Consider the following 286,805-nt stretch of genomic DNA (forward strand, 5'->3'; position numbering starts at 1 on the left):
CTCTGGAGACAAGACTTCTTGTAGCCCTTATCCTTGTAAAATGATGGGACTGGAATCATCTGTCTCAGCTCAAATATCCAGTGGTCACCAGGCGGTGGCAGGGTCGAGCAGGTGGACTCTTAGGGGGGCTGTTTCCAGGGTCCTCTTTAGGGAAGAAGACGGCCCTGGAGGCAAGCACTCCATCCCGGCCCTGGCTACTTCCCTCATAATTACAGCCTAGGGCTGAAGACAGGGGCACGCCCTGTGTCCTACACCCCTATTCCTGGGATGCTATCAGAAGCCTCTACGTTTCTCCACCCTCTCCTCGCGGCACTAAACCCCACTGTCATGCTTATAAATCTCAAGAGCAAAGGGTGGCACGATTCCTCCCGCGCCCCTGAGGGCTGAAGGCGGGCACTAAAGCAGTGCAGTTCCAAGCTTCCCCTGCAGAAGCCACGCTCCTGACTTGGTCCGGGGATAGAGGGGGCGCGAGAGAGCAAGTGGGCGGGCGTCCCATCCTCCGCATCCTCCTCCAAGTCCTGGCGCGCAGGGAGGGAGCGCTGCGCTGCGCCGGGCTGCGCATCGCGGCCCACTTGCCGCCTGTCCCCTGCCCTGGCTGGGCCACCTCCCCGGGCTGCCGGTGGAGGGCTTCGAGGCGCTAACGTTACGCTGTTTCCGGTTTTCCAGAGGGCTCTGTTTCCCCTCCCAAGGCGGCGGCGGCTGAGCGGCGGAGCCCCCCAAATGGCCTGGCCAGATGCGGCAGGTTTGCTGCTCAGCGCTGCCGCCGCCACTGGAGAAGGCTCGGTGCAGCAGCTACAGCTACAGCTACAGCGACAGCAGCAGCAGCAGCAACAGCAGCAGCAGCAGAAGCAGCAGCAGCAACAGCAGAAGCAGCAGCAGCGAGAGCGGCGGCAGCAACAGCAACAGCGGCAGCAGCATCTCCCGTCCCGCTGCGCCCCCAGAGCCGCGGCCGCAGCCGCAGCCGCAGCTCCGCAGCCCCGCAGCCCCGAGAGCCGCCGCCCGCTCGCGAGCCGCAGCCGCCGGCGGCATGAGGCGCGACCCGGCCCCCGGCTTCTCGATGCTGCTCTTCGGTGTGTCGCTCGCCTGCTACTCGCCCAGCCTCAAGTCGGTGCAGGACCAGGCGTACAAGGCACCCGTGGTGGTGGAGGGCAAGGTACAGGGACTGGCCCCGGCAGGCGGCTCCAGCTCTAACAGCACCCGCGAGCCACCCGCCTCGGGTCGGGTGGCGCTGGTGAAGGTGCTGGACAAGTGGCCGCTCCGGAGCGGGGGGCTGCAGCGCGAGCAGGTGATCAGCGTGGGCTCCTGTGTGCCGCTCGAAAGGAACCAGCGCTACATCTTTTTCTTGGAGCCCACTGAGCAGCCCTTAGTTTTTAAGACGGCCTTTGCCCCGGTCGACCCTAACGGCAAAAACAACAAGAAAGAGGTGGGCAAGATCCTGTGCACTGACTGCGGTGAGTCGCCCCCTCCTTCTGCTGGAGAAAGGGGGGGGAGGGAGGTGGTGGAGGATGGGGGTGGGGCGGAGAGGTGCCGCAGGTGCCCAGGCCTGGCAGCGCTCGGCCGCCGGGGGGTGGGGCCGCCCCTGGACAGGGCGCCGATCGCGGGTGGGTGAGGGTGTGGGCTTGGAGAGAAGGAGAATCAGGCTCAAAGTGTGTGCTAGGGGCGAGAGCTGGTGGGGAGGCGCTGGCCTGTGCCAACAGGGATCTGCGGCTGATGTATGGCATGTGGGGCTGGAAAGCTGCCATCATAGCCCAGTAGCGGAAGGGAAAACGGTGAGGTCCGGGCGGCGCTGGCCTGAGGCTCAGTGAGTCAGGAGTGACCCTCGGAGGCCTCGCCCGCTCCGCTCCCAGGGGCCTGCCTTGGCCAGGCTGGCAGGGTCTACAGGAGCAGCTGGGCAGACTCCCAGGCTGTGAAGGCCTCCGCTTACAAGTTCTCCTAGGGAATGATCGCCCCCGCCCCCTCCTTCCTCTCCCGGCTCGTTGCTCTGCTCATCCACACCGCTGGCGCAGGCAGAGTTGGACTTTTTCTGCTACTGTTTTCCGTTCTCCGTGTGTCTCTGGGCTTTTTTTATTTTCCTCCGTCGTGCTTCGCCTGTTTTGCTAAGCGAGTAGTTTATCTGTCCCTTCTTAGCCCCCAGCACCAGCCAGCAGACACTCTTTTAGCAGTTTGTGAAGTGTTTCACCTGGTCCTGGTGGTGGTGAGGAGAGAGTAACTTGCTTTGGCTGAATGTTTGACGTTCAGCTCTGACACCTTCCTGGCGGTGTGCATTGACCGCGTTTATCTTCCCAACGTTGGGTGCTGTACAGGAATGCTGGTGATTATAAAAGAAACACCAGCCTGCACATCTGTGCAGCCCCAGGATGAAGGGCTCCCATTCGGAAGTCAAGAAATGACACTTTAACAGCTTTGTCTTGTTGTCCCCAAGTCCCACTGATTTCTCAGTAAGACATTTCTTTAAAGGTTGAATCCGCGGTGTTTAGTGTAACCCAGGACTCTTGGATCCCTGAATTGTAATAGAGCTCCTGAACTCGCATAGAAGTGGGTGTATTTACCAGATTATTGACTGAACCTGGGTAGTGTAGACAGGCTTGACTAGCAAAAAATAAAATAAAATAAAAAAAATATGTGTAACAGCTAGTTGGAAAATCTGCTTTCATCTTTCTAGAGCAATCAATGCCTTTGGCTTTTGGAAGCTTCCCTCCCCCTACTCCTCTAAGAGGCAAATTTTAGACAGTTAGTTGTGGGAGTGTATCTAAGCACTGTGCTAAACCCTGATCACTTTAATGAGAAGAATCTTGCAAGTGTCTTAGCATGGAGAGAGAAGCTTGGGGAAGGACAGCAGTTTATGGTTTGGTTTTTGGTTATTATTCTAAGCAATATTATCGCCTGCTTTTTTAAAATTTGGGTTTATGCTCTGAAAAGTTTTGTGATGATGACTTGAGACCAGCTAAGAATTTCTCTCTCTTCTCGTTTTTAATTCTATTAAGTACTTTATCTGAGGTCTCTTGGGGAATTGTGGAACTAACTGTATCTTGCAGTGGGAAGTAGATAGTAAAAACAGGTATTGAACCTTGTCCAAGGACAGCTTTTGTTGGTTGTTGATGAGTTGCTCATGAATTTGTACAGTGTGCGCCTCCTCTTGATCCTTGCTTAGGGTCTGATAGCTATTGTCAATTACTATCACACAGGCTTCCCTGCCTTTTGTCTCCTTCCTTGCACCTTGGTTGTTTGAGTGCGCATTTAATAGTTTCAACAGTTGAATAGCAAAGATCATGAAAGATTTGAAGTCATACTCTGCTTTAGACTAAGGGCATCTTAATTATGTGTAGTATAGTTCTTGCAGAGATAAATTTAGGACTGCAATCACTTGTATAGGGAAGGCCCTCACACATCATAAATTATCGAGGAGCAGGAATGAGTATGGCAGTAAATATTTTAGAATACAAAAAATTATGCCTTGGATGATAGTGTACAGATAGGCATCAGAGGAGCTTTACATAAGAGGATGAGAAACTAAAGGGCGTTTTTGTAAGAGGAGGAGACTAGTGTGACAGAAGAATATAAGCTCTATTTTCTTATTTTCTATTATGAGATTAAAGAAAACATGTGCTGTAATGGCATATTAAATGAGGAAACAGAATGAGCCTAACTAACCACAACACCTTCCTTGTGCTCAGCAGGAAATAGCTAACACATTCATTTTCTGTTTTCTATTCTAAAGAAAGCCCTGTGGGCCACAGGGTCATTGGGAACATTCTCTCCTTGGAGCAGATTTGCCCATTGCAAAATAGGGAAGCTGGCACTTGGAAGCTGTCATTGTGGCAGTTACATTGAGCAACTGGGGTTGAATTGTTACTTTGTTCAGTCACTTTCAGCTCTGAGCTGTCTGGGCTCCAGAGGTGTGGTTCCTGGGGAGGTCTTCTAGAGACTGTGTTTGGGGAGGGGACGTGGGGATGATGTGCTACCATATGGAAGAATTTTGTGCTTACAAGCACACTTCTCAGTCACATCGACCCAAGGATCATCCTGGATCCTTCTCAAAAGGTCCTCATCATGGCTAGGTGCAACTGTGGAGAGAGGCCTGAGAGCCTGTGATCTAAGGTAGAGGGTAACTAGGGGTCTCTCTGGAAAAGCAATGCCTAACCAAAGGGGCATCTTTTATAGATTCAATGTATAGCATTTAATAAAAACGACTACCTCTAGTGGTAAAGAGTAAAATCTTTGCATTTCTAAGAAATTTGCATGTATGGGTATGTTTTCTGAGCCTTCTGTGGAAAGGGGAGATAGAACTACAAAGGCCTTATAGGGACGGTGTGACGCTGTGCCACGCCACAAGTGTGTCCTGTTCTTTACACAGTCAGTCCTCTGCTGTAAGAGGGGCCCACACGTTATTTGGTGTAGTTACACCCCATCTTGTTACTTTCTCAGATATATGTTTTAAAGCCATTTCCTAATTGAATATGTTCAGGAGGCAGCAGGAAAGAAGACAGTGGCCTCTTTTGGGACTTGCTGACTTGTGGTCCTCCAGTGTGAGGTGTGCTTCTGGGGATTTGGAAACCAATCTGGCAACCAGATTCACATATTAGAGAAAGGTGGTTCACAGAACTCAGTATAGCAAAAGTGGTCGCATATTTTTAAAGCGATGTTTATTTGCAGAATCTTTTATTTCCCAGCCAGCTGGGGAGCCAGCTGTGCTACAGCTTGAAGATGGGAAAGTGAAACCAGATTAGACACTGACCAGTGCCAGGGGCTTGGTTATAGGTTCAGGGACCGAATTGCCACCCTAATGCCATTATTTCTTGGGTGGTTGCTTTCCTCTACAGAGAGCAATTTGTGGAACAGAAATAGTGTCTTATCTTTGAGATCTTCTTTGTCCTCCTCACTGCCCCCGGCAGTGTTTGGTACTACGTCTAGTTTAGACACTCTTTTATGTGGATGAAACTCATAAAAGGAGCTTCCAGATTCATGTTGAAACAGTCTCAACTTTCTGATCTGTGACACCAAGTTCTGTGCGGAGGGGGGGGCAACTGAGTCTGAAAACCCATTTTCTTTCCCTTTTTCCTTCTCCCCCACCCAAAGGAGGCCTTATTAATTAGAGAACTTGGTGACACTGTGCTTAATCACTGTGATGCTGAGTGCTAAGGTGACCTGAGAGGCGGGAAGAAAGGTCCTGCTGGAGAAGAAGCTTCCTGGGGGTGGGAGGAGGTAGGCTGCCACACCCCCTCCCAAATTTAAGTGCAAATGAAAGAGCTACTTGATTAGCAAATGTTTTGGGATCTTTCCAGTTTACGGTCTAAATGACTAACTTCCTTGTAGCTCCCAGTCAAGGTGTTTGCAGCCGTCTTGCCAGCCTTCATTAACCAGGGCTTTATAACTGTATTATCTAGTAACAGCTTATTTTTAAAATGAAGCTACACTTATGCTTTTTGTATAAGAAACATATTTTTATGGTTCAAAATTCAGCAAGTACATCAGACTATAGAGTGTAAGTTTTCCCCTGTCATGCCCTCAGCTACCCTGCCCTAAACAACTTAGTTTTGAAATGTGTCTTTCTCTAAAAAGCAGTTTTCGTAGTGTTTGTTTTTTTTTTAAAGTAGATAGAGACTGTTAACTTTGCCATTAAGACAATTTTTTTAATTTTTATTATTTATTTATCTTAATTTATGTGCATTGGTGTAAAGGTGTCAGATCCCCTGGAACTGGATTTTCAGACAGTTGTGAGCTGCCATGTGGGTGCTGGGAATTGAACCCGGGTCCCCTGGTCCCCTGGAAGAATAGTCAGTGCTCTTAACCGCTGAGCTATTTCTGCAGCTCCCATTAAGACAATTTTATGGTAAATTCTTCCCAGGTTACGACCCAAGATCTTAACTACCCGGGTGCTGTTATTTTCCGAGTCCTTTTCTATGTCAAGTCATCTAGCCAAAGATCTTTCTTTCCCACTTTACCCACATCTTACCTAACAAATACAATCCTGGATAAGACACTAAAATCTCAACTCAGTTTTCAGATACTTTGCAGTTAAAACATTCCATGGCCAGGCATGGTGATACCGGCTTTCAGTCCTAGCCTGGTGTGTTCCAGCCAAGGCTCCATAGTATGCTGTTAAAGAAACAATATATGTGTGTGTGTGTGTGTATACTTATATATGATCTATAGATGTATCCATATATACAGATTCTCCATGACAGTGGATTTTGTGGGTCTTCACTGGGATGCTGAAGAGCCACCAAAAGGCTTTGTCTCTGGAAGTGAGGGCTGAGTCTTTTTTTCCATACCTCAGGAGAGTACTTGTGTGAGGAATCTCAAGATTCCATGTCTGTGCAGAATTTGACCATGCTTGTATGTTGATGATTCTAGAGGAACTCGGTTACCTGAGAACTGTTAGAATGTCCACCAAGGTAAATGATTGGAATGTTTGAGAGGGTCAGGGAAATGCCTTTTGGGTAAGTAGAGGAGAAAGTAAATATGCAAATATCTAAACAGTGGGACTCCACCCCCTGAGTCGGCTTACTGGCTTTTGGTGTTTTAAATATTGACTTGGGAAAGGAATGGTGATATCAATATCAGTCTGGGAAATATTTTTAGATTTTTCTTCCTTTTTTTCGAGATATGGTCTCACTATGTAGCCCTGGCTACGTGCCCAGCACCCTGTGCAGTTTTTAACAACATATTCTCGGGTTTTCCTTTTTCAAAGGTTAAAATGGTGTTACTATAAATCTCACTAAAGATATGCTCCCATCCAGGCTTGAGTTCGGTGGGACAGATGAATGTGGAATGAGAACTCATGTCTTCCCCATTTCTGGAGAATTAAGCCTTTCAGTCCAGTCCAGTTACTTTTTGAAATCTTTTCACAGAAATAAATCTAGTTTATGGGTTTCCAGGGATGATGTAGACAACTCTAAGAAATGTTGGGTTGACTGTGAACGTACGCTATCACGACAAAGTTGAAGATGGTCTCTTTTTCGTGTTTATAATTAGTTTTGATAATAAAGCAACCTGTTCCTTAAAATTTAAAACGAAGCATCACCTTTTTCCTTTCCAGTGTGTGCGTGGGGTGGGGGGAGGGATTAAAAAAAATAAGATTACAAAAGAAGATGTCAGTTCCAAATAAAATCCTTGCATGATCTGCTGGTTTTCTCTTGAGTGGCAGGGCTCAAGTCATCGCTAGGGGAGAACTTTGTTTTGAAAGCGCCCTCGTAAACTGCAAGGATGTCTGTTGGGTATCATACATAATTAGGCATGCTAAAGGAGAAGCCATGCATACCGTCAGAATGCTCAGCCAATCTACCCAAACATCTCAGACCCACTCTCTGCTAAAATGTCTAGTCTTTATGAAATTAGACTCTTTCAATAAAAACAGTGCACAGCCCCCCCCCCCTCTCCGCAAGATGGCTCAGTGAGTGAAGGTGCTGCTGTCAAGGCTGATAAGCTGAGTTTGATCTCTGCTGGGCAGTAGTGGCCCATGCCTTTAGTCCCAGCACTTGGGAGGCAGTGGCAGGCAGATCTCTGTGAGTTCGAGGCTAGTCTGGTCTACAAAGCGAGTTCCAGGACAGCCAGATTTAAACAGTGAAAAACAAAGAGAGAGAGAGAGAGAGACTTCTGCAAGTTGTCCTGAGACTTCCATGTACACACCACACACAGTAGCAGGCACACACATACACCAAATAAACTAATTAATAAGTAAGAAAATAACAATGTGCACAGAGTGCCATGCAAGGCTATAAGAAGTTGGGCAGACATGGAGGACAATCTGAGGGCATTAGAATGACATAAAGAAACCAGACATGCTAGAAGCCAGGCAAAGATCTGGGAAGCTTTGGCCAATCTGGGGTGAAAAGACAGATTGCACTGATTGAAATCAGTTGCTACCAATTAGCTGCGATGCATTTGAGAATTATGAAGTGAAGTTGAATCCAGGACTTTTTCCACCCCGGCTAGTTGCTTCAAGGAGAGTGTGGCATATGAGCTCAATCTACAGTCACATTCCCCTCCCACTCTGTATATGCAGCGAGAGCCAAATTCCTCTCCGGGGACCGTTTCTGGGACAGAGGTACAGCTTCTCCAAAGCTGGTGCTTCTTCTGTGAGTCTCTGCTCAGGACACAGCTGTGCTGCTAGCGTCCTGAGGTGGGTGAGAAGTGGCTGACATTCCCCTTGTAGATGTTTCCAGAAGGGCAGAGGTACAGGTATCCCCAGGGTTTCTCTGTCCACTCGCAATACAGACCCATGCCAGGATAATGACACTCAGGTTACCCTCTGTGATCTCTCTGTATGCAAAGTAGTCCTTTATGGTTTTTTCCCTTAAATTTAAGTCATTCATGGATTCTCTACCCTGTTTTAAGGACACTGCACCCCCCCCTCCCCTTTCCTCTTTGTCTGGTTTATGAAGACTGAGAATGGACTGTCCTTGTCCATTAGTCTGGGATGTTTTACTTGGCCTTGATCTTGGTACTGGCCCATCTAACAAAAACCAAAATGAACTAACTCAGAATTGAATGAAAGGAACGTCACCACGTGGCTACATACCCAGTCTGTGCCACAGTCAGGGCAGCATCAGTTCTGTTGTGACAGCAATGTGATTCGTGTTCCAAAGGTTTTGTTATTTAAAGGGAATTTAATTTTTTTTTATCCTTTAGATGTTTATTTCAACAAATTGGCTATAGATCCTGTCATTGGTGAATTTTCAGTTTTGAAGTACGCATATGTCTGAAATGTCAGTCACTGTAGATTGTGTGAAAGTGTCGTTAATGGCAGCACAGTGCTGGGGACGGGGTGGGAGGGCATCATAAAGAGAAGGAGGGCCATATTGGTTAGAGAATTGACGAAATTTCCTGGAGCAGTTTGAGATGTGATTCCAAAGTGAGAGACGGATGAGGTGGGAATGGTTAGAAGATAAGAAAGATGAATTGGTTAATTAAAGTCAATTCCACGCAGAGAGCAGCATTCTCGGTAGTAGAAGGCCATGACTGTGGTTGGCAGAAAGGCATGAAAGAAAGGGAGAAATACTTAAGGAGCTTAGAAAGGTGGCGTACGGTGACAGTGCCCTGTGCTTGTAGGCAGCATTTGAAGTCTTAGTTTAGAAACAATTTTGGGGATTGGAGAGATAGCTCAGCTGTTAGGAGGACTGGCAGATTTCCCAAAGGACACAGGTTCGATTCCCAGCACACACACATGGTAGCTCCCAACTGGCTATAACTCCAGTTGCAGGGGCCCTGACTCTCTCTTCTGGCCTCCATGGGCACCAGGCACACACAGTGGTACATAAACACACATGCAGGCAAAACACCCATACACAAAAAAATAAAAAGACAAAACCAAAAACAATGTATGACAGTCATAGCGGCACACAACTTTAATCCCAGCATTCTGAAGGCAGAGGCTGGCAGATCTCTCTGAGTTCAAGGTTAGCCTGATCTACATAGTGAGTTCCCTGATATACAGGGCTATGCAGAGAGACTCTGCCTAAAACAAATAAAAACCATCCATGAATGTGGCAATGTGGCTTGTATATACTTTGTCAAATTTAATAGTTTCATGTTTGGAGATGGTATTATAACTGGTATTATTAACTTGATTCCATTTTCCAGTTACTCATTGTTAGTACATTTGCATCTTAATATCTAAGGAACACCAGCTCCATGACCCTTCATTAATACCCAAATCTGTAGGTGCTTAAATCCCTTATGGATGCTATAGCATTTGATATAATCTACATATGTTCTCCTAGTCATCAATAGATTGCTTGTAATACCTAATATGATGTAAAAGCTGTGTAAATAGTTGTTGATCTGCGTTACTTAGGAAGTAACAACAAGATGAAAGCTTGCACGTGTTCTTCACAGAAGTAGCGATCACAGGCATAGCTACACCGGACACATAGTCTGTTGATGCGGAAACCACGGATACAGAGAGCTGACACAATTTGGAAAAGCAGTTCTTGAGTGTGATGATGGAGAATAAAAGTTAGGTCTTCATGAATGCTAGACAACCACGCTACCTACCAGTGAGCTGTGACCCCCACCCTTCCATTTTTGATGTTGATTTTATATCCTGTGACCCTAATAAATACATTTTTTTTTTTTAGTGCCAGTAACATTTTTCTGTTTGGATTTGTTGAGACTTTCTATGCACATGATTATGTTGTCAGCAAAAAAGTTCAATTTTTCCTTTCTGTTTGCCGTTTCTTTCTTTTTTTTCCCTTATTGCACCAGCTAGGGCTGCCAAGTACAATGTTGAATAGGAGTGCTGAGAGCAGCCAGCCTTTTCTATTCGTGGGGGAAAACATCTAGACTTTCACTATTAATTATGACGTTAGATGAGGCTTCTGAAAATATGCCCTTCCTGTAAAACCAGAGAATCCTACTAAATGCAGTGTAATGGCCCAAGGCTTCAGTCTCCCGGTCAGGTGGACCTGGGCTTGGAAACCACCTTTTGAGTTTTCCAAATTGGAGGTTCTGGGCAAATTACTTTCTGTGTCTCAGTTTCGCATAAAATGGGAGTGGTGGTCATTTAATAGGATTGCTATGGCTATTAAAAGAGATAGTGCACATAAATATAGCATACCCCTTACCTCCTCCTCTCCCTCTTCTTCATCGGGTCTCACTATGTGGCTCTGACTAGCCTAGACCTCCCTATGTAGACCACATTGACTTTGAACTCACAGAAATCAGTCTGCCTCTGCCTTCAAAATGCTGGGCCTAAAGATGTGTGCTACCACGTCCGACCAAATATTTCTTCTTACTAACCTGGAATAACATAAACAGGAAGAGTGGGTAAATAGAAATTTCAAGTTCTAGAAGTATACTGAGCACACACCCAGATGTTTCTATTAATCTGAGCTTGAGAATTACCGGGCTGGATTTGTGGTGGGAAAGAGAGAGGAAAATGGGTTGCGTGAGAGAGGTCTTGTTTTAGGATAGCTCGTAGGAGTCCCTGGGTATGGATGCTAATCTCGTGAAGGGCCCAAATATGCGATCTTGATGGGCTTGTGAGTATGTTGTGGTCACTTTGGGGGGATGTCTGTAGTAAATACTAGCTTTTCCTCTGTTTCACAAACAAGAAGTCTAAGACCCAGGCTTGTCAGTGTCTCTCCAAACATCTTATGCTTACGGAGTGAATGAGCTATTGTAGTCCTGCCAGGTCCGTGCTTTGACTTCAGCACATTGTAGCTTACATTTTATAGCTGTCAGGAGGAGTTGCTAAAAGACCCTGCCGGGCATGGCCAAAAGTTTCCGTAGTTTCAAAGCAGGGTCTCCTACTGACCCTGATTTGATTTGGGGTTTCAAGATGTAGGGACAGGCCCCTTCATGCCTAAGTTGGGGCAGCTCTGATAGCTGCCCATAGTCAGAGAGGAAATGGGGTCATGTGGCAGGTGACAGTTTTAGAGTCCATGCATTTGATTTTATTCTAAGTAATTTGTTAATTGATGTGTAAACTCTGGAATTATAAAATTTTGCTTCTTAGATATTTCAGGACAAGACTTCTTGCTTTGGGTTCTTTCTCTCTGTTGGGTACTATTAACCTGGGGGTCCTTGGCTGACCACGAATCCTGAAGAGTTGTTCGGGTCTTAGTCTTGGAGTCTTAGAATCCGTCACCAGCATCACTAACTGACACACATCTGCCCGTTTGCTCTCTGGCCTAGACACATTTTGAAACTTCTCAAGTGACAGTTCAGGCCAAGAGACGAGAACCCTCTGGAAAGAGTCTGCAGCTGTCTCCATAAGGGCAGCACTTCGGCTCTGAGGCGTCTTTCAGCCCAGTGTTTGTCTGGAAAGCCCATGGTCTCCGCATGGCGTCATCATTGTTAGATACAGGTCTTCACTGTGCAGCTCTGTCTAGCTGAGAACTCACTGTGTGTGCCAGGGGCCCCCATACTGGCATCAGTCCTCCCAGTTCTGTCTTTTACATGCTAGGATTACAGGTGTGCACTACCACGCCTGGCTAATTTATTCATATTCTTGCAAGCAATTCCCACCCCCACATTTTCTTCCTGAATCTTAGAGTTCTCTATTGACAGTTTTCTTCATATATGGCAATACTTTGGCTTGAGTTTCCTTTCTGTCTTGGTTAGTTGTCGTTTTGAGAGATCTACCACTTTCTCCTGCCACCCAAGCTTTCCAAATAATCTCCTCTCTGGTCTCCTCAGGAGTGTCCACACTCTGGTCTCCTCAGGAGTGTCCACACTCTGGTCTCCACAGGAGTGTCCACACTCCAGTCTGTCCACACTCTGGTCTCCTCAGGAGGGTCCACACTCTGGTCTGTCCACACTCTGGTCTCCTCAGGAGGGTCCACACTCTGGTCTGTCCACACTCTGGTCTCCTCAGGAGGATCCACACTCTGGTCTGTCCACACTCTGGTCTCCTCAGGAGTGTCCACACTCTGGTCTCCTCAGGAGTGTCCAGTTATCTCACTTGCTCACGCCTTAAGATGCATGGCCAGGCACCGTTTCTGTAGTAAGCTAAGAGCTTACGTTCAGAGGTTACTGTATTTTCTTTTTTTTTCCTAGTAGACAACCTGGGGACTTCTGGAAATCATAGTTTCTTAGATCCATCCTTTGATTTTTAAAGAGCACATTAACTATGTTTCTTGTTAATGTTTCTCCATGGGATCCCTTCTCCATTTCCTGGGTGAGGCATTCACTATGTCTGCTTGGTTGAAGCATTGGATGGGAGATCCGGGGAGCTGGTGTAGTTTCTCCAAGGGGAACTCCCTTCCAGCACAGCACCACGTCCTGCAGACCCCTGGCCTTGAGCTCACAGGAGGCTCTGGAATTCAGCCTTCTTTCAGTCTCTTTCACGGGTGCCTGGGGCCGTGGGCATAGACTCTCAATGTGTCACCTTCTATGCTCGCTGAGACCAGCATTGAGCTTCATAAGCACCAATTGACAACTCTCTTCTGGTAGACTCCTTGTGGATTTAGAGAGGCCAGGAGGGTTTATTTTCTGCCACGATGGAACCAGCAGATTAAGTAGGTGATCGTCCTGTCTGAATCCGTCCCTGGGAGAGAGAAAACAGCAAGACTGCGCCTGGAGCAGCTGTCCTGACTTTGTCATAGGTTGATGCAATTGCAGGGAAAAGATAATTCAAAAAAGTTGTTTGTTTTGTTTTAAGACAGGGTTTCTCTGTAGCTTTGGAGTCTGTCCCGGAACTAGCTTTGTAGATCCGCCTGCCTCTGCCTCCCGAGTGCTGGGATTAAAGGCGTGCGCCACCACTGCCCGGCAAGAAGAATTTTCTTAAAGAGGGAGGGTAGAAATCTCAAACCACGACACAATCCATTTGTCAGAGGGAACCCAAAGTCCATAAATGAAGAGTTTCTTTGGAAGGGTACAGGGGATTCCAAAGGCAGCCTGTGTAACTGTTACACAGTTACTTTTTCCATCTGTCTGTCTCTCTGTTTCGCTCTCATTTAATTAATTATTTAGCTAAGTTTTAGTCTTAGAGCTCTCTCTCTCTCTCTCTCTCTCTCTCTCTCTCTCTCTCTCTCTCTCTCTCTCTCTCTCTCTCCTGCTGCAGCCCATCTGCTGACTTACAGGTGTGTGCTGCTTGCCAGTTTCCTATACACAGCCTCTTCTCATGGATTTCACTTCCCCCCTTACCTGATGCTCAGGGCTCCTCCACCACCCACCTTCCTGCTCAGCCCTTCTGATTTTCTCACTCTTAGCCTAAACGCAACAACCATTCCTGAGCCGCATAACCAAATAGCAGAAAAAAATTTCCAGAAATTTCTTCTGTGAAGTCCCCAACCCTTCCTTAGATTTTTAGATTCCACAGTCTCTGTTAGAAGGTGGGATGCAGACCTGGAATGGGAGGCAGGTGGAACTGCCTGTAACAGGTCTGCCTGCATCACTAGTGATGCTCACTGGCCTCTTAATAGCATGTATGTTAATTTGTCTTAGCCAGATACTGACACTGATCCCTTCCAGATGGCATCTCTAGGACTCAGCCTAGGTGGCTCAGGCCAGCACCGAGAAGACCCGGTGCTGTGGATCTTTGGTCACTAAAGCGTTAAGTGACCCCTTTACTGAGATACTCTAAAGCCAGCGGATGTCTTTTTTATCTTTTACCTCTGTTCAACAAGCTCAGGGCTTAAGAAAGACTGTTTGCCAGGAACCCTGCCTCCCTCACGTGCCCTTCTGGAGAAGCTGGTTCCTCTCAAGTGGGACCCAGACATATGGGAGAGCCATTCTTGGAGAAGCCTGTCACATCATCCGCGAGAACCCATCCTGACCTAGGTTGTGCTTCTGCCTCCTGGGCTCAGCAAGACATCACCTCATCGGATGCAATCCTTTGTTGCTAGGAATGTAGGCTGGAGAGGATCCACGAGGGGATGGTAGTCTCCATCCTCCCGTGGAAAATTTCCGAGTAGTTCCTGCCATGCATGGTGTGTACTCAGCAGACGAGTAAGGAAGGGAGAGGGATCACAGTCTCCACCTTGGCCAATGCCACCCCTGCTTCCACCTTTGTCCCATCTCTGTTTCTTCTGGGTGGTGACAAGGGGCTGGGGTCTTTGGCAAATGATCTTCCTTAGGCCCAGAACCCAGAGCCTGTTAGACAGAAGTGAAAATTGAAAGCGTTGGTCTTAGAAGCACTCTGTGGAGGAGTCCTTAAAACATCAGTGCACGCTGAGGAGCTTCTTGTATAGGAAAACATCTGGTTTTGCGAGCTCCAGTGAGTTCAGTGCTCCTCACTGGGACAAGCAAGGTCACAAACCAGATTTTAAGTAAAGGAATTTTAGCTGGGGATGTGGCTCATTGCTAAGGTGCTTGCCTAGCCTCCCTGAGGCTGTGGGTTCAATCCCCAGTAACCTATGCCTTATAACAGGTACAGTGATACACTCCTTTAATCCCAGTGCTCGAGAGACAGAGGCAGGTGGATCTCTGAGAATCTGAGGCCAGCCTGGTCTACAGAGTGAGTTCAAGGCCAGTCTGGTCTGCAGAGTGAGTTCCAGGTCAGCCAGAGTCACATAATGAAATTCTGTCTGGAAACAAACAGAACCCAAAAAGAGAGGGAGAGAGAACTTACTTTTTTCATCTCTAGCCTGATCACTCCAGAGAAGAGGTGAGTGTGTTGACTGCAAGAGGAAGACAGAGAAGGGACAGTGTTGCCCTGGTAACAGAGGGTAGCCCAATGGACCCTTCTCTGATTCTATGCTCCAGAGATAACTATGTTGTGAAGGGTTTGTTACTCACAGTTATGAATTTGGGGGAAAGGGTTCCATGCGTGCTTGTAGTTGTCTGGTTGCCCTTAAAAGCTGAGCGGGTTTGTGGATCCTGCCACAAGCATCCCCAGTGATAACATAGGGAGAGCTTTGGTGTTTTCTCTCCCTCTCCTGCTGTCTCAGATCATCCCAGCCGTGGGCTCTCCTTCTGCTGTCCACCTTGTAAAGGGTCAGATTCCTGAGGGGCTGTCCTTATGCCTCTTCTCCACTGTGTCACCTGTTTTGAAGGTTTTTCCTGTCCCTAGCAGTGGATGAACTGTGTGCTCTAAGCTGACTTCTCAGCCAACCGAGTGCATGCTGCTCCGTCACTCCACAGTTACATCATTGGGGGCAAATTAACCTCGGGTCCCTTCATTGTAAAATAGAACCAATAATCGCAGCTACCTCAAGGATTTGTGATGGGCCCTACATTCTTGCTTAAAGGAAATGTTCAATGTGGAAAAGTCTCTTCGTATTGTTTGGTTCCAGTTTCTAACCATTCCTGGCAAACTGTTTCGGTTATCCATTGCTGCAGTGATTAGGCCAGCACCAATTATTAGTTATACACTGTCTCTTAGCTCTGGGTTAGCTAAATTAGCTCGGTTAGGGGGGACCTTCCCTCAGTTTCCTAACTACATGAGGAGCAGAGTTGTGTGGCCACATATCATACCCACAAGATTCAGCTTATTAGGAAAGGGTTCCTAACGTCTTCTGGATTCAAGTGTAGGAGACATCCCCTCTGTCTGCAGGTGGAAGGGGTGTCAAAGAATGTGTGGGCATTATTGCCTGCCAGCTGGCACAGATAACATACTCCCATGCGTGCAAAACGGTCCCCTCACCCAAGACCTTCCCCACCACAATCCCATTTATTCTCAGGGTCCAGGTTTTATTATGCAAATAAGGCCCAGATGTAGATGGGATTCCTATAATGTGGCCCCTCACCTTTGGCAGCTAAATCTAGTGCTGTTTTTCTAGATCCAAAGGCTGGGGACTGAAAAGACAAATATCACTTCTGTACCAAACACAGGCTAGGACAGGTAGGGATAACTGCTGTGTGCGACTCTTGAAAAACAGCAAGGCTTGCCTTTTAAAATCACTTTTTTTCTTTGTTTTGTTTTTGGTTTTTCAAGATAGGGTTTTTCTGTGTAGTCCTGGCTATCCTGGAATTAGCTCTGTAGACCAGGCTGGCCTCGAACCCACAGAGATCCGCCTGTCTCTGCCTTTTGAGTTCTGAGACTAAAGGTGTATGTCACCACCACCCAGCAAAATCACTCTTTTTTTTTTTTTTTTTTTGAGACAGGGTTTCTCTGTAGCTTTGGAGCCTGGAGCCTGTCCTGGAACTAGCTCTTGTAGACCAGGCTGGCCTCGAACTCACAGAGATCCTCCTGCCTCTGTCTCCCAAGTGCTGGGATTAAAGGCACGCGCCACCACTGCCCGGCCCAATCACTCTTCTTTTTGAGGCAGGCTCTGATACTCACTGTCCTCCTGTCTCAGCTTTCTGAGCTCAGGGATTGCAGGTGGACACTACCGTTCCCAACTCTAAAATCATTTCATTTGCCTTTCCAAGGTTTAAAATAATTCCAGACTTATAAGAAAGTCGCAAGCACAGTGGATTATCCACAAATATTCTTCGTCCAGCTTCCCCAAATTGTGCAGCGGTTAAGTGATGCAAACGGTCAAACCCAGAAGTCGACAGCACTGCTGCAATGCTGCTAGCCAACCTGTGGGTTTCATTCTGATTTTCCTAGTCTAGGTTCCAATTTAGTTTCCACATCGCCTGCAGTGGTCATGTCTTTACCGTCTCCCTAGGGTACATGTTTCCATTTAGGAAAGAGAGCATCTGTCTTTAGCTCAAGAGCAGCTCTGATGTGCAGCTGGCATTGGAGTGCATCAGTGCCGCCTGGAGTGCCTCCCGCTGTCTTATCCCAGGGGCTCCTGGTTCTGCCCTTGCCTTCCTTCTCCACAAATGTAACTTGTGTTTGCAGCTAAGGCGTTTCCGCAGCCTGTCCCTTTTCTCTCAAGGTTGATGGCATTACTGCTGACACAGTTCTTCCCTAATGTGTGTGACTTTCCAGACAAATGGCTGTGAACCACAGCTACAAGCTTTATCAAGAGAAACTGTTTCCTGTACTGAGCACCTGGTGAGGCTGTTTGGTGGGCAGGGTGGGGTGGGGTGCACAATGCTTTTCAGGTCAGTGGGATTCCTATTCCCAGAAGAAGTGAGACACACCCTAAAAGTCTAAGTGGATCTTTCTGTCTGTCTCAAGGTTCTTAGAGACGGTACCTCTTATCTTTGTGTGTGGAGGAGTGTCTACAGTTGAGTCCAGCAGCTTCTTATCATATCTTATTGTGTTTAGGATACCCTCTCTTTCTATAACAATTTCTATCAAGTTCCCCAAACAAATATCAGAGCCATCTGTGGCATCTTTTTCACGCCCATCCCCTGAATGCAGCCCACTGACAAAACACGGCAGTTTTCAGTTCTGTGGCATCCCCTCGGTAGCGCTGTAACTAGTGATGCTCTAGCTGGGTATCGTATGTCATCCAGATTGCCACTAGAGCTGCGAGCAGAACGCCCTGCCTCTCCCCTCTCCTATCTACTCTTTATTGTTAGAATTGGCTTTCTAAAATGAGATCTCTCTTTCCAACCCGGAAATCTTCAATAACCTCTTCACCTGCCCGTGGAACAAAGGAAACCTCTACAGGGCATGCAGGGCTCCACAGTTCAACTCCCACCTCCCTAAGCCTTTAGCTCATGCTTTCGCCCTCACGCTGTTATAGTCAAAATGCACTGCTTGAGAATTCCAATTTGTCCACTGTTTCTTCTTTCTTTTATTTTGGATTTTGCCTTCTGCTCTTTCTCTGTGACTCGGGGCACTCTTCCTATCCGATCAGTTCCTAGCTTCTACATCCATGCCCAGCTGAGACCCTAAAGCACCTCACAGCATTTTCAAGTCTCCATAGCAGTCCTTGGCTTCCCCATACCACGAGGGAAGGAAGGCAGAGTGTGTTCTCTGCACTGTGGGCTTCTTACATGCAGGATGGAGCTGCTGCTAAGGGTGTGTTGGATTTTTGCTTTCTTGAGCCTTAAGATATCTTAACAACTGCTTGGGGACTTGAAGAGCTACCTTAGAACTTTACCTTGGGCTCAGAACTGGCCATCAGGTATAAGACTCCTGCATGCAGAAGGAGATGGGTATAGAGGTAATATGTGATGTTAGTGGATCTATGATGTCAGTTGAGATAGTCACTATAGATGAAAGTGGGTACAAAGTTCTGTGCTGGAATTTTTTCATTATTGTAGTTGCTCTTTATACTGTTGCTAAACACCATGTCTCTACATATGTTTTAGGTTTTTCTTACTCACTTCTATGAGCAGCATTCTTACTTTATGCAGGGGCAATGATAACTTCCTGGGTTTGTATACCACTGTGTCCCTATCACCTTCATGGTGACATATAGACATAGCACAGTAGACATATAGACATAGCACAGTAAGTACAAGTTGATGGGGAAATGAAGGGTGTGCCTCCGTGGGGCACCTACTTGTTCCCTACCCAAGGAAACAAAGCCAAAGAGGCTGGTTCACATCACCCGCCAATCCCTGTGGTCCTGGCTACTCAGGGCACTGAACAGGAAGATCACTTGAGTCAAGGAAGAGCAATATAGCTGAGACCTTGGGGGTGGAGGAGGGAGGGAGGGAGGGAGGGAGGAGAGAGAGAGAGAGAGAGAGAGAGAGAGAGAGAGAGAGAGAGAGAGAGAGAGAGAGAGGACAGTGCTATTAGTCCAAGGTGAGAGAAGGCTCATTCAGCACAGGCGATTTATCCAGGGTCCTCTTGAGGCTCCGCACTTCCTGCTTCGCTACAGAGGTGGGGACGTGTGTGGACAGAGGCTGGTAGCAAGTGGGTAGTGGCAGATTTGTAGTCTGAATCAGGGTCATCAGAAGTGGAAGCGTATGTCTTTAGGGCACCAGGCTACAGGTCCTTAGCTCAGGCCCTGACAGTTGCTTGGGTTTGTTTTTTTAAAGGACGAGCGTCCTCCTGGGGGCCCCCATCTCAGCCACCGCATTCCCTGTGACCTTGTGCGGGTTGTACTCACACTTCAGGCTTTGTTTTCAGCAGACAAATCGTGGCTCCTTCTTCAGCTGTGAGAACTGGGGAAGAGAGTGTTTTTAAGCCAATTAGGTAAGTGGCATGGCACCAAAATAGAGCCCACATGGGCTCATTGTTTTTCTCTGAACATTTTAGCAAAATCCTAGGCTGGGAGGAAGTCTGGATATCTGGAACGCTGCATTTCTTCTCGGTTCCAGGCTTCCCCTTATTCCATTCTGAGTATCAGACACAAGCAGCCTTCTGTGATAATTGCATGGAAGGGGTTGGGGCAATCTAGGAAGATGGTGGGGGCATGACCTCCTGCTGCCTGAAAAATCCACAAAAGAGGGAGAATGGGGGAAATCAGAAAGTGGGGACAGTCCCTCCTAATTTGGGGCAGCCGGCTCCACGATAAAACTGTTTTACGCTTTTGCAGCCCTCAGGACTAGACACTAAAAAAACAGAAATTCAACTCTGACTTTGGCAGCTCTCTCCACACCTCTCTCTGTCCTTGCCTGCTGCCTCGTCTAGGGGAGTCTCAAGAGTGTGGAAGGAGGGCATTTGCTGGGTTCATGAGGCTGGATTCTAGAGAAAGGGTAGATTCTAGGGACGTGTGTTTCTGCGGCTGTTGGATGTGCGTCGTAGGGTTGGCCTTTGGTTCGTCCTTGGAGGTTGTGTTTCTGTGAAGGCCAGCTCAAGGTGACCTCCGCGTACTCTGTAGACAGGAGAGTTAGCCTGCCTGAGCTCTCTGACGTTCCTGAGAAACTGATTTTGCTCCAGGGCTGAGTGAACCATATGGCAGCTAGATTACAGAGACTGTTGGCGTTTGTCACAGAGAGAACAGGATTTTTGGCTATAGAAAATCCCCCCAGGTAGAGGTGCCATGCCATCTGTGGTCACAGCATATAGGAGAGGCTAGAAGGATATGCAGTTTGAGCTCATCCACTTCCTGTCTCCAAAGGGAAGGGAAAGGCAAGTTCTAAATCAAATACCTCTTAGCCTAGGAGGCGTTTTTGTTTTTTGATTTTCTCCTTGATTGCTAGTGTTTTGAAAGATATGGGGGGGGGGGGAGTCTAGAATTTACATTATTTACATTTCTCCGTTTTGAGAGCTTTAAAGTCTACTTGGAGATATCAGGCTAACAAAGTAGCATAAAAGCACAAGGCACAGTAGAGATACGAAGTTGAAAGAGACTCGAACTCAGAGAAACGGAAGAGCTAATACAGCTGGAAAGTCTGCAGGAGGGAGCTAGGACTGAGGGTTAGCCTTGGAGAATGAGCGGATCAGAAGGTCTTAGGAGAACCTGGTTAGCACCGCCAGGCTGAGAGAACCATGTAAGCAGAAGTAGAGACAGCAAGACACCCTCACAAGACCGTGAGGAGGAGGTTAATGTGGTTGAAGTGAAGATAGAGGGAGATAAGATTAAGACAGTGGGGTGGGGCCAGATTAAAGAGAGTCTTTTGGGGCAGACAGAGGAATTCAGGCCTGGCTCTGCAGGTGATAGGACACCATTGTAGGTGCTGGGCTGAGATATAATACGGAGAAAAGAATGCCTCATGATGCTTTATACATACAATTCTGAGCAGATGGCTGCCGTGTCCTGGAGATTAAATGTGTAGTCATAAAGTTCTTGAAGCCATGAGGGGGAGATGGGTAAATTAGATATTTTCTTTCTTTCCTAGTTTTTCTTTTTCTTTTTTTCTTTCTTTTCCTTCCTTTCTTTCTTTCTCTCTCTCTCTCTCTTTCTTTCCTTTCTTTCTTTCTTTCTTTCTTTCTTTCTTTCTTTCTTTCTTTCTTTCTTTCTTTCTTTTTTTTGAGACAGGGTCTTCGTATGTAACCTGGCCATCCTGGAATTCCCTATGTAGACCAGGCTGGCCTCAGCCCTATAGAGAGCCACCTGCCTCTGCCTCCTGATTAAAGGTGTGCGCCACCACTGCTACTACTCCTAGTATTTCCTTTCCAGAACTGGGAGATCTGAGCTTGAGCTGAAAAGTGGACACAAAGGAGCTGAAAAGGTCAAGGCTCTGACTGTGGAAAGATGAAGTGATAATAGCACCATTAACAAAAATGAAATAGTTACAAGGAAAGGTAATTTTATGGGGGAAATGATGACTTTGTTTGTTTAATAAATACTTATGTGACATTTGTTACGTTCTTGGCACCGTTCAAATCACTTCATAAAAGATAACTCAGGTAGTTCTCATAATAACCATGAGGAATGAATATTGCTATTATCTTCTCTATTACAAAGGCAGAAACTCACGTACAGACGTGCTAGTAATTTTCCAAGACCAACGTCCGTAGCAGAGCAGGGTTCTGAAGCCAGGTCATCTATGCTCCACTCCCTGTTGTTGATGGGAGACTCAGGTGGGAGAAGAGTCCACGGAGGGTGAAATAGCCTTAACGCTTCCTCTGTGCACAGCCCTTCACGGGAAACGGACAGGGTGGCATTTGTCCAATCCTGCTCAAGTGTACTAAGTTGTGTACTACAAAGGAGCGTAACAGTGAAGAGGAGAGAGAGGGAAGACACGTATCCAGGTAGGGTTACCAGAAAAGGCTTAAAAGTAGAAGTTGGGATATAAGAAAACCATGAGAGATGGATCAAGGGGAGTTTGCAGAGTTGATGGTAGGGGAAGAACATCCTCAGGAGATACAAAATCCTGAATAAAACCGTGCTGCATGGGGGAGCTCAAGACGGGTTTAGAGACTAGGCTTGGCTGACTCGGTACCCTGCTCTGTCGGCGTGAACTAGGGTAGGAAGTGTGAGCTGGGGTGCGGGTGGAGAGAGAGGGCTGAGACCCCTTGATAGAGGAGCAGGAGTCTGAATGAAGGGACTTCACTGGACACAAGAAGTTCAGAGAATGGTGTCAGGAAAGACGATACCTAGAAGGATGGAGGAAGGAGAGCTGAGAGCGGAGAGGGGAGGAGCCCTCTGTCTTGTACATGTAGATATATACCAATACTGTTTTTATTTCAACATGATCCTGCTGTCCCTAAATAAGGCCTGTGGCTTCTGGGTGGATGTTTGGTCATCTGCTGTACCAGGAGGTCACTTCTGCCTCCCAGCCTTTCTTTTTCAGGGGTCTTCAGCCTCCTGGGGGTACACGAAGGTTGCATTAAGTTTGCTACCTCTATATTTAGGAATCTTGGTGTCCTCCTGTCTAGACTCAAGAAGGACTTGACAAAACCCCAGAGCCTGCTTAGGTCATTGGTTCGGAGTCTATTGATGGACTCTCCTGAGCCTGATTGCTACCTGTACAGTAGGACTGACAATATTTGCTCTGCTTACCTGACAAGGAGCTTGGGAGGATCGGAGGGGTAGTGTCTGTGATGGAGGCAGACAACTGCAGGGTGCTATGTCAAAGCCCGCCCATGGCCTTTGCAGCCTCTGACTGGGCTCCCTCTTGAAGGTGAGCGCTCAGGAAGTGTGTTTGTTCACGCCCCCTCTGCCAAGACCTCAAGGGCATGGCCATAGAGCAGGAGTTTGGGGAAGAGTAATTGTCCCTTGAGCAGGTGCATCTTGTTCTATTGACTCTAAGATGAGCCTTAGCCCCTCCCCCAAAGTTGGCATCTCCAAAGTCCTTCCATGGGCTTTGCATTTGACAGTGGGGGCGTGAGATGGACTAAGATGCCTCTGTTCTTGGAGGCAATGGGCCATCCATGGAAACTTTCTTTCTTCCTTTCCATACTGGAAGCTATTTTCCTTCACACTTAGGAAGCTTCTATTGCTTTAGTAAGTATGGAATTTGGTCTGCTTTTGAGTGTCTTGCAATATGTCATGGTCACCCTTGCCCACTGTACTGGAAGCAGAATTGCCTGGTACGTCGAGTGTCCTGATCTCGGAACGCATCCTGTATATTGATTTTTACAGTCTCTATTGGCAATTTTAGTGTCATTTTCTCTGTCCTACTAGAAATGGAAGGCATAATGCAGCTTGATGACAGGTAACTTTATCATCCCGGGCTTGGTTATTTGAGGCTCTGGGTGTTATTGGGAAGCTAGATTGCTCACCCTGTCTTGTAAACTCCGAAAATCAGACCCTAAGGGACAGGATAACCAGCTAGCCTTCCATGCAGCTTCCTTTCAAGAAGATTTCTGTTCTTGTTTTCTTTTTACCTCTGAAAAGATCTCAGATGTCAATCCAAATCCAGAACCTCTTACTGGGGACCAGTTTGTATTAGTTAGGTTTCCCATTGACTGCCTGGGTGTGGCCTTCCCATTTCAGATGTCTGGCGGTACCTTCTGAGCTACTTGCCCTTTTTCTGGTCTTCTTGCTGTTGTATATAAACACAGAATTTATGATTAAGAATATTAAGCCATGTCCAGTGTGGCGGCACACTCCTGAATGCCAACTTTTACTCAGGAAGCAGAGACAGGAGGATTACTACAAATTCCAAACCAACATGGGCTACAAAGTGAGTTCTAGGCAAGGAAGTGATTCAGAGGGTAAAAGGCACTTGCCACTGAGCCTGGTGGCCAGAGTTCAACACCGAGAAACCTCGTGGTAGAAAGAATGGAAGGACTCCATGTTGTCCTCTGATCTTCATGTGTGCAACATGGCGCCCCCTAGCCCCCATAAGTAAGTTTCAAGGTAGCCAAGGATATTTATACACAGTGAGGATTCTATCTCAAAATTCCCTCCCAGCCAAAGTGTTCATGAGCCCTCAGGTCGGCGGGCACCCAGAGAGGGGCACTATCAAGTATTGAACACTTAAGTGTTAGTCAGTTCATTTGATTCTCACTTGCCCTTCCCAGTTGTACATCTGGGAACTTTATGAACTCCAGGGCCAGAACGGGCGAGTTTCTATAAGTTATAAGTGGTGGTTCTGAAGCCCCGCTTCCTAGGAGGAGTGAGTATGAGAACAAAGAAGTCGTAAGTAGATGATGAGCTCTTTCTGAGCACTGGGCTGTCTCCTGCTGCAACGTGGATGGCTGGATGCGGTTTCCTAAAGGGTTCTATGGTTTCCTCCCTCGCGTTTTCCAGCTCTGGGAACAGGATGGTTTCCAGGGCCTGCTGGTTGGAGCTGCGCTGTGTTTTGCAGACTCTGGGCCTTCTGTGGCCCTGCTTCTAGTGGCTCCTGATTCAGGTCAGATGCAGCATGGTGCCCTAGAAATAACCGGGTTTCTAGCCCAGCATGACTCCCTTGAGCCCCTGAGCCTGTGAGGGCAGCATTGGCAGCACCTCTCCCCAGAGCTGTGTTTATTTCTATTATGTCATTTGCTTATTATAGGCAGCCTGCTAAGTGTTACTTATCACCTCCCGGTGGTGCCTTGCCTTTTCCTCTCCTTCTGTCTTCCCCGATGTTATGGGAATTTAGGATGATAGGGACCTCAGAAGCGGTGTTCTCGATGGGCTCCTTCTCTTTTCTTTCTTTGGAATTCAGCCTCTCTGCTGATAGTCCCTGCAGACTGTTAGGAAGGCTGGCCCTGTGTGTGAGAGAGCCACTGCTCTGGGGGCTGAGGAAGGAGTGCCTCTTTCCTTGGAGTAGAAGAGAGAGAGAGTAGACAGGGGAGAGGGCCTGGGCTGAGCAGGGATGTTGGTTTAGATCTGCAGGAGTCAAGTGCTGGGATTTGGCAGGCTTTGTGTTTCGATGTTCTGCTCCTGTCACCTTGGCATGCACTTGTCCCTCTTAAATCTTTATACACAAGGGCTGTTTTTGCAGGTCAGGCTAGGAGATGCTTATGACGTCTGGTCCTACAGTCACTGTCCATGAGATGGCAAGTGGGAGACATGGTCCTGGATTCCAGTCGTTGGGGACTGTGGAGTAGGTGACTAGGCAGTCACAGGCTGACACTTCTTTGTCTGTCTGCCTGTCCTCCTGCCATGTCACCATGAGAAGAACCGGGGCTGCTCTTCCACCAACACAGCTGTCTCTACTGCATACCGGTGCTTGGTGCCTCCCACTTCAGCGACATTTCCACCACTTTCCCGGTTTGACCTGGTTACACCCGAGCTATCTCCCGGAGCTGCTGTCACCTCCCTACAGAAAGCTTGGCTTGGGGCAGCTTTCCTTCTGCTTTGTTCTGACTCAGGAGCAGTGCAGAGAAGGGAGTGCCATCTTGAGCTGGTGATGAGACTGGGAAAAGCTGTTTGCTTCCCGAGATTATGTTGCTCACCATGAGTGCTGGGGTCTGTAGATTTTGAGATGAACTCTGAAAGCAGAAGAGCTAACTTCTCAGTGTTGCGTTCTTGGAGTGATGGATGTGAGCAGACTGTGCTCAGCATCCTCTCCTCCCTGTGGTGACTTGAGGGAGAGTGGCCCCCATGACCCCCATAGGCTCATATATTTGAATGTTTGGTTCCCAGTTGCTGGAGCTGTTTGGAAGGATTAGAAGGTGTGGCCTTGTTGGAGGAGGTGTGTCACTGGCGGGAAAACTTTGAGGTTTCAAAAGCCCATGCTGCAGAAGGAGGGAGAACATGAGCAAGGGAGTCAGGACCGCAAGGAGTGCGCCCACCCACTGAGACAGTGGGGCTGATCTAATGGGAGTTCACCAAAGCAAGCTGGACTGGGGCTGACAGAGCATGTGATCAAACTGGACTCTCTGAATGTGGCTGACAAGGAGGGCTGACTGAGAAGCCAAGGACAATGGCACTGGGTTTTGATCTTACTGCATGTACTGGCCTTGTGGGAGCCTAGTCTGTTTGAATGCTCACCTTCCTAGGCCTGGATGGAGGGGGGAGGACCTTGGACTTCCCACAGGGCAGGGAACCCTGACTGCTCTTTGGACTGGAGAGGGAGAGGGAGGGGTATGGAGGAGGGGGAGGAAAAGGGAGGAGGTGGAAATTTTTAAGTAAAAATAAATTTAAGAAAAGGAAAAAAAGATGAAAAAAAAAAAAAAGCCCATGCCATTCCCCAGTGGCTCTCTTTGCCTCCTTCTTGTGGTTAAGGATGTAACTCTCAGCAGCTGCTCCAGCACCATGCCTGCCTTCCTGCTGCCATGCTCCCCACCATGACAGGCATAGACTCAGCCTCTAGAACTGTGAGCACCCATAAATCCCTTCTTCTAAGTGCCTCTGTCACTGGTGCCTTCTCAGAAATAAAAAAGTAGCTAAGACATCCCTCTCTTGTCTGAGGTCAAGTCTCTCTCCTATCCTGTAGTCAGTCCGTCCCTTCCTTTCTTCTCAGGCATCTGACACCAGTGGTTTCCTTTCTCTCTGTTGTCATGTCCCTCTCTCTACTCTGCATTTCTACCCAATCCTTTCAATACCTTCATGCCTCCCCCTCCTAAGTTGTCACCTCTCTTTTTCCTTCTCTTTCATATCAAATTTCTTGAAAGAGCAGCCTATACTCCGGTCGCTTCTTTCCAACTCCAGCTTCATCAATACCATCTGAAGTGAACTTCCAGGCCCTAACCCAAGGAATGTGTTCTAGTCCCCAATCTATTCCATCTCCCAGCACTTTGAGGCTGTTGACTGATTTTGGCTTTTGGAAATGTATTCTTTCTCTGACTTCTGGTTTGTTACTTTCTTAGTCTGCCTCCTGCAAGTTCAGTATCAGTGTCCATTGTTCGAAATACTTGGGATCCGGAGTGTTTTAGATTTCATACTTTATATACATCATACACACACACACACACACACACACACACACATGTTTTTCAAGGCAGGGTTTCTTTGTGTCACACTTCTGGATGTCCTGGAACTCGCTTTGTGGATCAGGTGGCCTTCAAACTCACAAAGATCCACCTGTCTCTGCCTCCTGAGTGCTGGGGTTAAAGGCATGCACTACCACCACCAGGTCGTAATTTTATATATTTTTATATTATATAATATGCAGATATATACATATACACAGACACATATACACACATACATATCTATCTATCTATCTATCTATCTATCTATCTATCCATCCATCTACCTATCATCTATCTATCTTCTATCTATCTATCTATCTATCTATCTATCTATCTATCTATCTATCTATCTATCTATCTTTCTTTCTTTCTTTCTATTGATCTATCTATCTATCTATCTATCTATCTATCTATCTATCTATCTATCTATCTACCTACCTACCTATCAAATGATCCCAAGTGCTGGGATTAAAGGTGTGTGTCACTATGCACAGATATATTTATTTTATGTGTAAGAATGATTTGCCTACATGTATGTCTATGTCTGTGTGTGCTGGGTGCCCACAAAGGCCAGAAGACTGTGTTGGGCTAGAGTTACAGAGGGTTCTGAGCCTCCATGTGGGTGCTGGGAATGTAACCCGGATCTTAACCACCGAGTCATCTCTCCAGCCAGACTCTTGAACATCTTTAATCCACCTGTGTTTTGACTGTAACCAGCCAGTGAGGTCAGATATGGACTGTTCTACTTGCTCCCACATTTTTGTTTGTTTGTTTTGTTTTCTTGAGACTTTCGAGCTTAGATTCAGGCTTACCTTCTCGCTCATCTCCTCTGCTTGAAGGTTAGCAGATGTCTTTTTTTTTTTTTTTTTTTTTTTGGATTTTTCGAGACAGGGTTTCTCTGTAGCTTTTTGGTTCCTGTCCTGGAACTAGCTCTTGTAGACCAGGCTGGCCTTGAACTCACAGAGATCTGCCTGCCTCTGCCTCCCGAGTACTGGGATTAAAGGCGTGCGCCACCGCCGCCCGGCAGCAGATGTCTTGAAGCTCACACAGAGCCCGAACTAGACCACTGTTGCCCATCTCCCAGTTGCTCTCCCAAGATTGTTCTCCAACCATTGTTAGCAACCACTAGGTGTAACCATTAGGTTATGCTTTCTTAGGGTCTTTTCCTTACCTGCCCACCATGTTTTACCATGCAAAATCTCCACATCTATCTTGAATCAACCTGCTAGTCTACTGAAATCATCCATGGTACATACCCATGTTCTTTCCCTGCTCATCTAAAACCGCTGGGACCTCTGAATCTTCATTCTCCACACTGAAAGCTTTTAAAGACAGAAGCCAAGTGCTCCTTACTCTGTTATCCCTAGTGTGTCCCAGGCTCCTCTACATACAAGAAAGCAGACTCCTCTCCCTGCCTCCAAGGCTCTGGGTTGTCCCGCATCATCATCTCCACTCCTTTCTAGCCTTGGCCACATTGGTTTGATATGATCCCACCCTGAGAGCCTTGCACTTACGACTCTTTCTCTGAAATGCCCTTCCTTTTCCTCACCTAGAGAATTATTGTCTATCCTGAACTCACTTCTTAAAGGAACGTTTTTTGGGATCCCAGAGTAGACAGTACAGGGACATGATCCGTTCCACATCCCTCTAGCACCAAAGACCTGTTTGATGTGATTGCCTACTTCCTGGTAGAGGATACGCTCCTGAGAGTAGAGGATGGGTCTGTTACATTTACCTGCTGTTTGTACAATGCCTGGCACACAGTTGGCATAGAATAGATTTATTTTTATGAGTGACTGGCAGCTGAGCACTGGAGGAGACAAATTTGCAAAGAGGTATATGGAGAAGATGCTATATTCTTTTTTTTTCTTTTTTGTTTTTTTTTTGTTTGTTTGTTTGTTTGTTTTTATTTTTCTAGGCAGGGTGTCTCTGTAGCTTTGGAGCCTGTCCTGGAACTAGCTCTTATAGACCAGGCTGGCCTTGAACTCACAGAGATCTGCCTGCCTGTTTCCCAAATGCTGGGATTAAAGGTGTGCGCCACCACCGCCCGGCTGAGGATGCTATATTCTTGAACTGCCAGTTTAAAGAAATGAGTAATAGGGCTGGAGCTCAGCGGGTAAGAGCTCTTGCTGCTTTTCCAGAGGATCAGAGTTCAGCTCCCATACCTACATCAAGTGGCTCACAATCTGTAACTCTGCCTCCGGGAGATCCAGTGCCTCTGGCCTCGCAGGGCTCCGCACACATGTGCACATACCCACATGCAGACACACACACATACCTACAAATAATTAAAAATACTAAAAATTTCTGGGTGTAGCACACACCTTAATCTCCACACTCCAGAGGTAGAGACAGACAGATCTCTGTGAGTTTGAGACCTGTCTGGTCTACATAGTAAGTTTCAGGACAGTCAGAGGTATATAGTGAGACCTTTTCTCAAGTAATAATTAAATGAACAAACAAATTAAATTATAAAAAATTAAGCAGAGAAATTATTAATAGATCAGTTTTATAAAAAGCACACAGTTTCATTATTTGACTCGGAATTTTGTTTGTTTGTTTAGGGACAGGGTCTCACTATGTAGCCCAAGCTAGTCCTGTTGCTTCAGACTCCCAAGTATCAGGATTACAGGCTACACCACCACGCCCAGAACCAACAAAATTTATTTTAAATATGAGATACTTAGAGCCACACAGTGGCAGGTTATAACCCCTCTCACCTGAAGTCTAGGCTTCATACAGGCTGTCCTGTTCTGCCCACACTCCCCTCCCTGCCTCTCCTTTAAGCGACACTCTGTGTTCTCCAGTAAAAAGCAAGGCTCTGGAACCAAAGGTCTGATGCTGCCTCCATAACTTAGGGGTGTATGTCCTGTTGAGTGGGAGCCAGTCTGACTTAGAGGCACAGCCTAAGGACCTACTGCACCCCTGTCCCCCAGGGTGGGATGAGTGACAGGCTGTAAAACCATCTGAACCAGTACCAGCCTTACCTATTGACATGCGGATCCTCCAAAGGAGAAAAGAGAGGTGTATGTTTGTTGCAGCAACTTGATTTTCAAGTCTCTGGATTATGAAAATCTGGGGCCTGCAAGTCTGACGTGGGAGTTAAAGCTAATGGAGGGAACCTGACTTGCACCGGTCACTTCTGAGATCCTGGCATCCAAAGGCAGAGTTCTTGCCCCTGGAAACGCTCCTCCCTGTGCAATCTTCTGGTGAAGCCTTGGCTGAGGCCTGCAGGGAAGCCCTTCTTCAGGAAGTCATCTTTCCCCACCGCACTTACCTGGCCACTCCATCCTAGCACTTAAGACTCACATCCTAAAAGAGTCAGAACTGGCAGCAGAGGAACCTCAGAATCATGGCACCTCCCATTTGCAGTCTCCCCGCACTTCCTTTCAATCTAGCTAACACTTATTGGTTCCCAATTAATGTCCTTGGTATTGGAGATATAAAAATGAGTGAGTCACACCCCTGCCTAGGAGAAGCTCAAAGTCCAGGGATAGACCCTTCGTTTATTCATCCCCTCATTTATAAAACATTTGGGAGAGGTTGGGTATGCACCAGGCATTCTCCACTGGGTTTATTTGTCCGTTCAGCAATATTTGAGTTTCTCTTGGAATATACTTCCAAGTACAAGGAATCATGAGCAGAGTGGGTCTCGTGGAAATGGGCTTCCTGGTGAGGGGAGACCCGTGACATAGGAGACTCGTGAAGAGTGTGCAAATTAGGTATTGTTTGGAAAGCGGTGAGAGCTAGGGGGAGACATAAGGACTGGAAGGAAGCCATGGGATGGGTGGAGGGGTTTCAGTTTTAAGTAGCGAGGTCTTGGTGCACCTGTTGATATGGCGGTGTTAAAGCACAAGAGGAAGGAGGACATTGGGCGGATATCTTAGCGAAAGGAATTTTAGCAGGAGAATTTCCGAGGTGGGAAATATGCTTGGCATGTTGAGGTCGCGGCAAAAATGCCCCCCTGGTTGATGTGGACTATGCTGAGATTAGAGAAGTAATGGGGGAGTCTCTGCGAAGATTTGACTTCTAGTGGAAGGAAAAGGTCCACTAGAGGGTTTGGGGTCTCAGAAAAATAGACTAGACTTTTGAGAGGGAGGCCATGGGGAAGACTCCAGAACCTGAAGTGAGGGATGATGGCAACTCACTAAACAGGAGAAAACAGAAGAGGTGAACTTTGGGCACATTTAAAAGATAAAGTCCAAATATTTCTAGGTAAATAAAATGCAGAGTGAGGAGTAAAAAAAGAAAAAATAATAAACACAAATCATTGACCCGAACAACTGGAAATGCTGAGGTTGGTCTGACTGAAGATGCATAAATACTGAGAACAGTTAAGGTCTTGGGTTTGGGGGAATGATTATTAAATGGAGAAGAAGACATAGGCTTGGACTGTGAGCATGTGAGTTTTGAGAACTAAGAAAACTACCAGGTTAATGAGATCAGTAGTGAGTGTAGCTGGGTAGGGGAAGAACAGAGTCCTGGGCACGAGGATGCTGAGAGGGTGGGCATGGGGATGGGGAAGGAGGGCCAGTGAAAAGATGGAAATAGAAAGTGAGGGGAGAAGAAAACAAGAGTGTGGTGAGATGAGGCCCAGTGAAGGGTATGTCCTGAGAAGGAAGGAGGGGCGGGCAGGTCCCAGGGCTGCTGAGGAGCCCAGGAAGGTGAGCAGTGACCCCACTAACTACTGGCTGGGCAGTGTTGATGTCTCTGGGAATCCTACGGGAGCAGTTGCAGTGTGGCCATGTGGGTAGAACCTTATTTGAGTATATTTAGCAGAAAATGAAAGGAAGTGATTTGTTGCAAATATGTTGTAAAGGAGAACAAAACGGGGCTAAAAAACCATGGGGGAAGTAGAACTGAGAGACCGTTACATTTCACTCTGCTAAAGGGCACACAATGTCAAATTCCCATCCAACCACTCTTCTCGTTTGCTTTCTGTTGCTGAGATGAAAAATTGACCAAAAGCAACTTTGAGAGGAAAGGGTTTATTTGGTTAATAGCTTGCAGTCCATCACAGAGGGGAGTCAGGACGGGAGCCCAAGGCAGGAACCTGGAGGCAGGAACTGAAAAAGAGACCATGGAGGAGTGCTGCCTACTGGCTTGCTCTACTAGGTCCTCTCCGCTAGCTTTCTAAGTTAGCACAGGCCCACTTTCTTAGGAATGGTATCACCCGTAGTGGACTGGGTTCTCCCACATCTATTAGCAATCAAGAAAATGCCCTACTAATATGCCCACAGGCTAATCTGATGGAGGAAATTCCTCGGTTTGGGTTCCCTCTTTCCAAGGGTGTCAAGCTGGCCACCAAGATTAGCCATTGAACCCCCTTTATGTGTAGAGTTCAGTGACATTACATGTATTCACATTTTGGTACAACCCTCCCCTCCATTCATCTCCAGAACGGTTTCATCTTTCTAACTGAAACTTGTATTATTTCTCTTCCATATGAGAGATGGAACCCCATGCTGACATCCTGATGGGGGATGACCCAATTGAGAAGAGGAAATTAGTGATGTGGGAGGCGGGGGGATTGCCGAAACGCTTTCCTTTGGTAAGAGAGGGCAAACTCTGCCCCCCTTGGATCATGGACCATTCATCCCCGTTGCCAGACGGAAGGCAAAGTAAAGTATGGAGGCTGCCAGGTCCGTGAACACTGTGGTGGGGGTCTGCGGAAATTCTCTCCTGGCTGTGGCTCTTTCTCAGTGAGGCAGGAAACAGGTCACCAGTGAAAATATGGAGGAGGTGTTGTTTTAAGTCAGAGGAGAAGGAGGGAGTGGAGTGGTCGCCCTGGGAAGTAGGTGGGCAATCGTACTAGGGAGGATAGTGTTATCAGGTCTCTTGACAGCTCAGCGTTGGCTCAAGTGAGGACAGTCTGCTTGCCCGCATGGGTTTCTTCCCAATCTCTACTCAACTTCACGGACTCAACTGGCTTTAACTAAGATGAATATTGTGTCAAATGAAGAAACGGAATTTTTAAAATGTGGTTCTTGTTTGGTTGTTTGTTTTTAAATTCTAGGTTCTATTATATTGGCCAGACAAACCTCAAATCCAAAATATTTTCACCACAGTCTCCCTAGAAGCTAGGATTACAGGCCTGAGCCACTGTGCCTACCTAAGACGGGGGGTTCCAACATTGGTCGTGCTTGTAAGTGAGGAGAGCAGAGAAGAAGGCATTGCATTCATTGTGAGAACCAGCAAAAAGATGGTGATGTCGGAGGACTGGGTCCTGTCTGGAGGAGGAAGCTGGAAGAGAGAAGGAAGTGGTCAGAGAGCAGGAGGCATTATATTTATACACTACACGTACATTTGGGAATCGCAAAGACTACAGGGTAAGCGTGAGAGCCCTGGAAGAGATCAGAGGGTGGTCAGGCTTTGGAGAGGAGTTCACGGGATGAGTACAATTAAACTTGAGTAACTTAAGGAAGGATTTATAGGACAATGTGGGAAAACTACAATTGGGAGGTGAGGGACCAAGAAGGACCCCTAAATCTAACCTAGGAAGCTGGGGATTTCCAGGAAGAAAGAGATTTGAGTTGAGACTTTAAAAAATATAACCAGGTTAGTGAGGTTTAAGAAAAAAAAGGGAACTCCCCAGACCATGGGGACCGAATGTGTGGAGGGATGGAGGAGTCTTCATGCTTCCAAAGGCCTCCATTTGGATGTTCTGGCTAGAACTGAAAGTACCCAAGGCATGAATAAGACCTTGCCCCCATGAACAGGGTGAAACATCAAGTTCCTGGTTCTGGCTGCTGACAAAAAAGAAGTTCAAAACAACTTTTTTCTGTGTTGGTTTTTAAAACATTATTATCATTGCTGTTGTTTTTAAAAATCTATGTAACCCAGGCTGGCCTCAAATTCACCATCCTCCTGAGAGCTGGTGTCATAAACATGCGTTGCCACACCCCAAAATACTAGTTTTTACACACATGCACATCCACACATACATACATACACATGCACGCACACACACATGCTTACACACACATGCATACACACATGCACACATATACATATACCATATATGTGTGTGCATACATGCACACACGTGTGCCACAGGGCACACGAGGACATCAGAGAATGACTTTTCTCCTTTCACCGTATGGGTTTTGGGACTGAACTCAGATCCTCGGGCTTGCTAGTAAGCCCACTTCCGCACAAAGCCATGATGCCAGGCAGACTTTACCATTAAGAGCAGTTTTAGGCTCACAGCAAAACTGAGAGAAGGTGTAAATATGCCCCATGTAGCCCTTGTTCTCCCACTGTAGAGCCTATTAGCCTTGCTCACCAGAGAAGTACGTTTGTTACAGTAAGTAAAAACCTACATCAAAACATCGTCCACTCTGGTGCTGTGCATTCTGTGGATTCAGACAAGCCCAAGTAAATGCATGCAATGAAACCAAACAAGTCAACCCAGAAAGGTTGCACACTGAATGATTCCAACTATATGGCATCCTGGAAAATGCACGTCTGGACACGCATTCACTGTTCTAAGATGTTCTTCCTACTCCAAAATCCTGTGTTCTACATACTCTTCTCCTCTCTCTTCTCCCCTCGCCTTTCCTCTCCTTCTCCCTCTCCCCCCTCTGCCTTCCCTCCAGCCTCCCCCTCTCCCCTCCATCCGGCCCCTCCTCCTTCCCCTCCCCCCTTCCCTCCAACCCCAGGCAACCACTGATCTTACTGCCTTTCTGGTTTGGCCTTTTCCAGATTTTTTTCATTTTATACTGACATGCTTGAGTCAGGATACTTTACAAAGAAAAGATGTTTGTGACTCATGGTTCTAGAGGGGGGCTGTGGACCACATTTGGTGTGGCCTTCTTGACAAAGCTCCAAGGTGACAGGAAGCATAGTGCCTGCAGGTATGTGTGAGCATCTGTCTGCTTGCTTTCTCTCTCCCTCTTCTCTCCAGACCCTGCTCACAAAGCCACCAAGATCCAGTCATGGGAGTCCCGCCCTAATGGCCTTATCTAACTTTAATCACTTCCCCAAATTCCCCTTTCTAAATGTTTAAGTTTTACCCTCTTAATACTTCAGACTGAGGGCCGATTTCAACACCATGCCTACCAAGACAGTCCTGGAGGACATTTACCCTGCATCTAAACCATAATGGTATTTTCATGGCACGGAAGCTACTCCTTTTCGGTGCTGAGTAGTAAGTATCCCCTTGTCCAGATACAAAACAATTTACTAGCCCAACCGAAGGGTTTATCACTTGTTTCCCAGTTTGGGCAACCGTGAATAAAAACTGACAACACCAAATGCTGTCAGGAACAGGAGGTGCCAGATCTCTCATAAAATGGCGCAGCCACTTTGGAAGATGGTTCAATGGTATCTTACCAAACTAACTTACTTTGACCATGCAACCCAGCCATTTCGCTCTTTGGTATTTACCCAAAAGAACTGAAAGTTTATGTGTGTGCGAGATTGTTTTGCTCAGCTACTTCATTCAGGCCTTGTAACAACTCTGGAAGGTTGGTTTCTATTTAGTTTTATTTTCATTCTTTTTTTTCTTTTTACTTTTTTAATGTTGTTTTGGTCACAAGCCAACATTTTGGTCTCCCAAGGTAGCTCAGGTAAAAATGGGTTCATGGCAGCGAAACAGAATAGAAAGGAAAAAAGGATTTTGAAGTAACCCTTGCAGAAGGTTTGTAACAGGGCTGGACAGTGAGGTGGGGGGACCAGACCCAAATGACCTTTGTCAGGTTCGGTTTTCACTACACCATGGGTCTTTAATAAGTATCTGTTGAATCAATGAAGCGAGCAGCTGATTGGCCCGCTATCCAGAAGAGGCCAACAACAACCTTTCTGTTTAGGGGATGGAAGTTTGCTAGAGGCTAGAAAGACATGTCAATAGCACCCCTAGGGCTCCACGTTTGTGGGTTAGGTAGCAGAGTTCCTCCGTGGTTGTGGCCAAAGGGGTGTGCAAGTGTCAGTGTGCTCGTGTGCACGCATTCCTGGATGGTCCTGCAGTCTGTTCTTGTAAAATGTCTCCAGAGAGTAACAGTTACCTCTGACAGGCCTGGAGGTTTGGGTGTCTCACAGAATTGGTCCCTGGTGAGAGATGCCGTTCAGGGATAGCCAGACCAGAAGATCTAGGTTCAGATACTGACTCTGCTAGAGCTCTGTGACGTGGGACAGGCTCTTAGCCTCTCTGGTACTCAATCTCATGACCTATAAAGGGAAGGGATTTGGGTCAAGGTGCTTTCCAGCTCTGGAGTCTACAAGTTACTAAGTTTGGCTCAAGGTCACAGACAAAGGGAAGTGCTGGCATCCCATTCACTGGCCCTGCAAGTAGAGGCTTTTGATGGGGGCATTTCAGAGAGGAGAAAGTCACTCTCAAGCTGCAGTAGGAGTTTCCCTTTTGTGTATCCTAAAGGTACTTGGAAGCAAACTCTAGCATCCTCACCCAGGAAGCTTGAGAAGTGAGGATACAGAAGACAAACATGCAAACAAGGCCTCCTGCTCACTAGTCTCCATCCACGGCTCTCTCTGCCAAAGCTCTCAGTCCTGAACCCTGTTCTCTCTATGCTGTTGGTTGCTCTTAAGCAAAATGAACAGTTTATTTTCCTCCAGTTGGAAGCGGAAGGTTGCTTAACGTAAGCAATAAAGTCCTCGGCGCTTTCCACCCTGGGGCCCATTAACTGTCAAGTCAGATCCTGTCTGAAGCAGAAGGTGCTGAGGCTTGCTCAGGATGTGAGATAACCAGGAGCTTCCTGATAGGCCTTCCAATTGCTTGAGCTTTTTGATGGTCCAGGAGTCAGGGCTAGATTCATGGTTCTCACCTGTGAGAGCGGGAGCTCTCCAGGCTGGTGCTCTTGCTTCACTGTGGGGCTTCACTGTGGGGCTCCGTTTGGCCATTGTAGTGTGTTCAGCAGCACTTCTGGTTTCTTCCAGGTGCCAGAAGCCATCTTCCTACCCTAGTTACTGCAACCGACAAGTATCTCTAAAATGGCCAAGTGTCCCCAGGGACAGCATCACCCCAGTTAAGAATCACTGCCCAGGAATTGCCCAGGAACTGCCTCTTCATGCACAGGCAGCCCAGCAAAGGCTCTGACAACCATGGCTTATGTTTCTGTCTTCCTATCTGACTCGTAAAGACCCTGGGGCATGTTGCTGAGACATAACAGAGGCTCGATAGAAAATAGCATATGGTTGTTTGGAGAAAATTTAGAAGCAACAGAAAATAAAAAAAAAATAAGAATTTAAAGGCTCTCTCAATTTCTCAATGACCTAGAAATGATCACTTTTACAGTGAATTTTCTTCCTGAGTCTTTTATTTGCATGTCTCTTCTACCCCACCACACACACGCTAAGCCAAGGTCATTACTTACTAAATGATAAAGTGTTCTTGGGGAATATAATTTTATTTTATGTTTTCAGTGCTGGGGTTAGAGCCCAGGGCCTTTCATATGCTAAACCTGTACGCTCCTGAGCTACAGTCCCAGCCCTTGGAGAAGGTGCTTTTTGTTTCTTAATGGATGACTGTTAGGCCGGCTAAGAATTCTACCGTGCTTTGTTTAGTCAGCCAGTGGTCAGTTCAGAAACATTCTCGCAAGCTCTTCTGAAGACAAACTGGATGGCACTCGGCACAGTAATTTTGGTATACAGCTCGGATCTTATTGGGATAATTCCTAGAAGCAAAATTGCTGGGTCAACAGATAGGAACATTTTCAAGGCATTTGACACATTATCAAGCTGCCTTCCAGAACGGTTGTGCCATTTCACACCTGCGGTGCATTCGAGTCAGTGTGGGGCAATCCGTACTTCAAAGCTTTCTCTGAGAGCGAAGGCTTCTGCAGAAGCTGAACAGTCTCCATGTTATCTGTAACACTGCACAAGAGCCCTTACAAAGCCAGCTGGGCCGCTCTCACAGTACAGACGAGTGTGCTGTGGGCTGACGGGGAGGCAGGGGAGGCAGCATGTTTCAGTATTATTTTATTATCAACTGATAATTGATCAATTATGGTGCCTGGGATGGAACCCAGTGGCTCCCATGGCAGGCCAGTGTTCTACTATGGTCCTTATTCCTAGCACATATTTCGGTATCACTGATGGAAGGCCCAAAGAGGAAGGCCCTTATTAGGTCATAGGATGCGATAACCCCTTCTTTTCGACTTGCTCTCTCTGATGCTGATTGAATAAGGTATGCGAACAGCCCTCCTCTATCTGGTCTCCTGGAGGGACTGCTCATTTTCAGAGCCTTTGATCTAGACATCTTAGCATCTGGTCACTATCAGGAGGACTCTAGTGGCCCTATGAAAGACTAAGAAGGCTGCAACTGAGGAGTATGATCAAGTACACTGTGTCTCTGCCGTGTCCTCTCATCTGCCTAGTCCTGAGATTGGATGCCTCTGGCATACCCTGGGCAGTGGAGTGGATATGTGAGATACCAGAGATGCTGAGCCCACGCAGGTGTAGGCATACCATTTGTGCCCAGCCAGAGAATATAGTAGCTTGGTACACTCCTGACATGGCTGTCTTTGAAGAAGGCCGACACGGTGGGAACTGGAAGACAGGCAAAGCAGGTAAGGATACTGCTAGAGACATGGGTTCTGGGACCAAGAGCTCACTGCCTTCTTGTCAAAGATGGCACAGCCAGACAAAAGTCTAGCTCTACAAACAGATGCAAGACCAGCCTATGCTCACAGGGCTGGTAGGACAATCAGGGACAGCCATGCCACAACCATGACAAGGAGCAGTATTGGAAGGACCAGTAGCTTCTAATCCCCGAGCACCTTTCTCTGGCTGGTGAGCCTCAGTGGTGATGAAATGGTCATCAGTGGTAATCCCAGATCTACCACTGGGTCCTTCGATGCTCTCAGTTGACAGGGGGGTAGTTAACACTTTAAGGTCTGTGCTCTCAAAGCCCTGGGAACTCAAGGCCTGATGAACACGATCTGTTGGGGCGCTCCACCACATTTAACAGCTGAGAGGATGTTTGGGACTTTATGCTTTGCGGTTAAAACTGAGGGAAAGCTGCCTGGAGCTGCAGAGCGAGACTTGGTGAATAGTAGATCTGGACACAGAACCTTTCCTTTTTAACTTTCCATTTTGAACTAATTTTAGACCCACAGGAAGGTTACAAAAACAGTACAGAGAGTTCTTATACACCCCCTACACACGTTTCCTGGAGACAATACTTCCATACCCATAGTACAATGATCAAAGCTCTAAGGAATAACATGGACACGATAGTATTAGCTAACTGTGAGTGTCTTTGAATTCCACTGCACCCCAGCTGCATGCAGCTATTGTTCTTCCTTGGTCTCTTCTTTGTATGTGTTTTTATCTTTCCTTGTTTTGGAAGAGCATTGATCAGCTATTTGGAACTAGGCACCCCAGTTTTAGGATTGCTTAATGGCTTCTTACTATTAAATCAAGGTTATGCCTCTCGTAAAGATGAACAGAAATGATTTTGTGCTTCTCAGAACATCGTACAACCTTGATGACAACCTTGGTCACGTGGTCAAGCGGTGTCTGCTGCCTTCCTGTACAGTAAAGCGACTATCCCTTTAGTGTTAAAAATATCTTGGAGGGCATACTTTAAAACTGTGAAAATCCTTTTTATCTTCTGACTTTGGGCCACTAATTTTAGCATCCGCTGGTGAATCCTGTCTGCAAGGGTTGTTTTCTGTGTCTGCCTGATTGTGATTTCCTATTGCCATGGACCTTCCACGTGTATTCATTGTAGAATGCTGTGTGGTCTCTGCTCCGAAGTCAAGCTGAAGACCTCACCTTTCTGAGGCTATTATTTCTTGATCAAAGCTTAATTCATTGGGTGCGTGTTTGAGCTCATATGTGAACACATGTGTATGGAGGTCAGAGGTCAATGTTGGGTGTCATTCCTCAAGAGGTTTTTACCTTGTTTTTTTTATGTTGTTTTGGGGAGAGTCACATGTTGGGGACCTATGATTTACCAATTAGGGTAGGCTGCCCGGCTAGTGAGCCCCAGGGATCTGTTGGTCCCTGTCTCCCCAGTGCTGGAATTACAGGTGTATGCTACCATGCTGGGCATCTTGCCTGGGTGCTGGTGCTCATTGTGACCAACACTTTATGGACTGAGGCGTCTCTGCAGCCCCTCCCTTACTCTTAAGGGCCATTGTGATCATAGAGGGTCCACCCAGGCAATCTAAGATCTTACTCCAGTCACATCTGCAAAATCCTCTTTGTCTGGTAGGTAAAATACTCAAGAGGGTCTGTGAATTAGGATATCATCGGTTCTTCCTGGTCTCCTACTTTATTCTAGCATATTCAGTATCTCTTCCTATCCTTCACACAACGGCATTTTGCTTTGACTACTTTTCTCAAGTCAGGACCCTTACCAATGAATCGGCCACGTGCCTCGGACATGGTATCTGTTCACGGTCTCTGGTATTCTAGCCAGCACTGGCACCTGTTCATTTATGAAGAGACACATTTGCCACCTCTTATGTTGCCACACTCTGCGGCTAGAAAGGGGAGTCTGCCAGTTCATAGCAAAATCGCCTGGATGTCTCCTGTTGTCTGTCCAACTCCAAAAAGGCAAGACCAGTAGTGGACATAAACCTCTTGGAGCCATTCTGATGGCTCTTTTCTCTGCGTATCCAGTTCACCCCCACATCCCCAAGGTTCTCACCACCTCCACCACTTTACCCGTGGCGCTGAGATTGCCTGCCTTGTTCTCGTAGTCAGATTGGCTTCTGCACTTGTGGGCCATTCTGAACGCAGCAGCCAGACTTACCCAACAATCAGAAATAAACGAGCTGGTGAGATCCTCCTGCTCCAGGCCTCACGTGGTTTTCTCTCACAGAGTAGGATGACTGGGGCCTCACTGGCATCTTCTGTTTCCTCTCTCATCCCCGAGCTACTTACCCTCTCTCGTCTGCTACTTTATCTGCATGGCCATCCCTGTTATTTTCTGGATCAGGCAGACACGTTCCTATCTCCGGACCTTTGCCTTTGCCGTTCATACCTCAGAAAATACTTCACCATAAATCTGTATGGTTTGCTTCCTTCTTTGCCTTTCCCCGCCCCCTCGTTGGTGAGAACGTCCAGGCCATCCTGCTGGACACTGCAGCCCTGTGTCACTTCTTCTCCTCACTTTGCTTTAGCTGCACGTTAGCTCTTCTCACCGTAAAACCGCAACATCTTATAAATGTCCATCTCCTTTCCCAGAACTATAGGCCCCAAATGGGCAAAGATGCTTCTCCCTGCCACATACCCATCATTTGAATGTAGCAGGTGCTCCACACTATCTGCCTTCCTAATTGAGTAATTAATAGATTGCCCATTGTTTTCTGAGATACAGTCGTATGCTCATATGCCATATGCTATATATTTAGGTAGATTAAAAAGAAATTCCAGGCATGACCTGTATCTTTAAGTGGTTTCTTATTTGACTGGAGTAACAAGAAGTCCTGTGTGTAACAATAACTAGCATTAGAATCATAGACTATGAATGAGTCTTAAAGACTATAGAGTGTTATGGATAAGGGTAGATACTAGGGACAGATAATTTAGACAAAGATTCTTTTTTCAAGCTCTTTCAGGCTATAATGACACAGAGGAAAACAAAGGACCTGATTGGCCGAGCCAAATGCCAAGTAGGTGCGGTGGTTGCCGACAGGGGCGGCAGCTTCAGTGTCCCGTCCAAGGTCACATCTGAACTGGGACATCTGAGAGGGGTGGTGTAGTTAGAACAGGGGGTGTGAGGGTGGAAAAGAGCAGGAGATGAGACCAGCAAAGGAGGTCTCTGAAGGATGGGGAAGGACTCTGGGGGCCACACTGGAGTTTGGACTTTCTTGTGTTGGTAGTGATGAGCCACTGAGCAGGAGCCAAAGATAACATTGAATGGCTGAGATGATCAAGCTTGATTTAGGTGCTGACAGATCACCAAAATGAATGAAAGAATAAACCATGGAGAGCAATTAGGACTCCCCCGTAGGCATCCAGGGGAAAGGCAACGGCAGTCTGAAATCCAACAGAACCTATGAGGAAAGGAAGACAGTAGCACACTGGTGAGTGTGAGAAGGAAGAGCCAGTGGAGTAAAAAGCGATGCTTGTTTGAGCATCATACTGAGGTTTCTGACTTAGGTGACTGGGTGGTTCTCAGAGGATAGGAGGAAGAGTGGGGCAGGGTTTGGGGCGACAGGAGCCATGGGTGGAAGGTGCCCAGTAATAGTAAGGATGAGAAAGCTGTATGAACTCTGAGTTTCCTGGTATTGGGTTTGTGCTGTTTGTGTGGCTGCTGGACCAGTAGTGGCCGAGTCTATCCTCAGGGTTGACTCCTGGTGTTCCAGTCCAGCCTCTCCCTGGTGACCCCAACTTCCACAGACAAAACCAGTCCTGGTGGCAGCCTGAGGAGGTGTGGCACCTGCAGAGGATCTCCAGGGCTCGGAAGAGAGCCGGCAGAGAGCAGGAAGGAGGCTGCGGTGCCTGGGAGCCAACTTCAGCTTAGCTCTATTTTGGGTGACAACATTTACAATGTTCCTTCACCCAGAATCATTCCGCCTGCCTGCCCGCCTTCGGTGTTTCCAGCTGATGGATTCTCACGCCTACTTAACAACTGGCTTGGTTCAGGGGCTCCCCAGCTCACTGATTGCTGCCCTTCAACGCCCCCCCCCCTGCACACACACATACTTGATATTCAGCAGGATGCCCACACCCCTGAGCAGCCAGCATGGGAAGCTTGCTCCTTAGGTGCTCTTGGGCTTTTCTGCCCTACGGAGTAAGTAGCTCAGCGGCAGAGGAGGCAGAGGGGGTGGGGACAGAGAATGTCAGAGTTCAGGCGCAGAGGTGTGTGGGCAGTTGACTCGGATTTCTGTGCTTCGCTTCCTCAGAAAGACCAGGTTACTGAGGGGGACACTTGATAATGATAATGCGTTGTGTTTCTGCATGGCTTGTCCAGGAACCTCCAGGCACACAGTCTTGTCCAAGATTACCCTGTTCACTTGATCTTTGGGCATTTTTAGGTCATATTTGAAGCTCTGTAGATATCATAGTACGGAAGAGACAAATGCCACTCTTTTCTAATTAAAAACGTAGGATTATTATACATTCACCGTAGACAGTACATGAAAGTACAAAGAAAAGAACGAAAAATGGTGCCTCTGCTTGGCCAGAACTCTGGCGAGTGGTCCCACTTTTCTTCCGCTTTTTCCTTCTCTCTCTCTCTCTTTCTCTCTCTCTCTTTCCTTCTGGGTGTGTACTCTTCTGGGCCCATGTATGTTTGTGACTTGAATGCATATCAGCTTTCTCTGGGTTCCCTTGGGGTGCGTGTAGGTCTCAAGGCACAGCACAGGGGTGTTCTCCCTGCTATGTCTGAGCGGTTGCCCCCAGTGCTCGCCTCCTCAAGAGGGGAATCATGCTCTGAGTGAGAGCTGCTGTGTCTTCCGGGGGGAATGATGCTAGGATGAGCCAGGGAGATGTTCTTCCCTCCTAGACCATGACCTCAAAAACCTGCAAAGAGTTTGGGGGGCTGGGGCTATGGCTCAGTGAGAGAGTGTGTTCCTTGTGTTCATGACAGCCTTTCCATGGAGAGAGAGAGAAAGAGAGAGAGAACTTGGGGGGATTTTTAGTCACTGTTTGATAGGGCAACACAGGTGAGGATTGCCACTGATTTGAGTAACTAGCCAGGGGATGAATGAATGGAGCGTCCTAGGCATTCGTTACACAGGGAACTTCCAAAGCAGCTTGACATCCATTGAGAAAATATGCCAAGTCACCACCACGTTCTGCAGCCAGTTCACAAGCACCAGATTCTTTGCTGAAAAAAACAGGACAGACGCAGTGAGGCCAGGTTTGTTTAGAGGGCAAATCCAGGAAGAAGGACCAAGGAGCAGTATGAATGGGAACAAGATGGGGAGAGGGAGCCAATGACGCTATTAAACTTCCTACTGTGTACTCAGTTCCCTCAGAATATGTAGAAAGCCCTGTGGAACTGTCTGTCCCTCACCCTGAAAGCAAGCTGGGTCCCTCTCACTCAGACTGCCCACTGCCCCGGTACAGAGAGACTGCGCACTGCCCAGAATGTCACAGAGGCCTAGAGGGGTTGGGCTGGGCATGTGACCCTCAAACAGGTGAGTTTGCACTCACAGACAGCTGTGCTGGAGGGCCCACAGGGCGCATGACTGAGATCAGGGACTTCTGCTCTTACATCTTCTAAGCCCTTTCTTGGGTTCACTGATTTGAGCAAGTTGTTGCCATTGTCTTGATTGCCCTTCTTCATTCCCTATTCCAGCTCTCTGGTCTTGACCATGTTTTGCATAACAGCCTGTTTATCTGACCCCAGATGGTAGGTGGTCTGCGTTTTCCACCAAATGTAAAACTCTGCCTCACAATTCTTAGTTCACGGTGCTTTTGGTAGCCTTGTCAGGGGGAACACTGAGCCCCTGGGGGTTGAGAGTCTCTCCCTTGGGGGAACCCAGCCGAGTCCTGTGGTTCTTGCCACTTTCACAGCAGAAAGACTTGTAGAGTCGGAGGGGTTGAGAGCGGAGGGGGAGGCTGTTGTCAAGCTGCTGTGGAGCCGTCTCTAGCTTGGAGATAAAACGGATTCTATGTGGCTCTAAAGCGTGTTTGTTCACCAGAACACCCTGATGCTGGCTTCCTGAGTCCCCAAGGTGGACAGATGGCTGGCCCTCAGGGGCGTTCTTGGCTTTGACTTCCGCGTGGATGGGGTAAGTGTTTACCCCAACAGAGGCATTTCTGTAGCTCTCTGGCATTTTCGGAATCAGGTTGTGACCTAATAGCTCTTTTGCGGGCAGTAGTAAGACCTGATCTCTCTTTCTCGCTTCTAGTATAGAGACCACAGGCTCAAAAAGGCCAGCTGCTTTACCCACGGCATGCCATCTTTTACTCTAGGCTTCCTGATTTGCAGCTTAGGGTTCTTGACTCTACACTCCCTCACAAGGCAGCAGCAGAGCATGCTCCTTGTTCGGCCCCAACCTGGGATGTGTGGTCAGATGACGTTTCCGTGAGGAGAAACATGAGGAGAACATGCGCCACGCTTCATCTGCACGTGCCTGCTCCTCCTCACCGTGTCAAAGGGAGCCCTTGGCTCAGAGTCCTGCTTTTCCCAGAGTAACAATCCTCACAGCAACTGAGGACTGACCTCTTCCTCTCACCTCGTGGAGCCCGAGGACAAGTGAGAGGGGGACACGTCTATCCTGAGTCCCACAGCCTGTGAGCAGGAGGCTTAGGAGACTTGCTAAGCAAGGCTCACGCACTTGTTTTCCTGGGAAGGGTCTGATGTGGGCCACATGAGGGTACCTTCCCTGACTACAGAGCTTTGACTCTGGGGGCCGCTGTTGCTATCTATTTCTGCACTTTGGCAGATGACGCACCATATGGCAGAGTCAGCCCTGCCATGTCTGTCTTAGCCTGGGATTAGGCGGTGGTATCTTCCCTTAACCTGCCAGGAAGACCCGTTTTGTTGACCTTAGGTCTCTGTTCCCCTTTCATGAAAAAGTGTGTACATGATTGTTCGGAGATGCAGGCAGCTTACGGCAAACCCTTAGAGTCTTCATCCCGAGACACATGTCAGAGGCCTTCTGAAGATCAACCGTATATTCCCGCCACTCTCTTTGTCTTACTCAGAGCTCTGATGGTTTAGACCAAGGAGGTGAGGCTAGGACAAAGGCAGAGTGCTTGGCTCTGCTAGAGCCATGGGAGAAGCAAAGGAAGATTTCTGGCTTCCTGTTCTTTAGTCCCAGTGACTATCCCTAAACCCTAATTAAAGTTAGAGACCCCACCACTACCTCAAACTTCCTGTCGAGGTTATTTGTTTGTTTGTTTGTTTATTTATTTATTTATTTATTATTTTCTTTGAGACAGGGTTTCTCTGTAGCTTTGGAGCCTGTCCTGGAACTAGCTCTTGTAGACCAGGCTGACCTCGAACTCACAGAGATCTGCCTGCCTCTGCCTCCCAAGTGCTGGGATTAAAGACGTGCACCGCCACTGTCCAGCCTACCATTTCAGAGGTTCAGTTCATGATCATCATGACGAAGAGCATGGTGTGCAGGCAGACGTGGTGCTGGAGAAATATTTGAGAGTCCTATACTTACAGGTGACAGGAAGTCAACTGAAAGTCACACTGAGGGAAGCTTGAGCAAATGAGACCTCAAAGCCCACCCCCACAGGGACACACTTCCTCCAACAAGACCACACCTCTTAATACGGCACTCTCCTTGGAGGCTGTTTTCTTTCAAATCTCCACAGGCCACCATACATCATTTTCATGACATCTGAGGGCATTCTTGGGAAATTATTCATTAGAAAAAATCAGGTTCCAGAAACAGTAAGTTCTGTCTGGACGCATGTATATACATTAACGTGGTAATGGGCTAAGTCCTGAGGCTAGGGAGATGCTCAGTCGTTAAGTGCTCTTGTGGCTCTTGCAGAGGACCTGGGTCCCATTCTCAGCACCCATATGGCAGCTCACAACCACCTCTAAATCCAGTTCCAGGGGATCCAGCCCCTCTCCTCTGACCTCCTCAGACATTGGCATGCATGTGGCACACATACATACACACAGACAAAACACTTAGATACATTATATAAAATAAGTCCAAAAATTTTTTTTGCTTTTCCATTTTCTGATTTTTTGCTACATTCCACTAACTTGTAAGATAAAATGACTTTTTGATGTTTTCCCTTCTTTTAAATAAAAGGACTGAGATATTTATAATAGTTGTGAGTGAAAAGCTCCAATGGAGACGCAGGGCCCTTTACTCACCTTGTCTGGCAATGGAGGTACTGGGAAGTACTCACTCCTCACGTGGGACCACACTGGGACAGCTTGTGAGGGAGCCCTCGCCTTAACAGAACCTACACACATCCCAGGCCACAGCAGAAGGGGCTAAATGTCCCATCTAAACATGTGAAGCCTCACTTTTAGAAGCACCCTTTTTCTTTTTTATTGAGTTTTATTGAGCTCTACATTTTTCTCTGCCCTCTTCTCTTCCTCTCCCCTCCTCTTCAACCCTCTCCCAAGGTCCCCATGCCCCCAATTTACTCAGGAGATCTTGTCGTTTTCTACTTCCCATGTAGATTAGATCAATGTATGTCTCTCTTAGTGTCCTCATTGTTGTCTAGGTTCTCTGGGATTGTGATTTGTAGACTGGTTTTCTTTGCTTTATGTTTAAAAACCACCTAGAAGTGGGTAGATGTGATAATTGTCTTTCTGTATATGCATCACCTCACTCAGTATGATGTGTTCTAGCTCCATCTATTTGCCTGTAAATTTTCTGCTGTGTAGAACTCCATTGTGTAAATGGACCGCATTTTTCTTATCCATTTTTAGGTTGGGGGGCATTTAGGTTGTTTCCAGGTTCTGGCTATGACAAACAAAGCAGCTATGAACATGGTTGAGCACATGTCCTTGTGGCACGATTGAGCATCCTTTGGATATATACCCAAAAGTGGTGTTACTGGGTCTTAAAGAAGGTTGTTTCCTAATTTTATAAGAAATCACCATACTGATATCCAAAGGGGCTGTACCAGCTTGTATTTCCACCAGCAAAGCAGAAGTGTTCCCTTTTCCCCACAACCTCTCCAGCATAAGTTGTCATCACTGTTTTTGATCTTGGCCATTCTTACAGGTGTAAGATGGAATCTCAGAATTGTTTTGATTCACATTCCCCTGATGCTAAGGATGTTGAGAATTTTTTTACGTGTCTTTTAGCCATTTTAGATTCCTCTGTTGAGAGATCTCTGTTTAGGTCTATACTCCATTTTTTATTGGATTATTTGTTCTTTTGATGACCAATTTCTTGAGTTCTTTGCATATTTTGGAGATCAGACCTCTGTCTGATGTGGGGTTAGTGAAGATCTTTTCCCATTCTGTAGGCTGTCATTTTGTCTTGTTGACCATGTCCTTTGCTTTATAGATGGTTTTCAGTTTCAGGAGGTCCAATTTATCAATTGTTTCTCTCAGTGTCTGTGCTACTGGGGTTATATTTAGGAGGTGGTCTCCTGTGCCAATGTGTTCAAGTGTACTTCCCACTTTCTCTTCCATGCGGTTCAGTGTGGCTGGCTTTATATTGAGGTCTTTGGTCCATTTGGACTTGAGTTTTGTGCATAGTGATAGATAATGGATCTATTTTCATTCTTCTACATGTTGATATCCAGTTATGCCAGCATGATTTGTTAAATATGCTTTCTTTTTTCCATTTGATATTTTTTGCTTCTTACTTAAAGATCAGGTGTTCGAAGGTGTGTAGATTAATATCCGGGTCTTCTATTCGGTTCCATTGGTCCTCCTGTCTGTTCTTATGCCAATACCAGGCTGTTTTCAGTACTGTAGCTCTGTAGTAGAGTTTGAAGTCAGGGATTGTGATGCCTCCAGAAGTTCTCTTATTGTACAGGATTGTTTTGGCTATCCTGGGTTTTTTGCTTTTCCATATGAAGTTAAGTACCATTCTTTTGAGGCCTGTGAAGAATTTTGCTGGGCATTGCATTGGATCTGTAGATTGCTTTTGGTAAATTTGTCATTTTTACTATGTCAATTCTACCTTCCCAGGAGCATGGGAGGTCTTTCCACTTTCTGGTGTAGAAGCACCCTTTTTCATGCTTTCCGTTTTAATCAGGAAGTCACTGCTGGCCGCTGTCTAGCTACAGTGGCAGGGAGAAAAAGGTGTCTATCCAGTCTGAGCCACTCAGGAAGGTTAGGACAGGAGAGTGGGGAGTCCATCTTCCGCATTAGTGGGTGTGAGGGCAGGCTCTCTGTTCCCCGAAAAGCTTTCAGATGACCGCTTGGTCTAGACTCTGTCTGTCTCGGCAGTCACTATCATCTGAATGTCACATCAGGACATTTGGGAGCTTCCTTTTCTGTCCCTTTCATCAGGGTTGAGATGAATGTGTACTATGCTCTAATTTGAACGCTCATTAGTATTTTTAGACTACCCCTTTTATCACACATTTCCCAAATCTAAAACCGCTCGTCTCTCCTCATTGCTTCTAGGCTCATGTCCAGACTCAGCCTGGATCTGAGGCTGTTCACTTTCTGATAGCCCCTTTCTTACCCCATCCAGACACTTGCCTTCTGCAGCTCACTGAAGCCAACCCACTAGGCTTACTGCTCCCCACAAACATCTACCTCCTGATGCCTGGGCGCCCCTCCAACCACCACCAAACCACCTCTATTTCCTGGGTGAAACCCAGTTGTACTTGCCTCTCCCTAGCCGGCTGGAGTCTTTTCTCCCAAAGTTACCCTAAGGCTTTTTTTTTTTTAAACAATATCTCACGGGTCAGCCTCTTCGTGCTGCCATTTGACCATTCTATGTCTTATTTTTGCATTTAAAAATTATGGAAGCCTGGAGAGTTGGCTCGGTTGGTGAAGTGTTTACTGCATAAGCACAAGAGCCCAAGTACGGATTCCCAGCACCAGTGTTAGGTAGGGCACAGCATTTTAATCCCAGCGATCGAGGGGACAGAGACAGGTAGCGATCCCTGGGCCTCACGGCTAGACAGCCTCGCTGAATTGGTGAGCTCCAGGTTCAGTGAGAGAAAAAAATAAAGAAGAGAGCAACTGTGGAAGACACAGACTTCAGCCTTTGCACACTTGCACACTCATGCACACACTTATACCACACATACACACACATACAAAATCCATTATGGTTCTGCATAATACTGATCAACAATCATTTCTAGGCATAATCCAGGAGTGTTAGGTCTGTGCACCTGTTAGAGGCCACATCTCCAGGACTCTCATCTTGCAAAAGTGAAACTCCAACTCTGTTTCACCGTAAGTGGCATTTGTCAGGGATCGGTTGTGATTCTGTTTATGTCAAACCATTCTATTCAGTCAGCATTCGGGGAGGCCAGTATGCCAGAAAGTTGTTGGTAGCTTCTAGGGGAGAATGAAGACACAGCCACCAAATAAGAAATCATAATTGTTATTGAGTAAGAGTTTTCCTTTTCAGCGGGGTGTGGCGAGACATGCCTGTAATCCCACCATTTGGGGGCTGAGACAGGAGGTCTTGATTTGAAAACCAGCCTGGACTACAAAGCAAGACCCTATCTCCAAAAAGTGAATCCCCAAAATGCTCCCTCTTCCGTTAGCCTTTTTCATTTGTATGCCTCATGTCCCTACATAGACACCATAAGAATGACCTTCCTATAAACTACAGTCACTTTTTTTGGAACAAAGCAGAGTAAAGTGACTACATATAGGCAGATTTAGACCTTGGCGTCCCAGGTACACCAAGATAGGGATGAGCGTGCACTCCCTGTGTGTTGTGGATAATTACATATGCTGTTGTAAATGAGCACTTGGGCTATTTGGGGAGTCTGAGTTCCTTCAGCTAGATCATACCTTTAAAAAGAGAAGACCAGTTTTTCACCATGGTGAAGTTAACCCTCTTTTATTTTCTTATAATACAGCATGTATCTGTCAAAAAAGGAAAAAAAAAAACCATAATGAGCAAAAGCAGAAACCAGGAAAGATAGCAATGAAAAGAACATAAATATCGATTTTTGTTTTTTTGAGACAGTCTCACCATGTAGCCCTGGCTGTCTGACTGGAAACTCTTCATGTAGACCAGGCTGGTGTCAAACTCACAGAAATCTGCCTGCGTTTGCTTCCAGGGTTCCAGGATTAAAGGTATAGGCCACTATGCCTAGTAAAGTTGTTTATTTTGCTTTTTATTTGTTTTATTTTGACTCAGGATCTACTTTGTAGCCCAGGTTGGGCCTGAACTCACTATATAGCCCAGACTGGCCCCTTTTCAACTCCTGACTCTACTGTATCAGCTTCCAGAGAGGTGATACAGATATGTTTTTAAAAATATAATCATATTGCTGGGCGGTGGTGGCACACACCTTTAATCCCAGCACTTAGAAGACTGAGACAGACAGATCTCTGTGAGTTCAAGGTCAGCCTGGTCTACAGAGCAAGTTCCAGTATAGCCAGGGCTACACAGAGAAACCCTATCTCAAAAAATCAAACACCAAAACAAACAACAACAATAAAACCATCATATCATGGGTGTACACTTATTTGGGGGGGTGGTAATACAACTTATATGGTAAGCCAAGCTGACCTCAAACTTGAAATTATCCCGTCTCCACTTCTTGAGTACCAGAATTTTAAAAAAATCTCTCTCTCTTTTTTTAAATGTATGTGCATTGATGTTTTGCCTGCATGTATATCTGTATGAGAGTATTGGGTATCCTGGAACCAGAGTTATAGACAACTAGTGTAAGCTTCCATGTGATGCTGGGAATTGAACCCAGGTCCTCTGGAAGAACAGCCAGTGCTCTTAACCACTAAGGCACCTCTCCAGTCCCAAGTGCCACGATTCTTGATGTGTATCACTGTACTCTGCTGAGAAAGAAATATTTGACTGGGGCCTTAATGATATGATAAAGATCAGAGGGGAAACATTCCAGCAAGAGACAGTGGTAGCCACACTGACCAAATCTTGCAAATAAGTTTGACATGTTTGAGAAATTAAGATAGTCTTTGTGGCTAAAACTGTGAAAAAGAGAGTGTCTTGGTTACGATTTCTATTGCTGTGAAGAGACACCATGACCATGGCAGCTCTTAGGAAGGAAACATTTAATTGGGATGTCTTACAGTTTCAGAGGTTTAGTCCACTAGACATGGCGGCATGCAGGCAGACAAGGTGCTGGAGAAGGAGCTGAGAGGTCTACATCTTGATCTGTAGGCAACAGGAAGTGAACTTAACACTGGGCATAGTGTGAGCATAGGAGACCTCAAAGCCCACCCCCACAGTAACACACTTCCTCCAATAAGACCACACCCACTCCAACAAGGCCACACCTCCTAATAGTGCCCCTCCCTTTGATCTTATGGGGACCAATAACACTCAGACTGCCATAGAAGGAAATCATATCTGAAGCCATTGGAAAGTAAGATGGAGATAGGACCTTTTATATGGTCCTATGCAATATGTTCAAAGCTTGGGGGTTTTATCCTAACATCCATGAGAAACCACTAGAGGGAAATGGCAGGATCTGATGTATTTTACAAAGATTGCCCTTCACTTATACCACTAACAATAAAGATACACCACTTGTACATAATCACCTCATTAGTTTTTAAAGAAAATCAACACCTGTGATGGCTATTCTTGGTTGTCAATCCGACTACATCTGGAATTAACCAAAACCCAAGTGGCTGGGTTCACCTGAGAGGGAGCTTTAGTTAATTGGATCATTTGAGGACAGAAGACTCACCCTAGGTGGAGGCCACACCTTCGGCTGGATGCCTATATAAGGATGTGGGAGAAGGAAGCTTTTGCTATTTGTTGCTTGCTCTTGCTCTCACTGACAAGTCCATTCCCTCACTAATATTAGAACCTACTTCTTCAGGATTCTGACATATACCGAAACATTCAGCCTTGTGGACTAAACAACTACCAGATTCTCAAACTTCCCATAGGGAGATAGCCATAGTTGGGATAGCTGGACCACAGTCTACAGGCTATAGTAGATGTCCTTTTATACATGCATATATACATACATACATACATACATACATACATATAAATATACATGCATGCATACATACATACATATAAATATACATGCATGCATGCATACATACATATAAATAAATATACATGCGTGCATACCTATATTATATCAGTTCTGTTTCTATAGAGATCCCTTACTAATACGATACCCTTACAAGGAAAATATCACCAAACAGATTGCCAGAGTAGGAAAAATAAGAGATGGGAGGTAATGGTGGTATACTTGTGGATCAAAAGACCCAAAGGTACATGAAGAGTCTGGCTAAGTCAGGTCACAGTGTTTAATACTGAAACAAGCAAGGAAGCGACAACCAGAAAAATCAGGTGAGCAGGGACTGTGGATAGGGAGAGAAGGGGCAGGGAAGAGATACCCAGGTTCTCGAGTGACTGACTTTATCTCCTTTTGTGGCTGCTGGCATCAAGGTAATAACCTTGTAAAAATGATGCTGTCTTCTCTATTTCTGTCATTTTGCTTATGAAAAACTTTAAAAAATCAACAACTATTTATGACAAAGTGGAGCAAACAGGAACTTCCTAACCAAGAAAGAGTGACTGTAAAATACCAGAGCTGGGCTGGGGCATAGCTCAGTGGGAGGGCCCTTGCCTAGCACAAGTAAAGTCCTAGGTTTCCACAAAAACACACAAAACCCACTAGATCAAACATCTTTTCAAATGGGAATATAGGAGGCGATCACTGTAAATCCAGGAATGAAGCAAGGATTGCCATCTCTGGTTTGATCCCTTGCACCGCTGTCCCTAGAACACCTCCCCTTCATCTGTGGCTTTACTTCCACAGTTCCAGTGACTCAGTCAATTGCTGTGTAAAAATATTGAAGGTAGAATTCCATAAATGAATCCCTCATTTTTAGGTTACTCACGGTTTAGAGCAGCACAATAAAAATCGCTTTTATTACTGTGCATTGTTGTAATTGTTCCATTTTTTAGTTATTTTTCAGTGCTTAATCTATAACTTAAACACCATCACTGAAATGTATGCCTGGGAGAAAACACAGCATATACATGCATATATGTATGTTTTATTTATAAAGTAAATATGTATGTGGCTCGGTGCTTCTATTTGGAGTTTAGTCATCCTGGAACATAGCCCGACAGATAGAATGTCTAAACTCTCAAAGGAAAACCACAAACAGCATAAATTATTAAAAATAAAGGGAGAATCTAGCTACTTAACTTGAAATAACATGAAAATGTTGAAGAAATTCTTATTCTTTATAACCTGTTGCTGGCTTCTCTAAAGTGGGAGTGTTACAAAAAAATTTAAAGAAAGGCACATTTAAATGATTGGGGAAATCGCTGGGTGGTGGTATTGCCTGCCTTTAATCCCAGCACTTGGGAGGCAGAGACAGGCAGATCTCTGTGAGTTCAAGGCCAGCCTGGTCTACAAGAGTGAGTTCCAGGACAGCCAGAGCTGTTATACGGAGAATAACAGCCTTGAAAAAACCCTGTCTTGAAAAACCTCTCTCTTGAGAGAGAGAAGGGGGAAATCAAATATTTAAGAATAAATCCAGTCTTTTATGGAAGAAGCTGCAAATTCATTAGGAAATGCAGAAAAATTAAGAAATGGAGGGAGACAATACATTACGAGACAAAAATTTTCGTTCATGAATCTGAAACATTTCCCAATTTGCCTCCTTTTAACTGAGTTTCTATTGTTCTAGTGTTTTGTGTTACCTGATTGGAATTTCTAAAGTTCTGGAGAAAAAAAACAAAACAAAAAAAAACAAAAAAAAAAACATGGGGCGGGGGTGGGCCTGGCCTACAGACTGTGAGGACCTATGACAAGGAGACTCACAGCCGTGGAGCTGCAGAGACACAGGCAGAAAGTCACACCAGTAGAGAAATGAGAACTGGAACTAGGGAAAAAGCTACAAGCAAAAAATGTGAAATTGGATGCCTGCTTACATTCTGCCTGGAGTATCAACCCCAGATGGCTTAAGTATCGAAATATTTTTTTTTAATCCCACAACTTTGAAGCTCACTAATAGAAAATATGGAACTCTCTTCCAGGATTTGAGAGAACTATTTTTAAATAAGATCCAGAAATATTGACAACAAAAGAAAAACTGGCAAGCTTGGCCCCGTTAATAGTAAGAATTTTTTGTATCAAAAGATACCTTCAAGAAAGTGTGAAGAGCCTGGGTGTTGGCACATACCTTTAATCCCAGTACTGGGGCCACTTAGAGAGACCCTGTCTCAAAATATCAAAAAAAGAAAGAAAGGGGGGGGGGAAGGCTTGGGAAAAGCATTGCAACCCACAATCAGCAAAAAATAGTATGAAGACCATATTATGGCCTCCGATTTGATGTTTTTTACAGGATCCCTGTGTGTGTGAGCATATGTGTCTCGGCATCTGTATGTATTTCTCCTGCTTTTTTTTTTTTTTTGGCTCTTTTTTCTTCTGTTTGTTTTGACTTGTTTGTTTTTGTTTTATCTTATTTGTGTTGTTATTATTCTTTAGATGCCTTTTTGATTCCTAAGGGAGATGGAAAGGAATGGGTCTGGATGAGAGGGGAGAGGGGGAGGAACTGGGAGGAGTTAGGGGAGGGGGTATAATCAGACTATATTATATCAATAAAATCTATCAATAAAAAAAGAATACATAAGAAATAGCTTTGACAAAGTAGTAAGAAAAGCATGAACAAACCAATTTTTAAAAAGAGCAAATGGTATGCTCAACCTCTCAGAAAACAGGAAACATTTGAGATCAATAAAAAAAAAAAAAAAGTAGGCCAATGTCTGCTACCAAACTCACTGGTCTTAGTTCAATCCCTGGGACCCATAAGGCAGCATCCCCAAAGTTGTCCCTTGGCCTTCAATATGTCTACCCAATAGTAAGAAATCAAATAAAATTAAAATGTTTAAATTAAAAATAATAAAACATTAAGAGATTTCAGCCCCACATCACTAGATAGCAAGACCACAGTTACGATTGTTGCAGCACCTGTCTGCGGAGCAGAACTTAAAATGGCTCAATCGTAGGAAGCCTTGAGAGAAAGAGGAGCTGGGCAGAGCTGCTTGCTGGTAGATTGGCAGACTGGGAGCACTTTGGAAACCACAGCCCTGTATGAGAAGGAACATGTCGTGAGTGCCCCGAACCCCTAGCTGCACACGAGAGCTGCTGGCTGGATTCGGTCTGCAACACAAAGGCTATTACATCATGGAATTAGCAATGACCATGAGATAGCACGGCCGTTATTTAATCGCACTTTATGTGCATCCATGTGAGAGTGTTGGATCCCCTTGGACTGGAGCCACAGGCAGTTGTGAGCTGCCATGTGCGTGTTGGGAATTGAACCCGGGTCTTCTGGAAGAACAACAGTTGGTGCTCTTTGCTCTTAACCACTGAGCCATCTCTCCAGCCCCCAGGATATTTTGACAGTTTAAATCAAGTACAATTATATGCAACAATATCCATGCATCTTAGTAAATACTGAGTGCAAAAATACTCCATGCCACATTGTACTTTTATTAAATTCAAACGACTTATATAAATAAAACAGGAACGCTTAGGGGTCTGTATAGATGTGATAACTACATTTAAAGGAAATGAGTGTTCAGGATGACAGCTGCCAGCCATGGGAAGGAGTGGGTGACGGGGGTGGGGGAGGGGGGAGGCTAAAGGGTTAGGTGTGGTGATGGTTGAGAGCTCGTCCATCCTGCAGGTGGTGAGTTTGTGGGTGCTCAACACAGTTAAAACAAATAGATAACTAGCCCCGCCAGCCAGCTAAGTAGACAGCTCTGGCTGCTCTGAGGAAAATGGATGGAAGGTGTAAAATCCGGAGCAGGTTGAGCAGTCAGGAGGCTGTTCAGTAATCCATGGGGGGGTGGTGCCTCCTACCCGGATGGTGGCAGCTGAGGTAAGAGTAATGGACAGAATCAGAATGTACGCTGGAGGCAGGAGAGAGTTTGTTCTGATAGCTTAGATGTGGGAGGTAAGAAATGTTCTATTCTGTGAAACTGCCAGAATTTATTTAACAATATGCTCCAATTGTGTATCCAGATTGTTTACAATATTTTTTGCTCCATAAAAAGGTCTAAAATGAACATTCCTGCAGCTTAATCTTCATGCTGCTTGAATTAATTTCTCCCCTTTTGTGGCATGAGTTTGGGTTTTATTTTATTTGGTTTGACTTCGTGTGTGTATGTGTGTATGTGTGTGTGTGTGTTTTAGAGAAGCTTCATGTTCACAGAGGAAGATGTGGAGACCTAACCTATATCCCCCATCCCTCCATCCAAGTGTGGGCTCTCCCTTTTCGACACTCCCACCAAGCCACCACTGTGGAGCGTTTATTACGCAAGATGAACGTACACTGACTCAGCATCATCCCAAAGCCACGGTTTACGTCCAGGTTTGTGCTGTGTTCTACGGTCTACAGTTAAAGTCCAGCACTTGCGTCTGGTGTTACAGTCAAAAGGGCGTTTACACTGCCCAGAAGGCAACAATGCCTGCTGCCCCTCCATCCTCCAATCCCTGTCTCCACAGTTTGCTTTCCCCAGGCTGCTATGGAATTGGAAATGCAGTTTGTGACTTTCCAGATCAGCCTCTTTTACTTACTAATGTGTGTCTGTGTTTTCCCTATTTCTTTGCTTGATAGGTTGATTTGTTGTTGTTGTTATTGTTGTTGTTGTTGATTTTTCTCTTTTTTGGTAGTCATGCTATGTAGCCCTCGGTGGCCTGGAACTCACTGTGCAGACCAGGATAGTCTTGAACTTGGAGTGTTCTTTCTGTCTCTGTTCTTCTGTCGTTTTAGTACCAAACACTCTCCTGTGGTCTGGCTGTTCCATGGTTTCTTTACCATTGACCATTGAGTGATCGCTCAAGGTTCCTCACAGAGCCTCTGATATAGTAGCCACTAGCCTTGGATGGGAAACATTTAAGTTCATCAAAAGCAAGTAAAATTTGATCTCCAGGACCCATGTGGTAGAAGGACAGAACTGACTCCCAGAAGTTGTCCTCTGACCTCTGTATGTACATCATGGGACCTGTATGTGTGTGTGCACGCACACACACACACCAAACCAAACAAATAAATAAATAATGGTAATAAAAATTTATATAAAATTGAGTAGTTCCTCGGCTATCTCACTGCATTTCAGATCCTTCAGAACAACCCTAACAGGACATTTCCACCATCACAGGAAGTTCTTGGAACAGCACTGCAGAATTTGGGCTACTCAAGAGCTCCTCCTAACTCTGGCTCCCCAGGGTCTCTCTTAGCTGTGGGATTGAAATGGCCAGCAAAGCTGGGGAAGGTCCTGGCCTCAGTCTGCAGGATTTTTTCCTTGTGGGTGCTGAAGTCATTCTCTTCATCTCTGATCTTGAGCAATGACCTCGGACCTGTGACGGGTCCTAAGTTTTGAGAGTGTTTTGATGGAGGCATCTGCCATCTGTTCATATCACGGCTCAGACCTAGGCCAACGGCAGTTTTCCTCCAGAGCAATGTTCCAGGGGTAGGACGATGCCTTGTGCACGCTACAGGCAGACCGAGGCTTCACCTGGTTAAGGAAGAATACTGATCTGCAGCCAGATGTTCAAATTCTTTATCCTTAGTTCCTTCCTTCCGTTTTTTCTTGTGTAGTATAAGGATAAGCGATTCCTTTGCTTTTACGTTTTCAAGGAGAGGGTGCACTCCAGTGATAAAACCCTGGATTCTGGATTCTCTGTGCTAACCCTGGATCTGGGGTCAGCAGCTCCTATGTTTTTTATATGCCTGGGTCCAGACCCTGCTGTGAAAAGCCACTTTTGCCAGTGACTTAAATAGAGTGCCAGGAGTCCCAGATGCCACGTTCCAGTCTTGGCTTGTACACTGAGTCATGACGTGACTCCATGGAAGTCACTTCCCTTCTCCTCCCAATGGGTCATCAGATGTAGAAGGATAATGGCCCTGAGTCACCTCTCAAAAAGGAGTAACTAAGGGCTCACTGAGGCTGAAAGGACAAAAGAACAACCCACTCTGTAGGCGGGGCTCTAGGAGAGGCTTGCTTTCCATGGCCTGGAAAAGGGGTCAGCTGACATCTGAGCCTGCCTTGAAGACCTGAAACCCTCTGGAATTCTACAGTGCGGAAGGAGCTTTCTGAGGTGGATCCAAAGCTGCCGTTGCATTCTGGGAAGTGTAGTAATCCCCAAAACTTCGGAAACACTGCCTCAGCAGTTTTAATTCATTGGCTCTTTGAGTTCTGAGGAAAAGGAGAGCTACACCCACCAGCTCTAAGGGCAATGAGGGCTGGGCGTCTTTTCCAGAAAGTCGGAAGCCCTAGAGGGAGATCTGGCTAGCACCTATTGAGTGAGCCTCTTCCCATGGCCCAGCGCCCTCAGGCCCTGGAGGCTGCTGTGAGATGCTTTGCCTTGTACACCTGGCACCATGACTCATCACCTGGCCCCAAGTCTGCTTCTTCAGATATGTGAGGCTGGTGTCAGTATGGTGCACCCCAAGAACATGAGGTGGGAGGTCAGGTACCATGTCTGATCCAAGCGTCCAGGCTAGAAGGGATCATGACTAAGAAGAAACTGTTATCCATGGAGGCTCTATGAAAGGCAGAGGATCCTTAGAGATTGGGTCTCAGAATACCTGGATCTCTATCCTGATGTCATTGACCCTAAATCATCTTATGACCTTGATTGTCACCTAGCTTCTTTGTGCTTAGTCCATCATCTCTAAAATGCACTTTTCCTAAATACTGGCAATGGTTATCGCGAGAAACGAGAATAAATTTCACAAAAATTAGCATTTATTGAATTTTCTTGTTTTGTTTTGTCTTGTGACAGGGTCTCTCTATGTAGTTTTGGATGTTCTAAAACTCTTTACATACCAGGCTGGCCTGAAATTCACAGAGATCTACCTGCCTCCACCTCCCTAATGCTGGGATTAGAGGTATGTGCTACCGTGCCCAGCTGTTCATTTTAAAGTTAGTAAATACTCTTTGTAGGAAATAGGAAAACAGGAAAACAAAGTCACTCACAATTTCACCATATCTAAGTACAGCCTTGCAGTGGTTTGAAAGAAAATGACTCTCAAAGGGGACGGCACTATCAGGAGGTGTGGCCTCGCTGAAGTAGGTATGGCCTTGTTGGGGGAAGTGTGTCACCATGGGGGCAGGTTTTAAGGTCTCTTTTGCTCAAGTTTCGCCCAGTGTGATACTCAGTCTACTTCCTGTTGTCTGCATATCAGCATGTAGAAACTCCTTCTCCAGAGCCATGTCTGCCTGCACACCGCCACGTTCTGCCATGATGATAATAGACTGAACCACTGAGCTGTAAGCGAGCCATCCCAGTGAAATGTTTTCCTTCGTAATACATGCCGTGGTCATGGTGTTTCTTCACAGCAATGGAAACCCTAAGACAAGCCTCTTCAAGTCTGCCTCACTTTCCTTCTAGATCGTTTCCCTACACCTATTTGTTCTTTCTACTAGATCTTGACATTCTTATTGTTTTATGTTCTCATTTCATCTCACACGGTGACATCTACTCAGAACTAATTGTTCTGAAGGAACGTGATTTAATGGCTAACGTCCCATCATTTGAAGGTACCAAAATTTATTTACTACATTCCCAAGGTTTTATGCTATTTATAAGTTGCCCCTAAATATTTTATTGGTGTAAATAATGCTATGTTGAAAACCTTGTTATAAATCTTTTGGTATTCATTGTTCTTGCTTGACAATAAATCCTTAGAGCTGAGATTGCTGGGTCAGAGTACAAAGGTGATGCAGTTAAATACTTTAAGACACGCAGTTGTCCTAGGGCAAGCGCTGGTGAGAGTCACAACAGAGTTACTTTCTGAGTGTAACCTCCTGGGCCTGTTGGAGTTGAGGCTTGTCTGTGTATCTGAGGTAACTGTGGTCTTGATTCTGAGGCAAGTAGTGAAAATATGGATTCTACTAGTGCGAAAGAATTAGTGTCAACTTCCCTCTTTATGCCAGGAAAAGAAATTACTTAGCACAAATGGGCCTGGGTTTGGTTCCTAGCAGACTTGCAAACACACACACACACACACACACACACATATCTATATATGTACAGGTATATATATATATGCACAAACACACATGTATACATACATACAACATTTATATATACATACACATACATATGCACACACCAAACTCTTATCATAGCATTTTAAAGATCTGAACTCCACTCAAAATCCCATACAACTTGATGTTTTGCTCTCCCTCTCCCCACCTTACTAGGACCTAGTACCCGGTGCATGCTGGGAAAGTGCTCTACTATCCAGGCATACCCAGTCTTCTTTAGTTTTTGTTTTTGAGCTAGGATCTCACTAAGCTGCCCAGGCTGTCCTTGAACTCACTACGTAGCATAATCTAGTCTTGACCTTGGAATCCTTCTGCCTCAGCTTCCCAAGCAGCTGGGATTGTGGGCCTGCACCACCAAGTGCAGTTTAAACCTTGTCACATTGCTTCCCAGACTGAAGTAGCCTTGTCTATAAAATGGGGGAGGGAGGGCTAATTTTAACCTGTCTCCCAGGAAGGGGCATTCTGAAGCCTCAGTGGAATTATGCACACATAAAGGTGGTGTGGGGGGGTTGCTCTTTGCTTTCTCTTAATAATGGGCGGAGGTCTAGGAGAAAACAGTAGAGGATGGTGATGAAGAAAAGAGTTTGAGGGCTGAGAGTACAGAGGCCGGGAAACATTCTGAGGAGCTTGTGAGCATCTTGCATCAGGAGTCATCCTTACAAGTGCATCAGCCTATCTCAGGCCACCTCTGCCGTGTGAGTCACTGATGTCTGCTGAAGAGCAGGAGAGGTATTGGGTGCCTTGGGATCAATCCTCACATCTACCTTCTCTTCCAAATCTGGGGCCAGCTTTAAGGCTGTGAGAATGGGGAGAGACTGTGTGGAACCATGTGCTTACCCCAAGGGGGTGACCAACATGAACCAAGAAGGAGTATCTTTATGAATGGTTCCTCCCTGTCTACAGGAAAGTGTGGCACACCCTAGCCCTCAGTGACTAGAAAGTCAGTGTCATCAACAAAGTGTGCTGTTGAGATGCCAGGGAGGGCTAATCCCCTGGCTGGTTGGCGAGGCTGTGCCTGGCAGCAACGGGAACCAGCTTGCTAAAGTTTGATACGATGGGAGAGGCAGGAGGGGGAGCCACAGGTAAGGGGCATGTAGTGGTATGTCATGTGTGTTGTAATAAATAAAGCTTGCCTGAAGATCAGAGGGCAAAGCAGCCACACTAGTCAGCCATACAGGCCAGGGAGTGATGACACACACCTTTAATCCCAAGACTCGGGGGACTGGCAGACAGATCTCTGTGAGTTCAAGGCTACCCTGGGCTACACAAGATCAATCCAGAAACAGATCCAGGTGGTGGTGGTTCACACCTTTAATCCCAGTGTTTGGAAGTCACACACTTTTAATCCCGCACTAGGGAAGTGAAGACAGGAACAATATGACTGGGGAGGAGAGAAGAATGCAAAAGGGAAGAGACAGGCACTGACAGGAGCGTGGAGTCTGAGGATTCGTGGAGACAGGATCTCTCCCTTTGGGTCTGAAGATTTGGGAGAGGTAAAAGATCTCTCTAGTGGTTGGTTTCTTTGCTTTTCTGATCTTCAGCTTGAACCCCAATATCTATCTCTAGGTTTTTATTATTTGTGCATGATACAGGGGCATGTGACCCCTGTGGGGGACCCTGTCTGATGGGGGCAAATCCTCTCATTCACTCTCTGGCCTTGGGCACGATTCCTCCTCCACCAGCTAATGTGGCTACATTGGCTATTGATCGTCTGGTTTTCAGAGTTTGTTCTTTGCCCATCGGGCCAGGGACCCACAAAGCACATCCAAGTGTGGAAATGGAAGGACAGACAATACTACCTGGAAGTTGTAAAGGAACAATTACTTGGAAAAAAGAAAGAATTGCTGGCATCTTCTGAGCCCTCCCTGAACCAGAACATAAAATGACTCCAATATGGTCGCAGCTCTCTAAGCACTAAGATCTCACAATATGAGGCTTCCTGGAACCTCTGTGGCTGTCTAAGCTTTTATGTTCGGGTTGTCAGGACTTAAAACTGTGCCCACTGAACAGTGTGAGCTGCTCAAGGCTTGCTGCACAGTGTGCCGCAGGCTAGGCTGCTGGAGGGGCTGAGCAAAGGTTGACATTGGTGGGGGCTGAAGGGAGTAGGACAGAGAATGGACTGGGACCCCAAGTCCTTGGGGGCTCCGAAGTCTCCTCGTAAGGAGGACGGAGAGGAAGGACACATCCTATCTTCAGTAGATGGGAACAGGGTCTGTGGCTGGGCCAAGGCACAGAGGGAAGGCAAGCAGACTGGACACTGCCTTGAGTGCCAGTCAGAGGAGGGCAGGCCTGACTGTGTTGCAGGAGCTGTGGGGAAGTTTGAGGAGCAGACTTTGTTGACAACTCGAACAGGAGCCTGAATTCTTTCCTTCTGCCCTCAGCCATGCCAGGTCTCAGCTGAGAACTGAGCTGCGGGGCCCCAAGCTAGCTCTAGGGTTTCCGCAGCCTTGGTGCTGTTATCAACCCCTTCCTTCTCCAGAAACATTTTTAGATATCCACCCTTCCCCTCAATCCTCCCCACCCTTCCCCTCTGTCCTCCCCACCCTTCCCCTCCGTCCTCCCCTCCCCAGTTAGGTTAGCAGGCTGGGAGGACCAGAGTGGCAGACAGTGAGAGCTTGCTCCCTGCTGAGCAGTGGTGTAACAAGACTCCAGTGCACAGCCTGGAAGAGCCAGGTTAAAGGGTGCATGTCAAACAGGTCCAATAGCTCTTTTCCTAGCAGCCTGAGCCTCCCACACTGAACAGGATGTCCCAACCCCTGGAAGTCTGGAGCACTCAGTGGAAGTCTGAGGACTCTGGGACCTGTCCCTTGGTCATTTCCATTTCAAATTAAGTGTGTGTGTGTGCGTGTGTGTGTGCGTGTCTGTGTATCCCCACATGATCGGGCACTGAGGCACATGTGGAGATCAGAGAACAGCTGCAGGAGCTGGTCCTCCCTTTCCACTATATGGGTCCCATGACGCAAACTCAAGTTGTCAGGCTTGGTGGCAGGCAGCTCTATCTGCTGAGCCATCTCACCATCCTACACTTTCTTATTCTGGGGGTAATCCAGGCTTTTGTGTCCAGGATAAAACCAGAGCTTCAGTCACCTGGACTTTCTGCAGTTCATAGACACATGCACACACACACAGAGACACAGAGACAAACACACACAGAGACACACACACATACACACACACACACACTCACAGAGGAGAAAGACAAAGACCAGAAGATCGGGGGTTATGGCTTCTAACAGCGCCATGAAAGAGATGGAGGCAGGGAGGGCAAACCCTCCCTTCCAAATGGCTGTGAGAGCGAGCAGGCACTATTCTTCTGTCTGTGATTTCTAGCCTTACAAGTCTGTGTTGTGTCTGTGAGGAAGGGTCCTGGAGGGACACAGATGGCAGGAGCACCCTATAAGGATTCCCTCAGGCTGTGGGGCTCAGCAGTAGCTCAGTCTGTGGCTCCAAGGCCTTCCCAGTGCAGCCTGGCTGACTCCTGCTGAGTCTTCTGGGCCCTCATTTCCAGGCACACCACTGGAAACCAACCCTTCCTGGGTGCTGTTGCTCTTGTGGATCCCTTTTCCAGTTCTTCGCAGCCACCCTGAGCCCCAGGAGGCCAGGCATAGCATCGCAACCCTTGCCTGTCCCTCCTAGGAACAATTACAGAACCCCTCCCACAGCCAGGCTCTCTGTATGGGGTGATGAAATCTGGGGAGGAACAGGGAAGTTGGGAGACCCTCCAGGGCAAAGGAACTGCTTGGTGAGTGCAGAGAAGTGTGTGTGTGTGTGTGTGTGTGTGTGTGTGTGTGTGTGTGTGTGTGTAGAGGGTAATGCTAGGAGGAAGGAATGGAGAAAGAAACTGGGTGGAACATTCCACACCAGGCTCAAGTGATTGTAGACAATAGTGTTGCCGTTTCTGTGGGGTCCATCTTGTCTCCATTCCTTTGTTCAGGACTCCGCGGGGTTGCAGATGCTAAGAGGTAGTTATGGCTTGATTCTCTTCTTGCCCTTACCCTAGTCCCTGTGTGGGGTAGGATGTCTGTCCCGAAGGGACACACATGCCAGGCTTGGACTGTGAGCAGGGTGTATTTGTCTGCCCATTCTAAACACTGAGGTCTGAGGTCCCATGAAAAGAAGTCCTTCCCGCCCTGAAGTCAGCTTCAGGAGGAACAGCACAAGGTGCAGTGCCGCTAACGTCCTGGGGACTGGAAATAAGACCCTCACAGAGCAAGACCCAAACACAGCAGGCCCTCTGTGCTGGCGCAATTCAGAAGTGAGTGTCCCTAGGCCCCAGGGCTGCCAAGGTCTTTCCAGGGAGATAAGACAAGGCCATCACCAAACCCATCCACCTCTGGGTGCTGAGGGTTCAAGGAAGGAAGAAGCAGGAGAAGCAGGCGTGTCCCAGGATGTGCTTATGTGGAGGGCTTCCTATGGCAGCTCAGGAGCCAGGGGTTCTTTTTTTGTTTTGTTTTGTTTCTGGCTTTCCCAAATTCCTTAAGTTTTATTACTGAATAAAGATTACCTCGAAGCCTAATGACATAAACCTTCACGCCCACACTCCCGGAATGCAGGTGCTTGCACTCTGGGACTCGGTGTGGACATGGTCACACCTGTCACCTGGGACCACAGTCCTCTGGGCTGAAGGCATTGCTTCCCAGAGCATCCCTGGCTGTTGGCAAGCCTCAGAAGGTCTGTTTCCAAGATTAATTCCTGAGCCTCTTCACAGAGCTCCCTTACAGCACAGTGTCTAGCTTTCCTGGGACAACCACTCCGAGACGGAGGACTGTCTTCTTCCATCCAAACCTTAGACATGGCATCTCAACAGCCTACACCCAAGAGAAGAATATTACACATAAGAACATAGTACCAACATACAGGATTATCAAAGGCCACCTCTGAGACTGCGTCTGTATCTCTCACTTTGGCTTCACAATAAATCTATGCTCTAGGCTGGAAGAATCAGTCTAGAAGTATATTTTTCCCCCATTACTATAGCAAAATACCTGAGGCTAGGTATACTATAAAGTAATGAGGTTTACTTAGTTCATGGTTTTGGAAGCTAAACCTACAAAATAGCATAGTGCCAGCTCTGGTGAGGGCTTCCTGGTAGCATTCCATTATGGTGAATGAGGACATCATGGCAAAAGGTACAAGGGAGAGAACACATGAGAAGATAGGAAGTGGACCTCTTCACATCACCATTGTGGGGCTCACCTCAGAGGTGGCACATCAGAGTAACGAGGAAAGGGAGCTGCGGAGAGTTGGGGGGTTGAGCTCAGGACAACAGACATGCAAACCATGGGGCCTGACTCTCAGAGATCTCTCAGTGCAGACCAGCCCTGGTGTCTATTGATATTTGTAATATAGTTCAGAGAGTTTCCATCTATTCGGACCTGATTTTCTATACTGTGAACATTTTACCTAAGCGTGGTCCATTTCTTACAATCAACAAACCATTATTAACATCTCTGTGAGCAAACATCTGCCCTTTATTCAGATTTCCCCACTAGTCCTATGTAAAAAGAGAAACAAAAGTGGACACTATAGTTTTTTGTGCTTTTTTTTTTAATGGTTTGATGGGGTTTTGTTTGTTTTTTGTCTTTTTGTTTTTATTTGAGAGAGAAAGAAAGTTGGGTGGATAGGAAAGTGGGGAGAATCTGGGAGGACTGGGAGGATTTGGAGGAGAAGAATATGATCAAAATATATTGCATGAAAAAGAAAAAAAAGCAGTCCAGTCTTTCAGAGTCTGCCTTGTTAGTGTCCCCTGCTATGGAAGAAGAAAGTGAGGCACAGAGAGGTTAAGTAACTTGGCAAAGATCACAGGCCTATGCTGAGGCAGAGTTTGGACGGTGCCCCAGGCACCCTCTTAACCATTGGAGCCTCCCTGTTCCCTGCTCTGAGTGCTGCTTGGGGTGGAAAGATTGTGCAGATAAAATATAAACACTAACCCAGAGCTGGTCCCAGACCCGGCTCTAAGCTTACGGGTGATAGCACCATGCCGGAGACTCACTGTGGGTTCCTCCCTCCCTCCTCCTTCAGCCTCACCCCGATGACCTTGGGTCTCTCTCAACACTTACTTTCCCTATCTGGTCCACGGCCCTGTCCAGAGGATCTGATGGCTGCTCTGGGGAAACCAAGAAGGGCTATTTTCTTTCCCCTGAGCACAGGGAGTCGTTGGCAGTGTGGGAATGATCCTCCTGAGTCATTTGGCTTGCTAGCTGCTGGCAGGGAGAGCAACAGATCAGTCATTGGTGTGGATTGAATTAATCAGACACCTGTCAAGCTACAAATCCCCAGACTTTGGGCTCTGAGGACCCCACTCTTAAGTGACTCAAAGTCTTAAGGCTCAAAGTCTCTGGATAAGGTACTCTGAACAGTGTGGAGGGGGTTTTTGGTTGTCCTCAAAGAGAAGCTTGCTCTTTGAGGAGGCCAGGCACACTATATGGGGTTGTTCCCACCCGGAAAGTAGTAATGAGACTCCAGAGCTATCGGATGACTGTCCGGGGCCTTATGCAGCGGTGACTAGCACAGAATAGTGCCCAAATTGTAAGGGACTGGGGACCCCAGGGATAGGGGGTGGAACCGGTCCCTCCACAGAAGAAAGACTAAGGGGAGGGGATGGGCGGTCCAGGCTTCCCCAAGTCACACACAGCTGCGCTGACTTCTCTAGCAAGAAGCTCCCCTTTGATATCTCAGGGACACACACAGCAGGGACAGAGCGTGACTCCACCCTCACTGCCTGGTCAGGGAGCTCCCTGGGTCTTTCTGTTAGTTTGGTGCACTTCCCCTGGTTCCCACTAGAAAGCACAGCAACAGAGCGACAGGACTTGATTTTGGTGCCAAATCCTTTGCTGTCAGAGGTTAAATTGGCTGCGTGATTCCCAGAGAGTTAAGAAAAAGGCGTTCAGAGACGTGATGTGACTGGGGGACATGGACATTCATACACATGACAGACATTTACAGCACACACATACACACACATGGGTGCGCACACACACGCACGCAGACAGGAGATGCTTGTGCATCAGTGGGCTGGCTGTCAGCCCACACAGGGAGCCCACAGCTCACATACAAATCAGGAAATGGGTTTTCCACATCCAGGGAACATTGACTGCATCTGAGGAGCCTTTCTGTGGGCTGTCTCCCGTGGGTTTAGAAAGGAAGTGACCTACATTTGTAGACCGGAAACAGGTCCCTAAAGTTTGAATATGCTGCAAATGCCACTTTAGAGAGCTGCTGTCCCCGACCTTGGTGCTGAGAAGACTTGGTCCTGAGGCCAGGATGCAGGAAAACACCGTTTTTGAGATCTGTATTCCATGTGAAGAGGAGAAGCAGAGCTGGCAACAGGTTAGAGGAGGTTAAGGTGCTGGGATTTTTAAGAATTACATTCTGACTTGTAGGAAAATGACTTATAAAGTCTTGTTATTAAAATATGTAATTTGGGGACCAGTGAGATGGACCAGTGGATAAGTCTGTAGAACCCACATCAAGGTGGATGAAGGGAAGCTACTCCACAAGGTTGTCCTGTGATCTCCATGTGAGAGCCATTTCACACATACCCCCTACACAAACAAACAAACAACAAATAAAATTGTATTTAAATGTGACTTTGACTCTAGTTGAGTGTCTGTCTTGTTTTTCCTCCCACTCCTTCATGGACTCCCTGCCATTTTATGGTCCATATGGCAGATGATGATCTATTCATATGTTGGTGACTTATTTAAATTCGCATTTTTGCTAGTCTATTAGCTTCTCTCCTCCTAACTTAAAATGGCCTGTTTGTTCTGTGCCATAAGTACTTCTTGTAGAATTCCTAAATTACTTTAAAAGTAGAATCTAGGAGCCATCCGCCATCCCTAGATAGCCCAAGCTGAGGGTCTTTTATTGCATTGTTATTGCAAAATAACCTGAGGCTGGATGAACTATAAAGAAAAAGTATTTCTTTAGTTCACAGTTTGAGGTTTGCAAGAACATAGCCCCAACATCTTTCTCAGCTCTAGGGACATCCTTTAGGCTACCATAGCATGGCAGGTGGCCTCGTGGTCAGAGCCTACGCAAGACAGAAAGATCACCTCACCATTTCTCTCAGGAACTACACTGCTTGAGAACTGCATTAATCTCTTCTAATGGCGGCATCTTCAATGACCTAATGCCCACCGCCCCCATCCTCTTTTTGAGGCAGGGTCTCACTCTGTAGCCCAGGCTCACCTTGAACTTTCAATCCTGCTCCCTCAGCCTGGGATGGCACTGGGATAATAAGTGTGAGCCACCTTCCAACCACACTGTTATAATGCAGACCAAACTGTCCACACACAAACCTTCGGAGACAGCCTTGAACTGTCATTGTCCTCCAAGGCAGAGCCCTCCGCTCTGGCTAGGTAGGATGCTTTCTTTGTGGGAGAGAGAAGGCAAGCTTGGATGCTTGTTCTATTATAGTTTTGTGATTACTCTTGGTGAGGACAAGAAGCTAAGCAAGGAATGGAAGTGAAGCCATTTGGAGCTGTGTGTGTTGTGCGTGTGTGTGTGTGTGTGTGTGTGTGTGTGTGTGTGTGTGTGAAGCCATGGGATTGCTTTCTCCTTAATGAAGTCTTTTTATCCCCCAGAGAAAATAGAGCCAAGGGGTTTGGATGCCTAGGAAGTGAATCCTAGCCAACCCCCACACCTTGAGACAAGGTTTCTCTGTATAACCCTGGCTGTCCTGGAACTCAATCTGTAACCCAGACTGGCCTTGAACTCAGAGATTCTCTTGCCCCTGCCTCCCAAGCACTGGAATTAAAGGTGTGTGCTAACACACTGGGCTATACTTTTTCTCAAAATATTTTTAAAAAGAATTTTAATTACATACACAAAAAAATCACTTCATATATGATAGTTAGAAATAGGGCCTGGAGAGATGGCTTAGTGGTTAAGAACACTGGCTGCTCTTCTGGAAGACCTGGGTTCAATTCCCAGCACCAGCAGAACAGCTTACAACCATCTGTAACTCTGGTTTCAGGGGGTGTGTTGCCCTCTTCTGGCCACCATAGGCATTGCACACACATGGTGCATAGATGTACACATGCTGACAGAGCAGTCATACACATCAAATTGAAAAAAATGTATGTGGAACATTTTCTATGACAATAGCTGTGTCTTTATGCCATCATTTGAAACATCACATGGTATTCCAGTGTATGACTACATGCGTAACTTCTCAGTTGCTTGTTTCTAGAAATGTGGTTTATTTTCCTTGGTTTTGTAATGCTGGTTGAAGGCCTAGGTAAAGCTCCTGGCACCTCCTGTGCTTGTGGGTTGACTCCCGGGGAGGACTGCAGACACTGCACGCACATCTAAGCTTTGATGCCTGCTACTCATACTTGATAAAACCTGTCGATTTCAGCTCCCCCACTGGTCTGTGACTGCTAATTTCTTACCCATTCCTTTTCACTTCTACAAGTCTGTTGTGCAAATGTCACCCTTTTAAATTCTCTTTGATTTTCGCTGAGGTTGACGACGTTCCGGCTTGCTCGTTAGCACTTTGTGTTTCTGTCTTGCCTCTGCCCGTTTTTTGCTACTGAGGGGTCCTTTGTCTCATTTGTCATTTGGCAAATTCCCTAATATGTCAGGGCTGTCAGCCTTTATTCTGAAGAGCGCTGCAGATGATTTCAGCTTAGTGTTTGCCCTCAGTTTTGTGACATTCTGTAACACTGAGAATTTATATAAATTTCATGTAGTAAACAGTTCGGTATTTCCTTTTCATCTGTATTTAGAAAGACTTTCCTGTCCTTATGTTATGCAAACATACAACAAAATGTTCTGGTGTTTTATTTAACATTTGAGTCTTCTAGCCACCCACACTTCACTTTATGCGCTATAGGTATGCTATCTCAAACATTAACTTGTTATTTCTGTATGGCTGTTGGATACGTACTTTTGCCTTAATGTGGAATGTCTCTTAACACCCTATGAGTGTACATTATATGACATTTGTGTAGGTTCTAGAACCCTTAGCGGAGCTTTTGCCAAACATTTCAGTTGTCTCTTGGTTTTGTGCTGTACTCGGCTGCCTGCACCACACTCTTTAATGCCGCACGCCACTGCGCTACTCCCGTTGGCCTTGAACTGGCCTCAGAAGAGCCCTCCTTCCTCCGGCTCTCACGCACCTAAGATTGTCAGATTGTCTTCTTTCTTTGTTGGCATTGCTGTGACGGGAACCCAAAGTCTTGTACATGCCAGGCGAGTTCTCTACCACTGAGCTACAAATATACCTTCAACAAAGTTCTCTTCATCAATATTTTTCTTGGCTGTTTTCTTTAATTTATTCTTCCAGATGACTGTGAGATTCACGTATGCTCTTGTGGTTTTCCCAGAAGGGAGTTCGTCTTGGAGATGAGCTTAGTAGAGATTTGCTGTAGTACATTTTTCTATTAATTCATGCTCTTTTCACATTTATTTATTTGATGATTTATTTAGTTTTGTTATTATTATTTTGTTTATTATTTATTTTGATTATTTATTTATTCACGATCTTTTTCACATTTATTTATTTAACCCTACCAGATTATAAAATTTGCCAAATAACAATGAGACAAAGAAGTCTTTCAACAGCAAAATGGGCAGGGACAAGACAGAAACACAAAGTGCTAAATTCACTGTGTGAGTGTGTGTGTGTGTATGTATATATATGTGTGATGGTATGGGTCGGTTCTCTCCTTCCACCATGCCATGTCAGTCTCAAGGACAAAACCTTTACCCCCTGGGCCATCTCACTGTCACAGCCGTTCATGTCTTTCTGTTTCCTTTGACAGATTGAAGGCGTGAGTTTCTAGTGCTACTTTTCTATGTTTCTATTGCTAGTGCCTACACATTCCACACTGACCTTATTTCTACCCTTTTGTTCCTATCGATGGTTTTAATGTCATTGCATGTTCATTAGGTCTTCTAAGTGTCTGCTGCTCACATACATGTCAACTTTGGGACATTTTTGTTTCATTTTATTTTCATTTCATAACCCAAGAGCAAAACGCTGTCTCCTGTTTTTTTGTTGTTGTTTTTTTTTTCTTCTGTGGGTTTGCGCCAAAGGCATGTTTGACCTAATTTGAGGCCATTCATTTTCCTTCTGGGTCTGGGCCATGGCTCCTCCCTGTCATTGCCTGTCATTGTAACAATGAGTTCAAAGAAAGACTGACACCTCCGCCAACTCCTTGTCAACTGCTTCCAGAGGACAGACATGTTGTGGATCAAACCAAGTTTTACCTAGTTCTCTACCTCAAGCCCTGCCGCTTAGGTAACAGGGGACGGACCTGCCACCTGGTGGAAACAGGTGCATGAATGAAAATGAGGCGTGGGGGCAGACAGAGGAGACAGGTCACCTGGGGGACATGTCTTACTGATGGGAGCCTTGAGGAGGCATCGAGAGGCCCTAAAAGCCATCAGGTTGGTCTCCAGGTCATTTAGGCAAGGCTGAATAACACCACCACCACCCCACGTAAGAGAAACTGAAGTTGGGCAAATAGACTCCCTTCTGAAAGCAGTGGGGGCTGATTATCTTTCAAAGCTCACAGGGGAAATGAAGGAAGAAACATTGCTTATGGGGACTGGACTCAGCATCAAGTCTGAAGCAAGCGCAGCTTCAGCAAGGTCTTATGGGTAATGCTAGGTAGAAATTACCAACTTTGTCCCTGAGTTCCAGCACCGGGGAGCGTCCCCAGCATGGACACCCTCCCCACCACTCCACTCCCCACTGATCTCGGCTGCAGCCGCCTCCCCCTTTCTTTGCTTTCTCCTCTTTCATGTGTTTGAAAGCAGATGGCCCAGAAGTGAGATCAGCCTGCCAGTGGACACGGGGTAAGAACAGTGAGGGAAAGGCATGGACGGATAGAAAAATGGACACGGGAGCTAAATGAGCCTCACCCTCGTGTTGTGGCGCCTGGTCCTGGGTCTGTCCAGTGGCGGTGGGGACATCGCTCTGGGCTCGCTAGTCATATGAAAGTCACCTGCTGGAGTTTTATTATACGACTTCAAAGGTCCAGCCATGTGCCCAGACCTCGCCCAGTACCCTCACCCGCGGATTTCCTCTGTGCCCTCCCTTTTATCACGAAACCGAGTGGACATCCACGCTGCCTTTGAAGTCGTCCATAGAAGGAAACACCACAGCAGCGTTGCTTGGTGTTTTATTCCCATGTTTTGGACCATCGTGTTCCCAGAATGTTCTATTTTATAGTTGGCCCTACTCTTCTTGCTTTACAAAGCCATTATCTTCTGGCATGGACTAGAGGTTGTAAGGAACAGGAAGACACCTTTTTTTTGTATCACCCTTCAGGAAGTTGAAAGCGTATTAAGATTGCCTTTGAACTTCCGCCAGCACAATTAGGTTAAAAATAATATTTGTGAAGTGAGGGGTATAGTGCCTGGCACATAGAAAAAAAAAGCTATTTTCTGTCGCTGTTATTTATATTATTATTCATTGGTCATGGTAGTACCATACATATACTCCGATATCATCTCACTTCTTATGTTGACTTGAAGTATAGAGTTGTTCAAAAGTGGGCAAGAAAGGCATACGATATTCACCTTATTTTTCTTGTCTGAGGGAACAAGCAATGTAAATCAAAGGGTCTCTAGAATGGGCTGGACGTGCGCTCTGAACCTCCGAAAACTCTGAAGGCAAGAGTTGTGTCTCACCCCCCTCTAAAGTGCCCATCGCCTACCTACTGTAGGGTTGATTGAATCACTATTCGTAAAGGTAAGTAGAAAGAGAGGGAGATGCTGGTGGGGCATCTCAGCATTGGACTAGGACATGATCCCCGCATGCAGAGCAACGCTATGCCATCTCTGCCAGTCGGTGACCTTTCTGGGATGCACCTGTTGCCCAGCGGCCACCTCCTCTCAGAAGTTGCCAGAGGGTCCACCCTACGTGGGTGCTCTTTCCGTGGAGACAGACTTCCCCTCCCTTCAGGCTCCCTCCCTTCTTTCCCTTTGAGCTAAAGCCTCCTCCGGAGCCGGAGTAAGCCCCACCCCCAAGTTGGTGCGGGAGAGACTTAGCCCGATACTGCAGTGCCAAGAGATGAGACTCTCAGAGGGCAGAGGCAATTAGTGCTTCCCATTTGTTACCAGGCAAGTTCTGCCTCCTCTGGCCTCAGATTCTCTCTCACACGTCTGCCCTCTGCCAATGGAATGGCACAGAGTACGCGCACTGGCAGCACGCAGAACCCTCGCTCTTGGGTTGCCTGTGTTCCAAAGCTACAGGAAATCAGCCTCTGCTCCTTATAAATTACCCACTTCTGGCATGCTGCATCAACAACACAAAATGGTCTAAGACAGCCCTGTGGACCTTTGAGACAGTTGACATTCCGTCCTTCCTCCTGCCAAAGCTAGAACTTGCTTCTGGAACACTGTCGGAAACAGTGTCAGGATCCAAACGTGTGTAAGTAAAATTCTGTGTGTTGACCCTAATTTTGGAAGGTTTAAATTAGAGCCAGTCTTTCCCAGTGTGCCGCAAGAGCAAAGTCTGCTTCTTGGGTCAGAAGAATACAGCAAGGTCTCAGAACCTCGGCACCAGTCATTCCCATGATTCAGTGCAAACCAATCCTGCCCCTTTCTACTTCCCAGCATGCTCAGTTACTTGCTGCTGTCTTTGGGCAGTGCAGCAAAGTGTTCAAGGGTGTCAGCTTGGAGTTTGTCCACCTGGACTTGGATCTTGGTCCTTCTTGTTAAAATTTCCTTGATTCCATTTCCTCATTTGCAAAATGGTATTAATAGCTGCTACCTCTGAAGGGCTTAGCTTATTCCCCCCAACACTTGCCTGTAATAAACAATAAATATCGTTACAGTTATCACCAGTACTAGAATTGTAGCTATGCTCACTCCTGCTATAAAAACTTTATAGAAATTTCCACCTCAGCTCTTTCATGACCCCCTGTGTTTTCGACTGTCACTCAGCAGACTGGAGGTGGCCCTTGGGGAAGGGTCCTTTCTCATTCCTTTAGTTTCATGGTGCAGGCAATGGCTATTTTGGCTTTCTTACTCAGCGGGTTTTGGACAAGTCATTCCACTTCTGAATGTTTTCATGTACAAGGCAAGAATAATAACACTCATCTCTCTGGGGTTTCGTAAGGGCTAAGGGATATGACATACACCGAATAGTTTGGTAAAGGTGAGAGAGAGAGAGAGAGAGAGAGAGAGAGAGAGAGAGAGAGAGAGAGAGAGAGAGAGAGAGAGAGAGAGGAGAGATTGATTTATCTAGCTAGACCAACCTCTGTAACTTATTCCCCTCATGACAGGCACCCTGTGGAGGCATGGACACTGAACAAGTAAACAAACTGAGTTACCTATGACTTAGAATGTGCATTGTGTCATGTTTCCCATGAATTAAGTTTTGTTTTCCTCCCATCAACCATGAATCCTTGCGGACTAGAGTCACACCCTAGAACATCGCATCCTTCTTTCTCTTACTTAGAGGCTGCTGAGTAGCTGAGCCTGGCTCCTGCTTGAGAGCTACAGAATGCTCTACCCCAAATTTCCACCAGGTGGCAGGGCATCACCTTCCTGTCCTTGAGAGCGCCTCCTGAACCTCATTCTCCCCCACCAGGTGGCGCTGCAGGCTGCATTCAGATCCTGCTCAGCCCCCTGAAAACTCAGGCCATCGGGGCTGAAGCCGACAGGAGAGCCCCCCAGCTCTATGAGCTTTAGGGGTTTCAGTGTCCCCCAACTGAGAGCACTTGGTGCTTCTGATGCCCTGGGACAGTGACAGAGTTCGGATCTTGGTGGCCCTGCGGGCTGCGGTCCGTGTAGCTAGGCCGATAATTGCAGTGTAGCTCTTCCTAGTGGTGTCCGGCCTGAGAGCAGCAGGCTCTGGAAGTCTCCCAGTGTGGATGGGTGATTGGCATTCAGCCCTCCTGCCCTTCCAGGGTCCTGACTTTCCAGACTCCAACTGTTGCTTCCTCTCCTGCTGCCCCTTCAACGGGGACATGCAAGGGTCCTCCTTCCATGGGATCAAGCCAGTTCAGGGAAGCCTAGCAGAGGAGGACAACATTCTAGTTTCTTCTGCCTCTTCTCAGAGGGAATGATATTCAAATTCCACACCACTCCAATGCAAGGCTCTCTCAATTCAGAGTCCATCCCCAGAGTCAGAGTCTGTCTGTCTATCCCCCTGCCTCTGCCCCTTTTAGTGCTGAGGATTCATTTGTGCAATGAACCGTGACCTGCACCCCAGCCCCCTTTCTTTCTGTAATCCACTTTAGCTGTTGCTTCCACATCCTGCCTTCTAATCTGATAGATACATGATTCTGGGCCCACATTTGGACCCTTCAGAAGTCCCAGTTAGCAAAGAGTGAGCAGGCCAGATATGAAGCTGTCAATGTTTGCTAGCAAGACAGAAACCATTCCCTGTGAGGTCTCAGAGTTAACACAGCCTTCTCCCCTGGGGAAAGGCCCTGAAAGGGGTCTGAGTGATCACGGGGTCCCCTCATCTTGGGTTTCCGGGGTCAAGCAATCAGGACCCAGATGGAAGGAATGCCCAAAGCTATTCAGGTGGTCAACACACAGACATGAGTCGAAGGTGGGCCCTCCACGTCCCTGCTGACCAGCCTTGCATCTAGATGTCTCTGCCTCTCGTCCCACCTGGACACCAGCCGCCCTCCTCTGGGCCCAAGCTGGTGTACTGCGGTAGCGTCTTGTGACCTAGCAGGAGAGACCCTTGTCTGCCTTTGGCCATCTTTAGGTTGCAGAGAGGGGAGCAGAAGTGAGATTTGTTCCGCAGCAGGGAGCCTGTCTTCGGGGACAGCACATGTGCATACCGGGGCAACCTGCACAGCTTTTCTGTCCCTCTGTCCAGGAAGAGCCATTCATGGGCATCTACATTGTGCCCAGGCCTGAGCACCATAGAGAATGTGATAGAAATTCTCCCTGGAGTAAGGTAACTAGGACCCAGGGAAGGCGTTAATATCCCTGACTCTCCTGAACCCCACATTCCTTCACCCAGTGTCACCCCTTTCTCCTCTCAGGCACTTCCGCTGACATGACCTCTGTGACTGCTGTCATTCTGGGTCTCGGTCATCCCTTGGTGCCCTCTTGCAGGCTGACTGCTAACTGGACCCACGAGGTCAGGCTAGGGGCCTGCCTGGCCCCACCCAGACTGTTCTTCCTCTGTGTTAGGGACGGAAGAAGGATTTTCACCATTGCCCACGCAGGGTGCTCTGGCTTCCTTTAAGCAGAAATGGATGTTTCTAGATCACAAGCTTAGTCCCGTTACCTTCCCACCAAACAGTGTTCCAGCCCCCACCCCACCCCCCAAGACCTCTACCCACCTCTCCAGCCCCCCACGGCCCTGGCCGCCCTGGCCACTCCTGCTCTGTTCAATTAAAAACATGCTTTCTTATTTCTGAAATCCATTTCCTTTTTAAAATGAGCCCTCTTTCCCCACTACCTTGGCTGGCTAATTCATACCACTCTTCAGGGCTCATCTGAGGGTTTCTTCCAGGAAGACTTCCTGGTCCCTAAGCCCAGGCGGGCCCTCGGCTCGCACCTCTCTGCTTGTGCTGGTTGTTACTGTTTCCTGAAATCTTTTTCTCAAAGAGACATCTTGAGATGTCCTATTTGGCTAAGTTTGTGGAAGTGTCCTCAGTTCCCTGCAATGTGATTGGCTGCCAGTAGACTCGCAGGTTGTGGGATGAGAAGAAGGCAGGCCCAGAAGGCTTCTCTTGAAGAATCTCCTGCCCTCCTCTGGACTGTCTAGGTCGTCAGATCCATCACTCCTGTGTTTGCGGGCAATGAAGAACACACAGCCTGCATTGGCTCTGTGATCAGGGACCACAATGTTACCAAGTCATTCATTGTGCCAAAGACTGTGATGGCCCTGGGGATCCAGGAGCAAATAAAGAGAGCTTGGTCCCTAGATTCGTGGTGCTTGCAGGCAAACAGTTGGAGTAGACAAGCAAGTGAAAGTAGTTTGTGCGCTTGGCGCCGTGTGCTCTAGAAAGGGGAGAGCTGCTGCGGAGTGAGCACAGCTTATCTGCTGTTCCTCTCTGCCCCTGGCTAGCTCACCCCCTTTCCCTGAACAGGCCTGGAGCCCCCACGTTCACATCTCCAATGTGTGTATCTCAGTTCACACCCTGACCTAAGCCAAGGTGGTACCCTGAACCTTTGCTTATTATGGTACTACACGTATCTAGGGTGACGGGATCTCCTATCTGGTCAGGAGAGGTCTGGGCGGAGACCTGGCTTTTCTGTAGCGGTGAAAACCTTCAGAAGGGGCAGGAGTCCTTCTGTTCGGGATGGTGGCTAAGCGACTGTTCAGTCTCTGGTTCCACACTGGGCCTCGGCGGCACTGGAACAAAATGACCAGCAAGCCCTCTGGAACCGTCGCTGCCATCACTGTCCTGCAGGACTGTGCTTCTCTGCCCTTTGGCCTGGTCTGAGGCTGAAGAGTGCCAGCCTCCAGCTGCGCTGGCAGTTCTGCCGTCTGCTCCTGGCAGCTGTGGCCTGCATGGAAAACCTGTGTCTTTTGTTAGGAGGCCATGCCGTGGAAAGAACTGGTGTTGGGCGACTTTATGCAGGAGTTCTGTTCCATGAAAATCTGGGCCACGCTGCCTGTCTACCCCACCCCTGCCATGGAGTCTCTTCGCCACCTAGGCAGGCTCCTGGAGGTCTAAGGGGAAACCTGTGCCAACGTGTGCCCAGGGCAGTGGGAGGTTCTGGTGTGGCTCCAGGTGGGAAGCATAGAGTACCAGACTGATCTTGAGCCTGACCTTGAAAGGTCAACATTGTGGAGACCATGTTCCTACCCTGGGGCAGTGCTGGAGCGGCTACTGTCACCAGCTACCCCTACACAGTACCTGTGCATCAAGGCACCTTTGTTACCCCTTCAGCCGGGACAGGATACCAGCAGCAGGTTAAAGGTTCCTGGTGGCCTAAGGCCAGCCAAGAACTCTACTCTTTCCCAGGGCAACACAATGTGTCTCCTGACAGTTGATATAAACCATCCCTCTTGGCAGAGTGCGGCTTCTTTTGACTCAGGGCTAAATGGGCCGAGCTTCAGAACAGGGTCCACAGGAAGAGTTGAGAAAGGCCTTCCTGCTTCTGGCCTAGACACGACTCGCCAAGGCGTTGGTGCCAGAAAGTGGGTGGCGCTGGGGACTCAGAAGTAGCTCCCTTGCCCCATGAGCCTGGAGACCCTCTGGTTCAGGCCTATGATACCAGCATCCTTTGTTCTTCGGGCCTCTTCATATGTGCTTGTCCCTAGAGCCCTAGTAATCCACCCCCTCCCCACACACACACACAAGCTTGCACGTGACAGTGTTTGTGCCTCAGGAAAAGGGCATGTTTACAGCCCTTTTTGGAAATGTGTGATTTGAGTGCATGTGCTTGTGATTATGTGTCTGAGCTTCAGGGAGTTTGTGTCCTGGAGGTCTCTGAATAAGAGTGGGCTGCCGTGTGTGTGTGTGTGTGTGTGTGTGCTTATGACTGCCTGTGATGTTAATGTGTGTGTGTGTGCTTATGACTGCCTGTGATGTTTGTGTGTGTGTTTGTATGCTTATGACTGTGATGTTTGTGTGTGTGTACATGACAACCTGTGATGTTTGCATGTGTGTTTGTGTGTGTGCTTATGACTGCCTGTGATGTTTGTGTGTGTGTGCAGTCACAGACACCTGCAAAGCAGATCCAATAGGGACCCCTAATGCCACTAACTTAACCAAGCAGATACTGTAGTAGCTGCCTGCCTGTGATGTTAATGTGTGTGTGTGTGTGTGTGTATGTGTGTGTGTGTGTGTGTATGTGTTTCTGTGTGTGACTCTTCTCTCTGGAGCTGCCTCTCTGTGCTACGCTGGAGGAAGGTGCACATGAGAGCCTGGCTTAGGAGGATATGTTGCCACCTCCCAGACTTTCCCCATTCTACCTTTCCTCTTACTCTTCCTTCTTCTCCCATCCTAGCCTTGACCTAGAAGTATATCAATAAGACCCTAAAAAGGCTTTGTGGCCAATGACCCTGCCAAATTTGGGGGACAGGCACGACTGGGCTTGTTCAGGAGTCAGAGAAGTGATCATCTGGGCAGCACTGAGACGCGCCAGCTCCTGGAGCAAAGCCCCTCCCCTTTTTTCCCTTGTTCTTTTTCTCCTGGCTTAGAAATAATAGTTATTCAATCTGAGTTTAGGAGAAAAGAAAATAGGCAAAAAAGTGAGCTGCTGCACAGAGACAAGCTGCTGGGTGGGACAAATTTCACTGGCCTTGCAATCGAGTGCTCTCACCGAGATGTGGTTGGACACCGTGGATGGCAACATTCACAGCCACTGGGCCTAGTGGGGAGACCATGCATTATGGGTCCATAAGAGAGTGGGCTCTCTTACCCCGATGAGGTAGTGCAGACAGATTCCACACACCTGCTTGTGGTATTTAACATCCAGACTACACCTCTTGGAGGCTCATTCTCCTCCCTGGGACCTACAAGGTGGTTGTAAGGGCCAGATAAGAAAAAAATGCATACAAAGCATTTGGCTCAGTGCCTGGCACATGGGTGCGCAGGAATGGAGCCTGATGTGTGCAGGACTCAGTTCTTTTCCTGTATGAGGGCCGTAGGAATGACGATAAGCAGGGATTCCAGGGGGATGAGCCTTAGCTGTCTGCAGAATCCACCCTCTTTTCCAAAAGAACACAGCAGCAATGCCGGTCTGGTTGACAGGGATTTCCCGAGAGGCTATTACCTGCACTTTATGTATGCTTTGGAGTCGGTGTGAATTCTGTGTATGGAAGGCTACTCAAGGAAAGACGAGACCTGTGTTTTTACAGTAAGAATTTGACCCATGAATATCTCCAGGCTGCTCTAGACAGTGGCTACTACAGTACCTGCTTGGTTAAGTTAGTGGCATTAGGGGTCTCTATTGGATCTGCTTTGCAGGGGCCTGTGACTGCTTGTCTCAAAATTACATGGTTGGTATTTGTTTATTTGCTTGTTGTTTTGGGGTGTTTGTTTTGTTTTTGTCTGACATGTATGTGCCCAGGACCTGGAGATAAAGAAACAGCCAAGAATGGCCCTAAAGGAGACTCAGAGTGGGCAGCCAAAGTGATCTGAAGGTACATTGAGGGTGTTGCCAGGACTCCAGCTTCCCAGAAACCCTGAAAACCATGTGCTTAGCCCATAGAAGGAGGAATTCTGGTTAAATCAGAATTCAATAAATGTCTGACATTAATGAAAAGCAAAGAAGGAAGGAGAGAGAGAGAATAAAATAATAAAAAACAAAAGAGAGGGACCACAGCGGGAGGAAGGCTTTCCTGCCTTGGTTGGACGTAGTCAGAACCTATCAGGCCAGAGGTGGAACAGGTGACCTCACGAGGATCCCTCCACGCCCGGGCGTCTAGAATACACCACTGGGCTTGGCTGCTAACTTATGTTAAGGCCTTAGGCAGATGACTAAGCACTTATGAGCCTCAGTTTCCCTCTTTGTTAAACAGAGTTGCTTACATCACTGAGAAAGAGGCTCTACCTTTAACCTCTGGGAACTCCTGAGGAGGTCATGTGTGCTGACTTCCGGGCTTCCCCTCTGCTCCTGCCTGTGTGCTTCCCCCTCTGCTGGGGTCCCAAAGCACAGCCTGGCACGGTGACTTCACTGCTCCTGGGCCTCAAACTCTGTGGCAGCTGATCTCCTGAGATGCTAAGCTCTTGCTTCTTCCATTTCTTGCTCCCATTGTCTCTTTTTCTAGAATGTTCTCTCCAGTCTTCTCCAGGGGAACCCCCCTCCGGTCCATATAGCTTTCTGGCCAGCCCCTCTGTGGGTGGTGGTTTGATCCCCCCCTCCCCCTTCCGATCACCGAGTGTCTGTCTCCAGAACCTCTCTCTACTTCCTATACTTCCTTTGACTCTTCCCAATTCCCCAGTTTGGGCACTCAGTGTCTACTACAGGCTCTGTCTCTGGGGCCTCGAAACATTGGTGGAAGGAAGGACTAATGGGGCTGAATTTGGGAACCTGGGAGTAACGGGGAAACATGCTGGGGGTCAAGAGAGGGTTCTTAGAGCCGAAAAAATAAACAAGCAACATGCTAAGTTCATTGGTACAGTGTGCCTAGCTTAGTGTTTATGAAACTATGGATGAGAGAGAGATCGCCCACAATGCATCTTACCACCTAGCCCACCTCTCTGCAAAGCTTGTGCTTTGTACTAGTCAAGAAAACAAGAACTCTGGGTAGAGGAGCTACTCTGAGAAGCCAAGAGGCGTTCGAGTAGGGCTGCGTTGGCTGGTGCCGTGCTGGGGTCTAAGGTGGATTAGTTTGTGTGTCTCTAAGCCAGTGCCAAGGTCAGGACAGACGCCATTACAGTCCTGGTCTGGTCTGAGCTGCCAAGGGAAGAGCTCCTTCTCTTGGGGCCTGGGGACAGCCTAGTATCAAGTACACTTGGCTTTGCCAGCCCTCCTTCTGCCTCCTGTTCCCACAAGGGCACAGGGGTCTCCACACTTCTCATTGCACACAGCAGGGCTGGCCCAGCAGCTCTTCTGGAGTGGGGCTTGTTGACCTCCCTTCGCTAGTCAGCCTCCCATGAGATGCTCCACGAGGGAGGAGGGACGCGCAACCTCTGGCCAGATGTGGAGGTCAGAAAGGGGTCCAGCCCCATGCTGGTCAGCTCCTTCTTGTTGCTGCCCTTAGGCTGAGAGGGAGGGAGGGCCTGGCTTTGGGTACTGTTTTATTCCTCTGGTCTTGATGGCCTAAGACCATGGCCTCCATAAGTCTGCAACAGGCTTGATTGTCCTCTGGAGAGGCGTGTCACAGAGCAGGGCTGGAGACTGAGGCCTAAAGGGAGGGGAAGCAGGGCAGGGATGAGGCAGGAGGTATAGAACTCCCCATGGGCACTGGGCTGTAGGGGGTCTTTACAATTAAAGGAAGCCTAGGTTGTGGCGGATGTACTCGTGTGGGGTCGCAGAGCAGATGAGGGCACCATTGGGCCCTTCTCCCTTCTCCACCCCACACCTTCACTCCCCACACCAGGGCCTAGAACGGTAAACAGCCTGAGTCAGAGCTAGGCCGCGCTTATGAGGCAGCTCGTTCTGTCATTAGCGGTAATAGCAGCATCTTGTCTGGCTGCCGGTACCTTTCATCCGGGCCCCTCAAAGAGCTTAAAGGAGCAGCCAAGGTTCTATTATCTTCCTATTACTAATGGAGAAATCCAGTCCCAGACGGGCTCGGCAGCTTTTTTAGGGCTCACAAGGAGGTAGCAAAAGGCTGGGAGTGGACGTGCCACGGGAGTCTGAGGCCATTTGACCTCTTCTGTGTCCCTGACGATGCTACTTCCAAAGAGAAACTCCAGCCCAGTGTTGAGATTGTTGAGAAGTGTCGAGAAGTTCTGTCCAACTCAGAAGGTCAGGCCTGGACTTTTAGGTGGTCACTTGCTGATTCTTTCTCCCCTAAGTTACCAGTACTGAACCCATAACAACAGTAACCCCTGCTCCCGCTTACGCAACCCTTATAATGGAGTCAGAGACATGTGCAGTGCTGTGTCACTTATGGATAAAGAAACTGAGTCAGAGAGAGAGTCCAGATTCCAACCCAGATTGAAGTCCAGATTCAATGGCCGTTTTTGTTACAGGGTTCTGTTTCAGCTTTTCTGATGCCACAGTCGGTCCTGTTTTGAGAGAGCGTCCTACTATGTACCCCAGGCTGGCCCCAGCTTGCATCCTCCTGCCTCAACCTCCTCAGCACTGAGATTAAGGCTCTCACGCTGAGCCCGACTAGTAGGGTAGCTGTGTTGCTGATCAGTACAAACCCAGTGCAGACTCCCCGTACTGCAGGCAGAGTTCCCGTCACCCAGTCTCTCTTCCTTATAGGAGTTGTTCTGAGGAATGAGGTCCTGGAAGCCATGGCCCTAACCCTGCTCATCATGGCAGAGATTCACGATGAGATATGGTTTCCAATGACTCGGGCAGGGTATGAGATCCAGCCCTAAGCACCTTCCTCTCACAGCAGCTTCCCAGGAGTGTCCTGGAGACCTGGGAGAAGGCCTAGTGCAGCCAATGTACTCCTTGGGAAACAGCTACCTCCCCTGCCAGGGCAGGGAAGAGGCCTCTGCTGTCCGTTTTGTCTCTTGTCCAAGTCCTCATCCTCCCTCACACAGGGCCCAGAGACCCTGCCCCACCCAGATGCATTTCTAAATGAGCTGGAGGTGATAGCCCGATAGGAGTCGGATCAGGGATCTGGTTGTGCCAAAGCTTGGTGCAGGGCCCGAGGAATCTAAGCCAGGGTTTGTGCCGCGCGTTTCTCTTGTGGGAAGCGAGAATGCTAACCCAGTGCCGCTGTCTCTCTGGTGCTCAGCTCTGAGCCTGCTTCCTGGCCCCTGGATGCCTAAACAGAGCATCTTCTGGGTCCGTGGCACACAGGACCGGGGCAGGTAAGCAGAAACAGTGCAAACTGACCAGGGCAAGGTCAACGGCCATTTTTGTTGCAGGCTTCTATTTCAACTATTTGTAACTTTCAACAAAGTTCATGGTTTGGATATTATTATTTTTGGTCATTTTTTCCATATTTGGTTGTGGCCTAGAGCAATGAGTTTTGGAAAGATAGAGGCAAAAATCCCTTCAGCTGTTTGTGAGCACTGCAAACGCCCACCAAAAAAAAAAAAATCCTTTCCAGCTAGAAGAAATAACAACATAGCTATGTTTTCTTTTTAAGCTCAAATGACTCCCAAACAACCCCAAAGATTTCAAACTTGGCGAGTAATTAGTCCTCAATGAAGGAGAGTGGACAGTATGTGCTCTGCGAGCCTTGAGAATCAGAAGGTTTCGAATTCAAAACCTCACTGATGCATGAAAACGTTCTGAGGCCCCAGACCCTAGCAGCTTCTTCCTAAGGATGCTGAGCTCATCGCCCTGCTTTGTACAGAGTGATTCGAGAGCAAGGTGGCCACAGCTTTGCAGCCCCACTCTGGAGTACTCTGCCTGATGTACAGACAGAGGCTGAGGCTAGCCAAAAATGGAGTCAGGCTTGGCACTTGTAAGACGAATTAAACTGCATGTTCGAAAGCTTGTATTTGTGTCCTCGTCACAGAGAACTTGCAGGAGGCACATTAAAGCCCTAGGCTATGGAAGGCCTTCTATATTCTAGAGTATTGAAGGGCTACATCTCCCAGAGACCAGTCCTTAAGGCCTCTCATCTACTGTCTAACCCTTGCAAGCCCTCCTTGGATTCTTTTCTGAATGCTTTCTCCAGGAGGCACCTGGGAGGATGCTCCATCTTTCCAATGCTCTTCTGCACTCTGCTCACCACGCTGCATCATCTGCAGCTAAGCCTAGGGAAGAAACCTCTTCACTCTGCATCTCAAAGCAGGACTTGACCAGGGTGGCTTTGCAGGTGGATAGAGGAGAGAAAGGAGTCTGCATAGTCATAGCCCTGGAACCCTGCTGCCTGAGATCTGGATCTGCTAGAGATACAGGATCTTTCTTCCGTGACCCTGGCAGACATCTCCTGGGATGCCTGTACAGCAAGAGGATGGGACTCTGTGCTTTCTGGCCAGGGATCTGACTTGCCTTCTGCTTTCAGGACCTTGCGCATGTGTGGGTGCACACATACAAACCCACACAAACACCCACCCCAGATTTTTTGACAGGGGGATTGGTGACCAGCTCTTTCCCATCTCTACTGAACACGAGAATGCCTTGACTGTGGGGTGGATCAAACCCAGGCATAAGAAAGTATTTAGCCAGCTCCAAGAGTCCTGCAGCCTAGAGCTATGTAGCCAAGCAAGGTGAGCAGGCAAGGACACCGACGAAAAGATACAGACAAGACTCCACCAGCTAGGGGGCTGAGGATGGACTCTGAACTTGTCTATCAGCCAATGCCAAGATGTCATTTTCTCACATCTGGTTCCACATCTGGAAACAGCCAGGATGCTTATTTCAAAGAGCTGATGAGGCCATGCTCTGATTGCCTGAGGGAGAAATCGGTTTGGTGACATTGTCATCCAGGCCCCGTCATCTTCTCCAGATGGTGGTCCTATTTCCAGCTCCCTTCTCAAGGCACACCCACTGTCCAGGAGGCGAGAGAGAGCTGGAGGGCAGCTGGATGGGGTGAGGCCTTGTCCAGACCCTTTGTCAGCCTCTAGAAGCTGCAACGCATTTATAGTTCTTGCTGGTCAGCAGCTGGCCTCCCCACCCGTCCTGGAACTTGCATGGTCTGCTGGGATTGTGGCACTTGCTGTCCAGATGCCACAGTCTTTGCATCTGATGATCACATGGCCCCTGTTCCAGGCCTAAGCCCTTGGCTGGTGGATCTGAGGAGAGAGCATCAAGAGAGGCCGCTCCTCTCCCATGTCCATCGCTAAGGCCCAGCCATGTTCTATCATGAAGGATCCTAGAGAGGCAGTGGCCTGACTCAGCCCTTGAGGAGTCTAGCATTGTGAGGTTGTTTAGGGTCTGAGGATGCCTGAGGAAACATCAGAGTCGTGCACTTCATGACTGGAACTGTCTGGAAGTAGTGTCAGAGGGAGGGGAGGCTACAGTCAGGAATGGTTTCCTCAGAGAGCTCCTCCCTGGGCAAGACAGGGGCGGCCCACAGCCTCCTAAACTGCTTCCGTGTCCATGGTATACAGCGTCCATCCCAGGGTGGGAGGGCACTGACTGCCAACAGGACTTGCCACACACTGAAGAGACCAGGTGTGAGTGGACAGGGCAGGGTGCTGCGGGGAGCTCCGAATTTTTTTCTTCCTCCTGTGACATTCCTTCACCAGCTTCCACAGCCAGCTCCCATGGGCCCTGCCTTTCTCTCCCCGCCTCAGGGTCAGCTTCCTCTTTGATGACAGCTCACCTTGGCAAGGTGACTCCAGTGTTGTAGGTAGGAGACAGAACACCTGACCGTTTCTTTACTGAGCAAGGCTTGGGGTGAGGATTTCATTCCTGCTGTGCATGGCTGGAAGAGGACCACATTGCCACTCTCCACACAGCGCAGGCTACTCTCCTGACGCCTTTCTGTCCTTCCTGCTCTGTCTGTCTCCAGCCCCTCCTCAGCTCCCCAGACTCCAGTGCAGTGTGTGGTCTGCCCTCCCAGAACGTCAAACAGGTGGCTGCTCCTTCACCTCCTGCCTCGCTGAAGGAGGCCTGTGGGAAACCTCAGTCAAGGTTGACCATGAAAACGTTAGCGACCTAAGGCACACACATTTAGGTCAAAGCGGATGCCATGGCTCCTCATGACTCCCTACTACTCAACTGAGTGTCTTCATCCAAATCACAAAGCCGTCCCAGCAGAGGTTCTTCCAAACCTGGCCTGCCCCTCACAGTCCATCCCTAATCTGCTTGACCTGGTGGCACTTTGCACAGCCAAACCCTGCCCCTTCCATCTGGACCTTGGCCCAGGCTACTCTTCCTTTCTGTCATACCTGCCCATGGCCCTTCACCCTGCTTTCTCTATCAGCCTCCAGGTCCCCACTTGTCTGTCACCGCCTCCAGGAATCCTTCCGTGCCCTGAAATGTTGATTTGCCTCTATGCTTTAAGAGCAATATTTGCCACCACCTTCGATTGTGTCTCCGTCCTGATCATAAGCTCTCTGAGGGAACACCCCTCGATCCTCACCTCGTCCCTGCTGCCTGGTGAGTGCCTGGCATCTTGCGGGGTGCCTGACAGAGCGGTGTGAGCCAAAGCGAGATGAGTTGGCAGACGGCTGATGGCATTCCTGATGGGAAGCTCAGGTGGAGCTGGGACTCAGCCTGCAGGGGTAGAACAGCAACAACCCCAAGATCTCAGGTCCACAGTGTTCCAGGCTCTGCTCCAAGGACTTTCTAATTTTATCCTCACAACAATCCTATGTGGCAGGCATTCTTCCTGTCCAATTTTACAGGTGAGTGAAACGTAAGAGGGAAGCCATGATGGGTGGGTAGAGACAAAAGGCATTTTGGATTTTTTTTTTTTTTTAAAGTTCATGAGCAATGATGTGGAAGGGCTTGGCAGGATATCTGGGACTCCAGAGAGTAACGGGGCGTGGGGATGGCTTGGGTTAGAGAACCATGGGAGGGGGGAGTGATGATGATGTCCAGCTTGCTAAGCCACAGAGGACCTTTACACTGGGTCCAGAAGTGCAACTCAATTGAGACATGGAAAAGCCATGGCCAGTTCCTGAGTGGGAGCCTGGTAGGGTGGAATCTGGCCATGGCGTGATAGATGAATTAGGAGAGAGAGAGAGAGAGAGAGAGAGAGAGAGAGAGAGAGAGAGAGAGCCACAGAACTGCCAGGAGGGTGTGGGCATCGTCTCCCCTCTCGCTGCTCCTGCAGCCATTTGAATTCTTGCCTTTTCATTGGTGCCTTCCATAGATGTTGACATGGGTGACCTTGGGACCCCAGAGCTGGACAGCAACTGCAGGTCTCTGGGGGCCTGAGCCTGCTCCTCGCTGGTTTGGCTGAGGCTAGCTGCTCATGGCTGTGTCCATGACCTGGGCTGGGCTGGATTTCCCCTCTGCGGTCACTTTAATGAAAAGCAGTTGTGTTTGCCACGAACTTGCAGGAGGAGAGGGGAGAAAATCAGCCCGTCTAGCCCCTGGCCCGCTCTAGGCCTCTGAACCCTCTCTGGGTCTTTTTCTTCCCCTGCTCCCCAGTCTTTCATCTTCCCTCCTGGTTCTCCTTCCTGACTGGTTCTTCCTGGCTCTTCGGGTTTTAGAGCAGAGAATCTGCCTGTGTAGGGATGGAGCTACAGGTGCCTATGGCCGCTGCCTGGGCTGCTCTCACTGCTTCTCCTTCACTTCCTTGTCTTCTGAGCTAGCAGATGGAAGACATGGGCACGCGTGCTTTGAGGCGCTTGTGGTTCCCATGTGATGGGTCTCTCTGTCTCTGTCTCTGTCTCTGTCTCTGTCTCTGTGTCTCTTCCCCTTTCAGCCTCAGTGTCTCAGGGACCAGGGGCCTTCCAAAGTCAAACAGAACTTCGTTGCCCTTTCTTTTCTCACTATCTAGCCAAGCCCTTGTCCATCTTTTGAGACTAAACAACTTCAGGGGGCCTGCTGTGACTCCCACATCATCAGTATTCCTGAAAAGATTGGCTGGACCACCCTCCCCTCCCCCCACACACTGTCCTCGGGTAGTAAGGCAGACACCCTCAAGGCCCTTGCTTTGGGCCTCTGAGGGTTTTTCTAGCTGGTTCTCTGGGTGGGGGGTGGAAATAGGATAGAAGAAAAGGCAGGAAACAGTCTAGTGCTTTCCCTGCTACAAGTATGCAGAGTACCTGGTTGGCTTGCAGCCTTGAGTAGCTTTCTTCACAGAGCCGGGGCTACCCTCCTAGTTCAACCCTTCCTCCTCAGGAGCATGCAGGCTGTTGGCACTCACCTAAGTGCTGGACCAGACTCCCGTCCCCCACCACCCTAGTCCCAGAAAGCACTTCAGTCAGAGGCCCACTGAAATACTCATGGGGGGCTTGTTTTCGTCTCTCCATATTGAGGCGTTTTTAATGACAATGTTGTTGATGGTGCACATATTTCAGAGTAATATGTTTGGGATTAGGCCACACAATGGGGTTATGACTCCCTCCTGTTCAACCCCCACCCAGGGGAGCTTGCCCTCCATCTGGCCAATACACATCTGGATCAGGCTCACAGCTGTCCAGATGTTGCATCCCTCTGAACCCAGGCTTGCAGCCTCTTCTGCTAGAGGCTGGAGCTGCACACACACACACACACACACACACACACCACTCCATTTGGAGCACTGAAGCACTGAGGTCATCTGGTCCCTGGAGGGGGAGGGGAAAGAGCTTGGCCTTGATGCATTATTCCTCCTCCACCACGGAGGGCAAGCAGGCTGTTGGGACACATCCGCAGAGGTATGTAAATATCAGGTTCCCTGCTTCCAGCCCAGACAGGCTAGTGGGAAGGACCCGCTTGAAACCAGGCTCCAAATCTGGAGCCTGTCCCTACCTCAGCCAGGGGCCAGCTGCAGAAATCAGAAAATTCCTCATACTCATTGGGGGGGATGCTTTGAGGCCCTGCACCACGCTAGTCTCCCAGCTCACGCTGAGCCCCATTCTGCAACCCTCCTCTGTCCAGCCACCATCTTCCCACCTCGGCTTCACTTCCCTCTCTCCCTTTGCCCTCCTGCCACGGGTTGTGTGGTTTAAAAGAACATACACTACAGAGCCTGGGCTCTGGACCCTCAAATAACTGAGACATGATCTGCCAAGTTTGTTTGCCCGTTGTTGCTGGCAGAGGCTGGGCAGGGACTGCGGGGGAGGAAAAGGAAGCCACATTTACTGGGTGCCAACTATGTGTCAGGCACTGAGCAAGGTGCCTTAGGTAGATTATCTTGATTAATCCTTGCAGCCACCCTGCAAGGGTAGATATTATTCTCTTTGTTTTACACACGCCACAAGTGTGGCTCAGCAAGGTTACCCTAGTGTCACGTGGTTAGCAGGGACAGAACCAGCATTCCAAACCCTCATGCCATGCCACTTCCCCTGGTGACTGATAAACGCCACCCTTTAGATCCTCCTTCCTGGCCCCTGGATGTGAGCATTGCCTTTAAGGCCAGGCAGGGAAGAACTGCCTGGCAAAGCCCAGGCTGGTAGGCAGCGGAGAGACGGTCGGAGTTGTGGTGTTGTAACCGAGTTTACCGCATGACTGTTTGAGGGCCTGAGGATTGAAGCCACAGAAACACATCAGGAGTTGAGAAAGCAGGGCGGTGGCAGTAAAGGGCAGGCAGATGGGCCTTGGAGGCATCTGTGGGGAACTTGGGACTTTTCCATGGCTCTGGGACACAGGGAACCTCATTAGGAAGGAAAGAAGGGAGCCATGGAGCCCCAGTTCCTATTGTTCCCTTATCATGCCATCAGCCCAGCAAGGGGCTCCCAGCAGATGGAACATTCCAAGGGCCCTCCAGGGGCCCCTCTTCTGACCACAGAATGTGGTACCCCCAGAGAGGCAGCAGTGGGTAGAAAGTTACCCTCCAGCCTGGTCATGACTGACTAGGTCCCCATGGAAGCTCCAAAATGTAGCTGCCTCAGACTTGGAGAAGAGGACAGTGAAGAGCCTTATCCCCAGCTCCAGTTACAGAGCCCAGATCCACAAAGATACACAGGCCCACAAAGATTCATACCAACACCTTTTCCACATCTATACCCATCCCCACATCCATATAGACATGGTATATGTCTGTCTAACTCAAATGAAACTGTTCTCTTAGAGTTGACATGCAAACACAAGACTACCAGGATTCTGTCTTCTTGTTCTGTGCCCAGAGCTTAGCACACAACAGCAACATAGACCAGGGAGACAGCTAGACTAGACGGGAAAGCCAGCGCTTGCCCCTGCAGTGTGGCATCATCTTGAAGTCATGCTCTCCTCTTCATGGTTGGCCATGAAGACTAGAGACAGTGGTTCAGGTGCTCAAAGATGAGAGCTGATGTGGCAGCAGTGGGCAGGATGCTGGCTGGCACGGCGGCTGGGGAGAGGGCCGAGAAGCAGGCTGGAGGAGTGGCGGTGACAGAGTGATATTGCCGTTGTCTGTGAAGGAAACTTCTATCCTGGAGATGAGAGCATCCTCTTCACATCAGGTGTCTCTGCAAGCTACTCAGGAGGATTGACAGCAGAAGTGGGGTGTGACCATGTGCCAGATGCAGTGAGATCATGTGACCTACGGCCAGTTCTGGCACATGGGGAGGAAATTGTGGGTACAGGTGTCTGCGGGAGGGAAAGATCACCTGGGGCATCTCCCTGAGAAAAACTGGGCCACAGGGCCTATCTTTTTTCCCCTCATTTTTTGGTCTGTCTGTCTGTCTGTCTGTCTGTCTGTCTGTCTGTCTGTCTGTGTCTCTCTCTCTGTGGTGTGGTGTGTGGCAGGGGCTGAGGTTGGTATCAAGAATTAAGCTCTATTGTTCCTCTACCTTATTTTACTCACCGAGCCAGGGTCTCTCAATCAAACCCAGAACTCACAGATCCCACTCATTTTCCTGATCAGCTTTGTCTGGGATTTGTCTGTCTCCCTCTTCTGAAGCTGGTATTACAAACATGCTCTTGCCACCTGGAATTTCATAAGGGTTCTGAGGACCTGAAGCCCATGCCTCATGCTTTAACCTCTGAGCCATCTCTCTAGTTCATGAGGGAGATGGGCTGGGTGTCTAGACTATGCAGGACCGTGGGGTCTGTCCCCAGCATTCTTACACACTCAAAGCAGAGCATGTTTCAACCTGGGTGTGGATGTCCAGCGTCTTGTGCCGGCTCCCCAAGATAGGCAAATCCTCCAGCACTCACTGGGGTAGGTTTAGGTGGTTTTGTCGGGGAAGAAGCCAACTTTGACTGTCTGTGTCCCCTGATGTTGGGAGTTTGGTGTCTGGTGTGGCTCACTCCAGGCTGACCTTTCAGGAGATATAGTTGAAATGTTGAAATCAAGGCTGGCTCCAAGGCAGCTCGACCCGAGGGAGCCCAAATTCTGTTTCTACTAATCTACTAATGACCCTTTGAAGTAGTTCTTTTAATCAGATTCCCTTAGGAAGAGTCTGGAACACCACTCTCTCAACCAATTTTCTCTTGTCTCCTCTGTACAGACACTTTGGTCCCAGCCTTTTCCTACTTAGACAGAGGCAGGAGCCATGGGTAGAATGTAGCAATTCTGGCTGCCCATGGTGTGACCTTATTCCAGCCCCTAGTTCAGGCCTCGAGGGTGTTGGTAACTTCCTGCATCTTATGCTCCAAAGCCGGAGGTGAGCAGAGCTGGGGCGCTGGACACTGGTATCTGTGAACACTTAATGTGGCTAGATACTCAGTAGGGCCTGATGTAGCAGCCAGCAAATTTATAAACCTGCAGATATAACTGGTGTGTGTGTCTGTCTGTCTGTCTGTATCTCTGTCTGTCCGTCTGTCTGTGGTACTGGGATTTAGCCCAGAGCCTCAAGTAAGCCAGACAAGAGCTCTCCCAGTGAGCTGCAATCCCTAAATTTCCCAGACTAGCCTTGAACTTGCGATCCTTCTGTCTCAGCCTCCCATTATAGACCTGAGCTATCAGGCTCAACTAGGTGTGACTTCTGGGAGAGTCACGGCCTCCATGTTGAACAGCAGCCATACGGGGCCAGTCCTCAGCCTATGACGCCGCGCTTAAGTCAGCTGTAAGCCCTGTCACCAAAAGAGAAGCAGGTATGAAGAACCAGAAAGTGGGCATTGTCTTTTGTTAATTTTTTAATATTTGTTTAGTTAGATGAGTGTGTCTGTGTGTGCGCATGTAGGTGCATGGGCAGCGTTCTCCAGTGTGTGCACACGAGAGGTCAGAGGACAACTCTCAGAGTCCACTCTTTCCTTCTGTAACGGTGGCTTCTGAAAACTGTCAGGCTTGGCAGCAACCCCGCCCCACCCCACCTCCGTTCATCCATCTTGCCTGCCCCAGGTGTTCTGAATGAATACCTTCAGGTAGCAGATGTTCTAATGACTTTTATTTCTTGAACTTGCCTGTGAGTTGAGTTTGACATAGGGAAAAATATGTTAATTTCAATTCCCTTCATTGGAAGCTCACACACATTACAAGAGCATTCCTTACTGCATTAATAAAATTAGCTGTGCCTTCTCCAGGAGTTTGCTAGAGGGAAGAAGATGGCTTCTGAGCCCTCCACCTAAAATAGTGAGGTCAAAGCCACTACCCAGCAGATGCACTCGGTGCCCGTGGGACTGACTAACTGAATGTGAAGGGCTGATGGAGAGATGGAGATACAGAAATATGGAGGAAAGATGTCCCTGACCAGGGACCCATTTCATGTGTGGCTCCCTCTTTCCTTAAAGTGGAAGAGAAGGGTTTTTCTGCAGTGACTCATATCTCATTAGTTGTGTCCTCAACTAAAATGTCTGCCTTATGGATCTCTGCAGAGGGATCTGAATGATCTGGGCTTGATTCAAGACCTCTCAAACTCAGTTAATGAGAGGTGGCTGCCTGTGATGACTGGACCTTCTTATGCTGGGGAAATCTTGACACCAGTCCCTACCCCAGTGTCCCATTTGAAATCAGGTCACATGACCTGCTCCACCTAAACATCTTTTAGGTCACACCGGTTCTCACCGGCCTCACTCTCAACCCTGCCCTCAAGCCTGTTGACCAACGCCATCACCCTCCGCACTCCTCGCTGCCGTCAGAAGAAATCTTAGGTGTGAAAATATGACCTGACTGTTGCACATTTGCTAGAAACTGTCTATTAGCTTCTCACAGCCCTCTGAAGAGAGGTCTTCTCCATCTGCGGCTGTTTTGGTACAGTCTGTAGAGACGTGTTTTTCTGTTATGAGGAGTGAGAGGGAGAATCTGCTGAGATATCCACACATAATTCACACATTTACAACGTTTCTAGTATATTCACACACTGTGCAACCTGAACATTGAAATCAACCACCGTAATCAATTTGAGAACATTTCTATAGACCTAAAAAGAAATCCCACTGGGCATAGAGGCACAGCCCTATAACCCCAGCACTCAGGAGGCGAGGCCAGCTTGAACCACCTACCAAGATCCAGTCAGAGAAAGAGGCGGAGGAAGAGAGGCAGAGCACTACACAATGACTAATCAACTCTCTGTCCCTTCAGGTTTGCCTTTTCTGGGTGCCACACATTCGTGGAATCAGAGAGCATGTGGTCTTTCGTCTCTGGCTTCTTTTGCTCAGCGTGGTTTTTAGGCCCGTCCTTCCTGCAGCACGCATCACCACTGCCTCTGTCTATTGAGAGATCAAGCTCCATAGGCCAGAGATGCCAGACCTGGTTTGCTGAGTCATCAGTTTAAGCTTCCTTCTTTTCAGCTATTGTAGGTAATGGCTCTATGGGTATTTTCCTGCAGGATTTTTTTAAGGACGTAGGCGTTAGTCTCTCTTAAATACAGAGGCACTTGGAGTGGTGTTGCTAGGTCATAGGAGTCTGTTTAATCTTTTAGGGAACTGCCAGGTTTCTAAAGAAACCATGCCATCTTGCATTTCCAACAGCAATGTGTGCGCCTATCTCTTCAGCCCCTGGTAACTATTTTCTTTTCTATTCTAGCCAAACTAATGGCTGTAAGTGACTTCTCACTGCAACTTGGACACATATTTCCCTAATGACTTCTGATACTGTGTTTCCAGGTGCTTGCTGGCCATTTGTATAACTGCTTTGAAGAAATGGCTATCAAATCCTGTACCCATTTTCTTTCCTAAAATATTTACCATACTAAAGTATGCATGCCATAAAACTTACCACTTTAATCATTTTTAAGACTAAGTGGCACTGAGTATGTGCGTGTTACTGTGTAAGTCTCACCACTATGCATCTCCTGAACTCTTCTTAATCTTTAAAAACTCAACTCCATGCACATCAACCAATTGTTCCCCATTTCTTCCTCCTTACGGAACCCCCGGCAACCACCATTCTGCTTCCGGTCTCTATATACTTGACTACTTTAGATATCAATGTGACCCTACAGCCTTTTTAACCAGATTGTTTCACTTAGTACATTATTCTCAAAAAATTCATCTGCATTTTAGAAATTCACAATTTTTTGTACTTTTCAAGACTGAAACAGTGTTCCACTGAATGTGTGCGCCACGTTTTGTGTGTCGGTTTACTCATCAGTGAACATTTGCAGTATCCCCACCCTTCACTGGGAAGATCGCTCTGTGAACACAGGTGTCCAATACCGCTTCAAGACCTCGTATTGAGATTTTTTTCAGTGTGCACCCAAAGACGAATGGCCAGGTTAGTCGTTCTCTGGCTTTTTAAAATAGAGGCCATCTCAGTAGGCCTGAATTACAGCTGTCACTCACAATTTCCTCATCAGTGATGCTGAGCTTTTTTATGTTTGTATTGACCATTTCTTCTTTGGAGAAAGGTCTCTTCAAGGCCTTTGAAGTAGAAGTTAACGCTATTATTTAAATTTGTATATGTGTGCACTCATGCATATACCCGAGTGTGTGTGTGTGTGTGTGTGTGTAGATGCCTGTGGCGGCCAGAAGAGGGCATTGCATCCCCTGGAGCTGGTGTTATAGGTGGTTGTGACCCACCCAGTCTGGGAGGTAAGAGCCAAGCTTAGGTCTGCCGGAGGGGCTGCAATTGCTCTCAGCCACCAAGCCATCTCTCCAACCCTTAAATCTATCTTGTAGCCAGGTTGATTGTTGTTGTAGAGTTGTACACGGTCTTTGTATATCATGGATACAACTTCCTTTTCTTTCATTCCCACCCCTTTGTATGTGTTATGATGCTGAGGATCAAACTGAAGGCTTCATGCCAGACAACATTGTGCCATACGTACCCCCGTTCACCTTTTCCACTTTTTTCTCTGCTGTAGTTCAGGCTAACACCTAAGTTTCTACTCTCCTGCCTCAGGCTCCTTAGTGCTAGGGTTATAAGTATGTTTCCCCATGCCCAACTGTGTGGAGTCCTCTGAAGGACACTGAACCCATTACTAGCTCTACTACTGTTGTATGAGTCTCTTCAGCAATTTCCGTACAGGTGACCGTGCCCTCTGTGAGTAGAGGTAGCTGCAGCTCTTCCATGCCTCTTACTTAACTTTGTTGCCTATATGGGCTCCACAGTGGAAAAAATAAAAAAAAAAAATATTTACAATGTGAAAAAATTTATAAAATTCAAAGTTCAGTGTCTATAAACCTAATTTTACTAGAGAAGCCATTTATTCACCAGCCTTTCTGAACCTGGTTTTGCACCGCAACAGCACAGTGGGCAGTTGCTTTAAAAACCACCTACGATGCTGCACACAGCAAACAGCAATATTCCTGGCGATGCTGTCAATGACATGCACAGGCATCCCGATACATGCATCGCTGGCTGCGGCATTTCACCAGTCAACATCAAAACCATAAGAGAAGGAAGAGTGGGCTTTGAGTGTCTCACTTTTGAAGTGCAATGAATTGTGGATCATTTTGCTACTGAATTTGGTGACAATTATGTTTATTGCATGATGACATAGCTATACTAACAGAACTCAATGTATACCAATATTTGCCAAATTGAAACTTCATCACAGTATTCCCAATTCACAGAAAAGCAATAGTTGGAAAAACTAGAAATTTAAAAATTTAATATCTCAGTGAAGAATAGTTCCCACACAAAAAGTAAAAATAGAAAAAAGAAAGAAAGAAAGAAGAAAGAAGGAAGGAAGGAAGGAAGGAAGGAAGGAAGGAAGGAAGGAAGGAAGGAAGGAAGGAAGGAAAAAATGGAAAGAAAATCAGGCTGCAACCAAAGTAACTTTCCAGCAGGCTCTCTGGTTAGTAGAGTGAAGAAAGCTGCCGCTAAGTGCTAAGTTAATGAAATCATGTTTGACTGCGGCAGCTGAAGAATGCATCCTGAGAAAATCAGCTCGCTCAAGATCATTAGCCTTTCAGCAAGAATGGTGCTTCAAAGAGCTGAGGACACCGAGAGCAACATAAATAGTAAATTTAAACACAAGACAAATGACTTCAAGAGGTTTTCCTTGGTCTTGCATGAGCCGGCAGCTGCTGATGATATTGGTCATTTCTAGCATTTGAGAAAGCCATGGCAGATCTGAAGTGACGAAAGCAGAGGCCTGCGAGGGCGTTCTACGCAGAGGGCGTTCTACACAGAGTTCTACGCAGAGCGAGTCCAGGTGAGAAGGGCCACGAGGCTGTTCCTCCAGTACCACCAGAGTGGAACCTACTGGGACGTGTTACAACCAGTGGCAGCAAAAATATCGGCAGAACAGACAGAAAGGGCCAGTTGGGAAGATCTACAAAATGTGGAGAAGACGGAAGGGATCTCAAACCCTTGGCTCTTCCTTGTGTTACCCAGCAGCAGAGACACCAGGGAAGTGTTTCAATCCATCACATGGCCCTGAAATCATCAGCTCCTGTGAGTGTGACCCTTAACTTACTGCGCGTTTTCGTCGCATTAAGATCTAAAGCAGCCTGGCGGTGGTGGCGCACGCCTTTAATCCCAGCACTCGGGAGGCAGAGGCTGGCGGATCTCCATGAGTTCGAGGCCAGCCTGGTCTACAAGAGCTAGTTCCAGGACAGGAACCAAAAACTACGGAGAAACCCTGTCTCGAAAAATAAAAAATAAAATAAAATAAAAAAATCTAAAGCATTAGCATATCTCTCTGAGTAGCCCTTCAGTGGCTTAACCATAGTAAAATTTTATTGAGTTTTTTTTTTTGTTTTTTTTTTTGTTTTGTTTTGTTTTTTTTTTTAGCTCAGAGATGAAATGAAAATTTTCCTGAATGGGAAAAACTCTCCTTAATCTCTGCTTTCAAATACTGAACAGCTTTAGAAATTTGTCCTTTGCTATAGACTTGGCATTTCTTTATTTTTTATATTTATTTATGTTTTTAATTGTGTGTGTCTGTGTGTATGTATGTGTGTGTCTCTTTGTGTGTATGTGCATCTCTGTGTGTATGTGTGTTTCTGTGTGTGTGTGTGTGTGTGTGTGTGTGTATGAGTGCTGGTGCCCAAATAGACCAGAGATGTGGAATCCCCATAGAGCTGAGTTACAGGCAGTTGTGAGCCACACAATATGGGCGCTGGGAATTGAGCTCCAGTCCTCTGGGAGAGCAGGAAGCACTGCTCTGACTCTCCAGTCCTGACTTGTTACTTCTTAATGAAACAGAAGAATGCTCGTTTGTGACATTCACAGTTTGACTGCAGCTAGCATATGAGTCATGAGGAATATCAGGGTGCTTTTTGTCGTTCTCACGCTAGCACAGGCTAAAGCGGCAGCCGAAAGCCCAACTCACATACAGGCTCCTAGGGATATCGTTTCTGGGCTCAAGCCGTGTTTTCTTCAGGTGTCGGTGGAGGTGTGCTGGAAACTTCCACTCTTCGAAACTTACTGAACTGCATTTCAAGAGCCTCCCCCAACCTTCAGTTGGAACTGATTTACCTGTGACATAAGGATACAAATGTGAAGAGATAAATTTCAAATCAAACTCTATAAATACCTGCCAGTGGTGGGCAGGCTGCGCTAACGCACAGCGCGAAGACTGATGTCAGCAGTTAGCAGCACCCAGCTTTGTGAGAACAATATTGTCGAAGACAAAACACTTAGCATGTCAGCAGATCAGAGTTCACAGACAAGCATTTATTACAGATTTTTGGTAATAAGACCACTAACATTAGGCAAAATGTTATCTTATTCTCCTCCAAAAAGAATTCCATGATTCTCATGAATTTATATTGCTAAACCTTATGCTTATTATGTTTTGAATTTTGTCAATAAAGTGTCAGGAATTTACTTTTTGTCTAATGTAAATACCTACCTACCAATGAAACAAACAATCACACACACACCTCAATTTTACCTCTTAACTCAAAATCTAATATCTTTCCACTAGCCATTCACAAAAATGCCACTGCTTACAGAATGGAAACCTAGCCCCATGCACGCCCCAGTCCCCTCTTTGTGGCTCCCCATCCCAGCCCCACAGAGGCCCTGCAGTACCCTCATCTTAGCCTCTTGCCCCCCCCAACCCCGGGTGATCTTTGCACACACTTTTCCTCTGTGTCCTCCTTTGCCGCCTGGCCTCCTCTGGCTGACTCCTCCTTGTTTTTCATGTCTTGGTTGAGACAACTTCTTCCAAGAAGTGTTTGCTGACGCTGCCCATCCCTGTGAGAGAGCTAACCCTCCCGTGAACTTCCACAACACCCCAAATTCTATATCATTGACACATTTTTAAATGCGTGTAACTTTAAGGTGCATGATGCAAAATTGAGTCCCCCAGCTATCTGAGGACCTGAGACACTGACTTTATCTTCCTGGAGAAACACTATCATTCGTGGGTAGCCCTCGGAGGTCTCAGCCCATATGACATAACTACATATCTTTTCTGCTTCCCAGAAAATGGACATACTCCAGAACCCACCTCAGATCTGTGGGGATTCGTTCCAGTGAGTGCCCCAAAACCTTAGACATTCTAAGTTCTATATATTCTGTCTTTTTCCTTTTGACAGTTTAATCTATAAATTAGGCAAGAGATTAAGAAGCAAAACCAAACACTATTTGGCACACCAAGGCTCCCAGTGCCCCAAGACGAATGAAGAGGTCTTGGAGAGGCAGAAGCAAGAGGGGTTTTTTTGTTTTGTTTTATTTTTTGTTTGCTTGCTTTGTTTTGTTTTAATTTTTTAAAATTTTCTTTTTGGGGGGAGCGCTGTAGGGGTAAGGGGAGGATGGGGGGGATGGGGAACTGAGCAGAATTGGGATGCATGATGTGAAACTCCCAAAGAACCAATAAAGAAGTTAAATTTTCAAAAAAAAGAAGCAATAGCAAAATGGTATATTTTAACAATATGCTATTTAACAACATGCTAAATAAAGTTATGTGTGTGGTCTCTCAAAATTCCTTATTTTTGTGAATGTACACTTCGTCTTGCTGCAATGCCGTGCCTATATGATGGAGGGAAGGGTGGGGAGCAACAGCGGTGTGGTGGTGTCGCATAAGGATAGTACAAGAGTGATGAGCACAAGCGTGCGACCCCACGACAGCTGCCCTGATCACTGGCTCTCTGAGAACTAGTGGGTGAGCAGGGCACGCAGCGTGGATACCCTGACAAGGATGCTCAAACCTTGATGGTGTGAGGTGCTACAAGGGTTTAACATCCAGCTAGGGACAGTGCAAAATTTAGAACTTGTAAATTGTTTCTGGAATTTTTCAGTTGATATTTTTGGACAGCAGTTGACCATGAGTGATAAAATCATGGAAACTGGAAGCACAGATAAAGGGGATGACCGCAGTTCATCCGGAGTTCTAGGTGTAGGGTTGTTTCCTTTTTCACTTAACCAAAAACTTTGGGCTGTACTCCACATGTCCCTTACAAAGCAGCCTTATTCTGTTTCTTGTGGGTACAGAATTAACACAATACATTTCATCAATTTGAAAAGTATAATTCAACGAGGTTTTTCAAATGTCCACAATTAAGTTATAAAGTATTTCTGTTATCCCCAAATCCTCATGTTCTAATCAATCACTGATTTTTTTTACTCTTCTTTTCTAGAATTTCATTTAAATAAAACCACACAGCAGATATTCAAATGTGTTTCATTTCTTTTGTAAACTATATTTCTGACATCCGTCTCTCATTGTTGCATGAATCATTATTCCCTTTCTCTTTTGCTAAATAGTTCTCCGCTGTGTGTCTGTCTAGCCATCCATCCATCCACCCATCCATCATCTCCGCTCACCTGTTGATAGACCTTTTCCACTCGGGCACAATGCTTGCCCACTCTATGCACTGGGTGGGGGGCGGTCTTTAGTGAACATTTGAGGGCAACACTTTGTGTGAACAGATTATTTCTCTCAGGCAAGGGGTTAAGAGCAGAGCAGCATCACGGTGTGGTGCTCAGAGCAGCAGCACGATGTGGCGCTCTGGGCTGCACAGCTTAGCAAGCTACCACACTCACCATCCTGCTCTCCTGGCAGTAGCTAATGGGCGTTCCTAGCACTCATCCTTCTGAACCTCATCTGTGCTGGGTCTCCTTTCGTGCTTCTGGTGGGTGTGCAGTGTGAATCACTGTGGTTTCCATTTGCATTTCCCCAATGACTAATGATGCTGAGTTCTCCGTGTGTTTATTGGCCGTTGGCATTTCTTTTTGGTAAAATATGTATTTATATCTTTTGCCCACTTTTGATTGCCTTGTTTACCTTTCTATTGCTTAGTTATGAGTCCTCTATATATTCTAGACACAATTCCTCCGTCAGCTCTGTCTTGAGCACTTCTTTCAAATCTGCGGTTTTCGTGTTCATAGTACTGTCGTTTGAAGCACAGAAGTTTTTCATTGTGGAGGCTAATTTATTTATTTCTTTTATATTGCATACATTTGGAGTCCTAGTGAAGAAATCATTGCCAAACCCAAGATCATTAAGGATTCTCCTGCTCAGTGCCCAAAAGTTTTATAGTTTCAGTTCTTGCATCTCAGTCTATGATCTATTTGTGAATATGTGTATTTTCGGAAGACAGGAAGAGGGTGGGCATGCATACAGAGGCTAGAATAAACTTTGGGGGTCCTTCCTCAGCACACCGTCCATCTTGGTTTGTTTGGTTTCTGAGACAGGGTCTCTCACTGGCGTGGGACTCACGGATTCGGCTAAGCTGACTGGCCAGTGAACCCCAGGGAGCCACTTATTTTGGCCTCCCCAGTGCTGGGGTTGTATGTGTACACACTGCACACAACTCTACTAGGGATCAAACTCAGGTCCCCATGGCTGCTCCCAGGCACTTTACAGGCAGAGCCATCTCCCCGACCCCGCAGTCATTTGTACATGGTGTAACTGAAGGGCCAAAGTTCTCTCTCCCTCCCTCCCTTCTTCCTTTGTAAATATGGTGGCACAATTATTCTGGAGCCATTTGTTGGGAAGAACCCCCTTGACCTGACTGCTTCTGGATGCTCCCTTATCTCCCGCTCATCCACATCTTTTCCATCACAGCTTTGCAGTCAGTCTTGAAACCAAATAATGCAGACTCCAACCTTTTTCTTCTTTCCCAAATTTCTTTGGCCATTTTGGACCCATTGCATTTCCATGTGCATTTTAGGATCAGCTTGCCATTCTTTCCTAAATCAGCCTGCTGAGATTTTGGTAGTATTTCACTGAATCGACAGACCAGCTTAGAATTCCCCTTGAACAATGTGGATGAATGAATACACAATAACTCTACACTTATTCAGATATTAAGATCTTTCTCCTTGTAGTTAACAGCAGGTAGCCTTACATTTTTCTGTTAAATTTTTCCCCAGGTTTTTCCTAATTTTGATGCTACTACAAATTATATTGTTTAACTTTTGGTCACAATGTAAACTGTTCCACTATCCAAAAATTGTCTTGTGCCCTCAGTACAGAAAAATACATTTAATTTCTATATAATGTATATCCTATAATGTTGCTAAATTCACTTGTGGGTTCTGGTATCTGCCTGGTTGATTCCCTATGATTGTCTACCAGACAGCCACATCATTTATGAATAAAGGCAGTTCTCCTTCTTCTCAGGTCTGAATACCTCCCCACACAGGGAAATGCCTCCCATACCATCCAGGAGAAGACTGACTCTCAATATTGCTGCTGATCTTGACCTGGCAATCATTTGCCAGGCTGCCTGCTGCAGCTGTGGGTCACATGTTCTGGTCAGGTTAAAGAGGTCACTTTTGTTCCTCAGAGGTGCTTTTTGTCTCAGATAAACTGCAATTTGTCAAATCCATTCATTCATAAAAGCTATTGCTTCTTTGTTTGTTAATACAATAAATCACATCAATTTTCAAATGGTAAATCAATCTTGCCCCCCTAGTATTTACTCTGCTTGGTTGGAAATAGACCATGCTTCTAAGTATTACTGAATTTTATATTCTAAAATTAATATTTTATGTCTATAATTGTGAAAAATTAGCCTATAGTTTTTGCTCTTTGTTATATCTTTTTCCAGGGCCAGTTTCTCAGAATAAGTTGGGAAATATTTCTCTGTCTTCAGTTTTCTGGAAGAGCTTAAAGAGAAGTGGTTTTGCTTCTTCCCTAAGTGCTTGATAGAATTCACCATGGAGCCTTCAGAGCCTGGAGCTTTGTCTTTGGGAATGAACTGGTCTACTAGATATATGATTACTTACACTGTCAACTTCTTTTTGGGTGGTTTCTGGTCATTTCTATTTTTTAGGTTTTTTTCTGCCTCACCTAAGTTATTATAGCACAGCTTTGTTCTTTACATTCCTGCGTCATTTTTCAATGTCTGAGGTAGATAGCAGTGCCCCCTTTCACAGCACGGTTAATCTGTGCCTTGTCTTCTTTATTCTTCCTTGATATGGCTATAAGTTTGGCTTTATTTATCCTTCCAAAGAACCGGCTTTTTAGATTTATTAATTTTACATGTATGAGTGTTTTACCTGCATGTATGCATGTGTATTACATGCATCTCTGGTGTCTGAGGCATCAGAAGAGGGCATCAGATCCCCTGAAACTGGAATTATAGATGGTTGTGAGCCATTTTGTAGGTGCTAGAAATTGAACCCAGTTCCTCAGGAGGAGGAGTAACTAGTGCACTTAACCACTGAGCAATCTCTCCAGCCCAAGATAGTTTTTGTTTTTGAGGCAAAGCCTTGTTAAATAGCCTAGGCTGACCTCAAAGTCACAATCCTCCTGCCTCAGCATCTCAGATGCTAAGATCACAATCATGCACCACTACTCCTAGCTTCAGGGTTCTAAAAACCTTTTCTTTTAATAGATTTTTGGGTTTTTGCTTCATTTTGTTTTTGAGGCAGGGTTTCATGTATTCTAAGCTGGCCTTTACCTTGCTGTGTAGTTGAGGATGACCTTGAACTTCTGACCCTGCTTCCTAAATTCTGGGATTACAAGTGTGCGCCACCATGCTTTGTTTTTGTGGTGTTGGTAACTGAATTTGGAGGATCTGTGCAGGCTACAAGCACTCTACCAACTGAGCTGCATCTCCAGCCCTTCTTTTAATTTACTTAAAGTTTACTTTTATTATGCTCAGAGAGCATTTTTTTATTTTTATTTATTTTTATTTTATGTGCATTGGTGTTGTGCCTGCATATATGTCTGTGTGAGAGTGTTGAGTCTCCTGGAACTAGAATTACAGAGAATTGTGAGCTGCCATGTGGGTGCTGGGAATTGAACCCTGGTTCTCTGGAAGAGAAGTCAGTTCTCTTGACCACTGAGCCATCTCTCCAGTCCAAGCACATATTTTTTTTAATCTATTGATTTTACTTTGTGCAGAAACATGTTATCAATATTGAACATTCTGTGCATAACTTTTACATTTTTGTATAAACCTTTTGTAAACATAAATTGGGCAGATAATAGTGTCATTCATTTCTTTTATATTCTTGTGGACTAGTCTACTGGTTGTCTGTAGAAGTGTGTTAATATCTCTAGCTATGGTTGTAATCCTTTCTGTTTTCTCTTTTAAATCTGTAACTAATTGCATCATATATTTTGATAATGGCAATAATGTGATATTTATGGATGTGTGCATATTTTCTTCACAATTAAATATCATTCTGGTTCTAGTATATTACTGTGTGTGTGTGCATGTGTATGTGTGATCTATGTGTGTGGTGCGTACATGTGATTGTGTAATCATGCCCTTTCATATGCATGGAGAGAACAGAGGAAATGACTCCCCTTCTATAGCTCTCTGCTTTATTGCCTTGAGATAAGATGTCTCTCTGAACTGAAAGCTCACCATTTTGACTAGTCTAAATAACCAGTATGCTCTTGATCTGCCTGTCTTTGGCCCCACAATGCTGTGATTACAGGCATGCACAGCCTTGTCAAGCTTTTGGCATAGGTGCTGGGGATTCAGACTCAGGTCTTTATGTTTGCAAAGTTAATTTTCCAACCCACTGAATCATCTTCTTAGCCTTCTATTGTTTTTTAAAGTCTATTTTGTTTTATATTAAGAGAGCCACACAGTTTCTTATCCTTCAGATCCATATAATTTTCAGCTTTTTCCTTTTAAATCTTACTTTGTTGTTTGCATAATTTTGCAATATTTTATTTTTAGTCTACTTGTGTCTTGTATTTAAAATAAGTCTCTTATGAACAGTATGCAGTTTGCCCTTGATTTTCTATCTGGTCTGACAATCTCTGCCTTTTGATAGGACTGTTTTTCCTACTTACATTTAGTGTAATCATCAACACAATGCCTTCTCTTTTTCTCTTAATTTTATTTTACTTGTTTAGTTTTTATGCATTCTTTCATCCTTTCTTGAACTCTGTCAACTATCTATTTTGAATGCCAGCTAGAAAATATTTCTGTGTTACATTTATTTATTTATTTATTTATTTATTTTGTTTTTCAAGACAGGGTTTCTCTGTGGCTTTTTGAGCCTGTCCTGGAACTAGCTCTTGTAGACCAAGCTGGCCTCGAACTCAAAGAGATCTGCCTGCCTCTGCCTCCTGAGTACTGGGATTAAAGGTCTGTGCCACCACTGCCCAGCTTTCCACATTATTTTTAGAGATTAATATGTAGAATTTACAGGGTGGAGAGATGATTCGGCAGTTAAGAGCATTTACTGCTCTTGCAGAGGACCTAGTTCCAGGGAATCTAGTGCCCCTTTCTACCTTCCTGGACAGTACACATGTGGTGCACATATATACGCTCAGGCATACACACATGCACACACGCGCACACACACACATGCACGCGTACACACACACACAGAGGTGAGGGGGAGGGACAGATTATTTCATGGTACCATGGAAGGCTGCACAACACTCACTTTGCACACAGAACTGAGGCACAATAGAGCTTAGTTTTGGCATGGGTACTTGGTCTGATTGCACTGTGAAAACATATGTATAATATTAAAGTCCAAACCAGGCGGTGGTGGTGCATGTTTTAATTACAGCATTCAGGAGGCAGAGGCTGGCTGATCTCTGTGAGTTCTAGGTCAGCCTGGGCTATAAGAGCTAGTTCCAGGACAGATGCCAAAGCTCAAAGCTGCACAGAGAAATCTGTCTCAAGAAGAAAAAAGACAAAGAAAAATAATGAAGTTCATCTCAGTCTATTTCAAAGTAACACTGGACTTCTTCAAGTAAAATATAGATGTCTGTCTACTATTCAGCAGCCCTCCAGGCCACAGTGATTGTGATCAGACATATCATGGCATCTATAACCGTAAAACCATTAACACAGCATTATATTTTTGCCTTAAATATTCTTGTGTTTTCAAGAAATTAGAAGGATATATAGATATAGATATGTGCACTTTCTTTTTTATCTGTTGACTTGGTTGTCATGTCTTATCATAGCAATAGGAAAGTAACTAAGAAAATATCACAGAAACAAGACAACAAAGAAAAAATAAAAGGAAACAAGAATGGTTTTATATATTGGTCTCAGTGTCACACTTTCAGCATGGCCCCCGCGCTGCCTGGATGGTTTAGAAGCAGAGGGTGGTCTTTCTCTGTTCCTCCTCTTCATATCCTATTCTTGGGGACCTCCACTCATATTCCATAACCTTGTGCTGAGTCATGTCTTGTTGCCAGCTAATTTTTGTTCAATTTGTTCAAAACTAACTAGGTGATTAGTGCCTTCAGAAGTTTGGAAAGTGTGCCCCCCTCCCCCGAATGTCAGCATGTTGAGTTCCTTAGTGTGACAGATTCTCCCCTGAGCACATTGAGCCAGCATCTCACGTCTTTGGGGACAGTGTGAAAGATGCTTGTTCGACATCTGCGCAAACCAAGGGTTCAGAGTGTTCAGAGTGATTCTTTCTTCTTTTTTGGTTATTCGTGGCAAGATTTCTCTGTGTTGCCCTGGCTGTCCCAGAACTTGCTCTGTAGACCAGGCTGGCCTCAAACTCAGAGATCCACCTGCCTCTGCCTCCTAGTGCTGGGATTAGAGTTGTGGGCCACCACTGCCAGGCAATTAAAGAGTGATTCTAAAGTCACCATCTAAAGGGAGAATGCCCAGACCAGCACATACTCAACGATCCCTACCTCCTTCGTAGCTCACTTGGCCTTGTTTTCCATCTGGTAGCCTTTCCTCAGCCACGTTTGCAATCTGTGGCCATGAGCAGGGACAGTGGCAGTGAGTGTCTGGAAGTCAACGAGTTCGTGCCTCATCGTCAAAAGCAGAAGTGCTCGCTGCAGACACGGAAAACAGACCTCCTACCTGGAAAGGGACACAAACCAAAGGGAACCTTCTGGAAAGTTTGATTCTCCTTTCTGTCTCAGATCTGGATGAGTTTGGCACATGTTCTCTCTCTCTCTCTCTCTCTCTCTCTCTCTCTGTCTCTCTCTCTCTCTCTCTCTCTGTCTCTCTCTCTCTCTCTGAGTCATCTTACAAACATACCTGCTCATAACTAAAAATAGACACAGTATAAACCGTCCTGTGTGTGCACTCCTCAGGACATGTCTGGCTGTCAGTGCTGAGCCAAAGACTGTGCTGCTTTCTGTAGTGTCTGCAGAAAGAAAGAGAAACCCTCTTGCCTTAGTGTTGTGACATATCGTTTATTTAATTCACTTTCATCACCTCAAGAAATGTGCAGAAAAAAGTTCTCCATCAGGCTGCTTCTTTGGGTAGGTCTTAGAGGGGCTAAGTCCAGTCCTCACTAGGGCTGGGAGAAACCAAGAAGGAAAGGGAGAGTACCATGGAAAAACTCTCTAATCCTGGTTTGTCCCACAAACCCACAAACCACCATGCTGAGTTATGGGTTCAGAGGCCTAAAGCTGAAAAGGAATGCCTTGGGTTAAGAATTGTGTTGAAATGGCTCATACTAAATGTCATTATGAATTCAGACAAATTCACTTTGTTTGGGAGAAGTTATCCTATTTGGCAATTTCCCCCCATTTTATAGCAAAGGCATAGGGGAAAGTGATTGAAATAGCAAGATGACTCTTCTCACTGACAGGGTGATGTTCCAGTTGGTGGGAGTATTGCTGTGTGTGGAACCTGTGTGGGACCAAGTCCCCGGGAGAAGAGCCATTGTTGGACAGTTATGGGATCCAGGATTCTTTATTGTTTCTTGTAGTACTAACACTCAAGTACATTTCCCGCCCTTGGGTTCTGGTGGCATGTGTTTGTTTTGTTTTTTGAGACAGGGTCTCACTATGTAGCTCAAGTTAGCTTTGAACTCATGATCCTCCTGCTTCTGCCCCTGAAGTGCTGGGATTAGAGTGGTGCTGTGAAGCTGAGCATCTTGTCCCTTTGTTCATTTTAGTTTGTTTACTTGCTTGTTTCAGAAATACTCTATTGTGTTGCTCAAGTTGTGTCCAAACTTTTGAGCAAGGACAGAAATCATCATGTTGTGAAAACCCTACTGGTAGCCTTCCTGGTGGTGGGGGAGAAGGGTACGGAGGGGGCCGTTTCTGGAGCGGTACTAACAGAAGTGTGTCTCTCTAGCTATGAGACATCTGTCACACTGTTCTCATCTGTTCTCTTGCCTTCCCGGTGAAGCAAGAATTCTCCTTTGATTCATCTGACAAGCACTACAGACACCCACTACATTAAGTATCAGGAAACAAATGAAGGCTGTGGGAAGGCCGCCATCAGTTAATATTATAGTCTCGTTAGGGCCCACGAAGCCACAGAAGCCATCTCAGTCGAAGGCGTGGCGTGTTTATTGCCGCTGTCGCTGGAGTCACATCTGATTCTGGTCTTTAGCTCAGAAGGTCTTTAGAAACTGTGACTATGCCCTGTAGGTACCTGTGTGTCCCCAAAGAAAGCAGCCAGTGACTAAAATGAGCAATATTGAGAAGTGTGAGGGATTTACGACCAGATAAATGCACAATGGTTACCTTGAGTGGCCATCCAGGAAATCCCAACACTCTTTGCCAACTGATAAGAGAGCTCAGCAAGGGTTTTGAGCAGAAGAATGACAAGACAAAAGCTGATTTGAGAGCTTCCTCCTGCAGCTTTCTGTAGGGCTTCGAGGGAGATGTTAGACCAGCTGGATGAAGAGGGAATGTCTAGATGGCTTAAGATGTTACTGGTGAGAATGAAGGCGGGGAAAGAGACGCATCAGACAAAGACAAAACCATGCCGGACCCAAATGGATGTCACACTACACAGCAAAGGCAACTCCTGACTTTCAGTTCCAGAAAACACCAAGGCTGATGCTAGAAGTCAAAAGTCAAGAAGCAGAGGGGCAAGCTCAGGGGATGAGAAGTTCCACTCGTAGTGCCTGAGAGTTGTCTTGGAGCTTCTAAGCGGCCATCAAGATAGCTGGCTACATTGCTGTCAACTGGGTGGGTCCCAAGCCATGGACTTGGTTCACAGACATTTGACTCATGTTTTTTTTTTTCCTTTCTTGCTTTGCTTTCATGGTCATAAGGTATTAATCAGAAAGGGGAAGCAGTTTATGACTTAAATTGGAGTATCTTACAGTAATGGAATAGCTGTAACAAAGGAGTATCTGCTAGTGGAGGTGTAGCTGATAACAAGGAAGCATCAGATAGCAGGGGAGTGGCTGGCAACAAGGAAGTATCTGATAACAATAGACTAGCTGGTAATGCCTAATCCCAGCACTCGGGAAGCAGAGGCAAGTGGATCTCTACGAGTTCAAGGCCAGCCTGGTCTACAAAAGTTAGTTCCAGGACAGACTCCAAAGCTACAGAGAAACCCTGTTTCAAATCCCCCATAACCCCCAAAATAGCTGGTAATAAGGGTATCTGATAGCAAGGGAGTAGCTGGTAACGAAGAACTTCTTTTTGTGTCTTGCCTGCTACTTGTGTTTGAGGGCTGTAAGTGTGAACTCAGTACTGGGATAGGAATGCGAGAACTGGGCTGAGAATTGTGTTTGTGAAGACAAAGCGGCTTTTCCGATGGCAAGGGACATAGTAAGATAACCCCGCTGTGAAGGGGGCGTCTTGGTCTCCAAAGAAAGCATAGACAAAGCTATTAGATTCGGCTCACACTTTCTCCAGTCCCCATGGACTGGTGAGGGCGGCGTGGTTTAAAAGCGGGCTATGGGAGAGTCGAGCCAGAGTGTGCTCGAGCCCATCCTGCAGGTGTGCCCACATTTTCCTTTCACACTTTCTACTTTTCCTGTCCTGTGTGTTCTTGGAGCAGACATTGGTCCCTTGTCCTGTTGCTGCGATAAAATGCCTGACCCAGGAAGCCGAGAAAGCGAGGAATGTGAGCTCAGTTTACTTTCTTCTCTTAGTTCAGGGGTTAGGTGGGTCCTCCCACCTCAGTCAGCCCAACCTTGACATCGCTAGAGAACTGTCTACAAAGTGATCCCAGAGCCTGTCAAATTTACAATCCATATACACCCTGGCCGAAGGGCAGCCTCTGAGCAGGGAAAGTAGAAGAATAGGGAGGAGAGGAAAGCTGGAGAAAGAGGGAGCGAGGAAGGGAGGGATTCATTGCAGGGGAGGTGCCAGGATGGGGCACTAGGGCAGGGGTGAGATACCTGGGCCCAAAGTGCCCTAAGAATAACACAGCAGGCAGGGAGATTGCTGTTCCCTCTTGCACACACTTCCAACAGTCTCCCTGGGAGGCAGGGGTGGTCTTTGCCATACGTGCCAATCCTTTGACTAGGCTTTTTGTGGCCTCAAGAGCGTATGAGAACCTTGACTCTTTAGAAGAGATGAGGCTAGGCTGCAATAGTGACAGCTTACCAGTTGATTCTTGATATTAGGTGGCAGGCACAAAGCCCTGGGCTCCAAACCCTCTGGAACCAGGTGACTTTTCTTCTTCTCATTGGGAAGATTTGTGTTAACCGCCTGGCAGACAGCTTGGTCAGAATGTGCTTGGTAGATAAGTTCAGAGGTCAGTCCTCCAAATGGGGCCTAGCACACCCTCTCAAGACTGAAAGGAGAATTGTAAGAATCTACCGAATTTTCCAAAGGAGACAGCATGAAGATTCTGTCCCTGGCAAGCCTTCCTGAGCACTCATGTCACCCTTAGGCTAGGATTGGTCTTCTAAGAGGCACCTAGTGAAGCAAGGATGCAACCCTCCCTCAGAGGTGCCCTTGAAGCACCTGCTCACCTCTGCCAACCTTTGCTGTGTTCTTTGGACTGACCACAGAGCCAGAGTCCAGGCCACCAAGGCCATTAGCAAGACATCACGATTCACTCACTGATGAGAATCAAGGACTGGCTACCGTGCCACTCCATGGAGAGCCAAGCTGGCTCTGCCATACATGACCCAGCATGCATCCAGGGCTCTCACCAGGGCTCTTCCTCCTTCTGCTTCCACGGTGTCACATGCCCTGCGAGTATTCATACCTCAGATGTTAATGCAGGAAGTCGAGATGCTAGAGTGAGCCTAGCAGAGCTGTCCAGATGGCTTGGCATGGCCCCTTCTTGGGGACCTGAAGAACTTCTGCTGTGGATTGCAAAGGTCCACCTGTCCCCATCCCAAGTCAGAGGGTGGTCCTAGGCAGACTCTACATTCTACTGCTATGGAAGAACAATGAGGGGCTGCAATGGCCATAGTTGCTGTACCTACTGGGCACACATGACTGGGGCGAAATGGAAAGAAACAAGGTGAAGATGCCCTGGCTAGGTGGCAAGGGCCTGACCAGCTGACGGGAGATGGCTTCTGATATCCCAACATGGACTCCTAGAAAGGCCCTTTAGGTACACAGGCAGGCTGATGGGCTGTGTCAACTAGGCAGTTAGAAAGATGGGTCCGAGCTAGGCCCAGCTATCTTCCCACAAGTTCTAAATGTCTGCAGAGCTCCCATACCTGACCCAGGAACTGAGGAGGCCACTGCCTAACACCCTTGCTGACTCAGATAGATACCTCTTGAATGACTGGGGTATTCCTGGGCCTCTGCTTTTCCTTCCCTTTGGTTGGTTCAAAGGCCTGAGCTGTTCTCAGACATAGACCTGAGGATTCAGCTACTCCTGAAGGGGCCTCTGGTTTAGCTGGTAGCACAAATCATGTTCACAAGATAGGAGTGCATTTGACTGCCACTTCAGCTGCAAGTTTTCCTTTCTGTGACATTCAGGATAGACACAATCAACGCGTATCCTTAGGGTCTGAGCTTGTTGGTGCTGTGGAAAGTACCACCACTGTGGGAGTCTTCAGGGGTGGAACTATGGTCCCCAGAATCCTGGATCCAGATGATACCTACACAGCAAAGGAGCAGAAGAGCCAAGTTTTCATGCCACACAGTCACACAGTAGGTCTATAGCACAACACAGTAGATCTACAGTACAATACACTTGGAGCACAGACTCTGCCAACTCCACTTTCCCTGAGTACCTCTCCAACCGCATGTCTTCCTTGACCTCGGGGCAGTTCCTGCCCCCACTTCTCCTGTCCTTCGTGTACACTAGACACTAGACATCAGTCTTAACCGATCCCTGCTGTCCTAAAACCTGGGCATGAAGTTCTTCTCAACATTGGGATGCCAGGGTTAACACTACCTTCCTACCTTGACCTCCACCCCAAAAGAGGTCAGCTACACCAGGCCCTTGTGGTCCCCAGGGAGTCTGTGCCAGGCCTTGTTGACCCAGGAATGCCCTACAGAAGGATTCTTCCTAGAGAAAGATTAACTGAGCCTCCCCAAAGAAGACAAGGAAAGAGAACACAGAAATGTTTCCTTTAAAAGGAGTAAGAGCAGATGGAAAGAGGGTTTGTATTAATGAAATCTCCGGATATTAAGAATGAAATGAATGCCAAGGAAGGTTATTATCATTTCATTAGAGCACAAAGGAAGAAACAAACACGTTATTATGTGAAACCAAGAAGTTATGAACAAGGGGATCCAGCAGGGAAGTTATTAGCTGGGTTAATTAAAACAGAGCAAGCCGGTTGAGTAATTCGTCTGTAGAACACAACAAGGAGAGCATAATTCATTGCCCTTAAGAAAAATACACAGAGTTTTTCCTTTTCTCTCGTTTACCAGAAATTCTGCACTTTTGATATTGTCTCACAAACCCACAAGATTTAGTCTTGTCAGGACCTAATTGATTTAGTCAGCACCAAGATGTTTTGTTAAAGCTTGTTCAATGCTGATCAGAAGAAATGGAAGCCCACTAGAGACTCCTGAGCACAGGCAGCCAAGGTGTCTCCCCTTCCCAGGGTGGGGCTCCTCGAAGATCCACTGGGCACCCAGCCCACAGCGTTGTGGGAGCTGGCAATCATAATGTAGGTAGGACGAGGCTTCATCCAGCCTTCTAGTGTCCATGAGAATGCTGGGCTCTGCAGCTAGCTCTGTTGGTAATTAGCATGAGGGGAAAATGACCACTTGGACTGAGGTAGCACCACCAAGCTGTAGTAGGAAGCCACTTGTTCATTTCCCAGATGCCCAGACTCCCAAAATAATCACACAGAAACTGTATTAATTAAATCACGGCTTGGCCAGTCACTTAAGTGTATTGCTAGCCAGCTCTTACACCTAGAATGATCCCATTTCCTGTATTTTATATTTTACCACGAGGCGCATGACCTACCAACAAGGTTCCAGCTGGGAGCTTGTATCTTTCCCCTCCAGTCTCTCAACTCTGTCTTCTTTCTCCCAGCATTCAGTTTAGTTTTCCCTGCCTACCTCTAATCTACCCTATCACAGGACAAGGCAGACTCTTTATTCATTAACCAATAAAAGCAACGCATAGACAGAAGGACCTCCCACATCATCAAGCCACCTGACCAGGGGCATGGTACTCACTCATTTGAGCAGAGTTCAAGTATCTGAGCAGCAGCTCCCTCCAGGGAGCCAAGGAGTCCCAGCAAGCCAAGTGTATCCCATTGGCACTCAGGATCTTACAATCTGTTGGACCTTGTGAGTTACAGCAGGAACTCTGGGGTTGCCCATGTGGTCTCCAGGGCTTACTTCTCAAGTTTAGGTACCAAAGAGCCAGTTCCCAAGTTCTGAATCCCAGAGCACAGGCACAAGGATTCAGAACAACCTGCCAGGGCCCTTGCTGAGGGCACAAGCCCTCTCAGTCAACTGTGAGCATGAGGAACCTAGGCCTCAGAGTTAGACAGAGCAGAAAGCCTAGGACCTGTCTGGGGCCACACGGCTGACTAATGGCTAAGCCTGGAAGGGGCCAAGTTCTGCATCAAGTCTTTGAACCTACTTCTCTCCAGCTTAGCCTGCTCAGTCTCTCTGTTTCCAGGCTATCTAACCATAAAGAATCCCAGATACCCTGGAGACCCTGGCCTACACTTCAGGAAGACTTAGAGTCTGCGGCACAAGTGTGTATCCATAATCAACTGCCTTTTTTCTTTCATTTAAAAGTCACATTTTGGGGGAGTAAAGAATTGGTTCCGTGGTTAAGAGCACTTGGTGCTCATCCAGAGGACCTGGATTCCGTTCCTCGTACCCACATGGCAGCTCACAACCATCTGTAACTCCAGTTCCTTGGGATCCAGCGCCCTCTTCTGGCCTCTGCAGACATTGCACTCACATGTGGCACATATGTACATGCAGGTGAAACACTCATATACATAAAATAATATCTTAATACCATTTTAGAGACAGATTAGATCCACAGAAGAGTAATAAAGTTCCCATGCACTCTCTGCTCCCACACAGGCATGACGTCTCTCTCTTTTGGCATTCCACACCGCAGTGGTACTTTTATGATAACTCAGCCATTGTCATCCATAGGCCATAGCTTGAGTCCCCTTTAGCTGTTTATTCTGTGAGTTTTGATAAATGTTTAATAGCACATGTTGTCCACTCTAGTACCATGTATACCAGTTTGGTGTGGAATCATGCTATACTTCTCCTATTTCATAGCATGCAATGTGAGTGACTTCCAAGCCTTTTCATGGTTTGATAGCTCATTTTTAGAGCTGAATAATATTCCATTGTCTGAGTGAGCCATAGTTTATTTAAACACTACTGAAGGACATTGTGAGAGCATCCAAGTCTTATGATGATATAGAAAGCTGTTATAAATATCTGTGTACAGTTTCTGTGTGTTTTTGACTCATTTGAAAAAATAAGAAAAAGAATATAATTGCTAGATATAACGGAAGGTATGAATAAGAGTTTCTATTGCTCCATATTTTTGCCAAAATTTGGTGGTTTCAAAATTTTGGAGATTAGGCATTCTAATAGATGTGTAGTGATGTCTCATTCTCATTTGCCATTGCCTCATGGTATCTCTCTCTCTCTCTCTCTCTCTCTCTCTCTCTCTCTCTCTCACACACACACACACACACACATACACACAGTTTTGGGGATCAAACCGAGCACATACTAGCCAAATTCTAGGCAAGCCCTCTACAACTGAGCTGAGCTATGCCCTTGACTCTGGAGCATCTCGTCAAATGCTTCTTTGTGGTCTGTATGTCTTCTTTGGTGAGAGACCTCACCCATTAGCTCGATTCTAAATGGACTACTTTTCTTTCATTGCTGAGATTTTCGAGTTCTTTGTTTATCTTGGGCATCAGTCCTTTTTCTGGGTATGATCTACAAACCTCCCCCTCCCCTCCTTGCCTTCAGATTGTTTTCTCGTGGTACTTTAAAGAGCAAATTTTTCATGAAATCCAGCATTTCAATCATTTCTTCACAGATCATGTTTATAGTATTATAGCAGGAATGTCATTGTCAAACTTCAGGTCAGCTGTACTTTCTCCTGTTTTGCCTTCTAGTAACTTTATAGTCTTTTTAGGTCTGTAGTTCACTTTGAGTGAATTATTGTGAAGTCAGTTGGATTCATCTTCTTAGAGATGGCTGTACAGTTGTCCCAACACCATCAATTAAAAAGACCCTATCCACTCCTTTGCTAACAGCCAGATGACTGTATCTGAGGTCTGTTTCTAGGGTCTGTTCTCACACCAATGCTGCACTGGCCTGACCACTGTCACTACTCAGTAGGTTTTGAAGTCAGACAGTGTCAATCCTCATCTTTGGTTCTCTACCTCGGTGTGGGGTAGCTATCCTAGGTCTTTTCCCTCTATATAAACTTCAGAATCAAGTTGCTTATGTCCACAAAGCAACTTCCAGGAGTTTGATATTTCATTGCATCTGTACATCAAGTTATAAAGAATCAATATGTTGCCAATATCGAGTCTTCTGTCCTTGAGCGTGGAACATCTCTCCAGTTGCTGAATTCTTTTGTTTTTTCTTAGACTTTTGTAGTTTTACTAACACAGATCTTGTACATCGTTTGTTAGAATTATATCAAAGTTCTTCATTTTGGGAATGCTAATACAGATGTCGGGATGTGTGGGTATATGCACATGTATAGAAGCCAGACATCAATGTTACATGTCTTTCTCAAGCTTGTCCCATCTTATTTTTTGAGATAGGTTCTTTCACTAAACCTGTAGCTCTCCAGTTAAGCTAGCCTGGTTGACTATCAAGTTCTAGGGTCCTCCTGCCTGTCTTCCAGCACCAGGTTACATGTGTGTGCTCAGTCTGTTAATTTTTTTTTATGTGCATGCTAGGGCTAGAACTCAAATCCTCGTGTTTACATGGCAAGCCCTTTACCTTCTGAACCATCCTCTCAGCCCCCCAAAATGTGTTTTTAATTCCAATTTTACTTGTTCATTAATGATATGTATGTAAAAGTTATATTAACTCTTGCCTATTGATCTCTCTATGGTACAATCTTGCTATGTAGATGCCATAATCACTTTGTCATTTGCTCTCAAAGCAGACACCCCTCAGAGGATAGCAATGGAATTTACTTTAGTCACCACATCTCTAGTTCTTTAAGGCTTTGCTATACGCTTTTGCCTTTCTCTGGAACATTCTCCCTTTCTTCCATTCCGCCTCCACTCCAGATATCCCCTTCTTCCCGCCTGACTAATCTTCAAGGACTCAGACAAGTCATGCTTTATGCTGGGGAGCCTTCTCTGACCCTAGAAGTCTGGGTCCGCTTCCCTACTTCTCTGGTAGATGTACGCTTGTCTGTCCTCGAGAACCGTTTGGCTCCCGCGGGAGACAAACCACAGAGATGATAATAATAAACACTGGGCTCTGTTCCAAGAACTTAACCCGGATTAATTCATTTAGTCCTCGCAGATGTGAACAGTAATGACCATCGCTGCCCCAATTTCCCCTCGACACGTACAACAAGCTCCACACACCTAGGCTGGCTGGTAAGCCTTCCATGGGGGTCTATGGCTCCCTCCCTTCTGCTCAGCTGCAGTCTTCACTGGGCCTCAATCCAGAGCACGCATTCCTGCCCGTGCTGCACCCCCCCCCGTTTGGAAACCCACCCCCACCTGCGTCTCATTCCTCCTCGATGACTCCACCTTCCACGCCACTACAGCACTTGTTTTCTCCAACGCCAACTTTGGGCAGGAGCCTAAGCAAGCTTATGAAAGGAAGTTTCAAGAGCAGGTTTCCCTTCCCACCTCCCATCTCTCTGGCTTTTCAAGAGGGTCTTGCCTGGCTATTTCTCCGCCTTGTGCAGCTATTGTATTTCATTTGCTCTCCGTTCTGCGGCATCAGCAGTGTGTTTATCATTGGAGCAGTTACCTAGGATCTCGTGGGGAACATTCACTGTTTCTCTTTTAGAGCCTTGTGTTGGTTTCCTAACTCGATTTTGTTTTCCCAAATATTTGTGTGCCAAATGCATGTGAGAAACCATATGTCTGGCCTTTCAGTCTGGCAGCTGTGAGCTCTTCAAGGTAGAGACTGTCTTCAACATAACGATTTGTCTACATCCCTAGCTTGCACGTTAGAGCCCTGCTCAGTAGGATCCTATTATCTGAGAGCTGGACACTTAGCCATGTGACTCTCTCCCCACCCCCACCCTAATACAAACCAAACCCTTAGGACCTATGATGTGGATGAGAGAGGGCTCAGCAACTCTCTCCAGATGCTTATCAGTCTGACACTGAATCTCTCATCTTGTCACCTCCAAGGCCCCACCTTTCTCAAGAGTATCGTTTACTGCAGCGATCCAAGGAACTCAGAAGAGCGTTCTCTCGTGCTGCCAATACACACAAGTAAAGCATAGGACCAGGTCCCGGCAAGTACTTCCTGCTTTGGAGGCCTGATATTTTGACAGTAAACTCAGATTCATAGCACTGAGGGCTAAGGATGTGGTTCGGTGGGGAGAGTGTCCGCCTACCATGACAAAGCCCAAGTACACAGGGGTGGTGCACACCTGTTTTCCCAGCCCTTGGGAGGTGGGAGCAGAAGGATCAAGAGCTCAAGACCTTCCATGACTGTATAGCTAGTTAGAGGTCAGCCCTAGATACTTGAGGTCGCTGTAGATGATAGATAGATAGATAGATAGATGGATGGATGGATGGATGGATGGATGGATGGATAGATAGATAGATGATAGATAGATAGATAGATAGATAGATAGATAGATAAGAGGGAGGGAGGGAGGGAGGCAGGGAAGGAAGGAAGGAAGGAAGGAAGGAAGGAAGGAGGGAGGGAGGGAGGGAGGGAGGGAGGGAGGGAGGGAGGGAGGGAGGGAGGAAAGAAGGAAGAAAGGAGAAAGTGAGCAATCAGCGTGACACCATTGCCTATTTGACCTATGCTCAGACTGAAGAAACCTAGCCTGGCTCCCTTGCCCTGCATCTTGGGCCTGCTTCCGCAGGCAGGAACAGTTGCATCTACATAAAATCTACTATACAAAACCCATGGGGAAATTCTCTTTGTGAGAAGAGAGTGGCAGCCTGAAGGAATGGCTCAGCCCTTAAAGGCTAGGCTCACAACCAAAGTATAAGAGAATAGAGTGGCTATTTGCCTTACAAAGTAAGGGTTGCTCCAAGCATCAGAGTCTCTTCCTTCAGGCACCAAAGTCCAACCCCAGTGGGTAATTCTTCAGATCTCTCTCTCTCTCTCATACTCTCTCTCATACTCTCTCTCATACTCTCTCTCTCTCTCTCTCTCTCTCTCTCTCTCTCTCTCTCACACACACACACACACACACACACACACACCTGCCATCGGTTCCCTCGCCTTTCAGAACGTTCCACTCTCTCTGGGCTGTTTAGTCAATCTTTGTTATCACGACCTACCTAAGTCTCAGAAGATGCCCCTCCTGGTTTTTTCACATCTGTCGTCTGGCTCCTTCCTGGTCCTCTACATAGGGGCAACTTCCCATGAGTCCCCCTTTCCTTCCTCTGCATCCTTTTTCACTGACAGCTTCCCCTGCACCTGTCAGTGTTGTCGGCATCCTCTACCTTCAACTCTGACCTCTTAGGCTACGTTTTCAGACGGTCTCAGTTGTCTGCTAGACTTTTCCAGCTTCCAGCTCAAACCCGACCTTTCTAAAGTGCTAAGGCAGCTTTACCCTGCTTGTCCAGCTTCTATCCGTGTCTCGTCACTGATGTTAGGAATCCCAGAGCTTCTCTTGGATGCTTCCCAGGAACATCTTGGACCCTGGGGTTCCTCCTGACCTATGAAAACATCCGTGCCTCCTCTAGTTTACTGAGTGCTGAACGGAACAAGCTTGTGGAAGCATGTTTTAGTGAACACACCTGTGGAAGCATGTTTTAGCAGAACACACCTGTGGAAGCATGTTTTAGCAGAACACGCCTGTGGAAGCATGTTTTAGTGAACACGCCTGTGGAAGCATGTTTTAGCGGAACACGCCTGTGGAAACATGTTTTAGCTGTAGGGTTTGCAGTCATTGTACAGCACCGCATCTTCAGCATTTTATGGACTGTCCCAACAAATCCGTCACTTGGTGTCACCATTTCCTTCACTGCTGTGTCTCTCATTCATCCTCTTGTCTCTTGAAGTCATCACTAGAGTTTTTGTTCATCCATTTGGGTTTGGTGCAGGGTCTCACTATGTAGCTCTGGCTGACCTGGAACTCAGCTGTAGACCAGGTGGCCTCCAGCTCACAAAAATCCACCTGCCTCTGCCTCCCAAGCACGGCACCACCACACCCAGCAAACAATAGGGTTTTTTAAGCCCTTTCTCCATCAGACAGCCTACTTATTCTCTAGCGCAGTGATTCCCAGCATGCAGTCCACATGGTAATTACTTGGAGGCACCGTGTTTGTGATTGTGAACACTTCAGCAGAGGACTGACCTAACCTAATATCCTCCTACAAAAGAGCACCTTCCACTGTCTACAAAAAACTCACTCCCTGTGACTCAAAGACCTAACAAAGCTTCAAAATACAAAGCTCTTAGGAGAAAAAGAAGCTGTAAATCTTCAGGTCGTAAGTTAGAACTCTTACAGCTTGATCATAAAAAGATAAATGGCCCAGTTTTAAAATGGGCATGCGCAATTTTTTATGTAGTGAATGCATTTCAGTTAAGCTAGAAATAAAGTAAGACAAGGAGCTGAGTAGTCAGCCATCCTCCAAAGAGGTATACAGACAGCCAATGTGTAACCAGAAAGGATGCTCTACTCCATTAATGATCTGGTGAAGTGAGAGAATATTCCCCCCAAAATATTTAATAGTAGCTGGGTGGTGGTGGCACACGCCTCTAATCCCAGCACTCAAGGAGCAGAGACAGGTGGATCTCTGTGAGTTCGAGGCCAGCCTAATCTATAGAGAGAGTTCCAAGACAGCTAGGGCAGTTACACAGAGAAACCCTATCTCGAAAAACTCAAAAAAAAAATTAATTGTAAATTTCAAATGTATTAATTATATGGTGTTTTAGTTATGTGATAATAAATCTGATTTTTAAATTTTACACATTTTATATATATAAACATAATGCACACGTGAATATGTATGTATATAATTTTACATCCCCAAAGACAGCTGAATAAACCTATCAAGTAATAGCAAATCAGTGATGTGGGGGAATCAGAAAGCTTAAGAGCTGTTGATGGGAAGGCCAATGGCTGCAGTTGCAGAAGGAAAGAGGCTGGCAGGTCCAATGCGGGGAAACAGAGGTACCACCCAGCTAGCAATCACCACCAGGTAGATTTCAGGGTAAAAACACATGTCACACAAAGACTGTATGCAAATGTTTGCAGAAGCCTTATTTATAATACTGCTAAGTGAAGAGAGTTCAGAAGCCCATCAGCCGATGAATATATAGACAATGTATTGTGGACATGAATATGGAATACTATTCAGCAGTAAAAAGGATGAAGTACCGCTACACGCTATTCCATGGGGGAACCCTGAAAGCATTACACCACGTGGAAGATGTCAACTGCAGAAGGCGACATGTTTTTCATTAAATATTCAGAAAAGAGCAAATGTGTGGAAACAGAGAGTTGATCGCTGACTGCCTCGGGCAGAGGCTGCAGTACGCAGTGTTTCTTTTACGACTGATGAAAATGTCCTAAGATTTATGTACTGATGACTACACAGGCCTACAAATAGGCAAGAAGTTTTGAGTTGTACACTTTAAAGGGGGATTTGTTGGCATATGAATTATACCTCAATTAACTCAAAACAGTAGTAAGAGGAGCACTGATAGTAGGGGCTTGTTCTAGAGAGCTTTAAATGACACTTTGAGCTGTAAGGACTGGATTCTCTGGGGCCAGATTTTTTTTTTCTTTTCAAAGGGTGTTTCCTATACTATCTACGTCAGTAGTAATAAGTACCATGTTCTGACCTCACCCCAGAGACTTTAATTCAGAATGTTCTGGGTGGGGTCAATATTCCACACTCACAGCAAGTACCCCAAGTAATATTGCAACTCCGTGCCCCCGATGACTCGGTCCCCCTGTTTTCTTGCCATGACCTCCCAATATCTGCACACCTGGCCACTCACCCACGTCTTATAGCCTCATCTCCCCTAGTGCCCTTCACGTGACTTTTATGTTGGTCAAGACAGAATCTTCTGTGTGGTCTGAACTTACCGTGTGAGCTTCCACTCTTGCTAGGCTGTTCTATAAAGATGGGGTGTCCCCTGTGACACCTCATCTCAGTTTTTGTGTTGCAAACGTTACCACTGCCCTTTCATTTTAACCAGCCCATTATCTAGAACTGACCGCATAGCCTTTCCTAATCCGGAACACTACGTAACCGCACTGCCTGCAAACCAGAGAGCAATACTAAGTAAGAAGGGCCAGGCGGCCCAGCCTGCCGCTTGTCTGAAATACAGTCATGGAGCGGGTTCACACTTCAACAGGGCCTTCAGCACACAGGGTACGGGGTGGCCGTGGTCATGCTGGCAGGCCAGGAGCAAAGTCCTGCTGGTGGCAGTCGGTTTCTTCCATGGAGGTCAGTGTCCTCTCTGGGGACCCGAAGATCCGGGGCCTACATCAGATAGCACTGGAATGTGGGCAGGACCTGGGGGGCCCTGGCCACCACTGAGTTTGTCCTGCCCTGGCAGTGCCACTGGCGCCAGCTCCTCTGGAGGCTGCCACTGCTGAGCTGAATCCTTACTCTGACTGGTGACCTTGGACAGAAAGGCCCTGGCCATCCCATTGTCCTCTCCCCACTAAATCACCCTGTCTCCAGCAGGAGAGGAGGCGAGAAAGCCGTTCACAGCCTATTTGTTAGTGAGCTCTTAAACATAAAACGATGATTGTCAGAGAGTTATTTTACAGCGCAACCAGAGCCCCTTGCAACCACTTCAGTAATTACATTCAGCTATTCTATTTGCAAGAGACTAATAGGAAACAAACCATTAATTAGTATTTTTGTCTGTCCTCCCACCGCCCCTTCCTCCCTCCAAAGCCTTGGATTATGGGGGCCACACCCTGAAGCCACAGAGCTAGCCTGCGCTCCAGAAGAAAAGCCGGAGAGCTCCCTGGGGCTCCCTGGGGAGGAGAGTGAAGAGCAGAGAAACGTCCCACGGCTGTGATGGTCCCAATGGGCCAGCCCTGAGGTCTACTGTGGCCTATGGCCCCCTGAACAGGCACCCAGTGTGGCCCTGTGTCCATCCCAGTGGTCCTGGAGAGAGGCAGTTGATAGTTGTGGGGCAAGCTGAGCCCAATGCGGGCATGTTCCCAGGGGCCTCAGAGCCAGTGGGTGGGGCGGGCACCTGGGCAAACAGAGCTAAGAAACAGGAATGAATCAAGGGTGGTTTAAATATGCAGAAATGCAGCTCATACCTTTGGGCAAAAATAATCCCAAACAAAGTTATGTAATGGGCGGGAGGGCTGTGAAGAGAGGGATGAGGAGAAGGTGCAGAGGGTTTGAGTGAATGAGACTGCAAAAGGAGTGGGCGGGACCAGGGGAATCCGGCCAAAGCTGTGGTCGTGAAGCCATTGCTGTGGAGTGGGTGTGCCTGTGTGTATTCGCTCCTTGCGGGACCTTGAACGTCAGTCAGAGGAAGGCAGCACTCTGCTCCCTTTGTGGAGTGTCTTTAAGACCCCTGCAAATGTGCGACTTTCTTCTTAGTCCTGAGGTTGTAGGGAAAAATTGGTAGGTGAAGGAGTGGAGTTTGGGGTACCACAGTCTCCTGATAACCAGCACATCTCTCTTTGACCTTCATAGTCTCCTCTCTTGCTGACATCCTGACTCCTCACCTTCCTGTCAGGCTCTTCACTGTCCCGCTGCAGGAAGCTCGCTTGACAGCCCCCTCCCCCGCCAGGCTATGCCTCCCAGGACCTTCAAGAAGACCCTGTCTCATCTAGGGTGTCATCCAAGTTGCTGCTGCTCTATCCACTGATTTGTGCCTCCCTGTGTACATGTGGTCCTCCTTCTGTCCTTGAAGACAGGGCCCTTGTATCCTGCAGCCAGTCCCTTGCACTGACTGGGCTGGTCATAAAACATGCTGAGCAAGCATTATTGCACCAAGACTGTGGACACAGAAGCAGGAGCAGGAGGAGAGGGAAAAGGCTCTGGTACACCCTACTTGCTGTAGAGCTTGAGAAAGACTGCCAGAGGAGCCCTGGCTATGGACTGGTGACTTTGGAGTTGCAGAATCACTTAGAGGGGAGGGCTGTATATAAATCATGTCAGAATGCACTCAGCTGGACGTCAGTCAGAACCCCCAAACCATGCAAGCAATTAGAAAAAGGTTTGTGGTAGGCACTTCCTGAACGACCATTTTCCAAAGCCTGCTGCTCCAGAGTGGCAGAGAGAGAGTCACTCTTACCAGAAGCCTGGGTGACAGAGGTAAGGTGCAGAGAAGAGATTTTGAGTGATATTGAAGTCAGCTTTATCATCTCCTCCTTGTTGTGACAATGCTGATATTGATTGAATGTTGTTGCAACAAATTCTAAAGCACACTATGGCCCAGTACATGCGCTCAGAACTGGAGCCATGCACACCTGCTGCCCCTATGGACAGCCCTGCTGACACCTGCTTGCAAGCCTTGAAAAAGGAGAGGACTAGTGGGCAGCCTGCCAGAGGCAAAGGGAGATTGCTAGAGAGGTGACTGGGACGGTCAATGGCTAGGGTCAAAGTTCCCAGAGCTGCGGACAGACCTGAGACTCTGAGCTCTTCTCTGATGGCTGATTGCTAGAATGCTCCTGTGAGAACATCGCCATTTCTGCTGGGCTCTGGGTTCACAGGGAAAGAAATTTATGACTTTTCAAGGACCAAGGGGAGGGAGGATAGTCTGGCTGAACTGAAATGAAATGTGCCCATCCCTCCCCTCCATTTCTGTATCTATTGGCCATGGAAGCTGCCAGTGGTTCAGGAGCCATAGTCCCAGCCATTCTAGTGGTGTGTTCTTTGTGATCCATGTTGACACCTTTCTATGTTGTGCACGGGTGTTCTGGGTGCTTGGTTGGGGATCGTGATTTGGGTGGTAGGAACAGGACAGTCTCTGAGACCTGCTGCCGCTACTATGAGGTTGTGATGCAGTTTGCTGGGAATTCTCCAAGCAAAACAAAGATGTCAGGGGCTCCAGCACCCAGACCAGACCTGGGAAGCTGGGCTGTGGTCCCAGGAGCAGCTGAGCCTGGGGTGACTGGGCTGGGCTGGGTAGGGCTAAGCTGGGCAGGGCTGAGAGAGAAGAGAGATTTTGGCCTCCAGGCTCCTAAATGCCTATATTGGGCAAGGCTTCTTGTTTCCTTGGGTGGTGACCAGGAGCTTCTCCTAATGTGCCAGCCTGGCTCAAAGTGTCTCCTACTGCTCTTCTAGAGGAACCTCTGCCATCCTCATCAGGATGGATGCTGGCTCCTGCAGCCTGACCTCCCAGAGCTGATGGAGCTGTGTAAGCAGATGCTCTGAGAAGCTTGCTTCTCACGCCTCTGATAGACCAGGGTGTAAACAGTGGGGCAGTAGACAATTGCTTCTGGGAAGCAGGACCCTCCCAGGTTGCTGTTCCACTCAGTTATTATGTCCCCAGGGTGAGACAGGCAGATGCTAAACTCTTACAAATGGTCCCCATGCCCCCCAGACCAGCAAAGAAGTCATTATGTTGTTACATAAATAAATTATGTACTTACACGGGAGTAGTTGTGTGGGTGCCGGTTAGTATTATTGCTGTGTAATTATGCACTTAGCTTGAAGAGGGAGACAGGCAGGCAGAAGGGCTGAATCACCCCCACCCTGGAAGGCAGCTGCTCCCACCCCTCACCTCAATGAGAACCCTGACCCAGAACCACAGCAAATGAAGTGCTAGAGGCTCTTGGGTGTCTCCACACAGTTGCTTCAGCAGCAAACCCCAAGGCTATCCCCTGGCAGCAGCTTCTGGGGTGCTTACTCACCTGAAGCAGACCAAATTCCCTGCTGCAGGCTTTCAGCCAGGCCCTGGCTGCCTCCTTGAACCGACAGAGAAGGGCTGCTTAGGCCAAAAAGCCGCAGAAGAGAGGCTAAGGGAGTATGCGGATCTGAAGAAGAGCCTGTGAACCAGTAACTGCCCTTCTCTGCCCAAACCCTCAGATTCCGCAGATGGAAGGAACTCAAGAGAATCTAGTAGTCTAAGCATTACTTCCAGTGGGGAAGCAGGGCCAGAGACAGAAAGTGACTTGTCCAAATAGACACAGCAGGCCTCGGGGATACTAGCAATAGAGCCTGGCCTGCCTCTTTCTCCCCAGCCTCTGCTCCACTTCCCTTCTTTGTCCCCTTACACACACACACACACACACACACACACACACACACACACACACACCATCACTGGGCTGCTCCAGTTCCTCACTTCCTCTCAATCCTGCTCGTAGCCCTGCCCAGGCCTGCCTGTCGCCTCACCTCTCCCCTCCTCTGCTCTCCCCTTGCTGTCTGGCTTTTCTTCTACCGGTCTCTGAAGCCAAGGGAGGCTCCCCACTTGCATTGGCCAGTGTGTTCTCTCTCTCTCTCTCTCTCTCTCTCTCTCTCTCTCTCTCTCTCTCTCTCGTGTCCTCCCTGCTAGCTCCTTGGCGTCCCTCTTCTAATGGCCCTGCCCCTTCTCCTCTGCCTCCTTCTTTCTCCAAAGAGGGTCTAAAAGTTAAGAAAAGAGACTAAACTCCTGAGCAAGGAGCATGAATTAGCTTCTTGGTCTCAGATTAGATGGGTTGAGCCACAGGGGCCTTGTGAAAGACTGAGACATTGATGTCCACCATAGCAGCCCCTATGGCCAAGGGCCCAGGAAGTGGAGCCACTGACCTTGTGTCCTTTGGAAGCAAAGGGAAAGGCCAGAGGTGAGGCTTTGTACTTTAGCTCTGTGGGCCTGCACTCTGAGCACAAGTGTCCTTGATTCTCAGAGACCATAGAAAAATCTCCTCCCTACTCAGTAATACAGTCCTGGAGACCCCTATGGAAAGGGAACCAGATGTTGTTTGGAGCATCATCGGCTGTCAAGGGCTGGATCTAGAACCTCAGTGAGCTGACTCTAGTCCCTACTGATGCAAGAAGACTGTGTGCCTTGGGTGTGTGTGTGTATGAGTGTGTATGTGAGTGTATGTGTGTGTGCGTGGGAGTGTGTGAGTGTGTGTGAGTGTGTGTGTATGTGTGTGTGAGTATATGTGTGTGAGTGTGTGTGTGTGTAGCACTTCTGAGTGACAAGCTAGGGTGTGGCTATAGAAGCAAACTCATCAAGCCTCAAGCTTTCCTTCAGGGCTCTCAAGTGTCCCCCATCCCCACCCCAGCTGTTTCAGTAACCCACATTCTTAGGTCAAGGATTCTAGGACATGTCTCCCTGCTGTGTGACCTGGGTGCCCAGAAGGAAAAACAAACCGAATGTCAGGGGAACAACTGAGCCCAAGTTCAGGTGTCTGAGCACCCACCGCAGTCCTTTCTCCTCGTAGCCGGGGAGGTGGAGTCTGGAGCGCTGAGCTGCAGGCCACAGTGTGTATGCATCTGGGGAGAGGAGACCCCTGCCCACCCTGATAGAGCCAGGGCTGTCCCTGCCGGGGGTAGGCCAGGCCTGGACTCTGTGTGCTCCTCTGGGTGCAACTGGCAGCAACCAGGACCTCCAGCCTTCTGAGGCTCTGGAAGAATGGGTTTTTCAGAATCTGGGGAAGCTCTTGGGTGAGTGGGAATTTCTGATGGTCTCACAGGGTGGAGAGCAGAGGAGAGGAGCCTCGTGACTTGGAGGGGTTAAATGAGGTTGGCTGAGAATGTAGACCAGTCTCATCTTTTCTGAGGGTTTTTTGATCTTCTGTTGAAGAGTGGTATCTTGGCAATGGCTGGGGGGGGGCGGTTGTTCTGAGGCAGGAGCCTCTAAAATGACCACTTAAAGCTATGTCGTTGAGGAGTCTCCCAAAGGATTCCCACAGAAGGAGGTGCCAGTGAGATGGCTTAGCAGTAAGGCACTTGCCCCCAAGCCCGACTACCTGAGTTTAGACCTCAGGAGCACACCTGGTGACTACCGCAGGCTGAGCTCCGACCTCCACACATGCACTATGGCATGTGCACGCCCACACACATACACATGAATGCACACACAATAAACATATAAAAGTGTAATGCTTTTTAAAAAAGAATTCCATGGAATAGCGAGTCAAAGGAGAGGGAGCAAAACCTGGCTCAGTCCCTAAGACCACTTTGCAGGAGAATTTTGTAGCTAAGATTCTTGGAGCCCCAAGGTCTCGGGGCAGGGAGGAAAAGGAGTGTAGGGTTGTGGCTGGGTTTGGGTTTTTTCCTTCCTCTTTTCTACTCAAAGGTATTTTTGCACATGACTCAAACAAGTCTAAACTTTCCTAAACTTCAAAGTTTGCTCATGGCACGGCCTCAAAGTGGAAGGGGAAACGTTAAAAGGGGGGGGGAGAAAAAAACAAAGCAAAAAAACAGTGTGTAAGCCAGTTGAGCGCTGCATTGTTGCTCCTCGCAGGAACTGAATTGGCTTGCACCACTATTAGAATCCCATTGTGAAACAGGCTTTTCTCTGCTGTTCCCAGGCTCACTCACTCAGCAGCCGGTGGGAAGAGGAAGGCCTGTGGCCACAGGCCTGCTCACAGGTCATTCTCACCTCTGGTGCACCTGCAGGAGGGGAGCTTGGGCAGATCAGCAGATTGCTTCCTACTCAAGTGCCCCACTGTCCTACCTTCCCTGGAGAAGTTTTGCACAGTGAGTGGGGAGGAAAGGTCACTACCAGCACGGCTGGGCCTCTCTCTGCCCTCCAGTGACAATCACTGGGGTCCTTTCCATACCCACTCTCTTCTCATGCCTCCTCCAGCCAAGCCCAGGTCGCGAATACTAACACAGGCTGTGAGTGCCCAAGTGCATGTGTTTCTAACTATCCCACCACCTAACCTGTGCTCAGGCAGATGACTTCTCTGCCATCCTTGTCAGTGCAATGACAGCAGTGAGAACTCAGTTAACCCAAAGTCTCCTCCTTCCCTGCAGCTGTTTTCTCTGCCAGGACCCCTCACTTGCCTCACACTGAAATCCAAATCTTTACTCCCCTTCAGCACCGTGTCTGCATGCTTTAGCCCACTGGAGAAAGCTTGCCCCCTCGAATCTCCATGGCATTTTTGACTTGCCACACTCATCAAGGCCATGGGCCGCCAGGAGAGCTGTGCCAGCCAGCAAAGGCTCTCTTCCACTGCACCTACTGCTGTCCTTAGACACTCTTCTGATGGGAGAGAGTCACTTGACCATCATGACGGCAGGTATCTACAGCCCTCCTTGTGGCCGGTAGTAGTGTCACAACTTAGAGATGGGAGTTAATGGGGAGATGGAGGTGGGAGCTACAGAGAGAAAGGAAAGCTGCTCAAGTGGACACTTCAGGGGCATCTGGGGAGTGCGGGGTCTTCCAGAACATACCCTTTCTCTCCTCTCCCCAACACTGCATTTAGAAGCATCTAGCTGCTCTTAAAATAAAGCCCGGTGTCCTGGTTAGTTTAACTGCTGCTTATCTTCCCTCCTGACTTTTTTCGGGGCACGTGGACCACTCTCCACCCTCATCCGTAAATGCATACGCATGCCTGACACACAGACACACACACACCTTGGCACGCTGACTGTCTTTTGATTTTGCAAAACCACAAAGGCTTCCTGCCTCAGGGCTATTGCACATGCTGTTGGTCCTTTTCGTCTGGCTGAGTCCTGCTGGCTCTTCAGATTCCAGAATGAGTGTTTCCTGTGGAAAGCCCTCTCTCTCTCTCTCTCTCTCTCTCTCTCTCTCTCTCTCTCTCTCTCTCTCTCTCTCTATCTCTCTCTCTCTCTCTCCCCCCAACCCCCGCAGTTCATCCCCCCAATCCATTTGCAGATCAACATACACAAATGTCTACTGAATGAGCTGAGTTTACCACTTAGCACAGGTCTAATCCATTGTTTGTGGAATCAGCTGCACGCCCACCCTCACCAAGTCTATAACCTTCATATAAGGTCATTGCTTGTCTTGGTCACAGTCACATCCTTCACACCTATCGATGTGCCTGAAGTATGAGGGGCTTTCCCACGTCCTCATCAAGTAAATGACCAGAGCAGTGGGTTAGGCCAAGGAGGGAGAATGCCGCTCAGAGCAGAGAGGTTGGTTTAGCGTCTGTACGAGGAGTGTGGAGAGGACAGTGAGCAAACACGTGGCCTGTGGGTCAGTGTGGCTGACACGCCGACTTGGAGCTTTGAGTTCTGAGCTGAGGGCTGGCCGGTTGGGAGTCAGCTGCCTAGGAAGCATTTAGGCTTAGTGTGTGGGGGTGACCGTGGGTGACAGCATTGGGTTGGGTCTTAGAAAGCTTTCTCTGATGGTCTTGGTGTGCTCAGACTGCAAAGGCTGAGAGACCAAAATCAATCAGGGGACAGGAGGGGAGAATCAACTGAGCTAATGGCCAAAGACTGGGGACAGGCTATGTGAATGACAGTATGGAAGCTGCACAAGCAAGGACTCAAAGGAGTCTTCTTGGGATCCCTTGCCTTCTCCCACAGAGCAAAGTTACAAGGGTGAGTATTCTCTCTGCTGTACTGGGGTGGAGAGAGAGGGGCTTGCTCTTTCTCAGACTCAGCCTCCCCTGAAGTGGCCCCTGATAAGTCTCACTTGAGGCCCCAAAAGCACCAGATATCAGCTCTCTATGTGGACACCATCTCTTTCTGTGCTCCCCCTACCAAGTTTGGCCTACGGTTCTGGTCAGGCAGGCCCCCAGGGCAGCCCTGGAGCCTCAGAATCCCTGGCCTTGACCCAGAGTCCTCGCCTGCTGCAGGCGGTCCTAAGGAGGACTCAGTCCTGAGAAGCACTGGGACTCTCTGCTAAGGAGATGGAGGACTGGCCAAGATGATCTCTGACTGGGATTGTAGTAAGGATGGCTGTAAGGGGACACCTCAGGCAGAGCTAGGCAGGCAAACCGCAGGCTCAGGCTTTCTGGGAGCCAGGAGAGGAGAGTCTTTGCTATGTAACCCTTTCAGCACCACACCCAGACTGCAGGCAGGAGCCTGTGTCCTTGCTGACAGCCCTCAGCTCTGCGTTTTGTGGGCTGTGTGCTTAGGGCAGGGATGCTGTGCAGCAGCCTCTGAGTTCACCTCGCAGGCCTCCCAGAAAGGAGCCAGCTGGAGCTGCTTGCTCGCCTGGTCTGAGGTTTGCAGTTCGTGTGTGTGGGAGGGGGCGCCAAACCACCTGGAGCATCCAGGCTCCCTCAAGTAGGCTGCAGCCCATCTTGGCTGGGAGGCGCTCCTTCAGCTAGTCACAAGTGTTGGGGAGGGGGGGTTGCATAAAGGTATGTCCTAAATTGTGACCTCCAGTAAAACTAAGACCAGCCCCTTGGGGATGAGGAGACACACGACAACTGTCAGGCAAAGCTGTGGAGAACAATTCCCGGAGACAAGGGTGCTTCCTTCCCTCTGCGCCAGCCGGTGGACTTTCTTTTGGTCCTTTCCTGGGCCCATCTCTGGCTGTCTCCCCACCCCCACACTGTCCTTAGCCTGGCCCTCGCTGGGGGAATCCCATCTCCCCCCCCCTCATCATGCTCCCCTCCATCTCAGCTCGAGCCCCCCTCTCTGGCGAGGAGGTCTAAGGCGCTCTTCTTGGGCACGCGTCCTGTCTGCCTCGGTGGGCCCAGGAAGGGGGTGTGCAGAGCCCAGAGCCGCCGCACACGGTCCCCCGGGGCCTGGGCGGGTGGGCGGTGGGCGGAGGGCAGCTGGCGCGGGAGGGGAAGAGTTAAGGCTCGCAGCTCCCCTCCCCCGGAGGGTGTGACCGCCCTATAAGAAAGGCGCCGCGCTCCGGCACTGGGGCTGCAAGCGGCGGGGGCGCAGCGGCAGCGGAGAGCCGAGGCCGTCCCTCCGCCCGGGACCCCGGACAGCATGTCGGAGCCCAGGAGGAGGGGCCGCGGCCGCGGCAAGAAGCACCGAGAGGGGAGGAAGCGGGAGCGGGAGCCTGATCCTGGGGAAAAAGGTAGGGCACCTCGGCGCGCCCAGAAACCCCATTTCGCTGGGAGAAATCTGCCGCCCGCTCACCCGCCCCAGGCGCCGCGCGGGTGAGTCTGGGGGCCAACGAGCCGCGCCGGGGTGACAGCAGCCAGGGCGTCCGCGTTTGCAAGCGGGTCGAACCAGTCGGCGCCGCAGGGTGGGCGAGGGATGTGCGGCCCGGAGTCCAGCGGTGGCAGCGCGAGTATCTTCCCGGGCGGCGGAGACCGAGCTGCCCCCGAGCAAGTGGGTCCAGCGCGCGTCAGGGACACGGACGGAGACCACGGGCGAACACACTCCGGGGCTAGCCTGCAGCACTCGGGGAGCTGTCACTGCCTTCCCTCTGCTGGGATCCCCAGCCGACTGGGCTCTCCAGCTGCCCCCACCCCTGTGCCACACCTCCATCCGTTCTGCTCCGCCATTGGAGCTTGGGCAGCACACCCGCCACCTCTAGAGATGGAGGGGATGCCCTGCCCTGGGAGTGAACCCCAGTCAGTGGGACACTGCTGCTTCTGTGGCACATGTGTACCCCAGAGGGTGACCAGACATGGGATGACTGTCCAGACTTGGACTTCTTGGTGATTCACTTAGACTCTTGCCTTCTACACCCTTCCCTCTGAGTGAGCTGAGCCCCTGACAGGAACCCTCGTTGGTGATGACCCTGGGCAGCTGCAGGGTAAAGGGGTATACTGGCCTTGGACTTCCCAGTCCACAGCCTAGGACATGCACATCTTCCCTATGGAACCAGGCTCGCCTTGGGGCCCCCTTTGGGGAAGACCTGACTTCTCACTTCATTTTCCTTCCTCAGGCGAGCCTCTCCTTGCCTACTTTGTTTTGTTTTGTTTTGTTTTTAAAGTCAACTTTGTACTAGCCTGCAGGCTAGATAAGTTCAAATGCCCCCCATCTCCATTTACTCGCCGTGACAGCTCAGGGTGCAGATGGTCTTACCCCCATTCTACAGAGGAACTGGCTGAGGCTTTCTGAGGGTGAAGTCAAAAAGTCCTTTGCACTTCAGATGGCATTCTCTGGACAAGTGTGCCCATCTCTCTTGGTCCACACCCACACCACATCAAAAACAGCATCCAACCAGCACGGGACTGAAGGTTAGAAAGCCTTCATTTGTGACTGGGAGAAAACTGATTCTCTTTCCTACCCTGTATCTGCATGATGGTGAAGGGATAATACTGTGTCTTTGTGGGAGAGAGCATAGGAGTCCACGGCACCTCCACCCCCCAAAGAGAGGACATTAAGGGCATGTGAAGACCAGGCTGCCTCTTTGGCCATTTCTGTGGGGTAGTTGTCTTGGGGTCTTCCTGAGGACTGTGGTCCGCTGAGCAGGAGGTGGAGGTCTTCTGCTGCCGGGCGCCTGACATGTGGGGCCAGCGACTGTGAACTGTAGCCTGAGGGAGTAGGCTTTCTCTTGCAGGGGTCAAGGAGTCATGGATTCCACTCAGTGAACCTTGCCTAACTCTCCCTTTCCCTGGTTCTCACCACATACACATCCTGACTTGGGTATGAGGTCACAGATGCGGGAATGAGCCTGGTAGTGTGACCGGGGTAGGCCTTAGCTATCGGGAATCATGGAGTCTGGAAAAGGGGCCTCCTAATGCCAAGGGTAGCGTGCTCACTTGGTTTGGGGTCAGAGAGCTAGACCGTGGGAGAAAGATTCCACGGTCCTCAAAATGATCTGGCCTAGCACCTACCCAATGAGAGAAAGTCCTTCTTAATGTCTCCCTGTAAACTTTCTTCCCGTCTTTTTTCCTAATACTTTCCGTGTTCCCCGTTTTTAGTGGCCATCTGGCCCTTCAGATTGCCTTTTTTTAGGGATCTGGATGAGAAGCAGATCTCAGGCAGACCAAGACAGAACTAGAGGAATTTGGGGGTGCTTTGGAACAACCTAGAACATGGAGGGCAAGGGGTAAGGTCACATTCTAAAACAGGATTCTCAAGAGAAAGTACCATGGTGATAAGAGTCAACAGCCTTGCCGGGCGGTGGTGGCGCACGCCTTTAATCCCAGCACTTGGGAGGCAGAGGCAGGCGGATCTCTGTGAGTTCGAGACCAGCCTGGTCTACAAGAGCTAGTTCCAGGACAGGCTCCAAAACCACAGAGAAACCCTGTCTCAAAAAACCAAAAAAAAAAAAAAAAAAAAAAAAGAGTCAACAGCCTTAAGCCCCTGGCTTGTAACTAAGAGTCTGACTCAAAGCCAGCAGGATGAGTGATTAAGAGTGACAGTGGCCTTCAAAGCGGAGGCCTCCTCTCTACACCTCCCCAGGCCAACCTGCAGCTACCAGAACTCTATCACATTCTCAGAGCGTGCCTCATCTGCAAGAGCACAGGGCAGCTGGAGAGGGGCCTCAGCCAGGACTGGGCCGCCTCTGACTGACACTGAGAGAGGCAGGCATGTGCTCTAGAACCTTCTTAAATATGAGGAGGAATGCTGTAACCCGAGGGGTCAAGGAGGAGAGATACTGATGAATTGGTGCCCCTAGCAGCACCCAAGCTCCTCCTCAGCAAATTAGAGTGGCAGTGTGGGGAAAAGGGCATTTCCCCTGCCTCAGCGCAGGAGGGCTGGGAGGGGTAGGGATGCAGGTGTGAGCGATCTTCCATGACTCATAGAGAATCTGTGGGGCCAATTCCTGGTAACCCCTCTGGGGCTGCCCCTAACAATCCATGTTCCTTTTCTCCAAGGAATATGGCACCCGCAGGGGTAGGAGTTTAGGCTAAGTCCACTTGGTGCGGCAGATACCACAGTAGGTCTGGAAGTCAGGCACTTGGGACCCACTCTTGTGCCTCTGTGTGACGTGGGCATTTGCCCCTCTCTCTGGACTTGTGGCAGTGCATTCTGCGACCAGCTCTCATCTCCTGCATGGGAGGCGCAGAGTCTCCTCTGTTGGGTCTTGTGTGTGGAGGTGGACCAGCACACTAGCAAGGAGCTCTGGCCATATAGTGTTTGAATTCCCTGCACACAAAGAAATCTTTTCAAAAACTTTCCTTCCCATCCTTCCCTTCTCCTGCCCATGGGTAAAGTGAATGTTCAGACTTCTAGACCAGCTCCGGTCTTCCAGATCCAAGGTGGTTGTGCTCACGTGCACGTGTCTGAATGGCATCTGGGGGTTGGCACACTCCCCTCAGTCTCGGCCCCTGGCTGACCCTGCTGAGCTTGGCACCTGGAGCAATCCTCCTGACACTCCGGGGTGCAGCCTGCACCTCACGCTCTGCTCTGGCTCCCTGGCACCTCGGGGCACCTCAGGTTCATGAGGAACAACAAGTAGGGAGCAGCTCTGTACTTCCCAGAGCCTTTCATCCCGGGAGCTCAAAGCAGTTTACAGACCAACACTCATGTTCCCCAGCGCAGGTCCCAGGCCCTTGGCAGGGGTGAAAAGGGGACAGGGAGCGCTAGTCTTTCCAGATCAGGGTAGCAGTGGGGCTGGATAGGGCAGTGAGTCACCCGGGACGGGGTGGCCACAAAGTCTGGGACAGAAGTAAAATTTGACTGTGGGATTTGACTTCAGGCTGCAAACTAGGGAGGGGGGGATGGCTGCTGCTTAAAACACTATGGTCCAGATCCTCTTTCCTCCACGTGCAACCCGGGCCCTTGTGCCAGGGTGGGTTCCAGGAGCTACTGAAGCAGCAGAACATGATGGAGGGGGGATGGGAAGATCTGTCCTTGTTGCTGCCTTCTGCCCTAAGCATCATGAAGCCTCCAGGCTAGTCAAGCTGCCCAGACCTTAGGGTAGTGGGTGAGCGAGGACTCTGTGGAGGAAAGGGGTTGACCAGGCACTCACAGGCCTAGCTCTGAACTCAATGGTGGCTTCACTAACCCTCCTCGACTTGTTGGCCCAGAACCCTAGCCTGGTGATAACCACACAAACTGTCTCCAACTCTGTGCATGTTAATTGAGCTTCTATTGTGTGAACAAACCTCAGATCTTGCCCTCAGGAAGCTCAGAGCAAGATGGTGAAGAGAGGTGTGAGGTTGGGGACAGAGAAATAAGGACCCTATAGAGAAGGCGGCATCTGAGCTCAGCCCAGACGGGAGCTAGAGATTTACCAGGGGATGAGCAAGAAGTGGGACTGCGTCCATCCCTGCCAGCGCTGAGTCCAGGCAGGGGAACTGAGACAGGGACATTCAGGACTTACCTTGAGAACAGCCAGGAACTAGCAGCAGGTGAGCTCTTGAGCTGATCTGCCCCACACTACCTTCCACAGTCTTATCTACTTAACCCCAGGCTCTTCCGCATTCTGTGCCCCTCAAGACAAACCAGCAAGAGCCAGAGGCACCCTGCTGGCCACCTGTTGGAGCAAGTCCTCACATCGAATCAGCTAGACAGGGACTTGTCTCCTGGGCGCTGCAGAGACAAGACACAAAGGGGACTCAGGGATGAGCTGTGAGTCCCTGCCCTCACCAGGCACGTGGAGCATGGCCCTGGTAGTGGGGTGTAAACAGAACTGTGGCACTGACTCGGGAGGGCAGCTGGAGGCCCTAGGCCTACACCAACAGGCAGTAAGTAGTTCCTGGGAAGATGGAAGCCATGGTTGAATGGTCTGGCCAGAAACCAAGCTAAAGACCCAGAGTGCCGCCAAATCTAGTACCGCAGTCCGTAGTTATCTGGCCCTAGAAAGCCCCTTGTGCAAAAGATGTTTCAGTAGGAACCTGATTTAAAGCATGAACTGGGAGCTTGATAGAAGTGCACATCCTTGGGGCTAGGAAGATGGCTCCGTCAGGAAAGTGTATGCCAGGCAAACAGGAAGGCCAACTGGGATCCGTGACACCCACATAAAAAGCCAGACATTGTGGCACACACTTGTAATTGTAGCATTGGAGAGGTGGAGACAGGAGGATCCCAGAAACTTGCTGGCCAGTTAAATTGGTGAGCTCTAGGTTCAGTGAGAGACCCTGTCTAAAACAAAACAAAACAAAAACAAAAACTAAGGAGAGCAATTGAGGGAGACAGCACACATCAAGCCTGGCCTCTACAATTACATGCACACATATGTGTAAGTGCACACACAGGCACATGAACATGTACGTATACAATGCACATAAACACAAAGAAATGCAACCTTCTGAATCTCACCCTTGATTTATTGAATCAGACACTGGGGGGAAGAAACTATGTGTTAGCTAGTTCCATAATGGATTAGGAACTGTGCTCCTGTTTGAGAACCACAGTTTCACCTGAGTGTCCCACCCTACAAAGCAGACCCATGTGGTACCTGTCATCTATGTAGGCATTTCCCTGGCACCAATCCATGCTCGAGGTGCTGCATGCTGACTCAGCTTCATCCACTGGGGCTAATGGGCTCGCCGTTCTACGGAAAGAAAAGACATAAGAGGACTTGTTCTAGGTGCAATGCCTAACCTGAGAAGAGGAGCCAGCAAATGGGATGGAAGGAGAGAGTCTACTTCCCATCCGAGGTATCTCAGGAGGCCTTGAGGAAGAGGAGCTAGGATGAGCTGGACCTAAAGGAACAGGAAAGCCTGTGGAAGGAAGCTAAGCATTCAGATCAGATCAACCACTTGGGCAGTGTTATTGCTGGCAGCCAAGGAGGGTTGGGAAACATACAGTGCCCAGCACACAGTAGGCAGAGAAGGGAAGGATCACAGTCTTCTGGCTATGGGAAGAGGAGTGTGGCCTTCTCTGAACCAGTATGCATGCTTGTGTGTGTGTGTGTGTCTGTCTGTCTGTCTGTCTGTCTGTGTATATGTGTGTGCATACGTACATGTGTGTCTGTGTGTGCATGACTGCGTGCGTCTGTGTGTGTGCATGCGTGTATGCATGTGTGTCTGTGTGTATGCATGTGTGTGTGCGTGTTTCTGTGTGTGCATATGTCTGTGTGTGTGCGCGCGTGTGTGCATGTGTCTCTGTGTGTGTGCGTGTGTATGTGTGCGTGTGTCTGTGTGAGTGTGCATGCGTATGTCTGTGTGTGTATGCGTGCATGCATGTGTGTCTATGTGTGTGTCTGTGTGTGCATGCATGCATGTGTCTGTGTTTGTGACTAGAGGACCATGGATTGCCTCAAAAGCGCTCTAAACTGGAAACGTGCTGCAAGAACTCCAAAAGGTGTGGGCCCAGATGGAAGGTTCTGTGACTTTTGAGTGGAGTCGGGTAAGCCTGGACCTGAGCTCATAGTTCTATCCCTTCACTATATGAAGAAACTGAGGCCTGGAGAAGGAAGTGCACATATCAACAAGGCAAGGCTTGATCGCTAAGGGCCACCTCCCTCTTAGCTACTCTAGCCTTGCCACCAGCTCCTTCAGGGCACCTGGTTCCCAGGAGCCTGCTCTTCCTCAGCCTGGCAAACTGTCTCCTTTCTCTTGGCCAACTCTTGCTCACTCCTCAGGCCCAGCACGCTTAGCATAGACTTTGTTCCCCACCCCATCCCTCCCAAGGAGTACTTTTACTAGCCGCAAGATAAGGAGAGAGACCCCCCTGTGCTCCATGGCACTCAGCATGGTGTTGGTAGACCCCTCCAAACCTCCTGAGCATCGCCCTGTTCGGCTCCAAAGCCACATGAACTGGACTCTCAGCATCTGACATACGCTGCACTGTCTGTATCTGAGCGAAGGCACAAATGAGGATGCTTCTGAGATGCTTCACATCTATATGTGGAGACCTCTGAAGATGGACACTCTCCTGGAAAGAGCCTGCTGCGGGTAGGCTTTCTACCAGAGCTGGGCTGGAGGCAGTGGTACACGGGAAAGAGAAGTCATTCGTTGAGACCCCTGATTTCATCACCTGTTCTGCTGGTGTGGGGCAGAGGCCTGTTTGGGCTGAGGGACGAGCTGGAGAGGAGAGCTGGGTGGGAAATGGCTCTGGGATTAAGCGCGGGGGGGGCCCCACCCTGCCCAGAGTGCTTGTAGCTGTCTCTATCTGGGCTGCTTTAGGAGTCCGTCAGTCATAGCTGAGCCTTACATCACTGATTCATTTGTTCAGCCTATGAGCAGCGAGCACCGCCTGTGGTCTCATACCTGGAACATCGTGAAACCCTAGTACATTCCCTCCCCCAGACTCCCCAAAGTCTAGAAGAAAAGAACCTCATATGTCCCATGTTAAGAAGGCCCAAGAAGGGAAGAGGGAAGGTTCAGGGAACCTGCCTGCAGCAGAGGCTGCAGACGGTCCTGCAGATGGTCAGGTGGCTTAGTGAAGGCGATAGCATCTGAGATCTTGAGGGATCAAGAAGAGTTACTAAGAGATCACTCTTGTCTAGGTCCTGCTCAGAGTTCCTGACGTAGATTACCTCCACTCTTAGAGGTGGGTGGGATGGTCCCTGTCTCCCAAACAAGGAAATGAAGGCCCAAAGAGGTTAAGCAACAACTGGTTACACAAGACACTGGCCAGAGCCAGAATGCACACTGAACGAAGCCTCTTTGGCTCCAGCCCTTATGGCTGCTCCCTCGATTTTGATTCCGGTGTGGAGAATGGTGTTTGAAGGCAGGACAGACTATGCATGTTAGGGGACAAATTGGGACTTGGTTGGCCTGGAATGCGTGGTTCCTGGAAAGAAGTGTTAAGGGAAGGCATTTGGGAAGAAACATGGGCTAACCAGAAAGTATCGCCTGAGGGGCCGCCCAGGTGCCAACAGAGAAGGCAGAAGCCTCATTTCTAGGCAGCAGGGACATAAGGAAGATTTCTGAGGAGGTCAGCAAGGAGGGCAGAAGTAAGTGTGCCAGGTGCACCCTGCTGGCAGTATCCTGGGGTAGGGGACAATGTAGCCTATTTCAGGGCCCTTGCAGACAGTGGAGGATAGCAAAGGCAAGAGGATTGGTGCCAACTGGATGAACTTGAACTTTGAGGAAAGTCAAGCGAGACAGGTAGTCACAGGTGTCAGGGATATCAAAAGGGCATCCGTGGGGAGGAACTGGAGGTGTCCGCTCTCCCCCTGCCATGTCTGAGCTAGTGACGGGAGTGATTTGCTTCCAGGCCCCATGTCCACACTAGCCTGGACCACATCAGTTTCCCAGCCCTGCCCTACCCCCAGAACTTAACGAGAACCTATATGTGTCTTTGGAGGCACTGGGACTAGTGAGTGTGGATACTCCTCTCTGTGTGGGGTCTGCTGACCCCTTTCCCTGAAGCCCGACATTGCTCCACAGACTTCTGTTTTATTTTTAAAAATCCACACGAACCTCATCGCGTGGCTGTTTGTTTCAACCCAAATACACTGCTTTGTTTAGTAGTTGAGCCAGGCAGACCCTCACACACACAGAGAAAGAGGCCCTAAGACTATCTTGTAGTCTTACCTGCACCCACATTGAAAAGTTAGCAATGTCTAGGTGGTCAGGTGACACCCCCTGAACTCCCCAAGCCCAGACAACTTTCCCTATCCAGGCTGAGGAGGCAGAGCTACAGGGCCACCCCAAAGAGGACAAAGTCTTTAAGGTTCTTCCCTCTGCTCTCTGAGTCTGCAAAGTCATAGCTGCCCTAACTCTCCAACAGCAGGCAGTTTCCATACTGGCTTCTCCTGGACAAGACCTAAGCCTTTGTGTCAGGCCCAACCGTCCCCAGAAGGCAGATTAAACAGGGTTTTGGCAGATGGTAAAGGCCTTCCTGGGCTGTTATTTCTGCTCTGCCTCCTACCTCGGCTCCTAGCCACTAAAGAGGTGAGAAGGCCAGAAACTTCTGTACCTCCACAGAGCACTTCTCCTTCCTTCCGTTCCCCTGGGGGAAGAAAACAGAATATGGTCCACGGATGGGCCAGCTGAAGCCCCAGGGACTAGACTCCTACCTAAGGCCTGTAGTGAAAAGTCGCAAGAGTGAGACAAACACACGCCTTGATCTTACACTGCCATCTGTGACAACCTTGTGGCTCTCTCTTCCCAGAAGGTCGGGTGGGTCCTCTTGCCCTCCTCACCCTCCAGCTGAAATGCCCTCTGTGCCCTTTCACCAGCTCTGGTTGACACGCTTCATCTGTGTAGTGCTAGGTGTCGTAGCCCTGGAAAGCACCTGAGAGTCTATGGTGTCTCTGCAGCTGACGGCCTGCTCTGGGCACCTGTGCCATCTCCTCACCTACAGCAGCTCCCCTCAGTCTCCCGTCTCTGCCATTCATAGACCTGTGGCTCCCTATGAGCTAAGAAGTCTGGCAATGTGAACAGGACTGGCCATCTCTGCCCCTGGCCTGGGTAAAGCGCCCGGGAGGCCACTGGCTCTCTCCAGATGTTGGGCTCCCAGCATGGGGACTAGAGGATGTGTGTAGCACTCACCTGTCTGGATGCCTACGGTTGGCACTTCTGACTAGGCAGGGACTGCTCTAAGGCAGGAGCATCTCAGCGGGCCTTGTTGCCATTTTGTTCCTCACAACCTGCCCCGGGAGTGGGCTCTGCCCCTTCTCAGCAGCAACCCTGACAACCCTGGCCTGCTCAGCCTTCTAGATGGTGCTACACACAAGAAGGCTTTCACTGGTGCAGGAAGCGTGGCTGTCCGGGAGTCTTTTACCCTTCCAGCCCCCATGGAAACCCTAAGGAAAAGGCTGAGCCCAAGGGCAGGGATACTGGTTTATCCTACACTGTCTCCCTGGCTGGTAGGTGCTGGCACAACATGGGCCTGCTGGGTATGGATAGTTGCTGGGTGAATATAGGAAAAGAGCAAAGTAAATCCAGGTACCAGACGGGGACACATGGCCCATAAAAAGCCAAAATCCCAAGCTGGCATTCAGTCTTTCTGTGAGACCAACCTGTGGGCATCAAACAGCCCTTCAGCAAGCTGTGAGAAGGACACTCAAGAGTCCATTTCACAGAGCAGATCCTGTGTGCCCACTTGAACCAGCTATGTTTTGAGTTTAAGGTTGTTTTGGCTTTTTCTTTTCTCATTTGAACTTGGAGTCTGTAATTAACCTCGAACAGGTTGCAGTCACTTTGTAGGTGGGAGAGAGGGGTGGGGAGGGGGCCCGGCCCACAGCCCGCCAGCAGCAGGGCAGAGACTTTGATGCCAGGCACAGTCTCCAGGTGTTAGCTGCAAAGGCGAGTGCTGAGTCTTAGTCATGAGGGGAGGGGTCATTAACCCTTTTAAGAGTCCAGTGTCCCTGCCCTTGGTTCTGGCAGTGGGGAGGTGGGGCCAGGCCTTCCCACCTGGGTTGCCTGGCCACAGCCTGTCTGTCTCACTCTCAGATCTCCGCACTCCACACCCACCGCCCACTGCTGAGAAGAATGAGGTCAAGCAGCAGCAGCAGCAGCACTGGCCTCCAGGCTGGGCTGTGGGGAAGGAGCGGGTTGTTGTTCTGGGTTGCTATCTTTAATGAGGTGCTCTCTGGGGATGGCCTGTCACATAGATACAGGCCAGATGCTCTGGTCTGGCACTAGGTGGCAGGAAGCAAGAAGCCACCAGATACCTCACGGTCCAACTTACACGGCATGAGATGTGCCCTCAGGGTTTCTGGAACATGTCAGTCAGGGAAATCTTCTGGGGCAGACCTGAGGAGGCCTTCCTCTTGTCTTTACAGTTCCCAAAGGCCATCTCTCCACACTCTACTGTCCCCATCAGGGTACCCTGGAACTGCTGGTGGAAGGGACCCCTGGGCTCCCCAGCCCAAGAAATGTGGGAATTGACCCCAGAGGAAACTTGGTCTGAAGACAAAACAAAAGGGACCATGCTCAGCAATCAAGAGCCTCCCTAGGCCACCAGCTCAGCACGGGTGTTGCTGTGTCACTGCTTGGGGTGGGAAGACTTCTCATGCACAGTTTCCTATTGCTTTTATCCAACGTCTGTCATGTGTCCTGACGCCTGGGTGCTGGGCTTTTGAAGCCTCCTCTCTTTGAGGGGAAACACACCCAACCCTCAGGGGTGCTGCTCCTCCTCCACTGGGCCACAAAGCCAACCTGATAAAGTCTCCCCACTGTTCTTAATATCAGAAGAAGGCTGGAGACAACCTGACAAATTCAACTGAACAATGGACTAATAAGCAGCCATTAAAATGATTTATGGCTGTATTGCTTGACTTGTTAAAAAAAAAAAAAAGTATTTTCCAGTGTGTTGTCTGAAAAGGGATCTAAGGCTTTAGAGAAAAATGTTTTGGAGGTGATATTTGAAAATATGAGCAGTGGGTTCTCTCTCTGAAGATAATTGAATTTATTTTAATGTGTTTTCCTTTTTCCTTATTGTGTTGTGTAATTTTTCTACAGCAAAATGTACTTCTTATGTAACCAAAGAATGGCCGAGGGGACGAACTAAGTCGGGGGTTCTGGTCATTCCACGTATAGTTAAGTGCTATCTGTGTGAGGCCAAGGCCAGAAAAGCTGACCCAGCAAATGCCCAGTAAATACCATGAGCAGAATAGAGGACGAATGCCAGCTTTGGCTCTTGTCCTGACAGAACCCCCTCCATCCCAGGGACATTCCTCTGCTCGGTTCAGCTCTAGCCTCAAGACACTCTTGGGACACAATGTGATGGTCTCTGTACCCACACTCTACCGAGACGTTCTAGGCCCTGGGCATAAAATACATCCAGCTCAGAGGAGGTAGGTGCTGTGGCTGGGACTGGAATTAGCTCAGTCGTGTCTGAAATCCTTTGAGGACAGTCCCTAGGTACCTGAGATCTGCCACGTGAACAAACTGTGAACCTTGGGCCAAGTGACCCCAGAACACTGGTCCCAGGTCTTGTATCTGGAAACCACAAAAGGAGAATCCGTGTCCTTTCAGATTAAGAGCTTAAAACACCAACACAACTGTCTGTCATTCCCAGTTTTTGAGTCTCCAACGCTTTCCTCTGACACCTTCAGAACAAATCAGGGCCATCTTGGAGAGGTCCCCAAGCCTTGCCACAGAAAGCTTCCAAAGTTCTGGGCCCTGGAGTGGGGCTGCAGAGGTCCCCCGGGCACTGTTCCAAAGGCCATCTGGTGTGCACTCTTCTCTCCTACAATCTGAGCCACTGTGATAGATCCACCAAAGAACTTTCCAGATGCAGAAAACTGAGCCTAGTGAGTTCGCCTGGCCTTCCTTTTCGGGAGATTCTTCTGAGAAACTTCCAAAAGCTAGAAAACTCTCTGTAAAGACCATGGCATGATTCAGGCATGTGGTTATTCTTATGTTCTTGCCCTTTAGGCCGGTGCTGCCCAATGCTTTAAAACTGTCTAGTGGACACATAACACATTAAAAAGAAAAATACAAGCCCAGTCCAGGTTTCCCATCCTGGCTGGTACAACCCTGTCACCTGAAGCCTTGCCTGTCTCTCCAACCCCTGCTCTCCTCAGCTTCATAAGCTGTTAAGGCCTGTGAACTCTCAAGCTCACTGTCACCGCCTCATGCTTGCTCTTTGGTTGGTTGGTTGCTTACTGAAGTCAGGCTCCCCAAGTTCAGGACTGTCTAGCTCAGTCCCCAGTGAATGAACGGTGCCTGGCATGGAGCAGTTTGAATCATTCACTGGAAATGAATTGAATTGGTGGATGGATGGATGGATGGATGGATGGATGGATGGATGGATGGATAAATGAATGGATGGATGGATGGATGGATGGATGGATGGATGGATGGATGGATAAATGGATGGATGGATGGATGGATGGATGGATGGATGGATGGATGGATAAATGGATGGATGGATGGATGGATGGATGGATGGATGGATGGATGGATAAATGGATGGATGGATGGATGGATGGATGGATGGATGGATGGATGGATGGATGGATGAACGTGGAGTGAGTGAACTAGTCGGGGTTGTTTAGAAGTGCACAAACTATCAAGAAGTGGCTAGTTAGACCCGTGAGTTCCCACAGGATGGAGAGGGACCTTGGGATCTAAAACAATAGCCTGTGTTTTAACAGAGATGTAGGATGGCTTTGGAACCCTCAGTTCCTCGGACGCTCCGGTCCTGCCTGCTGGCTGCCTCTGTCTGGTGCATTCCTGGCCCGTCACCCTCACATGCTGCAGTGGCCCCTGGCTCACTGTACCTTCTTTGGCCGGGTCTCAAGTCACAAAGCAAGACAGCAGAGTCAGCATGTCTTCTCCCTGCCAGATGTCATTCCCACCCCTTGGTGGCTGGCTGGGGTCAGGTTGGGAGCAAAGTGGCCCACGGGGATGGGGGACAAGGCTTCCTTGGTGTCAGAACTCTAGTAGGGAAAGTGGGTGCGTTAGAGCCTACCAGAAACTTTCTATGTCCCAGTCACAAAGAAGGCAAAGCAGACTAACCTTGGTCAGCACTAGACCACGGTTAGATGGCAGCTGTCCGTCAACCTTAGAACGACACTGGTTGTGAGGCTGTGCTCCGGGTGTCTCCAGGCACTGGGGTGCCCAGCGTTTCACGGCACACGTGAAAGATGCAGATACAGACGGACTGTCTCTCAGTGCCTGCACTGTACCCAGACCACTGCCCAGATTTTAAAGTCTCCAGACGGTTCCCATTGGCTTCCAGAGTTCGGAACTATGAGTGTTTTAGGGAATCTGGCACAGGTGAAAGCATGGGGCATGGAGAAAGAAGGATTCTGGGCAGGACTCCTACTTCGAGTCATGAAGTTCCAGAAGGCCCCACAGTATACTGATGCGCAAACTCTCTTGGCACAAAAGAGGAAGGAAGGGAGGGAAAGGAGGCCAGCCATGTATTTTAAAATGCCAGAAGCAGATAACTGGGAGGAAACGTTGTAACAAAAGGTTATAGACTCACTATTTTCAGAGCGCTCTTGCAAATTCACAAGATGAGCACTAGGTCGAAAAACAAACTGCAGACAAGAACGAACAACTCCAAAGGATAAACACAATGGGCCGATACACTTAGAAGAACTGTTCAGCCGGCAACAGTCATCGAATAAATGCAAATTACAACAACAAAGAGACGTTATCTTTTGCTTAGCTAATTGGTAGAGATTAAAGACGTGATAATGCCTCAAGATGGTGAGGGTGTGGAAAAAAATAAAAAACAGACCCTGTCATTCAGTGGAGGATGTGGATCCGAATAGCCTTTTCCAAGGGGGCAATTTGGCAGAATAAAATGACTTTCACGGGAATCATTGCTAAGAAAGATTGCACGACCTTAGACACAGCAATCCCACTTTTCGGAAGATTGCCTTAGGAAACAATTGAGGATAGTAGTAATAACAGCTAACCTTTATTCTGTGCCCTCTGCCTGCCAGGTTCTACACACATTATCTCATACACTGCTCGCTGCCATCGCACAAGGCAGGAGCTGTTCTTTATCTCCTGTGGTTTATGGACGAGAAAAACCGAAGCAGACAAATTAGGTCAATGACCTCAGGACCCAAAGCTAACAAGTGGCCAAACCTAGACTAGAACTCAGGCAGGATGTGTCCCTGGATGTGTGCAAAAGTGAAGCCAGAGTGGGCCCTCGGGGGGTTGATTTGTAATGGGAGCGTAGGGAGGGCATGCTAAGCACCTCCCAGCAGCAGTAAGTTACATAAATTATGATACACCCACACAGGAATATTATGCAAGTGTGAAAAGTGATTCTGTGGAAAAATATTTGTGTGAATGCCAGGGAAATTTTTTGTATGCATGAAAGATCTCTAAAGGATATCAAAGAACTGATAAAATTAGTTACGCCCTGGCTATTCTGAGAAGCTAGAGGGAGATTTGTTTTATAAAATATATACTCTTCTTACCATTTGAATCATGTGACGATATTATGTATTAAAATATATACATCTGTGCACATATACACATGTAAGTTATGACATAGAACTTTATTCCCCGGAAGTACTATTGAGGATCCCAAAGAAAAGGTTTGAAAGCCGTTACATAGTCAGACCAAGGTAAATTAAGGCCCTTCCTGAACTGCATCCATCCATGTCTTCCCTGAACCAGCTTCATCAGGAAACCCTTTTCTTAGTAATGATGTCTTTCTTCATTTCTCCAGACACTGTACTCTCTGTGAGTTAGGTTTTGAAAATGCTGTTTTTGATACTGAACACTGAGGTAAAGAAGTCGTATTGTTTCTTTAAATGAAAGAATCATGTTACTGGTCCCATTGTTTTTAAAAATAGTGTGTATGTGTGTGTGTGCATGTGCGTGTACGTGAGCATGTGTGTGTCCGCATGCGTGTGTGCATGTGAGTATGTGTATGTATGCATGCGTGTGATTTCCAAGTACTGAAATAGTGGATGGTTTTGTTTGCTTCTGCCTACTCACTGGGTTTTGTCATTTTCTAAACTGAACAAAACGACTTTCCCAGGTGTCTGTGCTTACACCTAGCCCGACAACACATTTTCAGAGAACGCATTCTTGCTTTGAGTCTGGTCTCTGCATCTTGCTCTGATTTCCCTCCTACTTGTGAGCAAGCTTGGGGTAAGTTAGGAAGGAAAGTCTGCCTCTAGCAAGGCCTTTCTTTGCAGCCTCTAGTCCACTGTCAGGGCTCTGGGCCACAATAAAAGGACTGGTGACTGATGGTGTAGACAGGGCCAGCAGGTCCCCAGACAGTTCCTGACACTGGTAGACCCTCCCTTACGCTAATGGGAGAACTCAGACCCAGGTTCTGTATCCCTCAGTGAGAGACAAGGCTCCAAAAGCAGACACCAACCTGCCACCTGCCCTAAACGCTACAAACCAAAACACCCAGGCTTTGGCCTCAGCTCTGGTTGTGTGGTCTCGGTTAAGTTTCTGAACCTCTGAGTCAGCTCCACCCACACTGGAGTGTGACTCTTGCCACAAAGTTCAGGAAGGAGTATACATGAAAAGTCACATATCCTAGGAAGGGCCATCTCAGTGCAAATCATTATGTGACCCAGCAGGTAGGCCAGCATATCTTCCCCTTCCTGGGAACAAAGTCTCTCTGTCTCTCTGTCTCTGTGTAGTGTGTGTGTGTTTAAAGATGGCTTGGAGTGACCCACAGAGATGACATATGGGAGTCTAGGTATGCGGGAACAGCCTGGGGTTTCAGACACAGGGGAGAAAGCCTGGAGCTTCCTGCCCAGTCCTGGGTCCATGCCCACCGGCATAGCTGCCCTGCTTCACCTTTGACAGCCCACTGCTCTGGCTCACATTCCTTCAGCTCAGAGCTGCCTCCGCCTGCCTCACCTCCTCATTTCCTCCCACAGCCAATCCTTTCGCTCTTAGCTGCCTGAGACCTGTCCCCAGGGCTAGGATGAGGGCTGCTCTTCTGGGCTCTACCGCCCATACTGCATGGCAATGCCAGGTCACAGTGTCTGGAAGTGATAGCTAAGTCCACCATCTTGTCTTCCTGTGCCTTCTGGGCCCCGGGGTGGGGGAGAGGTGAGGAAGTGGAGAGAGGAGAGACAGGAGTCAGATCTCAAACACTGAGGTCATGATCTGAATTTGAACCTCAGCTCTATTACTGACCCTCAGGGAAGTGACTTCACTCTCCTAAGCCTCAGTTTCCCTGTCTATAAATGGGTTTAAACACCACAGTGAAGTCATGGGGTGGTGAAGGTTTTACAAGCGAATGTAAAGCTCTTGGTACCCTCCCAAGGCCAGAGAAGTGCCCAGAAGTAGCAGGACCTTGTTCCCACTGAAGACTCTAAGTGCAGATGGAGTTGGACTAAAGAAAAATGCCAGGGGGGGGTGACTTCTAGTCTCCCCAGTTCCAGCCTCAAGATGGGGACGCTTACTGCTCGTGCCTGGCTCTGTTCCCACCACCCCCACACTGACCTACCTGCCTTGTACCCCACAGCTACCCGGCCCAAGCTGAAGAAGATGAAGAGCCAGACAGGAGAGGTGGGTGAGAAGCAGTCGCTGAAGTGCGAAGCAGCAGCGGGGAACCCTCAGCCCTCCTACCGCTGGTTCAAGGATGGCAAGGAGCTCAACCGGAGTCGTGATATTCGCATCAAGTATGGCAATGGCAGGTGAGCAGTACCTCCGCCCCACCAGCTCCAGAGTCGCATCCCCAAGCCCAGCACGGAACCTAGTCAGGTCCCCCTCCGTACAACCCTTCCTTGCCACGCCCAGTGCTTCCCTGACTGCTGAGCCCTTGGGACCAGGCCTGCCCTGGCATTGCCGACCATGGACAAGGATTAGGCAATTCCCAGGGCTGGGGATGTAGCTCAGCGGATAAAGTGCTTGCTTAGCATGCACAAAGCCTTGGGTTCAAACCTAGCACCACATAAAACCAGGCGTGGTGGCACAGGTCTTTGATCCCAGCACTTGGGAGGTGGAGTCAGGAAGATCAGAAGTTCAAGGTCATCTTCGGCTACTTAGCAAGTTGAGACCAGTTTTAGCTAGATGAGACCCTGTCTCACAAAAACCGAGTGAAGCAATTCACGTGTCTGAAGGTTGGAGGCCATTTGACTCTGAGCTGTCTTAACAGCAGAAGTCTTGCTTGTCATCCATCTGAGAGATCCCAAATCTGGCAATTTAAGGTGGAAGCCCCTGTTGGTGGAAAGTCTTTGGGAAGTCACATAAGACAAAAGGCTGGGGTCCTGACTTGACAAGTCGCCATTTTTGGAGAGCTTAGTAAGTGGGAAGAGACCGCTGACTGGCATCAGGGGGTCGCCTGCTGCACTTCCCCATGGCATGCAGATTGTTTTTAGTCCTGAATGAATGTGTCAGGACCATGGTGTGCGCACTCTGTGAGTCTTCAGGCTGAGAAAGATACTCACCACCATCCAGGCAAGGGGCAGGGGGTGCTGGGAGAACCAGGAGTCTAAGGCAGCTCCTACCTGTCCGCCACTAAACGCACTTCTACCCGACCTTTCTCTGTGGGCTCTGGGGTCTAGGTAGACTAAGGAACCCCTCAAGTCTTTTCTGCCCCCACCCCCCAGAGTAGCCTGCAACCACCCACTTCGGAGATGTCATTTCCCCCAGCCATCCACAAAATGCAAACTAGGCTGTCTATTGCTTCAGAGAGCATCAGCCTACCCACAACAGAAAGTGTTAGGTACAGGCTCAGGCTGCCCCTATCACACCTCAGAGGCCTGCAACCTGAGTAGAGAAGTGGGGTTCAAGAGCTTGGCTTTGCCTCCCTTCTCCTTCCAAGACTCGAACCAAAGGAAACCAGTTACTCGAGACAAAGACAGAAAGTGGCCCAGGCAAAGAGCCATGCAGGGCGGGTTTAGATAAGAGGTCTGTGGCTGCAAATAAGAGAGTTACGGTAGTTAGAAAGGTGGGGAGGTTTGGGGTAGCGTCCCTCTGTGTCCCTTCTCTATAACACTGGCAAGAAATTCAGCCTAACCAACCAGGTACCCCCACTCCTCCTCACCACCCCGCTATAGTCTTGGTTCCAGCCTAGAAGAACTAGTAGAACTAGTAGACAGGACTCACGGAGCTAGGGCTGGAGCGGGCACCTCCCCCAACCCCAGCTTCTCCCTGAGTCTACAAAGCCCAGGGAAGGTGCTGGCCCTTGACCTCTTGCACTGCTCCCAACATGGCACTCAACTGCCCATCCCTGTCTCACCAGGCCTGGCACCACACTGCCTCATACCCTGCCTTGTGATACACACACACTCACTCGCACACTCACATACTCACGCCACTTACACACACACACACACACACACGCATGCATGCATGCATGCACATGCGCTCCACTCTGCTGAGGCGCCACCAGTTCCCGTCTTTCTTTGGTCACTTTAGCCTCTCCCCCTCTCCCTCCCAGTAGACTACCCTGCCCATGCCTCTTCTGAGCCAGGATCCCTGGCTACTGCCTCCTCCCCGCTTCCAGCTATTGCCTGTCTCCCTTGTTCCTTCCACCTCTGTGCGAGTCACCTCAGGCCCCTGCTCCACACCTCTCATCCTCTGGCTACACTGCCTTCCCCAAGGCAGCCAGTTGAGCACAGCCCAGTCCCTCCACCCCATGACCTCTGGGCTCCCAAGTCTGGGCCTCCCAGCTGTGCTTGGCACAGTGACACCGGCTGCCTCTCCCCGTGGCTTCTCAGCTGGCCCTCCTGGGAGTCAGACCTCCCTGATTCCACTGGTGCTGGGCTTTCCCGCATCTTAGCCTTCACTGCTCTCTCCCTCGGCGCCAGTGGGTGATGCCACCCTCTTATGGTTCTGCCCCTCTGAGACCCAGGCCTCCAGCTGTAGGCATGATGGCAGTTTCACCCAGGTTCCACATTGTGCTGCCAGCTGAGCCCCAAACGCCACTCCTAAGGGGTCTCTGACTCAGAATGCTCCCAACCAGCCCCTCCGCCCCACCCTCACTAACCCAGCTGCTCGTCATCCAGCTCCTCTGCTGCGCACACCCGGCACCCCCAGCACCTGACCCTTGCCACCTCTGCAGATGGACCTGACTTCCCTGCCCTAAATGTTTCTCACCTTCTCCCCTCCTAGCTTCTCATCCTCTCCTGCCTTACTCTTGGACACCTTCCGGGCCCCGGGCCCCTTTGTGAATTAATTGATGCAGCTAACCTGTGGGTACAGAGTACTGGCTGTGTGTCATGCACTCTGCTAGAGGTTCAGGAGACACTGATGAATAAGACAGCTGTGGCCCCTGCCTTCATGAGGCGCTGGGCCAATTTCCAGCATAGAATCTGGTATAATAATAATAATAATAATAATATATATTATATGTAATATAATGATATAGAATACATATTAATATAATATATTATATTGTATTAGATATAATTATTATCTATAATAATAGCTTCCACCCATTTTTCAGAGAAAAAAAGTTGATCAGTCTTGCACCCTGTTTTGCTTATGATTGGTCCCCTACAAATGATCCTTTCCGATCCAGACCCCCACGAGATTAACCCTTCCTTATCTGACAGCCTTGGGGTCCTCCCTCCTTGCTGGCCTAAACATCACACCACCCTGCCGATCCATCCCAACTAGAGACCCAATTTCTGGTCTTTCCTTTCACAACCCTGGACTTGGGCCCAGGCTGTCCCCTGTAGTAGGAAAATTGCCCCTCCTGTCCCTGCACAGCCCTCCAAGGCCCAGATGAACACTGTGACATGGGACTATCTATCTGCCCTAGCCCTCCAGTCAGCTCATGGTCTCTAACAGTACTTTAGACAGTTCATCTCACCACTGAGCAATCCATCCCTGCTCCTCACAGGAGCATCTGCCCCTCATCCCCCTGCTCCCCTATAAGCCTGGAAGCAGAGATCCACAGTCAGTGTGAGACTGAGAAGAACCTCCCAGGGCTGGCCCTCCTCTCCTGCGTGTGAGGTCGTCCCTCAAGAAGCTGAACAGGGGCCCCTATGGATGGTCCAACCTTCTAAACAACTTACTTCCTGGTAGGGCCTCAGATTCATCTGACACGTGGGTGACTTAATCCAGAGACAAGGCCTAGTCAGGTCTTTCCCTAGGTGGCAGGCATGGCCCCTCCCCCACATGCTGCCTTCTGAAATGGCCATCCCTGGTCCCACCTGTCCTGTTAGCTGTGGAGGAGGAGGCCATGACAGGGAACTTCTCATTACCTGTGACCAAAGTGACTTCAAGAGAACTACCCACTCTCTTACTGAGCACATCTCACTAGCAAGGGAGCCAGAACCACGCACAGAGCTAGGAGTCTCCTCTCTGAGGAGCCTTTCTCTCCTTCCTCCCTGAGTTCCTTATGCTCTACCTGCCCGGGCTACATCCAGCGTTGGCATCTCTGTTTGCTGGCAGAGACCGTCTTCCCGACAGGGGCTGACTGTCTGTCTCCGTGCCCGCCAAACTGCATTGTCATCCAGGCCTTCCCGATCCAGGAGAACACTTGCCCCCCGAGCCCAGGGTACAGGCCCTCCCCTGCAGAACCGCCTGTTCCCTTATTTATGAGGGGCAGGCTGGGACAGGCCCCTCAGGCAGGCAGGGGAGGTAGGCACTGAGGAAAGTGTGGGGCTGCCCAGATCCTGTCCTTCCCAGCAGAGAACCGGCTAGGGAGGGTGGAACAGCTCCCTTTGCAGGGGCAGACCCGGGTCAGCAAATTGATGGGGTAGCAGGAGCGTGCACCCTGCCTGCCTTCCAGGAAGGCAAGAAGAGAGCCCTGGATCCTAGGGACTCCAGATGGACCTGTGGATGAGGAGAGTCCCAGCAACTTCAGGGCCTGAGAGTCCAGGGCCACTCCCAGCTGCAGTTCTGGATCCCGTTTCCCTGAGACCTCTGGGGCCCCCGTGGATCAAGATGCCTATACCTGCTGCACCTGAGAGTTGTCTCCACTTTCTTGTCCAAAAGGGGAGCCTTTGCCAAGCCCTGATGCTCGTTGATCCTGGTCTTATGCGCCCTTGGGTGGGAGTCCTTCCTCCAAGTCTGTGCTGCTGCTTAGATGTTCTGCCTTGTCCTGCTACAAATGCCATCATACGAGAAAAGCTCCTTTTAGTGCAGCTGCGGGCGACCATGAAGATCTTGCTGGCTCTGGGTCCCCTGTGCACAATCGCTTTTGCGCTCAGCTAACACCATCTCCCACCCCGCCTATCCAGCATGCAGGAAAGTGAGGAGAGCTTTGTCCCCGGGAAGTGGGACGCTATGGTTATCTAATTAGGTTGAGCTGGGAAGCAGATACTCGCTTGGTCAGAGCGGCCTCGGGAGCTCTGCTTAGTGAAGGAAACTAGTTGATAGGGGAGGGCCGTGGGCAGGCACGCGCCCTAGGAGAAACCCAGCGCGAACCAGGAATGGTAGGGCATAGAGTTAAGCCACCGTCATCTCACTAGCGAGGCCAGCGCCACTGCAGTAAGGTCCATCAGTCTGCAGCAACCTTATGGGAATCTGGGAATGAGATGCTTGAGAAGAGGCCATTTCCAAAACCAAGAGGGAGGTGCTTTCTGCTCAACTCTCCCCCCATTCCTTCCCCATATCCTGTCCCCCATCCCCACACCAATCCTTATCCCAGCAGTATCATGGCTCACTTTTGCATCCCTGGAGCTTAGGCAGGACAGTGGCAGCCTGGCTATACCCCCCCCCCCCCCCCCGCACACACTCCAGCCAGCTCTGCACATGCAAGGAATCTGGTTTTTGATCCCTCACTAAAAAGAAGAGGAGGTCACAGCATGGCACACTATGTCCTTTCTCAGGTCCCTAGCTTTATCCTGAGCACTTTCTGGACCCCAAAGAGCATCATCAGTTTCAGGAAGTGTTGGGTGCTGTGAGTAGAGCCTTGCAGAACCAAGGCAGGGAAGCCTCCAGGAGGAAGCAAGGTTTAGTCGTATTTTCAGAAAGCAGACGAAGCCAGATGCTCTGGAATCACAGCTTGGGGGAGGAGCTGCTAGGACCTTGCCTGAGACCTCTCAAGTGAGAGACTGGAGGAAGGGGCTAGCCCTAGCTTCTGGTGTGTTCTCTGACCTCAGCTTCTAGCCTACCTCTGCTCTGCCTTGCTGAGTGTCTACCCACAATCCAAGAGCCCTCTAAGACTGAGCTTGCCCGTACATTAGAAGAGAATACCCTAATTGGCCCTAAGGCTCTAGACCCTGGAATACATGGTTTCCAGCATTTGGGAGGTGCTTGTTACACAGCTGAGGATGGAGTTAAACAAAAGCCTCTTGGAGAGGCTACAGAGCGCCCCTCAATGGCAAGCCTGAGTCAACAGTAGGAGAAAGACGTGGAGTGGTACCCTGAATTGATACAATTGCCATGAAGCTATCAGAGAGATGCTCTCCCTGGTGTCCGGGAGTTGGAGTACATGCTGCTGCCCTAGGAGAGCATCCAGATGGGCTCACTTATAAACAGTAGGGATGTGTTTAGCCCATAGTTATAGAGGCTGGGAATTCCAAAATCAAGGGTATGAGGGCCTTCTCTAAACGTGTCTTCTTGACCTTCTAGTACCATTGCAGTGGGGACCAGTGGACTTCGGGAAGCACGTTCAAACCATAACCCTGAATAGTGACAATCTCCTACTTCTATGGATGGCAAAAGCAACTGGGAATGAGAGATGTGGCCACCTGATTTCCCTAAGGGCCCTGGCATTCTTCCCCCAAGAAAAAGTGGTACAGAGAAACCCAGCCCGAGAAAAAAGATGTGAGAATTCATAGTTAGAACATGTGTGCTTTGGCTGGATGTGTTGTCCTGAGGGTTCAAGTCTCCTCCTGTTCCAGGGTTTAGTGTATCACCTGCACTCCAGAAAAAAAAAAAAAAAAAAAATGGCCTGAGGGACCTTCTTCTCGCCCAGCCTATACAACCACGGTGGTTCTTTGAAGTGACCACTCAGTGACCACTGATAAGGTCCACTGGCCCTGGCTCACACCTCTCTCCCTCTTTCCTCTCCCAAACCCAGAAAGAACTCCCGACTGCAGTTCAACAAAGTGAAGGTGGAGGATGCGGGGGAGTATGTCTGCGAGGCGGAGAACATCCTTGGGAAGGACACCGTGCGGGGCCGGCTCCACGTTAACAGCGGTAGGTGGCCCTCGAGAAAGGGAAGGGTCCCGGGTGGTGGAGGGTTGGCAGAGCTGATGGGCTGCCCCTCAGGAGACCGGCACGTGATCTGTCTTGCGCTCAACTCCCTCCCTCCTGCTGCTGCATTATCAACCCCAGATCTCAGCCAATCCAGAGAAATGCAGTCAAAGCATAAATGTTTAGTTTTGTTATCTGGGCCTGGAAGAGCCGCCAGCTCTCATTTTAAATACCCTGAAAACTAAATATTTTGAAATCAAGAGGTGGGGGTGGGGGGAAGGATATTTTTAGAAGGCAATTACGGGAGGCTGGGCTGTCAGGAGCAAGACTGGGGAGAGACGGGCCTGGGGTGGGTGTGAGCTGCCTGTCTGTTGCCAACTGCATCATTGGGCACCTGTGGGCAGTCTCCATTTAAGGATAACAGGCCCGGCTCACTGACTGTGTGCCCACTTTGAAGACTGACAAAAGAGACCCTCAGAACTGTCTGGCTTGCTGGCTCAGTGTCTGGCCCAGTGCCACAACAGAGAATCTCTTTCTGCTGGGTTGTCAGGCCTGGCTTTGGGACCTAGAAAGTGTCCCCTCTCCTCCCTGCCTATGCTGGGCACCGACAGATTGAGCCTACCGTGTAGGGCTTGCTGTTCACCACGCCCTGCCCCTGGCATAGGATCTGACCCTGTGTATGTTGCCCCCTGACTACATTGCCACTGCACAGCCTTGAAGTGCTTCCCAGACCCAGTGCTGACTTAAAGGGGATCCTGCCACATTGCCAAGGCCACAGCCAGAGCAGATCTGTCTGCCCTGTGCTCGCTGGAGACCTCAGGCTTCTCGGACTCTCATGCCTCTGAGTCTCCATATCCTGGGCAGTATGTTTTCTAGATCTTTCTCATATCTGTCCTTTCCACTCCGTTCCCGATCTCAAGGGCAGCCGCGGCTCAGACTTTATCCCCAATTCGCAGAGCAAGGGACTTCTAAAGTGCCTGCTTGAAGCCACACCCTTCCCAAGGACCTCCACACAAGGGCTTACTCCTTTCCCCTCTGGCCCCAAGATCAGGTCATTCCCAGATGAGCTCACTCTTCTACAGCAGTTCCCATCCGTACCCTTTCAAGCCCCTGGCAGCCTTCCTCCTTGACCTCCTAACAGTGTTACTCTGGGTCCAAACCCAGTTCTGGGCTACCTCTTGACCCCTCCCCATGGTTTGGTGGCATCTCTTGAATTCCATACTGTTATTGGATTTGTTCTGTACTTTGACCTCCCAGCTCAGGAAGAGCCTCAAGGAAGGGACAAGAGTAGGGATGATGCTGGCCCCTGAAAATTCTGGTCACATCTACGATTTGCTGAGCCAGACTCTCTGCCTTGTCTTGTGTACTCTTCTTTGGGAAGGGCTCAGAGAGGTTGTGTATTTTGCCCAAAGTCAAACAGCTTGCTACTGATAGAGCTCTACAATAAGAAGGTCATTAGTAAACTCGGTCTTGACCCTCCGTGAGCCTGTTTACTGCCCTGGCCTCGGGTACTAGCACAATGCCTACCTCACAATATTAAAGAAATTACAACCTAGGGTTAGGAACGCAGTTCAGCAGGAGAGCTCTTACCTAGCATGTACAAGGCCTGAATTTCAATATCTTTGTTGTTGTTTGTTTGTTTGTTTGTTGAGACAGGGTCTCTCTATGTAGTGCTGGCTGTCCAGGAACTCACCATGTAGACTAGGCTGGCCTTGAACTCACAGAGATCCACCTGCTTCTGCCTCCCAAGTGTGGGGATAAATGCTACCATATCCTGCTTCCAATATCATTTTTTAATTTAAAAAAGAGAGAGGGAGCTATTCCAGGGCCTTTGTGGCCTCCTCCATGTCCCGGCCTGAAAATGGTGACAGAGGCCTGGGTCCAGTGGCTCTCAAGCTGTCCCACGGGATGTACCTGGGCTTAGCACCTGCCACCTCCACTGCAGTGGGCAGACAGTCTCTGATCTGTCTTGAACTTTGCATTTCTCATTTATTGATGAGGACTCCTGGTTAGAACTGACAAGTATCCAACTTGAAATGACCCTAAGGAAACCATGTGTTCGCTCATGAGACTAGGAAGTCCAAAGGTCATGCCGGCTCCAGATAGAAGAGATTCAAGACTGGGAGTGGGTTGGTTTCTTTCTTTTCTACTATGAAACAGCATCTCCCGTGTTTAGGGAGTGAAGCAGAAAGAGATGGCACCTGTCTCAGAGAGTCCCACCTCAGCCAGCCCCCATCTCTGCATCCTCCCGGGGGCAGGTATGAGAAGGTATTCTTATTCATCCTGCTGAGGTCACATGCACACATGTTCAGGTAGATGGGGCACCATCTTTGCCAGGCTTATCTGTGTGCATAAGGGCAGTAAGGAGGTAGAGTACCCCGATCGATGGCCCTGTATGAGACAAAGCAAGATATCTCTTTGTGAGACAAAAGGAGCAGGAAGGGTTCCTGCACAGAACGCCGCAGCTGTGCCCTCGCCATTGTGCAGGGCCAGAGTCTAGAGGGTCTGACTCACCAGGAAGCTGCAACCACAGACATGAATGACCCCTCAGCCTGCAGCATGCCAGTCTTCCATAGGCTTCAGAAGCAGGTAGTGCACCTTTGGGCTGAGCATAGGATCTCATGCACAGATGGAATCCCAGCAGCCCACAGACTTCAATGCCTCTTGCCCCTGCAGCCTGGTGTGAGAGCAGAGGCCCAGGAGGAGCAAGAGCTCCAACATTTGCACTGGTTCCAGCTCTGTGTCCCATGCAAGTGCCTTCCCTTCCTAAAGCTCAGCTTTCCTCCCTTAGGCTGAGTTACGTGTGTTAAGCTTCTCCTGGACTCCTGCGATTCTGAGCTTGCTGCTGAGGCTGCTATCTGCACCTCGCCCACACTCTCATGCATCCTTGCATATACCGTACACATCTCTTTGCCTGGCTGCTGTGTCCAGTCCACAGCAGGCAAGACGACTCTTGATGTAGAGATGTGGTCATAGCTGATTTCCCAAGCAGAGATGCATGGATTCCGTGTTTACCAGCGAAACCCAGCAGGTCTGCAGAAACCACACCCTGAGGAGGGGGTGGAGGGCCGGCAGCGGGCAGCTGAGCCTGCCCCCAATGACTCATCCCAAGGTGGGTTGGTGGGGCCCTGCCCAGGCCCCAGGGAAGTAGGGCCACAGGGGCAGGGTAGGGCGTCAAAGGGCATCATCCCACTCTTGGATGGCTACCTACCTCTCCACTAGGTTGGGGCCATGGTTGTCTTTCCCAGATCGGAGCAGGCCCTCCGGAAGTGGCAGCTCTGGGTCTTAAGGGAGCTTCCAGCCTCGGGAAAAGGAGTCTACAGACACAGACAGAGCTTGGAACAAAACAGTCTGCATAGTGCAATCCCTGTCTGCCTTACAGAAACCAGCAACCCTGCCCCAAGTGAAAGGGAACTGACCCAGGATACCAAGCACAGGGCAGGCAGCTTTGGCATGAGGTGTAGGCATGTGGTAGAGGCCTCTGGGCAAGGGAGTAGCTGGTTGAACACATCTGCACATGAACACACTAACACATGGGTTGTATTCAGCCTGACCCTGCTCTGAGTTCCAGAAAGACACAGCCTTGATTATCAACATAGAAATGACTGACAGGAAGGTAGTCCTCAGCCTGAGAGCATGCGCCTCTCCTAACAAAGTAGGGGGAGGATGAACACCTGAACTAAGAGAAAAGGAGCCAAATACGCAGCTGCACAGCTGAATAGCTCAGGCAGTGGGTCTGAACCTTCACGAGGGGCGGAAGTCTGCCGCACTAAAAGCAGGACAGCGCTGCAGCCTGGACAGCAGAGAGGGAATCAGTGTTCCTGCTCAGCCTCTGTCCCATCTCACCTTCCTCCGTGCACCATGACACTCATGGTAACTACGTCCTGGGTTTTCTCCTTCTGGTCATGTTTTTAATTGATTTTTTTAGATGTAATTTGCATACCATAAAATTTGTTCTTTTAAAGTATGACTCAGTGGTTTTCAGTATAGTCACCAGCTTATGTAACTATCCCCACTAATTCAGAACATTCTCATCATGACCCCAGACAAGTCATGTGTGTTAGCAGTCACCCCCCACTTCTTTAATCCCACGACTACTACTCTTGTTTTCTGCCCCTGTGGATTAATTTATAGTAGACATTTTGTACAAGTATAACCATATAGTAAGTGGCCTTACCATATCTTAAGGCCCATCCATGCTGGAGCATGGGCGAGTGCATTCCTTTTATGGTGAAGTGATATTCTAGTGTGTGAATGGACGACATTTTATTCATCCATTTAATAGTTTGAATTGTTGAATCATTTGGATCACTTCCACATCTGGGCTGATGATTAATGCTTCTGCAGACATTCATGTTCAGGTGTTTGTAAGCACACAGGCTTTCAGTCTTGAGGATACACCCATGAGTGGAATTTCTTGAGTGTATGGTAACGCTGGGAATTTAACTTTTTTCTTTTTTTTCAAAGAACTCCCAGAGGCCGGGAGATGGTGGTGCACGCCTTTAATCCCAGCACTCAGGAGGCAGAGGCAGGTGGATCACTGTGAGTTCGAGGCCAACCTGGTCTACAGAGCAAGTTCCATGATAGCCAGGGCCACACAGAAAAACCCTGTCTCAAAAAACTAAACAACCAAAAAAGAACTCCCAAACTAGATGTCTAAGCAGCCACACCACTGTACATGCCCACCAGGGGTGCCTTGGGGTTCTGGTTCCTCCATATCCTCTCTATCACTGGCTATCTTCTGGATCTACTTTCTAGCCATCTTAGTAGGGATGAAGAGGGAGCTCATTGTAGATTTGACTTCACATCCCTAACAACCTCTCAGCAACATTTGCAAGAGAGAGGAGAAAAGGTATCATTCATTCCCCGGGCTGAAGGACACTGGCCTATGCTCAGGGAAGCAGCAGAGGGTACTTCCCCTTGAGAATCAGATATGCGTTTGTTCATTCTGTCAACCATGTTAAGCACCTATTCTGTGTCAAGCATTTGGTTAGATGCTGGGGTTTAGTGAAGCGTGACAGGTGGCTATGCCCCAAGGAGCCAGGGTTCTAGTGATTCGGAGCTAGTAATGGCAAACTTGGTTCCTTAATCCGTGTAGAATAAACACTACCAGCAGAAGCTTGTGCAGTGAGCATAAAGATTGTAGCCGTCTTGAGAAGCCAGGAGAGGCTGCACTGAGACGCTGGTATCTGAGAGGCCCTGGGCAGCAGGGCACCTGGCTTGTTAGAAAAGCTGAAATGAGTGTGGTTAAAATACGCTGAGAGAACAGGATTTAAAAACACGACAGAAATGGAGTGAGGCCCAGATAAGACCTAATGAAAGGCGGAGGGCTTTGTTCCAACTACCAAGGGACACCACCAAAGAGCCCTGATCATGGAGGGATTGGCATAATTTACATATTCTAAAGACTGCTGTGGCCGCTGGAGTGAAGGCAAGTGTGAGGCAGGAGGACCAGCAAGTAGGTCACTCAAGGAAGATGTGACGATGACCTGGACCAGGGGAGGACGTAGGAGGCATGCATCAAGCCTCTTGAGGTGATGGAAGAAGTGTCCTTGAGGATAAATGGCAGTAAAGAACAAAGAAAAAAGAAAAGATGCTCTCTGGGACCTTGGGGCTCACAGGCACAGGGAAGAGACGGGAAACTGGGAGATCACTTTAGACATACTGGATTTGGGGTTGCTGTGAGCATCCCAGTGGAGAGGTAAGGGAGCAGCCTTCTCACTTAGAATTCCTGCCACCTTGGCTGTTCCAAACACAAAAGACCAGTGGCAAATACAGATGTGCTGGCAAGGGGATAAGAACATGCTACCTTGGGACCTACCAGGACAGCTATGCCAAGTGGCTTGGGAAGGTCTTACCACGGCAGAGGAGGTGGACAGGCCCTTGGCCACTATTCCCTGACACCTCTCTGAGCCCTGGCATCAGCCCCGTGGTGTGGTATTGGCCGCCCAGACTCAGTACTCCACAGCTGCCGTCCCATCTCTCTCCGGTGGTCCCTGCCACCCCAGCAGCCCCACTGCAGTCTGCTACAGTCACAGAACGACAATGAGGACCGGCAGCAGGAGGTCTCTGCCACCATTGCTGCAGAGGAGCCATGCTGGGCCTGGCAGATCCGGGCCAAGATTCCTCTGGCTTAGCCAAGGCCCCTGGGAGGCCCCAGGCTGCGGTCCACATTCATCTGCTCACGTCAAGCCTTGGTGCTGACGTGCTCTTTCACAAGGCACAGGGGATCTGGCAGGAATACACAGCTGCAGCTCTAGAGAGGGACTTGGCCATTCTCTTTCCTCGCTCCTCCTTGGAGGTGTAACCAAAGGGCAAGACAACCCCTAGGATCCGCCCAGTGTTGAACTTTATAACTTGCAGACATGGTCACCGCACTGTGTCTCTTCTCTTAGTTCTCTGTCCCTTTCTTTGTTTTCTGGGTCTCTGTGACCCAGAAGTGAAGCAAACGCCAGTTCAAAGCTTTCTCTCTCTGGCCAGCATGTGGGTCCCAGCTGGGTTTGTGGTGGAGCCCTGAGGAGCCCTCTGTAGGGGTGGGTGGGGCCTGAGATGCCAACTCTGCAACAGGGATGGGATGGAGGGGAAGGCGGGAGCTGGCCCTACCCACTGAGTTTTATCTGCGAGCTCCTGCAGACATATACAGAGGCTGTGCTGTGTGTACACTCCAGTCCCCCGCGCTCCATCTGTCTCCCTACATGTCTAAACACTGAGGGTGCCAAGCGCCTGCCTGCTCCATCCTCCTCCTCTCACCTCCTCCCCATTGCCGATGGGAGCAATGGAGGCTGCCATCCCAGAGGAGATAAGGGTAGCCAAGGTGGAGTGAGACACTTCAGTCGGGGACCACCGCTGGGCAGGAGTCGGAGACCCTGAGAGCCCCGGAGCAGGGACTCCTCCTAGTGTCCCATCCCGGAAAGTCAGTGTGGAGGGTGCCTTACAAAAGAGGATTTTGCATTTAAAGCCAGCTTTCTGGATACCGTCCCCTGATAAGGGAGCAGAACATTCATTCTTTTCATTGTTTCAGACAAGCCTGATCCATCAGGTTAGCAACCTGAGAGCCCAGCCTTTCTCCCACAGCTGTTCCCTGCTCCCGTCCCTCTCAGGCTACATTGCCCTGAAGTTCAAGATTCATAGTTTAGGCTGTCAAAGGTCTGGAAGGCTCCCGCCACAGGCAACAGCTGACAAGGAGGGGAACATGAGGGAGACACCGAACATTTCTAGAGACAAGACATGGCAGCCTTTATAACATCCCAGGCCTGGGAACAAGAAGGAAGAGCGTGGAAGCCCAGTTCCTCCTCCTCCCCACATACACAGCCACCTTCTCAGAGCTCAGAAAATGACAGCATCTGGAAGGTGTCATTTCCCTGAGTTCCGGGGTCCACAATAAGAGTCTGAGCAGAGCAATGGATACAGGTTCTCTCTCCTAAGCCAATTCTCACACCAACATCTAGTCCTATGGTGGAGCTCCCCAGGAGGGAGACAGGGGCAGGGCAGAGGTCAGGTCTTCCTTCAATGGAGAAGTTCTTTCTTTCTCTTCCACCCCTCCAAAACAGTGAGAAACCGGTTGCCTGGCTTTTGTAGGTCTTCCAAGAGTGTGAATGCAGAGTCACACTGGGTGGATGGTCCAGTGGGGCTTCCCGTTTGCTTTGTTGCCTGCTAAGAGATTCCCCCCTAGATCTTCCCTGCCCAGGCGTCCTGCAGATCCTAGTGACGTGAAAGAACATGAAGGAAGTGACCCCTGGGCCTCGTGGTGGTCTCAGTGGGTCACTAGCCCGTGTCTCTCGTATCTCCAGTGAGCACCACTCTGTCGTCGTGGTCGGGACATGCCCGGAAGTGCAACGAGACGGCCAAGTCCTACTGTGTGAATGGAGGTGTGTGCTACTACATCGAGGGCATCAACCAGCTCTCCTGCAAGTAAGTGACCTGCAGGGTGGGCACAGGGCCGAGAGCAGGGGAGGAAATGTTGGGGCAGAAGTGGAGGGCTCTAAAAAAAAGTGAGCTTCCAGCTACTTGGAAATGATCCCCAAGGGGCACAGGCAGGGTGGTTTGTCCACTTTCGGGTTCTTTCTGGACTCTGGAGATATGTGAGTTCTAAGGGGTGCATGGACTCCTGCAGACCCACTTTCCTAGGCTCTCAATGCCTGTCTCCCCATGTCCATCTCTTACCGCCCTGCAGGGAGGTGGGGGTACCCGCCTAAAGCACTGGGTGTTTTCTCTCTCTCTTTCCCCACCATTTTGTCTTTCTTCCCCATCTCTAAGCAACTCTCCAAATTTGTCCTGGGTGAGCATGTCCCAACTGCATCTTCTTCTGTAGAAAGAAGCCTGGAAGAGTAAGGCAGGAGGCAGGCTGTAGAGCCCTTGGTACCTGCGGATCCCACTTGTGTTATCTAGGGGAAATAAGGGTCTCCCCAGATCCCAGTGCCGGCCTCAGATCTGGCTGTTCTTCCTGTCCCGGTGACCCCCAGTGGCCAGTCCTGCACTGAGAACTGCTTGTGCCATTTTAACCCATTCAAATCTCTATGGAAGGTAGGGACTTCAGCAAGGACGCCACCATGGGAGTGGCTCAATGGAGAAGGTGAGGGTGGCACCAGCAGGAACTCCAAGGAGCTCAGAGCCCCACTATCCGTGCAGCACTTAGGATAAGTGTGAATGAGGCCGCCAGAAAGTCCCCGCAGGTCTTCTGGGCAATCCTCTTGCATGTGCTTGGAGAGCAGCACAAACGTGATGAGCAAAACCCTGGCCATATCTTAAGAAGGAACAGGAAGGGGGTCTTGTCAACAACTTGGATTTCTCAAAACAGCCAATGCCAAGGGTCCCAGACTAGGTGCCAAAGCTGCCCCATTCCCATGGCATCTGGACAAAGGCCACCAAAGTGTTGCTAGTTCAGAAAGAGGGTTTCGACCTCCCTATAGAACTCCAGGTTCTCCTGCCTCTGACTACTCAGGCCAGATCTTGACCTTTCTAGGAATATGACCCTGGAGAAGAGGCTGGGACTTTTAAAGAACCCTCTACAGCTGACAGGGTCCCAGTGTCCCTGTCTCCTCCCACTCTCCCATGGGACAAGAGAGCTTGGTGGCACTGCCAGACAGAACTGTGGGCCTGGCCCCAGCTGGCCTCCTCACTGACTTCCTTCATGGTCCCACCCTTCACCTGCTGTCACCCCCTCTCCACCCTCCTTCCTCCTGAACCCCTCAGGGAAGTTCCAAGAGCAACAAAAGTTTCTCCAGGGCAGTTCAAGGCCTGGCCTTGGCTTCTAAGAGGCAGCCATAACCGCAGTTCAGGCCCAGGGAAACATCCCAGCCTTACAAAAGCTCTGAGCTCTTTGGAACAGACTATAGAGACTCACAAAGTTCCCAGCATGCCTCACAGAGACGTCCCTGCCCTGACTCCCCTTCCCCTCTACCACACCAGGCCTTCCTCTTCCCTAACCCTTGGACCCCTGACCCTCCAAAGAATCCAGCATTGTCACTGAAGTTAGCCCTGGCTACAGGCAGGGAAGGCTCTGCACCCCAAGACAGGCACAAGGACACCTACTTTGGTAGGTCCCCAGAACCCAGGTTCCAGGATGGAGTGCAGTGTAAGAAAGGGAAGGAGAAGACGATGGCTCCCAGGGGAACCTACCAACATGACTGTGCCCCCAGGATCCAGGGGTAGGCCCTGCTACATTTGAAAGGAGCAGGGAGAGGCGTCCGAGCCTTAATGAACACGAGGGTGCCCTGTTTCCTCCCCGCACCCAGGCCAACTGGGTTTCAAATGTGTTAATGGCACCCAGAGCCACTACTTCCATCTTCGCCCCTCTGGGTCAGCCCCAGTCAAGGCTCCATAACCCACTTCCCTGAACCCCTTTGTCACATGCAAGGGACATCCCTGGCTGGGCCTGCAGTCTTGGAGCTGTGCTGGAGAAGGGCAGGGGGGAGGGGGCCGGGCAGAGCCCAGAGGCCATTCTGAGGGTGGGAAACCGGGTGGGAAGGGGGGCAGGCCTCTTGGGGTTTCTGATATCACCTGGATGGAGAACAAAGGAAAGACTTTAGCAAACGGGACTCACGTCTACCATTTGTGCTGTTTGTTTACTTTTTATTTTGATTTTTTTGCATTTCCGCTTAGCTTGGATAATGAAACTACACTGGTCAGTTTCATTCCAGTTTCTATAAAACTCAGTTTTCCTTCCTGGTTTTCTTACACTTGTTGTTGTGGATTGGTTCAGAGCCCCCAGGGAGTGTTGGAAAGCAGGCAGGCACACTCCGTAACCCTCTTGTTTTTTCTGGAAGTCAGTGCCAAAAGAAACAATGTCACTGATATTGAATTTTGTTTTCAAAAAGAAAACTTAAGGGGACTTGAAAATGGGGGTCTAAATCAAGGTGACTGTCCCGTCTGGGCCAGAGAGGGACCTCCACACTTCCTCTTGCCGTTTTCTCCTCTTCTCTCCGTGTGTTTGTTGAGCACGGTTGGTGCGTGACTCTTGGGGACTGGTTCAGGGGATGATGACAGAACAAGACTCTCTTTCCAGCCCTGTGCACATACCAGTGGCATGCCTCCCTCTCCCATCAGCTCATCTCCCCATCCCCGGCTTCCCCACCCCATCCCACCCCATCTGCCTGCTCATCCTCACCACATCTCCACCTGCCCTTGTGAGCTCCAAGACCCTGGCTCCCTCCAGCGCCTGGGGCACGGCCTCATCCTTCATCCTTCCTTCCCCAGGTGAGGGCAGCACACATGGCATTATCCCCAGGCTACCAAAAGGAGAAACTGAGGCCCGGGAGGTGGGTGGGGAACGGGGACAGCAGAGGTCCTGACCTCTCTGCCACCCCAGATGCAGCCCATGGGCTCTCCTCTCTGCCCTTCTCTCGCCCCTGCTCTTCTCCAGCCCCGGGTTCAGACCTTCTCAGAGCCAGAGCTGATGCCTGTAGGAAGGTCTAGGAAGGCTTAGCCTGCCGCCCCTTCCAGCCCACCCCGTTTCCCTGAACTTCACAGGGTCTGTTTGAGTGGGAGCCACTAGCCAGTCACCAGCCAGCCACTCGCACCCAGTACAGACTCCTACCGTGTTGATAAGGGGAAGCAGCTGGCTCCTGCTACCCTGGTCTGGCTGCAGGGCAGGAAGGTCAAAGGCCCTGCTCACACCTAGAACCTTCTCTAAAGAAGCTTGAGTCTCCACACACAGAACTACAGAGAGGAGTAGGAGTATCCAGGAGCCCCTAAAGGAGCTAGTGCCCCCAAAGGATAGCACTGGCTATCAGTCCTTCCCCACCCTGACCACCCCTATCCCCCAAGGCCTTTTCTTTATCCAGCAAGGAGGAGCACCCATCACACAGACAGGTGCAAGGCTAGCACCAGAACATTGCACAAATACCATAGCACATTCGTGTTGTGGACCAGTCAATGGTGCCACCTGGAATTGTGTAGACAGTCAGACTAGTCCAGGCTGAGTATGGGACAGGGACACAGGGGTGTGTTTATAGTTATCACTGGTCTCCAAGACTCATGGGACAGCAGCCCTGATGTCAAATAAGTTCCTCTTTGTCTCTTTCTGCCCCTGCACCCCACTGTTCTTGCACACACACACACACACACACACACACACACACACATTTGTATACACTGATTTCCCTGGCAGACAATGAACATAGTCAAGTCTAGTCCTTTTCTGTTACTTTGTAGAATCCAAGAGTCATTTTGGCAACTTCTGGGTCTCTATTCTTTACTCCCAAAGGTGATTCCGTTTGAAAAAGAATCACTTAGCCCGCTTCTAATCCCATTCCCCACATAGTGGGCCCAGGAGCAAAGGAAGCAGAGCTGAGCCTGGCTGTGGTCAGTTGGGAAGCCTCAGCCACTTCCTCCATCTTCCTGGGCTAAAATGACTAGGGACAAGTGTCAGGGATCAGAGGAACTGAAGAGGGGCTCCTCCCCTAAGCCACTCTATTCAACAGGGTAAACGTGCATTGCTGTTGCCCAGCCCTCATAGTTGGACTTCCCAGCCAGACCTCCAAGTGACCAGGCACATGGGCACCCATGCTCCACCACTACAATGTCCAGCTCTCCCTCCTTCCCCAACCCGGGGAGATACCACAGGCCTAAAGACAGTCTGGCTTTGTGTCCGCCTGCCACTCCCATTCCCCATTCCTCCAGATTAGAGGCCACAGAGTTGTCGTGATTATCTGTCATAGTCAATGGCTAGCATCTACCCTAAGGCCAAGGGCCCTCTTGTTAGGTACAGTAGAAGGCTGAGGAAGTCTAGGCTGACTAAGGTTGCACAGTAACCTGGTACTGAGGGGTTACTGCTGATGGAGTCTCCCTAGCTCCTAGGGGAATGCAGAGCAGGGCAACAGAGACCTGTTTCTGAAGAGAGACATGCACAAGGGTCAGTACAGCCCTGTCTGTGGTTTCTCCCTAGGTAACTGGCCTTCCTTGGGTTCAGGAGAGAATACAGGACTGGGCATGTCTCCTAGAAATCTATGAAACTGGGACTTGCTTAAGGGGAGAGGTGGCAGCCAGAGAACAGAAGGAAGTGTACCTTGCAGGCATGACAAGGTCAGGAAGAAGGGGGTGGATGGGTGGTGTCTTGGAGTGGCAAGGAAGGCAAACTGCAAGGAGATCTAGGCCAAAGCCAGGCCACAGTGGAAGAACAGGTCTCAAGGAAAGGGCAGGCGAGCACCAGCTAGCTTCTAGCCAGCTGCTGTACAGAACAGATCTCCAGGATCGCCCCCCCCCCCCCGTTAGGCTGCTCCGATCTCCCCCCACACCAGGTATCTGGAAGGTAGCCTTGGCACACTGGCAATTGCACCTCTCTCCAGCTTCCCCTTTCCCCACATCTACTGCTTTAAGGCAACTTCTCCAAACTGTGCCCTGCAAGGGTTCCCCTAAAAAGTGCCTTCTGTTCCAGGCCAGCCAGAGCTACAGCACGAGACCCTGTCTCCAAATACACAAACAAAGCTTCCTTGGTCAAATAAGTTTGTAGAGTTCAGTTATAATCTCCTACAAAGCTTTTCATGACCTTCCTATGCTAACGGAGACTACAGGAGCCCTGGGGGATGGATTTCCCACACATATTGGCACACACATCCCTCTTTGAGAGAACAGATCAAATACCTCCTAAGTCCCTTTGGTCATGAGCACACAGTGTGAGAACAGCCTAGCAGAATTCTACTTTGAGTTTTCTGGGAGCTGTTCCATAGAGGAGAAAACCTGCCCAGAGTCCCAGAGAGGATCCTTCAGCAGAGCCTCAAGGAGTGACACCAGGAATTTGTATCCCATAAGTCTGGCTGCCTGGAACCCTGAGGCTACAGTTCTGGCTTCCTGGGTAACCAGGCAGGTAAGAAGAAAAATTCCCCAACCAGTAGGACAGTTAGTCAATAACTCCCCCACCTTCCCCCACCCAACTTCCCTAACTCATCCTCCTCCCTGCCCCACCCCACCTGCCCCATCCCCAACAGAGCCACATGGATTAGAGCGTTTGTTAGAGAGGATAGAGCCCTCCACCCAGCCCCCGACTCCAGCCCCTTCAGCTACGAGTGTGACCCCAAGTGCCTGACTTGGTTTTCTCATTCATCACTGCGCACTTTGATTTCTAACCTTAGCCTCGTGGATGATGCCAGTTTGTTCTGTGATTTTTCCCCTTTTCCTTCTCCAGATGTCCAAACGGATTCTTCGGACAGAGATGTTTGGAGAAACTGCCTTTGCGATTGTACATGCCAGATCCTAAGCAAAGTATGTTTGAAGATACAAACACAAGTCCCCGCTCCTTAGAAAGCGCCGGGTGCAGTCCCCAGTGCAGGGCGTAGGGTCAGGGGTGTTGGTTGTTTTGATCTCCGGCTGTTATGTTTTGTTTCTCTTTTCTTTTTTGTACTTTGGTTTGTTAGTTCTTTTGTTTTGTTTTTGTTTTGCTTTGTTTTTCATTTTTTGGCCTAATCCTTGGGTTTAAAGTTCAGGGCTGCAGGTAAGGGGCAGAGCGACAAGGCCAGGACAAATGGTAACCGTGGCGAGGAACCTAGCTGGCATTGGCAGGAGCCTGTGCCGGGGTGTTGCAATGCCTGTGTCTTGCTATCCTGGCTCTCTCTTTCTGGTTTTCTTTCTTTTGGTAGGTGTCCTGTGGGATACACCGGGGCCAGGTGTCAGCAGTTCGCAATGGTCAACTTCTCCAGTATGTTTCTTTCTTCTACTTCTTTTCTTCCCTGGTGACTGGCAGTCTCCCCATGTGGGAGGGATGGGGACCTTACTTATCAAGACTTGGAGGGAACAGGGGTGTCCTGAGCTCCTTTCAGTCCTCAGTGCTTACCAGTAGCCTCTGCAGAGGAGATGATACACCCCTGTCTCCCCACCCAGCCCCATAAGTCACCTGAGAGTTGTAAAGCTGAACTCTCTGCAGCAGCAGGGCCGTGTCCAGGCCTCTCCTCTCTTCTGGGATCAGGCAGCCTGCCAGATGGGGGAAGAGGAGTTTGCAGGGCCCTCCCTTACCTCTGGTGCCAGGCTGCTGATGGACCAGGCAGTGAGTGTGTGCATGTTTCTACGGGTAGGTGTGAGAGATTAGAAAAGGTCTCAAACGCCTGTCTTCTGGTCTGGCCAAAATGGTTGGGGTTCTAGGACCAAGGCGGAGGGCAGAGTGGAAGAGAGCAGCCCTAGCAATGGTTCCCATGGATGCCAGAGACATTTGTATGGTTACAGGAGGAAGTGAACTGAGGGCTGCCGCAGATGCTAACAGACTCAAGGGGAATCTGGTGACTCTTTCCAAAACCTGTCTAGTCTGAACACTATCCAGGATCCCATCTCCTTTCTTTCTTCCACACCGGGAGAAATTTGGCTAGAATAGTGGCTTGTTTTCCTTGGTGCCCAGAAACAGTTCCTTCAGGCACCACCAGGGGGGGTAGGTGGAGCAATTAGCCTCTGGAGAGTTCCAGACTTGGTTTGTATTCCTGTGGTCTGCTGGCCTTCAAGACCAGAGCCATGTTACCCGTCCTATTCTGCAGAGCAGACTAGTACCCTCTTTTTAGGGAGGACATCTGTGTCCTGCTAACAGTAAGGAACCAGAGAACCCAGATGACATTTGAGTGTTGGGAAGGAAAACTCCATAAAAATACCAAAAGGGAAACCCAGGAGCTACTAGGCAGCATGTCAGAAAAAGAGTTTTAGAGTTCAAGTCTCAGGGTGGAAAATCAAAGCTCACAATTGTCCTCAGACCCCAGACAAAGCCCAGACATCTATCTACTGCCTTTAGAAGGAGCATTTGGGCACTAGAAGGTGAGGGCTGTTGACCCAGAGAGTCACCTCTGTCTATAACATGAGACAGGCAGTGTTCTCTTCAGACCCTCTAGTCACGGGCCATGGGGAAGAGGGGATAAAGACAGAATGTGTGAGTAAGACATGTAGACCAAAAGAATTCGCTAAAACTCAAGCTCTGGGAGAATTTCAAAATCAGATACAGCCCATGTGGAGAGCTCTGGGGCAGGGGAAGAGGCTTCTAAGACTCCAGGAGAAGCCAGAGCAGACAGGCAAGGGTGGGCCTGCTGAGAGAGGCACTGGGGGGCCAGTTCCTTTCTGCCCTTGGCTAAGAGCCTCCACAGCTTGGGAAATTGTTCTGGACAGCAGTCCCAGCCAACCCTAGCTCAGAGAGAGCAGAGCCTCCAAATCGTGGGCTACTATGCAAAGCCCCTTGGCCAGCTACATCACGTCAGCCTAGCCTATATCTTCTGGGAAGGTCAACAGGACCCTCAGATCCCAAAAGAAAGCCTGCAGCTGCAGTCCCCAGCTTCCTGCCTGTATCATCAGTACCACACAGGTGCCTTTATGTGGAAGATTCCTGTTCTTCAAACACGTTCCCTGAAGGCCTTTATGATGCTTTAGTTCATAACAAGCACAAAGACGTCCACCATCCTGTGCCCCCTGAAGCCCTCAGCTGCCCATCCAGAAGGGCCGGTACCTAGATCCCTAGTCCTGGGCCTTATTTAAGTGTTCTGGATTTGTTCTCTCGTCTCTAGACTGAGGATAGCTACATCTAGGCCTGGAGAGCAGCAGTGAAAATGAAATGAACTATGCACTTGAGGGGCTCATCCCAGAGCCTGCCATTATCACCTGCTATAGATGGTGGGGAGGAGGGCAAGAAGAGGCTGCCTCCCGCACTGCTGAGCAAAGTGTCTGACCCTGCCACCCACCCAGACCACCTCAAAACCAGGCAAGGTTTTGACCCCAGTAGCACTTTGACTCCAATAGCACTTTGAAGTTTCTCCCACTACAGGCCGCGCCCTCCTGAAAGGGAAAGCTGGCCCATCTGTATCCCACATGTGTATGGCCACACACTCACACGCATGCAAACACAGGAGTACATGCTCACATCAGCACATACATCGCTGTCTCCTCCTCCAGGCACCTTATGACTGCCATTGGTTATGTCCGAGACAATAAATTCGCATATTTCCTAAGAAGCCTGGCCCTGGTAGAAATCTGACATCCAATTTACTGGTCAATATGAACATTTCTGGCCTTAGGCTCGGTGGTACCACACCATCCTGGCGAGTGCCATGCAAAGAAAACCACGAGTAGGCGATTGCTCTCCTAACTGCAACAGACACAACTGTAGATCCCTCAGCGCCTGCCTTCGGGCTTCCCAGGGAGAAAGTCATCGACCTAGTGACTGGCCAAACTCTCAGTGGCTTCACCAATCATGCCAGCCGCCACTGCCTCACCCTACCATGACACCAGGAAGCTGCTGTTGACACAGTTTGGTTCCCAGAGCAGTGACCTGGAAGAACATTCTCGGAGGGCTTTGAGAGACTTGCTTGCTTCTCCAGGTGGCCATCATCCTCAGGAATAATCAGGCAAGGCTGAGCAGGAATAGCCATAGCTTAGGTCCGTGATCCCTTTCAGTCACCCTCCTGATTTCCTCATCACCTTGAGAAAGTACTATGGCACTACAGGGTACCGGCTGCCCCTTAGACTTCACCAACTTTGTCTGAAATTGAGCTGAGGATCAGGCGAAACTAGTCTGCTGTCCCTCGGGTAAGCGTGGCAGGACATCAGTAACATGCTCCCAAGTGCCTCCAAGTCCTAGGCTCCAGGATGAGAACCTCTCTGTGACCCTTTCATCTAGCCAAAGAGGACCCTGGGCTGCAATTAGGGCTCCAAGCAGTCAGGGCAAAACTGAAAATAAGCTACATCCTCAACACCTCCCCAGCTTCAGAGTGGCAGATCTGCAGAGGGCTTGTGTTTGAAGTGCTGGGACCGGCACTTCCTTGATGTGGCCTCAGCACAGAACTGGTTGGGTCAAAACCCCAGAATCTTCCTCAAGATTCTTGGGATCAGGACCTTCTTGGTCTTTGGCTCAGAGCCACCCACACTCCTGCTCTTTTCCAAATACAGAACCCTCTAGAATCCCTTTCAGAATGCACAAAGAAGTGGAGCAGGTGATGCTCAGGGTGCCCTTCTTCCACAGAAGAGAAGCCCAGTGACAGGCCTGGGTGAGTGATGTGTAAGTCAGTGAGGGAGTGTGCCCAGGCAGGTGTGAGCAGGGGCCCTGGCATACACAAGTCTTAACCTCCTGTTGGCTAGGCCTGCTCACATCTGCCTTTGTGTACTGGCACTTTGAAGAGAACACATCCACATAGCAAGTTAGAGACCCAGGTCTGTAGAACAGGACAGGCTGTGCCTGATAAAGCAAGGCAAGTCTTTAAAACGTCACCAAGATTTCTGGGCTCCCACCCAGATCTTCTCCCGTTGGACTGAATGGTTCTGAAGCACAGCCAGGTTTTCAGACCTTCCAGGATCCCATGGCAAGGCCTGATCCCCCCATCATAGCTGAGACACTGAGATCAAATAGGTTGGCCATCTCTCAGAGTCACGGACAATGGTGACTGTGACTGCCAGAGATGACCCTTATTTAACCTCTCAATGTTGTAAGCATCCACCTTTCAAGGGCTTGAACTCACACATTCAGGTAATGACCTCACTTCCAACACTGTAATTTGTCCATAGTGTAAGCAGTGTGCATGCTCCACAGATGAACTCACTCTTCTGTGCTCTCAGTTGTACATGCTCTCCTGAGTAGTGAGAAGGGTTTGGGTACCACAGCCCAATCCTGGGAGCCCAGGTATATGGGATATCAAATGGAGCAATGACTTGCTTCTTGGGGTCTTCTCCTATCCCCATTCTTCTCCCCTATGACATCAAAGCTCTGCACTCAGACTGCCAGGAGCTCTGCCAGGCCAGCTATGCCTTGGCACAAGGCAGGGACATGGGGCTTGTCCAGAGACATGACACATTCATTTTGAACAGATGAAAAGGACCCCCAAGAATGAGATAGGGGTAAGGGCAAACTGACTTCAGGAGGGCCTGAGGATGCTGAAGGGTTGGAGTTAGAGTCAGGAAGAGGGCACTGGGCACTCTTCCTTGAACCCCACCCGATTTGTCCTCTGCTCCTAGGGGACTTTGCCAACTGACTCTTGTGCCTGTGCCTTCTCCAGGTACTAACTCCACTGCTCACCTCCAGGGACCCTTCCCTGCCTGTCAGTTCTAACATGGCCTCTCTCTTGCCTTCTTGGGGCTCTCAGGGACTAGGGACCAGGGAAGGAGCTCAGAAGGCCGGGAGGGGGCACTACTAACCTGCTTTCATCTCACAGGCTGGCTGCCCAGCGTCTGAAGAGTTCTGACCAACGGTTTTTCTCTCTCTCTCTCCCACCCGCCCCTTCTCTCATTCGCTCCCCCGCCCCCGCACTCTCCTCTCCTCTGCACTGCCAGAGCACCTTGGATTTGAGTTAAAGGGTATGGCACCTGATCATCGCTCTGCATCATCTGCACAGCTCCCCCACACACACACACACACCTCTGATCGCGAAACTTTAGGCTTCCTTTCCTCCCAAATGGAAAGGGGGCGATTCCGAAAATTTCCCTGGCCTCCACCAAGATGCCCTAGCATAAATCATGTTGATTTAGAGCCAGATAAGAAAATCTCATGAAGAGCAGGGTACCCTGCAGTTCAAACTGTGCCTGGTGCCCAGTTAGCGCCCCCTGCAGGGGAGGAACCTGCAGGGACTAGCCCTCCCAAGCAGTACAGCCTGCCAGCAATCACACCAGACATGGCTACTCAAAGGGTCTGTAGACAGAAGAAACCTGGTTTGGGGAGCTATGCAGAGAGGCAACTTTTTCCATCTCTCACTGGTCCTCTTTCCTTGCTAAATCCATTTCCACTGCTTCATGTTCTCTGCACCAGGCTAGAAGCTGACAACGTCCCATTTGCTCCTGTCCCCGCTTTGTGTCTGTCTGCCCCAGGCTCTGCCGTCTGCTTGAGGCTTTCAGTTCTCTGTGACTGCCCCTCCAGTGGCATGTAGTGTGTATGTGTATCTGCGGGCAAGGCCACCTACCCTTCTTTCCCCTACCACCCTCCCCAGAAACTTCCATGTAACTCCCTTCATCCCCCACAGTCACACACTGCCCTTTGACCTCTAGAATACTGCCTGTATGGAAGAGACTTTGAGGAGGAACATTTTAAGCTTTCTGGCTTGGTCTTCAGCCTAGGCCCAAGTGTCCTGGGATGTCACAGCAGCAGACACGCAGGGCTCAGGTTGGTGGGAATGCTCTGGTAATAGTGATGGGGACACCAGAGACAACAGACACGGAAAGGCAGCCCTGCGGAGGTCTTAGCTCCCCAAGCACCTGTCGGTTGCTCTCAGTGGAAGGCAAAGTCTGTATGTGAGTGTCTGTTTGGGTGTCAGGGAGGAGGGTGGAGGCTGGATACACAGGAATGAATCTGCAGGTTTGTGTGGATGGATTCTGTTGGGATGGGAGAATGGTGATGTCTGGCTAGTAGTGTCTCAGGACAGGCCTGGGGGTACAGAAAGGCTGTGGAATGTCTGTGTTAAGCCCAGAGTATTTGGTGTTGAAACTGCCAGCAGGAGGAGGTGCAGGTGTGTGTCTGTCTGGGGCGGGGGAGGGGGGATGCACTCACTCATTTAACCAAAAAGCTTCACTCAACACCAGACCTTACCAGATATAGCATCCCTACCCTCCTGGAACTGCATTCAGAGGAGACAGCAACAAATGGGAAACACTGTTGACAACTGATACAGAAAAAATAAATAATAAAAGAAAGTGAGCTCTGGGTTTGGCTAGGCTGCAGTAGAGAGCTACTGTAACTTACGATCAAGAAAAGTGTGTCCTACGTGGTACATCTGGCTGCCAGCCTCCAAACACCTGGGGAAGAGTGGTGAAGGCGGGGACACAGTACATGTAGGCTTGCGTTCCTCAGTGGACAGAGATGCTGCAGCTGACTCCAAGCACAACAGACCACAGACAAGATCCAAAAGGAATGTGAAACTTGGTAATCGGGGGCCTTGAAAATACAGGAAGCCCTTGATTTTTATGCTTGCAACGAGCAGCCATCGTGTTTCTAAGCAGTGGCAGACTAGAATGAGCTGCGTTATTGCTGGTACCTGTGGAGCATGGGGATGAGTCAGGGTTAGAAGTGCAAGCAGAAAGGTCTGCCAGAAGGTGGCCATCTCTAGTTGAGGCCCTCCTGGACTACAGAGGCAGTAGTGAAAAGGCCTCCCTTGCAGAGCAATGCTGAGATGACTTTTGGATGGACCAGGGAGGTGGGAAGAGAGAGAAGGGGCAGGTAGAGAAGCCTTGCTAATGATATGGGCAGGCAGGTGTGGAGAAATCTAGGCTGCTGGGGTTTTGACTGACCGTAATTTGGCTGGTCATGGCTCATAGATATTGAGCCGAGAAGCAGGGAGAATCAGGGCAGGAGACAGAAATGGGGAATGCATACCCATAGGACTGAAAGTCTGTCTAGATGGTTCCAAGAAAGAGCGGAGGAAAGAAAGAGGCCTGGGAGTCTTAGTTCGTTTGGCATGGGTTAAGAGAAAGAAGCAGCCATTGCAGAAAAGTCAAGCCACCGAAGAGCAGTTCACCACCAAAGTTCCGGGGCACCAGGCCAAGTGCCAGGACTCGATAATGTGGAAGCTGTTTTGTTTTGTTTCGAGACAGGGTTTCTCTGTGTAGCTACAGAGCCTGTCTTGAAACTCGCTCTGTAGACCAGGCTGGCCTCGAACTCACAGAGATCCGCCTGCCTCTGCCTCCCGAGTACTGGGATTAAAGGTGTGCGCCACCACAGTCCAGCCAGTGGAAGCTGTCTACAACCATGAGCAGAGTGGTCTCCAAGAAGTGATGGAGACACTGACTGGGGAGGCCTGGTAGATGAACAGAGTAAAGCTCAGTGGGCAGAGATTGGTTAGACTCTGCCTGAATGTAACTTAGTGTGCTTGGGCATGCATGTATACCCATTTCTGGAGCATGTGGTCAGTTGTGTGTGCAGATTCACATGTATGAGTGTCTGTGACTCCAGGAGTCATAGGTTAGATATTGGAGTGTCTGGAGGGTTTGTAGCTGTGAGGTTGCTGGTGTACACAGGAGGTAACATAAATCTGAGAGATCAGGGACAGTCCTCAGAGCTCTGCCAATCACGGAGGGCCTGCCTCTACTTACCACTGAACTGGTAGCAGAGAAGGTGGCAGTACCAGCCAGCAGGTCTGAGTAAGGTGGGCTCGCTGAGATATGGCCTGGGCTATAGCCAGTGCTGTTGCCTTTTCCTTGTCTTCCTCCTGGCTTTCTCTGTTTTAGAGGGGCAGGGGTGGCCATACCAGGCACAGAGGGAAGGCGAACAGTTTGGCTCAGCCTCACCCAGCTCGTTAGTGAAGGTGGGGCCTGCTCCTTGTGCACACGACATCCCTGCATGCTAGGCACTACCCTGACCAGACTGTGGGAATGGAGAAAGGCCTTTCTTTCCATACCCCCTCTAGGCCCAATATGCTGTGTTCCTGCTTCTGGCCCTAGCACCCCTCCTAAATCTGGGCCTGATGTCCTATCACCACCCCTTCTTAGGGAATCGGGGTGCCTGAGCAAGGACTTTGCCCTGGGCCTCTGTTCATTGCCATGAGGAACAACCCTCTGCTGGGCTGCTATGAGCAGGGCAGGGGTGCTGGTCAAGGTGTTGCCTCCCCTCTACTGTGGCCTTGGAACTTCACCCCTACTCCATCCCCTCCTCCATCCCCTGCATTTCCCACTCATGTGCACTGGGCAGATATGGGGCTTGGGGAGGGGTGACCAAGTGTAGGGGGAATCTGAGGGGAGGCAAGGAGAAGGGATGGCAGGAGGGGCCAGAGCCTGTGCTGAGGGCATCCACAGCTTGGGAATAGAGAAGTCATATACAAGCATCTCCATGGGCTCTGTTCCTGCTCTGCCCCTGCAGAGGCTGAGGAGTTGTACCAGAAGAGAGTCCTGACAATTACTGGCATCTGTGTGGCTCTGCTGGTCGTGGGCATCGTCTGTGTGGTCGCCTACTGCAAGACCAAGTGAGTGTTACATGCTCAAGCCGAGAACAGGCCAAGCCAGGGGGTAGCCTTCAATATGTTTTTGTGAGAACAGAACTTTTTCCCTGTACCTACTCTGCCCAGCCTACAGCTTCCTGTTCCCAGTAGTCTAGGGGCCTCTGTGGCTGTAGCTCTACGGGACAGGCACAGGGAAAGTCTTGGTTCAAACCCAGCTCTCCTATCTCCCATAGGACCTGGAGCAATTGGGCTATCTCAGGGCAGGTCGGGGCAGCAGCTAGGAAAGCTGGGAAGTGTACAAGAGGGAGAACTGAAAGACAAGCCAGAGAGGGCAGCCCAGACCGCCCAGAGCAGAAAGGCAGGATCAGAAAGAGTGGGTAGAAACCAAAGATATCTGGGATTCAGGTGCCTTTATAAAACCTTGATGCAAGACTTCAGGTGGTGTGGAGCCAACGAAGGCCGGGGTGGTGCAACATTTGTTTAGATCTGGAAAGTGAGCCTAGACAGTTACCATTTCAGAAGCTGAGTCTCTGGGTCTGGACTCCTGCTGCCCTACAGATGGGGCTGAAGGTCCTGCTGACCTCATCTTGGATGGAACCTGAACCAGAAAGGCAGGGAAGGAAGGAGGAGGTGGGACTGGGCCAAAGAAGTAGAGTCCGGGAACTGAAGAAAGTAGCGCCAGTTCTGACCGGCTGCATTTCCTCCTTACTGCTCTAAACTTTCAGTGGTGCTGACACTTCGCCCAGCCCCAGGAGCGTGAGCAGGCTCCGAGCAAGTGGCCCCAGGGCATGTTTGGCTTGGGACTTTTTGTTGCTGTTTGTTTGGATGCAGGGTCTCACTACACAGCCCCGACTGCCCTGGGATCCAGAGGTCCCCTTCCTCCACTAAATCTTTGCCTCCAAGACATGTTTTTGAAGCCCCTATCCTCATCTGGAGAGCAGAAGGGCTTTCCCTATGAAGTGGCCTTCAGGCTAGGGCCTAAGGAGAGAAGACACAAACCGGTGGAGAGGCTGGAGTGTAGGGCGGAACGCTGCACAGGCTCCAAAGCTGGCTGACCCAGGAAGCAGCAAGCTGGGTGGAGGGAGGCAGCAAGAGGCCAGCCTGGGGCGAAAAATGGGATACTGGCGAGCAGGGAGAGTTAGAGCCATAGGGGTGATAATTACAGTTGTATATGATAAAATAATTTTCTGAGCATTTATTATGTATCAGTATATGGGAGTACTACTGGCCTGGCTCCTGAATCATAGCGTTCTGTTTATCGTCTTTATAAAACTTCCCTGGAAGTGACCATTCATTTACGTGTTATTTACTCTCCACCTCCCCTCCTGGCCCCAGGCTGCATGAAGCACAGACCATGTTTACCTCATCTGTTCCAAAGCAGAATCTGGAACACAGTAAAAACCCAATAAACAATTACTAAATAGATGAGGGAGGGAGAGGCTAGCGTGGTGTGAGAGTCATTTATGGGCTTTCTGTGGTCAGTGGTCTTTGGAATGGTAAGGGGTTCTACATTACAGATGGAGGCAGAAAAATATCTTCATTTAAAAAAAAGAAAAGAAAAAAATATCTTCATGAACCCCAAAACTTTGCCACACAATACAAAGCAATGGGGTTCTGTGCATTGCCCAATCTCCCTGGAAGGACAGCCAGGGAATTCCATCCCTTTGGGGGAGCCATGCTAGGCTCACCTATCCTTTCCCTATGTAGAAAACAGCGGAGACAGATGCATAACCATCTCCGGCAGAACATGTGTCCAGCCCACCAGAACCGGAGCCTGGCCAACGGGCCCAGCCACCCTCGGCTGGACCCTGAGGAGATCCAGATGGCTGATGTGAGTGGTGTTCCCAGACCTGCCCCCCTCTTAACTCGCTGGATAGCAACCTTCTCTGGCTGGAAGCATGGGCCAGGGCAATCCTGTGTGTCGGGTACCAACTCACTAAGGACCTGGCTTCACTCTGCTCATTTCCATAAGGAAGAATGGGGGAGATTGGTTGTGGGGGCCATCACTGATCCACCATCAAGTCACATCTCACTCAGGGGGTCATCCTTTAATCTAGAGCTTGGTGCTCATCACTTGCCCCCCCACCTGTGAAGGGAGCCTATCTAGTCTCCATTGCTAACTCCTCCCAACTTTCTGTCCATTCCAGTACATCTCCAAAAATGTGCCCGCCACAGACCATGTGATCCGGAGGGAAACTGAGACCACATTCTCTGGGAGCCACTCCTGCTCACCTTCTCACCACTGCTCCACAGCCACGCCCACATCCAGCCACAGGTGAGCAGCAGCAGGGCCCACAGAATCCTGCTGATTCCTGTACTTTGTCATTCAATCATCCACAGCTAGTTGATATCTCCTCGTGTGTTTGCATACCAATCACAGTCCACCTGACTCTCCAGTACTGGGGCAACCTGCCCGCACACGCACAATAGTTCCTACAGCTAGAAAAATAACAAGGCTGGTCCCTCCTTCCATGGAGAGCTCCATGCAATAGTCAGAGCCTTTGCATACTGGCCTCTGAGGCTGGGGTCCTGAGGAACGGCTTATGAACGTGGGGGTGGCAGTGTCCCAGCTGGAGCAAAGGAAGGAGCCTCTACACATGGCAACTCACCAACCACAGGATCCCAGGCTTCCTTCTCCCATGATGAGGGTTGAGCATCTGCGAAACTCCACATCACCCCGGAGTAGTGAGGACAGGGATCTAAGGGAGCCACAGAGAAGATGAAGAACTAAGAGCAGGGTGGCCATGGGACCTCACACCTGCACTAGAACAGCTTGCCCTTCTTGACCTATCAGCTCACTCTATCTGATTTTCCCAGACATGAGAGCCACACGTGGAGCCTGGAACGTTCGGAGAGCCTGACCTCGGATTCCCAGTCAGGCATCATGCTGTCGTCAGTGGGCACCAGCAAGTGCAACAGCCCAGCCTGTGTGGAGGCGCGAGCGCGGAGGGCAGCGGCCTACAGCCAGGAGGAGCGGCGCAGGGCTGCCGTGCCACCCTACCACGACTCCATAGACTCCCTGCGTGACTCTCCGCACAGTGAGAGGTCAGTTTCTACTACCCCTTGACTACCCCACCTTGGCTAGAAAGTTGCCACTCCCAGCCCAAAGCTGACCCTTAAGGGTGCCTCAGAGGCATCGCCAAGAGCCTCAAACAAGGTCCCAGAAAGGTTAGGGGGTCTCCTGGGATTAGAACTATATCTAGCTCAGTGAATCCTGGTTGGAGTGACCACATAGTTTATCCTATCAGGGAACGTTAACAACCACGCTGAAGCATCAAGGACAAACAGGGTTGTTCCATACACCCAGGACCCAAGGTTGTCTAGTTCCCAGTATCCCACCTCAGCAGAAACAGAAAGATGCCAAGACCAAGGAAATTAGAAGCTAGGAAAAGCAGTTATTTTCAAGGGTACTCACAGAGGGCAAGGACATAAGCCAAGGGTGATCTCGGACTGTCAGCATCAGCACCAAGATCCCGGTGCCCAAAGGCATGGCTGGGATCCTGAGAAGCCCATGAACTAAGGACCAGGACATTTCTCTTTCCCTGAGGCTGGCAAGGGTGTTCAGTGGCAAATAAGCTTGCCCACCAAGCCTGGCAGTCTAAGTTTAATTCCTAGAGTCCACAAGGTGGAAGGAGAGTACCAACTCCCACAAGTTGTCCTCTGACCTCCAGACACACTCTGTGGCACACGTTTTCACACACACACACACACACACACACACACACACAAAGGAAATTCCCTTCTTCCCTGACTCCACACCAGGAGTTCTGGGAACGAGGCCCACCCTAATGGGCTTTGCAGTGGCTGTCAGGCAAGCTAGGTCTGTGAGAGGAAAGCAGAGGAGGGTACACCATGGCAGGGGAGGCTCAGGATGGAGCGCAATTCTACCTCTTCCTTACTCAAATGACTCTATGCCAGGCCTGGGCTAGTGAAGCATCCCCAGAGATGACCTACTTGCTCTTATTCCAAGCGAGGGACAAACCACAACTCCTGAGCAGTTTTTACATGTGCTAAGCACAGACACCACCCCAAGGCAAAGAAACCCGCTCCAACTACTGATTCCAAGAAGCACCCAGATTCTTCTCTCCAAGCCCAGCCCTCCGCCTCAAAATTTGTTCCTTCCGTGTAGATAGGAGGGAACAACACCTGCTATACATGGGACTGGTAAAGGACCCTGCCTCATTCACACCTGTCTCTGTTGTCTTCAGTGGTAACCCTGGCCCTAGGTGGGTGGGAAGACCCTCAGCAGGGAGATGGGAAAGTTTTTCAGATGTGGTGTATCGTTGCAGCTGTTCTAAGGGAAGCAGGGTGGGTGAGAGAAGTCACGGAGCTCAGCAGGCAGGCTGGGGACACACATACACCAAGGGCCCTTGGCTTCTGCTTGCTTGGGAGGTAGTGCTAAATAGGAAGGGCATCCTTAGCAGAGCTGAGGTTGGATTTGTTCCGTTGGCTTGGTTTTGACTGGAAAGGGGGGGAGGGATTGTTTTGTTTTGTTTGCTCTGGGAACTTTCTAGAGTAAAGAGACCCCGAGGTGGTGGCATGACTGGAGAGTGTGCCTCAGGAGAGGAGTGGGTAGCACCCAGCAGTTAAATAGTTCTGTGTGTGGGAAAGGGAAGTGAGCAGGCCACTGATTCCTGATCCCGTAAGAGAGTAGGAAGGACACTAAGCCAGTTCCAGAGCGCAGTCAGGAGCACGGAATGCAGTCTGGAAGGAAGGCATGGCCAGGAGTGATTCCTGTAATGGAGTATGGATAATGGTGGAGGCTGAAGGCTCACAAGGTGGATTGTGAAGAGCAAAACCCAACGTTCCAGGCTCCACGGGTGGCTCTCACCTCTGGGAAAACTGGACAGGAGTGAGGTGATAGGCCAGGAAGGGCAAGCTGTCCTAGTGCAGGTGTGTGGTCCCGTAGCCACCCTGGAGATCTATTAGCAAAAGCAAACTTTTCAAGGAAGTAAGGGGAATAGAGACCCGTCTTATCTTGGTATTATCTGCTCTGGCTTGAGGAGCCCACCCAGTGTCATTTCCCTGTAGCAGCTTTTGGGATTTCTCTCTCTCAAGCCCTGCCTTGGGCTAAGCCATTCGTGCTAGGGCAGTTGAGCTCAAACCCAAGGAGCCTCTGAATGATGGTTCCTCAAAGTAGCCTTACTAGTTTCTGCCTAAACCGCATTCAAATCCCAGGGATAGGTACCCAGGATTCACACTAGGAGGTATTAGCAAAAACAGGCCGCCAAGGACCTGGGAGTCATTGGCTCCAAGAAGAGACACCTAGTGGTGTCTTGGTAAAATGGGGAGGAGGGAGTCAGTTGATTCAGAAAGAACAGATCGGGCCACATCTTGGTCATTACGTCCTTGACACTTAAATGTCTGAGTCTCTTTTTCCTGTGTGTAGTATGGCCCTCACCTGCAGAGTCTCCAGAACAGATGAGACCACATATAAAACGCCCCAAGGTGAGCGTGCCCCGGAGAATGAGCATCCCCACAGCAAATGACCACTTACGGATGCTTAGTGAAGGGCAGACACAGGGCTAGGTAGGGTACTACCCGAGTACATTTCTGAAATCGCCCAGACTCACTCCGGAGTAAACACTATAGTTATCTATGCAGGCTGAGAGGGGTCACGGAAACTGAACGAGGTCAGAGCCACAGCCTTCACTCTTAGGACTGGGTCCTTTCTGGCCCTACAACCAGATTACCCGACCCACGCTTCTGTCTCTCCCGCAGGTACGTGTCGGCCCTGACCACGCCCGCGCGCCTCTCGCCCGTGGACTTCCACTACTCGTTGGCCACGCAGGTGCCGACCTTCGAGATCACGTCGCCCAACTCTGCGCATGCCGTGTCGCTGCCGCCCGCCGCGCCCATCAGCTACCGCCTGGCGGAGCAGCAGCCGCTCCTGCGGCACCCGGCGCCGCCGGGCCCTGGGCCAGGGTCCGGCGCGGACATGCAGCGCAGCTACGACAGCTACTACTACCCCGCGGCGGGGCCCGGACCGCGGCGCAGCGCCTGCGCGCTGGGCGGCAGTTTGGGCAGCCTGCCCGCCAGCCCCTTCCGCATCCCGGAGGACGACGAGTACGAGACCACGCAGGAGTGCGCGCCCCCGCCGCCGCCGCGGCCGCGCACGCGCGGCGCGTCCCGCAGGACGTCAGCGGGGCCGCGGCGCTGGCGGCGCTCGCGCCTCAACGGGCTGGCGGCGCAGCGCGCACGCGCGGCGCGGGACTCGCTGTCGTTGAGCAGCGGCTCGGGCTGCGGCTCGGTGTCGGCCTCGGACGACGAGGCGGACGACGCGGACGGGGCGCTGGCGGCCGAGAGCACGCCTTTCCTCGGCCTGCGGGCGGCGCACGACGCGCTGCGCTCGGACTCGCCGCCGCTGTGTCCGGCGGCCGACAGCAGGACTTACTACTCCCTGGACAGCCACAGCACGCGCGCCAGCAGCAGACACAGCCGTGGGCCGCCCACGAGGGCCAAGCAGGACTCGGGGCCCCTCTAGGCGCCCCCCGCCTCGCCCGCCCCACGTCTCCAAGGACAGCGGAGACCCTGACTGGAGAGGGAATAGGAGCGAACAAAGAAATAAAAATATTTTTATTTTCTATAAAAAGGAAAAAAGTATAACAAAATGTTTTATTTTCATTTTAGCAAAAAATTGTCTTATAATACTAGCTAACGGCAAAGACGTTTTTATAGGGAAACTATTTATATGTAACATCCTGATTTACAGCTTCGGAAAAAAAAAAGAAACAACAAAAAAAAGGAGAGATGGGCCAATTTTTTGACTCTTTAATAGAAACCTATATTGTGGTGCCTTTTGCTGTATGCTAATCTGGGGCTCCTGGAGAGTCGTCTGGGGTGCAGGGTGGGGATGGGCGCTTGTAGGATCCCAAACTGGTGAGGGTGAGAAAAGGCAGGGAAAGAAGAGACCGAGGTTCTACTGGCCCTGAGGGTAGTGGACAGTGAGGAAGAAAATGGAGACAAGGCAGAATTTGATCTTCCCCTGTTCAGATCTGGAATCTCCGGCAGAGGGGGCAGGGATCCTTGCCTAGAGCTGGAATTGAGGTCGGGTTACTTCCAGGGGGAGACATAGCCCCCCAACTACAGCAACTAGAATGGGGAGGGGTCCTCCCCGCTCCTCACGGCTGCTAAGGGAACGAGGACAGAGAAGGCGGTCTCCCCACCAGCCCCCGGCCTAGGGAGGGGCAGCACTACCAGGGGCCCAACCTTCATAGCTCCTCCTCCTGCGGCCTCCAGGGTACTCTGTCCTCTGCAGCACCTTCGTTTACAGGTCGTCTTTTCTATTTTACGCCTGCATGTCCTTTGCATTTCAGATTCTTTAGATTGAATGCATGGTCACGCTGGGACCCAGAAGAGCCACTCCGACAGTGTATTCGATTCCCCTTTTAGCAATAAAGTAACACCATATCCTTCTCACAGCCCAGCTCCCAACCCACCTATGACTTCATCCTCCAATCCTGCCCTCCCCTGCCCTCACAACTGGATCCAATGCTAATTTGTCAAAAAAGGCAATTGTCTAAAAAGGAAACAAACAAACAAAATTCCAAACAGGAACAGATGGGAACCCTGACATGTCCAAACACCTGACTGTTGACACTTGAACATTTTTATATTATAAATAAAATCAGAAATAACACCTGTTTGACTGTGTGTACCTGGCCCAGCTGAGGAGGGAAGACAGAAGGAGGATCTGGGCCCTGTGGGTACTGGAATAGAGATTGGAGAGGGCCAGGGCAGTCCCTGAGTGGAAGTGACCCTCTCTCTAGTCCCGCTGGCCCCAGTTCCAAGGACCTGTTCCAAGTCTTCCTTCCAAATCATTTATAAGGTGTCGCCCCTGGGTGCTGGGGAATCCAGCCAAGGGACTGACGCAAATTGCTCTGCTTTAAACTCAGCCTCAGAACTCTGGCCCAGTCCCTGCCCTGGAGCTAGGAGGCTGGACTGAGGCAACAATTTCCCACCCAGGTGGGTGAGAAGGGAAGGGTTGTGGGGTTGGCACTGGGGCAGCGGAGACAAAGATGACCCTTGGGGCCTCAGGCACGTCACAGGCAGAGTCTGGACATGTAAGACAGCATAATGGATACCCTCATTGCCAGAAGGACCACAGCAGCTGCACTTCTAAGCCCACAGGGTATTGCTCTTTCCCCAATTTTATACCCCCTCAGAGCCAGGGCCTGTCTAAACCTGCAGCTCTGATGAAGGTCTGATCTCAGGCATGGAGGAGGCAGATGGAGTCCGGGTGAAGAGTCTTTTCTCATCAGCCACCTAGAATACCAGAAACCAAGATTCCAGCCTCCTGGACCTGAAGCCTCCTCTCCAAAGAGCTGGGGTGAATGTGTACATATTTACGTATGCTTATGCGCGTCCTTGAATGTCACACTAACGGAGGAGTGGGACAGAGAGGCACAGAGCAGCAACAAGGACCGAATCTGAGGGCCAGTTTTGGCCCTCACTAGCTGTGTGCCTTCTCCAGCCCACAATTTGCTTAGTGAGAAGTGAGGAAGGCACTGTATACCTCAGCGAGCTGCTGTGGAGGTCACGTGCAGATGGGCCCAGCACTGCTCCTGAAAGACTGTCTAGAGAATGGCCACCTTGGTGGTGGTGGGGACAGAATCCTGAGCCTTGCAACCTTGAATCACAAAGTGGCAAAAACTCGATGAGGAGATGACTAAGAAAAGTCTAAACTTAAAAATTCATCATTATATTTGTTGGTGGGTGCTGAAGGGGGCACTTTTTCAAAGGAAAAAAATAGGGGGAAATTACTGGGCTGAATGTTAAACCTGTAGATCATGGACATCTTCCAGGCCCCAGCCAGTGACTGCGTTAGACCCCTCTGCTATCTGTTTGCTGTTGCCTTGAGAGCTTTCTTAGGGCGGTAATCCTTACGTGCGACCTCTGATCTCTATGGAACCCCAGGTTAACAGCTATGACCTCTTAATGAGTCCACTGATCAGATCTTATTGCGATCCAGGTTAGAGCCCTCACTTAGGCTCTGTGAGGGCTCTCAGTCGTTGCCTTCTCGGTTTTCATTCAGAAACCACTGCTGTGACTCAAATGAACTCTCCTATCTGTATACAACTCCGGTTGACTTAGTGAACTTGTACCTGACCCCATTTTGTTCCTTTATCATCTGCCCTGTATTCTAAGGTATCTGCCAGAGTCCAAGGATAGAACCTAACCTAGCTCCTCGGTTCTCTCCTCATTACATCAGCCACCTACTCCCTGGACGTGTCTGGTTGGGACTCAGGAGCACGCTTGACCAGAGAGACCCTCTTGCCCACCCTGACTCTCAGGTTTCAGCCTTGGGGAAAACTTGAGTGTGTGGCCTTTCAGGAAGCATTGCAATCACTTCAAGCAACTTCCCTTCCACTACCCTCTCCCCTGGAACACTCAGGACATTCAGGCAGCTTTGTAGGTCAAAATTCTCTTCCCTGCTCCCCAAATTATTTTCTTTTTAGTATCACATTTAGTGTCTTTCCCAGCCTCTCTCAGAGTCCCCAATGGCAATGATAACCACTTCTCCCTAAGACCCCCCATATTTGTGAGACCCTTGGAGACAGGGAGTGGACCTCCTTCACTACCATCCCAGCACCCAGCAACAATCTATGCCACATGGTTACCCCTCACTGAAGAGGTTGAAGGCTGTCTGTCAAGAGTCAGCAACCAGGAGTTCCTGAGCCCTGGGCAAATAACCAGGACCTCTAGATGGGGAAAACCGCTTACTGCATTTTGTCAGGCCCTGGGTTTGACTAGTTCTCCTGGGCATGTTAGGAGCCACGGTTAGGGAAGAGGAACATGATGGTCTATTAGAATGCAGGAAAAATGTTAGAACTTTGATTTAGATTTATTTTCATCTCATCTTTTTTTAAATTTCTATTTTTGTGTATGTTTTATAATGTACATAATATTTTAGTACAGTAGTACATGTATATAATTTACAAATAAAGAATTATACAATTAAGGAAGTAAGAAATGTCTTTACTGGTGGGAGGCACGACTAGTGCTTGGGGAACCGCACGCGCGCGCGTGTCTGTGGCTAGTGAGCTTGCACCTCCGCTGTCATCCCCCACCCCCATGACATAGAGGGTGGGACCCTGGCCTGAAAATCAAAGAACCTTCAAGCTGCTGCACAAAGAACTGAGACCTCTTTACTGCCCCTAAATCGCCTTTCTGATCCCATTCAAATGAGCGTTTACTTCCCCTGAGCAAAACAAAGGGGCCAGATGGTTTGGTTATAATACACACTTCAGCTAATCCAATTTAAACAATTTGGATTTAAACCCCCTATGCCTCTCCACATACTTACAGCCCCCCACATCCAATGGGAGTGGACCTTCAGAAGCTTAGTCACAAGGCTTGTGTCACCAAAGAGGTCAAATTGTTGGCCAAACAATAGGAAAGGCTGGCTCACAGTAGCTGCGTCAAGAGGGCCGTCCCCCAACTCACTTGTTGGTCTAAGTGAAGGCTGTCAACCCGTGACGGACATGCGTCTCTATTCTCAGCTATGTCCTTAGCTAGGCTTTTCTCATTCACTAAAAAAATGACAAGATCATCAGTAATTAAGAACTTGCCACTCCACCTTCTCCCCAAGACCATGAATTAAGAGCTTCCTTCACCTCACTCTATTACTCGAGACCTCGGTGGCCTTCACAAGAGGACCCAAGCAAACAGAGACATGCTCCTGAGCCATCACCCCACAAGGACACCCTTGGGACAGGGGAGGTGGCACGCGTATCCTGTTTAGTCCGAAAGCATCAACTGGAAAAGTTCCCGAGAGTCACAAGTCAGCTGGAAGAGAAAAAGGTCTTCATCTTCCCATCCAGAGCGTCAGGGCAGCAGAGGGCCCCATAGCAGGCTGCCTTGCTCGCTGGCCCAGCTCTGAGACGAGCTTGTTCCTTCGTCTGGGTTCATCCTCTAATTGGTAGTAGTTCTCAAACCTTCCTTAAATGAGTTCTTTACATACATACATACATATATATATTATATATGTTTGTGTCCATATAAAAAAGAGGCAGGAGAGGCCTCAGAGTGGATAGAAGGAGAGGTGGACACACAAGTGGAATCAGTTTGGCACTGAGTGGACATTAGGCCTCAGGTTATTGCAATGTGAGGCAGGAGAACTGTACCGGTTGCAAAGGTTGCTGGGAAAAGGAAAGAAGGCGTTGCTGGTGGTCTGTAGACCTGCTGCTGGTCAACTGAGAGGAAAGAGGAGAGAGGGTAGGTATCCAAGCTGAGACCCCGAGTTCAGACTCATCCTCACAAACACAAGATGAAGGAGCGGCTTGATAAGAAGGGGCCTGGGGAAGGAATAGTGACTGACTTCTCCAGATGGCAGCCCTGGAGTGAGCCTGACCTGCAAAGCAAGGCCCCATGACTTGAGGGCAGCCAGGGCTAGGAGAGGAGCTAGGCCGGAGATGGCCTAGGATACAGAAGATCAGCGCCATGAAATGGCATCTCCTTGACCACAAGGCTCTCCATACCCCTCTAGTTGCCAGTTTTAACTGCCTGACGCTTGGTCCAAGCAGCCTCCAACTGGAATTGTGCTCCCTGACCCCCTCTGGGGACATTTGCCGGTCTCCAGGGCCTGCACAGCCATACCAGCTAAGAATCAGATGTAGAGGCATCCTTTGTGGCTTTGATGCCAGTCACAGGCCCGTGCCCCAGGCTGAGGGCGGGGCTTGAGTGTGTCTTCCGGAGAGCTGGGTCATCCCCTTCTAGAGTAGCCAGACGGGCCTCGATCCGTTCCAGGTCATCTGAACCCACTTTGATTTTCACGGACAGGAGGTGGATGTAGGTCTCATAACGGCTTTTCTGGGAAAAGGGCAGACAAAAGCCAAGAGCAAAGTCAAAAGAGAGGCAACAAAATGGAGATGGGGGAGCCATCTTGGAAAACTAGCAGCATAGCACTACGCTCTTCGGCACACAGGGAGCTCTTGCAATCCATGAAAGAGAAATGGACTATCCAATAAAAAACAGGCAGAATACACACACTATGTATTCCTGGCTGTCCTGTAACTTACTCTGCAAACCAGAATGACCTTGAGCTTTCTGAGATCCTCCTGCCTCAACTTCCTGAGTACTGGGATTATTGTCAGGCCCCCATCATGCCCAGCTTCTCACTTACACCTTGAAAATCCAAATAATATCAATAATTTCTTAGATATAACATGAAAGATGTGGGCAATAAAGGCAAAAATGGACAAATGGGACCGCATTGATATTTAAAACGTCTGTGCTTTGAAGGATAAGGAAATTATATTTAATGAGCACAAAACTTCCATTTGGGGAGACAGAGAAGTCTGGAGATGGGTACAATGTGAAGAAATGCTATTGAGCTACACACTGAAAAGCAATCAAGATGATGCAATTTATTATGTGTTGCCCCAATTAAAACTTTAAAAATTTGGGAGCTGAAGGGATGGCTCGGCAGTTAAGAGAGCTTGCCGCTCATGCAGAGGACCCAAGTTCAGATCCCAGCATCCATACTAGCAAATCATAACAACCTGCAACTCCAGCATCAGGGGCTCTGATCCCCTCCCTTGGCCTTCACAGGCATCAACAAACAAGTGTGCAGAATGCACACGGACACACATAAATAAAAAGAAATATTTTTTAATTAAGAAATATTTTTAATTAATAATGTAAAATCAAATGAAAATGATAATGAGACAATGATTGTTAAACTTGTGAGATCAAGGAAGATTAAAACATCTCCAAATGCCCAGTGTTGGGAAGGATGTGAAGAAATGGATGCGTTCATAAACACTTAAAATAGATGTAAGTTGCTGTTAACATTTAGGAGGGGGAGTCAGTGGTATCTGAGCACCTTGACTCTGAGCTCCAGGCCTTCCTCACCATCAGGAAAAGGGGAGCCTTTGCCCCCAGTTCTACCTACCAGGCCTCATGCCCTCTCCGCACACTTTAAGCCAAGTAAAAGAGGACTCAAATGCCAGAGCTGCAGCCGTCACTGGTTAGGACCCTGGGCCCTGCTCTTCCTGCGTGTACCACCTCAGGCCAGCGCTCTGGCTTCTCTGAGCATCAGTTCACCTTTCTGTCAAATGGGTATAGTTATAGAAGCCCTTTCACAGGATTGACATTAGGGTCCATGCAAAGAAGGGAGGAGAGCCAGGCCTCGCCCGAGAAAGCCCACTACAGTGGCTGTCATCTCTGTTTTCATATTGCAGAGTAGATGTTAGGGGCTCCTAGAGAAACCCAGGCATAGGCAAAACTGATCAACATTTGACAGCCAGACTGTGCGAGTCTGGCCATGGGACACTGTGGCTTACACCTAATGGAACCCCACAGTGGGGAGTCTCAAACCAGAGTCCCTAGCATGTGGATGGCAGTAAGTGGAGGGTGGGAGCAGGCCTCCTCCTCTGGCCCCAGCTTTGACCTTTGCCATCCACCACCCAAGACCTACCTCAAACGTGAGATAGTGTTCCTTCAGCCGGTATTCCTCCGCCTCCTTGGACTTGAGGCCCCTCTCCACTGGGTGACACCTATGTTCCGCCAACTCTGCAGTCACCTGCCTCAACTTATTCTCATGAGACCGCAGCTGCTCCTCCTGCAAAGACAAGCCCAGGTCAGTGAGATCTGGCATGTCCAGGGGTGGGCCAACCTCCTCACACCTGAAGCAGTTTCAGCACAGGGAAACTGGTGCTGACCAGAGTCTTCAAATTGCTCCTCCTCAGGGCCATCAGCCCTCCTCAGTGCTTAGGAGGAGATAAGAGAGCTTGAGGCTTAGAAGGAGATTAAAGAGCTTGAGGTCTGCACATGAGTGTCCACACCGCCACCAGAGCCCCGTGCATAGAATTCCACACGTGCATCCATGCATGCAGGGCCAAGGGTCAGCCTGGCCCCAGTTATCCCTACCTCTCTCCAGTACATGCATCGTCTCACAATCACCTTCGGGTGTGCATGACAGCTGCAGATCCGGACCACATCTAAAGGTAGACTGAGACATTGTTGTCAACAGCCCAGTGCACACACCCCACTCACTACAGTGAGGAGGCCCCTTAGAGCAATCTGCACACACGGATATGTGGACACACCTGTGGTGCAGGCATCCAGGGGTGTATGTGTGCATATGTGTGTTCATGTGATGTGTGTGTGTGTGGTGTATGTATGTGATGTGTCTGTGTTCACTGTGCTCCCCAAACACAGGAGCTCCCCACAGACACAGAATGCCCTGGAGCTCTGTGGAGAGACAAAGGCCCTGATAGGAAAGGGGCCAGTGGCTGAAGAAGCTTGCCAACCCTCTGTTCTCAAGTTCTGTTCCGTCCTTTATCCTTTCCTGTCCAAAATACCCTGAGAATCTGTCATATTAGTGAGATGGGGTTTTCATAGCAACATAACTAAAGTATTTAAAGATTAAAAACAAAAAGAATGTTGTCCTGGCTACTTCTATGTCAGTTTGACACAAGCTAGAGTTATCTAAAAGGAGGGAAACACAATTGAGAAAATGCCTCAGTAGATCGGGCTGTAAGTTATTTTCTTAATTAGTGATTGATGTGGGAGGGCCCAGCCCATCATGGATGGTGCCATGTCTGGGCTGGTGGTCCTGGGTTCTATAAGAAAGCAGGTTGAAGCTAAGCGGTGGTGGCACACGCCTTTAATCCCAGCATTCAGGGAAAGAGAGGCAGGCAGACCTCTGTGAGTTCGAGGCCAGCCTGGTCTACAGAGAGAGTTCCAGGATAGCCAGAGATACACAGAGAAACCCTGTCTCAAGAAAAAGAAAAGAAGAGAGAGAGAGAGAGAGAGAGAGAGAGAGAGAGAGAGAGAGAGAGAGAGAGAGGAAGCAGGCTAAGCAGGCCAGGAGAAGCAGGTCACTAAGCAGCACCCCTCCATGACCTCTGTCAGCTGCCGCCTGCAGGTTGCTGCCGTCACAGCTTCTGATGGACAGACAGTTCCACTGTAATATGGGACTGTGAGTGAGATAAACCCTTTCCTCCCCGAGTTGCTTTTGGTCATGGGCTTCATCACAGCAATAGTAACCCTGACTAAGACAAATGTCAACACCGGACTGTTTCTAGAAAGTGAAAATTGGGAACTAGAGGGAAGGCTCCATGGTTAAGAGTACTGGCTTCTCTCCCAGAAGACCCGGGTTCAATTCCCAGCACCCACATGGTGGCTCACACCCATCTGCAACCCTAGTTCCAGGATATCTTATGCCCTCATCTGGCCTCTGCAGGCACCAGGCACATGCCTAGTGCACAGACATACATGCAGGAAAAACACCCGGACACATAAATTAAAATAAAGGAAATTTCAAAAAATGTTTATAGGGAAAGTCGAGCACAAAGTCTCATGAAGACTGGAGGGATGGCACACACGGGGTGGGACTATAAACTGTCAGTACATTTACTGAGAAAATTACTATGGGATGGAACTCATCAAAAAAAAAAAAAATAGAGCCGGGCGGTGGTGGCGCATGCCTTTAATCCCAGCACTTGGGAGGCAGAGGAAGGTGGATCTCTGTGAGTTCGAGACCAGCCTGGTCTACAAGAGCTAGTTCCAGGACAGGAACCAAAACCACAGAGAAACCCTGTCTCGAAAAACGAAAAAAAAAAAAAAAAAAAAATAGAGGAGGTCACAGAGATAGCTCGGCAGGTAAACTTCTGGCTGAACAAGACCACTAGGGGGCTGGAGAGATGGCTCAGAGGTTAAGAGCATTGCCAGCTCTTCCAAAGGTCCTGAGTTCAATTCCCAGCAACCTCATGGTGGCTCACAACCATCTGTAATGGGGTCTGGTGCCCTTTTCTGGCCTCCAGGCATACACACAGACAGAATATTGTATACATGATAAGTAAATAAATAATTTTTTTTAAAAAAAAAAAAAAGACTAATAACCTGAATTAGATCCCAGAACCCATGAAAAGATAGAGGAGAGAGCAGACTACACAAAGTAGACCTCTGACATCCAAACATGCCATGCCATGTGTGACCCACCCCAACACAGCATACAAATGCAAAATAATAAAGTTTAAAAAAAAAACTACTATATGCTCCAACTGTACCATTCTTGGGAATATATCCAAAGAAATCAAGTCGGCACACCACAGCAATACCTGCACACCCATGCATACACAACCATGGGTGCACACCTATGCATCTTGCAGCACTGTTCACAACAGCCAAGTGACAGAATCAGCCTGGCTGTCTATCAACAGATGAATGGATACAGAAAATGTAGCGTATACACACATGAAGTTTTATACGGCCGTTATTTTATACAGCAATTATGGGGTGTTGAAGGGATAGCTCCTTAGTTAAGAGCACTTACTGCTCTTCCAGAAGAACCAGGTTCACTTCCCAGCACCCACACCAGGTGGCTCACAAATGCCAGCTACTTCAGTTCCAGAGACTCTGAGGCCCCCTTCTGGCCTCTGTGAGCACCTGCATGTATTTGACACATAAACTCACACAGGAACACACACACTATACATAAATTTTGAAAAATAAAAATGAAATTCTGTCATTTATTAGAAAATTGATAGAACTAAAGATCAGGTTAAGCGGGATATGACACACACATGCACACATGTGCACATGCGTAAATGTACACGCACATACACACACATGCACACACACACACATTAAACAAATCTTTAAACCATCAAATAGAGCAGTGGATGAAGGGCCAGCCAAGTGCCACCTATCCCTTTGACACACACAGTCTCTCAGTTAATGCCACAGACCCACAACCACACCCATCAGCCGCACTGCCCATGTCACCCATCACAGCACACAGGCCTCTGTGTGTGCGTTTTATGTGGGGGTCTCCATCTTCCCACCTATGAGTGCAGGATGGGTTGGTAGAATAGCTCTCCTTCCCTGGCGTCCCTCAGTCCAGGGCCGCATGACTCGGAGAAAAAGCTGAGTGTAGGCCAGCAGCCTAACCCAGGAGCTTGTACCTGGCAGAGGCGCGTGGTACAGGAGGGTAGCAGTGGCCGACAAAACTTCTTCATGGAGCTGACGGCCGCTGGGAAGGCAGGTGCAGAGAAGATGGCGGCCACTAGGTTGATCCGCAGGATCCAGGACAGCATTTCTTCCTTGCTCCTGGGGACAAAAGAGGACATAAAAGGACTCTAGGTTCTCATGATAGGACCTCCAACCCTCCCCACACCTAGCATCCAGTCCTCAGCATGAAGTCTGGCAGAGAAGGCCCTAATACCTAGGCAAGGGCAGGAAGGGGGGGGGAGTGGGCAGGTGGGTGGGAGAGCATGGTCAGATAGGGAACTCCCATCTGGACTCCCATGAAGTAAACCCACTCCAGTCGGAACTGATGTCCCGAGAGTCCATGAACTCTAGGGTCAGCTGCGTGAGCAAACCTCTGTCCTGTCCCCACCACCTGGTCATCACTCCCACTCGGTCCCCAGCCCTCACATCCCAGTCTCCTTCATGGGAAGCTCATCTGACGTGTGAAATGCCCCGTATCTAGTCACAGAGGATGCAGTGCCACAAAGTGGAGGCCTTACTTTACAGGCCAAAGGCAGAGGGAGCCCTTGCCCTAACCTCTGACTCTGTCAAGGATTGAGTAAGTTTATCACCTCAAGCTTCAAGGTGCCCTTGCAGTCCCTGCGGGCTTCTTAGACCCAGTCTGACTCTGTGGGCCTAAGATGAGGCAAGGAGGTGGTGTCTCTGCCCAGCTTCCAGGTGACAGAGAGGATCACACTGAGGACAGCTGCTCTGGGAGACTCAGAGCAGCCATTGAGCTATGTCAAGCAGACACGGCAAGTCTGTGGCTGTCAGGCACAGCAGCTGAGGTGTCTGTCTATCCTGAGGCCAGGAGAGTTCAGCTTGCTGGGCTGAAGTGGCAGGCTGAGAGTCTGGTTGGCAACTCGGTTCTCCCCCTACTTACGGTGCCTGGAAAAGGAAGACCCTCCAGTCGGCCGTCTTCAGCTTGAGCACATTGGACTTCTTACTGTAGTCAGAAGCCCTGGTGGCCAGAGCATGGTGCACGCGGATGGCATTCTTCAAGTCACCCTCGGACAGAGCCTTGTCGGGCCTGTATTCATCCTGAGTGAGGTACGCTATGTCACCCCAGGCTGTGGCTTACAGCCCTACACATCCCATTGCTGCTTCCCTCTCCTCCTCTGCATTACCTCTACCTTCCCGGACCCCAACACGAATCACTCTCTCCTCACACTGCAGTCTGTCCCAGAGACCTAACACTAATTAATCCACTTGGCATTTCAGAGTCCGCCTCCCAAAACCCTCAAAGCTCCTGAGTCCAGGTCAGACCCTTGATAGAAGAAGGCCCTAGCTCCTCTCCAGGCCCCAGTCCTGGCCAGAAGACACTGAGTTGGGTACCACAGGCAGGGCTGGGCAAGCTGAAGAAGAGCTTTCTGGGTGAGGGCTCTGAAGCAGCCTCCATCTCACCTTCTGCAGGTACAGGATGGTCCCTTTGAGCACCGCGTAGAATTTCTTCCAGCCACGCCTCCCACGGGGTGCTGAGAGGGAGAAGCAAAGGACATGGGGCTGCAACCTTCTGCTTCAGTGACTCCTACCTTGTCACCCCCTGCCTGTCCACCCATCCGTGTGTCCCCAAAGGAATGGCCAAGGGTGGGTCCCTCACACACCAGGACCCCTCCCAGGTCCCTTCCCCAGTCTGACACCCACTCCTCTTGCCATCCATGTCAGCGTGAGTCTTCCGGGTCAGCACGCCATGCTTGTAGGTGGTAGCGCTGAGAGCCTGCGGGACATCCAGGAATGGATTGCCACCATCCAAGATCCGGGTCACCTTCTTTGTGCCTGTCCCAAACTTGTCATCCACCAGCTCAGACAGGGATTTTCTCAGCTCATTCTCATCACTAGGAAGGGACCAGACCTGAGAGCCACCTCCTGAGAGACCTTGCCCCCACCCATTGCCACAGCCTTTCCCACCAGCCGCCCCCCTGGCATCAGAATACAGCTCCAGGGACCTGACCCATCCCCTTCATCTGCAGTCCTGACCTTTGATGTCTGGTCTTTCAGGGTCTCTAACCTAATCTTCACCTTTAACATAGAGCTGGAGACTTTCTTCAAGTCTCCTTCCCCCAACCTTCCTTCTCCTCTCCAGTCCTGGGGCACTAAAGCTGTTGCACAAACCATGCCAACATGTTGGAAATAGTAGAACCATAGGGCAAGGCCCAGAAGTCCAGGTCCACCATGGGAGTCCTGGTAGAAGAGGGCCAGCTCTTCTCAGTGTCACAGTCCCTGAGATTTAGGCCTCCACACACACCCAAAGGCACAATCTTCCCTAGGGAGCTCAGCCATGGAGCTACCCTCTGAGCCTCTCACAACTTCACCAACCAGCAACATCTCCACCCCTCTTTGTGATGGTTGTGCACAGACTTCATGGGTGAAGAAGCTGGGGCATTCGCTCCTCCCCACTGCCAAAAGCAGTCACCACCCAAACATCCTCATACTGCTAGCTAGTGCTGTAGGGGACCTGTGCCTCCTGCCCTCCTGCTTCCCAGAGGGGAAAAAGCTGTCTTTGATTGGGAACTCCACAATATCCTCAGTACAGAAAGGCCAGTCACAGACACCCACAGAGCTAAATTCTACAGTGATGTAAACTTTGCACACCTGTAATCAGGTCAGAAAATAGATGCGTGCCTAAGGGTGTTGCCTAGCAGGGCAGGGGTTGACGGGGCCTGGGTTAGGATAAATCAGCACCATGGAGAGTAGCCTGCACGCCCAGCCACTCCCTCTCTGGTAACCGGTTCAATACCCACACCCCTGATCACTACTCACATGGCCCACTCCAGCTTTTCATTCTTGATGGAGTTGTAAAGCGTCTGAATCAGGGCGGAGAAAGGGGAGGGAGAGAGGAGTTAAGGTGTATTCAGAGAAATCCCCGTGTCTCTCCAGCAATGTGGCCGTGGCGAGGGAGCACCTTTGCATTAGAGGGTAAAGTGGGGGCTTGACTCATACTTGTTCGATGTCAGTTTATGAGTGAGTGGTTAGGTGGGTGTATGGATGGATGAAATTTCGTTATGCAGTCACTACTGTCTGTCTAGCCAGGAGGTTGTAAGCGTCCCAAGGTCAATAATGTCTACCTGTTCCCCACTGAATCCTCAGTACAAAGTCTAGAATGTCACAGGATGGGTGGATGGATGGGATGTTGGGAAGTAAATGAATGGATGTCAGAAGGGATTAGTGGCTGGCATATAAGTGTTTGGAAGGCTGGAAACATAGCTCATCTAAGAGAGTGCTTATCCAGAGGCGTGAAGCAGGGGATTTGATGTCCAGAACCACATAAAACCAGCATGGTGGCACAATCTTGTAACCCCAGCACTTGGGAAGTAGAGGCAAGAGGACCAGAAACTCGAAGTCATCTTCAGCTACATAGTTAGCTGAAGGCCAATCTGAGCCACATGAGACCTTGTCTCTAGAAAAAAAAAAAAAGTAACTTTTGGGGATACAGGAGCCGGTGAGGGATAAATGGGTGGGTACACGAGTAGGCAAGTGGTTATATGGATGGGTGCATCCATGCGTGAGGAATGTGTGAAGATTGAGAAGCAGGCAAAGAATGAAGAAGCAGAGGAAGATACGTGAGTGGATGGGTGATGGTTTGATCTTGTTTTGTTGTTTGTTGGTTTTTGTTTTGTTTTGTTTTTTCGAGACATGGTTTCTTTGTGTATTTCTGACAGTCCTGGAACTCTCTCTGTAGACCAGGCTGGCCTCAAACTCAGAGATCCATCTGCCTCTTCCTCCCAAGTGCTGGGATTAAAGGTGTGTGTCACCACCACCCAGCTTGATCTTAAAGATATGTTCTCAACAGGTACTTCTTGATGGTAAAGCAGATAATTATAGCAAAAAGAGAGGGAGAGACGATGTTCTCTTTTAGTTTCTGTAACTGACACATAATAATTGTACATGTCTTCCTTCAGATTTGCCATTCAACTCCCCTCCTAGGACCATAAGGATATTAAAAGACTATCTAAAAATAAACTCATCATTTATACATACCCCCAAAATACATCTGCTCCTCTTTATCCAAGCCAAAACTTCACCATGGGCCTGTCTTAAAGGAAACTGATTTCTTTCATTGCTGGTAATGGAGGAATGAATGAGCCTTTCCCTGTGGTTATGTTGGTGGTAGTGGTGGTAGTAGTGGTTTTTATAGTGGTAGTGGTGGTGATGGGGGTGTGGTGGTGGTTATAGTTGTGGTGGGTGGTGGTAGTGGTGGTTATGTTGGTGGTGGTGGTAGTGGTGGTTATGGTGGTAGTGGTGGTGATGGAGGTGTGGTGGAGGTGTTGGTGGTGGTTATGGTTGTGGTGGAGGGTGGTAGTGGGAGTTGTAGTGGTGGTTATAGTGGTAGTGGTGGTGATGGAGGTGTGGTAGTGGTGGTAGCGGTGGCTATGGTTGTGGTAGTGGTGGTAGTGGTGGTTATGGTTGTGGTAGTGGTGGTAGTGGTGGCGACAGAGGTGTGCTAAAGGTGTTTGTGGTGGTTATGGTTGTGGTGGGGGTGGTAGTGGTGGTTATGGTGTTGGTCACGGGTGGCAGCCATAATGATTGGTGGGCGTGACAGCTATTGCTGTGATAGAAATGGTGGTTGGGGCACTGAAATCAGAGTACACAGAGCCTCACCATCTATCTTTCTTAGAGAAGACAGAACAGCCAACTGAGGAACTGAGCAGTCTCCAACTCTGCCCCAGAGTGATAGGGCCCTGGTTGCGGTGCTATGGGTCGAGAATGTCAAGACTCAATGGGGCAAAATTTCACTCCATTCACATGGAGCAGGGCAAGGGGCAGGAGGACCTTTAGCAGATACCTTTAACAGGTCTTTGGCAAAGTCTTGGCCATCATTCAGCTGGTCCAAATTGGCAATGAATTGCTGGCAGGACATCTTCTTGCCAATGTTCTGTCATGGAGAAATGGTTCTGCCTGAGAGTAGGGAAGAAGGCTGGTGTGGTCCACACCCCCTCCCCTGCCCAGCCAGACAGGATGAGGCAGCATTGAGGCAGTAATGGAAGTAAAATTGCCTGGCTACTCCTTCACCTCCAAGGATTTACAAAACTTTTTTGCATTCAAAAATCTATTTGATCCACAAGCAACATGAAATTTAGAGAAGGAATCTGGTTGGCTGAGACTGCCAGGTGCCTGCTCTGCCCTGGGCATCGGACGTGACATGCATTATCTGATCTCCGTGTCTGAAGGATGAGAAGGTGATGTGGTGTGCGAAGGAAGTGGGCAGGACCAGCGAGTCTGACATCAAAGCCCATGCTCTCACCCGCTCTCCCACTGCTAACTCTCCCGAGGTCACTCAGCACCAGGACTTGAACCCAGGCATCTTGGCTACTGAGCAGCTCTGTACATTCAGCCACAGTCGCCTCACCCTCTCACCTGTACCTCCCAGAGGTAGGGCAAGTAAGGGAGAGCTTGGTCTCGTGAGATAAAAAAACAGTTACCACCAGCACGCGTGGGCAATCCATGTTGAGCTAGGCTGGTAAAGAGCTAGGGATGGATGGCTGTACCCCCAATTCTGTCTTTTGTTAACCTCTCACTAGTAGAAGGGCTCAAGCCCTCTAAGCCCACCAGCTGGCATTCACACTTTCAGAGTATCCTTGGAAAAGCCCTACTGGAGGAGCCCTAGGCAGCACTTCAACGATGGAAGGATTTGTGAGTTGGCGTTTGCTATGAGGCAGTGTTTCCATTTTGCTATGGAATGGTAGCTTCCCATGATGGGAATCTATACATACATACATACAAGAATATTATAGTACAGCAATTTTATTTTCACACTCCAGAGTCTTGAACATGCTCATGTGTACAGAAATTCCCCAAGGACAGACTTCCATGTGCACTGCCCCAGACTTTTTGATGTTGTCATTACTTTAACAAAGAGCCTCTACTAACTTGGGGCAGGGCAGCCACATACCACAGAAATAATGTGGAGTGTACTGTTTACTGTTGCAAGGCGATCGTGTATGTGTGTGTGTGTGTGTGCGTGTGCGTGCATGTGTGTGTGCATGTGTTTGTGTGTGTGAGTGTGTGTATGCGTATGTATGTGTGCGCACGTGCATACACGTGTGTGTGAGTATGTGTATGCACGTGTGTGTGAGTGTGTGTGTGTTTGGCACAGGTCTCACCACGTAGCCAAGGCTGACCTCAAACTTGAGATCCTCCTGCCTCAACCTTCCAAATGTTTTTTGTCAATGTGACACCAGCTAGAGTCAAGGAAACCCAAGCTGAGGAAACGCCTCCATTGGATTGTCCTGCGCTACTTGATTAATGGTGAATGTGGGTGGACCCAGGTCATTGTGAGTCCTTGAACCTCTAGGTAGGTGTGTTGTGTAACAGTTTCCTCCAATATTAAAATTTCATCCTTCAGGAAAGCTCCTTAAGCAGGAAGGTAAACGACTCAAACTAGTTTCAGGAAGTCCCTGAAACTGACCAGACTCATTGGGCACCTCCCTGCCAGAGCAAACAGTAAACGCTGACAGTCCTTCTCAGATGAAGCCAAGCTGCAAAGACTCTCAGACAAGCAAAGCTGCCAAGACTCTTAGGTCAGTCCAGCTGCCTGGAAGAAGCAGAAACAGTCCAGCTACCTAGAAGCACTTAGATTATCTAAGACACCTGGAGAGACACCCTCCAAACTACATAGCTGCCTGTAGTTTTATGTTTATGAGCCCACCCCATACTGAGGTGGGCTTTAGTAATGTAGATGTTTTTGAGTTATTTCTGTTCCTAAAGAACCTCTCACCCATATTTCAGTAAGTAACCCCTATAAAAATTCTTGATACCCCAAGTTGGACTTTGGTGGGACCCGTACTTTGGTCTGTTGTGGGTTTCCTATCGGGGTGAGCAGACATGTATGTTGTGCCACCCCTAGGAAGTTTTGCCACACAACAAAGTGGTCCTGGATTGTATAAATAAGCAGGCTGAGCCGGGCGGTGGTGGCGCACGCCTTTAATCCCAGCACTTGGGAGGCAGAGGCAGGTGGATCTTTGTGAGTTCGAGGCCAGCATGGTCTACACGAGCTAGTTCCAGGACAGCCAGAGGTATACAGAGAAACCCTATCTCAGAAAACAAAAGCAAAACAAAATAAAAATTCTTCCATGGCTTGTGTTTCAGTTCCTGCCCCCAAGCTCCTGCCTTTGTGTCCCCAATGATAGACCGTAACCCAAATAAATCCTTTCATCCCCAAACTGCTTTTGGTTACTGTCTTTATCATATCTCTAGAGACTGAATTAGAACAATATATATAGATATAGATATAGATATAGATATAGATATAGATATAGATATAGATATAGATATAGATATGCCACTGCACCCAGGTAATGTAAGGTTTAATATATAGCTGATGAGAGTTTTCTTAACTTCTTCCAAAGGGTTAAAAAGAAAAGATCCTATGTGTGCCTTGATATTTTTGTCTGTTTCTGTGTATATCCTTATATACACATTTCCTGCATACAGATGTAAGCATAGCTGTGTCCTTGGCATGTGCAATAAAAAGACACAAAGACATGAGGAAATACTGTCTTAGAGTTACACACACACTGAACCTTCTCAGCTACTGAGAGGACAAAGTCAGAAGACATCTGGGTAATGGGCTGGGGGTGTAACTGGACTGGTAGAATACCTGCTTAGTTAGGGTGTGTGAAGCCTTAGGTTTGCTCCATAACACCACATAAACTGGGCATACTAGTATATACCTGTAACCCCAAAACTTGAGAAGAGGAGGTGGGAGGACCAGAAGTACAAGGTTATCCTCAGCAGTAGAGTGAATCTGAGGCTAGCCTGGGCTACATAAGACTCTGTCTCAAAAATAAATAAATAGCCTTTTAATCTTAATAATGACATATCCTTGTTACAAAGGATACCTTCCCAATAGAAACAACTGTAAAAGGTATGGAGAGATGGTTCAGAGGTTAAGAGCAATTATTGCTCTTCCAGATAACCTGAATTTGGTCCCAGCACTCACATTGGGTGGCTCAGACCTTCTGTAACTCCAGGAAAACTGGTGCCCTCTTCTGGCTTTCACAAGCACGCACATGTGGCACACGTGCACAAAGGAGTGTGTGTGTGTGTGTGTGTGTGTGTGTGTGTGTGTGTGTGTGTGTGTATACACCTAAATAAGAATTAGTGGGAAAGTTTTGGCTGAAATATTCATGGAACACCTGTATGAAGACACTGGACAAATACGAAGCAGACATCAAGGTTAAGTTCCTGCCTATCTGGGAATGTAGAGAGAGCCCTGAACTGGGAAACTTTCCTCTTTGAGGCACGCCCTTAAAGAGGAACCAAGTGACCCTATTGGAGTTCAGAGCTTACCAAGGGCAAGGGGTCCTGAGAAATACCTCAGTCATATGTCAACATGAAAACTGGAACAAAGAAGGGAAAGGCTATAATGAATTCAGTCAGGAAGAAAATGATTCCAGATGAAAGCATGGGGAAACAGGAAGTGTGAAGCCAGAAGAAGCATGGGGAAACAGGAAGGGTGGAGAAGTAGGAAGCATGGAGAAACACGAAGCTTGGGGAGTCAGGAAGCATGGGGAAACAGGAAATATGGAGAAGTGGAAAGCATGGGAAAGCAGGAAGTAGGAAGTAGGAAGCATGTGGTGGGGGAGAATGAGGAAGCAGGAAGCATGGAGAAGCAGGAAGCTTGAGGAGTCAGGAAGCATGGGGAAACAGGAAGTGTGAAGTTGGAAGCATGAGGAAATGGGAAACTTGGGGAGGCAGGAATCATAGGGAAACAGGAAGTGTGAAGTTGGAAGCAAGAGAAACAGGAAGTTTGGTGTTAGTTCCCACAGTGGCCGCAGCCTGCTTTGCTGCCGAGGCAGTTACACCTGTCACCAGGTGCCTGTCCGCCGTCAGCTATGCGACAGGTGCATCCCTTAAAAGTGTCCTCTGGTCACAGCCCGCTCTTTGTCTCTCTTACTTCTCTTGTCTTCCTTGTCTCTCGCCTCTCTTCTTGTCTGTTCTGTCTCTCTGCCTGCCTCTCATGTCCCCACTCAGACACAGCCTTAAGCCCTTTCACCTCCCCCTCCCGTCCCCCAATAAACCCCTGTGCTAACTCTGTTGTGCACGGCCCATTTGCTTAGTGGCATACCTTGGCAGGACCCACCAAAAGGCACCCATTTTTATCTTTCTTTTTAAAATCATTACCGCTGGTGAATCAGGAAGTGTGGAGACGTAGGGAGAGTGGGAAAAAGGAAGCATGAGGGAACAGGAAGCTGGAGAAGAGGGGAGTAGGGGGAGTTAGGGAGCACAGAGAACACTGAAAAACGCTGAGAGCAGGGAGCGAACTGAGGTGTTTAGGTGCCACCTGGCTCCAGAAGTGATAAACACACTTCTAACAAGTCAGAAATGTACATCATAAACCAGAAAAAGAACTCCGAGGCCTGGGTATGTATAGTTCAATAGTAGAGTACTTGTCTAGCTTGTGCAAGCCCTGGCTCAACTCCAGCAACACAAAAGGTAGGTTTTTTTAGAAAAAAAGTTCTGCAAGACCCCCCCCCCTTTTAAAAGCACTCAGTGGGCCTTTTGCTAGTGACCCACTGAGCCGTCAAGAAGGGGCAGAGTGAAAACACCACTTTTGGGTGAAGTGACAACATGGTGTATTGTTTACTTCAATCGGTGCTGTGACAAGATAAAAAAATTCTGAAAGAATTCACAAGTAAGAAGATAACGAAGGAGGAAAACAGAAATCTATTTTTAAAAAAAACCTAAAAAATCTAAAACAAGACAAGAAAGGAGGGAAATATATAATCCCTGCACCTGGGAGGCAAGAGGTAGGAGACTCTGTGAGTTCAAGACCAACCTGGACTTGAGTTTCAGGACAGCCAGGATTACGTAAAGAGACCCTGTCTCGTAGATAGATAGGTAGATAGCTAGATGAGTCCTAATCAGAACAGGAAAAAAATCCAAATTAAAAAGGAGGAAGTTCTTCACCGTTTGTTGTAGATGCCATGATTTTATCTGCAGAAAATGCTAGATGGGGCTGGAGAAATGGCTCAGTGGTTAAGAGCACATACTGTTCTTCCAGAGGACCTGGGTTCAATTCCCAGCAACCACATGGCAGCTTACAGCTGTCTGTGACTCCACAATCTGACACTCTCACACAAGCATACATGCAGGCAAAACACCAATGTGTATGAAATAAATAAATATGTAAAATTTTAAAAAATTTTAAAAAGAAAATGCTAAAGATCTAGAAAAAGCATTAAAACTAATGAATACATTTATTGAAGTTGCAAAATACAAGATCAATGTATAAAATCAGTTATATTTCTTTTTCCAAGATTTTTAAACTGTTATGTGTTAGATCAGGTGTGGTGGCACACACCTTTAATCCCAGCACTTGGGAGGCAGAGGTAGGCAGATCTCTGTGAGTTTGAGGCCAGTCTGGTCTACAGAGTGAGTTCTTTTTTTTTTTTTTTTTTAATTTTTGTTTTGAAACAAGGTTTCTCTGTGTAGCTGTGAGAAATCAGAAAATAAAATTTGGGACAACAGCATCAACAAGAATAAAATGGCCGGGCGGTGGTGGCGCATGCCTTTAATCCCAGCACTCGGGAGGCAGAGGCAGGCGGATCTCTGTGAGTTCAAGACCAGCCTGGTCTACAAGAGCTAGTTCCAGGACAGGCTCCAAAACCACAGAGAAACCCTGTCTCGAAAAACCAAAAAAAAAAAAAAAAAAAAAGAGAGAGAGAGAGAAAGAATAAAATGAGGAAATGGACCGGTCCAGCACGTGTCAGTATGAGGACGCATGTGAAAGCCAGCATGGCTGTGCACATGTACACGTGCAGCCCTAGGGAGACGGCAGGAGGATCCCTGAGGCTGGCTGGCCAGTCTGTTTGAATCCCTGAGCTCCAAATTCAGTGAGAAACACTGTCTCAACAAACAAGGGGGAAAGTGACTGAAGACTGGCCTCCAGTGATGTCCACCTCTGACTTCCATACGCATATGCACAGGTGCGTACACACACGCGCACACATGCACACCCCTGCATGCGCACACACACACACCCTACGCACATCACACACATACCCCCCCCACACACACACACACACTGAATAAAATGAACTAGACATAGTGCTTCCCTCCTAGAATTCCAGCAGAAGGAAGGGTAAGGCAGGAGGATCATGAATTCAAGACCATTCCAGGTTACATATTGAGTTCCAAATCAGCCTGGATACATGTGATCTTGCCTCAAAAATAGATAGATAGATAGATAGATAGATAGATAGATAGATAGATAGATAGATAGATAATAAAATGCCAATACATTAACCAAGAAAGCTGGGGTCGGGGGCTCAGGCCTGTAATTCCAGCACCCAGGAAGCTAACACAGGGAACCCATGGTGAGCTTGAGATACTCTGAGCTACACTGTAAATTTAAATTCCAGGCTCTGAGCTACAGGATGAGACCCTGATTCAGATAAAATTCAACCAAGGAGATGAAAGGTTTGTATACTCAAAACTACAAAAGAATTCTAAAACTAACTAAGAAGGTATAAATCCACAGAAGGATGTCCTTTGTTCATGGATTAGGAAGATTTAGCATCTAAAATGGCACTTCTCCCCAACAGACCTGAATACTCAAGGTGATTGCCATCAAAATCTCTCTGTTCCCCCCATCCACACACATGCCCACACACACACAAACACAACCTCCCTCACACACATCCCCCTACACCCCACATACATACACCCACACACACACACCATACACACACACTACACATACACACACACCATACACACACATACTACACACAACTACACATACACACATCACACACACTCCACACACACACCATACACACATACTACACACACACTACACATACACACACACCATACACACACTACACATACACACATCACACACACACACCATACACACATACTACATACATACTACACACACACTACACATACACACACACCATACACACACCACACATACACACATCACACACACCCACACAGGAACACACCACACACACACCCGTACACACACACCACTTCTTCAGAAATGCCAAGGTCCATCCTTCCATTTTTATGTAATTGCAAGAGATCACCCCCCTCACTTAGTCTTGAGCAAAGAATAGACCTCACCCATCAAACTTTCTGACTGGGAATTTACTAGAAAGCCACCGTAGTGAAAACAAAGAATAGAGCTACAGAACGGAAGTAAACTTCACATCAGGAGATAAACCCACAATTATTGTCTGAGATAAGATTTCTTATACCTGGGCTGGCTTCAAACTCACTATATACACCAGGCAACCTTGGACTTCTGATCCTCCTGCCTCCACCTCCCAAGTGGTGAGATCATAGGTGTAGGTGACCATCAGTTTTGTGGACACTGAGGGCCTCAAATGCTAGACAAGTGCTCAACCAGCTGAGCTCCCCAGCCTCAAACTTACAATTTGCAACCAACCAATTTGGTGCTGTTGCTGTTGCTGTTGCTGGAGATAGGATCTATTGTAGTGCAGGCAGCCTCAAACTCCAAGTTCTGCCTGCTTCGACCTCTTGAGTGTTGAGTACTGATACATAACACCACGCTTCCCAGAAGACTAGATCTTAACAAGCCTGCCAAGACTGTCTGATGGGGAAATAATCTTCTGCATAAATGATGCTGGGACCAGAGATATCCAAATGCAAATGATTGGAGTTGAATGTATCTCGCATTGTATGTCTGTACTCAGAATAGAATTTAAAACTGAGCATAGGGCTGGGGCTCAGTGGGAGAGTGCTTGCCTAGCACATTTGAGGCCCTAAGTTCAACCCTCAGTGCTGAAGAAAAAAAAAAAGAAAAAGTCAAAACTACATAGAAGGGCTAAAACTTGGAAGAAAACAGGGCAAACCTTCACGACCTGGACCGGGTGATGGTTTCTTCTTATGTTTGTTTGCTACAGGGTCTCACTATGTAGCCCTAATTGACCTAGAACTCAACATATAGACCAAGCTGACTTCAAGCTCCCAGAGGTACCACCTGCCTCTGCTGCCTGACTACCGAGATTAAAGGCATGCGCCACAATGCTGGCAATGCTTGTTGACTCATGATGCCCAATGCACAAACCAAAAGAGAAAGTCGCGGGGCTGAGGCAAGAGCACAGTCAATAATGCACCTGCTGTGCAAGCGTGAAGACCTGGGTTCGATCCCCAGCACCGTGTAAAAAGTCTGGTCTGGTGGTGCATGCCCTAATCCCAGGGCTGGAGAAGAAGGGACTGGAGGATCCCTTGGGCTTCCTGGCCAGCCATACTAATGTAATCAGTGAGTCCCAGGTCCTAGTGAGACCCTGTCTTTAGAAAGAGATGGATGCCTCCAGAGGAATCACATTGCAAACTGACTCTGGCCTCCTCTACACATAAGCACACACAGGTTCACACACAGAGAAGATAAATTAGTCGTTTAGATTTAAAAACTGTTCTACATCACAAGAGATTGAGAAGGAACGCGTGAACAACCTGCAGAGGAGGGAAACACTGCAGGTCGGACGCCTGATGAAGGCCTCGTGTTCTAAACACAGAAAGCCAGCCGGATGCGACAACAAAAACAGCCATTTGAACTGGACACAGGAGCCAGGCCTGGTGCTCGCCCATCAGCCGGCACTTTCAAAGGCTAGGTCAAGAGAGCTGTAGCTGTACAGCCAACGCTACAGAGTAAGAGAATAAATACAATAAAGTGGGCAAAGGACCTGAGCAGACATTCCAGAGAACACACAAATGGCCATCAGGCACATGGGAAGCAACGCAGTACTGTAGCCATGGAGATAGGTGAATCACAACCTCAGCAGGGCTGCCATTGCTGCTCAGAGGTGGAGCTCTTACCGGGCATGCTCAAGAGCCTCGACTCACTCCGCAGAACCAAAGTCAAACTGAAAAACTGAAGTAGTATTTCATATCCACCAAGATGTCAAAAGTATCTTCAACATGGTATAAGAAAGGTTAATGCCGTTGACAATTGGAATCCTTACGTATTTCTGGAGGGATAGGAATTATTTAGCCAATGTGCCAGACCTTCAAATATAAAAATATATAATTCAGCAAGTCTGCCTTGAGCATATACCCAAAAGAAATGAAAAACTAAGGACCAGCAAGATGACTCAGCAGGTGAAGATGCTGCCAAACCTGTTCTTCTTAGTTCCAACCCTAGAAGACCACATAGAGGAAGAAGAGAATCAATTCCTGCAAGGTGACCTCTGACCTCCACATGTACCCAACATATGCACACACAGATTTTTTTAATAATTAAATAAAGAATTGAGGCAGGTGTGATAACACGTGTCCCTAATTCCAGCACTTAGAAGACAGAGGCAGGCAGTTTAGAACTCTGTAAGTTTGAGTCCAACCTGATCTACATAGCAAGTTCCGGGCCAGCCAGGTCAACATAATGAAACCCTGTCTCAACAACAAAAATTTGAGAACAGGTGTATAAACTAAAACTTACACGCAAATTTTCATAACCCCACATGCATATCCATAAATGTGGCCTATCTATGCAATGATAGATATCCCTAAACAAGAATAAAGTACTAGCCGGGCGGTGGTGGCACACGCCTTTAATCCCAGCACTCGGGAGGCAGAGGCAGGCGGATCTCTGTGAGTTCGAGACCAGCCTGGTCTACAGAGCTAGTTCCAGGACAGGCTCCAAAGCTACAGAGAAACCCTGTCTCGAAAAACCAAAAAAAAAAAAAAAAAAAAAGAATAAAGTACTGACTGACACATGCTACAACATTGAACCAGCCTTCAAAACTTTATATCAAGCGAAATAAGGCTGACACGGGAGGCCAGGTGTGCGATTCCACCCACATGAACTGTCTACAGGAGACAGACCCAGGCAGGGGCAAGCAAATCCACCAGGGACTGGGACAGTGAAGAGGAGGAACTGCTGGTAGTTTTGAGGCTGATCTGAGAGTGAGGGAAAGTTCTGGAATGCATCAGTAGTGGGTGCACACCTCCGGGCACGCGCTCACTGCCACTGCCATCTGCGTTAGGTGGTTGAAACAGTCAGCTCCCACTACTGTATTTCACCACAATGGGACTAATCAGTGAGTGTACACGAGACTTCCATGACACGGAACACATGGCCTCATTGCCATAGGGGGACACCTAGTCACTAGAGAACACACCAAATCAAACCCTTCATTACAGCCCATCTCTCTCTAGGCCAAAAAGCAAGACTCGCCAAGGTGTGGGGGAACAAAGAAGCCATACCAAAGAAGTTATTTGCTTTAAAGCAATATTTATAAACAGCCACCAGGTAAAGAGACGTGTACAGGGACAGGGGACCCAGAAAACGGCACAGCCTGAGAAGGCATATGGTTGGGAACACCAAATGCTCAGTCTCCCTTGGCTCTGGGCCTTGGTGTCTCTCCACATCACCATCTCATGACTGGAACCCTGGCTCTCTCAGGCCAGGACATCTCCCGAAACCCACATCCTTGACCAGAGTGGAGGCAGGCTGGGATTAGCTGCTACCCCGTGGTAATTCAGAGGGTGACCCTTGGCAACCACTTTTGATCCAGGGCAGTCAGCCTTTTCCTGAAAGTCTGGCACGGCACTGAGGTAAGAACGATCCTAGCCTGTGCTATGGCTCACCTGGAAGGAAGCCTTAAAGACAGGAGTCAAAGCCCGCATCCTCCCCTGGATCTTCCACCCACCAGGAGCTTCACTACCCAGGCCTGACACCCTCACACGTACATGCAGGCAAAACACCACAGCACACAAAATAAAATAATACATTTTTAAAAAAGAGAGAGAGACTCACAGGCAGGGGTTACAAGATGGGGAAACAAACAGAGGCTTGGGGAGTTAAGAGGTTTGTTCCAGGCCATACCAGCTGTGCTGTGGGCAAACACAGAGAAGCCTAACCCATGTGTCCCTCCCCTCCGCTTGCTGAGCAACACTGCTTCCGGGGAGCTACTGCTCAGTCTGCAACAGTGTGAAGGCCCAATCCAACCACCGAACCCTCCTCAGCTAAAGGGTCCAGGCCAGCTAAGGCCCACCGTCTGGGGGTCTCTCCGCGGAGAACGAGCACCGTGTGGAGGGGTGTGCTTAGCACTCCTCTTCAAGTAGCTGACGACACTGTTAACAGAGGGAGCGAGCTCGGAGAAAGAGCTGACTTGTACAGGGTGTTCAGACCATTTCCACACATGGAGAATACACATCATATGCATACATGTGCCCGCAAACCCAGCCGGCTACTTCTCCTCTCCCTCAGCCACTCTGGCTGCTGCCAGCCTCAACGATGTACCCACAGGTTGTCCATCACTCAAGTTATATGAGCAGCAATGAGGGCTGGAGAGATGGCTCAGCAGGTAAGAGCACTGACTCTTCTTCCAGAGGTTCTGAGTTCAATTCCCAGCAACCACATGGTGACTCACAACCGTCTATAATGAGATCTGGTGCCCTCTCCTGGGGTGCAGGGACACATGCAGGCAAAATACTGTATACATAATAAATAAATAAATAAATCTTCAAGTAAATAAATAAAGTTTTTTTTGTTTTTTTTTTAAAGAGTAGCAATGGATACCAGTGGGCATGTGATAGCATTGTTCACAGCAAAACCCTTGCCAGGGTCAGACCCTGGCACTTGACATAGACAGCTACCACTCTTGGCTCTCCCCAAGACACTAGAGGGCATCATCACTGGCCTGAGAAGATGCAGAACCTGAGACTCAGAGGGGAAGGTGACTTGCCCAGGATCCCATAGCTACCCAAGGGAGGCAAGAATGGGCTGGAAAGCTTGTCTAGCCCAGATTTTTCTTAGACCCCGTATCGCCTGGACTTTTCTGGTTTACACTAGAACCAGACATACTGGCCTGTTGTCATTGAGTTACTAAGATCCGCCTGACTCCCAGGAGGGGCTCTGACCACCCCTGAGTGAGTGCTGGCCAGAGAGTGGTTGGGTGGGGCAGATGGTGTGACAGGACACGGAGGGGATGGAGGCAGGGCTAAGCACACGGCATGCATACTCTGACAACAGAACTTACCACCTGAGGAAGGGAGGGCAGGGGCGCCCAGAGCAGTAGCCAACAGAGGAAGGAAGAAGGAATTAGTGAGCATGGGAAGCCTGGAGACAGCCTGGGGCCTGGGCACCCCACACCTATCCTTCCACTCACTGGCCTGACAAGAGTGAAGGGGTGAGGAGGAGCCCCCTTAAGAGTCACCTGCCATTTGATTGACAGAGACGAGCTGTCTGGGGCTTGACATTTCAGGAAGGCCACATCTGGGCTTTTAGAGGAGAGACGGAAGAGCAGACAGCCATGGTAGAGCAAGGCATGGGCTCCACCTCAGATGTGTCCTGAGAGCTTGCCACGTCTTAAATTCCCATGCGCCTCAGCTGGGCGCAGTGGTGGCGCACACCTTTAATCCCAGCACTTGGGAGGCAGAGGCAGGCGGATCTCTGAATCTGAGGCCAGCCTGGTCTACAGAGAGAGTTCCAGGACAGCCAGAGCTACTACACAGAGAGACCCTGTCTCAAAAATCAAAAAGGAAAATTCCCATGAGCCTCAACTGTCCTCACTGTTCTCGGGAGCCAGAACCCAGGCAGAACGAGTGGATACAACCAGGACAGAGTCAGATCTAGAAGCAAGGCAGCCAGCCAGCTCCCGGGTCTGCCAGGATTAACGGTTCCAGCAGGAGGGAAGGCTACCGGTGACCCTCAATGACAGAAACCAGGGAGAGCACATTTGCCCTCGATAGTCCCTACTCACATGTCCATGCAGGTCTGTGTTCAGTAGCATCAGGGCACAGGTCAGCGTATGGATTCCATCTACACAGAACACAAGGGATTCTCAGTGAGAACCCACTGATCCCCACCCAGGGTCTCCCACCCGCCAGCCTAAGGAAGCCAGACATCTGCCCCCAAGCACTCCGGGGCCAACACCTGGGTGATGCCCAACTCCCCAGAACCCCTAACCACCCTAGGGAGGCTCTAGCCCAGATGTCTGCCCCTTGCAGACAAAGTTACCATGTACCTACAATAGCAATAAGAGACTTAGTCCCTCAGTGCCCATGATTCAGGTCCATCCATATGGCAAGTCCTGCCCCTGCAAGTGACCTGCATGGAACTCCTCCTTCCCTACAGAAAGTCAGTGCCATGATGGGAGACATGGAGCATGGACTATGTTAAAGGACTGAGTGCAGGAAGGACCTACAGGCACTGGGAACAGAATGACAATGAGCAAGACTCACTGGGTTCTCCTGTCCAGCAGGCAATCTGATATTCACTGGACATTGTACTGTTTTGGTTTTTGAGGCAGGGTCTCCCTCTGTAGCCCAGGCTGACCTCAAGCTTGAACTTGACTCCTGACTCCTCCCACCAGTCCCCGGGATCCCAGGCATGAGTCACCACTCCCAACTGTACTCATCCGATCTTAATTGAGCACCTAGTGTTTGCCAGAGCAGATGGGCCCACCTGGTGACAGGTGGCCGGAGAGCGAGAAGACCAGGACTCAGCCAGGCAAGGAATGGGGGAAGTGGGTCAGGAAAGGCTGTACCTTCTGACGTGCTGTTGTCTGGGTTACACTGGCAGTACCGGCGGGAGAAGTGGGTAAGGACTCGTTCTCGCTCCTGCGTCTCCCCCATCAGTGGGAAGGCCTTCAGGAAGGTTCTAGAATGTAATTCAAAGTTGCTGAGTGAATCTCAGAGCCCCTAATTCAATCTTCTCACTGGAATAGAAAACCTATTCCCCACACACAAACACACATAAGACCCGTGTTTTTGTATCCCAGTACCTGGGTCTGGACACCCTCTGCATGCCCAGGAGAACCCCCTAACTCTTCAGGGTGGCCTCTGGGTTCTCTCTCTCTCTCCTTCCCCCTCCCTCTCCCTCTCTCATTCCTGCAGCACCCTTTTGGAAGCAGGTAGGGGGATGGATCTGAACGAGACAGACGGGCACCTCGGAGCCAGTTATGAGTTTGTCCTAGGCTGCCAGCCCCACCCATCAGCGGCTCCTCTTCAGCCTTTCCTAGACCCCTGCTCTCCATCAGCTGAGCCCTAGGCCCGCCCTCCATTCTCATTCCCCCACCCCAAGTCTCTGTGATTTGTTCTTCATTTTTCTGGGGCGGGGAGTTGCTTGTTCTGAAATGCTGTCTCTCTACTTAGCTCTGGAACTCACTGTGTGGACCAGGTTGGCCTTGAACTCAGAGATCCACCTGCCTCTGCCTCCCAAGTGCTGGGATTAAAGGCGTGCGCCACCAGGCCTAGCCTTCCTTTTGTCTTTATCTCAATCCCTCCTCCTCCTCCTCCTCCTCCTCCTCCTCCTCCTCCTCCTCCTCCTCCTCCTCCTCTTTCTGCTTCTCTTCCCCCTAGTCTACTCTCATCATGTGCTCAGGGCACCTACCCCAGCCTCCCAGCTAACACCCCCACACACATTATATCTGCCTTGGAGACACACAGACAACCTCAACCCACCCACAGCCATTCAAAACCTTTCCCTGGCTCCCCCCAAACCCCGGAGAAACATCCACATCCTTCATATTGTGGCCTTGTTGATAGCCCAGATCCCTCCTGTCCCTGGACCACACACCCAGGTGCTATCTCTCCACACCATCTTCACAATCAGGCAGAGCAACACTATTCTGGGCCTCTGAGCAGCTGGGACCCCTCTGGGACATCCTTTCCATCTAATAATCCCTCTCAATACCAAGGTCAAAGGTCAGTTCACTCTTAGGGATACCTGGAAGCTGATCCCCAAACCAGAGGGACCTGGTCCTAAGCACACCCTTTCCTTGAGAAGGGAAACCCCAAGCTGAACCTGTCTGGGCCTCTGTCTGGATTCACAAGACAACGTGTCCTAGTTTTTCTATGGTTTCTTTGCTGTGTGGCCAAAATACTAGCAATCTCTGAGGTGCCTAAGACCCCTGGGACCTACAGCCAACCTTTCCCCTTGGAGATCTCCAAGCCATTCCAAACTGAAGATTACTCCTGAAATTCAATCCTAAGTGATCTACTATTCTAGAAAATCACTCCCCACCTGATATCGGGTTCTCCTCCTCTCCCTGTCCATCCTGTCCTCTTCACTGTGTCCCCTCATATCCCACTGTGTTTCTTTTTATTTTACTTGCTAAGGACATGTGCGCAGGATGCACAGAGGCCAGAAGAGGGCAGAGGATCCCCTGGGACTGGAATTACAGATTACAATTCTGAGCCTCTTTATGTATGCTGGGAATCGAACCTGGGTCCTCTGGAAAAGCAGCCAGTGCTCTTAACCTCTGAACCATCTCTCCAGATCCAATCCACTATACATTCTAAACTCCAGCCCCATCCTTCCAGACCCTGATTCCCAGGGGCTCTTTACCAACCCCCCAAGCCCCACATCTCCTCCCCCACACTCTCGCCTACCCCCGGGCTCAGTCCCACCATTGCCTATATTCTCACTATCTCAGTCCCAGCGCTTTTCCCTCTATCTCCTCTCACGTCCATCTGTCCTGCTCACTCCACAGCATCCTCAGACCCCTCCGGAAACCTTCACACCGCTGGATTAATGGCTGCTAGCACACTGCTATGTGCTGCTCCACACCCGTTGCCTTTTGCAGCTCTACAGGTTCTGGACAGTGAAACCTTGCTCTAGGAACCAATAGACAAGGTCCCCGGCCCAACGCCCATGCCTCTGGTGGTGAGCCAGTCCCACTTAACACTGTCTTTCTGATAGCCCTCATTTTGGCGCACTCCAAGACTCAGCTCAAGTCTTTGCAGTAGAGCAATCTGCATCCCCACCAGTGGCAGAGAGCACTTCCTTCAGCTACAGGTGAAGCAACAAGAATCACAGGCCCACGATCTCAAGATGGAGCGGATTGACACGTGACATCCACCCTTTCCCTGGGTGCATTGCCAACAAAGCCCTTGGGCAAAAGGCAATACATTGGATCCTTTCCTGGGGCTGGAAAAACAAATCTGGAGTCTTGTGGGGCTGTAAGCACAGGAGCACACAGTTGCCAGACTCTGGAGGCATGACAGTTACGGAGTTGCGAAGTTAAGCAGAAAGCCTTCCAGAAGTAGAGGGATTGGAGGGGAGCATTTTTGCTGCAAGAAGGTGATTAAATGAGGATTCACCACCATCAAGGGGAGCAGTCCCGATGACACAGCGGCTCCCCGTGCAAGGCTGGAGTCAGCCCTAAGAAACGACACACTTTAGAGCTACCACTCCTCAGCCCTGGCTCAAGAACCGTGTCCCATGTCCCTTCCCAATTGCCTTATAAAGGAAGGGCTGGGCAAACTAAGAGATGGAATAGGTGCTGGAAACCCAAGAGAACAAGCAGCAAACAGAAACAAACACAAGGTGAGGACTAGCGAGATGGCGGCTCAGTGAACAAAGCAGTTGCCATGCAAGCATGAGGTGTGGAGTTCAAATCCCTAGAACCTGTAGCTGTCAGGTGGACACACATTCCCCTGTCCAGCAACCTGCTGCAATCCCAGCGATCAGAAGGCAGGGAGAGGGTGCTCCTGGAACAAGCTAGCATGCTAAGTAGGACGTGAGCCCTGAGTTCATCTGAGAGACTCAGATAACACGGTGGAGAGCAATTGAGGAAGACTCTGGCATCAACCTCAGCCTCTACGCACGCGTTCCTACACATGCACACATGCGCGCACACACACACACATACACATGCAAACAAATCACAAATACACTTCAAAACCACACATACATGTAATTCAGAGGAGTTAGTAAAAAGATGGGGAGTCTCACATAGAATTAAATTTATTTTAAAGCTTAAATATGATGGAAATTCTAGAAATGTAAAATGTAACTGAATTAAAAACTTAAGGGTATGTATGCATGTGTGGTATGCATGCCTGAGGTGTGCGTGCTTCAATTTGTATAGATGCATGTGTGTTCACGTGCACACAGAGGCCAGAGGTTGACATCAAGTGTCTTCCTTAGTTGCTTTCTACCTTGTATATTGAGGTGTGTGTGGGGGTCTCTCATTTGAACCAAGAGAGCATGCTGATATGGCCGGCCTAGATAGCCAGTCTGCTCCGGGGTTCCCCTTTGTCCTGCTTCCCACACACTGGGATTACAGGCAGATAACAGGCCCACCTAGCATTTACATAGATTCCCGGGGTCTAACCTGTGGTCCTCACCCTTCCTACCCAGCCGTCCCCCCAGTCCCTCAGTAAGTTCATTGGCTTCAGTGATGTGTTAGACATAGCAAAATGGCAAGTATACTGGAATTCAACAGAAAATATCCCAACCGAGACAGAGAGAAAAAGAATAAAAACTGATTTTTAAAAAGTATAAGAGATAGGGACTGGAGAAATGGCTCAGAGGTTAAAAGAACTGGTTGCTCTTCCAGAGGTCCTGAGTTCAATTCCCAACAACTGCATGGTGGCTCACAACCATCTGTAATGAGATCTGGTGCCCTCTTTTGGTGTGCAGGTGTACATGCAGGCAGAACACTGTATACATCATAAAAAAAATAAATCTTAAAAATAATTATAAAATGGTAGGGCAGAGGTGGCGCACACCTTTAATCCCAGCACTCGGGAGGCAGAGGCAGGCGGATCTCTGTGCGTTCAAGGCCAGAATGGTCTACAAGAGCTAGGTCCAAGACAGGCTCACCATACAGAGCTACAGAGAAATCCTGTCTTTAAAAAGATATATATAATGTTTTAGGTATAAGAGACATACAGGAGGATCCAACATCTGTGGGCACAGCCCTTAGCTCGGAGATGTTGCCCTTGCCTCCTCAGGCCTGGCCTAACATCTTTCTGGATGACGTTGGGCTACATCCATCCATCCTACCCCTCCTCCTCCTAAGGCTCTCAACTGACCCTCCTGTGGCCCAAACATTGAAACAGCGACAATCAAGTCCCCTTTACCATCAAAGCAGGCCAGGTGTCTGAAGACCTCTGGCATCTGGCCGGCAGTGCGCCACACAGGCAAGCCCTAAGAGCCACGACCTCACGCCCACCTTCAAATCCTGAGCACCCATCACGCTGGCTGGCATTCGCGGAGTTGCGGGACACCTGCTACCCATAGTTTCCCTTCCCTACGGCTTCACCAGAGGGGTAAAGTTTGCAGCAAGTCATGGTAGACCTGGAATGACAATCCAGGTGTGCTGTTCTACCACCTGTGGCCACTGTCCCAGCCCAGCCCCACTGACCTGAGCGCTCTGTCCAATGTGAGGCCTGAGAAGTCGAAGAAACTGAGGTACTCCCCAGCGACCAGCCTGCTGAACTCATTGCTGTCAAGAAAGTATCACGGATGTCAGTTAGAAGCAGGGCCCAAGTCCCAGGATGGCAGGTACTGGGGAAGTGTACTCCAGAGAACCCTCAACCGCCTCCCAGATCTCTTCAGATCCTGAGTTGCTTCCCCTCTGGTCGCTCAGCTCAGATAGGTCAACCTTGATGTGGGAGTTCAGGAGATGATGTCTCAGCCAGCTCAGGTAAGAACCTGCTCAGTGAGGGGAGTAGGGGTGAGGTGATGCCAAGTGTCCCCAGCACAGGAGATGATATGATGTCACATCAAGCCACTGGAGGGTCAACAAGAGGTGAGGCAGGGGCAAGACCTCAGGCCACAGGAAAGACCAGGCCATGGCTACAGACTTTGAAGCTAACACCGTACCTACAAAGTAGAGACACACGGAGAATGGGGCCAGAAAGAAAGGTAGCCAAGGTGAGAAAATTTAGGATGCTGAGGTCACCAGAAAGGAAAAGGAAATGACTGAGAAGGTGGAGATGTCAGAGCTCATGACAAGGACAAGGCTGGCTCAATCCCTGAGGGAGTAACCTTGCTAGAGAAAGCTTGGATTGTGAGATCTGAGCCCTTTGGAGAAGAAAGTGCAGGGGATTCTGTGTAGCAGTGCTCACTTGTCACCTCGGGAGCTTGAGACCAACCTGCCTACATACTGAGACCATGTCTCAAAATAAATGAGTAAAACTTTTAAAGCTACAGATGGACTAGAGGTGAAGCTCAGAGTGTCTGCCTACCATGCACAGTGCCCTGGGTTCAATCCCCAGCACAGGAGTCAAGAGGACCAGGTGTTCAAGGTCATCTTGAGCTTGAGGTCAGTCTGGGTTGAAGCCATAGCTCAGTGGCTAAGAGTATTCACTGCTCTTCCAGAGGCCGTGAGTCTGGTTCCCAGCACCCATGGCAGGTGTCTCACAGCTGCCTGCAATGCAGCCACAGCAGTTCTATCGCCCTCTTCTGGCTTCCTTGTGCATCCGCACACATTAGCCTACAATCGCACAACACACACATCCATACATATGAATTTAAAATATTTTCTTTTAATGTGCAAGCCCAGGGCAGAGCTCTGAAAGCAGCCCCATTCAGGGTCTAAACCAAGGAGAGAGCCGGTGGAGGGGACTGAGCAACGCCAGTGGCGGGGGGGGGGGCTGTGCCCTCCTGGAGGCCGAGGAAGACCATGCTGCGTGAAGCCTGGGAGAATTTGAAGAGATTTCTACATGATTCTAATCAAGCCTCACATGTTCCTTCCCATTGACAGGATCACGGGAACTAGAGGAATGTGTGAAATAACTCTATCCACATCCGAAATGTGGGGAATTCTTTGGGATGAATGGCCCTGTTCCTTCAGTACATGGCCCTTTAGAAGAGAGGGGCCTGGGAAGATGGCCTCAACGTTAATGTGCTTGCCTTGCAAACTGGGTGCTGTGGAACAATCTTTGTACAGTTTAAATATGTGTTGCTCTCATTGTGAATAAGCTGATTGGCCCACAGTTAGGCAGAACTTTCGGGGCAGAGAGAATGCTGGGAAGAAGAAGGGCGGAGTCTGAGGAGTCATGAGTCAGACTCAGAAACAACATGGGAAGTTCACAGGTAAGGTAAACGAGCCTTAGGGCAGCACACAGATTACTAGAAATGGGTTGATTTAAGTTGTAAGTGCTGGCTGAAGACAAGCTTAAGCCATCTACCAGGCATTTATAATTTATAATGAATAAGTCTCTGGATATTTGGGAGCAGCTGCCAAGACACAGACACCCTGCCTACAGCCGGGGACCTGAGTTTAGATCCCTAGCACCCAGGTAAGAAACCAGCGTGGTGGTGTGGATGTGTAATCTCATCACTGGGGGTGTGGAGACAAGAGGACCCCTGCAATTTGCTGGCCAAGCAGCCTAGCCAGTCCGTGAGCTCCAGATTCAGTGAGAGCCTGGCTCAGAACAGAGTGTGTCAAAGCGGTAGGGGAAGATGCTCCAGATCAACCTCTGGCTTCCATATGTACGTTCACGCATACACACAGATGTACATGCATGCACCACACAGACAGAGACAGACAGGTGGGGGAGAGATGAGGAAGAGGAAGAAGAAATGAAAAAGAGAAAAGTGGCTGGCTGTGTATTAAATGCCACTTGTGGAAAAGGGGACCAAGTGGAACCTGTGAATCATATTCCAGCACACAATCTTTATCTATTCATATTTTTTAGTGGTGGTATGGAGGATTGAACCCAGGGCCTCATGCACATAAGTCAAAGTGTTCTATGCTGAGCTACAGCCAAGTCCTATTTTTAGCTTATATATTTCTGATAGTGCCTCACTAAGTTTCCCAGAGTGTTCTTGAACTCACTGTGTAGCCCAGGCAAGCCTTAAGCTTGTGACCCTCCTGCCTCAGGATCCCAGGAGCCTGCACCACCACGCCTGACCAAGTCAATGTTTTTGAAACACTCAGAGAAAATAAAATACACAAAATGTTGGAGATAATGAGGAAGTTTTGTGAATTTTGTTAACTTTATAATGGAATTATATTTTAAAATTTTTTATCAGCTAGAGATATAGCCTAAGTACTTGTGAGTTGAATGATAGAGTGTATGAACATACTTCCAACAAATGGGGGGTGCTGTGGGATAGACAAGAAAAGAATAACAGAAGATCAAAGCTGAGGGCTGGGTGTGCTGATACACACTCATGATCCCAGCATCTGGGAGGCTGAGGCAGAGGGACTTGGTGATGAGCCTGGGCTACACAGTGAGACCTCAGAACACTTTAAAGTGACATAGTGGGCATAGGAAAAGTTTGATGTGTTGTTTATCTGCTTTGTACATGTTCGAAATATTCATAATGAAAAACTTGAAATAGAAACAAGCGAGCAGTTGTGTTGATGTTGCTGACAAATGGGTAGCAGCCACCCGCTTCCAATACCCCAAGCCCTCGGTGCTCGGAAAGGGAGCTTTCTAAAGGGGGCACAGAGTGGCAAGAACCCACCTGGATGAGGCTAAGAAACGAAAGGGGCAGAAACTACCTAGGGCAAAAGACCTGAGAGTTAGAGATAAGAAGTTATAAATTTCACACACACACACACACACACACACCGGTTTTTTGAATGGGAAGAGCGAACAGCAGAAATTCCTGGAGGAGCCTGCAGAGGGCGCCATGGAAACACGGCAGGAACCCATCCTCCCAAAGCCTGCCAGAGGAGTACATGAGCTGTGATTTCAGGAAGGGCTCAAACCCACTGCCGGAAGACACAGGGAAGCTTCAGAGGGTACAAGAAGGCCTCCTAAAACTTTAAGCCCGAACTAAGCCTGAGCCAGGTCAGATTATCTCCCTTAGCCTTGTGAGTGGCACAGGCCAGCTCCCCCCACCCGTAAACCTTGCTGGGGTGATGGATCCCTGTGGATAGAAAGGCCAAGGCAAGGGCCATACTGTGTTCAAACATACGCAGAATATGTCATCCACATCACACACACTGGGTCCCCCATCCTCCTCAGAACTTCTACCTGCCTAGTGTCCTTTGCACCCAGTCTGAAGGTTATGCCCTGTGCTTTTAGATGGCCAGTCCCTTCGGCTGGTCCCCATTAGACAGGCTGGCTTAATGAAGACAGGCACCATTTTTTACCTCCAGTTCCCAGGCATTTACCCCAGGTCCCTCCACCTGACCCCACTGGGCAGAGCTCCAGTCCTGTCAACTTATTCTGTCCTCTCTACTACCCTTCACGACACCATAACCACATCCCCCATCCCGCCCCAGCCCTGAGGGGCCACCCGTCACCACCCCCTCCCTGACAGCAGCCACCTTCTCCCAAGCAGCCCAGAAAGGAAACAGATTTAGGGCGAGGTCAAGAATGAGGACAGTGACAGGAGGAGGTACTTGAAAGCCTGGGGGGAGCTCCTGGCACCAGTCACCCCTGAAGGAAGTCATCGGCACCCTTTTCTGGCCGGGAAAGGAGCTGGGGAGACACACTCACTTCTTGCCCAGTTGCCGAGCCACATCACAGCGCTGGAAGCCCTCAAGGTGGTAGAGGCGGCGGGCCAGCCGGCGAGCGGCTTCGCTGACCCCCTGGCACCCATTGGCCAGTGGGTCTGTGCCACCAGGCTCCAGTCCCTCGGAGCTGCTCAGCTCTGAGTCCGAGTCTGACAGGCCATCCTTGAGGCTGGTGTCGCTGCAAATGGAAAGGAGGGGGATCAAAGGCCCTGTATGTGGCTAAGAGGGATCCCAGGCCTCTGAAAATCCAGAGGAGGCAACGAGGCTTCAGACTTCCAGAGTGGTTCAAGTGAAGTCAGAAGTGGCTGTGCCTTCGCATAGCAATATGACCTACTCTGAGCTATTGGAACGGAAGAGCAGAGTGCACCCTCAAGACTGGATGGACTGTCTGCACGCCGAGGACAGACAAGGTGACCTTGCGAGGGCTTGTGGATTATAGATACTGTCATGCCCAGAATGCTTTGCTGCCTCTGGGTCTCAGTTCCCCTATCTGCTCGGTGGCCCCCCAGCTCCCAACCCTCCTCACCTGGCAGAGTTCAGCAACTTGTCCGTGTCCTCGTCATCCTCATCGTGCCCTCCCAAGCCCCCAGGTCCATCTTCATGGAACCCATTGGGCACCGATGCAAGAGACAGGTGGCTCAGGACATTCTCTGAGCGGCTGCTAGAGATGGACCGCCGCAGGGGGCTGCCCAGCTCCCCATCACCACCACCAGCTGCTCCCAGATCCCCCTCAGTGCCCAGCCCAGTCCCGGGCTCAGGGCTGTCTCGAGCCCGTTGCTGGATGAGAGGTGTGAGGGGGGCCTCGAAGCTGACACAGCTGTCGCTCTCGTCAGTGAGACTGAGCACATCCAAAGAGTCCAGGCTGCTGTACTGGGTACCCCGCAACAGCTCTGACTCCAGAATCTTCTCAAAAGTCGCACTGAAGCCATCCCGCACATCTGGCTCCCCGGAGCAGTCCAGCCTAGAAAAGGCAAGAGCAGAGTCACCATCCTACCTAGATGTACCCCATACTAAGGCTAGCTACCACACTCCCAGTCTCTAGGAACTGACCACACACACATGCGCACGTGCGTGCATGCAAACCCCATGCATATTCACACACTTCCTGTGCAAGTGCCAATGTATCTAGCTAGACACACATACATTCATGCGTGCGCACACACACACACACATGTACCCCCCCAGTGCATACTCACACACCCAATGAAAAGGTTGGGGCTACACATATGTCCCTATGCATATTTACACACCCCTGTGCACCTGCCATTCAGGCAGGTGGGCCTACAGCTACACTCTACAAGACTTGTGTATGATGTTCATCCCGGACTTCCTGGCCTTTAGACATTGCCTGCCCATCCCCACCTCCTTGTACAGGGGTACCCAAAGGCCAGTTTCTCTACCTTCTTCTAAGAAACAGACTGTCACTGCACTGGCTGGGATAGACACATGGTTCCTGGTACAACTTATTCAAGGTGCCAGGAAAGTTCTCTGGGAGGGATGAGCAGTAAGACCTGCACCCCTGGGGTCATCCTGAGGTAGGAGAAAGGCCCAGAGAACCTGCCTTTCACACCTGGACGATTTAAGTGAACTTAAAGCTCCACTGTCAGCTGGGGAGGCAGAGTGCAGCCCCTCAAAGAGACTGCTCATTATGGATTGTGGGGGCCAAGTGCTGGGGTGGGGGACAGAAAGCCCGCTTGCCTCTGAAATCCCCTGCAGGGCTCTGACTTCTCAAAACACTCAGAAGCTGAAAATGGGGACAGGAAATCTCAGGCTCACAGAGAGACTAAGGGGCTAGCCCCAGGCCATAACACTAGAGTTAGAAATGTTGGGGGCCATTCAAGGTACCCACTCACCCCAGCTGAGAATCTTCAGCTTCTGGACAGAGACTCCTGGAGAGATCCTCCTCCTCTGCTGGTTCACTAGCCCTCCAGGGCCTGGATTCCATGGAATCTTCCAGAATGTTCCCATCTTGTCCCAAGGCCAGGCCATTGGTGAGAGAGAGGCTAAGGCCAGGCAGGGCCACATCTGCGTCTCCCATGGGCTCCATGGCGCCCTCTAAGGTGCCTGTCTTCTCGCTGCCTGAACTACTGATGTGGCTGCCTGGGCCTTCCTGGGCTTCCATTCCATTTTGAACCCCAGGTTCCCCTTCAGGTTCCGGGCTGTGGTCCTGAATAGCACCTCCTTCCTCACGCAGTTCACATGGGAGCTTTTCTTCCTCCATGACAGTCACGCTTCCACCTGACCCAGCCAGCCCTAGGGCTCCAAAAACCTTGACAGAAGATGGAGAGAGAAAGACAGAGTCAGCCAGACAGGGCAGAAGTCAGAGAATCTAAAGTCCTATGAAACCAGTGCTGGGGCAGCCTGTCAGAGGCAGGAGGATGGCTATAGTGATCTCCTTAGTAACTTTCAGTTGAGGAATGAGCCAGGTTTACCCCCAGCTCTCCTCCTGCCCGTGCTGGGACTTTGTACCCTAGCTCTTGCCTTCTCTATTACTTCTTAGGGTCTCTGTTGCGTCCCTCAGAATCCACCAAGGTCCCTTGAGGAAGACTCAGGCAGTGAGGAACTGGGCAAGTGTCCCACAGCTCTTGAAGGTCCCTCTGTAATATTCCTAATAAAAGGAGACAAACCCCAGGCTGATCGTCGCCCGCCATGTGCCTCTCCACCTGTTCTCAGCCCCGGCTGCAGGGACAGAGTATCCTGCATTTATAACTAGTGGAGGAAATTGACCCGGGAGTTGCTTTTAAAGGTGGCACTAAGAGAGAAGTCCAGGAAATGAACAGAAGTGCAGCTGGATGCTGACAGGGAGCATTCCAGGGAAGCCAGAGGAAAGGCTGGAGACAGCCCTTAGCCACAGGGGGGCCCACCGGGAGCCGCTGTCCAGGGTGCTGGGCGGGTGCAGCGCTGCACTGAGGCCAAGCACGAACATCTGGCAACGGCAGAAGAAAGGAAGAAGGGGTCCGGGGCTCCCTTCTTCGTGAGGGCCCCTACAGGAGTTTGTCAAGTCTTAAGGAAGAACTCAAGGAAGACCTCTGAGAAGCACTCTGGGGAAAGCAAAGCAGGAGGAGCCACACACTGCTCTGCCCACCCTCCAGAGGCTTCCAGCCCAATGTCATCCTAGCTAGGAAGGCAGAAGCCACATGCGGCGGGCTGTGGCCTCACTCCTCTACCTCTGCCCTCTATAGTCTAGGCTACCTCCCAAGTGACCTCCCCCAGAGGCTCCAGCCTGTCCCGCCCCAGCACCCTGGAAAGCTGCGGAGGAGGTGTCAGAACCTTTCTTGTTTCTGGTTTGAGTTACTTCCTTGCTCCTCTTGGGAGCCTAGATGACCCTCAAGAGCCTCCTTTCTTCTGGAGAGGTCTATCTGGGCTCGGGAGAGGCTGGAGGAGGAGAGGGAGGGGCTGGAGGAGGAGGGGAGGGAGGAGCTGGAGGAGGAGCTGGAGGGGCCAGCTTTCTGGGCGGCAGCAGAACCGAGCTGCAGAGGGGAGATAAGGGCGTGAACCCTGGTGTCTGCCTGATCCTGAGTCTCACCTGGGGACTCAGCCTGCCAGGCTTGCCTCGGGTCACGGGTTCAGGCCTGCAGGAAACAGAGGTCAATTCCAGGAGGACTTTGCACCTATGAGAGCCCACAGAGGAAAATGAGTTCTGAGCTCTGGGGATTGGGCCTTTGAGGGGAACTCAGCTACTATAAACCAGTTAAGATTAACCCTGGGTTTTCAAACACTGAGTAGAAGATAACTGGAGAGAGAGGGATCTGTGGCCTCCGCTCAGCCCATTGTCACTACCTAGAGTTTGGATATTTTTTAGTTTTTCTGAGACAGGACCTCTCTACATAGACTACCTAGAGTTCTAAATTCAGATTTTACACACACACACAAACACATGTACAAACATACACACACAAATACACACATATTTACAAACACACATACACACACAAACACATACACACAAATGCACACATATACACACACAAACACACATACACACACACACAAAGCCCACAGATTTAAAACACCTTCAAACCAAGCTCTAAGCTATCTGGCCCCGATGCTGGAACACCAGGGACCCTCGGGGCTCAGTGCTGAGTAAGGGAGTTCTTCTAGTCTGTCCTACATCCCTGCTGCTGCTGCTGCTGCTGTTGCTATTTCTACTGGTTCCCTCCAGTGGCTCACCCAGAGGAGGGCAGGAGATCACCTCTTCAACTGAGACTCCAAGGGGAACACAGAAGGGAAGAGAGGGAGTGGGGCAGTTGCCTGCTGCCTGGGTTCCAGTCCCCCACTATCTCACCAACCCAGGGTAGCACTGCATTGAGCCCCCTAACCTGCCAGATGTCCCAAACTCCTGCACCCAGGCACGGAGACGGAGGTGGAGCTGGGCAGGGTGGGGAGCCCCTCTGCCTAAGGTTCTGTCTGATCTTCCTGAAGCCACTCGAGGATGTAAGTGGCTCCACAGAAGACCAAAGCTAGGAGTATGGACAAATCAAGGACTTCTTGGGTAACCTTACTAGCAACTGCTTCAAGTTATCCCAGACCTATGTGCCTTGCCATGTCCCCTTGAAGCTTCAAGTAGGATGGAGTTTCTGCCAGCACTGGACACTGGCCCATGCCCTCAGTTCCAGGGCTGAACAGACAAGGGGCAGCATTGAGCTCTACTCTAGGCAAGGGGCCCAGAATGCTTGCCTGGGCTGGGGGCCAGTAGAGCCCAGAGTAGTTGAGTCTTGGGAGGGATACACAGAGGGGATGTTTCAAGGCAAAAGGTGTGAAACGATGTTCCAGGTCCTCGCTTTGAACCATGATGTGACCAGGGACTCACTCTTGCCTGTGGGAAGCCAGAGCAGAGAGGTGACACTAAGGTCATGGGTGCTAAGTGGGGGCTAGTCACAGAACAGCAAAGTCCCCAGGGCTAGCAGCAGCTGAGCTCAGCTCTCCAGCGCAGGAAAGGCTCGAGATCAGGGGCAGGCTCCCTCTGCAGATAGAAAGACGAGATGTGCAGGCTGAACCCTCCCATGAAATCAAGGCCCCAGAACCTCAACCAAGAAAGTCAGCCCAAAGCAGTGTCTCCTCCTGCCTCCAGCCCTGCTGGCATGAGCAGAGAGGAGGAGCTGGGCCACTGAGCATCTGTCTTAGGGAGACGCCTGCAAATGACGGGCTGGCAGCACTCAAGACCCGCTGTGGCCTGCCCTCAGCCTGATCCAAGCCCCTTTCCAGGAGTCTTTCACTACCCACAGCCCTTGGGATGACCTTGGGCTCAGTGGCCTTTCAGCACCAGCGAAGATGGAGACCATCATAATAGCAGAAGCCGACTGGGCCAGGAGTGACTGGAGAGCCACACACTTTCTGGATGTCAACTGCTCCTCAGATAACCCTGGCCCCTTCCCCATTTCCCTGATGGCAGCTGGAGGATGCTGCAAAAATAAATAACACAGCATGCCTCCCTCCTTCCTAACCCTCCAGCAATTCCTATCTCCCTTAAATGAAAACCCAGTCTCCCGGCGTGGCCTAAAAAGACCCTGCCTGAGCTCACTCTGCTGCCTCCTCCCCAGCCACACTGGCCTCTTTCTGCTCCCCAAGCTCATTCCCACCTCAGGGCCTTTGCACCAGCTGTACCCTTGACCTAGAATGTTGCTTCCCTGGATCATTCAGTGACTGACTTTCCTGCCAATCAAGGCTCACTCCAAAGCTCCTCCACCTACTTGCCCTGCTGACTACCCAGTCACACTTCACTGAGCTTTGGAGTGTCAAGGAAAATAGAAACTCTTCTTTTCTGATTAATTAAGTTTCTGAGGTGTGTGTGTGTGTGTGCGCGCGCGCGTGTGCACATATATGTGCAGGTTCACATGTGTGTGTGTGCATGTGTGTGTGTGTGCATGTGTGTGTGTGTGTGCGTGTGCATGTGGAAACCAGAGGTCAGCATGGATGTCTTCTTCAATTACTCTCCATTTTATTTTTTGAGGCAGAGTCTCTCACTGAACCTAGACTAGCTGACCAGTGAGCTCCAGGGATCTTCCTGTCTCAGCCTCCCCAGCAGAAGCTACTGGAACACACCACTGCACCCAGCTTTGCGGGGAGGATTAGGTTTGGTGGTAGTGGTGTTTGGTTTTAGTTTGGGTTTGTCAAGACAGGGTTTCTCAGCATAGTCCTGACTCTCCTGGAACTCTCTCTGTAAACCAGGCTGGCCTCAAACTCAGAGATCCACCTGCCTCTGCCTCCCAAGTGCTGGGATTAAAGGTATGTGCTATGACCTCCAGGCTACACCCAGCCTTTGATATCAATGCTGGAGATCCAAGCTGGGGTCCTCAGTCTTGCTCTTGACTGAGAGCCATCTCTGCACCTTCCCCAAACCCCCTGTATGTTTATTTCCTGGCCACCTCCCTGACACTAGGATGTGAGTCTACTCAGGGCAGGGACCTGTCATGGGCACAGCAGTCCAGAGCCCGGGCCATGCCCAGCACATAGGGTGCTTTATAAATATTTTCTGGCTGAGTAATTTGGATTGTTATCCTCTCCCTTTTGGCAGAGTCTAGGCAACACTGAGGAACATGCTCAGAGCAAGGCTGCAACAGGGTTAGGCAATTCTGTAGTCCTCCCCATGCTGGGGCACAAGCCAGAGGCTGTGGGAAGCACCAGGACAGTGTAGAGGTGTTTTCAGCAGGCAGGTTCCAGGCTGGCTTGCTCTGTGAGACCGCTGCATGCTTAGCTGTGCATAGCAGGCATTTGTGGGTTCGTACACATGTGCACACACACTCAGGCTCACACACAGAGGGAAGGAGACAGTTCCTCTGGGTGTCAAGGTAGAATGAGAAGCCTTCAAACCTAAGGACAAAGTCAAGGACAGCTAGATGTACATTAGTGGACACCCAGGGTAGAAATCCATCCACCTGTGGAGTCTGGAGACAGAAAAAGGGACAACCAAGAACTTCAGGATGGGGTGATAATGGGGAAGAGAGGCACCTTCGCTAACCATAGCTGCGCACAGTGACAGCAGATGGCTTGGTGTAGGGAGAATAGGCCACCTGGGGGAAACGGGGCATAAAGCAGAGCCATGACAGCTGCCAGGAGGCTGAGAACTACCCAGGACAGGCAGAATCTAAGTCTCTGGGGTGTTGAGCCCAGGCCAGGAATGCAGAAAGGTCTGAGGATGTTCTGTAGAGGTGTTGAGGCCACAGCTGTCCCAAGGATCAGAGCTGGAAGCTCTCTGGATTTGCCTCCAGTGTGCAGGGGAGCTCGGGTAGAGGAACCGCTGGCTTCCCTCTCCACGTGCATCGGATTCCGAACACTCCCAAGCTGAGGACCTTGCTCAGCACCTGATGGGGTTGGAAACCCGCCCCAGATGGAATCTCACCTGTGCAAAGCAAAGTCTGTCTGGGATGTGGCGGATGCTCTGTGGGCACCGTCCGTTAGCTGTGGTACTTATACAACAGTCTGTTTGGGGAGGGTCACAGACCCCTGAAGCCCACAGACAGCCCACCCAGAGTTCCCCCTCACAGGTGCCTACTGCCCATACTGTCAGGGACATGGTGGATTCTTGTGGAGTTCTGGAAGTGCTGGGTCTGGGCGAGCTTCAACTCCACCTTGTCCAGACCCCAAGAACCTTCCACCTCAGACCCCTGCCCATAGAGCTCCACCAGGGTTCCCTGGCAAAGAAAGGGAATGCTCCCACTTGTAGACCTACTATCTATCCCCTGGGACCCACCCTGAACCCTCCCATCGGCCCCAATGCCCTCCTCCCCACAAATCCTACTGTACTGATGAACTCGCCAGCTTACAGAATTATTAGCACATGGCTGGGTTCTTACAGAAACACAACACATACATGTACATACAAGGACACCAAGCGTGACAATCAGTGTAAAATGCTGGCTGGCCAAACCCTGGCCAGCTCTGCCCCTCACCAGCCTGACCCAGACCTGAGCACTTCCAGGGCTCCACGGGAATCTATCAAGCCCCTGACAGCATGGACAGTAGGCAAGTGTGAGGGGGGTACTGGGGGGTATCCCTAGACCACACATCTTCTTCTCTGTCTCTGCCTCTGCCAGTCACAAGGTCAGAAGATCGGGTTCACCCTGTCATCCAAGAGATACAGGAACCTTCCCAAGTTGGGTCACCTAAGTACTTCACCATCCCATTCCCCCAGGGCAGGAGAACCCAGGACGATACAGGGAACATGACCACCCAGGAGCACCCTTGGGACCACCTCTGCTCCCCATAAGCCATGTAACCTCAGGAAGGTCACTCATCTTCCTAAGCCTCCAGGCCATCCACAAAATGAGACAAACTAGCCACTCCTATTTCACAAGGTGATGAAGGAAATGAGGTGGGGGCTGCATCCAGGGAAGGGCCTCATCTACTTCCTTCCAGAAGCTTCTCAGGTCTGCAGGGGAACCAGCTGACTGCCCGTGCCCTGGGTGGAGGACTCGGAAGAGCACAGGCCATTCAGCCTCCGAGACCGTTGTCCTTGGCAACTGTCAGAGCAGGTACCAAGGCAAGAGCTTCAGAGGCTCAGCATCAGGGAGGGGACAAAGAATGACCCCTGTGGAACCAGTGGGGTGGGCAGAGAAGGAACTCCCACCCTTAGGCAAACTCTTAAGACTTAGCCATACCAGCACCACCACCCAAAGCCAGCTCAAAGCCACCCCCGTCTCAAGACGCATGAACCACACAAGGGGATAAGGAAGAGCCAAAAATCTGGGTTTCCAGGGACTGTCCCCTTCAGGTAGGGAGGCTTGGAGCTGTTAACAAGCCCCGCCCATTCTGTCCGCTAGGAGGCCAACCTCCTGCGGGCTGTGGAGGTCCAGGGGTCCTCTCAGTGGTCTTCTGTGAGCAGGAAGAGGCCCCAGGGATGAGTGCACATTTGCATCTGTGTGTGCCCACTGGGACTTTCAGGGCCTCTCCACAAAGGTCATCCTTGACATCCCCTAGCTTTCTCTCTCCCGACCGCCCCCAGACAACTGGCACCCTTATTTGCTTAAAATTTGCATACATCAGTGTGATTCTTTAGAGAAATCTTAACATTAATGAAATTCACAGTCTCTGCCTTCAAACCCCAAGTCAGGTAGGGTAGGGAACTCCACCCGCCCCCAGCTGACCTCCCTGCTGGGTAAGACCTTCACTATCCAGACACACAAAGAGTCAAGCTCTAGCCACATGCCCACTGCTCTGCCTTGCTCCAGCTTCAGAAGGTACCTGGGACACTGCGTGCAGCGTCAGACGACTCTGCTGCAGGGCGCATAGAGGAAGATTGCCTATTGCAGGGGCGCAGTGCCTGTCAGCGATCTCAGCCTCCTTCAATACCAAGAAGGTGAACCCAGAGTTGCCCCTCCACTTCCCGCCCATTTCAGATGCTCATGCTCCTTAGTGGCTCCCAGGGAACCCCCTCTCTTTCCAACCTTCTTCCACGTGGGCTTCCCCACCCACCAAAGACCCTAACTGCCTAATATCTCTTAATCCTCCCCCACCAATCCTCTCCTCCCCATCCTCCTCCCACTTCCCTGACCTGTCCTGGTCCTGTTTCAGCTTGGATCTGACAAAGGTTGTGACCTCGGAAAGGAAAGAGCGCAATGTCAATGCCACAGAAAGAAGGTGGCGGGCTGTGCTGGGCTGTCCACAGCTGCCTCTTCTCTCACCGCTGGCCCATAGACAGGACACCTTGACCTGGCAAAGCCTCAACAGGAGAAATACAGGGGAGTCGAGACCCTGAGCATCCAGAAGGATGGAGGGGAGGGATGAGTGGGACAGGCCTAGGAGGAAGACGGCAGTCTCATGTTGGAGGAGCTGAGGTACAGGCATCCTGTTGGCATGAAAGTTCAAGTGTAGAGCAAGCACCTGAAGTTTACAGGGGAAAGTAAGGCTGGGGGCATGAACACACAGGTGGATGTGGGGCCAGCAAGGCACGGGGGGGGGGCAGGCACTTAAAGCTGCAGCACAAGGTGAAATCATTGTAAAGTCCTGGCCAGGCAGCTGTGCAGGGACTGAGTCCTGGAGTGCTCCCATTTCAAGGGCGAAGGGAGCCAGCAGCAACACATGAAATAGAAAGCAAACAGGAGAACAAGTGATCTAGAAGCCAAGAAAGCATCTCAAGGAAGAAGACAGGATGTGGGGTGTTGCCGGCAAGGATGGGAAGCTGGCTCAGCTGTACCAAGGTGGAGGCCACTGGTAACCTTGAGAAAAGCAGTGAGGGAAGGCAGAGGGGGACCTCACAACTGAGTAGAGTCATCCGGGAGAGCGTGAGGAGAGGATGTGGAGTCCGCACAGCCTTTGCTAGAGGGAGGAGGGATGCAACGGCCCCGGCTGGAGACAAGAAAAGAACAATCTCTGCAGAAGAAATAGCAGGGCGCCTCCTGATGAAATGGCCCTTACAGAGAAGGGAGCTACGCTGCAGAAGGGACATTTGCTGAACAGTGTCTTCAAGCAGGCAAGAGGCGATAAGGTCTGGTACACGGGCTAAGGGTAGCCTTGGGCAGGAGAGGGACACGTGGCCCTGGCCCACCGTGGCAGGAGGGAGGCAGGGCAGAGGTGCAGAAACAGGAGGATGGGTGAACTTGGTCCAGGCAACTGAGGAAGCTGGGACTTCTGTTTCTGTTTTTTTTTTTTTTTTTTTCAATAGCTTTGGCTGAAAGGAATGTGGACAAGGAGAACCCAAGTGTGCTGGGTAGTTTTATGTCAACCTGACACAAGCTAGAGTTGTCTGAAGAGGAAACCTCAGCCTCAGCTGAGAAAATGCCTCCATAAAATCCAGCTGTAGTGATTGATAGGGAAGGACTCAGCCCATGGTAAGTGGTGCCATCCGTGGGCTGGTGGTCCTGGGTTCTATAAGAAAGCAAGCTGTGCATGCCTTTAATCCCAGCACTCAGGAGACAGAGGAAGGTGGATCTCTGTGCATTTGAGGCTATCCTGGTCTACAAGAGCTTCCAGGACAGGCTCCAAAGCAACACAGAGAAACCCTGTCTCCAAAAGAAAAAAGAAAAAGAAAAAAAAGGCAAACTGAGAACTGGACTGTAGTGGCGCACGCCTTTAATCCCAGCACTCAGGAGGCAAAGACAGGCAAATCTCTGTGCGTTTGAGGCCAGGCTGGTCTACAGAGGGCGTTCCAGGACAGGCTCCAAAGATACCGAAAAACCCTATCTTGGGAAGAAAGAAAGAAAGAAAGAAAGAAAGAAAGAAAGAAAGAAAGAAAGAAAGAAAGAAAGAAAGAAAGAAAGAAAGAAAGAGGGAGGGAGGGAGGGAGGGAGGGAGGGAGGGAGGGAGAGAGAGAGAGAGAGAGAGAGAGAGAGAGAGAGAGAGAGAGAGAGAGAAGAAAGAATAGGCTGAGCAAGCCATGGGGAGCAAGTCAGTAAGCAACATCCCTCCATGGCCTCGACACCAGCTGCTGCCTCCAGGTCCCTACCCTGTTTGAGTTCCTGTCCTAACTTTCTTCAGTGATGAACAGTAGGCATGTAAACCAAATAAAACCTTTCCTCCCCAACTTTCTTTTTGGTCATGGTGCTTCATCACAGAAAGAGAAACCCTAAGACACTGGCTGAGGGCCAACAAGGAAGTGTTGAGCAGACGAGGAGGCAGTGGGCGCTGGGCTGTGACCGAGTGCTGGACAGCTGCAGACCCATCTGAATTTGTGGGTTGGACCAACTGTGAGAGCTAAGGGGACAGACTGTGGTTTTCCTCAGGCTGGAGGGAGCCAAGCGCTGGGTTTCACTAGGGAGAGCTTCAGTGGAGTCTGATAAAGCAGCATGAGGTGGGGAACAGGATTCTGGGAGGAAGAGAGTCCTGACTCCTGCAAGGGCAGCTGCCTATATGCTGGCCACTCCCTTGCTCAAGTACCCCAGCTGGTGCCCGGATGCTCACCACTCACGGCTGCGGCAGGTTGTGTGTGGCCTTCCTGTGCCCTCACCACAAAAGAAGCTTCAGAATCTTGAGAAGTGGTGTCTTCCATCCACTTGCATCCACCCCCACCCACCGTGACCCTTCCCAAGTCACAGACAACAGCTCCCTGGTCACCCCTACTTCTGGCCCCATGCTGACGCTGCCCACCTGCCTCTGAGCTCTCCTTACATCCCTTTCCCCAGACCCTTGTCCCAGTAGGCCAGTCAGGCACACGACCCATGAGAAGCGTTACTCCAGAAGCACTATAGTTTCCAAGCATCTGGTGCTGAGCCACATCATGGCCTCCTAAATGGGCTTTCAACCAACATTCTACCCAGCCAATCCTATTCCGCCTCAGAGAACCTTCCGGTGCACAAAACGACCCCATCAGTCAGTCACCTCTGTAAAATCCCTCAGGGGCTCCCAGTACCTGGGGCATCAGTCCTCACTCTTCACAGGCTGAGTTCCGGTTACTTCCATCTTCTTGCCACTCCCCGCACACCCTTCACTACCATCTCCCCACCCCATGAGCAGCACCTGCCTCCACCCAGAGGCGGTAAACTCGGAGAGCGATCCAGTCTGTATCTTGATCCATTTTGATGGAACAAAGCTGCACATCCCTGCCACAGGGACGCCCAAGTGGATGGAGTTCTGGACACAGGCAAAGTGAGTGAGGGATCAGTCAAGCGGCTCACACAACACTCTCTGTTGTGAGGTTCACCCTCTGGTGTGACACTGAGGACAGGACATCACGTATGGGCTTTGTCCACAGATATTTAACATGTGAATCTGATCAGTAGCAAGCAAGAAGACAAACCAGACCAGGGGGGATTCCACACAACTCCAAAATTGATCAGGTCATAAGAACAGTATAAGAAAAAAAAAAAAACCTTTGAAGTCAGGTGATTAGCAGCTGAACATAGTGGAGCATGCTTGAAATCCCAGCATTTAAAATGTGGAATTGGCAGGCAGTGGTGGCACACACCTTTAATCCCAGCACTCGGTAAGCAGAGGCAGGCGGATCTCTGTGAGTTCAAAGCCAGCCCCATCTACAGAGTGAGTTCCAGGACAGTCAGAGAACACAGCAAGGCTACACAAAGTAACCCTGCCTCAAAACAAAACAAAAACAAAAGTACAACAACAACAACAAAGGCAAACAAAAACAAAACCTGAGCCAGGCAGTGGTGGCACACGCCTTTAATGCCAGCATTTGGGTGGCAGAAGCAGGCGGATCTCTGTGAGTTCAAGGTCTACAGAGCTAGTTCCAGGACAGGCTCCAAACCTACACAGAGAAACCCTATCTGGGGAGGGGGGTGGCGATTTGAAAGCAAGGGGATCAGGAGTTCATGGTCTTCCTCAGTGCTACACAGTGAGTTTGAGATCATGATGCCTGGGCCACATAAGACCCCTAGTTCAAAAATGGAAGGGGAAAAAGCAGGATTAATCCTGAGCTAAAATATAACTAAATATAGTACATGCTAAAATATAACTAAATATAGCAGATGCTCCTTGGCCAAAATAATTTATAGCCAGGTGTGGTGGTGCACACCTCTAATCCTAGCATTCAGGAGGCAGAGACAGGCAGATCTCTGTGAGTTTGAAGCCAGCCTGATCTACATGGCAAGATCCAGGACAGCCAGGACTAGAGAGAGAGAGACCCTGTCTCAAAAACCAAACCAAACAAGCAAACAAGAAAGATCTATAATAAATACTTACAAAAGATGTTACTAGAATCGCTAGAGAAACTTGAACAGAGGCTAACTATGAGGCAAACTGAATCATTACTAAGTTTTTCAGGTACGATAATAGTATAACTGTTTTGCAGGGGGAAAGTGTCCTTGACTCAGGGAATTTAATTTGAGGTGATATGTTATAAAGCCTTCAACTTTCAAACGAGGGAGCAAAGGGAGGAAGAAGGGTGGCCAGATGCTGGCCCTGGCAAATCCAGGCCTCTGGATGAAGGGGGTGTGGGTTTATGTGGGTTGTGTCAAGTTGGAATGAGACAGGAGAATGAAAGGGGTTCAGAAAGAGGCCCCAAAGAGGCAAACTGGGGTTCTGAGCAGGAGGCAAAGAAAGGGTGCTGCTACTCACAGCAACCCACAGCCTTGAAGCAAGCTGGGCCCTGGGCTTGCCTTGACCTGAATACCAGTCACCCAAACACGCGGGCACAACTCAGGAGAACTCACCACCCACAGTGAGCCTGACTCTACTGTGCACCAAGCTCAGGGGAGAACAAGACTCTCAGGACGCGACCAGACCCCAGAGAGACCAGTCGGACATATCACAGCCAGGGCAGGACCTCCCAATCTTGGCTAAGCTGCGACAAGGAGCCAAGTGCCGCCCTGGACTCACCCCACCCCCAAACATCCCTTGAGGGGTGACAGTCTGAGTATATCCTCCCGTATAAGGAGGCAGGCTAAATATGGAAGCCCAAACACAAGATGCTTCTCAAAACAGATTTTCCTGGAAAAGACCATCTGGCAGAGGAGGTCCAGAGCATCGTCTAAGAGAGGTAGCTTCAGTCTGCAGGCTGCCCAGAGGAAAACGCCTTCACCTCACCTGCTGAGAAGACCCCAGTGTAGCGCTTCGCTTCGGTATCCCCCAAGGTCATGCCCCTGCAGACTGGAATGCTCTCAGGCCCACCTCTGCCCTGGGCTGTAGTTCCAGGGCAGCAGAGGAGGTAGGTGGGGACACACAGCTGGGGACACAGATCTGAGCCTCAGAAAGTCCTCCCCAGATGTAGTCCTCACTCCACAAGATATGTGGAGCAAACAACTGCCCTCTGGGCCCAGAGGTCTCTCTATCAGAACGGGGGCAATAATGGTGTCTCCCTCCAAAGACTCACAGGTGTCAGGGGATACCCCACACAGCAGCTCTGCTCCATCAAGGGAAGCAGGGCAGTGACATTCCCTGTCTCTCGGGCTCATGGAGAGCAGGAAGTCATCCCAGCTATCTTTCTCTCTCCTTTGAGGAATGACCCTAGATCTGCTTGGGATATCTGTCCCCTTCCTGGTAATACTCAGACAGTGCAAGCCTGCACTTAGTCTGGCACAAGGCGACTCAGAGCTCCAGGGACAAATCACCTGGGCATTGAGACCCCAACCCTACAGGAGGCACCAGCTGAAGAGGCCTCCAAGAACACCTGTCATTCCTCTGCCTTCAGCTGGGCCACAGCTGCCTACTCACTCCCCCCCCCCCCGCCAGGCTCTGCCATGCCTATAGGGGCTGCTCTTATCCCCCAGGATCAACCGCTGGAGGAGCCCTACTCAGAATCCACTGCCTAGCTCCATGCAGCGGGAGAAAGGGCTTTGGGGGAACAATTCTCTCCTCCAGACCCCTGAGTGAACCAGAATAGTGACTGGCTCATTGTCCTGATTCCTAGACCCCAGGCCACAGATCTTGCAGCTTCCCTGGGAGGAAGGCATCTGCTCGAGGGTGAGGGTAGACTTAGAGGGGGTCCCACGCCCCATGCCTGCTATCCCTCAAGCTAACTCAGTGGTGTTCAGAAGGCAGCTCTTGTTTCCAGGGTCTGGAGGGGACTAGAGAAATCCTAATGTTACCCCCAGGCCCACCCTCCTACAGCAGCAACCCCAGAGCAGGCTGCCCGGTCTCCATCACCTCAGCTAGGCTTGTCCTGAGCTGCCAGGAGTCTTCTGCCTTCTCGCATTATAACTGTTGCATCTGCCCCCCGATCTCTGTCTAGACCCCGCAAGATGGGCCCAAGACAAAGGGGTGGACAGTGGGCAGTGGGCCCAAGGTCTTGTGTAGAAACAATGCCCCGGTTCTTATTTCAGAGAGTCCCAGATCCTCCAGGGACAAGAGTCTAGAAGAGAGCCAGCTGGATACGGTGGTCCCCACATCTGGATTCCCTGCCCCACCCAGACCCAGCTCCAGGTTCCAAGGACCCCTCCTCTCCATGCTACTATAGCCATTCTGTGTGAGGCCTGGCCTTGCCTACTGCCTGCCACGCCCCCAAGCGAACCCCTGCTCTTGCAGAGAGAGAGAGAGAGAGAGAGAGAGAGAGAGAGAGAGAGAGAGAGAGAGAGAGAGAGAGAGAGGCAGGCCTGGGCCCCAGGCCTGCCTGTCAAAGTTGGGGAACTGGAAAGAGAAATAAATCCTCAAAGATGTTCCGTTGTGGAGGTAGCTATGGCAGTCCCTAGTACACAACACCCCAACCACGGACCACCAAACTGACACTGGCACCCCACCAACGCACATGCTAACACTGATTATACAAAAGGAGGAGGGGACCGGGAGGCAGAGCCCAGGAGACAATTGGGCCGGCAGCTCCGTCCTCCCTGCAGGCGGGACTGGGGCTCTTTGGCGGCGCCCCCACTCCCTGGCCCAGTCCTGACCATCTTGGGCTTCTTCTCCCTGCCCCATCTCCATGACAACCGCATCCTTTGGATGCTCCAGCCACCACAGAATTGATCTCGAAATGTAGCTTTGTTAGAGGACCCTAGCGGGCAAAAAGGGCGGAGGGCGGCTCCCGCCACCCAGCCTGCTTTCCTCTTCCCCCCCCCACCCTAAATCCCTTCTAGTATCTAGCCGGCCTCCTGAGGAGAGGGGCGGGGTCCCGGAGCATGCAGGCCTTGGGGACGCAGTTGGTCCGTGGCCCCACTCACCGCTCGGGTCCCAGCAGCTGGGTGCCCTCTCACGGCGGGGCCATGCGGAAGCCACCCCTGGACCCGCGGTCCCGTGCCGCCGCCTGTTGGAGCTCCCTGCGTCCGCTTCTGTCCCTTCAGGTGTTGGAGCCTCGGCTGTGGAGAGGCTGGGCAGAGGAGGAGGGGACGGACTGCGGGAGGGAGGGAACAGAGCAGCGAAGGAAGGAGGGAGAGAGGGAGGAGCGGGAAGGACGGGAAGGGCGGAGGGGGGGGGGGAGTGGAGGGGCTGCCGGCGCGCGCGCAGCCCGGAGGGAACCTTGGCCACCAGGAGGGCCCACCCGCGGCACCTGGCCACGAGCGCGCGACCTTGCGTGGGGCGCCCACCCGCAGGATGCGGCCACCTCTGTCCCGCACCGGCCCGCGCTGGACCCTTTAAGAAAGTGGGGGAGGGGAGTTCCACGAGGTTCCGCCCCCCCCTCCTAGCCCAGCCCAGCCTCTGTCCTCGAACCTCTGGCCGACCCAACCACTATCTGTCCCAACTGTCCTAGCCCCTGATGGAGGGACGGGCCTTGCCCCCACCCCAGAATCCCCATTTTCATCCTGGGAGATCTCTCCTTGGAGTTTAGGGAGCAAAGTAGAGAGAGTCAGAGAGAGAGATAGGCACCCAGAGGTACAGATATCCTTGGGAGTGACAGGGAGAATTAAGGACAGAGCTGGAAGGGGCAGAAGAGGGGAGACAAAAGAGAGAGGCCCTGGGCAGATGGGAGTTGAGACAGGGCCACCCTACGCTGGTAAGAGTGAGGAGAGGTAGCACTCTGGGATACAGAAGTACAGCCCTAACCTCTCCTCCTGTTTGGTAGTCATGGCCTGCACCTCCACCTCAGGACTGCAGCTCCCTGGAGGAGTTTGACCAGACTGTGCCTGCACTCCACACTAAGGCTTGGCTGTAAATCTCCTATAGCGCAAGACCCTACCTCTCAGAGAGACACTAAGGGGCTCCAAACCCTAGGGGCTGGAGAAGGGAAGGATGAGAAGGCCCAGTCCTTGGGGAGGGGGAGCAGGGGCTACCACAGGAGGCCACTTTGTACCTCTGTCCCTCTTCTTCAGCTTCCCGGTTCTGGTCACCAAACTCACAGTCTCCTCTAATGCTTTTCCTGTGTCCCATTTGACTCAAAACGATCCAACAACCCATTTTACAGATAAAAACACTGATGCTCCAAGAGCAGACCTCATCTGCCCCAGGTTTCAGGAGATCTAAGAAACCGGGCAGTTGAGAGAGGGCTTAGTGCACAGTAGTGCACAACCTTTCACCTCCCCCAACCCTCAGACAATCATGCAGGAACCTCAGATCTTCTTGGGGAGAGGGGGACCTGTCCTGCAGGTGAGGAGGGTGGCCATGGAGCTCAGGAGGAGGTAGAGGCACCAGCCATTCCTTACTGCGCACCCTACCAGGTCATGGCAGGACTGACCACTCTTCTGGGTTCCCACCCCATCTGCCCCATACAGATGGCCGTAGACTTGACAGATTGGGCTGGGCAGGAACCAGAGGAGCTGGTGAACTGGGGGCTTGTCCACACGGAGCTGGCACGGATGACTTGCTGGACTGGAGATGTAGCCCAGTGGTTAGAACGCTTGTCTAGAATCCGAGCATGCCTGAGGCCCTCGTGGAACTGGCTCCTGACGTTTTGTCTCCCGTGGACTGAGCCCTGTAAGATCAGGTTAAGCTTGCCCAGCGTCCATACACAGAGCAGGGAGGAATGGCATGGAGAGAGGGGTGTACGCTGTCACTCACCCTCCCACAGCCAGGTCCTCATTCCTCTCCACAGCACATGGGGCCTCCTTGAATGTCCCTGACAGCTGTCTCCAGTTCCACTCTCTTGAGGAACTCTCAAGCTACTTTCCCCAGACACCTGACAACAGCATCTTGGGGTAAGGAAGGGCTGGTTTGGGCTCACAGTCGTGGGCAAAGGCTCGCTGGCAGGAGCTTGAGGCTGCTGGTGGCATTGGAAAGACAACACTGGTGTCCTGTTCTTTCTCCTCCCCACTCCCAGTTCAGGACCCCAGCCCATGGAATGGTGTTATCCACATTAGGTGGGTCTTCCACCTCTGTTAACCCCATCTAGAAACTTCTTCACCAACACACCCTGAGATTTGTCTCCTAGGAGAGTCTAGATCCTGCCAAGATGGCCATCGACATTAACAGACTCTAGCCCAGATCTCAGCTCTTCTGCCCTCACACAATCCATGACGCCATCCATGAGGACCACCATCCCCGAGGACCACCATCCCTGAGGACCACCATCCCGAGGACCACCAGCACAGCTCCCAGTTACAGATGTGCAGGGCAGGTGTCGCACACCTGAACTTGCAGACCCCTCGAGGAGCTGGAATCACCCACCCTCTTCCCACCATGCTGTGAGCCTGGCACAAGGCCACAGATGCCAGGGAAAGACAACATTTCTTGCACCCCCAAGTAGATGCAGTAGGCATGCCTACCTAGCCAGGCCCCCCAAATCATATATAAAGGTGTTGTAGCCTGGGCCTCGTGGCAATGCCAAGCCCTTATCCAGTATGCAGACTTCTTTATTCTAAAGTGTTTGACACTGTCCTCTGTTTGGGGTCTCTGCTTTCCTCCCAGGACTTCCCTAGCCATGACCCCTGGTCCTTCCACTTTCTCTCTCCCACTTGGCCTTCCCCTGCTCTCTGTGCTCTGAGATCCAATTAGCTTCAAAACCAAGCTAAAGCCGGGCAGTGGTGGCGCATGCCTTTAATCCCAGCACTCAGGAGGCAGAGGCAGGCGGATCTCTGGGAGTTCGAGGCCAGCCTGGTCTACAAGAGCTAGTTCCAGGACAGGCTCCAAAACCACAGAGAAACCCTGTCTCGAAAAAAAAAAAAAAAAAAAAGCTAAATGCTGTGAGTGCCAGCACATGGCCCTCAGGTCAGACCTAGACACCAGCGCTGGCTGAGGTTCCTTCCTGCCTTAACTCGGCCCAGCGGAGCCCCCAGCTCTCTTCCCACCCTTCCACCCACCCAGTCAAACCCTGGAAGCCATCTTTGCCTTCCTCTCCACTACATCCAAACCCCGGACAGTCTGAGACACGCCACCTATGTCCCAAGTTAACCCCTTTGGTCAGTCCCACTGCCACCCATACTAGCCCAGCCACCTTCTCTTCCCTGACTGTTACCGTGGCCTCACAACTGGTTCCACCCCGCACTCCAAGCGTTCAAGCCCTGCAGCTATGGGGGTGGCTATGGAAAGACCCCACACTCTCCTGCTCACACTCATGCAGTGAGTCTCTGTGACTCAGAGCCACCATCGCCATCTTCACATGGCCTCCTGAGTCCTCTACTGTATCTGTCCCAGCTCCTCTCTTGTCACCTCCCTTCTGACCTCTCCACATCAGCCACACCAGCATCTTTGTGCATCCTCTCTTGTAAATGCTAAAAGTGATTTGAAACAAAATCAAGCATATACCCAAAAAAAAAAAAAAACCAAGGGGTGATGGGCCCTGCTTTGGGTGGGAGACACTTCAACAGCTGCAGGAAGAGACCTCTCCGGAGATTTCCCCAGACCTGGGAGACACCCCTCCAGGCTCCAGGGCCTTCACAGTAACAACATGCCCCCCCCTCATTGTTTGAACAGCTGCTCCTTGGGGTTAGGTCCCTTCTCTCTTTTCTAATTCCCCAGATCTACCACCAGCCAAGGAAGCGTACAATAGGAACCAAATAGAATGAATACGAGGCCAGCGACCAGTCCCTGCAAGGGCCAAGGACTCTACAGGGCCAGAGGAGGGAAGTCACGTGTCAAGAGCCTGGGCAGGGAGATACAGAAGCTGGGCTGAGTCCTTGGAACCTCAGAGTGTCGTCTGGAAATGAGAATACTACCTATAACCTGTGTGGGGAAGAGGAGAGACCCTTTCCACCCGACAGGCCCTTTCTGGGAGAACAGTGAGAGGCAGGAAGCAAAATGGGGCAGCCAGAAAGGGAGGCTGCAGGGGCTCCAGGTTTGCCTGTCCTCTCCCCTCCCCTAGCAAGCAGCTGCTGCCAGCCCGAGCCAGGACAGTGGACAAAGCCCTACAGGGGAGGGCCAGGGACTTGCAGTGCCTAGAGCCAGCAGGCCGTGGTCCCAGGGCACAGCAGTACATGGCCCAGAACTCCATCTGAGAGCCTTTGTGGGTCTCTGGGAGCCTGCCCAGGAGAGTGGGGAACTGGCGATGGCGGGATGGGGTGGGAACCCTCTACTTCCTGGGGTCCATCCAGGCCTGAGTAATAAGAGGTTCAAGGAGCACCCCATCTGCCCTACCCCGTCCCAGAGCTGCTGGGACTAGAGCGGCCGTGCCACTCATCCCTGAGTTCAGGGAAAGAGGATCCCTCCCAGCGCTGTAAGAAGTGAGTAGGAGAAGGTTTCTCAAAAGCCGGGGGGGGGGGCGGGGGGCGGGGGGGGGACACCTGACTAGTCAGAACTTGCCCAGGCCGGCTAGGTCCAGACTGCAGGTTCCCCAAGAGAACTGGCTGGTGCAGGAGGAAGCGGGCCGGGAGAGGATGGCTCCCTGCCTCCCTCTGCTGGTAGCACCTTGAATTACAGCGCACCACGTTCTAGGCAGGCACTTATTGCGGTGCTCGCCGAGGGCTCTAGGGAGAGTAGACTTCTATCCAAGAGTCATCACTCGGCCTTAGCTGCGACGGACCTCCAGCCACAGCCGTCTATCACCAATGTCCGAGTCCCGATTCCCACTCCTTCGGGAAGTCCTTTATCTAGTCCAGCTTTAGTATTTCCTCAACTTCGGATGTCTCCGAAGACCGTACTCTTTCACAATATGGATGGAAACAAAAACTCTCCTATATCGTGGTGACTAAGGCCGCCCTTTCCGTGTGCCACCGACCACCGAGAACTGAGGGAAATGCAGGGACTTCGCCCCAAGTCCTGATGTATCAGGGAAAGTATGAGTGTCACCGCCCAGATCTGTCCTGCCCAACCCTCCGCGCGCCCGGGAGAAAGGAGTCGATCAAAGGCTCTTTTGGGGTTGTGCCGCCACCTGCTGGTGGACACAGAAACTGCAACTGCCCCACCTGGCAGAAGCCCGACTCCAGAGAGCACACAAAGATAACACATACTAACTTTTATTTTGCCCTTGCACAGAGCTTCTGCCAAGTTCTTTTGAGAGACGAGAATGTGAAGTAGGTTTCCAGTTAACCCAGGCTAGCCTTCAACTAGTTATGTACTGGAACTGCCCTTTAAGTCTCCTAAGACTGAGATTACAGGCATGTGCCACCACGGCCCAACACTCCTATGGAGTCGTCCAAACTGGTCAACCTATTCTTACATTCTCTGAAGGAAGTGGGCATTATTCACGCCACCCCACCTTTAAGGACACTGTTGCTTGCTGACAGTTTCATTTTGTTTGGGGGGTTCTGGGTATTGAACACATGAACACATGCTAAGCTGCAAAGACTCAGCCGTATGTCTCACAGTTAAGGGACTTGATTGGGCCTCTTTTCCTAGGTGCTGGCTCATGAGCTAGGGTTGGGACACTCCCAATCTGGCCATTTCCCATGCTGCCTCGGGCTCAGTGCATCCCGGCTTGGCTTGCAGCTCTAATAGTGTGTGAGGCCCTACCCTGCCCAAGACCTACCCTGTTGGCCTGTGAGTTCCCCGGAGCACAGCTAGGGGAGGTCTATCTCCATGCCCACTTCCCTGGAGTGATTGGACTGCCCACCATGTGCTAGCCCCTCCCACCTGGAGACACGCAGTCCTTACTCTGCAGGCCCTCCCCACGTAACCCTACAGAGGCAGAAGGAGCAGAAGTTCAAGGTCATCCTCAACCACTTAGAGACCAGCTGAATCCTGAAGAAAGAAAACAGATGCGGGTGTATAAGGAGAAACTCCATATAGGTCCCAACTTTGGCGGCATATGCCTGTAATGAACGTGTGTGTCATCATTACAACCCATGGTGGGCACTCAGGAGGCAGAGGCAGGCAGGTCTCTGTAGGTGTGAGGCCAGCCTGGTCTGCATAGTGAGTTCCACATCAGTCAGACTTGCCAAGTGATGCCCTGTCTCAATAAATAAGTACATAATAATCATTCACGTCTTGTCCCTCCCAGTAGGAGATAGAGGGAAGAAGCAATATGCATGAGAAGTTATGGATGTTTGCGGTATTGTCAACAGCGGTAACAGGGAGACAGAAAGGAAATCAGGAGGCCTAGGGTATGGCTCAATGGAAGGACAGAGGATGGGGAGGACCAAGGAGTAGGATGGGGAAGGGGCACAGCCTGCAAGGTAAGGGGTGGATGCCTCCAGGGACTGAACCAAGTGATGAGGCTAAGGCATGGTGGGCACTCCATCACCAGGGCCCGAGGGAGGCAGGCGTAGGCACAGACCTTCCCTAGCTGTGCCCTGGGGAGCTCTCAGGACATCAAACTAGGCCATAGGCAGAAGTGGAAACCTCACAGACTAAAGGACCCTGTTATGGAATAAGTGCAAGTCAAGCTAAGATACATTCTGCCCAAGACGGCATGTAAAATAGGGCCAAATGGGGAGCTCCCCTACCCCAGTTCAGGTCCCAGCGCCCAGCTAAAGCATGCAAGAAAAAGGGTCTGCACAAGTCATTTAACTGCATGGTGTCACTAAGTAGGGGGAAGCAGGGGCTACCACTTTAAATAGAATGTTAACAAGGCCTGGCAGTAATGGCCCTCGCCTTTAGTCCCAGCACTTGGGAGGCAGAGGCAGGTGGATCTCTATGAGTACAGGGCCAGCCTGGTCTACAAAATGAGTTCCAGGACAGGTTCCAAAGCTGTACAGAGAAAACCTGTCTCAAAAAACAAACAAAAAGAAAAGGGAAGGAGGGGGAATAGTGTAAATTATATTTATTTAAATTTGTTTAATCAATTAATTAACAATATCCTCCCCCTGAAGAGTCAGCTACAAATGCACACTCAGGATGAAAGAAAAAGATCACCAATGAAGGGGGAGGCGATCCGAGGACCTGAAATGTGAGAAGCAGGGGATGGGAGCTGTCTTAGTTCGGGTTTTTATTGCTGTGAAGAGACACCATGGCCATGGCAACTCGTATAAAGAAAACATTTCATTGAGGGTGACTCACAGTTTCAGAGGTTTAATCCGTTATCATTATCAAGTAGAGCATGGTGGCAAGCTATATCTTTTTGTTGTTGTTTTGTTTTGTTTTTTGTTTTCTGAGGCAAGGTTTCTCTATGTAAAAAGTCCTGGCTGTCCTAGAACTCGTTCTATAGACCAGATTCCCCCCCCACCCCCCGAGTGCTGGGATTAAAGGTAACAGGAAGTCCGCTGACTATCTCACTGAGTGAAGCTTGAGGAGACCTCAAAGCCCACCCCACAGTGACACACTCCCTCCAAGGCCATGCCTTCTAATAGTGCCACACTCTTTGGGGGCATTTTCTTTCAAACCTTTTTGTGGGGTCTACCCCACAAAAAGAGAGGCGAAGTCAGGGGAAAGCGGACAGCTAATCCTCAGCAGGAAACCATGACAAACCAGGACTGAATTCACCACATGGAGAGCATGTGGGGAAGGCTGAGGAGAGCCTGGTAAGAGAAGCGTTAGACATGAAGTCTTAATTAAAAAGCTCCACGACCACACTACCTGTAACAGCCAAGGGGAACCCCCGCCGGGCACGGCCACGAGCGGGGAGCAACAGGGACACCCACCACAAGAGACCTTCTACAGTACTCAAGAAAGAACTGCAGAGCCCTGTATGGCACATGCCTTTAATTCTGGTTCTGAATAGGCAGAAGCAAGTGGCTCTCTTTGAGTTCGAGGCCAGCCTGGCACACACACACACAAAGGAGGAAAGAAATCTGTCACCTGATGCACAGGGTGGACTTCTAATGCATCATGTTCGGTACAAAGTAAGCCCGAGGAGAAACCTGTGTGATCCTGTTCACAGACCTAGTATCTGCAGTACACAGGGTCATCGAGACACAAGTGGGGTTAGTGCCAGCAGGGGCCAGAGTCAAGACCAAAGAGGAAAAAGCAAGCTGGGCTTGGTAGTGCACACCTTTAATCCCAGCACTGGGAGGCAGAAGCAAGAGAATCTCTGTGAGTTCAAGGCCAGCTCGGTCTACAGAGGGAGTTCCAGAAGAGAACTTTACAGAGAAACCCTATTTCTAAAAACAAAACAAAATAAATAAATAAATAAATAAAAATCTTGAAAATAAAAGTTCTGGAAGTATATACTAATGTGTACTAATGATAGTTATACCATATTATGAATGTATCTCATGGTACTGAGGGTTTCTTTTTCATTGAGAAGAGGTCTCAGGGTCTCATGGATCCAAGACTGGCTTCAAACTCACCGTATGAAGCCAAAAACAATCTTGAGCGTGTGTGTGTGTGAGTGCACGCGCGCATGCGTATGCACGCATGCCTTAATATCACTCCCCCTTTTTTGTGATAGGACCTCTATTTATTTATTTATTTATTTATTTATTTATTTATTTATTTATTTATTTTGTATACAATATTCTATCTGTGTGTATGCCTGCAGGCCAGAAGAGGGCACCAGACCCCATTACAGATGGTCGTGAGCCACCATGTGGTTGCTGGGAATTGAACTCAGGACCTTTGGTAGAGCAGGCAATGCTCTTAACCTCTGAGCCATCTCTCCAGCCCCTAGAACACTCTTTTCAAAAGTAGCTAATGCCAGCTGGGCATGCCTTTAATCTCAACACTTAGAAGGCAGAGGCAGGCAGATCTCTGAGTCTGAGGCCAGGACACACAGAGGAACCCTGTCTTGAAAAACAAACGAAATAATAATAAGAAGAAATTATATTAATATAACATGATTATAATATTAATTTTTATTATAGCTAACAAATAATTATTACTTTACTCCATTCTGGAAACCTTTCTTTTTTTTCTTTTTTTTTAAGGTTTATTTATTTTTATGTGCTTTGGTGTTTTGCTTCCATGTAAGTCTGTATAAGGGTGCCAGATTCCCTGGAACTGGAATTACAGACAGTTGTGAGCTGCCCTGTGGGTGCTGGGAATTGATCCTGGGTCTTTTGGAAGAACAAGTGCCCTTAACTGCTGAGCCGTCTCTCCAATGCCCTGTTCTGGAAACTGAGTCCAGTGGAGTCAAGCACCTTAGCTCCACTTCTGTTCCCTTTGGTTTTAGGGACCCCTCCGGGGGTAAAGCAATATCAGCTCTGACATGGTACACCACCTTCATGGAGATCTCTAGGTAACTGCGGGTGAGCACTATGCTGAGACCACAGACGGATGCCCCCGCTGACCTGTGACAAAGATTACACGCAACTGGAGCAAGGCTTTAGAAACACGCCGCTAAGCTCAGGCACTTCGTGTGTGTTTTGCTTTGTTCTGTCTTATCTTTGAGGCAGGGTCCTACCATGTACCCCAGGCTGACCTCCAGGTTTAGGCTGACTGCCCTAAGTGCTGGGCTACAAGTGTGAGCCGCTAACAATAACAATGAGAAGAAAGTCACGAAGATTTGTCACCATGTGTTTTCAGGGACTGGTAAGGGAAAGGTGGTACCAGAGACCAGAGTCAAGACAAAAGAGCGAGGGCTCAGACCAAGGTGTTTGGATCAAACTCCCTAGGTTCTTCACGTGTGTGCGGGTGTGTATGCACATGTGTGCGGGTGTGTATGCACGTGTGTGCGGGTGTGTATGCACATGTGTGCAGGCCCGTGTGGATGTCAGGGGACAGCCTCCAGGTCATTCCTCAGGTCATTCCTCAAGGGCTTTCCACCTCTTTTGTTTGGGACAAGGTGTCTCACTGGCCTGAAGCTCTGTGTGTAGCTTAGGCTCTACGGTGCCAGCGGTGCATGTACCCATCACCACTCCAATGCTGGGGTTACAGACTGGGGCCAGAGGCACCCAGCATCGTGCTCTTACGTGGGTTCTAGACATCAAACGAGCACTTTCTTCTAAGCCCAAGCTTCCCAGGCTCTCATCCTAGCTCTGCCATTTCCTGGTCGTCTTGGGCAAGTTACTTACCCTCTTTGTGCTTCAGCTTCCTCTTCTCTGAAATGGAAGTGGTATCAGCTCCTTAACCGGTCACCCTGACGTGGGATACAGTAGCTCAGAGGCTGGTGTGTGCCATAGCTTTGGCCAGGCTGCTCTCCTGGCTGTCAGGACAATCGGAGGGTTAACTCTGTCTCCACGGGATGGGACTGAACAAGGACCAACAGAAATGTTGGCATTCAGGTGCCCACAAAGCAATTATACAGGTTTGGGGGTCAAGAAAAGCCAGCTGGGTGTCCGTCCATGAGAAGTAGCCTGAGGGTCCAGTAGATTGCCAGGGCAGCTGCAGGCAAACCAGTTATTGTAACCTCTGGTCACACTGGGGTATCCACTAAGGGTGGCACTGGGAGCTGAGGTCAATGGCCTTGACCTTGAGCTGAAAGTGCCCTTGGTGGAGGCTACCCTTTGCTGGTGAGAATACAGACTGTACAGAGATGATTCAGCAGTTACAAGGGTCTGACACCCCACAAGGCAGGCCTGACATCTAGATGGAAGAAGAGATATTGTCCATGATATTGTCCTCTAACCTCCGGGTGCTCACCATGGCAGGCACAGCCACACAACACATCGTGCACGCATGCACAATAATAATAAATAAAACTTGAAAAGTGAATAAGATAAAATGTCCAACCACAGCTGGGCGGTGCTTTAATCCCAGCACTCAGGAGACAGAGGCAGGTGGATCTCTGTGAGTTCGAGGAGGCCAGTTTGGTGTACAGAGTGAGTTTCAGGATAGCCAAAGCTATATAGTGAGAACAAGTTTTTCTCCAAAAAAGGAAAAGAAAGAAAAGAAAAGAAAAGAAAAGAAAAGAAAAGAAAAGAAAAGAAAAGCTGGGCGGGGGCTGGAGAGATGGCTCAGAGGTTAAGAGCACTGGCTGTTCTTCCAGAGGTCCTGAGTTCAATTCCCAGCAACCACATGATGGCTCACAACCATCTATAATGAGATCTGGCGCCCTCCTCTGGCATGCGGACATATATGGAGGCAGAATGTTGTATACATAATAAATAAATAAATCTTTTTTTTTTTTTTTGGATTTTCGAGACAGGGTTTCTCCGTAGCTTTTTGGTTCCGGTCCTGGAACTAGCTCTTGTAGACCAGGCTGGCCTCGAACTCACAGAGATCCGCCTGCCTCTGCCTCCCAAGTGCTGGGATTAAAGGCGTGCGCCACCACCGCCTGGCAAAATAAATAAATCTTAAAAAAAAAAAGAAAAGAAAAGCTGAGCTATGGGGCTGGAGAGATGGATCACAGTTAGGAATGATTCCTGCTCCTCCAAAGGCCTCATGTTAGGTGGTTCAAACCACCCACAATTCTGACTCCAGGGAACTGGACACCTTCTTCTGACTTCCATAGGCACCAGCAAATAAATGTCACCTATCCACACACGCTAACTAAACAAATGTCACACATGCACACTCATCCACACACGCTAACTAACTAAAAGGAAATCTCTTTCTCTTTTTTAACTCAAAAAGTGCCGGTGAGACGGCTTAGGAGATAAATGCACTTGCTGTCAAGCCTGAGGACCTAAGTTCAAGCCCCAGGACCCACATGGCAAACGAGAGAACTGGCTTCCTAAAGTTGTCCTTGGACCTCCATGCACTGTGATAGATACATCTACACAAGCATACACAATAGATGAATGGAATACAATGTAAAATAATAAGTAAGCCTAAAAACATGCTGAGTCATGGAAGTGTACACAGCACTTAGGGGCAGGAGGATCCAAGGTTTAGCGGCCAGCCTATCCTTTGGCAAGTTCCTGGCCAGAGAGAGTCCCTATCTCAGAAAAAAAAAAAATAGAGTAACCAGGGATGACAGCTGAGGCTGCCCTCTGGCATGTGCACCTGCACACACACGTGTGTGTGTGTGTACACATATACATGCACTCACACACATGTGTACATATATACGTGCACCCACACACATCTGTACATATATACATGCACTCACACATATGTGTACATATATACATGCACTCACACACATCTGTACATATATACATGCACTCACACATATGTGTACATATATACATGTACTCACACACAAAGAAAAATAGACACGGTGTGCACGCCTGTAATCTCCTCACTCAGGAGGTAGAAGCTGGAGGGTCAGAACGTGTAAGACCATCCCAGGCTACACAGTGATTTAGAGGCCAACCTGGATGACCTCGTCTCACGTATAAAAACAAGGGGGAAAGCTGAGCATGATAGTGCAAGCCAACACTCGGAAGCTGAGGCAGGAGACTTGCGGTGAATTCAAAGCCAGGGCTACATAGTAAGAAGTAAGATCCAAAAAGAAAAGAGCTAAAATGAGAAAAAAAATAGGATCGTGGAGAAGAAAAGCCAGGTGCCTGGGATCACTCTTCCTCAGGTAAAGACTCCACGTGCCTGACCCGTGAGAGAAGGGGAACGCCAGGAGAATTACCAGATCCTGTGGGGGCCTTGGAGGACCAGAACTTCACTCCCTCCACGGGAACCCAGGTTTGCCTGACTCGGGATCCCAGCCCCAGATTCTAAGAGGAGGAAGGGGGCGGGGCATAGCATAGAGAGCTGTTGTGGGTAGACAGCGGAGGAGGCACTGCCCCAGATGTCTCCTCAACTCCAGCATCATCACTTGGGAAGGAGATCCTCCTTGCTATGGGAGTCCATTCTCCTTGTCGAGGCCGCCATGCACCCAAGGGCTCTTCAGTCACAAACCCTACATCTATGGTGTCCACAATGAGAGTCGCCTTCACCAGCTGCAGCTAATCTTATTCTGGCCCCTCACGTTGACACATTGGCATCAGTTTGGGGAAAAAGGCCCCAAGGAGCTGTTTGGATGGTGGGATTGGGGACATTCTCTTCCTTTCATGTATTTATAACTTTCCTGCAACCAACACGTATTTTCTTATGTGCTGGAAAACAGAAGGGGCCTGTCCTAGCCACAGCACGCCCAGGGGACAGCTGCTCAGGAGATGAGGCCCTGGAAAGATTGCTCATCAGCAGACACTGTCAGCCTGAAAGAAAGCTGACGCCAGGACTGGGAACACACTGCCCTCAGGGACCACTGGGGGCCTGTGTGGGGCAAAGAGGCCACTCGCTCTGCTCGTGAGATACACATGTCAGTGAGCCACGCACGTCATTGGACTGCACAAGAATGCTAGTTTGATGTGTATCAGCTACTTTACACACTGCTTTGATAAAATACCGTCCAGAGCATCTTACGAAGGGGCGGGGTTTATTCTAATCAAGGATACGGTCCATCGCATGGCAAGGAAGGCCTGGCAGCGGGAGCCTAAGGCAGTCGGTCACATTGCACTTGCAGTTGGGAACGCAGCACAAATGCACAGCTTGCTTTCTCCTTCGCACTCAGTCCAGGATCCCACGCCGAAGAGCGGTGCTGCATCCAGAGAGTGTTTCCACCTCAGTCACCCCAATCTAGATGACCTTTAACAGACTTGCCTAGAGGCTAACTGTAGGGAACCTCGAAGTGAGCCCCAAACATTCCAAGACCAAACTCTCAGCACAAAGGAGATTTGCCTCAGAGGGACAGAGGGCAGAGATAAGGTGAAGAGACAGGAGATAGAGGATGAGGGAGAGGGGAAGGGAACAAAGGAAAGGGATAGGTATGTTTGTTCCAGAGGGACAAAGGGCTGCCTCCGGACAGAAGGAAGACAGACATGGCACATAGGAAAACGGCAGTTTATAGAGGTACAAAGGGAAACCCATATTAGGATGAGGTGTTTAATCTTTATGGGGCATGCTAATTAGGTGAGCCAAACAGGGCTTTTGATTGCCGGACTTCAATATTTTGATGGCTGGCCCTTGGTAGTCAGCTTCAGGAGGAGGGATTGACCACATAAGGGAATAGACTGATGGGGCTAGCTTCAGGAATGTGCAGTTTTTATCAAGGCCGGGGGAATGAGGGAGAAGGGCCAGGCCTGGTAGAGTCACGTGCTCCTGAGGGCTAGTGTCCCTCCGTTAACCAGATGGACAACCCCTGGATAGTAGATAACCCCTCACAGGCTTGCCTGGAGTCTGGTCTCCTAGGTGACCCTAGAGCCCACCAAGGTGACAACCGAGACCACTACAGTCTCCCTCGGGAACTGTACAAGGAAGAAAACAAGCTGATGTCAAGGCAGTGAGCTCTCCACCACAGGAGGAGGTGTGCAAGCCACGAGCACTAAACCACAGGAGGCTTAAAGAGAGATTTCTAGGCTGTTCAGAAGAATGAATCAAGAGTGTCTGAGTCCCAGAAAGAGGCTCAGAGTGAAAAAAAGCAAAAACAAACAAAGAAAAACCCACAAAAACAAAAAACCTTTCGAAAAGATTGGGGTTGGGGTGAGCAACAAGATGGCCAGGAGGGTGAAGGCACTGCCCACAGAGCCTGTTGACCTGAGCTTAATCCATATACCTGTGTAATGGTAAGAGAGACCAACTCCACAGAGTTGTCCTCTGACCTCCACAGGTGTGTATGGCACTAGTGCCCCCACACACACACGTATACACACACACACAAACACATAAACACACACATACACACATACACACATGCATACACATACACACATGCATACACATACACACACGCATACACACACATACACACGCATATACACATACATACACACACATACGCACACATACACACACGCACACATACACAACATACGCACACATGCATACACACATGCATACACATACACACGCGCATACACACACATACACACACGCATATACACATACATACACATACATACACACATACATACACATGCACACACATACACACATGCATATGCATACACACACGCATATACACATACACACACATACGCACACATGCACACACATACGCACACACACACACACACACACACACTTAAAAACAGCAGAGCTTGGCCTGGTGGTGGCTTATACCTTTAATTTTAGCACTCAGGAGACAGAAACAGATTGATCTTTGAGTTCGAGTCTTGACTACTGAACAAGTTCAAGGATAGCCAGGATTACACAGAGAAACCCCGTCTCAAAACAAAACAAAACAGAAAAAAACAAAAAACAAAAACAAACAAACAAGCAACAACAACAAAAGATGTCAGCTCCCCAGTCAGACAAAAAGTGGCAAGGGCACTCCATGCCATTTGCAATCTTGGTGGCAGAGGCTTGGTCAGGTAGCACTATCCTAGAACAGTGTAGACCCTTGGTCCCTCTAGGCCTCTCTAGATGAAAATTAGCAGGGCCTCACTGCCCTGTCCGTGCCAACACCCCTCCTCTCTAGGTCTCCCCCTCTGCTCACTGGTCTCGCTGAAACTTTTGTTCCAAGGCTAGCTAAGTTGTTGGATGGGAGGTTGCTCGGGTTTTAGGGGAACCTGGCTCACAGTCCCTGGGACTCAGGCCTGATGCTGAGATTCAGCAGAGGTGACAGGGCCCAACCAGGCAGCCAGATACAGCTAGATGGCCAGGAAGAAATCGGATGCTATCGCCTAGTGAGGTTACCATGGTGATGGATACACCTGAGCTCACTGTAGTATTAAGGAAGCCTCTGCAAACCTCACATCTCAGCTTCTCTCGCAGGGCTTCCTGAGGGAAGGCTGGCAGGAGTAGGCACCGCCGTGGGAATGCAAAACGAGGCCAGAAGAGAGATGAAGCAACGTTGTTTTCCGCAGATGTGTTTCTAATCTAAGCACTGCAGAGGTGGCTCATGGGTAAAGCACTTGTCCTGCAAATATGGGGTTCTGAGTTCAGATCCCTATCACTCACTCAAAGTGAATGCCATAGGGTATGGTTAGGCTGTGTCTGCCATCTTAATCATCTCATCATCAGTATTTATATTATATGCATAGATGATTTGTCTGGGTAGATGTCTGGACCACATGAATCCTGGTTCCCAAGGAGGCCAGGAATGGATATTTGGTCCCCTGGAACTTCATCACATATGGTTGGGAGCTGCCATGTGGGTGCTGGGAATTGAACTAGGTTCCTCTGGAAGAGCAGCCTGTGCTCTTAGCCTCTGTAAAACCTCAGGCATTTCTCCAGCCCTGTCAAACCACTTTCTAAGTATTTACGCTGGTAGTCGTAGCTCTGTGCTATTCTCAGCCTTGCAAGCCACCACACCGAACAGTGTGGGACATCTTTATCAACCACTCCACTAAGGCTCAGGGGCATCAAGGAAGAGGAGGCAAAAAGGATGCAAGGGCCGAGGACGGGAAGGAGTGCCGGGAAATGCTGTCCTTCTGGACCAAACAAGACCGTTCATTTGTAAACCCACGGCAGCTTTGGTTGCCTGTACAAGGTCCAGTCAACCAAAATTCCAGCATGGGGGATGGGGGCTCTCAAAGCCCCACTTCTAACTGAGGAGCTAAGGGCAGTGGACGGAGAGCTGTTGGGAGAGGGAGAATCATTCCTCTTTGGCGGTGTGAACCCTGAGAGACTGCCTGTGTGCCAGTAGACGGCCCACACCATGAACATACGGACAGACTAATGGGACTTAGAGGGTTATTTAAAACTTAGATGATGTATAGAAATTAATACAACAATACTTTTAGGGGGTCGAGACAGGGTTTCTCTATGTAGTTCTGGTTGTCCTGGAACTCTCTCTGTAGACCAGGCTGCCCTCAAACTCCGAGATCCGCCTGCCTCTGTCTCCCAAGTGCTGGGATTAAAGACATGTGCCACCACCTGCCTTGCTACAAAAAAATGCATAATTTTTGTTTGAGACAGGGTCTCACTATATAGGTCTCACTATGTAACCTTGGCTGTCCTGGAACTCACTACATAGACAGGCTGGTCTTGAACTCCCAGAGATCCTCCTGCCTCTGTCTCTCAAGCACTAGAAGTTTTTCAACGTGAAAATAAGTGTTAGAGATATGAAAACACTGGGACCATCCCGTGCCGTCGGTGAGGAATTCAACGGTGCCGCCAGCGTGACAAACAGAATGGTGGCCTGCGTATGTGGCTCAGATGGCGGAAGGCCTGCCTGAAAGGCACGGTGTCCTGGCTTCAATCCCCAGCACAACATACACCGGAGTGGTGCTGCCTGGTTGTAAGCCTAGCACTCCAGAGACAGGGCAGGAGGGTTAGATGTTCAAGGTCATCACTGGCTATACAGGAAGTTTGAGGCCAGCCTTGGCTACATGAGACCCTATCTAAAAGTAAGAAAGATGAATTTCCCATTAGGAGTATTTTGTCACTTTTGAAAACAACAAATTCTGAATATGTATCATAAAGTTACCCTGGCAACTAGGCATAATGGTCCATGACTATAATCCTAGCACTTGGGAGGCTGAGGCAAGAGGATCAGGGGTTCGAGGCCTACTTGAGCTTCGTAGTGAGACCCCGTTCCCAGGAAAAAGCAAAGAGAATGAACTGGCTTACTTGTCTAGCCCTAGCTACAGTATGAACTCCTTGAGAGCAGGGCCAGGTCTGAAATTCCCACCCTGTGGGGCCAGTCACCGAAAACATGGGGTACAAGACAGACGAGGGCCCAGCCACCTGAACCTCACAGTCTAGGTCAAGGGGGAAAAACACTGGACAAGCAAGTTAGTGAGAATATTGTGCATAACACCTGCACAAGATGGAGCCTGCCTGTCAGCATTCCAGCGTGAGTGGGAGCGTGTTTACGAGGCCCCGCCCCTGGGGGAGTGGCTATCACCAGTTAATGGCTGTAGGGTTAGGAGGACCGCGTCCTACAGGCCTGAGTCTGTCAACAGAGAGGAGTCATCTTAGCCACCCCTGTGCTTGTCAAAGACCCCATCTGCAGGGGCTTTTCTCTCAGGCCTAGCTGCTGCCCTGCTTCCCGCTCCCTAAAGTTCAAGGGCCTAACTGTTGCAGACTGGCAACGACCAAGGGCCCTCATCCCTCTTCCTCTCCCTGTCCCCAGAACAAGTCAAGATGAAAACACACATCTCTGCCCCACCTGCCTGGGGATGGGTTCAAGGAGGAAGGAGAGCAATCCACCTTAGCTCCCATCAGGCCCTGCTCTCCGTGGTGACTGGTATCAGGGCAAGGCACACAAAAACCCCTGGGTAGCAGTCTGGTGATCCATGAAGATGCCCCCAGCATCAGAGGCAGCAGCATCTTCGAGCCTGGTAAGGCTAGCTTCCCCTAGTGACTCCATCGTCCCTAGCCGCAGCCCTGAACTGTGGTTCAGCTGGAGAGAAGCAGCCCCTGAAGAGGCTGGAGATACACAGAGGAGGTGGTTCTCCCCCTGTCCCTAGCCTCAGGGAACTGAGGATTCGCTGACCACACATGGGACAATTTAAAGAAAGAGGGGAAGTCACAGGTCCCTGTACCCCCATCACAGCTCTCTACCCTAAAGTAGAGATGAGAGGAGTCTTCCCCCATCAGTAACATTGAAAGACCTAGCACTAGCTGAAGATACAGAACTCATTAGAAAAAAAAAGCATCAGGTGACTGGGATGGAATGTAGTTCCCAGTTAACTACGGGACTTACGTTGCACACACGAGGTCCTGGTTCATCCTCAATGCACCACGGAACTGTGAATGCTGGGCAGTGTTATCTGTAATCCCAGCACTGGGGAGGTACAGACAGGAAGATCCAGAGTTAAAATCATCCTCCGAACCTGGCAAGATTGCTCTGTGGGTAAAGACACTTGCCACCCTACAGAGCAAGCCTGATGACCAGAGCTCAATCCCTAGGACCACACAAAAGTGAAGAGAACTAACCCATGGTGCCCATAAACAGACATGCACACACACACATACACAAATGTGCATTTTTATATTTCCTTTGTTTTATTTTGTGTGTTTGCCTGAATTATTTATGTGCACCTGGTACCCACAGAGGTCAGAGCTCAGTGCCTAAGAACACCTGCTGTTCTTCCAGAAGACCAGGTTCGATTCCCAGCACCCATATGGTGACTCACGACGATCCAGTCCCAGGGGATCTGACTCCTTTTCAAGTAACAGGCATACAAGTGGTACAGACATACATACATGCAGGAAAAACACCATACACATAAAAATAAATAAACATTTAAGTAGGCTGGAGAGATGGCTCAGTGGTGAGAGCATGGCCTGAGTTCAATTCCCAGCAACCACATGGTGGCTCACAACCATCTGTAATGAGATCTGGCGCCCTCCTCTAGTGTGTGGGCATATATGGAGGCAGAATGTCGTACACATAATAAATAAATAACTCTTTAAAATAAATTAATTAGTTAATACTTAAGTAATAATAATAAAGCAGACAGTAGTAGAGGAAGATATCCAGTATCAACTTCTGCTCCACACACGTGGACTTAGCACCTGCATAAATGCAAGAGCATGCATGCACACACACACACATACACACACATACACATATGGACACACACATGCACACACATACACACACATACGCACACACACACATACACAAATAAATAATCTTTTTTAAAAATTTCAAGTGCTGGGCAGTAGTGGTGCACACATTTAATCCCAGCACTCAGGAGGCAGAGGCAGGCAGAGCTTTGTAAGTTCGAGGCCAGCCTGGGCTACAGAGTGAGTTCCAGGACAACCAGAGCTACACGGAAAAACTCTGTCTCAAAAAACAAATGAAAACAAAACAAGGAATGTGCAGCAGTGGTAGAGCACTTGCCTAGCATGTGCAAGGCCCTAGGTTCAGTTTCCAGCTCTATAAAGAATAAGATCAACAAGCTGGGGTGTAGCTCAGAGAATAGGGGTCAGCCTCACATCACAAAGTCACGAGTTTGATTCCCAGAACTACATAAGCTAGGAGTGATTGTGGCTCACACCTGCAACTCCAATACCCAGGAGGTAGAGCAGGAAGATTGGAAGTTCAAGGTCATCCCCAGCTTCATAGCAAGTTAAAGGCTAACCTGAGATGCATAAGACACTCCCTCAAAATAAAATAATATAAAATAAAAAAGACATAAGAGCACATTCAGCCATGCAGATCCTTCTTAGCAATAGGATCTGTGTGACCCGCATCCATGAAGCCCCCAGCTTCCTTGTCGTCCCAGTCAAGGTTCTGACTGACCCAAATCAGGTCACAAGCCCTCTCCTCATCTCCCTGAAGATCAGAGGGCAAAACTATGCCACTAGAGGCCAGGCAGTGGTGTCACACACCTTTAATCCCAGGATTTGGGAGACAGAAGCAGATGGATCTCTCTGAGTTCAAGGCCACCTGGACTACACAAGATCAATGCAGAAAAACATCCAAGTAGTGGTGGCTAACACCTTTAATCCCTAGGGAGTCACATGCCTTTAATTCCAGCACTAAAGGGGAATATAAAACAGGAGGAGAAGCCAGGCGGTGGTGGCGCACGCCTTTAATCCCAGCACTCGGGAGGCAGAGGCAGGCGGATCTCTATGAGTTCGAGGCCAGCCTGGTCTATATAAGAGCTAGTTCCAGGACAGGAACCAAAAAGCTACGGAGAAACCCTGTCTTGAAAAATCCAAAAAAAAAAAAAAAAAAAAAGAAAAGAAAAGAAAAAAAAAAAAACAGGAGGAGACAGAGGCTCAGGGTTGTCTGCACTCACAGCCTTGGTAGAGGTAAGATTCTTCTAGTGGCTTGGTTGTTTTGCTTTTCTGATCTTTATCCTGAAGCCCAATATCTGTCTCTGGGTAATAAATACTGATTTATTACCCAGACTGGCTGGCTCATGAGCCCATCTGGGTCCAGGGAGGAGCATCTCATCATGACAGCCAGGGCACAAAAGCAAGGGGCTGGGGACATAACCAGATGAAGACATAGACTTCTGCTGAGAGTGAGATGGGGCAGGGGAAGGCAAGCCATGTAGCCTTTCCAGAGACAGGGAGACATCTGAATTGCCGCTGGGGCTCTGAGTGCTGTGATCTGGCCTTCCCCTGTAAAGACGCTGAGGGGACTGAGGCCACATCCTAGAAGCCCCAAATCTCCCCCATCACGCCTTCTCCCACCCTGGCCCTGCCACCTGCCTGGAACCTTCTCTGGTGCCTCCTTGCTCAGCACAGCTCCCGGCCCAGTCTCCTCACCTTTCCCCTCTCAATGCTGCTACACCCCCTCGGTCTCATACTTTGAAACCACTGGTCCCTAGTACCCTTGTCCCACCTTACCTCTGTCCTGACAAATGTCTGCCTGTCCTTTTGTATCTCCTACACCTTCCAGGGTGGGTCAGACATCTCTGCTCTGGGCTGTCACAGGCCCAGTGCCTCACCCTCCTCTCTCACCACAGACAAGTCCTGCAGGGACAGGCCTCCTTCAGGCTCAAGCCTAACCCAACACACAGTATGCCCTCAGCCAAGGCTGCGGAGGATATGTGTGGGTTCACGGGCAGTGAGTGCTTCACTCTATGTGGGCTTCGGCTGCAGATCAGGCAGTGTGGAAACAGGGATGAAGAGGAGCAAGGCCACACCCTGTTCCAGGCCCAGGCGTCCTCCCCATTCCAGATTTCACTGCCACAGAGTCCCAAAGGAAGGGAAGAACTCACCCTCATATTGTCTTGTCCCCTCCCTGCCACCATATACACTCACACACACACACACACACTGACATGCAAACCCCAGCCGGGGTGACCATCCCAGTGCCCTTTTTAGCCAGTCCAGTCCTGATGACCTCTTCTCTTGGCTAGTCCCAGAGAGAACTTGCTCCAGCTGAGCCGGCCCCATCCTTCCTTCCTTCTTTCCTCCCTGTCCTTCGGCTCCCTTCTTCCTTCCTGCTCTTGCAGGAAAGGTTCTAGCGAGGCCCCCAGATTCACTGCCCACACTAGGACACACACTTACTCTGTCAGTCATGCCCTCACCGTGGGGTGAGGGGATCTGATCCAGGCCTCAGGCACCACGAGAACACAGAGCAGCAGAAAGCAAGGGTGCTCTTGCCCCTCCCTCTGCCCCAACCCTAGCAGGATGAGAGGACCCCTAGAGCTCACCCTGAAAGCCTGGTGGGGCCTTGTCACTCTGCCTGACTGCAGGCCCTTGCTGAGAGCCTCTTCAGCCAGTCTCTGTATCAGGCTCCCTACAAGTCTACCTGGTATGGTCAAGCCTCTCTCATACATGCAGAGAGCATGGATTTATTAAATAAAACTGAGGAAAGCTCCCAAGAGCAATACCACCTCTTGGACATTAAATGCTCGCATGATGAACCACCAACACTGCTGCTGTCAGTTCCAAGCTCCTCTCCATACTCCTCCTCCCACTCTCCTCCTCCCTCCCTACCCTTTTCCACCTCCTCCTCCACTGATTTAACCTTTACAGTCTCCCTGGGGAGTGGGGGGAGTTTTTGTCCTTATTTAATTCGCTTTATTGTATTAATCTTATTGCTGAGATAAGGTCTCATCTGGCCCAGGGTGGCCTTGAATTCATTAAGCAGGCAAGGAGGATCTTGAGCTTCCAAACACCCTGCCAAGATTTTGTGGTGCTGAGGATAGAACCCAAGGCCCCATGCACGCCAGGCAAGCAGGCTACCAACTGAGCTACTCACTCAGGGGGCGGAGTCTGGTGGATGAATCTCTTTGAGTTCGAGTTCAGCCTGGTCTACAGAGTGACTTCCTGGTCATCCAGGGCTATGCAGTAAGGCCCTGTCTCAAAAACAGAGAAACAGAAAGAAAGAAAAAAGCACTTGGTGCTCTTCCAGAGGGCTAGAGTTCATTTAGTTCCGGAACCCACATCCGGTGCTCCAAACCAACTGTAATTAGGGTTGTCGGGGATTGGATGCCCTCTTCTGGCCTCTGCTGTCACCTGCACACATGACATACACACATACACCTTTAAAAAAAAATGAGGGCCAGACAGGCCTTTGATCCCAGCACTCGGGAGGCAGAGGCAGATAGATCTCTGTGAGTTTGAGGCCAGCCTGGTCTAGAGAGTGAGTTCCAGGACAGCCAGAGCTACACAGAGAAACCCTGTCTCAAGAAACAAAAAAGAAAAGAAAAGAAAAGAAAAGAAAAGAAAAGAAAAGAAAAGAAAAGAGAAAGGGAGGGAGGGAGGGAGGGAGGGAGGGAGGGAGGGAGGGAGGGAGGGAGGGAGGGAGTAGATTGCTCAAGCTCAAACCCAGACCAGAGTCCTCCATCACTGCCACACCATGTTCCTTGCTGATCCTAGAACACTTCACAGGCTTGCATGCTGCCACCAGTCATGCAAAACAGATGGAGGAGACATTTCAAGAAACTCTATCACGATCTATCAATGATGCCAGGCCATAAATGGGCACAAGATCACAGGTCAATCTTAGTGAATCACCCAAACACAACAGTCTGCAGAAACCTAACCTGGGCCCTCCTGCTGGAGCTCTGTCCACATGCACAGATAGGAGTCCATTTCTCTCATCCACAGATAGAAGGAAGGAAGGTAGGGTGACCTCAGCCCTTCAAAGACTGCTCTAAGCAGGTACCTGAGCCTCTTCCCTAGCAACCTGGGGAGCATCTCTGCTTCGCGGCCACCAGAGGGCGCGCGTTCCCTCTCAGAGCCCTAACCACGACGATGTCTTTTGCCAGCCCGCTAAGGCTATCTCGTAGATATTCGGGAAGAACCTCCCTGGGATACGGCTCCACCCTGGGCATAAATTCAGTCTCGGTACAAAGACACTTTGCCTCTTGACCTTCCACTCTGGCCGCACCCCACGCTGTGGTCTCCTGGAGACTGTTCGTGCGCCCCCTCCTGGTTATTGAGAGCACAGCGGCCTGGCGGTACCGAGGCTTCGAGGGTGAAAGTGAAGACAGAGTATGATCAACAGAACTTACCAGTCGTGGGCCAGGAGGTGCCTAATGGGGATATACTGAACACAGAGAGGCTATCGTGGTCATCTCTAAGTACTCTGGAGTGAGTACAGGAAGGGTATGGGAACTACACTGAATGTTCAGATTATTGGACGCTTCATAAGGGAACGGACCAGATAGGTACTGGGAGCAGCGCATGGTCCCTGGAGACTGTTAAAAGGCACTAATCCTAAAAAGGAAGGAGAGGGAGAGCACCAAGTAGTTAACGGCGGTGCTGTGGGTCCCTGAGTGGGTATTTGATTGCAAACAGTTGATCCTAGGGCCATACTGAGTAACACCTTGTAGAGGTGAAGAAACTGCATAGGAGCTGGGGGTCCGAACCCACAGGAGGAAGCAGTAAGTGGGTTTAGGGTTAGGGTTACCAGGGTAAAGAGGACCATAGCATGTACTGGGGACATGGGCAGTATCTATGAGCGGTGGACACCGTGCTTGACACTGGATGACAGAGCAATCGACTCACACACTGGTTCAGGATGGTATTCCGCGCCGTGCTTCAGTGGCCTCTCCCCAGCCGCTCCAGCCCCTCCAGCCCCTCTAGTCACTGTGTCATTTTCACAGTCAGGATTTAGATCAGACATCCCTCAAGAGAGGCTCTGGCCCTGACCAGAACCTGTCCGTGATTTCCTAGCTTGTTGGGGTTGGGGGAGACGCTGCATATGAACAGAAGACAGTCTTCTTTTTCTGCTTCCCCCAGACACAGAGGGAAGTAAAGGCAGGTCAGCCTTTCATTCCCAGAAAAATAAGGAGCCCCCTCTTCAGCCCCTCCTACCAGGCTTTGGCCTCCTGGCCCAGCTTGCTGGCTGCTGGGCCGGGAGGGGCTGCCAGGCTCGGCCTCCTGCCCACTGCGGGGCGCCGGGGGAGGGCGGCGCGAGGCTCGAGATGCCGCGTTGCCATGGAGACGCTGCCGCATCCTGACTGCTCCTGGCAACGGGGTCCCGCAGCCAGGCAGGCGCTCGGCGGGGACCCCAGGGAGCGGGCGCGCCAGGCTGCCCACGGCGCCGCCAGACCCCCGGGACACGAATCCGGCTCCCCCCTCCCCAAACACCCCTCACTACCGCTCCCAGGGGCACACACATGTACATGCGCGCCCCAGCTGCAACAGTCCAGGCGGAACTGCAGCCCAAGCCCTCCCTGCAGCCCCCACTCATTAATTCAGCAAACATTTGCCGACCGTCTCAGTGCCAGGCTCGAGCTGGCCACCGCGGATGCAGCGACGAGTCACACCGGGACGCCGCACAGCCCCCGCCCCCATCTCAGCCCGCGGGGAAGGCAGACACAGAAACACTGCGATCAATACTGTGACCCCAACAGCAGCCACCGTCGACTGTGTGCTAAACCCATCTCAGGCAAGGGTTGAGCAGGTTTTGTTTTTTGTCTTTCTTGTGACCGTTGAGAGGCGTAGTGAGAATCCCCGCACACCACCACACCCTCCTTTTTTTGTTTTTAAACAGATGAGGAAACTAAGGCCCAGGAGGGCGTGTTTATTCTCCCGAGGCCACACAGCAAGAAACAGAGCAGGGCTTCTAATTTGAACCTTAACCACTTCCGGGCACTGTCACCGCTGTGTCTCCAGAGCATAACCAAAAAGACCCCCACTCAGGCAGTGAGACATCAGGGACACAGATCTAACCTTGGGTCTTAGAGAAAATGCAAACCTGCCAGGCAGAGCAAGAGACAAACAGTCTAGGCTGAAAGAACAGCTCTTGCAACGCAGTGGAGAATTTCAGCTAACAGGCTGCAGGGTAGGGAGAGCAAGGACAGAGAATGTGGTTTTAGAGCCGAGCCTGACAGGGCAGTGGTGGCAGAGGCAAGAGATCGAGACCAGCCTGGTCTCCAGAGCGAGGTCCAGGACAGCCAGGGCTACACAGAGAAACCCTGGGGGGTGGGGGGGAGAAAGAGTGTAAGTCTGAAGAACTGGGGGGGGGGGGGGATAACTCAGTGGTAGAGGTTGACCTAGCTCGCGCAAGGCTTCAGATTCGATCTCCATGTCGTGAGGGCCTAGAGTAGTGTGGGCTTGGCCCCTGTTAACCCAGGCCAAGGAAACTAGACTCCATTCCTAGTGGAGCTGGGAGCTTGTGAGCACGGAAGAGCATGCGCTGTTGCTCTGGCAACCACCTGGAAGGGGCAAAGCAGGAAGAGGACTAAGGGCTAAGAGACTAGGGAGCATGCCGTGGCCTAGCCTCCCCAGCCAATTTTAGTGAGAAAGGAAGGAATATGTCCTTCTTACCCTCCCGAGCAAACACCCTTCTATCCGACACAGGAACTTAGGGAGTCGCTCCAGAGCTTCAAGTATAAGGTTCGGGGAATGTCAGGTCTCAGAGAAGGTGAGGACAACACCCGGAAACATCCTTTAGACAGACAGAAATGAGGAAATGCCCGGGCTAGACAGCCATAGGGACTTTCAAAGAGAATACGTCTAGAGAATCAGAGACAAGGAAAGTGTGTCTCATCCTCACAAGAATGGAGTCCCCTACAGCCTCTCCGTGCCATGACAAGTATATCTGGCCTCTGCCCAGCAGACCCTGCTCAGGGCACCCCTCTGAAGAGACATAGCACCCAGGCCCCCAGCCTCCCTCCTTCCAAGGTTAGCCTAATTTTTTCCCTTCCATGGATTCAGGTCATTGCTCCCAGTCCTCTCTCCCAGGCGCCACGGAATGTGACTAAATTCCCTCCCTTCATTTACGGGTCCTGTTACCTGGGAGGTATTTATAGCTCAGCAGCCTGTCTCCCTCTCCTGCGGCTCAGCGGCTCTCCCCCAGGCCATCGCTCCCCACGCGGCCATCTTTGCCTCCCATCCTGTAATCCCCACAACAGGACAGAGTAGAGCTGACTGGGAGGGGCCGGGACCTCTTGAAATCCAGGGAGGCGGTGTGCCAGCGATATGCCCCTTCCTTCTGAGCACCCTAGAAACCCTGGCCTCTCTGTGACCTTAACGTGTAGTCTGATACTTATACTAATAACAGGCAACAGCCATTGAGGGTTCACCACCGGCTGTTATTACCACCCTTGGTTTGTGCACGGAAACCGAGCCTGGAAAAAGTCAAACGGCCTTGCTCAGATCCTTAGGGCCAGGCTAGGCTTGCGGGCCCACCCCCCAGAACCCTGCTGGTGTGTGGGGAAACTGGCCTGAAAGCAGGCCAGGGGTTGGGGGGTGGTTGGTGAGAGTTGAGGCACAACCAGGGTTCCTGACCAAAACCCAAGCCCCACATTGCCTTGGCCACCTGCCATTTCATCTGCCCTCGGCTTGTCAGGAAAGAACATCAGAAAGAGGCTACTGGGTTCCCAGACTCTGCCTGTCACACTGTGGCCCCGCTCCTGAAGAGCATAGGTGAAGGCATAGACCTATAATCAAGGACAGACCGGGCTTCTATGTCCATGGGTAGTGGGAAAATACAGCAGGAAAGAAGAAAATTAGACCCCAGGGGGGACTTACAGGCAGTCTCCATGTCATAGTTGCGTGACTGTCCTAAGACCCCTTCACACACCGGGAGGTCCGAGGCCGAGGGGTAGACAGACCAGCTCACCGAGGCCCAGAGACTCCGACCAGAGATTTGACAGTGTTGGTAAAATGATTGCTAGGAGGCAGAAATGGAGCAGAGGGCCAAGAACAAAGGCCAACTTCATGATTAACCTCACCAGAGACTCGGTTTCCCCATCTGCGAACGGGCAGACATCACATTTCACTCCCAAGGAGGCATGAGAACTCAGCATCGAGAGACAGGCAGCTGGCATGTGAGGGGCTGAGCAACTGTGGACTTTAGGGATCTGCCTCTCTGCCAGGTTTGTGTGGTGCTGGAGACCAAACCCGGGGCTACACAGGCACCCACAAACCAACTGAGCTTCACCCCGCCCTCTTATTTGTTGTTTGCGTTTTCAAAAAAAAAAAATTGAGGGAGAAAGTGTTCAGGACAGGGTTTCTAGTGTAGCCTTGGCTGTAGACCAGGCTGGCCTTGAACTCAGAGATCTGCCTGACTCAGTCTCCTTTGCCTCTGCACCGCATGAATGCAGTACCCAAGAGGGCCAAAAGAGGGCAATGTATCCTCCTAGAGTTACAACCTGTTCTAAGTCACCCTGTGGGTACTAGGAATTGAACTTGGGTTCTCTGGAAGTGAAGCCAGAGCTCTTAACTACTGGGTCATCTCTCCAGCCCCTGTTTTGTTTTCTGAGACAGGTTTCACTATGCAGCCCAGACTGGCCTCAGACTCAAGGAGAGCCTCCTTCCTGGTTGGGGTTACAGCTGGTTTTCCTGGTCTGTCTTCTCTCAGGAGCTGAGTCCAGGCCCCTGCAGTGAGGAGTGAACACTGCTGTCGTCATTATTTCTGTATTTCCGCTGTGTTCTCTATGATATAGCTCTATATCACACACCCAGCCAAGCTTCAGCACAGGGCCACAGGGTCCAATTAAGAGCCCTATCAGGGGGCCACATTGGATCCAGAAGACCCTATTGCACCCCCTTGTGCTACCTCTCACCATGAGGTGTCAGGAGCAGCCTGCAACAAAATTCCCCAGTTATTCTGAGGTCTGCTCCTGCGAGTCAGGTCCTATGGCAGCTGAACCAGCCTTTCAGGTAATAGGTTACAGGTTTCAGGTTCTACCAACCTAGCTGACCGTGGGCCTTCACAGCAGCACCAGCAGACACACTGGGGAGTGTCCCTGCAGGTAGACTGACCTCTGAGGTGATTTAAAGGGGTGAAAGCGGGCCCTCTCTCCCTCCCCCGGGAAAGAGGAAACCCAGCCCGTTAGAGGTGAAGGATACACACTCGGAGAGGTCCCCAACACCCAGGAGGCAGGTCCAGGCGATGCCTGCTTAGATGCCCGTAGTTCCTGGTTCTCATACTGATTGCACAGCCAGAACCAGGCTTGGTTAGTGGGCATGGAAGCAACCAACAGCCCTGTGTATGTATGCTGGCTGGCTGAGAGGAGAGCCAGTATGGCAGGAGACTAAGGTCAGGGCAGACCGGAGGCATGGGCAGTGGGCCTGGAGCAGAACTGGAAGTCAGAATCTTTATTCTTCAGTCTGGCTCCCCAGAGTTTTGCTGTGTGGCCTGGGACAAGGCCTAGCCTCTTTTTGAGCCTCAGTTTACCCAGACTTCCTTATGGAAACCTGATCTTCACCATCTCCCTATCAGATCTGAGTAGGGCCTCTTTAGACATACCAACAGAAGAGATACCCTGGAAGGCCCAAGAGGGGTCCTTGCCCACGTTGCCATCCTCTCCCCACCCATGGGCACACAGGGTCCTCGTTGAAGAAACACGGTGTATACAAATAATTAAACGGAAGAATTGGAGTGATTAGGGCAGATGATTATTGTCAAATTATGATTTATCTTGTAGTGGAATTAGTATTCCCCCAAAGGGCCCGGCGTGGCGCTGCGCCCGCCACGGCCCGTGATTAATCGCCGTCTCCAGAAGGTCACCTCCAGCCACTGCAGATTAACTCAGTGGGGAAACTTCTTTCCGTAATTCAAGCTGTTGTTCCCACAACCTGTCATCCGCCTTGGAAAAGGACGATTTCGTCAGGGAGCCCGGGGCGGGGGCCGGCCAGCTCCCCAGCCCCTCCCGGCTGCAGACATGATATATGGTGCGTCCCGACACGGGTGACCGCGAGGGGGGGCGGCGTCAGCCGTGGGGTAGGCAGCGGGAGGCAGCAGTGGGGGGATAAGTGGGGGGAAGCTCCGGCAAGCACAAGTAGGCTGAGGGGAGAGCGCGCGGGCGGTGGCAATTAGGAAGAAAATTGGATTTTTCAGCGTCCAGAGGCAGCTGCGATCTGCGGTGTGCAATGCAGTCAGCCCCCACCCACCCACCCGCCCGCCCCTTCCAACACACAGGCACCCAGCTCTAGCAGGCGGAGACTCCCTAGGAGGGACGGAGAATTGGGGGCACCGGACCTCCTTCATAAAGATTGGCAACATAGAGCCAGTCCCGAGCAGGGCAGAGAATTGCCTGTCCTCCCTCCCCTCTGTGGATTGTGCCACCTGGAGCATGAAATGCGAGCAGAGCAGGCGCAGGCTGGACCGAGGAGGCCCTGCGTGGGCAGGCAAAACCTGGCAAGCTTGAGGCTGGGCACTACAGAGCCCCCCAGCGGTCAGAAGGGATCTTTGGAGGGAGAAGATCTCACCTGGGCCCCTAAATCAAGAATGCTTCCCAACCAGACAGGCCGACAAAGCGCAGGCCAACGTCACCTCGGGGCTCCTGGGACACCTCTGTTAGGCAGCCTAACCCAGCATAACCACTGCTCTCTCCCTTCTGCATAAAGACTGTGGATCTGAACCCCTCCTCCTTCCCAGCTCCAGCTTCCCCACCCGCGGTTCCCTGAGCAGAGGGAGAGGTGTCCAGAAGCCCAACCACTTCAGGTGCAGCTGAAGCAGGGAGACTTCCTGCTCCATAGCTGTGCTGGCTTCCCAGCACCCTCAGAATCACCTCCCAGATCCCTCGGGCCATTGTCCTTTAGGAGTCCAGCTGCCCTGCCCCCTGCTCTTCCTCCCCACCTCTAGAAACACTAGCTGTGCACTTATTCTTTAGGCCTCCAGGCTTCTACCAGACACCCTGAAGTGTGCCTCCTACTCCCAGCCAATGAAGTTCTATCCACCCTCTTTCCAGCTCATTTACTCCCACAGGAGAGAAGGCGATCTGGGCTCACGGATCACCCTTATAGCAACCATGCTCTATCCAGGTCTCCCCTACCACACCCAGCGCTCCAGGGGAGCCCCTACATCTACCCACTCCAGGGTCTGTGTAGGGGCAGCAGAAGTTGGAGCCTTGTCTCCATTCCCCAGTCCTCCACCCCAATGCACTTGCCAGAGCTCTGAACAGAAGGCAGGGCAGAGGGCAGAGGTGGGACCCCTAGCTGACAGGGCAGAGGGGATAGGTGGGACCCAGAGCTGGCAGGACAGAGGGCAGAGGTAGACCCCTAGCTGGCAGGGTAGAGGACAGAGTAGACCCCTAGCTGGCAGCTCTGTGCCTAGAGGCTTTTTAGATAAGAACAGAAAGCATGTATTATGTATACTGTGGTTTGCTCAGAACATTCTTGGGTCTGAGATATTTAGTGTTGTGAAGATCCAGCAATATTTTAGAGAAAAAAAAATCTATTTTCAAGGGTGGGAGTGGGGAAGAAGCCTCTTCAGAAATCATTGGGACTCAATGCTGGAATTTTCTTGGAGGGAAGGGGCTCTCTGCATTCCTTCTGGGCCCTGCCTCTGATACCTCTGATAACAGTGTCCTCAGAGTCTGGCTGACAGTGACAAACACTTCCATCTAGACGTTTGAGACTGCATTTAACATTCAAGACACCTTGGCCGCCTTCAGGCAGGTTTCCGGGGCCAGCTGAAACTCCCATTTTACAGATGGGAGCACACTGGGCCAGTGACAGTGTCCAGGGATAGTGGAGGTGGCTGAGAGCTGGGGAGGGTGTCTACCCAAGGCTTGCTCCCCTCTAAACCTAATCTATGAAGGAACAGGATCCTCACACAAGCAGCTCCAAACCTTCACACCTCCCCCAATCCGTCCCCAAACCTAGAAGGGTGTGAGAGATAAGTGATCTTGGTTCAAGTCCCATCCGGCCCTGAACAGGGCAGGCCAACCTTGTTTCTCTGCCTTTGTTTTCTCATCTGCTGTGGCGCTGTGGACGGAGCCTCAATAAAGGATACCCACACTCAATCACGGAGCCAGGCCGCCACTACATTCTGTTTTCTTATTTTGAGACAGGGTCTCATGTAACCCTGGCTGGCCTCACATACCTGAGCATCAGCCACTGGTGTGATGTGATTGGTAGGCATGGGCCACCATCCCCACTGTGCGGCTGGGTTGTTTTGTTTTTTGCCCCCGAGACAGGGTTTCTCTGTGTAACAGCCCTGGTTGTCTTGAAACTCTCTTTGTAGACCAGACTGACCTCAAACTCAGTGATCCACCGGCCTCTGTTTCCCAAATGGCTGGGATTAAAGGTGTTCGCCACCACCACCGGGGGTTTGTTTTCAGTTTGGTTCAGTCTGGGGTTTGTTTTTGTTTTTCGAGACAGGGATTCTCTGTGTAATAGCCTTGGCTGTCCTGGAACTCGCTTTGTAGACCAGGCTGGCCTAGAACTCAGAGATCCTCCTGCTCTACCTCCCGAGTGTTGGGATCAAAGGCAGGCGTGTGCCACCACCAGTTTGTGGGGCTGTTTTTTTTTTTTTTTTTTATCATGTTCATGAACATGGCTAACCTCTGAGGTTCTCGGATCTCATAGCTTCACTCTCTTCAAGAGGAAACTGAGTCAAGGCATAGCTTCCACTAGGCAAGGGACCTCACCAGATGAACTACAATGAAAACCAACAGAGAATCTAGGCCCCAACCCTCTTTCAGAACCTTCGTTCCTTCCTGCCAATACAGCGCAACCCAAATACCTAACCAGCCAGTTCCTCCCAGTTTCTGAACTAAAATCTGCCGGTTCCTGCCTCCCAGCCTTTTGGCCAAGGTGACACCTTGGCTTAGAATGCTATTTCTGGGCTACCTCTAAACTGGTAATCAGAATTTTGCAAGACAACGCCCTCCAGGTCATTCCCACTAGCCATCCCTAAACCCCTTATGCCCTCAAGACCACGACGTCCAGCCACCCCACGCGGCTGTCTGAACCCCTCCCAGGACTGGAGCGAGACGCACGACTGGTGCCCAGAGCTGGAAAGCAATGCCCGCCCCCACCCCGTCCCCCCTCCCCGCCGCACTCCCTCCAGCGCCCGCCGCGGCCCGGCTTTGATCCCGCGGCCTCGGAGCCGCAAACCTGATTGGCATCGAATTACGGAGCGCGGCGGAGGGAGATAATGGCGGGAGGCGCGGCAGACATGAAAGAGGGGGGGGCGCAGCGGCAGTCCGGGCCGTTGTTAATGACCCAATAAAAAGCAAGAAGGGGGGGGGAGAGAGAGCCCGCCCTCCATCCCCGCCCCCAGGACCGTGGCCGGTGCACACAAAGCGGTCACCGACTCGGAAATTACCGCGACTCAGCGTAGCGCAGCGTGACCGGAGCGGGGGGGGGAGGGGGGGCTCACCTGGCGGTGAGGGAGCCCGTGGCAGACCCCGTGCGCGTGCAGTTCGCGCCTTGCAACTGGTTTTGGCTTATGGGATTTTTTGCATTGATTATGACTCCTACACACACACACACACACAGACACACACACACACACACACACACCATTTCTTCTCTCCCTTTTGAGATCTCATGCATCTCAAGGTTGGCTTCGAACTCGCTGTACAGCTGAGGCTGGCTTCGAACTCATTCATCAAACATCCACTTCTCAAATTCTGGGATTATAGGCATTCACCACCATACCCGCTTTGTTTTGATTTGTTTTAACCTAAACCAGGTGGTGGTGGCACAGTTAATCCCAGCACTCTGGAGTCTGAGGCAAGCAAATCTCTGAGTTCGAGGCCAACCTGATTTACAGCGCAGGTTCCAGATAGGTAGGGCTACACAAAGAAACCTTGTCTCAGGGAAAAAAAAAAAAAAGAAAAGAAAAAAAAAAAAAGCCGGGCAGTAGTGGTTCACATTTTTAATCCCAGCACTCAGGAGGCAAAGGTAGGTGGGTCTCTGTGAGTTCGAGACTAGCCTAGTCTACAAAGCAAGTTCTAGGACAGCTATGGCTGTTACACAGAGAAACCCTGTCTCAAAAGAAAGGGAGGGAGAAAGGGAGGGAGGGAGAAAAGGAGGGAGGGAGGGAGAGAGGGAGGGAGGGAGGGAGGGAGGGAGGGAGGGAGGGAGGGAGGGAGGGAGGGAGGAAGAAAAATGGAAACTAAAATATTTTTTCCTCATTTCTGAGGAGTTTTGGGTTGGTTTGGTTGTGTGTTTTTACCACCTTAGATGTTTTCCCCAACCCATTTCAGGTCCTCAGTCACACACCAAGTCTTTAGTCACATATACAGTGTGTTACATATATGTATGTCACATACGCAGTCACAGATACAGAGGCCACATGTCACACACCTCAGGGCACTTCCAAAGTGGACAACCCCAATCAAGCATGGATTGCTTATGTGGAGACACTCCCAGAAGCAGGGCAGAGACACACGTCACACGGGCCCTGCAGGGAGGGTCACACTGAAATCTACGGAACACAAACACGGGCCTACATATAGGGACAAGCACAAATGAACACTATATCCACATACAAATCCCCTGACCTAGAGTCTCTAAGACTCTCAATATACCGTCAAGGTCACCCATTTCAAACCTTCACACATAGTGTAGGGTGGTTCACTACCCTGCAGAGATGGAATGGTGTCCCTGGACCACAGAGCCCAGGAAAGTCTCACTATCCCTACATTTGATCTGTGAGACTGGGCAGATGGTTTAGGCAGTCAGAATATTAGTTTGAATCATCTGTAAAATGGGGTTTCATTTCTCCTCCATGGGGATTGTCTGAGATCCACAGGCCAGTGGGAGACACTGGCTGATGTCATCGCATGGCCCCGTCAGACTCAGTTCATCCCCCTACACACACACCTGCGCACACACGTGCACACACACACAGCATGTGCATGTATAAACACACAGTCATAAACACACTGCTCGGCTCCCAACCTCTTTACTGACAGTGAGGTCCCTCATGAATGTACTCTGAGTCACTCATGTGTTCTAGCTCCTGTTCTGAGAAGAGAGGCAAGCCTGACTTCAAAATGCAGATTTCCGAGCAGGCAGGATGGGGCCCTGTCATGGACTCAGACTTGGAGTTCGAGGCCCGCTTGATCAACATAGTGAGCTCCAGGCCAGCCAAGGCTACACAGTAAGATCCTGTCCTCAATAATTAATCAATTAATCCTGTTCTTAAGTAATTAAGGGAAATATTTGTTTTATTTATTAGAATCTGTGGGTATGAGAATGTATGTGAATATATGGGTGTGTAGGTCCCCATGGGGGCCAGAAGAGGGCGCTGGATCCCCTAGAGCCGCCTGAAGCATGTGGGCCGGGAACTGAACTCTGGTCCTCTGCAAGAGCAACAAGAACTCCTAACAGCCAGGCGGTGGTGGCGCACGCCTTTAATCCCAGCACTCGGGAGGCAGAGGCAGGCGGATCTCTGTGAGTTCGAGGCCAGCCTGGTCTACAAGAGCTAGTTCCAGGACAGGAACCAAAAGCTACGGAGAAACCCTGTCTCGAAAATTAAAAAAAAAAAAAAAAAAGAACTCCTAACAGCTAGGCCATCTCTCCAGCTCCTCAACTCCACTTTTATTTTTCATTTTATTTTATGTGGAAGAATGTTTTGCCTTACATGTATGTCTGTGTGCCACTTATGTGTTGTGCCCTCAGAGGCCAGAAGAGTGGCAGGTCCCCTGGGACTCGAGTTACAGACACTTGTGAGCTGCCTGTGGGTGCTGAGAATTGAACCCAGGTCCTCTAGAAGAGCAGCCAGTGCTCTTAACTGCAGAACCATCTCTCCAGCCCATGTTTTATTTTATTTTATTTTATTTTTTTTTTGGTTTTTCGAGACAGGGTTTCTCCGTAGTTTTTGGTTCCTGTCCTGGAACTAGCTCTTGTAGACCAGGCTGGCCTCGAACTCACAGAGATCCGCCTGCCTCTGCCTCCCGAGTGCTGGGATTAAAGGCGTGCGCCACCACCGCCCGGCCCCATGTTTTATTTTTGAGACAGCTTCACATAGCTCAGATTGGCTCAGAATTTGATATGTAATCAAACATGACCTTGAACTTCTGGTCCTGCTGCCTTTACTTCAAAGCCCTGTTTTGTGTGTGTGTGTGTGTGTGTGTGTGTGTTTGTTGTTTGTTTTTTGTGTTTTTTGGTCAATGCCTCATTATGTAGCATGTCAAGTTGGCCCAGAACTCAAGACCCTCCTACCTCCGGCTTCCGAGTGCTGAAATGGCAAGCGTGTTCTCTGTATCTAACTCCCAGCACCAGCTTGAACCAGGTGTTTGCCCTTGGGCAAGCATGTGGCCTCTCTGGGCATCAGTGACCTTCACTAGCAAGAGCAGCAGCGCCCAACACAAGAGGCTTCAGCTGGGAGGATGAACTGTCTCCTTGCTGGGCTTTGGAGCCGTGACTAATAATGTCTACCCATGCTGGAATCAGAGGTGAAATGTCAGGTGATGTGCGCACACACGCGTGCGCACGCACACACACCACAGAGAGAGAGAGAGAGAGAGAGAGAGCATCAGTCTCTCTCCCTGCAATTCTTCAGGTGGAAAAGGCACTTTATGAACCAAAACTTAGGATCTAATTAATTCAGTTAATCACAGGCCCAGTCACACTAGCCACGGGGACAGCTGAGAGAGGAGGTCACAATCTGCTCTCAGTTCCCCAAAAGGATGGAAGGCAGGAAATGAGGTGCTTAGTGGCTCTCCCCCTCCAAACTCAGGCTTCCCTACTCCCTGCTAACCAAAGCCCACACTCCATTCCCAGCTCCCTGGTAAAGCCCCTGCTCATGTCTAAATCCAATTTCTCCGCAGCAGCTGAGGCAGCACAGAGGTTCTGCGGTCACAATCCTGTTTATTCCAGGCAGGTTAGAAAGGCTGTGATTGGTCTTCAGATGGCCAGGCTGTGAGACACTCGGTTTGATGGTGGTAGTGGGGTGGGCGGATTGAGCCATAACTTCTGGAGGAAGTGGGGAATGAAGAAAGGGTCTGGTGGAAAAAAGGAAAAGGCTCCCTGGAAGGGACCTGTATATGTGACCCTGTTAGTGGGGAGTGGCATGGCTCAAGACTCTCACCAGGGCTATAGAGGGAGGAGGCAGCCCACACTGCCGAGTTATAAATCACCCTGGACTCAATTAGAGCCTGGGAAAGGTTGTGCACACCCAGCAGAAAGGGATGCTTGGCGGACAGCCAGTTCCCTGAGGGGGGCAGGGGCAGGGCTAGTGTGTGCCTATGTGTGTATGCACGATTAGATGTGTTCCTACTGTGCAAACGTGCTTGTGTGTCCTCATCTGTGTGGGCATGTATGTGTACTGGCTTGCATCTGTCTGTTCAATACATGTGTAGCGTGGTATACATGCCTGTGGATTCCTGCATGTGTCATACACTTGCTTACATGTCCTGTGTGATTGTCATGGGATAGGTCTTTATTGTACCTATTTGTCCCTAGCTGTGTGTGTGTGCGTGTGTGTAGCTATAGGAGAGTCACCTGTCTCTGTACCTGTATGCATAGGAATATGGGCATGAAGGTAGCCATTTCTTCTAGTTCACCTCTGTACCTGACTCCTGCTTGTGATCACTGAAATGTCTTTGTGTTTGAGACTTAAATGCATGGGTGTGCATCCGTGCCGGTAGTAAATTGATTTGGGGTGTTTGTTTGCTTGTTGTATGAGACAGGGTCTCTCTAGATAGCCCTGACTGTCCTGGAACTCACTATGTAGACCAGGCTGGCCTGGAATTCTTGGAGAGTCACCTGCTTCTGCCTCCAGAGTCCTGGGATTAAAGATGTGGACCATCACCCACCTGGTGACTTAAACTGAATTATGGGATGGAGAGAACTGTGCTTGGGAGAGGGGAGCTCTGAATTGAGGGGGAGGCAGGAATGGAAAGAGACACATATAGATAAAATTCAGAGCAGACAAAGAAGAAGTGAGAGCCGGTGAAGGCTAACAGGAAGACTGACAGAGAGAGGAACTACTTCTGAGTGGGGGTGGGGCAGTTTATAGAGCCTCTGAGAATGATTACGCCCATCCTCTGGGTAGGGAGGCTGGATACCAGCCTTTGTCTTGGTGGGGCATGGCCAGGAAGCATCCTTGGGGTTCATCCCCCCATCGTAATCATGATGGGATGAGCCGCGACATTGGGATGACGCTCCTGAACACTCTCGGGCCCGCTAGGAAGAATGTACCCTTTCCATTCCCCTTTCGCAGATATGGAGACTGAGGGTCACTGCCTTTGTTCTCAACTAAAAATTAGTAGGGACAGAGTCTGTCTAATTCCAAAGATCTCGTCACATTCGTTACTCCTCCCTCAGGTCCCTGGGGGACACTCTTAGTGTATGATACGTAAGTCAACATGCTTCCCCAGGTTGCTGTTCGACCAGCCCACAACAGCTGTCAATGAAGTATTTGTTGGAAGAATTTGCCAGCAGTGGGACTGGAGACCTGTGAGTTATTCCATGAATAATGGCAGCCTCTGCTCCCCTCCCGGAAAGGAGGTGCTGCCCAAAGCCCCACAGAAGCTTCAGGATGAGGTTTTCCTGAATTCAGGCTGGACCCTGCCTGGACTTGACCCAACTCAAGAGGTAAAATACATGACTGTTTCTCTGTACCTGCATTATGTCCCAATTGTCCCAAGTCTTAGAAAAAAGACTTTCTTTTAGGTTTTTGTTTTTGTTTTTTGTTTGCTTGTTTGTTTTGAGACAGGATTTCTCTATAGCTTTGTAGCCTGTCCTGGAACTAGCTCTTATAGACCAGGATGGCCACGAACTCCCAGAGATCCGCCTGCCTCTGCCTCCCGAGTGCTGGGATTAAAGGTGTGCGCCACCACCGCCCAGTGAGGAAAGATTTTCAAACCTTCCTATTTGTCAAGTAACACTTAGAGCTCTGAGCAGGATTCCCCCACAGACAACGTCTGGACAGGCAATATTCCTTAGGAGCCAGTTAGGGGCCCTGGCTCAGTTTCCCCACTGCAATGGCATTTCTTTGAGGAATGTGAGGGGGGTGGATATGAACTACTTAACCCTAGGTCTCCTTCCACAGCCTTAAGAACCTAACTTTGAGCTGGAGAGATACCTCGGCCTTTAAGGGCACTTACTGTTCTTGCAGGAGATCTGAGTTTGGTTCCCAGCACCCACATCAGGTGGTTCACAGCACTTGGAACTCCAGCTCCAGGAGACCAAATCCCTTTTCTGGCATTGGCAGGCACATGCACACACACACACACACACACACACACTGCATAAATAAAAACAGAGCTGGAGAGATGGTTCAGGGGTTACAAGTACTTGCTGTTCTTGGAGAGGACTTGGGTTTGGTATCCAGGATCCACGGGACAGCTTACCGGCTATACCTCCTTACTGGCTATTCCTCCAGTTTAAAGGGATTAGACACTACCTGGCCTCCAGGGCACTAGGCACTCCATTGGTGCACATACATCCAGACAGGCAAATATTCATTCACATAAATATTAGTAAAAAAATTTTGTTTGGGGCTAGAGAGATGGCTCAGAGGTTAAGAGCACTTACTGTTCTTCCAGAGGTATTGAGTTCAATTCCCAGCAACCACATGGTGGCTCACCACCATCTGTAATGAGATCTGGTGCCCTCTTCTAGCCTGCAAGCATACAGACTGACAGAACACTGTATACATAATAAATAAATAAATCTTTTTCAAAAAAATTTGTTTGTTTAGCCGGGCGGTGGTGGCGCACACCTTTAATCCCAGCACTCGGGAGGCAGAGGCAGGTGGATCTCTGGGAGTTCGAGGCCAGCCTGGTCTACAAGAGCTAGTTCCAGGACAGGCTCCAAAACCACAGAGAAACTCTGTCTCGAAAAACAAAAAAAAACAAAAACAAAAAAAAAACCAAAAAAAAATTGTTTGTTTGTGTTTGAGACAGGATTTCTCTGCATAGTCCTAGATAACCCGAAACTGACTCAATAGAACAGGTTGTCCTCAAACTCAGAGATCTTCCTTCCTCTACCTCCAAAATGCTGGTATTAAATGCATTCACTACCATGCCTGACTCAGTAAAATCTTAAAAAGAGATAAATAAAATAAATCTCAGGAAAGAAATCAAGAAAGAGAGAGACTGAAGAAATGGCTCAGTGGTTCTGAGAATTTTTAAGAAGTTCCCGCCGGGCAGTGGTGGCGCACGCCTTTAATCCCAGCACTTGGGAGGCAGAGGCAGGCGGATCTTTGTGAGTTCGAGACCAGCCTGGTCTACAAGAGCTAGTTCCAGGACAGGCTCCAAAACCACAGAGAAACCCTGTCTCAAAAAACCAAAAAAAAAAAAAAAAAAAAAAAAAGAAGTTCCCTACACCCACATGGGGTGACTCCAGTGCTAGAGAATCTAACGCCCTCTTCTGGCCTCCGAGGGTACCACATGCATGTGAACATACATACACAGAGAGAAATACATCAATCAAAAAGAAAAAGCCTCTTAATGTCTTTACAAAGAACAAGGGGCTGGAGAGATGGCCAGCGGTCAAGAACACTGACTGTTCTCCCAGAGGACCCAGGTTCAATTCCCAGCACCCTCACGGCAGCTCACAACTGTCTGTAACTTCAAGATCTGACAGCCTCACACAGATACGCACGTCAGGCAAAGCACTGATGCATGTAAAATAAAAGTATATTACAAAGAATAAAATCTAACCCTAGCTGTGGCTCTTCCACCCCAGATCCAGAAGTTTGTCCTCCATTCAGGCTGAAATGCAAACACAGCAAGACGTACAGCCTCCATCTCTCTTGCTCCAGATATGTAAGCCCTGGAAGGGGTTCTTCCCCAGTCTCTTCAGAGACTTTCCCAGAACCACCACCCCTTCAGTGGCCATGTTCTGCTCTTCTGGGTCCCTCCAGAGCAGCCTCCAGAAGGAAATCCTGCTGGGTGCTATCCCCACCCTGCTCCCTTGCAGGCCTCACATCTGGAACCATTTCGGCATGGAAAGGCAGAGGACTGAGGGGCTGCCCCTCCTTTGATGTTGGAGCTGTGGGAAAGGGTCGTGCCCTTGGGGGGGCGAGAGGTTACAATGCAGGGATGGCATCCCTCCTGAGGCTAGGAAAGGGGGCGTGGGAGGAGCAGACCGAGACAGCGCTGGGGGCGGGGCCTTATGAAGACGCAGGCAAATGCGGAAGGACGGAGAGGCCAGCACTGTCCTGAAGGAAAGACAGCCGTGCTTCCTCTTGCCAAGCCTCAGTTCCCCGCCGCTACAATAGGAAAGATCCACGGAGAGGGTTCTTTGATTTTTTATTTTTAGTGTTTTTTTTTTTTTCAAGACAAGGTTTCTCTGTATAACCCTAGTCCAGAAACTTGCTCTGTAGACCAGCCTGACCTCAAACTGAGAGACCCACCTGCCTCTGCTTCCAGAGTGCTAGGATTAAAGCTGTGGGCCACTGTCATCCAGCTTTATTTTATTTTATCAAGAAATTGTCTTGCTGTGTTGCTATGCAGTCCGGGCTGGCTTGGAACTTATTATGCAGTCCAAGATGGGTTTAAACTCATAACAATCCCTCTGCCTCAGGATCATAAATGCTAGGATTACAGGCATGAGCCACCACATTTGCTCAAAGAGGATGCTCCCAGGCAGGGTATGGTTCATGACTCAGGAGTCCAGCGCTTGGGAGGCAGAGGCAGAGCATCTGGAAGGAGTTCAGGCTACCCTTGGTTAGCTATACAGTGAGTTCAAAAAAAAAAAAAAAAGATGGGGGGGCTGGAGAGATGGCTCAGAAGTTAAGAGCATTGCCTGCTCTTCCAAAGGTCCTGAGTTCAATTCCCAGCAACCACATGGTGGTTCACAACTATCTGTAATGGGGTTTGGTGCCCTCTTCTGGCCTGCAGGCACACCCACAGACAGAATATTGTATACATAATAAATAAATAAATAAATATTTTTTTAAAAAAGATACAGAGAAGCTGTGTCTTGACAAACCAAAAAAAAAATCAGTAAAAGGGAGAATTGATTCCTACAAGTTGTTCCCTAACCTCCATATGTGCACCATGATTTGTGCATGTCTGCACATAAATAAATAAAAACTTAAGATATGATTCCACAAGGGGCCAGCAGCATCCAGCATCCCAGTAAAGCTCAGGTTGGGACAGCTGCTGCTGCTATTGTCATTACTATCACCATTTTCTTAAAAAAAAAAAAACTATTTCAAACAGGGTAGTGGTGGCACATGCCAGCACTCAGGAGACAGAAGCAGATGATTCTCTGAGTTCAAGGCCAGCCTCCTCTACAGAGCAAGTTCCAGGATAGCCAGCGACACACAGAGAAACCCTGTCTCAGAAAAACAAAACAAAACAAAAACTGTTTAAACACCAAAACTGCTGTTCCGTTGTAGGGTCCAGGAGAACACACCTGCGTTAATCACAGACTGTGGAACCAAACACTGACACGCGGGGGAGGGCGGAATGGGATAGTTGGGGAGAATTCCCACAGGAAGCAGGGGGCTGCCCTTCAGACATGAGTGCCTGACAAAATAAGAGTGTGGGCTGGGGAGAGAGGGTGTTCCAGGGAGCAGACAAGCTTAACTAAGCCCTGGAGACAGAAGGGTGCCCTACAGGCCTGGGGAGGGGGAGGGGGCTCCTGGTGTAAGGAGCAAGGCCAACAGAGGAGGGGAAGAGCTCCAGTGGCCCTGACTTAACTGGGGCGATGAATGCAGCAGAGCCTAATGGCTCCTTCTAGGGTAGGACTCTGCTCTGAGGACCTCTTTGCCCCACCTACACTGCATCCCATTCCATGCTCCCAGGATTCGCAGGGGCTACTGACACCCACTCCCACCTAGCCCCCCTACCCGGCTCGGAGAAATCAGGTGGCTGTTCCCGCCTCTCTTTATTTATTCCTTTACCCCCCCCCCTTTTTTTTTCAAGAGACGATAATTATTCAGATCAGCCTGGTGATTTACTCGGCAATCAGAGCCGTTCGATGCGGTGGCCGTGGAGCCGAGACAGACTAGCATCGCCAAGGAGGATGAGACCGGGGGCTCAGCCCCCTCCCTCCCGCTCGCCCGCCCGGTCTTTGTTCTCTTCGAGGTCTGCACTCGCGCTGCTGGCCCACAGTGGAGGCGCCCAGCCTCACGGACACAGCAGCGACCTCGGGGACTGAGAGCAACTGTACACAGGCTTGCTCCTCAGGGAGGGGCATATGGGGGCACGTGTTGGATGTGCGTGTTTGTGTGTATAAGGGGAAGGCGATGGAGTATACCAGTGGGAGCATCGCTGTCAGGTGTGCAATTGGGATGTGTGCACCTGTTTACCTACCAGGGCCTCGGCACAGGTGTTACTGCAGGCTTGCTTAAAAGTATGATGGACAGGTAACCAAGTGGATGTATTTGAGGCACACATAGAAAGAAGAGAGGACGACGGTTGAGGCTCCGGTGAGGCAACCGTCTGAGAGACCCATAGATGGGGCAAGGCAAGGTTCTAGCTTATTCTCTCTGACCGCTTGTGCAGGAGCAGGCCGGGGCCAGGGGTGATGAGCTCAGAGCCTAGGTCAGTGGTGGGACCCAGCGGTCACGTGACCGAGGTGCGGCTATGTTCAAAGGCGGGCGTACACGCGTGTTCAAAGGTGCGGGTGCATTTGTGTCCGCAGACCTTCGCCTCCTCCTGCCTGCGGGCGGGGTGACGATGACCTCATTACCGCCTCCGCAAGGCCCCTTGAAATCCCTGCGCCTCCGCATTTGGCTGCTCTAAAGTGATGGGAACGGCCTGCGCTTCCTGATCAATCGCTTAAAATTCAGGGTCGGCTCGCTCGCGCTAGAGGGCTGCCTGCCAGCCCCGCGCAGTGCGCTCTGCCGCCTCCCCCCACTCCCTTGCTTTGGGGTGGTGGGGGGAGTCGCGATGCCGTCGTATTGGAAAACATCCCCGCGCTGGCTGGGGGGCCCGGTGGGGCCAGCGCTGGAAGCCGTTCCACTCGAGCAGATGGCTGTGAAACTTTGGCGGCGAGATAAATTGGGTCTGACGGCGTGAGGCCGGCTCACAGATGGGCGGGATTCTCACGCCGGCCCCCACGTCCGGCCCGGCTGCGGGCAGGGGCCGGCGCCGCGCAGAGCCCCCCTTGGGTACTAGTCCCGCCAACTTAGGGCTCCCGGGAGCCACCCACCCTCCTGGGACCTCCCTCGGTCGAGGGCGCCCTCCATCACCTTCCTTCCGGCCCCAGAGCTCCCGAGAGAGACGAGCCGGAGGGAGGGGCGCCCCCAACGACCGCCCAGTCACCTCCGCCAAGCTGGCAGCTGGGCTTTCCCCCTCCTCTGCCATCCGCAGAGGCCTGAAGCGTGAAGGTTAACAGCTGGGGGGGAGGCTGCGTCTCCCTCTCTCACCCCCTCTTTGCTGCAGCCCCGCCCATCTGCCAGCCCTGGGGATGTCGTAAACAGGGCTGTGAGGTGTGTGTGCGGAGGGGGACTGAAAGGAGGGATAGAGAGGAAGCCAGACAAAGAAAGCGAAAATGTGCGAGAGGCGACGAGAGACCAAAGCATAGACCAAGGGACCTAGAGAGGCAGAGAAACAGAGATGGAGGGTTAGACACAGAGACACCCACAGAGAGAAAGGATGTAAGAACCCAGGAGCTAGACAGAAACACATGATTGGAAATGGGAGGAAGGGGAAGGATGGAGCAAGGGCACTAAATACTGGCAGAGGTGTAAGGTGCACCGGCCTCGAGGTTTGGATGACCCTGGAGAATGGGGATGTGCAGAGGCTGGGGAGCAGGGCAGGACCCTGGGCTACTCCAACCCTACCCAGAGCATGGGAGTGCCACTGTCCGTGGCCGCGCCCTAGATCTCCGCGTCATTTCCCCCCGCCTCGGTTTCCCCTGGAGTGCGGGGGTAAGGGAACACTGCACAACTGTCGCTCGGCTGCAGAGCCCTCCCTGTCGAGCTGCCTCGTCCGCGCATCAGTCCAGCGGGCAGATATCGATCCTTTCCAGCCAAGCTCGATACCCGCGGCCTGCAGCCTGCTGTGCTACAAAGACGGAAGGGCTAGCTCTTCAGGACGCCTCCGCGGAGAGTCTGTGCCAGAATGAACCCCGGAGGGCCAGGGTCAGAGCGGAGAACTGGCTCCTGCAGGTCTCTGTACAGCGCCACTAGGCAGGCCAGGCCGTCTGAGGCAGGAGCATAACCTGGGTGACCTCGGGCCCAGTCTCCTACAGGACGCGGGAAGCCAAAAGGCGAAAAAATATTCATGGAGTTGATGAAGTTGAAGTTTTGTAAAGGGCGTGAAGGAGACAGCCAATCAGCAGGCCGTTATTTACATGGACTCTCGGATTGGCTCTCATGGTGCCTCTTTAGAATATTACTTTGAAATCTTAAGAAAAACGTAAGTCCCACCCATGAAGAAGGAAGGAGGCTCTAACAAGCCCCTCCAAATTTCATACCAGGGGGACCTGGGAGAACTCCCCCAGACAAGCTCTGAGGGGAGCTGGAAAGTGGAATGCCCAACCCACAGATAGAGATAACTGAGATCCAAAGGAACAGAGGTGCAGTTTGGCTGTAACCCAGCAGAAGGGTTGCACCCAGAACTCTTCTACCTACCCACATTGGGGGGGGGGGCGCGGTCCGGACATGTTGGGAAGAGGGGCTTGGTTCTGGCAATCTGTTAAAAGTCGTCCAATGTCATGAAAGGGACTGACCCAATGAGCAATTCTCTGGTTTGCTCCGGAACACTGCAAGCTTGCAGTCCACAGTTTCAGAGGTAGGCTGGTTGTTCCCTCGCTTACCCTCGGGCCAGTCGGACCTAGAGATCTGTTTCCCCCACAAGCCAGTCAGGCAGACATGAATACCTGGGGGGTGAGGGTAGTGGGGGTGAGTGTGTGCAGTGACAGGCTGAAGCCTCCCGAGCCTATAAAAGGGTATCTTGATCAATCCACCCCAGGAGTCTCCTGCATCCATACAGACCGCCCTGTTCAGCAGACCCTGAGACCCCCCTCAGGGAGAGGGAGAAACTGGGATATTGGCAGCTAAGCATGGAGAGTCCGTTTCCATCAGGACCTTCGCACCCCTCCCCTTACTCAGGGAGTTGGCCCTTCCACCCACGCTGAGAAAAGTGTGGGAGGTGCCTTTTTCAAATCTCACCCATTTTTATGACCCGCACCCTTCTACCAGGGGCCTTGACAACTCAAGACGCTGGGGGTAAAGACTATCAAGGGTGTTATGGACTTAGGTCTGTGGCTAAGACTAAAGAGAAAATCCCTCAACCTGTGGTGAATTGGGGTGTTGATGGGTAAATGGAGTCTGGTAAGGTTCTATCCCACCTAAAGACAGAGCCTGGAGACCCCACTTCACCCAAATCCTGGCAGCATATGTGAAGGCTCCTGTGGTCCCTGACTACAGTAAACACACCTTGTTTGCAGTGCCGTGGACCAGTGCCTAAACACCTAAGGGATTCCACCACCTTCCACCCACCAAAGCTCAACCTCCTAATGACCCAGCCTGCTGTTTGACTCAAGACACAGCTCAGCACATCTCTGGGCCCTGGGCCTCCTGCAAGGCTGTGTCCTCTGGAACCTACCATTCTCAGTGGAGGCTGCTACAAAGAAATTCTAGAGGCAGTGGGTTGATCCAAGAGGAGCTTGGGAGGCACAGTTGGTTTAGCCTACGTCCGGAAGTGGAGTGGGGAAGCAGCAAGGTTGCCAAATCCCACGGTCCCCACAAAGTCACAAAATCCCATCCCTGCCTCCCTGCCCACCTCATAAAAAGCAGGGGTGGTGCTGGAGAGTGGAGGACTCGTGTGTGTGTGTGTGTGTGTGTGTGTGTGTGTGTGTGCGTGCATGTGAGAGTGTTATGTGTACACAAGGTTTGAGAGCCTCCCCCTCACCCCCGCTGCCTCTGCCACCGTGGCACTCTGAGAAGCTGAGATAATCCCTTGCCATCTGTCTTGTGTTGCTAACCCGCTCAGCCGGACAGCTGCCCAGGCCACAGCTCTGCAGATGGGTGCAGAGGAGTGAGGGGCACTGAAGGAGCTGGCTAACTCCAAGGACCAGGCAGGAGGGATACTTGGTCCTCCTACCCCAGAATACACCTACTGTACAAAGGAAGAGAATAAAGCCAGAGATGGGCTAGTCAGGACTTCCCCTGCGCCTGTTTTTTGACTGTGGGCTGGAGGTGGGGAGTGATCCTCCCAGCATGCAGTAAGGCGGACAGGGATGGTCTGTGAACTTATTTTTGCTTACCCTCTTTTATGTGTATATACGTCCCTCCCATGGCCAGGCAAATCCATCTCAACTCTTCCTCCTTCTCCAGACAGACCAACACCAGGACCTTCAGTTTGTTTCCCAAGGCACAGAGAAAGGCACACAGGATATTTAGCTGATAGACCTGCTGGTACAGGCTCATTCCCTGAGATAAGGAAGCAGCCTCAGTGAGGAAGGGGGGGCTGGAGGAGCATATCTCTGGTCTGCCTCCGTAACTGCTCCCCATAATAAAGTCTCTCCCTGCCTCAGCACCCACTCCCAACCTGTGGCTCTGTCCCTCACTGGGCTCTGAGGTTTTTAGTTAAAGCCAGATGATCAGACTCAGGAGATGTCAGGATGGGTTAGGCAGGGTCTGGGGAAGAATAAAGTTTTGTCACTGTGTGGGTCCTCACCTTCCCCCTCCCTGCAAGTCATCTCTTTCCTCACACGCAAACAGCACGCTTCCACACGCATCCGCTCTTACTTCAAGCTGCACCTATACCCACACAAACATACTCACGGTCACACGCGGTGCCTGTAAACATAGCCGCACAGATACAAACACAAACTCAGCCTTGCAGGGCCACACACCAACGCACAGGTCTCAACGCTCACACCAAACATTGTCCTCCCTTGACTGACACACACTTGGGCTCCCAATTTCTAAATGCCACCTGCGAGCCCCAGCCACGCCATCATGTATAGGGAAACATCTCATCTAGTAGGTAAGAATCTGTTCTGTCTTTCCTGCCTGGGGGAAACACTCTCTCCAGGCCCCTAAGGCCTTGGGAACTGCCTCCGGGCCACAGTCCTGGACAAGAGCCCCTACCTCATACTCTTTTGGGTTCTCAGCCTTCCTAGGCCCAGGATCATGTCCCTTGGGCTCCTCGGCAGGGGATGAGACAGACCTGGAGCCACGGACTCCAGGCCTTGTCTCATACACACCTCATACACTCATCTGCCCAGCCCTCACCAGTGCTCACACACATTCGCACGCTGGTGCTCACAAACCACCCTCAGGTTCACACAAGTCCGTGTCACCTCGTCACACAGGCAGCCTCACTCCTTCACGCCCAGTTCCAGTCCCACCACCCGTCCTATTGCAGCCATAGCCTCACCTGGACAGGCGGCCACGCGGGGCCCTGAGGTCAGCATCTCGCTGGCAGAGGCTCTGGTATGCAGAGAGACGGGAAGAGATGCCTGCTGCAGAGGCTCCTGAATAATTCAGGGCAGTCACTGCTCTGGTGGCAGTGGCCTGTCAGCTGCAGGGGAAAGCTGGTGGCTGGGTTGTTCTGGAAAGATCCCTCCCAGGGCTGCAAGGGAAGTCTGCCCAGTTTAGAGGTTCATGAAGCCCCACATGCTCTTTTTCTTTTCATCTTTATCGGGGCTGGCACGACTTTACAGGTGGGGAAACTGAGGCTCAAAGTTGCCAAGTAGGACCCCAGGCTCCCACCAGCACCCCCTTCCCCATATATATAATCAGAGAGCTTTTTTGGTCGTTTTGCCTACATGCAGATGGGAGGTGAGTGACAGTGTAATCTGAGAGCCTACAGTGTGTCGCTGGGCTGGAACCGGAGAAGGCCTCTAGCTCTTCACCTGAGTATAGTAGGCCCGCGGGTACTGCCTGAGGAATGAAGGCGTCAGGCAAGGGCAGCACAGTAATCCAAAGCCATGCCTCGGCCTCTTAAGTCATCCAAGACACCTCTCTGTGCCTCAGTTTCCTTGTCTGTAACACGGGTGCCGAGGGCACTGACTTCATGGTAAGGCTTTGGGACAGGCTACTGACATGCAGTCTCTCCATTATAACGGCTCTCAGTAGCTAAAACTGTGGTATGGGGGGCTGAAGAGTTGGCTCACCATTAGGAACACTGGATGCTCTTTCAGTGAACCCTGGTTCAATTCTCAGCACCCACATAGTTGCTCACAACCTTTTATAACTCCAGTTCCAGGGGCTCCAATGCCCTCTGCTGGCCTCTGCAGGCAGCAGGCACACATGTACACACACATACACGCTGTAAATATATACATGTACACAAACATACACGCTGTACATACACACATGTACACACACATACACGCTGTACATACACACGTACACACACATACACGCTGTAATACACACATGTACACACATACACACTGTACATACACACATGTACACACACATACACGCTGTACATACACACGTACACACACATACACGCTGTAATACACACATGTACACACACACACTGTACATACATACATGTACACACACTGTACATACATGTACACACATACACACTGTGCGCACAACACATGTACACACATACACGCTGTAATACAACACATGTACACGCAATACACGCTGTACATACATACATGTACACACATACACACATGTACACACACATACACACTGGGGAAACACCCATATACAGAAATTGAAAACAAAATAAAATAATTTTTTAAGATAAAAATAAAAGTGTGGCATGGTCTCTGTACACACCCCCCTGGCTGGGTGCTTGGCCTTGAAAACCCTCCTTTGCTGCTGCCCCCTCTCCAGCCCAGTGTCTGTCACCTTCCCAAGACAACAGCTGTGGTCTTTTACAAAGTCCACCTCACCCCCAACTTCAGCACCCAGATGGCTGTTCCTCTGTTTCTCTACCTCACACACTGAGGTTGGCGCAGGGTGGGATTTTTAAGCCCTGGTCACCCTGTGTCGCGTCAGCAAGCTAGGCTGTCTCTGCAACCCAGCAAGGTCATGGGTCTGTTCTCTCTACCAAAATAAAAAATGCCCTCCTGATCAGAGCCTCTTAAAAGATCAGGCTGGGTGGTTGTGGAGCACACCTTTAATCCCAGCAGAGGCAGGCAGATCTCTGTGAGTTCAAGGTCAGCCTGGTCTAAGAGTGAGTTCCAGGACAGCTAGGATTACACACCCTGTCTCGAAAAGCAAAAAAAAAAAAAAAAAAAAAAAAAAAAAATCAGAACTTGGATGCTTTGCTCAAAGACCAAGCATCAGGTTCCCTGAGCTGAAGGGTCATCTACTCAAGGCCAGGGTACCAGCATTTAGAGGAAAGTGGCATGATTGGCTTGCCAGGAAAGCAGACACTCACTCGTCTCCAGAGCCCTGAGCCCAGAGATTACGGAACATCCTCCACATTTGATTCAAAATAAA

General features: G+C 49.7%; 2 protein-coding genes and 1 non-coding gene across 5 annotated transcripts; 2 read left to right on the plus strand and 1 right to left on the minus strand.

Moving 5' to 3' along the window:
- Positions 1–567: 567 nt before the first annotated feature.
- On the plus strand, positions 568–184,136 carry Nrg2 (neuregulin 2). 2 transcript variants are annotated; one of them, XM_057789104.1, is made up of 11 exons: positions 568–1,451; positions 147,722–147,893; positions 154,181–154,299; positions 162,087–162,207; positions 168,369–168,427; positions 173,011–173,034; positions 176,519–176,621; positions 178,305–178,428; positions 178,745–178,872; positions 179,415–179,642; positions 182,319–184,136. In XM_057789104.1, the coding sequence occupies exons 1-11, from the start codon at positions 734–736 to the stop codon at positions 183,079–183,081; spliced, it is 2,559 nt and encodes an 852-aa protein (XP_057645087.1). In that variant the 5' UTR covers positions 568–733; the 3' UTR covers positions 183,082–184,136. The 2 variants fall into 2 exon arrangements, with proteins under 2 accessions (XP_057645087.1, XP_057645088.1); XM_057789105.1 differs by lacking the exons at positions 168,369–168,427; positions 173,011–173,034 and adding an exon at positions 167,918–167,994.
- A 4,057-nt stretch (positions 184,137–188,193) lies between these two features.
- On the minus strand, positions 188,194–237,316 carry Psd2 (pleckstrin and Sec7 domain containing 2). 2 transcript variants are annotated; one of them, XM_057789107.1, is made up of 15 exons: positions 237,187–237,316; positions 222,562–222,977; positions 221,235–221,669; positions 220,692–220,886; positions 216,653–216,733; positions 212,045–212,157; positions 211,259–211,317; positions 198,358–198,447; positions 196,335–196,378; positions 195,219–195,409; positions 194,979–195,049; positions 194,458–194,615; positions 193,511–193,655; positions 190,018–190,161; positions 188,194–188,408 (listed from the first exon to the last, which is right to left on the minus strand). In XM_057789107.1, the coding sequence occupies exons 2-15, from the start codon at positions 222,927–222,929 to the stop codon at positions 188,199–188,201; spliced, it is 2,304 nt and encodes a 767-aa protein (XP_057645090.1). In that variant the 5' UTR covers positions 222,930–222,977; positions 237,187–237,316; the 3' UTR covers positions 188,194–188,198. The 2 variants fall into 2 exon arrangements, with proteins under 2 accessions (XP_057645090.1, XP_057645089.1); XM_057789106.1 differs by having other exon boundaries at positions 198,358–198,446; positions 211,255–211,317.
- Positions 203,048–203,182, plus strand: LOC130887117 (small nucleolar RNA SNORA21). The gene has a single exon (XR_009058343.1). It is a non-coding gene; the product is annotated as a small nucleolar RNA SNORA21 (small nucleolar RNA).
- Positions 237,317–286,805: the final 49,489 nt, after the last annotated feature.

Source organism: Chionomys nivalis, chromosome 14 (genome assembly GCF_950005125.1).
Source record: "Chionomys nivalis chromosome 14, mChiNiv1.1, whole genome shotgun sequence".
NCBI classification, from domain to species: domain Eukaryota; kingdom Metazoa; phylum Chordata; class Mammalia; order Rodentia; family Cricetidae; genus Chionomys; species Chionomys nivalis.

Excerpts from the sequence above, each read along its gene's own strand:
- Psd2 (XM_057789106.1), bottom strand. The coding sequence starts at position 222,929 with ATGGAGGAAGAAAAGCTCCCATGTGAACTGCGTGAGGAAGGAGGTGCT. Across the intron at positions 196,379-198,357 it reads TTGCCAAAGACCTGTTAAAG|ACGCTTTACAACTCCATCAA; the intron begins GTATCTGCTAAA and ends GCCCTGATTCAG. Across the intron at positions 190,162-193,510 it reads GTACCACGCGCCTCTGCCAG|GAGGAGCAGCTGCGGTCTCA; the intron begins GTACAAGCTCCT and ends TTGTCTTTGCAG.
- Nrg2 (XM_057789104.1), top strand. The coding sequence starts at position 734 with ATGCGGCAGGTTTGCTGCTCAGCGCTGCCGCCGCCACTGGAGAAGGCT. Across the intron at positions 173,035-176,518 it reads CCTTGGATTTGAGTTAAAGG|AGGCTGAGGAGTTGTACCAG; the intron begins GTATGGCACCTG and ends CTGCCCCTGCAG. Across the intron at positions 178,429-178,744 it reads AGGAGATCCAGATGGCTGAT|TACATCTCCAAAAATGTGCC; the intron begins GTGAGTGGTGTT and ends TGTCCATTCCAG.